This window comes from Rhinichthys klamathensis, unplaced genomic scaffold (genome assembly GCF_029890125.1).
Source record: "Rhinichthys klamathensis goyatoka isolate OS25496 unplaced genomic scaffold, OSU_Roscu_1.1 h1tg000098l_1, whole genome shotgun sequence".
In the NCBI taxonomy this organism is placed as follows: Eukaryota; Metazoa; Chordata; class Actinopteri; order Cypriniformes; family Leuciscidae; genus Rhinichthys; species Rhinichthys klamathensis.
Window position 1 is genome coordinate 7,149,468 of NW_026606637.1, and position 264,170 is coordinate 7,413,637.

Below are 264,170 nucleotides of genomic sequence, written 5' to 3' on the forward strand. Positions count from 1 at the left end.
CGATCCTTTTTTCATGAGCAGCTCGCGCAAACATGAGAGCATTGACGTTGCTCGTGGGGAATATTCCCTTCGAAAACAAACACAGCCATTGCGTCTTCAGCGGTTCGGATTTAGGAACATTAAAATGACTGCTGTGTTCGTTATTACACCCAAGAATAGAACACCACAATCGCTTAGACGCCATTCTGCTCATAGACAGTGCTCCAGCATATCAACAATGACCGCGCCTGTCCGCGCAGACTATGATTGACAGCTGGCTCACGAGCGAGGGCGGGTCTGTGTTGAAACGCTCCTGTCAATCAACATTCGTGGGAGGGGCTTCCGACCGTGTGACGTCACACGGTCGAACGGCTCGATTTGAGGCAGGGGAAAACATATAAGGAGATTAAAACAAAAACACTGGATGGATTTTTATCATTTTATGATGGTTGTGTACAGGCACTGCCAACACACATTTCAGTACAATCAACTTGTAAAAGTGCATGTACCATTATATGACCCCTTTAACAGCCATCCCCTTCCTCCACACACAGCTCTCACAGAACAGGAGACAAATAGACGAGCTTGAATGCTTCAAATTTCTTAATATAGGCTAATCATTTCTAAACATTGAACATTGACTCTCAGGGCCCTATTTTAACGATCTGAAACGCAAGTGTCAAAGCGTAAAGCGCAAGTAACTTTGTGGGCGGATCCCGGCGCTGTTGCTATTTTCCCGGCGGGATAAATGCCTCTTGCGCCTGGCGCAAATCTAAAAAGGGGTTGGTCTGAAGTAGCTTCATTATTCATAGGTGTGGTTTGGGCGTAACGTGAAATAAACCAATCAGAGCGTCATCTCACATTCCCTTTAAGAGCAGGCGCGCTTGTTCTAAAGCGGATTCCTATTATAACGGCGGATTTGCCAGGCGCGCGCCAGGAGCAGTTCACAGCCGAGGAGAGCAACGTTCTCGTCAGGGCCGTAAAACACAGAGAAGTGACATTGGGGATGGTGAAACCCACCCAAATTAACTTCTGTTAAACAGGCGTATGATAATTTGGGTAAATGTGTAAGCTACATGCTTTTATAATAAATTGTCTATCTATCTATCTATCTTTCTTTCTATCTATCTATCTATCTATCTATCTATCTATCTATCTATCTATCTATCTATCTATCGTAATAATGTATGATTTGCAAAAATGAAAACTGCTGCTTAGATGAGAGAATCAACGTGTATACACGTTGTGCACACGCTACATTGATTATGGCCAAGCATGCACCCTTAAAATAGCATAATGAACAACGCGCAACGCGCTACTGACTTTAGACTAGTTTTTTTTGGTCAGTGGCGCAATTGTTTTATAGAACAGCAAAATAGCATGAGGGAAAGTTTGCGCCGGAACACGCCTCCTCTTTGCGCTGAACCGCCCCGGGGAGCGCAAGTGTATTTCTTAGTTAACCGACGTGCGTCTGTGGAGGGAAAAGTCCGCTTTGCGCGGGTGCAAAATAGGAATGATACATGCGTCAGTGTACAAAGTCATTTGCGCCGAGTGCAAGATAGGGCCCTCAGTCTTTATTCACCTGTTTCTCAAGAAAATTCATAAAAGTAATTCATGTGAATTATATTGCTAATGTCATAGAGCAGCATAGTTCTAATAGTGAGGCTGGCACATCAGCTGCGTCCTTCGAAGGCCGCATTCGAAGGCCGATTGTATCACAGCGGCTCAACGAAAGCTGTCCCAATATGAAGGCTTCTTCAAAAACAGGCCTCGAAATGCGCCCTTCGTTTCCCGGGCAATGAAGGATACAACAGATGGATCCTTCGTGGCCTACCCAATGCCAAAATTCATTGCGTGTTGGTGACGACAGGATTTTTTGAGAGAAATTGCCAGATTACACTTTTAAATGTAAGTATTAAGTTTCAACTTACTACAAATGTAAGACAACAAAAAAACTAAATCTTTAAAGGTGTTCAAATATTGACAAATCTTACTAAGATGCAATTTTTTATACTCATTATTATGTACATAAATGGACCAAGGTGAACATTTAGACAAGTTTTCCTGTCCCTGTTTTGTTTTCAGTCAGTTTAATATAGCTTTCAAAAAAGTCCAGTACAAACGTTCCTGACGTTCGTCAAAGGCATGACATGAAAACCCAGAAGACTAATTCGCCACTAGATTTTCCTCTGGTGTTTTTTTTATGAGTTTGAGTAAAAGAAGGTCTTTGGTAAACATAACTTGACGATACTTGGACGTTTTGTTACGTGAACTGGGCGAATTCACTCCACAAACATTATTAGTTACTTATTAGAATAAACAGCTTTGAAATTCACATTTTTTGATATGGGTGTGTGTAATTTATGTTGTAGAGCAAAACGTTCAAGTATTGTCAAGTTTGTTTACCACAGACCTTATTTTATTAATAAATTGAAAAACCCCATAGGAAAATGTCAAGGGTTGCGAATTAGTCTTCCGTGTTTTGACATCATCCCTGCAACACTCTATCGTAACACAGTGTTACAACATGCCCCTACCTGCGCAACTAGGATTTAAACCAGGCTAGTGTCTTCTGCTAGTTAGCTAAGCATTAAAGAACTGCAAGTTTGTCTCATTTTAAATAAATAAACACTACTAGTGCACTTAAAGCTGCGTCCGAAATCGTGTACTGTCTGAGTAGGTAGGTACTACATTTGAATTTGAATTGACTTTGCACTAGTTAAAAAAGTACGCTCTATATAGTATGAACATCGGTATGAAAGAAATTCGGACGTACCATATCCGCCATGTTGTTACTGTCATGTGACCTACCAGCATCAATTGATCGCTTCACTTCCATTCATAAATCATCTCCAATGGCCTCATGGGATAGTTAAGTAGTTTCCAGAGAATGCACTCTTCAGAATCTCGGCAGAAGCATTAGGATACCTGTGGACTTTTTGCCTACGTTTTTTCAAATACTATGTATTTAGTCATACTAGTCTTTTGGCATACTGTTTTTCCTTACTTTACAGTAGGGAAGTATTCTATTTCGGACGCAGAGTAAGTTTTTATCATGCTAACATGTGTGGACATATTTAAACCATGTGTGTTACAGCTAGCCCTGCGTTAGGTTGTGCCCCGCTCACCCCTACTGTCACTAAACCAATGTAGGTTTTGAAAGGTAACTAGCTGGCTTGATATGAATGGCATGGCAATATGTCAATGGACAATTAATATGATAAGACTACAAGTCCATACAACTCAAGCATATCTACATATGGTATGAATTTACAAATCTGCTCTATAGCAAATGACTGACCATAGTTACGTTGTACTCTAGTAGTATTTGTATTGTGTTTGAATATTATGTGAACACTCACAATGCTCTGACAGTGCAATATTTTGTATACAATTTGATTTTAATATAGAATAGTTTACATTCAGTATTGAATATACAGCATTAATAACATGAATTAATAATAATAAGAGTCTCAAAGTTGCTTAAAGTTTACTAACAGAGTCAGCAACACCTAATTCATATTTATTTATTAAGTACATGTCATGAAGTCATTTGTACTTCAAATATTTCTGGTGCTTATAAAGGTAAAAATCATGTATTCTTTCAATGAATGAAAAAGAAAGAGAACCTATACATTTCATAACAGCACTGAAGCATATGGCAGAGATGGAGTTCTGTATTTAAAACATAACCAGAGGCTTGGTATTATTGACATTAGTGTGCAATGTTTTTTAAATGGGATCAGAGATAATACAAAAAAACGAAGGCTGAAAATGAACAGAAACTGGAGTAGCACATATCAGTGGCTTTGAACAGCAGAAATCCAAAAATATTCAGACTAAACTGCTTATAGAACCATTCCATTCATTTATTTTTTTGTTTTTTTGTGTCATTCATTATGCAGATAAATTACTGTGGTTTGTTTGCCGTATTGTGCAAAATGCCACGGAATATGGGGAGCCACATTCCGTTTATGCGTGTCTTCGGTAATGCGACTAAAATTGGAATACTGCATCTCTTAATTTGATTATTCCTATTCTGAATATGACCTTATTAGCTTGAGGGTAATTAGACAATGCTGTTTAAATGGAAAATCCTCATTCTTTATGAACAAATTCAGCATTTAAAAGCTCTTTATAACAGAATCCTGCAAATGCTTTTTCAGCAGTTGATGAAACTACAAGTGTAACATGAGTCCAAATCTGGTGCCTAAAAAAGAACCATTATATCAAAAATATGTTCAGTGTGCATTTATGATGTATTGTTTTTTCACACGTAAAAAAGAAAAAGAAGCGAAAAAAGAAGCAAAATGCAAAGTATCTTGACACACTAGCTCACAGCATGAGAAAATTCTGAATGTTTTTCATGCCCTAAATTTCAGAAACTGTCTGCGATTTTTTTTTTTTTTTTTTAAAGGTGAGACATAGTTGTTTTGTGTTTTGACAATTCATCATTTGGTTAAAAATATCCAAAGGGCATATGCATATGATCTATATTTGAGTCTGTATTAAGTTACCACTCATAAATCCAGACATGCACACTCACACTTTTACTTTCCAGTAAGCAGCCCAAAGCCATCGGGATCATTCAGCAAAGGATAAGGATTGACTGACAGTGTAGGCAAGAAAGTGAGAGCGAGACGCTCTGAATACACTTTTATTCCAGTCAGTGACATGGACATGATATCATTTCCTCCATTTACTGTGACCTGCCAAGCACATCTAAAAGGCTTTTCACACAATGGAAAGACTCTTTTTCTAAAAGAACAATATATAACCTATTATTGAAACCCAGGAGAGCACAGGTCACATACGCACACTGTAGTTTATGATGTCGATAAATGTCAAATGCATCGTGTGGTCACATACGGAACAGAACTCAAACGTTAATGGAATAGTGTCAACGCTGTTTCCTCCTTATATTGTTTTACTTATTCAGTATAGTTGTGGGGTATTATATCAAAAGTTGAGACGGATTGTGCAAATGAACATTGAGTTTGTTTAAATAGTATGAATCTCCAGTTCCCCTTCTAATTTGCATCGAAGACATTCACTTTTACTTTCTTATGCTAAATTTAGCACAAAATTGATACCTCGAACAATTCTGCATTAGAAAAAAACACAACAGGAAGCCATACTGTCCTTGCAAGAGTCGTTTTATAATCACTTTTTTTCCATGTTAATAGTGGGGGTTTTTTTCACATAAAGACATGATTTTGTCTTGTTTGAGTTTGTTATTTGCAATTTCACAATGTTCAGCTTTCCTAGTACACGTCATCTACACCAGATCTGCGTCTAAAATCACATACTAAATTGGCACTACATTTAGTACTGTGTCCATCAGATACGCACTTAAGAATTTCACCAGAAATAGGTCATTCAGGTACTCTGGTTTCGCTTACTGTTTTATGAATACTGTGAGTTTGGACATGCTTCTCTTTATAGGGTACTAAGGGTAGTAGGCATATTCAGATGCAGGGCAGTTGTGTGCAACATGTTGTAATGAAACACACTAGCTTTAGCATTAGCGATAGTGAAAATTCGGTTAGCATTTACTCACCTTCATGTCATTCCAAAACTGGACAACTTTCTTCTGTGGGACACAAAAGAAGAAATGCCTCTGGTTGTGTGTTGGTGTGTTTGTCCATACAATAGAAGTCAGTGGTCACCAAAACTATTTGGTTACCAATGTTTTCCAAAATATATTTGTTGTGCTCTGCAGAAGAAAGTCATATAGGTTTGGTACGACATGAAGGAGAGTAAGAAATTACACAATTTTTGTTGAACAATACCTTTGAGGATTAGTTGTTTTAGAAACATCTGTACTAAGAGGAAACTACAGGGAATTCATTAGGGTGTTCATCAATCCTTTGCTTGTTGAATTTAAGACAGCAATGGCTGTAAGTTGATTCGTTCTTTACCTGTTGTTTGTCTCATATTTGTGAAGATGATCTTAATGTTTCCTAGAGTATTATAGATCAGGTTTGTACTCTATCATAGCATAAGCATGGTTTATAGCATGATATGGAACATTATCTTATTGAACAATTGAAGAAGTGCTTGATGTTGAGGAGCAAGTCATCATATATTTACTTTACAATCAGTACTGCTCAATTTTTTATTGAAAGATCACAGATTAACAATCATGTTTTCTGTTTTTCAATTTCACTCATTTATTATTGAGTTGGTATATTTTGTTTTAAATAATACATGTAAATGCAATTTATGTGCTTCTGCTTCCAATGTAGACGTGTAAAGTTATATTAAAAGCCATCAACAATTTGGCTAAACATTAAGATTGACACATTTGATTGAGGGATTTGCTTCAGAATTAGATGTTGCATATATTTATATTTACAGTTAAAACATGATGTTTTGACTATCATTTTCAGGATTAGTAAAGCAATTAATCTGGAGGAATTTCCTTGAAATCCTCAGAGCAATCGGCAGTGGTAGATGAGCACAGGCCTGAGAGTGCTGTCAGCATGAGTTGGCCGGATTAAGTTGAAGGCAGTGAGGCGTGGAAAGATAGTGGGTTTCTGTGGTAGTAGGGATGTAATTAATTAAAATGCTTGTAATGGCTGCACTGCCGATTATAATGGCAACACTGATATTCAGCCAGCCAGTAATCTGAAGGGAACATCATCTAGAAAGCCACAGCATTGGATTTGTGTGTGTGCATGACCTACTTGTGCATGCACACCTCTAATTGTGTGTTTCCTGTTCCTTGGATCCAATTAATGGCCGTAAACCATTTCAAAAATTACTCTGTTTGAGTCTTGTGTTGATTTAGCAGCTAGTGCATTACTGGATGAGTGAGAGAGACTAAAGTTATAGGAACAGATTAAAGAGATTACAGGCTTGCCCTGTCCATTAACATACCAGGCGTTGATAAAACCAAAACAGCATGTTAACATGTACAGGCATGTGATCAGCTAAAGACAAAAAAAAAAGGAAACCCCCAACCCACCCCCATTATAAGAAATATTTTTATTTTATTAAATTAATAAAGAAATATCTCACCATTGCAGTAATACATACTACTGTACTGCCAATTAAATAAGTACATTACAAGTAAATTATTACATTATTAGATTTGACAACATTACACGCAGAAGACAATATTCCTCAACCCAGGCGAGCAGCCACCAAGAAAAGGTGTTAACACCAATTCTCGCCCAGGACAACTGGAAGCTGCTAGGGACTGGAAGAGGCTGGCTGATCTTGACCAACGGCTTATTTTTCCACCTGAGATTGCCACCACTAACCTACGACCAGATATTGTTTTGTGGTCTGGATCAGCACGCATTGTTCAACTGATAGAGTTAACAGTGCCATGGGAGGATGCGGTAGATGAGGCATATGAGAGGAAGAAACTGCGGTATGCTCATCTGGCCACTGAAGCAGAACAGCGAGGATGGAGAGTCCAGGTTTATCCAGTGGAAGTGGGTTGTCGAGGTTTTGTGGCACACTCTACAACCCGGTTCCTCAGAGACATCGGATTCAGCGGCCAAGAGTTGCGTCGCACAGTAAAGAACTTATCTGAAGCAGCAGAAAGGAGCAGCAACTGGCTGTGGTTGAGACGGAAAGATTCTAGCTGGCTGTGTACAGGCCGCCACGCTACGGTTTAGTAGAATTCTTGAAAACTTGAAGAGTCTGTTGGTTTGTTTGTATACGTTCCTGTGGATATTGCGTGAATGACGGGTGGTTGGGCAGATATTGTGTTTTGCGGTAGGTGGTATGCCATACGGAACCGTTGTCCACTGAAACGGCATATTAACGCACCAGTGGGGCTCGACAGCCTTAGTCAAACGGGTTGGCGCGTATGGTCGGGTTGCGGAGAGATTGTGAGATTGTGGTTAGGTCTCAGCAGCAGGAGGGATGTAGAGGTCATTAAGCTGGGCTGAGTTGAGTGGGGGGCGGAGGGGGGTGACTCTGGGACGCCAGAGTCACTGTCGAGCCCTCTTGAGGTGTCGTGGGCTAGTCGACGAAACACTGAGGACGGAAGGTGCCCACTTGAAGACCCTAGAGATGTCCCCTACTCGGTTCAATCCAGACGGTTGTGGTGCTGGTCCTGTAGTTGCAGCCGTCGCGTGCGCTAACGCGCCAAGTACACTGCTGCCGTTAACGCCGGACAGAAGGGGAGTCACACCACCTTATGGAAAGAAGCGTAAATGGATGGAGAAGCATAGTTTACTGTAAAGCTACGTCTTAGTTTTGCTTATCTTGGCGAAAGCCGAGTACAAATCAGTATGAAGTTTTAACATCTACTCTCGTGTAATGGAAATCACAAAACATTTTTTTTTTTGATTGGACAAAAATGTGGGTGGTGCAGAATGAGTCATCAATATTTTTTGGTCCATTTCATACACTACTGTTTGGGGATGGTAAGATTTGTATTAATGTGAAAGAAGTCTCATGCTCATCTGCGAATACAAACAATTGTAAAATAAATTGTAATTTGTAAAAGAAAAGTATAGAATTAAAAAAGAAATTCAGTTTTGAATATATTTTAAAATATCATTTATTCCTGTGATGGCAATCAAAATATTCAGCATCATTACTCCAGTCTTCAGTGTCATGTGATCGATCCTTCAGAAATCATTCTAATATGCTGATTTGCTGCTCAAGAAACTTTTGATTTTATCATCAATGTTGAAATGTGTTGTGCTGCTTAATACTTTCATGGAATCTGTGATACATTTGTTTCAGGATTCTTTGGTGATTCTAATGTTCTATAGAACAGCATTTATTTAAACTGAAATATTTTGTAACTTGTCTTTACTGTTACTTTGGATCAATTGAATGTGTACTTGTTGTAAAGCGTTTTGTCAGGGTAGCGTAATGGTTAAGAAGATGGGCTGCTAACCAAGAAATTGGGTATTCCATCCAGCCTTTTTATCATTTTGACCTTGAAGTGAGCACTATAGCTTCAGGGGTACTGTCCCAGCAATTAATGTACTGTAAGTCACTTTGATTAAAAAGCAGCTGCTAAATGGCACGTAACTACAAATGACATTTTGAGAGACTCATAAACTCGCTCTGTCCTTTCACCACAAGCTGTAGACCTTTTTTAAGCCAGACATAAGCATTGATCGAATGACTGCAGCAGCTATGTCAATGAAAATGGAGTTTATTTGATGATAAGACATAAGGTGTCACACCAACTTGTTTTGCCATTTCTTTCAAGGGGGTAAGAAGGTGAGCGTTCTGGCAGAGGACGGCCATCCCAGACTGACAACTCACTTTATCGTAGGCACCATGTGCGACGGTCTCATCAGTCATCGAGATTTTCGGCTCTTACCTGACAGGGGTCGAGGAGGACTGATTTGTGTCACCTCTGTGTCTGTGTGTGTATGTATGTGAGTGCCACAGAGGGCCCATCTCACAGTCTGTGCATCTGACAGGGTTGTTCAGGTTCATTTGAATTACACAAGTCCTCTCGATTTTTGATTCATCTGGGAGAACTCCCGCTAAGATCCTTAGACACAGAACAAACATGCTTTGCTGGTTGTGAGATGCCAGAAATACAGTCATGCATGTTTTTAGCCTACATATGCATTTTTAAAGGAATAGTTCATCCAAAAATGAATAGTGTGTCACTATCATGTTGTTCTAAACCATAAATCAAAGTAGCCCATAGTCGAGCACTATCGTCCATTTTTTTTCTGAAGCCAGATTTTTTTTTTTTATGAAAGGGCTGAAATTGTTATTTTTTGTTTCCCTTTCCAGTGGGCTGTTACTGTTTGGATCATTAAGACAGTGTGAATCATTCATTGATTGATTGATTTATTGATTTGTAAAGATTCTGTTTTGTTCTTCTATGCGAGATTTCTGCTTCTCTGAGGAAGTATTAAGACTGTGGAAAGGAGAGCCAGGGAGGAATGAAGACATTTTGGTTGTTCCGTTTTGGTCCGTTCTTCATATAAAATTATCATATGGCTTTAGAAGACTTGAAATATAGGGCATGAGTCATATACACCAAGGGTTTATAAACTCCAAGAAAAAATTCGAGAACAAAAAATAAACAAATATATAGGTCAATGACATGACGTGCATATTTTTGTGTCCAAGTGCATTAATTCCTTTTAAAATAATTTGATCATTTGAATTCATGACATGCATCACTTTATTCTATAAAACCTGTTTTGTTTGAATTAATTTTCAGTACATTCAAATAACAAATAGGTATCTTATATCCCGGAAATGTCAGGTGGCGCAACCATCTGCACAAATGATCAGACAAACAAAACTATTTAAAATTGTATTTTAATAATAATAAATTTAAAATAAAATTTTATGCAATACTTGTGTAAACAAATTTTATAAATATCAGTATTTTTAAAAATTTTGTCCGGCTATTTGTATGTTCTCAAATGTCAAGGTGGCACAACTGCAAACATGGGGCTTTTATTATGTAGTGAAAAGTTAATAACAGTATCATCCAGAGGACCACAGTTGATCCAGTAGAAGCCATGTAAAATTAGTTGCAAAAGTCTGGTGGCGCAACTGCAATGGAATGTCCCGACCCTATTTGAAATAAAAAACATTGAAAACCCTAGTTCTCATTCAGTTTTATTATAAGGAAGAGTTGCCAACATAATAAATAAATGTTTTCTAAGAAAGAAAGCCAGTCATACAGGGTTTGAATGACATGAGGGTGAGTAACTGATGACAGAATTTTTATTTTTGGGTGGATTATCTATTTAAGTCAATAATCTAGAACTGAAAACTATTTGTATTCTAATTAATGTCAGGGGTGCCATTTTGTATGAGGCGCCATTGCCCTCGAAATCCAGTTTGAAGTCTATTTGGAGTAGTTTAGGCCATTTAAATTGAGTTTTCTTTAAGGGAAAATGTAGAAATCACATCAAGCCTGGCCCCTTAAGAATAAAAGTCTCTAATGATTTAGTGGTGTGGTATTTAAAAGGTCTTTCGTGGTCATTTGATCATGTAGAGAGGATATTGATGTCTTCATGATGTTACCGGCTTCTTTATATGAGATCAGTCAAATGTGTTTTTGTCAGCCCAGGCTCATTAGAAAAAGTATATGTGGCAAAATTTTTGCAAAATACGTTGCATTGTGCATTACGCAACGGTTTCAAAGTGAAATGTCCAGTGAGAGTGGCTAAAAGCGTGTTTAGTTTTTTCCGGAACAGATTAATGTTAATACATCGTTTTATTATGTTGGTGTTTGCTGTTTCACTGCCTCTAGTGTTCATTTCCTTTGGAAACTGCAGTGATATGTAATATTGGTACGTATTTTGCGTTTTGCAAAAATGTTGCCACAGGTACGTTTTTCCAATGAGCCTGTGGTGGTTTTTGTTCTATTTGATCAAAGAAAATAGCTGCAAATCATTAAAACTTAACTGTCCACTGTGCACCATTCCTAGGATTCTTTAACCTTTGATTTTTGCTTTCATATTGTTGGGTATCAACTGTTTGTGGCTGTGGGAATGTGCTGCAGTGCTGAGATAAAGAGAGAGTGAAACTTCTTTCTGTTCGATCACTGTGCCACATTTAATAGTCGCTCAACCTCTGTCCTTGTCCTGCGGAGCAAAAGAACGAACACTTCAAACTCTAGAGACGCTCTTTTCTCCTTCATGAGAGAGAATGAGAGATACTCAGCTGATTTTTCTCATCCTTGAGCAGACATTAGCCATCTCAGATACCCCAGATGGTCATGTATTGGGGCCTCAGGGACTATGAAGGCTCACATGGATACAAGGGTAGCTTTCACATTTTTGCTTTAAATGTGGCCAATATCAGATTCCATTGTGAATAGATCATAGTCCTGAACTGACCTGCATGCGCAAAAGAACGATAAAAAGACGTCACTCAGCACGCTGTCATACGAAAGTTAACACGGAGAACATTAAAGTAAATGATTGCGTGTTCATTTATAGTGTGATCTGTCGTGAAAGCAGAGCAAATTTATGCACATGCAATATAAAACAAAAACAAAGATGAAGTTGACCCCTCGTGTTTTGCTTTTATATAGAGCTGTCACTGTAATAATTGTAAGTTCTGACACATCACTGTCCTTCCACTGACTACATTTGCAACTGTCTTGATAACTTTGGGTATGTCAAATCTTTGAAGTGACTCCCATGAGCGCAGAATTGTGATGAATGTTGCTCTCGAGTGACGTAAATGGCGCATGAATTCCGAAATGACTGTCCATCTAAATGGAAGAGGCTCAAATCAAAATGGAAAAGATCAGATTCTATGTGGTTTGTGCTGTTCACACTGACATGAAAAAACAGATCTGAATCACATATGAGGAAAAGAAAATCGTAAACGTAGCCATAGACTCTAAATGATCCGCCTTTTTGTTTGAGTCTTAGAATTTTTATCTTGTGGATGCTAAAACTAGCAATTCCCATAGATTTCAACTGCAGCACCCAAATATGGGGAGCAGAATATCAATGAGACTTGTGGATGATCTCTTTGGACTTGGGGCGGTAACTAGAAACAAGCTAGCAAATACTCCAAAAACCTAAGGAAATGCATACATGCTAACAAAAAAACAAACAAAAAAAACCCCACACAGAACACTGTAGTAACACTTTGGCAACCACCCACACTTGAGCATTATATTAGCAAGTTTTGTACAGCCAAGTGCCAATGTAAAAATGTAATAAAAAAATGTAAAAATCTAGCACTTATAATTAGCTTTCCAATAAGTGGACCTCTGGTATTTCAATGTCAATGTAAAAGGTCACTCTTTTTACTACATTATTAATATAAATAACGGGCAAATTTAAATTGCACATCTACTGTGCAGTCACAGTTACATACCATGTAGTGGATTTTTTTTTTAATGTTTTGTGTTTAGCAGCTTTTCCACCATCGGGCCGAATGGTTTAAAAACAGTAAGGAACGATTTCAGTTGTATTTCCATTTTAGCTTGGTTTAGCACGGCACAATTCCAAAATGTTCTCAGCCCGTAATTCTCCAGAACCATGCTGGTAGAATGCGTGTAATAATGTTGCCAGTCAGGATTGGTGGTCACTTGTCTGTTGCCTGGCTGCCAGTTTCTCTGTAGCTGGCCAAGCGCGCTATTTGAGCGAAGTTAACGCAAGTTAATTATAAAAATTAAAAGAAATATATGATCATCCTCCATAACATGCATTTGTATTACATTCCAAAGAGCTCTGTTACCAGGCCCACATGTGGAAAATGAAACCATTTCCATACCGGCTGGGCCGGATCGGAATGGAATGGTAAAACAATAAGAGCGGTTTAGCCCAAATGCGGAAAAGTGGCTTTTTAATCTGTTCACTTTGGCAATGCTTGGCAAGAAGCTAAACATTGTTACCATTTAAATTTCTTTCATGCTTTGCATTTCAATGATGTTTTTTTTGTTTTGTTTTGAAAATGCTTTCTTATTGCACCAAAGGGACTTAAAATCAGTGATGCAAATAACTGCAAATAAATGTAATTACCACAAGCCAACAACACTGTTTTTTTTTCTAGGTTTTTTTCTTCTTTTTTAGGTCTAGAGTAGATCAAGTGTCTTGGGGCTTTGTGGTCTTATTTGTTCTTACAGTTGCTTCAGGGTAGTTCCACCACTGAGGAGTTAAAATGAAAAGATCCTTGACCTGGGCTGGGCAAGCAGAAACCCTTCATGTTGAGAGAGAGCAACCTGAAGTGGCGGTTGTAAATAAGTATGGATTTCCTGTCTTTTTTCTCAATGTACTTTTTTATGGGTCAACTAGAACATTGGTCGGAAGGACTTACAGGTCAGACAGGATTCACATGTGCTTTAGGCATATTCAGTTTTTATAGATACAAGCAGTTTTGCCTTATAACGATCAGCCTCTTTTGATACCTCTATATCCTTTAGAAATCTGACTGGCTTTAAGACCTATTGGATTTAACTGTGCTGTGTGCTCTGGTGAGATATGCTGGCATCACTGCAGTGCTCTTGGTCTCAGACTCTAGAGCTGTGGAATATAATCATTTTATGATGCATCGTGATGCTGATGTGAACGTTTCTGCATCGATGCATAAAAACAAAATAATCGATTTTTAGAAAAAGTAATTGAATAGTCCTACTGCATCATACATATTAATGTACTGTTTTATTGTAAATTAAATAGGCTACTTTTAGTATATATTAATAATAATAAAAAAAGTTGTGTATGTCCTCCGGAAGCAAAGCACTTCGTTTTGGTTTTACGAATAGAATATGTATGAATGAGAGAGTAAATTGCTGGACATGTTAGATGTTGATAAAAGTTATTAAAGGGGTGGGTGAAATGCTATTTCATGCATAGTGAGTTTTTTTACACTGTTAAAGAGTTGGATTCCCATGCTAAACATGGACAAAGTTTCAAAAATTAAGTTGTGCGTTTGATTGGGTATTTCTGTTCTCAAAATACTCCTTCCTGGTTGTCACAAGTTTCGGAAAGTTTTTTTCGAGTATGGGCGCGTATGACGTCAGATGCGCCGGAATTTCCTTATGCGGTCCTAATGCCGCGTTCCAGGCAACCGGTAACCCGTGTTTTTCCAACCTTATACCCGTGAAAGTGCACTGGAACGGCAGTCAAACCCGTGACTTCCCACCCGTGAACTCGTACTAGATCGATGTACTCCCAGTTACGAGTTCTGACGTCACATAGCCCGCGGAACCATACAAAACAACAATGGCAGCCCCCCCCCCACACGGTGAGAATGCACTTTAGGCCAATATAACGTTTCAGTCAAATTAATAATTATATTATAATGATAAAAATACACACACGATTATGTATTACAATTTTAAGTGTCTCTGAAACAATAAGTATATATTGCGCACAGGTAGTTTGGCGTGACTGGATGGAACGCTACAAAGTCGTGAGTCGTGGTTTGAAGTCGTGATTTACCTGCTCAAAAACCTGCCTGGAACGCAGCATAAGGGCACTTCTCTCGGAAGGGCGCACGCGCAGCTGTAGAGCGATAGCCGTAACCTATGCCCATCAAAGCGCTGTGCATCGGCTGCGCTGCAATATGTCATCACCAAAGAAGTGTGTTTTCGGTTGCCAAGGCAAGACAACACTGCACAGATTCCCAAAGAATCAAGCGTTAAGGGACCAGTGGATGGAGTTTGTTTTTCCAGAACATCAACACAGTTGTGCAAGTGTTCTTGTTTGTTCCATGCATTTCGAGGATGATTTTTTTATAAACAAGGCCCAGTTCGAAGCCGGATTTGCTAATCGTTTAGTTCTCAAGGATGGAGCAGTCCCAAAACTAAAGGTTAACGGTCTTGCATTGGAACCGCAGGCGGCGGTGAGTAGAACTGCTTCAAATATCTGTGTGTGTCTATCGGCGTGTAACTTAAGCACAGCAAGTAGGCTAAACAACATGATCACGTATAGTTAATGTATCTGAGCATGCGATGTATGGTGTGTGTTTGTTTAAATACATTTGTTTAGGTGGCTACTGTAGGTGTCTGTTTGTTAATTGTAAAATTATGTTTTATTAACAAAGTTCGGGAGGAGCACGTTCAGATAATTAAACCTAATTAAACACATGTGGAGCACATTCAGATAATCAAACCTAATTAGACAAGAGTGGTGCTTAATAAACGAGTTAAGCGCTGTGTATATATACAGCAAACCAACCTCCGTTCATTGACAGTTTAACAGCATCCCTCCACCACCCCATCTCCTCACTTATAGTCCTAATACTCTTACAACAACGGGGGGAGTACTCTGGGTTCGGGCAAAATTCCGAGCTCGGAGCCCTCCCCCCGGACAGCACGCCAAATACGCATAATCTTTACTCTGTTTAATTGATGTAAGTGTGAACTCGTGAAACCAAATCATGTCTTCATAAACCACGAGTAGACACACACAAATGTTCTAAAACTTTGCGCGCTCGTGATTATTTAGCTCCCCCCGGCACGCCTCCATCCGCTCGGCTTTTTCCGGAAAGACTCGGTACATATGGAGGGATTATTGGGTCAGATTGAAAACTAAAAGTCTAAAACTAAAAGTCTAAGTTTGAAACTAAAAGTCTAAGTCGAAAACTAAAAGTCAGGCGCGATCGAACTAGGTGTGTGTGTGTGAGAGAGAGAGAGAGAGTGCGTGTGTGTGATTTTGGTTGGGTGACAGTTGTAGGTTACAGTTTGACAAGATTTTAGAGTCTGACAAAAGCACAATGTTGTATTTTATTGCGAGTGTACACAAATATACACACTTTGCAGTTTGAACTTTACGCACACACTCCAACATTGCAATCTTGACGTCGCAGCCTGTTTATTATGCTGCGTTCACACCAAACGCGAATAGAGCGAAATGTATCGCTATTTAGAGTTTTATTTAACTTTATACCGTGTATTCTCCGTGTAAATTCGTGCACCGAACCGTGACGCCCGTAGGCTACCGTTTCGGTTCAATAGGAATACATGTACTGTTCCACCCCTATACAACGCTGTCATAAGTTGAAGTTATCACATCATAAAGTACAGTCCTCGCTCCAGACCTGCTCACTCGCTCTGTTTGGTTTCATTACAGTGTGCTCCTTAGCACTGGAGCTCCCTCTGCTGTCCATAAGGTGCATCTGCACCATCCATTTCAAACCCAGCCTCCAGTATTTGGGGCACGCCTCCTTATTTGCATACACTCCTCAATCCTCAAATGCCCAATCCTAAATGGCTAAATGATTAAATGCCCAATCCTAAATCCTAAATGGCTAAATGACCAAATGCCCAATCCTAAATACGAAATGCCCTATCCTAAATACCAAATGCCCAATCCTAAATACCAAATTCATTTTCGACTTAGGGTGTATTCACACCTGCCTTGTTTGGTTCGATTTAATCGAACTCTAGTTTGTTTCCCCCCTTGGTGTGGACCTTTTGGGCAGGTGTGAATACAGCAATCGAACTCGGGTGCGGACCAAACAACCGAACCGAGACCCAGCTGAAGAGGTGGTCTCGGTACGGTTCCAAACGAACTCTGGTACGGTTCGTTTACGGTGTGAACATGAACCGACCCAATTGCAAGAAAGCACTGCGCCTTTGAGTTAACAGGCTTCCGTAGTCGGAGATTTTGGCATAATGGTTTGTGTTATTGTTGTTCAAGTGCGAAAGAGAATTCCATTCCGGCGCGCTGTCTGGCCACACGATACTGTTGCGCGTCTTTCTGCGCGTCGTGTGTGCATCATTGGAATGGAATGAATGAATGAGTGTGTGCATCAGGACATTCACATACAGAGCGTTCTCTTTAGTCTAATCGCGCATAGATGCAAAAAAAGCTTTTGCAGTTCATATAATGTAACGATAGTTACAATACAAGGATGATGCTGCGTTAAACTGGACAAACTTAATCGCAAGCGTTAACATTGACAGCACTTGTTAGCAGTATATACAATAAGAATCTCATTATTTGAATGTGTGAACATAGCCCCTCTCTATGAATAAAACTTTATACCTGATTCCGTCTTCTGCGCAGTGTGGTGGAAAATTTAAACTGAATATTAAGAAAACCATGTTTTAATATTTGACCTTGTTTAACCTGCTAAATCTCTAAAAACCATGTTCTAAGACTTTCTGTATTTTACATGAATGTGTGTGTGTCGAACCCCTGACTGTGTGTATAAATAACAAATATGGGAAATGAAATTAGACAGATGACTAAGTTAGAACTTGTGATCAATGAAGTAATCGTCAAAACATATTCTTCTCTACCCAGTAACAGAAGAGACTGTAAATGAATAACCAATCAAATTAATGTCATTATGCCATACCTCCCTATTGTATAAAAACTGTTGTTTCCGTGTTTTCGGTGGGATTCTCAATGGAAATTGTCTGAGATCCTCGGGCCTTGTTTATTCTTGGGAGATTCTCTGAGAAATGCTCGAGAACTCCTGGCCGTAATAAAGAGCATTCAAGGGACATCTACTGAAGTCTGTCTGTCATTTAAGCTGCGCAGCAAAGGAGTTGTTAGGGAAAGGAAAAACTCGAAGCTAAGACGTCGACTGTGGACGTAGAGAGCTTGAGTAGGGTAGTTTAGAAAACTCGAAGCTAAGATGTCGACTGTAGACGCAAGAGAGCTTGAGTAGAGTAGGATTAGAAGAAAAACTCAGCGGTTGTCGATTGTAGACGCAGGGAGCTGGAGTATTACAGAGTGAGCATTTTAGGAGAAACGGATAGTCAGGTTTTAGGTTAGCATTAGAGAAGAAAATCCATCACAGCAGTTTCTTCATATTGCGTTTGTACAGAATAACACAAAATTAGTCAAATAACAAATATTGCAGTACGAAATATCTCCATGCTGAGCCTTTTTTGCACTTCCTGTTTTCCCTACTTGAGAATCCTTGTCCAATGAATGGACGACCTTAGCACACGTGTGGTTTTGTTTACAAATTTTGGTTCACTTGCGAAAAGAGCAGTGTGGAAGCGAACCGTACCAAAAAAATATATATATATATTTATTTGGTCCGGACCAAAGCAAGTGAACTATCGGACTTTCCTGGTGTGAATACACCCTTAGACTTTTAGTTTTCGACTTAGACTTTTAGTTTCAAACTTAGACTTTTGGTTTTGGTTTAAGACTTTTAGTTTTAGACTTTTAGTTTTCAATCTGACCCAATAATCCCTCCATAGGTACAGCCTATCTTTCTTTTATAAATATAATAAAACTCAAGACTTTTTGGAGATATGATGGATGCAATATTACTCTATAGGTACTCAAGATTAAAATGAGATTGACTGAAACTGAGTGTTTAACCCCCTCTTTAAGCGCAATAAGCCACGAAAAAGATCTGACGAACTCACTCTGATGAAAGGTGCGCACAGAAAGGTGCCTCTCACAGGCAGATCCCGAATTATCTTTAGTGCATTGCACTTGAACGGTCAGATACACACATATTTATTTAAAAATATACCAGTATTCACATAAACATAGTCGGTTTTGTCTTAAGTGAACGTAAACATTTGGGCTGCGTCCGAAATTGCATCTCTTGAGTAGATGCTTGTGACTTATTCGCCGGTGCCTTATTTTACCATGTTGTCATTATCATGTGACCTACCAGCGTAAGTTATGTTGCTTCACTACCATTTAAAAATCCTCCTCATGGCCTCATGGGATAGTAAAGTGTCTATCGTATGCACACTTCAGAATCTCGCCGGAAGTAGCAGGTCATTCAGGTACTTTTTGCCTACTCTTTTATGAGTACTGTGAATTTGGCATGGGCGTAGGTTTGGTCTCAGCTTTGGTGGGGACACCCCCCAACCCCCCCCCCCCATCCCCCGGGAATTATTTTGTTGTAAGATAAGTAACATTGCTTTAATGGTGATTTCCTTTGTCATTTCAGACTGCTGGCAATACAGAATATCACAATACAGAAGTGAATCTACTTAATCACATTATATTGTATCCTGACCCCGATACACCATCCTGTATACTGTCAATAAAGAGCTAGTATAACTGTATAATCTCAAAAATGCACTCTCAAAAAATAAACACCTGAGACTGTGTAATGCTGAACAACCAAACATTTTATTTAACATAAATTATTATTATTTGGAATTTGGATATTATCAATCAAATAATGATTCATTATATTTGAATAACCAACAGTGTTAACTTTTGCCTATTAACATTGCCAACATGTTTTTCCAGCACATGTGTCTAGCAAGTAGGCTACACTCACAAATACATTACATAAACAGAATGTAGAAACGAAAAATGTCTCAGATGATCCACTGTTTATGACTGCAAGATTCTAAGTTAAGGTAGGCTAATTAACATTCAGTGACTTGCTAACGTAGCATTCTATCATGATAGCGCGACTTCTATGAGTCTATCCGTGCTGCACACCCCTAATTAATGCTCCTAACCTTGAAAGATTGCAGAAGCAAGGTTTAACTGTAACAATATCCTGGGTAACCAGGATCACCAGTTAATACTATTTTCCACAGTAGAATCTGCATTTGAAAGCCTGGTCAGTCACTCACTACTACTGCTAGTTATTTGTGTGGCTAGTTATTTTTGCCTACTTACACTCTGCTTTATGAAAAAGCTTCGTATGTCCCCTTTCTTCTTCTTGGGTGACATAGCTGATCTACAAAGTACAAAAAGGGGCAAAAAAACCCGGAATATTAAAATGTTTTACTCTGGCCTTTGTATATTGCAGGCAGAGAGACAGCCCTGGTAACTTACCGTCGGCGTCGTCACGCGCACACACACACACACACGCACACACAACCCGCTCACTGCCAGTGAGTGCAAGCACAAAAAGTAGTCCCAGCCCGCGCGTGTAGCCTGCCTGTCAGATACCCCGCCGCCAATCAAATTACGGCGTATCTTGTACTGTCGTCGTCCTGGCCGTTGGAATCGATCCAAATAGCAGCGCAAATATCAAAATAGCAGTTCAAAGGAGCTTGCTAAATATTGGTGGGGACAAATTTGTCATCTCAAAATATTGATTGGGACTAGTACCTAGCGTCCCCCCCTAAACCTACGCCCTTGGAATTTGGACATGCTTCTTTTGTCACATACTGTTGTAACGAATCACACAATAATAATATACATAAAATGTATTTAAGGGGGGCCGGAAGGCCAATTTAGCTCAAAAGGAATGATTCATCGATTTGCAATGAATCTTGACCGAATCACTATGGAACCGAGCAAATGACTCGTTTAGAGTTCATTTGAACGGGCCGTAATTATTACCTTGGCAACAGATATGAATATCCAATCTATAGTGAAACACTATGTATTAGCAAGGTAACTTTAGATCGACAGTACAAAACATTAAATGTGCAAGCACAACACAAGGCAAATATCTTTCCAAATATATTGACGACTTTATTAACTATTCTAAACACATAAAACTAGGGTCTAAACACAATCACACACACGCATTCATACAAGGCGCAGAGGAAGAGAGAGAAAGAGTGAGTTTTCAGAGTGAGATGCACTTTGTAAGACATGACCTGAACGAACCACCAAGCATTAATTTAAACCTTCGTTTCTTAGACAGGTTATTCTATTTACATTTAAAGCACCAGTTCAGTTAGAGTCTGGAGTACTTGCTTGTCTTTGCGTTGCTTAGGGAGTTCCCTTTTTGCGGTGCTTCGTCGAAGGGGTTTCCCGGCCGGGTCCGTGTGGCTGGTTGTCTTTGAAGTGCCTGGATGGAAGTTTCTGAACTGCCGGTCACGTGTGATTGGCAGGCGAATAAGAGTCTTTACAGTTCGAAGCGCGTTGCAGGAGAGACGTTTAAACGAACTTCGCAGCAACTTAACTTTGAACCGAGACTTTTACGAAAAAAGAAAATAAAGGAAGAAATGAAAGTAAGACGACTTAGATGGCTTGAATGAGCTGTTTTAACCCCGATCTCGATGGGTTATTTGTCTGCTGGTCTAATTTGGTCTGGTCGATGTAGAAGCATGCGAACACGCTCTTTGTTGTTTTCAGAGAGAAGCACGAACAGGAACACTCTCTTGCTGTTGCTAGAGAGAGGCGCAAACTTAATTCAACACCGAACCGAACTCAAAACCGAACGGCAACCCCGAACTGCTCTCTGAACCGAACTTCAACCCTAACTCCTTTGTTCGGGTCTTTAACTTAAAAGTTAGTCCAACCTCTTTTGGAGAATTCTGACCAATGAGACAATGGCATCATTTTAGGAGGTGGATCGAGTTCCTACTTATCGTTATCTGGGATCTGCTTGGGTTCCAGCACTTAGCAGAGAACAAGAGACCCCAGTTTAAACATTATAGATTATTATAATCATACAAAACATTTTACACAGATTTCAAACAAGCCACCTTTTGAATTAAGGGCATACGATTCTTTTGATTGGAAGCACGATACTCTTTCATCCATACACACAGTTATATCACAATTACATGATTTATATGTGATCTAAGCATAATACAAACATGAATTGTAGGAACAACAAGAATTATGATGTTTGATTATAAGTCCACTGAGCATTGTTCTGCGTGAGTTTTAATGGGTTTGATATGTAAAGTCTGTGTAAGTCTCTCACGTTCCATGAAAGCGTGGTCTGTTTTACATCGCTGTCCTGCTCAGCAGTGGTGATGCTGAGGGAGGTCAAAGGTTGTCAGGCCCCTTGGTGGTCAGGCCTTGTTTCACCATTTTTGAGCAGCTTTGTCTTGCTTAAGGATGAAAACAGTGACACGTTCTTCCTGTTTAGGCTTATCTCTGGGGCCTGCGGGGCCATAAAAGTCTTCTCTGGGGGGTTTTCTAGACAATTTGGAGCCAGTCTTGTGACTTTGGAATGTGGTGTTCAGATCCGGAATGCTGAATCACATTTGAATGAATCCAATGAGAGATTAGAAAGATTAATTTGTGTTTGGTTAATCCCTAAAGTCTCTACACTGTTTTACGCCTACTATATAGTAGGGAAGTATGCGATTCTGGATACAGCTTAGGGGTAAAAGTCTAATGTGTAACATTATATTAGTTCTGTGCATTTGGTCTTAAAGTGACAACAGCCTAATAAACCTGATGAAAATGAAAAATTCTGATGAAAATTGCTTTCAGCACGACTTAAATAGGCAGTGTGCCCCGCCTGTTTCGGCAGGCTGAAAAGCCATTTGCCTGTGCAAGTGCACAGACATTAACCAATCAGGCTTCAGTATTCTGAGAAATTGAATTTGTCCCCATAAGCATCAGAAAAACTGATGCAATGCGAGTGAACTGTATCAAAAGGGAACTCATTTTAGGGTAATTTACTCTCCCTCATGTCGTTCCAAACCTGTGTGCCTTCCTAATATACATGATATATACATGTTTGGAACAAAATGAGGGTGAGTAAATAACAATTCTCATTTAGGGAGAACAGAGATGTTAAAGATGTTTCTTTAGCTGTGGATTCAACCATGTATAACTGATGATCTCACAGGAAAGTATCACTCAGTGAATGACGAACCTGCAAAAGGGATAGAGATCTGTGAGTGCCCTCAACCTTTGCTCTGTGCAGCCATTTTGAAAGAAAATGTCTTCTTTATAATGCTAGTCTATCAGAGAAAGGAAAAGTGCTTTAGAAAAGGTCATGGTGAGGGCTCGCTGAAGATGGATACAAGATGGTAATCATTTGCATTAGAAATGTGACTTGCACTTTATTCCAAAGCCTTACCGACCCTAATGCCAATATTATCTACCTCAGACTAGCCTAGTGTTTTTTGCTGTTAAATGCAAATGGTCTGCTTGGTCAAACACATTTTCAGGGAAGATGTTTGTTTTACTGTAGTTTATGTTTTTTTATAAAGGTTAATGTATTTCAGGGGACTTTGGTCTCCTGCAGACAGGGTTTTCATCCTTTCCGATTGACCTCAGACATTTTCTGATAAACTTTAAACTGTTTTTTGATTGTTCTTGTTTTTGTTGGCTGAAAGTGTTTAAGTAATTGACTAATCTCACATCATTCTGAGTAGACTGCTGTTATTTATTGGCTGTTTACACTATACAAAAACAGATCTACAGGGTATTTCACATTTACCGTTTTCTACAAATGACCTCAATTTTCTTGTGTTAACTCTTGACCCTTCAGCAGACCCTAGTAGCTCGACTGAAAACATGCCTCTGTATACTGTAGGTTCATCAACCAGTGGTCTCAGAGGTCACTGCTATCTTCATTTGTTTCTGTACATGACCAAAGCTAAAATCAATTGCTGGCATCTTAACAAACAGCTGAATCAGACAATGTCTGCTTGTTTAATACACAGGACAGTGAACTCCAATAATCGCTATTCCAATAATTTGTGCATGACTATCATATTACCAGAGGTCATATAGTGAACAGCCTTGCTTCCTTGACTTGAATTATGACCTTGACTCCGTTGAAATACCTGAGCTTGAATTTCCATGCTGCTCTATGATGGGTTATTGTAGAGTTTCTAATGTTTTTTTCTTTTCTTTTCTTTGCCTTTTTTATTAATTTTTCATAATTTTTTCTCCACTGTATGATTGATTTGCTAGATTTTTTTAGTTTAGCATGAGTTTTCTCGGTTCAGTTTTAGCTTTTATGTTAGCTTAATTGTTTAGGCCTGCCAAAATTTGTGCACTAATTGGTATATAATTTAATTTTAATCATAATTTATATGATTAATGCAGGTGAGCTCTAAAGGTTGATTTTTAAAATACTATAACTACTATACAAAACTACAAATTGTATATAAAAATGTATAGACATATATATTTTTTTTTGGTCATTTTGAAATCTTGAAAATGTATTTTTAGTTCGTTAGTTTAGTTGTTGTTTTTTCAGTTAACAATGTTTTCATGAAGTTTGTTTATGTAATAATAACAATGACTCAAACCTGAGTCTTTTATTATTTTATTTTTTTAATACATATTTAGGTGCTGGTCTAGATGTGTCAAACATGAGCGGTCAAGCATAGTCTTTCTGATAAACCCAAAGTAAGTTTTGATAGTTAAGATCAGTTTTGCCAGATAATGTTGGCGATTACTAGCCCAAAAGCTCTACAAGCTCTTCTTGACCAAGAAAAACCCACCCAAAACATTCACTTTCTAAAAAATAATGTGATAGAATTTAATTTCAGTGTCACCTGAGATTGATAAGGACCATCTTAAAACAAAATATTGAAAATGAATAGATTTCTCAACTTTCTCAACTCTACAATAGGAAAACGGATCAGAACATGACAGATACATTAAAATAAAAGTTTGTCCAAACAGGTAATATGCCAAAACAGCAGTCAATGACTTTGAGTAGGCAAAACTCAAACTCTTCCAGCAGCTGACAGGGATGAGTATACCAGAGTCCAGTATGGACAGTTTAAAAGTTTCAGATGTCCTGGACTGGTCAGGCCAATGCACACATGACCTTGGGTACGAGTACTATTGTCCCATAATACATTTCGATTTTGATTGTCATTCGATGTTCTGACAGATTAAGTAAACTGTGCTCTGATTTCAGAGTTACAATTATATTTACAAAGAACCTTCAAGTCATCTCCCACCACTAAAACTCATGAGTCATCACTTCTCACGGCAAAGACGTGAGAAGACAGAAAATTGATTGATGGGTCATCCTTGACCTGTCCCTGATCGGTAAAACTTAACTAATAAAGGTTGTTAAATAAAAAAAATGTGTTGACCTGCACTACACATTATTTTACATTTACATTTAATCATTTAGCAGACGCTTTTATCCAAAGTGACTTCCAACTGAGGACTAAACCAAGCGAGTCATCGTGAAGGGGCAAAAATAACGCAACAAGTGCTCAAAATAAAAAGTTCAGACATTGCTCAGATTAGCATAAGCCAGACAAGCGAGGATGAAAGAAAGAAAGGTGGGTTTTTATATATTTTATGTTAAGTGCTCACGGAAGAGGTGCTTTCAGTTGTCTTTTGAATGTTGTCAGGGATTCTGCATTCCGGATGAGGGTGGGCAGATCGTTCCACCATGGTACCGTGAATGCGAATGTTTTGGAGAGTGATTTTGTGGCTCTCTATGTTGGTACCACGAGCCGTCGCTCATTGACCGATCGGCTTCTGGTAGGGATGTAGACTTGTAGTAGTGATTGGAAGTAGGAGGGAGTGTCAATGCCTTGAATTTGATGTGAGCAGCGAGTGCTAGCCAGTGCAGAGAGATGAACAGAGGAGTAACGTCGGCCCTTTTGGGCTTATTGAAGACAAGACGAGCTGCAGCATTCTGGATCATTTGTAGAGGTTTAGTTGCACATGATGGAAGGACATGATGCCCATTTTATGGTGATAATTTCCTTGTACACAAGTTCAAATGTATTAACGTAACATGAATGAACAAAGAAGCAAGTTTTGTCCACCCACCTAATGCATTTTTCTCTGGTGCAACCTGATCTAAAGAAGCCCAATCTGGCAACACTGGTTAAACTTGTCAGATTAATTATCCCAAACTTGAAATTTCTCCTATTCAAAAGCTCAAAAATGACAAAAACCCATAAAAGTATCAAAAAGAGTCTGTGACTCTTGTGACATGCACTTTATTCCAAGTCTTTTAAAGCCTTAAGATACATTAGCTTTGTGTCAAGAACAGACCGAAATTACCTGTCATTCATAGCTCCGATATGTCGATAAACTTTCCTCAAAAGCTGACGCTTATCTTGAGTAAAGCCGCAATCTGAATAAAAGGGTCACAATTGAGCTTTTGGAGTAAGTGTCAGTTTTTGAATTACTTCACGAGTCATTTTTCAGGGCCTTTAAATATTGAGCAGGAAGGTGGAGGTCCTTTGATCAATGGCGACGTGGTGCATGACAATTAGGAATGATGAATAGGCGTGCTCTCTGACATGAATCTGAGATCTTGAATAATTGATTTAAAAAAGAAACATCAAATGTAGGAATCCAAAAGTCGGGCCATCAGTGTCAATGGGTGATCTATGGAGAGCAGACTAAGAGTCCATTTCCCTCAAGTCCACTGGGAGACTGTGAGATGAATGGCCTGGAGGACGTAAGCAAAGAGTGGACGTTAAAAGGGCAAGAAAGGGGCCGGGAAACCTCTCTGTGTCTTTCCTTTTGTCTCATCTTGCCATGTCCATTTCAGATCCAGTTTAATGCTTCTCTTTTGTATCACTTTAGGGAGACTGCTAAATAATTAATTTATTGTTGCCTGATTTAATCCTTACAATGTGTTGAAAACCCTGTAAAACAAAAATGACCGGCATTTTTACCAATTTTCTTGTAAACCGCTCATTATGATATATTATCACTAAATATTATCACTGTATATTTGGGGATAATATAGCATAACGAGAGATTTTTAAGCTATGTTTTTGTAGGCAGGTCATTTTTATTGGGGAACACTACAGGCGTAACAAGGCGAGGGGGCGGGGGGTTGTAATGTCCCAGAGCAGTACGTGTGTTCATTTGAATACTCTCCACATAAATATAGGGTCTGAAAAGGAAAGTCCTTCAAATGCATATGCAATAAGGTCAGCCACAAAACAATAAGTGTGTCTATGTCTTTTCAGCCATAATTTTACACTGTGTGTCTTTAGTAAATCCTGACAGTATGCGGTGGCACAATCTTTTAGTAAAGCCCTAAGGCTGGTGGCTGCAGAAGGTCAGCATCTGAACGCCATAGTCTCAGTCGCAGTCTGCATTTTATTCCCTGAAAACCATGTGGCTTTGTCATTTGAATCAGTGCTGTTTTTTCAGTGCTCTATTTCTCTATCTTACACTTTAGCCATCATTTCAAAGTTATTGCACTCTGTGCAACCTGGTTTTTAGATTTAATGTTTTTTCTTTCATCTTTTCAAATCCTTAAAGATCCCTCAAATATCACTTTTTGATCTGGTGGAATAGTTTTTAGCGCTGTAAATAATGGAATAATGATCTTTTGTGTTTATTCTCCAACACATAAAGCTGTGCTCAGACACACAAACAATGATATATTTAAGGCTTTTGTTTCAAAAAATAGATTTGTTTTTTTTAATGAATAATCTTTTTTAAACAACTCAATATGGATTTTTGAAATCTACTCTATTGGTCTTGTAATGCAATAAAAAGACAGTGTACCACAACATATATAGTTTTTCTGTTGTGTCTTCATGGACTGCATACGATCAGTTTAGCCCGATTCATGAACAAATGACTCTAATAAGCCTTTTCTTTTAATGAACAGTTTAAAAAGACAAGTTGTCAAGATTTCAAATAGGGAGATCTGTATACCTACACGCCATTTTTATGTTTTTATTGAACATAAAGTGTATTGAACATAAATTCATTGTGCACAATGGAAAAATGTTGTTAACTCATAAGTATATTGAAGGTCAGATGTTTTATGACCGATGTATTGCAGAAATCCATAGTAAATGTAATTCGTTTTTTCATGTTTCCCAGAGGAGAATGAGTTTTCACTTTGAATCATGGAGCTTTTTTCTTTCCAGTGTATTTTTTGTGCTTGCATATTGAAACTTACATTGGTTTCAAATAATGCTTTAATACAAACCGACTAATCACTCCTGTCTCGTAAGACTAAAATAAGAGGTCTTATTCCTATAATGTGTCCTCCACCAGTGTCTGATGACAGTAGATATGAAATGTTAAAGGTATTATAGAAATCTTTTATATGTTTAAATATATGTAATAATGGTTATTTTAAATATAAATATATAAATCCTAAAAAAAAATTCAAGGTTTCCACAAAAACATATTAATTAGCACAGATGTTTTCAACATTTATAATAACACCAAATTAGCATATTAGAATGATTTCTGAAGGATCATGTGAAACTATAGACTGGAGTAATGATGCTGAAAATTCTGCATAAGTGCAGCCTTGGTGAGAATAAAAAGATTATTAGGGGTTTTTTTGGGAGGGGAGGGGAGGGTGTACTATCTCTTTAAACGTATTCCTTTAAACAGAAACACGTGCAGTCTTTGATTCAAATCAGGTACAGTATGTTACCGTGGCAGACATCTCAACAACAACTACCAAAAAAAAAAGTATTTCGATATCACTCAATTATTTTGCTCTTTGTGCGAAGGCTGGAAGAAATCTCCTGCTGAGGCTTTGCAGGTCCCCACACTTTACCGACACAACATCTCTGACCTACTTCAAACATCGTGTGCGAGGGGGAGAAGAGAATACAACACAAAATAAACACCCGAGATACTCTCAGTATTTTCTCAAACCGCTGATAGATGGTTTATTCCACGGGGATTGCGAGAAGCCACCAATCTGCTCTCTTTCTTCCGCACGTAAACACCTCAGAGACAAATATGAAGTCTCAGTCTGTCATATCCCGCACCATTCTTCAAACCTCTTTGAAAAATGCACAAACACCCTGTTTTATAGCAGTTTTCTGTGCCATGCACCTGAGGGAGATTTTACACTGTGTCAATTAGAGCGCGTAGGCTTGTGTGTTCCTTCTTCTTTACCATGAGGGAATAATTAAGACGAGCCTTCAATAGGCTCCACATCATTCTCAGTCCTGAAGCTATCATAAATATTGATTTTGAGGAAAACTGCAAATTCCTGTCTCTCAAAATGCTGCAGGAGAATGAAGCAACAAGCTTATTTATGTAATTTTTTTTATTTGTTAACCGCTAATTAGGACCTAATAATTGAACAAATAGAGACATGCTGTGATTTCAAATATGCTTTGGGGCAAATGTACTAAACAATTGCACCACTTTTAGCACAAAAACATCAATGATGCGGTCCGCCTGTTGAGTTGAGTCTGCCTGGGACCCCCAGGGTTTAGCCTTTTGCAATGTCCATTTTGCCAGTCGAACCCCTTTGACGTTTGAATTAGAGCGGCTCTGTATGCTTTCAAATTGCTTTCGCTGTACCATGATGTCATACACCGATTGGTCTGCGCAACGCCGCCTCAAGTCGAACATACCTCAAATGTTTACCTGAAGTACCCCATGAGATTTTAAAGGAGTATTTCACTCTAAAATTAAATTTCCCCATGATTTACTCACCCTCAAGCCATCCTAGGTGTATATGATCAGAGTTATTAATAATAAACAATCTGACGCTTTCGAGCTTTATAATGGCAGTGGATTCCAACCATCAGTTTGAAGCTCAAAAAAGTGCATCCATCCATCGTAAAAGAACTCCACACGGCTCCGGAGGGGGGGGGGTAATAAAGGCCTACTGAAGCAAAGCGATGAGTTTGTGTGAGAAAAATATTCATATTTAAAACTTTATAAAGTAAAATAACTAGCTTCCCGCCAAACGAACATACAGATTCGACTTTAGTCTAAAGCGGAACTTATGCGAGTAATGCTGATATTTACACTACACATTTACATTTATGCATTTGGCAGACGCTTTTATCCAAAGCGACTTACACTCACCGGCCACTTTATTAGGTACACCTGTCCAACTGCTCGTTAACACTTAATTTCTAAGCAGCCAATCACATGGCGGCAACTCAGTGCATTTAGGCATGTAGACATGGTCAAGACAATCTCCTGCAGTTCAAACCGAGCATCAGTATGGGGAAGAAAGTTGATTTGAGTGACTTTGAACGTGGCATGATTGTTGGTGCCAGAAGGGCTGGTCTGAGTATTTCAGAAACTGCTAATCTACTGGGATTTTCACGCACAACCATCTCTAGGGTTTACAGAGAATGGTCCGAAAAAGAAAAAACATCCAGTGAGCGGCAGTTCTGTGGGCGGAAATGCCTTGTTGATGCCAGAGGTCAGAGGAGAATGGCCAGACTGGTTCGAGCTGATAGAAGGGCAACAGTGACTGAAATAACCACTCGTTACAACCGAGGTATGCAGCAAAGCATTTGTGAAGCCACAACACGCACAACCTTGAGGCGGATGGGCTACAACAGCAGAAGACTCCACCGGGTACCACTCATCTCCACTACAAATAGGAAAAAGAGGCTACAATTTGCAAGAGCTCACCAAAATTGAACAGTTGAAGACTGGAAAAATGTTGCCTGGTCTGATGAGTCTCGATTTCTGTTGAGACATTCAGATGTTAGAGTCAGAATTTGGCGTAAACAGAATGAGAACATGGAACCATCATGCCTTGTTACCACTGTGCAGGCTGGTGGTGGTGGTGTAATGGTGTGGGGGATGTTTTCCTGGCACACTTTAGGCCCCTTAGTGCCAATTGGGCATCGTTTAAATGCCACGGCCTACCTGAGCATTGTTTCTGACCATGTCCATCCCTTTATGGCCACCATGTACCCATCCTCTGATGGCTACTTCCACCATGTCACAAAGCTCTAATCATTTCAAATTGGTTTCTTGAACATGACAATGAGTTCACTGTACTAAAATGGCCTCCACAGTCACCAGATCTCAACCCAATAGAGCATCTTTGGGATGTGGTGGAACGGGAGATTCGCATCATGGATGTGCAGCCGACAAATCTGCGGCAACTGTGTGATGCCATCATGTCAATATGGACCAAACTCCCTGAGGAATGCTTCCAGCTCCTTGTTGAATCTATGCCACGAAGAATTGAGGCAGTTCTGAAGGCAAAAGGGGGTCCAACCCGTTACTAGCATGGGGTACCTAATAAAGTGGCCGGTGAGTGTATATTGCATTTCAAGGTACACATTTACATTCTTATCAGTTCTTGCTTTCCCTGGGAATCGAACCCATGACCTTGGCGTTGCACGCGCCAACGCTCTACTGGAAGCTCGAATTTTACTTTGTAACGTGTTAAATATGATTTTTTTTCTTACACAAACTCATCGCTTTGCTTCAGTAGGCCTTTATTAACCCCCGGAGCCGTGTGGAGTTCTTTTATGATGGATGGATGCACTTTTTTGAGCTTCAAACTGATGGTTGCAATACACTGCCACAATAACGCTCGGAAGCGTCAATGTGTTTATTAATATAACTCCGATTGTATTTGTACGAAAGAAGAAAGTCATATACACCTAGGATGGCTTGAGGGTGAGTAAATCATGGGGTAATTTTCATTTTAAAGTGAAGTACTCCTTTAAGTTAATATTTCAGTAATTTAACAACACATTCACACGTTCACAGTTGGTATTGGTTGATGGTCACATGACACGTGGGTAAATAAATACATTCAAAAGAAATATATATACAATACATTTATTTTCTTTGTTTTTAATTTAAATGTATTTATTTTACTTTTACATTTTTATGATTCCGTTATTTATTAGCTTTTCATTAACTCATGAACCACCTGCAGTTTCCACTGGAACCCTAGTTTGGGAAATCCAATCTAGTGAACTAGTATGCTCTGTGGTTAGCCTGCAAAATGTGAGCTTGCAAAAAAGAAAAGAAAAAGTTGGGTGGGGCTTTTGTCCAGAATTAATGATTGATTGCATTGCTGGATGGTTGTGGTATGCTATTGCTGGGATCTCGTGATTGACAGGAAGAGAGAAGAGATGTCACTGCAAGAGGGCAGGAATGATATTTTGATTAAAGATCACGAGGGCACATGAATAAAAAATAATCATAATGTGCACGGATAAATCATTTATAATAAATGCTGCAATATTTCATAAAAAAATAAGAAAAATTGACCATTTTGATTTCATGGCGACTTTAATGATATTAATAAAATAGTTCAGTCGACATACATAATTTGGGGATTTCAAATCAGGCACTGGATAGAGTACAGATTAAAAGGAATCAATTTGGGGTCCTAGGTGGACTCAATTTAACAGGAAGACCGAATTGTTCATGACATAGATGTTGTGAGTATTAAAATGAAGTCATTATCATTCTTTATCATCTGGACTGTGCTAATTACGTTTGTTCCATTACCTAATTTTTAAAGTACTGTAAAGTCTGGCACTAAAACAAAGCAGACATCGCATATGCAAATAAACTGGTATTTGTACCCTGCTGAGGTGAATTTGGTTTAACTCATGGGCCGTGTGCAACTCTTGCACTGAAATTCAAATGAGGAGACAGGAACATAATATTTACTGTGGAGTTTTAATCAGGTCAGCACAACAGACAAACAACTTCATAACACTGCAGTCAGGTTCACTGCTGTAAAGTTACAGACATAATATTGGGGTGACCATATTCTGCGGACCTTAGGGGTGGGGTTACTTAACCCCCAAAGTAACATTAACTTCTATTTATAAATTTATAAAATAACTAAGTATTGTTCATTGTTATTTCATGATACGTAATGCATTAACTAAAGTGTTTAATATAGTTAATTTAGCTCACAAACTAACTCTGGCTAATGTTTTGTACTTTGTTGGACTAACGTTTGCTACTTTATTTGCCACTGAGTCGCATTAACTTTGTAGACGATCCCGACCATGATGAAAGCATTATAATTTTTGTGTAAATCTTCGGAGAAATTACATTTTAGTTTGCGAATATCAGTCAGCTGTTCGCTAATGTACCTCAAGCTGCATTATGCTTTTTACGGCAGTTTTACCCATACTGCATGATCACGACGTTTTCATTTCGATTAATTGGACGAATTCTGGCACGCGACACCACACAGCACATACTTTAATAACAGTGAATACTTTAATCCGTTAACTCAAGTATGTGAATGCAGCATTATGCATGCTGAAGGTAATGATTAAAAAGTATTTGATCTATAGTATGCAGGCATTGTACATAATCGACCACTTGTGGCATGCAAGTAGGCGGGATCTATGGAGAACGGTCAAAGCGATGCAAATATACTTATAGAGTGTATGAGGACTGTTGTACTGTTATAAAGCTGTATGTAAAATATCTGCAAAGTTTCAAAGATCAAAGTGCATGATAAATTGAATTATTGTCTCCCTAAAGAAAGGGCCACATTTAAGAAAATATTATCTGGAATTATACATTTCATGTTAAGTTTTTTCCCCCCATTAATTTCCAACATTAATTTCAGATGTTTCACTTTTCACAATGAATATAATTCCAAAGCAACATGTTTAAATTATAGTCATATAGAAGTGCGACTGCGTAAAACACTTTTTTTTTAGGACTACACCACATGCATGCAAACCTATTGTAGGAGACAAAAACAAAATTGTGAACTTTTAAAATAGCATAATAAGGGCAATTTAAGGTTCAGAAAGAGGATGTATGGCCACCTTAATAATTTCAGTAGACATTTGCAGTGTTCGAATATTTTATTCACTGTAGATTAGTGGGGTCTCACATCTTATTTTATGACAATATCATTTATATCATTTTCAGGGTGGGATCCTACTCCAATGTCTTATGTTTCAAGATTCAAGAACATTTGTACTTGATTTTAGTTAAAGGTTGATGAAGGACAAGTCAGTATTTCCTGTTTAAGAACCAGAGAGCTTCATGCGATAAATGCTGTCTTTGTCTGGATCACGCAAAACTGTTTTTAGCTTTTATATTCCATTTCCAGGCCCTTTTGGCCTTGAGGCACCTCCAAGCGAAGAAAGATTGTTTCATACGTGCTTCAGACACTCACCCCACTAAGTTTATGAATCATTGAGCGCACTTCCCTCTTCTTGCTTTGGAGTGTTTCACTCTGAAGACATCTTATGTTGTAAAACATGCACTCCACAAAGTACGCCCCAGTAAGACTCACTACTCTCCAAGTGGGTGTTGGATTCTGATCTGGTTGACATAACCATGGTTACTGACTTCATGAAATCAAGAAAATGTTGGCATCATTTACTCATCCTCATGTCATTCCAAACCTGTGGAAAAAGAAAAAAAACTGTTTTGTCCATTGTTCAATATTGGACCCCATTGACTTTCATTTTACGGACAAATAAAAACACAGAGACCCATTTCAAAATATATTTTCTTGTGTTCCACACAAGAAAGTAAGTCATGCAGTTTTGTAATGACATGAGGGTGAGTAAATGATGACAGAATTTTCATTTTTGCTTGAACTGTCCCTTTAAGGCATTTTGCGACTAATGTGCGGCATGAAGAAATCATGGGTAGCTGCAGCACCAGACCAGCTTTTATCTGTGTAGCTTGGATTCAAACAGCTGGCTCCTGGTGTTTGGACTGGTCTAGCCCAGCTTGGCACGGACAGCGGCGACAGCTGCTTGGAAATATTAGGAGCCCAAGAGATAGAAACTGAAGGAAGGGTAGAGAGCGAAAGCTACAGTAATGATAAAGCCAGTGGCGTCCCAAAACGCAAGCCTCACGACGTAAATAAAAAAATAGTCATAAACGAGAAATCCAAACCCCAGATGACAAAACAATGAGACTCAGAACAGCATCGCTGTCGTAAGCATACATAATCGCCGTGAGAAACCGCTAATTGGATGATTTTTCTTTTAAGTCGTCCTTAGAGGCAAATAAAGATGTTTCAAGAAAGACCTTGTTTCAAGTTTAAGTGGCACACAACATTGAAGGAACACAAATGTGATTTTGACGCGCCTAAAATAAACATGAGCCACATTCATAAGCCATACATTTTCATGAAGTCAGCCAGCACAAAAGGAGTTTTAAAAAAACACAGCTAGTCAAATGCTAATGCGTTCATCTAAGCTAATTCAGAATGTTTTATTTATTTATATTTTTTGCCCTGCTGCCTTAATTCCACCTTTCTCCCCCTTCATTGTGCTTTTGTGGCAGTGCATTAGTTACAAATTAAACTCATTTTGTCACATTCTGTGCTTCACGTCCATGCCATTAAGTCCTTCATCTTTAGCGGCTGTATTTTGCTGAGTCACAGCCATTACATTATGGCGCTAACACTCTGATGAAAGCAGTGGTCAACAGGGCGGCCATAATAAAATTCAAGGTCTATGCTCAGAGTTCACAGGGACTCATAAACTTTTTTTCTCATTACTCTTAGTTTCCTTTTTCCTCACACTATGTCAGCGTGTCAAAACCAGATTGTTCCCATTATAATCAATGGAGCTGTCAAGACTGGAAGCAGCATGACGCAATGCACCTTAATTTTTGGTTGCCCCGTTTCGGTTCATCTGTCGCCATGTTCTTTTTCCTGTTGTAGTTATTATATGGCAATATATTTGCCCAAAGTAGGCAGTATATAGACCTCATATAGCGCCGCCCATTTTCAGCGCTGCGCTCTTTGTGTTCTTCATGAAGGTAAGATCTTACAGATTTATGATTGAACCGCTCGTTTTAAGATCTTCTCGGTCTGCTGACATTTATGACATCCGCTTCAAACATTACAATGCTTGTGATAACTTTCGTTAACTCTACAATAAGTGAATCCACTTCAAAAAGTGAATTACTCTTAGACAGTGATGCCATAGAAATATAGAGCTACCGCAAAAACGAAAGTTCAAACTCAAAATTCTAAAGATTGGAAGAAGGTTTATTGACTATTGCCATAAATTTAAGTCTGTTTATTACAAACTGCATTTACATTTGTAAATATACGTATGGCATAATGCACTCCAAATCGATTTAGAGAGCATTCAATGGATAAATTGCGCGAGAATGTGCTTTTCCAGAGAATCGAACCCATGACTGCTGTGTTGGTAGCGTCATGCTACCAGTTGAGCTAGGAACAAGAAAGTAATCTTGCAGTCTTTTTTTTATTGCAAACGAAAGGATACAGACATTAACAGTGAGAAGAGAAATACCAAAAATAAAAATAAAAACAAGGGGGGTATACGGACATCATAAGAGATTGAATAATCTTATGTAACCATATGTAGGCCTACATAAAATTAGCTTTGCAGTTGTAACATAGTCAATTTTAATAGTTTTTCAGCATTTAAATATTGATATTATTTTATTTTATATAAGATATTACAACTACTTAGAGAATGTATCTTTAATACTAGAGTATTTAGTACTAGAGCAAGACAAAATGCGCTCAATTTATGAAGTCTTAATATCTTATGCATTAATTCTTCTCAAATAAATTAATTTGAAGGATTTTTAGATATTTTACACTGTAAAACTAATTGAAAACTCTTTATGAAGTTTGTTTTGTGCAGGTTGCAGTTTGTAGACAATCTCAAGGCATTGCAATGTGATTAAGTGTCATGCATCATCGGTCACTACTAGTGTACATGCAGAAAAAAAAACTTGTTAACAGTTACTCTTACGTGGGTGCCAATTACCTCAGTTACTTGGTCTCTTTAGGGCACCCTACTGAGAAAGGAATAAATATCTACCTCTCACTGTACGTTTCCCCTGTACCCCTTAACAACATTTGTGCCACTGCAGCCTGCGATTCCAGTCTTGGCAGTCTTGCGTGTGGAGACCAGCAAGCGTCTCAGACAACAGCAGGACGAAAAACACCCTTTGGCTAGGCTCACTGTCTGCGCTCATGTAGAACAGTGTTCCTACCCTCAGAAATGAATCTCAGATTTAAGCATCAGTTGGGGAAGTCAAGTGCTTTATCTGTCCAATCTTGATTCGCTCATCTACCCTTGTACTCGCGCTCGCTCTCACACATATTTCCAGATCTTAGATATTCATGTGACGACAGTGTGTGCAGGTTCTCCGCTCCAGCTGCTCTATGCAGCATTTGTCAGCTTTACTGTCACTGAAATGTCACGATGTAGTCAGTTGTGTCAAGAAAGAAGGAATAGATTTTGACACGACTGCCTCAGCATACGCCTGTAAAATTTCAAGAGATTTGGTTTGCCTACATTTCATATCCCAGTTGGCCCCCGAGAGACAGTGGGTTTCTGTTGCTAATACAGTATAGATGTGGTTGGAAAAGTAATATTTTATTGTAGACTAGCCTCTTTTTATGTATGCATATCCAGGACAATGATTAAGCATTTTCCATTTCATGACCCATTTAAAAATAGTTTGTGGTTATTGAAATAAAGCTGAAATAAATATTAGATGAAAAACTAGAACATGGAAATGTTGCTTTGGCAAATAACTAAAATAAGTTAAATTACTAAAATGACTAAATCTGAAATAAAAATAAATTAAAGCCACTTTTTTTATTGAAAATGTCAAACGCACTGTGTTGTAAGGATGCATTCGACACAGGTTACCTTGAACGAATATATTTAATTTAGAGGGAAACGCAAAAAGAATACAGATTGGCGCAGCATATTTCAGCCCTGGGTCTTAAAGGAACATACCCCTAGACCAGGGCTTGACATTAACTTTTTTGCTCACCAGCCACTGGGGTTTTCCAAAGTTACTAGCCACTCAGCATTTTCACTGGCCACAATTTTGAGATCGATACCATATAGGGAAAAACTGCCATATAGATATTTTTAATATCATAATTTGGCAGGGTATATTAGGCTGCTGTCACTTTAAGACCTGATGCATGGACCCATTATACTGTTTTATATAGCCAATATACTTTTCTTTATGTGCGCACACTTTGGATGTGAGCACAAATTCTGTGGGAATAAGTAAAATTATGCTCTATTAGCGCAATCCCTGTCAAATTCAAGCCCTGTAACACCAACAATATTCATTGCAAATGAAACGAGTGAGTAAAGGGACACATGATTGTGTGTCAACTCGCTGTCGGAGAGATGAGAGAGTTGAGAACGTGCAACTGGTATTGTGTATCCTGCGGAAGAGTTTTAGATATTTCAGTATCAACATGTCTCGAAAAAAAAAAAATTCTGACAACACTAGATTGCACTTAGTTTATTATTTCAGATGTATATTGTATAAAATTCAACCCGCCAAAGTGGCTGGTGAGTGACACACGTTGACTGATATGGAACACATGCTATCATTTCTTTTGGCCCGAATGCGATGATTGAGCAAACATTTTATGGTCATACGCCTTCCACAGACGATATATTAGAACAATATATTAGACCGTTTAACATAGTGATTGCTATCAGGATATGAGGAGACTTTCAACCAGAATAACAAAACAAAAAATTTCTGTAGAGAATCAGCTATTGCACCTTTAAAGAAAATTTTTAATAATGTCAACAGCAGATATTATAATAGCAATAATAATAATAATAATCAGTGGTGGGGTAACACATAACAAGTAACGCATTTAACTTAATCAGATTATTTGTTTCAAGTAACTAGTAAAGTAACACATTGCTTTTAAAATTACAAAAAAATTTAAAATTGAAAAATTGAAAAAGTTACTTTTTCAAATAATAGCGCAAGTCCAGAGGCGTTGTGTGCGCTGTGTGAACATGATCGTTATTATAGTTCGAGTCTAAATATCAGCATGTATTTACTCATCTCACTTGCACAAAAAAACATTCAGTATTTCTCCAAAATGAAATAAAACGGTAAAATGCAAACTCAGAATATTACGCAAACTTGCAATAATTAAATGTTAAATTAAGTAAATTAAATTAAGGATTAAGTATCAAAAGTGAAACGCAAGTAACTTTGTGGGTGGATCTCGCTAGTTTGTGGGCACTGTTGCTATTATACCGGCGGGATAAATGACTCTTGCGCCCGACGCAAATCTAAAATGAGTTGGTCTGAAGTAGCTACATTACTCATAGGTGTGGTTTGGGCGTAACGTGCAATAAACCAATCAGAGCGTCTTCTCACATACCCTTTAAGAGCAGGCGTGCTTGTTCCATGGCGGATTGCTATTATTATGGCGGATTTGCCAGGCGCACGCCAGAAGCGGTTCACAGCCGAGGAGACAGATGTTCTCCTCAGGGCCGTAAAAGACAGAGAAGTGACATTGTATGGGAATGGGAGAAACCCACCCAAATTAGCTTCGGTTAAACAGGCGTATAATAATTTGGGTAAATGTGTAAGCTAGATTTATGCCTATTTCTTCACATCTTCATGGACACCACAATGATTTCCCTCGTGTGTTAACATTTTTCCTTGCAATAATGTATGATTTGCAAAAATGAGAACTGCTGCATCTGTGTAGATGAGAGAAGCAAAGTGTATGCGCGTTGTGTACACGCTACATTATGGCCAAGCATGCGCACTTAAAATAACATCTGAATAACGCGCCACTGACTTTAGACTAGGTTTTTCCTGGTCTGTGGCGGCATTGTTTTCTGGAACTGCAAAAGAGCCAGGGAACTTTTGCACCGGAACACGCCTGCCCTCCTCTTTTCACTGAACCGCCCCCGGGAGCGCAAGTTCATTCCCTAATTTACCGACATGCGTCTGTGGAGCGAAAAGTCCGCTGTGCGTCTTGTGCAAAATAGGAATGATACATGCGTCGGTGTACAAAGTCAATTGCGCTGGGTGCAAGATACGGTCCTTAGTGTGAAAGGGGCTTTACATTTGCTAAAAAATAGAACTTTTTTGTTATTAAAAAACAAACAAGCAAACCCAGCTTTAAATGAGGAAAAGTAACGTAACACTACTTTCCATAAAAAAAAAACTAAGTAATGTAATTAGTTATATTTTGTGCGTAATGCAATATTGTAATGCATTACTTTTAAAATGAACTTTTCCCAACACTGATAATAATACCAATAGTATTAGTAATATTAATAATAACAATAATATATATATATATATATATATGTGTGTGTGTGTGTGTGTTATGTGTGTTATGTTATATTATTTGTGTTATGTCCTATTTTTTCAATTATTTGTTCATTTTGCCTTTATACATTTCTTAACGGTCTCTTTTATTTTTATTATTAGTATTATTACTAGTAGTAGTAATAGTATATTAGTCATTTTTGTATAATTTAAATTTATTTTAAATATAAAATGTATCATTTTAGTGTTTATTTTTATTTTTGTATTATTCATATTATTTTCATTGTTATATTAGATTAGATTAGATGTTATATTAGATTAAAATCATTGTTTTATTTATTTTTTATTTATGTCATTTTTATTGTCATTATTTATTCTCCAAAAATAATCTCAGATCATAAAAACCTCTGAATTCCCACAACCCACCAACACATAAAGGGGACGACTGTTTCTGTGTGCCTGGCATGCCAGCTGCAACTTTATTCTGGCAACACTCAACAACCAGCGAGAGCTGCACGCAACACAAAGAGCCATTTAGATTGTACAAACAGGCAAAGAAACACAGCAGGAATCTCAGGATAATGAGATGATTGCAAACGCAGCTGCGGACACACTTCTATTAAACGCGTGTTGCTCTGAGCATATTTCAGTCTCTTTGTTCAAACCCTCCAAAATCTGAAGAATTAAGGAAGCATATTGGGAAATTAAACCACCCTTTCTGTCTCCTTTCTAGACTGCAGTTGCACACAGAAAACACACACACACACAAGGTTACATCAGCTGGAAGGTGCCTTTTTTGTTTGGCTACAGTGGGCAGTCTTGCTTTAAGACATGTGATGCATCTCGCTCTCCCACTCGCGAAGGCAGTATTGTCATACACACAAGCACGCCTTCACTCACACACACACACACACACACACACACATGCGTGTGCACACCAATCAGTACACTGGGAAGAGGAGAGCCTCATACTGAGTGGCTTCTCAATGGGAGAGAAGAGCTGAGAGGAGAGAGGGACGGAGCGAGAGAGCGAGCGCAGGAGAGAGAAAGAAGTATCGTCGCATGTGCAGGACCAAAAAGTGGAGAGGCAAATTAGCTTGTTATCCCCCAAAGAAGCTTCACCTTCAGAGGGAAGCGTGAGGAGGCTGAGAAACAGGAGGAATACGTTGCTTCTCTGGTGATTTAAAGGTGGCTTGACAAGCTGCTCGTCCCTCAAACCCCAGCTAGTTTCTGACAGCGTTTCACAGCTGTGACGGGAGTTTCTGCTGTCGGATGCCTGACTGTGTTTTGGTGGATTGCAGCCAGGAGGACTTACAACAGAAGAGGGGATCAAGGGTAGGAGCAGGAACAAAAGTCTCCTCATACCCCCCCTCCCCCTCCTCTGACCCGCAGATCCGAGCAGGAACTTTTGCTGGGAAGCTCTTTCCCGTGAGCATGGATGGATTTATGATTATGTGATGAGGATATTGGATGGACATTGACGGCACGTTTCTTTAACGTTCTCCTGACTGTGTCTCAGAGGTAAGATTAGGTGTGATCGTTCTGTCTTGGTAGAATGCAAAAAAAAAGATGAAATCCTAATCTATAGGTGGTCAGTTCACAAAAAAAGACTAGAAAGTCAGCAGGTGTGTGCTTTTTTTGAAATGGCAAACTTGACCAGCCACTTTTAGGCATGTATTGTGTGCATCTCTGAGTCATTGATAGCTTATCAAAAATACTAAGAGTTGACACTTTCAATACGGTCCAGATCTGATGGAGCTTATAGGATTTTGCTGCCGATCCTTTCTAAGCTCCATGCTGATGCTGTGGCATAGGCAGACATAAGACGGACAATTCTTTACATTCAATAACACATGAGCTTTATTTTGTACTAATAACATCTACAATACAGTGCAAGAACAAATATAGAACAAGTATTTATTTTTTTTGTTGCTTTTTTTCCTGAGACTGAAATGTGAAACTACACACAGAAATTCACTGAATAATATTAATATTTAGTTTTTATTATTTATTTATGCACTCAAAAATGTCTAGGCACACCTTTTTAAGTGTGTAGAGTGCCGAATGTCCTGCGTTGGTCGTGCGCAGGTGTGTCCGAGGACAGTGATGAACGCGGATCATAAAGTAAAAACATGTAAAAGCATCCAACCAGATGATTTATCAGATCAATGCATTAATTATACGACAGCTGCGAGCACCGACTCCCAAAGCTGCTCTCAATAACCTGCCGGAATCTCAGACACCATATCATGGAGGAGTGAATTAAAGTACCTGGAAAAATGAAAGATATGCAACAGAATACATTGTGGAGGTGTTGAGGTTTAGGTGACCTTCTAAAGTCCAAGGTTGATATTTTTTTGCTTGAAGATCATCTTCTTCTGTTGCATGTTAAAAGTCTTGATCGCATGTGTTAAATCTCCTTTTATTGTGTTGAAGAAGACAGTTGAAGTTTTTGAGGCAGTTTGCCAGCCAAGGAGAGAATAGCACTCCTCTGGGAACAGTTCACATTTCCACAAAACTGTGGATTAAGGAGGCTTTAGTGGAGCAAAGGGGATTACAATGGTGCTGTTAATAATTATATGCTTAATTTTGAGTCTTGATGAATATTCATTGGAAATTTCAATGTCATTTGAGGGGACTCTGAGTGATGATCCGGCTTGTCAGCCTGAAGAGTGCAGGGAAACTCAATGTGCAATCCATTAATTAAACACTGTTTGCCATTTAAAGTGGATTTTTGTTTTTGTTTAGTTTTTCTTGTCAGTAGATTAGTCAAGGAGTAATTTAAAAGTGTTAATAATACTGATGTTAGCATCTGCCTTGTAAATTTAAAGTTGGAGAGAACTTGGACTTGGAAAACATCGCAAGAGTTGTATTATTGTTAATTGTTTTGGTTGTTATTAGTGGATTATTAAATGGCTTTTTGTTTTGACCTTAATCCTTTGTTATTATAAAATCAGTCATGAGGGAACTCATGTGTTTTGTGTCTTCCAGTGTTGATCAGTCCAAGTTTATCAACTAGTTATGAGAAAACTCGCCATTATATAATGCAACATGTAAATAAGGTTATCCCATTTAGTGATTAGTGCGGCTGGTAACACTTAGTTTACAATGTCCTTGTTACATGTTACTAAAGTAATAACTATACATTTTGCATAAATACATGCATCTAAACCTAAACCTAATCCTAACCCAAACCTTATAGTAAGTACGTGTAGTTAATTCATATTACTTATTACTTAAATGTATAATTACACTGCAACACGGACACCTTAACATTGTGTACTTTAAAACTGCATTGTCATTTTTGAAATATTTTGTCTTTAAGTAAAAGTTCCGATGTGAAATGACGCTTGTTAACTCTGCAATATTCAATAAAGCTGAGGGCTGAAATCGTTCGTGCATGTAGGTGTGTGTCAGATAGAATAAACATTCTGCTTTTATCTTCAGTCTTTGATGTCTTTTCTCTTCAGCCGGTGCTCCTGCCATGTCCTGGCTCCTGTGTCTGTGGATAAGTGTTAGCTGCTTACTGCTCTGCCACGCCACTTTGTACGAGACCATCCAGCAGCATCATGTGACCCGCCCGGGCCGCAACGCCATACAGATACTGGGTCAGTGTCCCGTTTAAACCGTATGTTCTTTTTCATTAAGTCAGTGATGTGTTTGTTATCTACTTCTCGGTTTGAACTCTGCTGGTTGTGGATGTCCATGTGTTGTAGATGTGGTCGTCTGCTTGGGGACACTTTGTTTAGAAGACATATGAGATTGAGATGACAGTGTATTGACATTATCGCTATCAGAAGCACATAAAAGAGTTTAAATGCATAAAACGCTCATTCCAGTGGTTAATAGGGTGACCACCGGGGTGACCACCACAGTCCCGAAATTGGGAGCTTTGTCCGGCGTCCTACAAGACGTAACCAGTGTCCCGCATTTCAATTAAGTCTGTATTATTTTATTTCTTCCTTGAAATTACAATACCTAACCACAATAAGAAATATAATACAAAAAAAAAAAGCGATTGGTGTAGAGAGGAATTTGTTTTTAATGCTGATGACGAATGCGTGGATGAAGCAAAGGAACCATGTGGACCTCATCAAAAGTCATTAAATATAGTAAGTTAGTATGTTCAAGATGCATCTAGTAAAATCAAATTTATTGTTTGCATAGTCTAATAAAGGAAAATGAACTAGTCCCTACTTAGGAACATTTATTTGAGTATAAAATACGTTTTTTACATATACTAGCCTATTATTCAGTTCATTATTTTTAGTAGACTGAATAGGTCCAGTAGAGTAAATTACATTGTATCACTCAAACCTGGGCAAATTGAGAACCGGTCACAATTAACAAAGCTTAAAACGTTATCATCCAACTTTTTGGCAAAAGGCTTTCCAACTAATGTAATTCAATATTTACATAGTAAAATAGTAGCAACACACGTGTCCGGCATTGTCCCGCTAAATCACATCTGCTGTCCTGCAACAGAGAGCAATAACCAGGTGGTCACCCTGTGGTAGGCTTGTTATCCTCTTCACTTGGTCGAATGTTGAAAAGAGATTTACGTAGAAATCCAGCTCAAGATACTTCGTTCTAGCTATCAACCAGTGGCTTTTTAAGAGGTTTTGCAACGTAAGTTACCCAGACTGCTGCGGTGTGTGTGTGTGTGTGTGTGCGAGAGACAGGCTTGAGGCTAAACTCTCCTATCAGCATGCTGTGAATACGAGCAGCTTTGATCACAGAGGCTCTGGTGGAAATGACAATTTACGTCTATCGCCTGCTCTATGGAAGTATTTGGCAATTAAGCAGTGTTTCTCAATGAGGGCCGGCGGGAAGAGATACAGCAAGGTGGGTCTTTCTTCAACATTAAGTATGCAAATGGAAGCGATGTGGCATACTTTCAACATCGGAGCATGGATACAAGGAACTCCAAAGCATTTTAATGCATACTCATTAAATATTTGCGATGTCTTGTCCTTATAGATTATGTAGTAAATGTGTTCGTTACTTCATTACTATCGATTTTGCATCTAGGGTAGAAAAAAGATGCACAGCAGTGTCCTAGTTTTGCGTAGTCTGATTAGTGCCTGAATTACTGCAAACTTAAACTCGTTTATTTAAAAAATTACCGTCTTCAGGACACCATACATATGTGAGAGAGCTTCACATCTCAGAAAACACTTAAAACCCATTAATCCAATACAAAAATGTGAAAAAAGAGAAAAGTGTGATGTATGTCTGAAAGACCCGAATGAATTTTTAACACCATTCTTCCAGGTTTTTATCCTGCCCAGCAGAGCATGGTGCCAGAAATGTTCAACGAAGATCGTGTCCCATTGTAAGTGTTCCCTGAATTATTTAAGGGATCGGCTAAACAACAAAAAGAAATCCCTCCCCACTCACACACACTCTCCACGGTATATGGAAAAGTTAGACAAAACCGCATGTGTGAAATCACATCTCTGGTGTTAGGAAGGTCGAGACGGGCTCGATAATGGAGGGTTGTAGCTTTTAAACACACACCCACACTCGCACGCATCCATATTGCAGCCGCTGAAGACATTTTCTCTTGTTTTGCTGAAGTTGTAATGGTTCTGCATGGTTTTTTTGCATGAAACCCAAACAAAAAGGGTTGAGAAGACTGTTTATGACGGTGGGTTTCTGACCTCCTATATTTATCTTTACAGGCAAAAATGGCCATAGCTAAAATTCATATAGTGCCCCGGACCCATTCTCTCCAGGACAATTGAGTAGTCTCCATCCTTAGCAAACTATTTTTTTTTACAACATTGTATTTTGGATGCAATTAGGTAATGTTGCAGTACAACATTTTAAAAACATTTTAGAAAACCCTACCTTAAATTAAAAATAAATGTAACCAAAATAAAACGTTTTACACTGCAAAAAAAAATATATATATATTGCTTTCTTAAATTTTTAAGTACAATCAACTTGAATGTCTAAGTCATTTCAACTTAAATTACATTAAACTGACATAAAAATGAGTTGAATCTTGTATAACTTATAAAAAAAGTTAAAAATTGCTTAACTTACTTTAATGAGTTAAAGCAACTTAAAAACATATGTTGTCATGACTTATTGATCATATAATTTTTTTACAGTGTGGAAACGTGAAAATACCAACTTTTGCTATGTTTTCTTTAAGCAGTCAAAAAATGTGAATATCACATTTACTTCAAAACAAAACAAGACCAAACTTCAACTTTTGTGAGATGTTTTATTTAAGAGTTGAAATAACATCATTTGCACACTGGAATAAGACATTAATGCGTTTGAGTAAAAGATGTAGTCCGATAGTGAAACTTTCTGATTCGATCATAATTCAAAGTATGGCATTTTTGTATGCAGTTCTTGTAATACCGAATCTGTAGATGAACCAGGCTTAATGGAGTTGTTTTATGTGATTCCTTTGTAATGGCAAAGGTGCAAAGACATGGAACAGGCTAATTAGATGCCACTGAGCTCCACAAGCCTTCCCACAAAGGCCCGGTTTTGTTGCTAGCTGAATCAACAAACATCTAAAACTGTGTGTATCGGCAGCATTGTTAATGAGCTTTCTTGATGTCAGGTCTGCAGGAAGCACTGGCTCTTCAGTATTACCTGCTATCTTCTGCCATCTCAGCTGACGTTGAGTCTGTATACTGTGAATGTAAGAGAATATCTTTAACTGCTTGAGTAATGACAACTTATTGGATGGAGAATTTTGATGAAGGTTTTCTCAAGACATCTCAAGTACGTAAAGACTTTTGACAAGAAAAATGAACTCTGATTTGATGTGTAGCATAGTAATAATGTATGAAGAACAGAAATGATGTCTGGAAGTCGGGAACCTTCATGCTATTCATGTTAGATAAAACCTGAAAGGTACAGAAAGAGATTTAAGTTTTTACTTTTACATCATTGACATTTTTTAAAGTCATTATTTATGTTCTTATTTTGTTTTTATGATTTTTACTTGCAACTTTTATTTCTTTGAGGTTCTCCACCCATGTGTGCGGTTCTAAAGTTTTGAGAGAGAAAAAAGTACTTCGACTTAAGATTTTGATAATATACTGACTCATAAATAATCACTTGGACAGCAGTGTGCTTCTGGGAATTAAAAAACTATGATTAATACCTGAATTAAAATGTATTTTGTAATTCTAAAACTATCTCTAGTTCCATTAAGAAGACCTTTTAATATAAATAGATTTCCATTGCCTGGAGAGAGATCTAACATTTTGAAAAAAAATAAAAATAATAATTGCCCCTCTTTTTATCCATTGGCACTATTATCCGGCAATCAAAGCCTATTAAAACAAGTATCCAAGATTAAAAATGAGACTGAGTAAAGGAAAGCAGAGCATGATTCATTTTGAAAAGCTGTCATCATTTATTTAACTGTGAAACACCCCCACCAATGATATTCGAGGACAAACACTTTATATCAATGCCAAAAATGCTTCAAAACCCTGCAGATAGGAGAGAACGGCACCATATTACTCTGTGGGTTAGACAGAAGTGTTTCAGTGTAACCAGGAGGAATTGTATTTCCATAATCAAGGTGGAAGTTTCAGTGCCTGAGCCAAAATCTTTCATAAATGATGCGATGCAGGCGGATGTTTACATTCTCTATTAATGAACATTTATTATCAAAGACAAACTCAAGATTGTAGATGTTATGCTGAATAACGAAGAGTGTTTAATGTGTACTAAGGGAAGAATAACTGTTGTAAATGTTTAGTTTAGTTGAATTTATCTTAAGGGAAGTTATGGCAGAACATTGGTTGCTGAGTGTTTGAGTTGTGATGGTTATGTAGGCAGTGCGGATTCAAGTCTAGCACGCAACACGTCCCGATGACATTTTTTACTCCACCCCTTTTATCTCACACAGATATCATGCAGAAAAGGCAAATCAGATGCTGAATGTTGAGCTTAGGTGCTCATGTGGGAAATGCAGGTTTGAGTCCAGCCTGCAACACAACCTGATACAATGTCTCTGTTTTTTTTTAAGAGGCACAAAAACATGAATTGTTCATGCCTTGAATATAGAACTCGTGCAATGTTTGGCAATAAATCAGTGCAAATCTGAATGTGTGAGTTTCTATTACCTGCAAGAAGATGCATATATGCATCTTCTTGCTGGTAATAGAAACTCACACATTCAGGTAGCTTTAGCTGCACAGTTAGCAAAATGGTTATTTGTCTGAGGATGATGGATACAGTAGTTGTCAGGTCAGAGTTGTCTCTGTACAAGTGTAATCCTCCATGCAGTTCAGGCTTTTCACAATATTGCAGAAATCGGCTTACCTCCTATAACAGGAGATTGACATGAATACCAAAATGGATTTGGTTGCTTTTGAATTCTCTCTTTGTCCCCCAAAACCCCCTCTCTTTTTTTTTGAGAAACGACCAAAAACCCTCCCTCCGTCACAGCTGAGGCTTATATTGAGTAACGAGTTGAGTCGCTCCACTGCTCCATCACCTGTTCAGGCACCGTCTCCAAGCCGTCTGCATCCCATGAGCCCGGGCAGGACGGGCAGGACCGGCCCCCGCCCGCGCTCCACTCTCAGCCGAGATTGATGGCGGTCCGATTCCGGGCAGCCAATTCTGGTCTCTCAAGGAATAATCCACTACATTGACAGATGAGCAGAATGTGACATGACACAATCCCAGGCTGCAGTGTTTCTCTTCCTCCTCTGTCTTTACCAAACGAAGGCCCTGGCCGTTCTGGTCTTGGCTGCTGAATGTTTTCCCCATCGGCTGGTGCTGTAGCCCAGCAACAGAGACAAAAACTAGCCTCATCTCTTTGCTCATTTATTTGCTCGCCTTCAGAACGTTCCTGGGAATGCAAATTACCAATAGGTGCATGTTGGGTCATAGTTTGTTTTAACCTTCGTCACATTTGTCTCCTGTTATACAACCAATGACGGCAGTGGATTATGAATCAGAAATGCTCTCGTTTTCAGCTGTTTTCAACATTGATAATAATGAGAAATGTTTCTTGAGCATCAAATTATCATATTAGAATGATTTCTGAAGGATCATGTGACACTGAAGACGGGAGTAATGATGCTGAGAATTCAGTTTAACCATCACAGGAATAAATGACAGTTTACTATAGTATATTCAGATAGAAAACAGCTGTTTAAAATTGTAGTAATATTTCACAATGTTATTTTTTTTAATCAAATAAAGCCTTGGTGAGCAGAAGAGACTTAACAATAAAAACATAAAAAATCTTACCAATCCAAAACGTTTGACTTGTAGTGTGTGTATATATATATATATATATATATATATATAAATATATATATACACTACCGTTCAAAAGTTTGGGGTCGGTACGATTTTAAATACTTTTAAAAGAATTCTCTTCTGCTAACCATGGCTGCGCTTATTTAATTAAAAATACAACAAAAATCAGTTATAGTATTAAATATTATTCCAGTGTAAATCAGCTGTTTTCTGTGTGAATATAAAGTGTAATTTATTCCTGTGATCAAAGCTGAATTTTCAGCATCACCAGTGTCAGTGTCTTCAGTGTCAAATGATCCTTCACAAATCAGTATAATATGAGGATTTGATGCTCAAGAAACATTTATTATTATTATCAATGTTGAAACAGTTGTTGGTCTGTCAGTTGTACAGTTTTTTTTTTTTTTTTTTTTGGATTCTTTGATGAATAGGAAGTTCAAAAGAACAGCATTTGTTTGAAATAGAATCTTTTGTAACATTATAAATGTCTTTACTGTCCTTGATAAATAAAAGTATTGATTTCTTTCCTCCAAAAAATAAAAATAAAATTCTCACTGACCCCAAACTTTTGAACGGTAGTGTATATATATATATATATATACAGGTACATGATACACCAGATTCTTTGATGATTAGAAATGTCAAAAGACCAGCATTTATTTGAAAAATAAATATTTTGTAACATTATAAATGCAGTGGTGGAATGTAACGAAGTACAAATACTTCGTTACTTTACTTAAGTAAATTTTTCACGTATCTGTACTTTACTTAAAGGAGCTGTATGTAAGAAATGTATTTCAATTAATCATAAAATGGCCCTGATGTGTCTCTAGACATTAAGAAATCATGTTCATTTCAAATGCTTATATCACTGACAACAGTAGTACGGCCACGATATTGTCATTTAAAAAGTGAAGTTGCAGCCCTCAACTGATGTTGATGTTGTCATCTTGTGTTTTGGCCTGAAGCCCCACCCTCCACCTATCTACCAATCACGAAGTCAGTAGTGTTTCGGCATCCGGGTTGCCAGCTCTGCTCTAGTTGAAAGCTCCTTGTAGCAGCCTATGTTCCTGCTGGATCCTGCAGCCTATCTGGCAACCTCGAGTCAGGGGGGAGGGGGAGGGGATACACAGCTCTACAGTAATTTGAAAGTGATTGCAGTACCAATTTTGGCCACAATCTTACATACAGCTCCTTTAAGTAGAATAAATAGTGCATACTTTTTACTTTTACTTCGTTACATTTTGCAGCAATTATTATACTTTCTACTCCACTACATTTCTACAAAGTTCTGTTACATTTTCGTTAAATTTTCTGATCAGTTTTTCCCCTGCCAAAACGTCATCCTGACCGTCCGTTCAACGCACGTTTGTCTCACCAGTGAAGTTTGGTTGCCATAGATATCAACCCGGTCACACTAAATGCGTCTCTATAGCACGCAGTGTGTTTATCGTGCAATTTATACGCGAAAATTAGTTTTTACATGCATAGGAAACGCATTGGTAGGTTTAGTAGTGATGTGGGGTGCGTGTGTATTATACGTTTGGTTAGGATTAGTATGGCAAGCCAAGAGGTTCAGAATTACGCCATAAATGAATCGCGTTTACAGCAAACGCCGTCATATACGGCGTTTTAACATAATATGTGTTTATATATATATATATATATATATACCGTATATAGTAAGGGTATATAGTAAGCTTGATGTGCTATATTGCCTAATTGCAAGCTTGTTCAGAAATGGTGACAAAAACTTAAAATATAACTGCTTTTCCATCATATTGAACATCATTATAGGAGTATTAGGTTGAATGAGTTATTAATCATTAGAATATAGACATTAAGAGAATAAATTGTTATGCAAGTACTTTTACTTTTAATACTTAAAGTACATTTAAAATCAGGTACTTTTTACTTTTTACTTAAGTAGGGTTGTCATTGTGGTACTTCTACTTTTACTAAAGTAAATATGTCTCTGGTTATTTGTACTTTTACTTAAGTACTGAGATTCAGTACTTCCTCCACCACTGTATAAATGTCTTTTCAGTAAAAAAATTGTACTAACCATAAACCTAATAAGATGCTGAATGTTGAGTTTTGGTGCGCATGTGGGCAATGCAGGTTCGAGTCTAAACATAGTATTTTCTTTGCTCATTAAAAAATAAAAATACATATCTCTTTATTCTAGTCACAGTAATATCGCCTAAATTAATTCAGAGAATAATAGTTGTTGAAGACGTTTGTGCGGCTGTTTTATTGTGAATTAATCAGATTAATTTCACACCTACTTTTAATTGTGGCAAACTAATTAGAAGGGGGAATTGATGACAAAACCAAATTCAATTACATGCAGCTCACTGGAACAGCGTAGTAATCTGATTTCTTAGTAAATTGGATGAAGGCGAGGTTTGATTGGTCTGGCTGGGATGATTTACTCTCACATGTTCAAACTTATGCGCTGTCACCACAACAAACCTGACTTTAAACTGAAGCTTGAACTGAAGCCTAATGGCTAAACCATATACTGTTTAAGAGGCATTTACATATTACAATGATCGGCACCTGTAGTTAGTATGTTTGGAACTGTTGATCTAGTTGGGCGTTACATTTTTTCTTTCTTTTTTTTCTTTCTTTCACACTTTCTTTCTTTCACACTTTCTTTCTTTCACACTTTCTTTCACACTTATTTCATGCTTTTTGTCTTTCATTCTTTTTTTCTTTATTTTTCTTTCACTCTTTCTATCAGACTTTTTTCTTGCACACTTTTCCCCCCTTTTTACATTCTTTCTTTTTTCTTTCCCTATTTCTTTCTTTCTTTCACTATTTCTTTCTTTCAAGCGTTCACTTTCTGTTTTCACTCTTTCTTTCAGACATTATTTCACTCTTTCTATCACACTTTCTATCACACTTTCTTTTACACTTATTTCACGATTTTTGTCTTTCATTCACTCTTTCTTTTACACCTTTTCACACTTTATTTCTTTTGCACTTTCATTTGTTCTTTTTCTATCTTTTGCACTTTCTTTCTGTTTCACGCTTTCTTGCATTTGCTCTTTCACGTCTTCTTTTGCATGTTCTTCACACTTTCTTTCGCGCTTTCTCCATGCTTTCTTGCTTTCGTGCATTTGCTCTTTCACGTCGTCTTTTGCACTTTCTTCGAACTTTCTTTTGCTTTCCCCATGCTTTCTTGCCTTTTTGCTTTCTTTCTCCCTCTTTCTTTCTGTCTTTCTCTTTTTGTCAGATGTCTCTTTCGAGCTGCTCCTGATCCCCTTCCCCCTTCCGTCTTTTTCTCGGCCTCCTTTTTTTCTCTCAATTTCCTCATCTCTATCTGGCCTTCAGACGATTTGTCATGGATCAGATGAGACAATTTGTCATGGATTAGTGCTCTTAACTGTGTGTGTGATAGTGAAGGCAGTCACTGGAAAAGCTGAAGAATCCTATTACAGTTCTTTTTATGGTAGTGTGTATGTGTGTGCGCTTGCATGTACGCGTGTGAACATTTGAGTTGAATTCATATCGGCTGGGATCCTTCGTACATCTATTGCATACAATAAGAAAACAGCTGAATCGTGCGTAACTGTACGTGGCAGGATGTTTTTACGATCTGCATATTGTGTGTAAGAGACCATTGTTCTGATACCTGTTGGTTTGCGTACTTTCACACAAAAACACACTGGCATATCAAGCTTCCCCAGATTTCCCAAGTAGCTTTACCCAAGCAGATCATTCCCGAAAGCGTATTGTTCGGATTTCTGCTCCTTAATAATGGCAATATTTACTGATATTACAAAGATAGCAGGAAGAAATATTCTTAATCTTTTTTTTCCCCTGGTGAGCACATGCAGCTCAGAGATACAGAGATTATTCATATTTACAAAGCAAAACTGTCATTCAGAAGACGGAGCACGGTATGTGCATTAAAGGATTTTCTTTGCCAAGTGCAATGAGACAGAACAGGATTAGAGACCTGTTCTTAGAGACCTGTTCTCTTATCGCAGCCTCCGTCTGAAAATAAGGTGGGCATTGAAGCTCTCTCCATCACCGTGGGCTTATTCACTATGACTACACACATCTCAAGAACGTCCATCGCGGAAGAGCTCAGTCTGGGGGACTCTAATTCATGCCAGAGCCTTAAAAGCATTTGCATTTCAGAATTTAGATCTAATTACATGCGCTAATTGCAGCTGCATCTGACTCACGTCTTTGTTTGTCCCTGCGGTTTAGTTCTTAGAAGAGCTTTCTGTCAGTCAATTTAGGCAGAGGAGTTTGAAACGGAGACGTGGAACCGACCAGCGGTCAATGCTTCCGTTAAGTGAAATGATCCCAGACACCGAATTCCCCATCTGGCTGACTGCAATGCAGGCAGAGTACATGAGCCATGTAAAATGAATTTCAGCCCACAAATCATTGCGACTTTTTTGTGCCTCTCATTCAATGCACTATGAATTCTTATTCTGCTATTTGAAATCCAAGCGGGAGATTGATATAAAGCCATAGTGTGTCTCTCTCACCGCAGATGGCTTGAACCAGTTTGAACCTCAGTATCTAATTTGTTTAGTGACAGTCAGGATTTATAATCCTAAATGTGCCATTTCCTAAACTGTAAACAATCTGTACTCTTCTCAGTATCAGGATGATATTTGGGATTCACTGGCTGCAGTTGTATATAATTGGCAGGAATTTCCACTATTGATCTCTGTGATTGAGCGTAAGGTTGGAGAGCAATGAATGCACTTGTTTTTCTTTCTTTTTCATTTATTTCTTGTTTTTGTTTTTTCTTTTCTTTCCATGAAATTCCCCCTTCAAGGGTATAAGTTTGACTAGCGATACAGTTATTGACTGGGTAGTTCAAAGTGTGATTCAGGTGTAGATCAATCCATGTTGCCACAGGTCATGTTTTTTTTTTCCTCTGGAGCTGTTTTTCTTCATTTCAACAACTTTGTTTTCCCTTTTCAAGAAAATCATAAGCCTGTCTGAATCACTGAATCATTATTCATTTTAGACGTACCTCTCTTATTAACACTTCTATTTATAAAATGTTGCCAATGTATGCTTGCAGTGGAACAATTCACTTATTAATACTGTACTTCAGGACTCTTAGTTGTTAAAGGAACAACCATGCCTTGCGTCATTATTGTGTCACAAGAAAAAGTGAGTGGAAAAGTATTATTATTATTAAATGTGTATATGTAATTATTTAGAAATAATTAAATACAAATTTAACTTTTTGACATTGTCTTTATTACATCATACAAGGGGATCCTTATATTTTGCAGTCCATGGCATATAACATTTGAAAACCACTATAAACTTTCAATAGTGATTAAATAAAAACATTTTATTGTGATTGGAAAATTGTAGACTCCAAAGCCAGGGATCACACATTTTCATGGGATTGAGCGATTGCTACATTAAAGTAACTGAACAGAACTAGCCAAAACATTATTTCATTCATTTCCCAGAAACGTTCTGTTTGATTTGGTTTCATTGTGTTATAATTGTAATAAGCGAGACTTGGTTTCCGTCCTCAACTAAATGACCTAGTCAACAAACATATCCTTCAGCTCTGGCCCCAGTGGTCATTACCTTCTGGAAAGCTTTTCCCCAGCCTCTATCCCTATTGTTTTACGTAGATGACTTGCATGCATCACTGTCTAGTTTTTTGCTGTTGGATCACAGAAACACAGCTCTGAGATTACTATGTGCTTCCATTGCCGATTTGGCAAAGCTCACTGCGGGTATTTAGAAGAAACATTATTTATTAGAACTGCCTCAGATAGACACTGAGAGGCTTGTGCCGCTCCACTTTCCTTTTTATCACTTTCGAAAGTGACCTCTGCAGAAATGTGTGACATTCTTCTTTTGAAACACTCCAAGAATAAACCATTTCACCAAACTGACCCTCCTGAAAACAGCTGAAACTAGCCTAAACTGGGGTGCGTTTCCCGTACAACAATGTAAATCGCTGCCTAACTACCGTAGTACGATGCGGCATTGTAGAAAATAACTAGTCACGACTGTTTACCGTAACCGTAGTAACATGGTCACACCTCAGTCGTTTGAACCAAATTGATTCAACTGGCTACGTTTACATGCACAACTTTTGTTTCAATCGGACTGAATTCAATCCGATTGATGGATCCGAACGTAGCGTTTACGTAGCGAGTTTACATCTCGCAATAGCTTGTTTTCATATGACGTCACACCACTGCGTTGCCATGGCGCGAAATGCAAATGGAGGGCAGGAAGTGATTTGCTATATTTAGAAAGCACTATAACAAACTCAAAATGCCTTGTTTTGCGTCGTTTATGGTTACTTAAATCAATCAAACCACGAGGAGTTTTTATCGTTTACCAAAAGTTGTTGTTCATAAGGGGGGAAATGCAAGAAATTGACCGAAGAACTCCGGAAAAACGACTGGCAAACCTACGTCTGCGATCGGGAGGAGCCGAATGGGAAAATGCCCGTGTGTGTCAGTGATCACTTTGTCAAAGGTGAGTTAATATAACTTAAGTGGCTATGTTTGTGTAACGTGTAAGTTAACGTGTAACGTTTCCGAACTTTGTAAAGTCAAAGTATGTCTGTAAGACGAGGTAGTTGCTGATATCTACCGCCTCGATGGCAGGAAAATCTTTCAATTCAGTTGAAAAATCGCTCCTCTTCATAACGTAAGGATCACGTCCAACATGTTTGATTTTTTGTTTATATCTTTCTCTTGTAATAGTGTGTAAAGTAGTACAGTACGGACTTTCCTCCATCTCGTCCATTGCGCTCTTCACTCCCTGCCCTCCATCTGAATTTCGCGCGTCATCATAATCAAGTGACTGAAACCCAGCTATTCTGACTTTATTTCTCAGAATTGCGAGATATAACGTCAGAATTTTATTGATATAAAGTCGCAATTGCGTGTTATAAAGTCAGAATTTTGAGATATAAACTATTCTGAGGGGAAAAAAGTTAGTCTTTTTTCCCCCTTAGAATTGGCCTGATAACTCGCAATTGCGAGTTTATATCTCACAATTCTGAGAAAATATGTCAGATTTCGAGATATAAACTCGCAATTATGTGTTATAAAGTCAGAATTGTGAGATAAAAAGTCGCAATTCTGTCTTTTTTTCCGCAATTGCGACTATTTCTCATAATTGCGACTTTATATCTCGCAATTGCAACTTTATTTCTCAGAATTGCGACTTTATATCTCGCAATTGCGACTTTATTTATCAGAATTGTGACTTTATTTCTCGCAATTGTGACTTTATTTCTCACAATTCTGACTTCATATCTCGCAATTGTGAGATAAAAAGTCGCAATTATTATTTATTCATTTTTTATTCAGTGGCGGAAACAAGCTTCCATAGTTTCCTGCTGTTTGTGCATAATAACTATTCTCCTTCATTGGTTCTTTATTGTTTTAAACAGCAGACTTAATATTTATCCATTTCTGGTCATAATTTGGAGAAAATTTGCATATGAACCGTTGTGCCGTGCTGCTTATATTTATCACGCAGTCGTCACAGTCACAGACGCTGAGTGAAAGGAGAATTTTAGAATGATGGGACACTCATTTATATGAGACTCATCAACAGGAAGGACAACTCGACATACGTCATTACGCTATTTCAATGTCATTGCACATGCGCAGTCCTTTCAGTTTCAGTTTTCAATCCGATCAAGTGTTTACATGTTCTCTCGATCGGATTAGAAAATGAATAAACGAGTGAACGACCCCTTTCAGTCGGATCGAAATTTCATTCGGATCGAGCTCAATCGGATCGATTAAGGTGTTTACATGAAGGCTTTTCAGTCCGATTGAGCCGTCAATGCGATTACTAATGGATTATTTGGTTGCATGTAAACGTAGCCAATGATGTCACACACGGATGGCAGAGTAATAACTTCTACTAGTTAAACAATTCAAGATCACGATTAATTTTAGATGATTGAAAGTCGGTAAAGATTGCAGCGCGTGTCTGTGAGGACGCGAACGACCCAAAACAACGTGTCCATTCATTTGCACTTGTAACTAATTGAATGTTTATATATATATTAAAGCATTGAATCGCTATCAAATCACAATAGATTCAATTCTTAGCATTTTAAATCGATTATTGACAAATCAAACGATTCACGATTCAAAGATGTTTCAAGATAGTGATGCATATGCATCGGCAGGATTTGTAATCGATGCATCGAGAAAATGAGTGAATCACTACACCCCTAATAGTTGTCAAGTGATGCTTTTGGACAATTTTGAGGGAGTTTGGGATTCAGGCCAGCTTTGACAGGTAAACAAAACAATCTAATACTAGTCGTCAGCTGTCTATAAGAACAAAATAATGATTTATTGTTCAAAATTTCATGTTTCAAAATGAAAAAATTGGCATTTTCCCCCCATCTCCATTTCCCAGAAGTCTGCGTGCGTATGAGGCATTACATTAGGAATCAGAGCAGTGGACGTCACACAGTGGAAAGGAGTGTATAATATCTTCCCTGTGGATGGAAAGGGCACAGAGAGCATTGATTACTGCACCAGCAAAAAAAAAAAAAAAAATACAGACCTGAACTCTCATAAGCTGAAAACTCTCAAATGCGTATGTGACTCATGGTATATATCTTCTCTTTCACCGCCTGTCACTTCCGCCGCATTGTTCGTCCATTCCGCCGAAGCGAGGATGAAGCAATTATAGTTTTTTACTCTTCGCTGGAGAGGGCAAAACAGGATGGCAGTTTGCGATCTCTCCAACTTTTCTTGAATACATTTAAATTGTCATGCTGAATCCAAAAGCCACGAAAGGCTGGAGAGGGTGTACCGCGGCTGGACGTGACAGTCGATTGTGATGTGTTTATGTGTGTGTGGGTTTTGTACGGAGAGTTGCAGAGGAGGCAGGGAGGAGTTCTCATTAAGGTGGTGTGTGTTTGTGTTGCGTGACAGGTCCTCGCCTCTGCCTGACACTGTGACACTTTCTGTGACATGGAGGAACAGAGAGGAAGGCGAAAGAGAGAAAGAGAGAGAAGGTAGCAGCTGTGGATGTTGGTAATATGCCTTGGAGTGGCGTTCTCAGATTTTTTTTTTTTTGTCACGCACAAAGTTGCCATTTTGACATCAAGCGTCATGCTTGAAGAATGGCTCGGTATGGCTCTGCAGCTGTGCCTTCAAAACATCTGTGAGCTTTTTATTTTTATTTTTATTGTATGCCATCACCCTTTTTTCCCCTGGATTCCTTCAATATTCTTGATCGGCAAGTCCTCATATAACATTTTTCGTCCATGTCACGGCAGTTCAACACAGTCACAGGTGGGGTCCAAAAGTCTAGTGAATTCTGCTGTTTTGAAAATGTTTTTGTTTAGCATTTTTCCAATTTTTTCTTGTTACAAATGATCTGGGTTAGCATGCCACTGTTCATATGGATATACTATGGATGGACATGTTTTTAATTTATGAATTAACAACTTTTTTATGTTTTCTATCTAGACAGACGAAATGTATAAAAATTAATAAAAAATTATTATTTCCTAGAATTTTTTTTATAAGAAATAACAATATGCTTTACTGATTATTAACATAAACTAACATGTCAAATTGAAGTCATAGTTTAACCAACATGCAGAAACTAAAAAATAAAAATAAAACATGAGGTGATATCATACAGAAGATTCTCATGACTGTTTGTCAAGATCAATACGTTTCATAAAAAAATATATAATAATTTGACCTTTTCATGACAACGAAATGTTGGTTCAGGTTGTATGTTGTTGTATATTGTTGTTCATGTTCCTAAAAACCTAATAATATATTTTAGTTAATAATGGATGTAATATTTGTTTGAAAGTAATTTATAATTTTTTTCATGAGTTTTAAATCTCAGATTATATTCTCAGGATTTTGGACCCCACGCTATATCAAAACCAAACTGCTGTGCACAGTTTATATATATACATACATATACATATAATGAAACCTCATTTGAGATGTTCAGGTACCCCCCCTACCCCCATCTCTGTGCATTACTGAGGCATGTGAGGTCTGTCTCTGTCAGCCACGGCTCCTTACTCTCGTCCGCGGCTGCTCGCATGCAGGGGTGTGAAGAATTACTGTTCCCCTGGAATTAGCCTGAGCACCACTTCAAGTCCGAATCAATGAACGAGATTTAAGTTACACTTAACAGATGAAAGCCCCTTCACCTCTGATAGCACACTCTACCCAACGACTACGTAACGGGCAAACGCTCTGAGAAGAGGAGCGCTAGTCGAGTTTAACAGCCTATTTCGTGGTTGCTGAGCACAGTTTTCGATCTTGCATCAAGATATTGTTTCGTACTTCCTGTGTGGCTATGAAAACTATGAGAGCTCTATCTATCTATCTATCTATCTATCTATCTATCTATCTATCTATCTATCTATCTATCTATCTATCTATCTATTAGGGATCGACCGATATGGATTTTTTAGTGCCGATACCGATTTTTTTCCCATCAGCCTTAGCCGATGACCGATACGGGCTGCCGATTTTCTTGAGCCGATATTTGGAGCCGATACATTTTGCTCCCTCAATTTACATCATAAAAATGACATGATGTTAAAAAATGTTACAGGTCTCAATTTAATAAAAGTAACATTTATTTAACGAAAAAAATCAATATTTAACGAATAGTAAAAACATGTGAGGTAGAACAAGAACAAGTAGATAAACAATATTTAACAAATATTAAAAACATGAGGTAGAACAAAAAAAAGTTCACTGCTGAAAATAAATATTTAAGCATAAATAAAATAATTACACTATTGCACACAGTAGCAACCAGCATAATAAAGTGCACAGTGCACACTGTACTTCATTTTAAAAGTAACGAACTATTTACTGCCATGGTTTAAATTTTTCTACATAAAATAAAATGAGCATGTCTAGTCTTTAATATCACTGCGATGGCGAGGGAGACACACACCACACGCGTCCAAACCTCAGCCAGCTGGTCGCTGAATAAATCTTCCACAAAAAGCACGGAACAACGTTGGTATTACTTAATCCTATGAACAGTGTTCGTAACAGCTAACTTACCGTACGCATACTAGGGCTGTCAAAATTGCTCAAATGGCGTTTGTATATTCCCTTCAAAAAAACATATTTGAACATATCGTCGTGCATTTGGTCAATGACGCGCATTACGTCAATAACAGGACAAATTAATACAAAGAGACATAACTACTAGTATTAAGTAGCTTATTTGAGTTTAAACATATTTGACAACGTATTACTACAAAAAAAAACGAGTAAATCAACTAATGGCCAAGACCGCAGAGCTCACTCTGGCTCGCCCGGACTCGCAGGCGCACTCTCTCTCTCTCTCGCACTCACCCTCACGCTCTCCGCGCATACCGGTTTAAATGAACAACAACAAACAAATGTTGAGTGCTGATCAAAGAGTTTTGTGCAAGCAATTTAAGGTATACAGCAGGCTTCATTCAGTGATTGAAACAAATACATTAATTGAAGTTTCACAGTACATAGAACCGACACTGAGCGCTCCGAGCGAGCTGTGCTGTGGTAACGTTAGTCTGCTACCGCGGGCGTGTTTTTCCACATTCGAATATTAATTTTCACCTTCAAAATTCAGTTTTTTGAAACTATTCGAATATATATTCGTATTTAGAATATTCATTGACAGCCCTAATGCATACTGATCGGATAGCCTACAGCTATTTGCAGCTCCCTAAATACAATGGCAAGCAAGCAGTTTTATAGACGAGTCATTCGCGTTTTCCATTTGGACCCACAAACTTGCTTAGCTATATAGTTGCAACCACATAACAGTTATAAAGCAACGTGTTTCCATTTTCAAAGTGTTTGACAATATTTCAGCAGTCAAACAGTTAAAAGATGCTTTGAAAGTTTAAAAGTTACCGTTATCTTGAAGCGCAGGTTGCACTCTGCTAGTGGGGGAGGGACAGTGCAGGGTCTGCACGTGAACTGCAGCGTCTCCAGCAGCACAGAGCTGCCTGTGGACGCCTGTCTATAAATAATGCCGGGAAAAAACTATCGGCGAACGCAGCAGCCGCGTATCGGCCGATTCCGATACACGTAAAAACCGCAAATATCGGCCCGATATATCGGCTGGCCGATATATCGGTCGATCACTACTATCTATCTATCTATCTATCTATCTATCTATCTATCTATCTATCTATCTATCTATCTATCTATCTATCTATCTATCTATCTATCTATCTATCTATCTATCTATCTAGTGCAAAAAAATCGATTCACATTTGAATCGCGATTCAATCTTTACCGATTCAGAATCGATTAATAGAAGTCCAAAAATCGATTCATATATATTTTTTTTTAATGGCGTGCACGGGTGGAGTGGCAATCGGGTGAGTCGGGACTTTTACCGGTGGTCCGGTAGTGTTTCGAGGCTGCGAGGGCCGGTCTGATAAATAGTTATACATTGCAAGTTCTTGCCGCCCGCTGGTCAAACTGTGCAGCCTCTCTGCTTAACCCGTAAATAAATGCATCGATCCGCAGATCTTATGTTTGAGTTCTGTAGATCTTTTGCCAAGCTTGTCAGAGGTTACGGGTTCTAAACTGCACTCGTATAGTGTTTTCTCTCTCTCATCAAAACCGAATATGTTCATCACGTTTGTGAGCATTTTATTTTGTGATTTTACCGGAGTCTCCACATCGGCGATAGATTGAAGCGCGCGTCCGAGTGAAGACTGCGCGAGCCACAGAGAACACTGTATCCATGACACTGATAGCAGCGGACACGAGCGCTCAGCTTGATTTCAAAAACAACAGATCTCTTATTTAATAGCGAACTGAATGAATGCTCTGCTAGTTAACTGGAGATACCCGCAAATTACGCCTATGAACGACTTCACTGGATCTAAACAAATCAATCTAAACCATAGATGTTACCAGTAGCGGTGGCTTTTTTAAATCTATTTAAAATAATTTCGCAAGGGTTCTATGACATTAGTATATATTTTTAGGAAGTTAAATGTGCCCAGTCGAGTTCACATTTCAACAGTCAACCTGGTAGCTGAAGTAGTCCTTAAACCACATTTAGCATAATTGTTTGTTTGATCTGACTACAGCACTTTAAAGTAAAAGCTTCTATTTAAGTTTTATTTTAAACTTGAATTAAATGTAAGCTGGCCAAAGCTTGGCACTTTGCACTTTTTAGTTGCAAAAGTTTTTATTTTTGTATGAAGTCATATAAAGTAATATCAAAATACATTTAATTTGTTGTGTTTTTTTTTCTTTTAAATTGTGTCTACTGCAATCAATCACAGGAAAAAGTAAACTACATTTATATACTGCGAATTGTTTTTTGAATCGAGAATCGTTTTTGAATCAAAAATCGATTTTGAATCGAATCTTGAGACAAAAAATCGGTATCGAATCGTGACATTTTCTGAATCGTGCACCCCTACTATCTATCTATCTATCTATCTATCTATCTATCTATCTATCTATCTATCTATCTATCTATCTATCTATCTATCTATCTATCTGTCTGTCTGTCTGTCTGTCTGTCTGTCTGTCTGTCTGTCTGTCTGTCTGTCTGTCTGTCTGTCTGTCTGTCTCCATCCATCCATCCATCCATCCATCCATCCATCCAATTTTTCTGTCTATCCTTGTATCCTGTACAGCCATATGAATTTTAATTCCTCGCATTGAAAGTCAAATTGAAAATCTCCGCTCCTTCTGCTACACCAGTTCACCATTTTAAGGCAATTCTCAATGCAGTTCTAAATGGTTCACCACCTTGTTTTGGATATGAAAGTATTCGGATCTTTAGTCTTACGGAGGAAATTCTGCATTAATCGGGTCACGGCGAGTAAAACGATACCAAAGAAATAGACTCCGATTAATCAGTTTAAAGGCTGCACTGACGTTTACATCGTTTAATCCCAAAATGGCCCTCATAAAACGATGTCCACGTCCGTCTAGAATTACGTCTTTTGTTCAGTCCAGTTTTAGAGGAAACATAAGCTCGGATGAGTTGCAGTTTTGGCCTGAAATGCTAGCCGGTATTTATTATTCAGGATCGAGTGTGATAGCTGTAGGGCCGAAGGAGAGAGTGCTTAGAGGCTGCAGCCAGAACCGGCCCAGAGAAGATGCACAGGATCAATCCATGAAAAATGACCAGCATCTATCATTATTTGCAGATGCGGCTCTTGGGAGACGCAGAGACTCATCATCGAGGGCCGTGCTGTTCAGGCATTTACATCTGTCTGCGTGCGTGTGTGTTTGTGTTGCTATGCAGACAGATGGTCTCCATTTGATCAGGGAGGGGTAGTAATGGCAGAGGAGATGGTCTAAACGAATACCTGTCACCAGGACTCATGAGTTGGCCATCATCTCAGCTTCCCCCTCTATAAATATGTTAACATTGTTAAATGGGCCACGGTCTGCAGCTGCCCAGCTGAGGGTTGCGCTGCCAGGCACATTGGGCGCAGTGCCATAAACGCATTTTAGAGTGAGCTTGTGTCAAAATGTAACACCTGAGGGTCTCTTAAAACAATTATATATGCAGATGATGGGTAATACAGCTTGTTTGTCAAAGGTACACTCATGAAGGGGTCAGGACATGAGAAATCAAATTTTACTTTTCACATATAAGAGGAAACATCCTTCAAGTTTCATAGCTTAAAACATCCTCCTCATTGTAAAAAAAGCATTGCAAGCTCCAAAAATGGAGCTGTGGGTTCTGTGACATCACATGGTAGGAAGCCTGAAAAACATTTTTAAAATCTAAAGAACATTTTTACACTATAAAGAACTTTTTGTGGAATAGAACGTCTCCATGGATGTTCTTCCTTGAACCCGAAATGCCAATAAAGATTCCAACCCGTTTGCCTGACTCCAGATGTTCTTCCCTTCAGCATGTACCATGGATTATATCACATTCGAGACAATAATATCCCAATAGCATGTAAACAAATGTCAATGTCACGAATGACAGTCTTATTAAAACTGTTGCTATTGCCCATTTAGCCGTTTAGGCGTTGTGTAATTCCCTGCTTATCTTGACACACTTGCAAATCCATTTTTGAAGGTTAGATTTTAAAGGCACGAAAAATTCTGCTCTTATCGCCCTTTTCTTGGTCTTATGAGATGTTAGATTGCACGTTTTACCCTGAGCGATAGACAGAAACTAATCTGAGCAGCTTGTAAAAAACGCACTCGGGCCATAAAGGCGACAATTCCGCGGGCTTAAATCATGATATTAGTTCCTTAATGGCCCGATATAAAGCTGTGTATCAGAGAGATGCCGCCCGGCCCTGACGAGAACGCTTTGAGATCATTGCGAGAGAGCTCACCCGTGACACATTGAAGGAGACCTGTCAGTTCTGGAATCCTCGACCATTTTTATCTCCGCAGATGAGTCTCGTATTTGCCTCGTAACTGAGGCACTTTCAGGTTAACTGGAGGCTTAGTTGCAGACTGCAAATTTATCAATATTGTGAAGATGGAATAGGCGAGCGGAACTGCTGTCCATGCAGTTATGAAGCACTTCTTCATTAATCTTACAGACTAAGGTTATCTTTTAGCCCTGTGCGTGTGTGATTTCCATCTGTGCGGCCCTTCATGGCTGTGTGTATGTGTGTCACAGGAGCCTTTTGTCTTTCAGGCAGCGTGAAGACGAGCACTATTATACTCTACAAATAACTGTGCAATTAGCATTTGAATGGTAAAAGAATTAATTTTCAATGCTTTCAAATCATACGCTGACAAATTAGCAGTCATTATATGTCACTGAATCCTAATTGAGTGAATCCATTGATGAAACCGGCGTATTTAAAGGGCCAGTCCATGCACAGTTAGATGCCAGCTTCAAGGTCATGGATGAAAACTTCAATCCAATGTGAGAAGTGAATCGTCTTTCTCCTTATTGTGATATATGTAATACGGATTCATTCTTGAACAAGACATTTTTTTGAATTTGTCAAAACACTGTGTTATGCATGCCAAGTAGCAATGTCATTTTGTAAAGGAAGTCTATGCGCCTGCATGTGCGCGTACACATTCGAACGCACGTGCCTATAGACTTAAACACGTAATGCGCATGTGCATGCCGTCACAGTTTTCACAATTCTATTTTTCAAAGTTAACATGGAGATGATAATGGTATCGGTTTCAAAAACGTGTAAATGAGCGTCCAGAATGGATTTTTTTTGTTTTCAGTTGAAAACACTGTTGTGTAAACATCCCCTAAATTAATAACTTTTTTTTTTTTACTTACTTAATATACTAGACAATGACTTTCTTCTAGAACTGCTGTACAGCCAAAACAATCTTTGTTGCATTGATTCCCTGTTATCATTAAAGCTTCTTAGAAACAATCTGTATTGTAAAAAGCGCTATATAAATAAAGGTGACTTGACTTGATTATTTCACTTTCCCCATGCAATATTGATTTGAGTTGCAAAGTTGTCCACTTGGGCAACAGTTTACAATGTCCTAGGGGAAAGTTTAGCTTTGGCAAACCTCTAGTTCTACCAGAAAGACTCGGGAGAATAAATACTGTAACAATAAATACATTTATTGATAGCCCAGCAAGCAATAAAGTTCTTTGGCGTAGGCCCCGTCCATAGCTCGCAATCCGAGGGTCCGGACTCTGCATTTCCTGCCTGAAGACGAAGGCAGGGGCGCAGCCGACCCCCTGTGAGGTATAGGAAGGGACCATCCTGGTGGTGGTGGGGAGGATGGAGGGGAAGGGACCATCCTGGTGGTGGTGGGGAGGATGGAGGTGAATGAAAGCGTCAGCATCTGCGAACTCAAACATGTGTAAGTACTGGTCTTTTATACCGCAAGTATTAAACACGATTGGATAGATGAGAAGGTAATAAGTGACGTAGCAATTGAGTCTTCCTGGCAGAACTTAACGCTAAAGCTTCCATTTTCATGTTAAAGCCGTCAATCCTTTAGAAATTGATGATCAAATTCTTCTTTGTGAAGTCATTAAAACGTAAATCGAAAATGATATGAAATCAGACACAGTCAGTTGAGACTCTGAGACAAGATTTAGTATCAGTTTTAGATGAAATCACACTAAATAAAAATTATATTGTCCATTTTACAAAACATTATCATGAAAAGAAATTGTGGAGTAAAGGAAATTATATTCATTTCTCTCTCTCGTAAATAATCTCCTCGTAAACATTCATTCTTGTTAACTGACAGCCACCTCCAACTCGTATTGAGTTCTTGTCCACAAAGACGCATCCAAACCCTCATTTTATGACAACCACGCAGACAGATGCATCATCCACCACATAAAATAACAAGACTGGATGTTTAAAACAATAGCTAATTGAGTCTCACACCTGTCAAGTGATGGGGAAAAAAGACAATGCATATTTTCATGTAATTTTTTTTTGGCCCAAGCAAAACATTCCAGATCATTTCAGCTCTTGGCTCAGCTCTGCTAAACAAACTCTAAATGCTGTCCAAACTGAGACGAGGAAAAGCAGTAAAAAAAAAACAGAAGAGTGTCCTGCATAAACGATTTCTTTTTCCAAAAAGCTGAGACCCAAGCCTGTCTGCCTGCTTCTGTTTTTAGGCCTGATGGAGGACTCTGCCACTCTCCGTATGATAATTGTCTTACTGCTCTAGCCGGAGCAGCCAGCAAAAGCATTTCTCAGCCAAGAGAATGTGTCAAGCATTGTATTTAGCCACTCATTCGCGCTGCTTCTCTGGTCTAAATCCAATTTATCAGCCGTAATGGACTACAGAAATTGTCTATTTAAACAGCCGTCTGACAGCCTGCGGGCTAAAGCAGGGATGGTGCCGAATCATATGCTTCTTATGGACCAAAGATGGGGAGACGGCAGGATCAGATTTGGATTGTTAGAGGAAGCATCAAAACTTTCCGAGCTAGAGAGCAGGTCCAACAGATGATGCTCAGTATGATTTCACAAGTAGGACATGTTCCTGAAAAAGAGGTCATTCCTGTTGTGCAGTAACTTTTGAACTTTGCAATGTAATTTAAAGTATTTCTATAAAAGGGTAAATCAGACTTTAAGAAATATACATTTACTTTTTTATTCAATAAACCTTGATTATTTAAACAATGACTTGAAAGTTAAGGTTGCAAGGTGGAAATCAACTGAATTTCCCATTGAGTGATCTTTATATGAGAGTGTTGACTTATTGGTTTATTTATATTGATTTATCTTTTTGGGCAAATTGCATACCCTTTTCTTTAAAGGGGTGGTATAATGCCCTTTTCACAAGATGTAAAATAAGTCTCTGATGTCCTGGATGTCTCTGGTGTGAAGTTTTAGCTCAAAATACCCACATATAGCATGTGAAAATTGTCACCTTTTAAGGGTGAGCAAAAACGCACAGTTTTTGTGTCTGTCCCTTTAAATGCAAATGAGCTGTTGCTCCCAGCACAGGGGGCGGAGCTACAACCGCTTGTGTCCTCAAAAACTTTTAGCCTTTTATGTTCAAATCCGGAGTCAGACAAAGATGGAGAGACTCAAGAAGAAGTGACAACATGTAGACAACATTTCTGAATGGTTAGTTGATGAATTTATATAGCCTAGCTTATGTGTATATATCTTCTAGTTATTGATTAGCATATTCTGTCATGATAATCTATATATCGCATTCCCGGGGGTAGGGTTTATGTACATTTTAAGGGTTTGTGATATCACTAACCCGGGAGGAATGTAATGTAGTCCCTACCAGCCGTTTGTTGTAGTCCTTAAAAAGCTATTTCTTTAATAGATAATATCTTCCTTTACTTTGAACTTTGAGTGTTTTAACTTTGCAGATGTTTTTTTAATGCTCAAACAGCAACATTACACACTACTTAAAGTTAAAAAAGTGAAATCATAATCACCCTTTTAATTTTTATCTATAACCAAATTGAATGTTTTTCGGTTTGTTTGTTTTTTACTACAAAGGTGGCCTCGCAGAGCTATCGCTTTAAAGGCATCATACACTTTTTTTTTTTTTTTTTTACATTTTATAATGTTCTCTGAGGTCCAATTATAACGTTAGCAAGATTTTTACAACAAAAAAACATGTAATTTAGAATAGGCTATTTTCTATCCTGTTTTTGACCCTCTCTTTGAAACACTCTGTTTTGATAGGCGTGCCGCATTCAAGACTTAAACATCCACTGCTATGATTGGGTAACAGTTTTGCATATTAAAATAATTTTGAACGGCCCCATATCATAACACGTGTGGAATTGTTTTGAAAAAATGTTATGTTAAAAATGACAACCGTAAATTCAGCCATACATAAAGTTTAAGTACTTGGAGTTACCACAGTTATCATTGACAAAGGATAACAGTGTTTTGTGTAAATGGATTATGTCCATCATCGTTCATCATTTTCAGTAAAGTGAAAGTAAAGTGAGACATAGCAATAGTGACACAAAGTAAAAACACTCTTGTGTCTTGCTACATTACTGTCCGATTCAATATAGTTGGGATTGCATCATCTTTTATATCAAGTCTCTCTGACGTTGAACTGTGTCTTGTTTAAAAACGAATCTGCAGTAAAATGTAGCAAACAAACGAACAGCATCTTACTGATTCGATCTGGAACTTTATGTTAGGATCACAAGGAAGGCTATGCTAAGACTTGGCACCGTAAAACGTCTTGTAACCCTCAGAGGCATCTTCTATCATTTTGTTGCTGGAGTAATCCTGTGTTTGCCTTTCTCTAGTATTAGCTCACCTCTTGATACATGCACGGATTGGTGGGCGGGGCTAAAGAGGCAATGATGTAGAAGTAGGCGTTGATCTGCAGAGGCGGTCGATGATGTCATACTGAGACAGAATCTGAAACGAGTTATTGGTTTTTCAATAAAAGCTATTTTTGGACTAATGAGGAAGTTTTGAGTTCTGAAACTTAGAGGATATTTTTATAGTACAATGATGTATTTTATGTCAAAAGATCATGGGCAATTTGATTTCTCAGGTCATGACCCCATTTAAAGCCTGATTTTTTTTTTTTTTTTTTTTTTTGGTAACGCTTTAGATTACAGCCCGGAAAGTACTGTGTAATTAAGAGGAATTTACAGAGTAACTTTCGGTAATTATAGTGTACCTATAAAGTACTTGCATGTAAGTATAAGGGAACAATATGTAAAGTTTGGGGAATAAAGGGGTAACAACCAGGAGAATTAAAAAAATATTTATACTGTAAGTATTATAGAACTAAGGGTAACTTATTCTACTATTATGATACAACAATCTTACATTTGGGAGCAATTTAGCGAGAACATACACATTGCTTACCTTTTTGTAATAATTGTATACCAATACATACTGTATAGGCTTTTTTTAAATTACAGGGTACATATCTATGCATTTATACTTTTATTTATTTATTTTATGATAGTAAAAGTGCAGATGTTTAAGTTGGGCTAACATGTTTCAAGGCAAGAAAAGCTAAGACTATTGCAATTTTTTTAAATACTGGGAAATATATCTGGTTTCATGTGGTTACAGGGTAAGTGGTGCTTCTATAATAAATAAAGGTTTCCGAGTCAGTGATATAAGATTGTGTGTATACATTTGTATTGTTACCCTGTAACTACATGGTTACAGGGTAACAAAACAATACATATTAATTCATGTGAAAATACTTTAATTTACAGCCCGCAATGTCACCCTTACCCTGTAACTACATCGAACAAGGGGGTAACAAGCTACATGAAACGAGAGTATCTTTCCACAATATTTAAGCAAAAGTTGCAATAGTTTTCGTTTTCAGTGCACTTTTGTTAAAAAGATTACATTTTAAAAATTACAGGGTACATCTATGCATTTATAAAGCCTATACAGTATGGTTCACCATTATTTCAAAAAGGTAAGCAGTATATGTTCTTGCTAAATTGATCCCAAATGTAAGATTGTTATATCATAATAGTAGAATAAGTTACCCTTAATACTTACAGTATAAATAATTTTTTAATTCTCCTGGTTGTTACCCCTTTATTCCCCAAACTTAAAATATTGTTCTCTTATACTTATATTGTAAGTACAATATAGGTACACTATAATTACCGAAGGTTACGCTGTAAAATTGCTTTAATTACGCAGTACTTTCCGGGCTGTAATCTAAAGCGTTACCTATTTTTTTTGCATATTCTGCCCAAGTACCACCAACTTAAACAGGAAGACACTGTCAGGCCATCATGCAAAGTTTGCCAAATCCAGCATCTAGTTCTCGAAGTGCTTGTTGTAGCAGCCGGGTGTCTTGTAAATGTGATTTTATGACTCTCATTTATGACATGACTCTCATTGGACCAATAAAAACGCCTCGATTTGCCAGCCGGTCAGATTTAAAGATGATTTTGAGCCTATTTTTGTGTACAGTATATACATCTGGGCTGCACAGCATATTGAAATATAATCGATACCGTGATATGGCTAAGTGCTATTCTCAAATAAAATAATAATAATTAGAAAACAGACATTCTTTTATGATTGTATTTTCTTGTTATTTTTTTTTATAATGAATGGATTGAGGAATACTAAGAAGGTTGATGTCTAACTTTAGAAGGTTGAGGTCTAAAAAATGAATGAGGGGGAGGGTAGCGAATGACATCCTGGGTCTTTAAAAACCCGAGGTATGTGTTTAAGGGTTAATATACTGTACAGTCATGGACGTCATGTCCCCGAGAGGAACTGGCACAGTTTGCCTATAAACACTGAGTAGGGAAACAAGTTGATATTTCTCCTTATACTACAGCATTTTCCTTTTCCTTTAGCAAGTATGCCAGGGCTGTCCAGAAGTGTGTGTGTGTTTGCAGATCTGCATAACAGAGCTGGTTATTGTCACATACTGTGGATACCTGCCGTCTTCGAGGGCAATGCTGTGCCCGTGATGACTGTGTGTGTGTGTGTGTGTGTGTGTGTGTGTTTGTCAGATGGAGGGCTGCAGCTGTCAGTTGTCAGCTTCTGTTGTGATGAAAAAGGATTGAAAGAGCAGCAGTCTCTCTCTCCTCTCTATATCTCCTCACTATGTGCGGCTCCAAATGACTTTTTAAGGTTGACTTGCGGGCTTAGAAGACTTTAAAAATGTCTTTGTTGAAAATCTTAAGTGAAAAAGGCGAGACTTTAAAGTTCACAGCGTTCTGATTAAGGACTGGCGTCGCTCACTGCAATTATGAAAGCATGTTTTGTGCAGTACATGCAGCAGTTTCTGGAAGGCTCAGAATGCCCTTTGAGTGTCCTTAAGGTGTTGCGTATCAGTTGAAAGGAATCTATGGTCCTTCTCTGGAATACAGATGGCAGGATGATCCCTGTGAAGTCAATAGAAGGATCTGCATAAGAGAGGAGGGGAAGTGCGACTGCAGTCGATGCTGGAGCCGCGTAACTTCTTTCAACACCTGAGTGTGAATATTTTTCACAGCCGTGGAATGATGTGTAATTCATTTAAAGCTGCAGTCCGTAGCTTTTTTAAGTTAAAAATAATCCAAAATAATTATATTAAAAAAAACTTATTCTGCCAGTGGTCAAAACTATCTGCTTGCCATAGCTAGATTCAAAACGGTTAGCTTGTAATAATGATTTTAATTCCAGTGGTACTGGTGGGTTTCCGCGGGAAATTCGAGCATGTCTTTGCGTCATTACGTCACACCCGTACACATAAAGAAGGAGTTTCGGCTAGCCGGCTATACTGCGCGTGACGAGATGTTTAGATGTATAGGCTTTTCTCGCAGCACTTTACATAATTAAACTTATGGCATCCAGAAAGATCCAAACAACAATCATCAGTGTCAACTGGAGATTCAGCAGTTATAAAACCCAAAAGACTTCGTACTTCGGATTTAAGGTGGCTAGAGAAAGAGAAAGAAACCGTCTCATGCGAACACAAGGATTTAAACATCGGCGGGGCTTTTGAAAAGTGCGTGAACTCCGTGTTTTGAAGGGGTTCAAAACGGAAGAAGAGACGGCTTTTTTTCTGCTGAACAAGTAAGACATTTCAATAGTTCAATCGTGTAACAGTACGTTTTCTTAATTCACACAGTTATGGAGTTTCCTTTGTTGTGCCTTTCTCGTTTTGCTATTATGGAGAATATGAATTCTGAACTACGCAGGTAACCCTAAAACACATTAAATTTAACATTAGTCACGCAATGCTGATGTGATGTTGTTAACATGAACAATTTGAGAACAAAGTAGGCTATAATTTGCACGGTTGCTGTAAATCGCGTTGATTAAATCTAACGAAGCTTATCATGTCGAATGCTTTTTCCCCCTTAGTTGGTCAGAACAAAAATGGATGTTACTTACTTGTTCAGAAGACCTTTTCTTATGAAAATTCTTATGTTGGTCAAACTTTCAAAAAGTGAATCTGTGATTCTGTATGACAGTATCCACACAGCGCTGTGACTGACAGCAGCACTCGCCTCAAAACACTGTGTTCATCCGCGCTGTTTCATGCCGATTTACAACCCACGTAAAGATGATAATTCCGCGAATCACTGCAGTCACAGATTTCGAACAGAGAGATGGCGACAAAGAGGAAAAGATACGGACTGCAGCTTTAATTTTTTTTTTTTTTTTTATAAGCATAAGAGGAACCAACATTTCCAGTTAAATACAAACTGTTTAATGCAGTAAAATCGAGTTCAAAATAAGCAATATTCATTTACCACACTTTCTTAGCACATGATATTTGGTTACAATTTATTTCGATGGTCCACTTTAGACATTCTACAAACTTTGGAGTAATTTGCAACTATGATTGTCAACTAACTCTCATTAGAGTTTTAGTAGAATTTCTGCTTAATATCTGCTAACACTTTATTTTGCTGGTCCTCCAACAGACATTCTACTGAGTATAAGTAACTCAGCAACTACATGTCAACTTATTCAACTAACCAAAACCCTAACAGTCCACTAATACTCTGAGTTCAAATGTAGTTGCAAAGTTATAGTTAGTAGAATGTCTAAAGTGGACAATCAAAATAAAGCTTAACCTTATATCTAAGCACCAATATAATAAATATCTAGTGATAAACAGTGATATTTACCAACATTGCACAGGCACTTCTGTGGGCAGTTGTAAATTAACTTTGAATCTCTTCAATTAAATGATTCATGGATATCAGTCAAACCTACTCTATATCTAACAGCAGAAATTAGTCATTGTCCACGTGCTATTAAACTCATTTTGTCTAGTTTTAATCCCTTCTTGTTTTGTGACTCGATTGTCTGAGAGCGTTAAGATGCTTAATAGCTTCTATGATTTTAACTTCACTAGACAAAGCATGTTGTGACAGTTGAGTTCGATTAATTTGAAACAGTCAATTCAGAAATATGACTTGATTCATTTGTGTTTTTTAATTATAAAATTGTACATTTGTTTTATAATATAATATATCAAGAGTGCGAAACATTCCTTGATTGTTTAGAACTTTTACTGCATTTTACTTCTTGAATTAAACATTTTAAATTGGCTTCAATGGCGGTTTGTGCGATTTTAAATTTTTTTCTTTTCATTTAGAAAAAAAAACAAATGTTTCAGAGAAAATAGATAAGCGTCAAGATGTAGCCTATATCGAATGTTATCAAAAGGCTGAAAAATACCAAGATATGAATTTTTTTTTACGCTGTATTGCACAGCTCTAGTGTGAAGGAGCAGTCATGGATTTCAGAGCTGATGAATGCCGTGTCCTCTCTTGCTTTAAGTGCCAAGGCTCTTTCTGTCACTTCTTGCCCTAGCACACTCTCATTCTTTCTTTCTCTCTCTCTCTCTCTCTCTCTCTCTCTCTCTCTCTCTCTCTCTCTCTCTCTCTCTCTCTCTCTCTCTCTCTCTCTCTCTCTCTCTCTCTCTCTCTCTCTCTCTCTCTCTTTCTATCTTTCTCTCTCTTTCTCCCTCTCGCTGCCTTTTGCTCCAGGGAGTAATGTGCCATTATCCTTTAATCAGGTCCCGTGTCTCAGGACTCTGGCTGATATGAAATGCATTTGGTGGATCAATGTTTTCAGACCTCACATCTTGTTTTAATCAGGCTATCATCTCTTCTCACCTTCTCCAGCAGACAGAGCGTCTGAGAGTTTTTTTTTCTCAGACAGACACACACACACACACACACACACACACGGAAGAACCTGAACATGGATCTTTTTCTCTGACTCGCTCTTTGAGTGATAAAGGCAATAGATTAAAATTTTGAAGTGACACCTGTGGGATTTTGAATTGCGGTACAATCAGCTGAGGTTAGATTACTTGTAAACGATGTTGGGGGAATGCTACTTTTAAAAGTAACGCTACATCATCACATTACTTTTTTCAGAGGGGTCACTCATTTTCATAATGGTAGCAATATACTTGGCTAATTTATTTTAATTCAGTTGCTGGAATATTTTTGTGCTCCTCAACATACTTTCCATGCAACAATTATACTCATATATAGATGTTGCAGCTTGCAGTCTAGACATTTTCATTGATTAGCTTATAATATGAGCAGTCTGGTTTTGTTACATGTTGGACTGCTCACTTGTAGCATATAAGCGGTATCATATCACTTTTATGGAGAAGGCTGTAAGAGGTAATGAATATATGAATAAAAAAAAAAAATCGTATCATGTTTATTTCATTTAACCAGGCAAAAAATTTATCTGAATCTGATTATATAATGTTACTTTTTTTATAAAGAAAGTAATACTTTTCTTCATTAACGGATGCATTAAATTGATCACAAGTGACAGTAAAGACATTTTAATTTTTAAATGTTACAAAAGATTTCTCGCTCAAATAAATGCTGCTCTTTGAACGTTCTCTTCATCAAAGAATTCTGAAAAGAAAAAAATTACAGTTTTTTTTTCAAAACTATTAAGCGGCACAACTGTTTTCAACATTGATAATAATAATAAATGATTTTTGAGCACCAAATAAGCATATTAAAATGATTTCTGAAGGAGTAATGGCTTCTGAAAAATCAGCTTTGTCCAACACATGAAATCAATTACATTTTAAATATATAAAAATATAAATCATTTTTTTAAAATATTTCACAATATTACTGTATTTTTGTTTAAATAAATGCATCCTTGGTGAGCATACGAAACTTCTTTCACAAATTCTTACCGACCTCAAACTATGAGAATATTATTACAAAGCCATGAGATCCTGGGATGAATCTTGCGTTTGCATTGATCAAACAAGTTCAACTGAGTGTGCTCTGAGTCCGGTTCATATCTGAACCCTGAACAGAAAGGTCAGCACAGTCCTGTGCATTATTCATGACGGACAGGGAGAGAGAACACTGAGCAATGTCTCAAGGGGCTTCACCTCTGTTGCACTTTTGGCCCACCAGCACCCCGCAGTATGTCTTCCACCGTAAGCCAACCGGATCCAACCACTCTTTTAATAGCAGCAGAATCACTGCGGCTTGCGGGAATACTGGCAGAACCCTGGCAGACCCCACTTTACCCCCTCCGGGGCTTTAACATAACTTTGATCTACAGTACAATGCCCATGTTAGATTCCCCTCCCTCTTCATGCCTTTGATTTGGTTCCAGGCTTTTAGCAGATGATTAGGAGACAGAAGCCATGGAGGGTTGAAGCAATGGCAGAAACTGAAAGCCGAGAACATAGGATTTATTTTTATAGTTGTAGAGCAACAGAATTATCAAAGTTTTATAAAAAATATATTTTCGGCTTTCTCTTAAAAAAAAACTGATTGTCCAAGGGCAGTTATCTTAGATTTAGCAGAACAATATTCTCTAACTGATGGTTTATCTAATGTTGTCCCTACAGAAAGTCACTCATTGTATAAGAGGTGGTGCCGAAAGATCATTGATTTAATTTATACATCAAACACATATTTGCAAAATATAAAATAGCTTTCATAAATTGTTTGTAAAGTATCTATTGGTTGTAATGTAATGTAGTTACACCTGCGGAATCATTGTATGCATAAAAAGTTGAGCTAAAAAAAGTAGGCTAATTGATGTCTAATATGCATGAAAGTCTTTAAGCTTGCTCTTATAATTCTAGAGACTTTCTTTTTTTTTTTTTTTTTTACATTTCTTTAAAATGTTATTATAATCTATGATCATACCCAAACATTTAAAATGTTCAACAACGTTTATTGACTCTCCTTTATCAAGGCTTTCTGGTTAGTGTTTATCAATTATCTTAATGAAAAAGTACATTCCAACAGTTTTGCTCACATTAACAATAAGACAAGTGTGAAATAACCAATCTGATGCTTTATTGAATGATGTATTTGATAGCAGCTTGTTCTTTTGTCTTGGAATGAGTATAAAAAAAATGTCTTGTATCATCTTCATTCATTTGAACCTGAACCTCTGGACAAACCAAGGGTAAATCATGAATATGTAAACTGAATAGAAATGGTCCAAAGATCGATCCCTGTGGGACTCCAATTGCACAGTCAAAAAAAGGATAAGCATGTATCATTGATTTCTTAAATCTATATATGATTCCATATACACAATGGTGTAGTAGTAGTAGTAGTAGTAGAAAAATGTAACTTTGATATGTAGATAAAAGAACATTATGATAACGGTATCAAAGGCCTTTTTAAAAACCAAGGTAGACAGAACCAACAACACCTGCATAGGATGTAATTGAATATTTATAAAATGGAATAATTGTATTATTTTTTTTAGTTAGTTATGTGTGTCTGTGTACATTTTAAGATTTATATTTATTTAAATACTGTATAAAATGTATATTAATATATATATATATATATATATATATATATATATACACAGGTCAAACTCGAAAAATTGGAATATCGTGCAAAAGTTCATGTATTTCAGTAATTCAAATTAAAAGGTGAAACTAATATATTTAGTATATATAACTATACATATGATTATACTTTTCGGAGGGCTGACATTTCTGTATTTAAAATCCTTTTTTTATTGATTTCATGTAATATTCAAATTTTCTGAGTATATATATATATATATATATATATATCCTTTTTATTTTTATTTTAGGAGCATTCAAAATTAATTTGACTCAAAAATCTTAGTTTAAATAGACATGATGCTTGTGTTTATGTAAGTGGGATTGCAGGTATGTGTATAAATATGTTATTGTCCTGGGACTTGGGGATTGGCACACACGTCTGTCACCCCACAGACATTTAAAAAGCTTTAGGAAAGAATGTGCATGTGTATCTGTGTGCGCATGTTCACATATGCTCCTGTAGCCACGCGTGCATGTTTATAGGATTCTCCCCAGCAATCGTTGGTGTAATAAGACTGATGAAATATTAATGTGGTCCTCTGCTTTAATGACTCATAAATTGCATTTGGATATTCAGCAGTCTTTTCTTCTTATAACTGGCTCATGGACTTGTTAAGGGGGGAGAGAGAGAGAGAGAGAGAGACAAAGCAATATCGCCTAATTTAAAGCAGTGTGAGATTGTGATGCAAGAAATAATACATTTTAGGAAGAAAGAAATTGTATTTAATTTGACACTTCTAGAGCCAGTGTATTTTTAACAAATAAACAACATAAAATATAAATCGAAAATATTGAATCAGTGAATCGGCAAGATTCATTCCTATAGCTGACAAAAAAAGCTCATCAAAGCATTTTCATTTTCACAAGGAAATATATATATATTTTTGTATTTTCATCAGCACTCTCAAAAAGAATAAATAAATCTAGTCATGAACATAATCAAAATACAGTTTAGGGATTCACATCAATTGTGCATGTGTTTTGTGTGTATTTAATGCGTCTACAGAATATGACGGAGAATTGATTTGATGTCGCGTTACTTGGATGCACTAAATATAATACATTTAATTAGCTGATAATGTTATGTGAACTGAATTTAATCCGAATAAAGTGTTTGCTCAGTGTGTGCGTGCTTGTGCTTGTGTTTACACAGACCATTGTTTTGTGAGTGATTTGGTTAAGCCAGTGTAATCTCTCATTAGCACTGATGTGTTTGAGCTGTGTGCTGCTGTCTCTATGAGGGGGATTGAACTCGTGCCGCTGCGAGACACTTATTTAAATGTGGTGAGTTGGGTTAGGCACTAACACGTGTGGTTGAACACCAGGATAAACGCACATACAGTAAGAATGAACACGTTAATGGCCACTTACAGAGACTAAAGTAGTGGTTTGAACCTCAAAGTAGGTGCTGGAGTATATGGTTGATGTCACTTATGTCCCGCTGCGCTGACAGACCGCCTTTTAACTCGCAATCTTAAGGTTGAAACCACCACACTGACATCCGACCTGCACATTTCCCCTTCCTTCCTTAGTTTATTCACAGCTCACCTTGAGCGAAGCGATAAATCATATTTTTTGGAGAGGAAATGGATTCTGCTGTACGTTTTAGATGGGTTCAGAACTGAGTTTGATATGTTTTTAAAAACTCATGCTAGAAGCTGCTGGAGATCTTTTAAAGGAGAAATATCAGTTTCGTTTGTAACAATTGCTCGCTCTTAGTGGCTCTAATTCTTACTGGCTCAGGGCAGAAATACAATACACCCTCTCACACACTGAGACGGACACATGCAGAGATGTCTGGGTTTTGGGCAGCAGGACCAATTCTATTCTCCAACCCACAAAATTAGGTAATAGTGCTAATGGAGGGGGTTTATTATGAGTATTTTGTATGGCAGTGAGGCCCGATCTTGGTGGGAAATGGAAAAGACTGAATGTATGAATGTCTTGCATTCAATTTGAGTCATATTAAGAGTCAATTGAAATGGAAAACTTTTTTTGTTAGAAATAGAAAGTTAATACAATGTCTCATTTTCTTTGCCATCCAGCCATGTGTGAGTTCTACATCATATACTGTACTGTAGTAACACATTACATGTAATCTTGATTTACGAATCAGATTACAAAAAAATAAGTTATCGTAATTAGATTATATTACGATTTAAAATGCTCAATCAGATTACAGTTACTTTTGTATGGATTACATGATTACATATTGTTCACACAATGGCAGTAAAAATATTATAATTTATTGATTTGCCCTAATTCTTTTTATTCTTCCTCTTGAATTTCCTTTTTCTAAAAGTATAAGTCTAAAATTAAATTAAATACCACATACATACATTCGAAAATGTAGTTTTGTGAAATTGCACACGCCAAAAAGTCAACATTACATTTCATGATGTTGGAATATACAGTATATGTAATTTGTCATGTAATTTGTAATCAGTAACTGACTACAATGTATAAGTAATATACCCAGCTCTTTACAATGTATTACAGCAAGCATTGTTCCTCATCTTTACTCATACTGTATGTATTCTAAATAAAAAAGGAAACAAAAAGGTAATTTTACAGCAAATAGTTGCCATATTGCCTGATAAAGCACGTCACCCCTCATCTTCAATCACATCTATAACACCCAGCCTTCGTTGGAACAAAAGGTTATCTGCCTCCACACAGTCCCTGGCACTTTAATTGACTTACATAAGCATTATTTCCCTCTGGCAGCTTGTTTTTTTTTTTTTTTTTTTTTTAGATGTCTCGCTTTCTTCCCCTAATGTTAGCTCTGTGCACTTATACTCATCCTGCCCCACCCCTGTCCCGTTTGCTCTCTGTCGCACTGGGAATGCTGGTTTATGGGGAACGACACACTGCCGGGCCCCTGGGCTCCAGCACATCTGGAGCCTGCCATAAAAACTCTACAACACTGCTCCAGCAAACCAACACATCAACCACCCAGGGCCTTTCTGTTGCTCTCGCTCTTCATGCTGTCTGTGCAGTGTTTCCCTGCATATTGTTGCCATTTTATAATATCATTGAGTTTGAGTATGTCTTCATAAACTTTCCTCAAGAGTAAAAAGGGTTGTAGGGTTGAATGAAAAGATCATCCCTTCAAGGGGGAAGGCTTTAGAGTCTAAAAAGTAAAAACGAGCATCTTGAGATAAGAGAGGCAACATGTTGAGTCCTGATGATGGTTTCAGTGTGTGAGGGGAGGCTGAGAGTGTTAATGGGACAGAGTGGCCAGTTTGATTGGCGACTCTGAGACACAGTGCTCCATCTCACTTATCCTCCGTTTGCTCAATTTCCTCTGTGGAAGACGACACACCTGGGGTCCCACTCCATCTCAACCTCTTTTCAAACCAATCGCTTTGTCAGACTATCAGTCTCTATCTATCTATCTATCTATCTATCTATCTATCTATCTATCTATCTATCTATCTATCTATCTATCTATCTATCTATCTATCTATCTATCTATCTATCTATCTATCTATCTATCTATCTATCTATCTATCTATCTATCTAATGTCTGTCTGTTGATCCATCCGTCCGTCCGTCCGTCCGTCCATCCATCCATCCATCCATCCACCCACCCACCATCCGAGCTGCACGATTCTGGATACACGAAGAAAATTGGAAAATTGAGAATCACAATTTTTTGTTTCAAACAGAGATCACAATTCTCCTCCGATTCTGAACAAAATAACAAAAGAACTTCACTGGAGGTAGACACAGACGAATCATTGTCATTTAGGAATGAGATTGTGATTGCATCCATCCATCTATATTGTTCTGTTCATCCATTGTTCTATTTATCTTTCTATCTTTCAATCTATCATTCTATCTGTCTGGACTGTCTATCTGACTGTCCAGTAGTGGTTGACCAATATATCGCCAAGGCCGATATATGGTATTTTTTAATGACTAGTCTTCATGTTTGGCCAGTAAATTTAAGAAACTGTAGTCACATTTCGGCCTCACATTCTGAAAGTCCTCAGAAGACCAGCGCACGAGGAGCTCCATTCTCCATCTAAATTAGTTTACCGTCATTTTAAACAGTTCTGCAAACAAAGAAAATTGTGTTATGGTATTAAATGGTATTATAAAGTATCAAATAGTGTTTGCCTTTCTATTAGGCTTTTAGTGATAGAAAGGCAAACGCTATAATACTTTCTCATATATTGTCGGCATTCAGCAAATATGCATATTTTATATCATTATATTACTTAAATCAAAGTCTTTGAATATAAAATAAACATTTAATTCACGAACCTCGCAACATTTTTGGCGCATCCAGCTGTTAGATCACCTGACGTGTGCATTTGTAGCCGTCATAAAAACATTCATGCTCTGTTTGTGTTTACCTGGTACCAGTGTTTTTAACCATTTCTTTATTTGTAAAAAATTACTATGATAGGATCCCTTATATCTTTGTAGAGAAGTATGGCTTTTAGCTGCCATGTGTTAAGTTCACCAGAGACCCTGTATATGGCTGATATTAACATCCGCCTCAGGTGAACTGATCATAAGTGCTCACAAGACAGATCAGTGTCACTTCATACTGATATCAGTGAGAAGACCATTTTAAACCTGAACAGAATCATGTTATATATCTAATGCTTAAGTACTTCATGTTCTATTTTGAATGTTGCTTGCTTGTGCTCTTTGTACATGCCCTGCAAACACTAAAAGCTCTTCAGAAAGCAGACGGATTATCAATTCAACTCAATTATTTTAAGTGGAGGCTTTTTGCTCAGGTTATACTGATGTCTGCAATGGTAAAGAATAAATTCCCAGACCTTTCTAATACTCCAATATAAATTAGTAGTGTTTACTGGTTTCATAAGTAAACAATGATTTCAGTGATCCCAAAACTGTTTTGCTTTTAGCTCAGCCATTGTAGGAGAAAGCAGAACAGGCCTCAGATCAGCAGCGTAAAGCAGACTATATTGGTAACACTTGAATATACATGTAGGTTAGATGCTACCTCAGAGGATGTGAAAAGGATCAGTTTTCATCATCCAGCGATCGCAGTGTTTCGACAACAGAGAGTATCAACTCAAGCGTTTGTGTTGGCTTATGCACAGTCATCTTTGGCTCATGGCGATGGGCTATTTCAGTGTCACGAGTCCATCCGCGTTTCACGCTCTTAGTCTAAACCGTGTGTAAATACGTCCACTCTTGAGTAGCACGAGACTCTGCATGTCCCCAGGGCTTTGGACTTTCTGGTCAGGCAGGAAAGGAACCAGGGGAATCATTAGGTAAACCAAACCCTTAAACTTGAGCTTAAATCAATGAACAATCCTGCCTGAGAGGAACAAGATGCATAGACAACTCTGGGCCAGCATGAGACTTCCCGATCACGCCACTACTGACACAAAAGCTCATTTTCAGGCCATCAATCTAGAGGAGGATAAACAAACATTGCCACTAAAGTTAAGGGAATATCTATCTATCTGTCTATCTGTCTATCTGTCTGTCTGTCTGTCCAATGCGATCTTGGGTAGGCTACTTGTACATTTACTTGCATCTGCATAGCAAATTAAACATAATATTGACATCTAAAATGACATCTAAAATGTACAAATCCTTATTCATGAATATAGAATTCATGGAATTAATTGGTTGATACTGCTGTATTTATGATCATTGAGATTAGGGATGGCCCGATACCGATACTGGCATCGGGGATCGGGCCGATACTGTCCTAATATACTCGTACTCGTACTCATAAAAATTCGCCGATACCACGTACATTTTGCAAAACGAAACTGGCCGCCGCGAGTGCTTTGTCGAGGTGAACTGAGGCATAGGAAAGTATAATGTCGGCGGTTTGGGCTCATTTCAAGATAAGGGATGATGACAACAGCAAGGCAGACTGTGAGTTATGTTCAGCTAAGGTGTCGAGAGGAGGGAAAGAAAGTACATCGTTTAACACCAGCAATCTAATTAAACATCTGAAGACGCATCATAGATCTGATGGCCGAGCGCGCGCGCGGGCGGTAATGCACGACTCTGTGTGTGCGGGTTACGGGAGAATAAAACGATTCGCGGGACTCCCGCAAACTAGAAATATCTATGAATAAAACATAAAAACTAAAAGATTTTTATTCATCTCTTGCAGAAAAGCAACAAGAACAACTACAACAAAATAGAAACGATTTACAGGCCAGAGTTTCTATTCATAACATGGTTACAGCGTTGAGCGATGTAGCCAATCACAGACATATGTGTTGATTTCTTGAACGCAATGGCCAATCAGAAGCATTTAAGATAGACTCCCCTCACCGCTCAAAACGGACTTTTTTGTTCAGTGCTGAATTCTGTATGCTGGCAAATCCTCTAATTATAACAAACAAAGTGTGGATATTATGAAAGATTGATTGTGCAGTCAGCTTCATTGATAATAACAGAGATGTGTGAGATCGCGATGAACTGTCAGCTTTTAGGATTTATTAAGGGAGCGCACTTTGCGCGCATTCAGTCATGCCAGACCATGCACGCAGTAGCCCACTGTAAACCCTAATGCTCAAAATAATTAATTGGTTTGAGTAGGACAAACTTAAATTAAACAAATTAGTTTAGTCAAATTAACTTTTATGAGTATTTAGCACTTTCTTTTTCTTTCAAGTTCACTGAACTGATATATTTTAAGTAAACTGAACTGTTTCATTGTTTTGAGTTTTATGAAATTATTTATTTTAATTTAGACGAACTTAAGTTTAACTGAAACAGCTGGGATGTCTGTTTCCCAGCATGCTTTGCCGATGGCACTCGAAAGGGAGAGTAAATGCTAAAATTAAGTGTAATATAATGTTTTTTTGTGTGTAAGATTAATGTTATGTGTGAGATTTAGTAGTGATTCATGTTTTGTTATGCTAATTTAGAAGAATTTTTGTTAATGTTGGCTTTAGGATAGTTACCATCATGGTGACAAGTGGTGCATGCAGCTTGATTTGACAGCAAATAATCTATTTATATTGCTGTGCTCATACAGCAAGTGTTTCTGTATAACATACTATTGCTAATATATTAGCATTTACTATGTTAGCATATTAGCTTTTTAAAGCTAACTAAGTTTATACTAATTAAAGTATTTTGAGTTCTGCCAACTTTTACAGTGTACTTCATAGATTTAAGTTATATTAACTGAATGGAATTAGTACAATTAACTTTATTTACCCAAGTTATCTTAACAATAAGTTATTGAGTTACTTGAACACAAATCAAATATTTTTTTAAGCTTAAATTGTTTGAGTTAATAAACTTAAATGATTTAAGGCAATCGGTTTCCTCAAACGGTTTGAGTTGAACTAACTCATCAGGTTTTACAGTGTGCTTTTATGTTAAATTAACAGTGGTTTTTGTGTTAATACATTTATTATTTTACTAATTTTTATTTATTTTTAGACTTGTTAAAACAAGCAGAGAAGAAAATAAAAAAAAGTCTTCTAACCTGTGTTCTAAAATAGTCTTCTTTTCTGGGAGCCTATTACTTTTGCGGTAGAAATATCGGTATCGGTACTCGGTATCGGCAAGTACACAAATGTAGATACTCTTACTCGTATCGGTTTGAAAAAAAATGGTATCGGGCCATCCCTAATTGAGATAAAAAGAAAGGTCCATAATAAACACCAAAAACGCTAATTCAAATTTACGCCTCACGCAGTGTTACGGCAAATGTTTTATGTCAGTAATATCAAATCCTTATTGGTTCTCACCTACTTCATCACTGATTGCAACATCGCGTGTTTTGGGTGATGTATGCGTTTAAATGTCTATCTGTCTGTCTGTAGTATTTCTTTTTGATGTCTAGTTTAACCATTGACATGATCGGTCTGAATTAACAAATACCTTTCAACCTTCTCTCATTTATCTTTTCTCTCCTTCACACCATCTCACGTTCTTTCTTTCACACATGCCCTAGCAAAACAAGGACTAATATATTTTGGGCTAATAGAGCTTTTACTGTAAGTGTTACATCAATGCTAATAGTGTTCATCATTTGCAGACGGAGCATGTTTTATCCCATTATGACAGACTATTGAAAGCATGCCTGTTGACACTGCTTAAGATTTCCTCTTGAAAGGTGTCATAAGGTAACTAAAGCTTTCATTCAACAGGCTCACTTCCCTCCCAATTAACACATATTTGAAAAAGGAGAAAGAGCATGTTTAGAAATGTCAGTTGCTTCTTGCACTGTTAAAAGTGTTTGCATGTTACCTTATCTTAATGGATCTATACAACCTTTAAAATGTAGTTCGGATGGTTTATCGGAATGTAGACATTAAATAATACCTTTAAATTAAGTTCAATTTAATTTACATTTATTTGTATAGCACTTTCACAATACACAGTTTCAAATTATAGCTTGTTTATTGTATCTAATTGTCTAATTGTAGCTTGTTTATTGAGGATGTAGGACAAACCGCTAGTAATGCATTTACAGTAGTCTAGTCTAGTCATGAGTGCATGAACTAACTTTTCTGCATCAGAAACAGCATGTTCCGTAGTTTAGCAATGTTTCTGAGGTGGAAGAAGGCTGTCTAATATAACACCCATCTTTAACTGTAGAGGATGCAAATTGTATTAATAATTTTAACTTTAATCTTATTAATTTAGAAGAAACCACGTAAAGCACATTTTTGGTTTCCTGAAATTTTTACACTGTGTAAAATTGTATATATGTCCATCAGCATGTGTAGAGATATCAGCGATTAAAATTGATTTTTTGGTCTCTGAGGTCTAATTTTTCCAGAAGAGAAAATTGCTACACCTTTTGCAATGCCAATGTCTCAATTCCAATGTGCCAGTGAATTAGTGCTCAAGTTGAGTCATTGCACCTTGGCAGTGTTTGTGTAGAGTTGTGTTTGTGGATCCGATAGTGGTATCCATGTGTGTTTCTCTGTATATCAAAGTGTTAGTATAAATGTGTGTATGTGTGTGTTTGCGATTGGTCCCCTGGGAGAGATCATTACCAGCATGGTGCTGGGTTTTGAGTAGCTCACTGAATCGGACATAAAAATCAACTTCTGGAACAGCTGTGCAGAGCATTGTTTACACAGCCCTCATTGTGGACACATTAATCACAACAGCACATTACCCACAAAACCACCAGCTGCGATGTGTGTGTGTGTGTGTGTGTGTGTGTGTGTGTGTGTGTGTGTGTGTGTGTGTGTGTGTGTGTGTGTGTGTGTGTGTGTGTGTGTGTGTGTGTGTGTGTGTGTGTGTGTGTGTGTGTGTGTTTGTCAACCGTGTGTGACGAAGGTGCAAGCAGTGTCCGAGGAAAGTCACAGCGATGAGCTCACACTTTATAAATCACTGCTGTCAGTTTGATCCTCATTATCCTCTATGTCTTCCTCTCACTCTTTATTTCCATCCAACAGACTGTGTTTTCCATTTAAAACTTGCTTGGCAGTGGTGGCCGGCTGGTGTCAGCAGACGTTTAACTTAACAGACGTCTGTAATTATTAGACAATGCCTTCGTCAGCAACAGGGACAAATATGTTTAATATTTTATATTTTTTTTATGTGCATATTCCATGCCTGCTGTTGTAAAAATATAACACTGGATGTTTTGACCTCAAATACAACGTCAAAACATGTTCTCTTTAATCTATCCATCTATCTACCTCAAATACAAAGTCAAAACATGTTCTCTTTAATATCTATCCATCTATCTACCTCAAATACAAAGTCAAAACTTGTTCTCTTTAATATCTATCCATCTATCTACCTCAAATACAAAGTCAAAACTTGTTCTCTTTAATATCTATCCATCTATCTACCTCAAATACAAAGTCAAAACATGTTCTCTTTAATATCTATCTATCTATCTATCTATCTATCTATCTATCTATCTATCTATCTATCTATCTATCTATCTATCTATCCAAATTTCATCTATCTATCTATCTAGATTCTATCTATATATCTATCTCGAGCATTCAAACCAACAGAGTGTTTAATAAATGATGAGCCTAACTCTGTGGAACAGCAACATTTGTATTCCACATCCTTATAAGCCACTTAAATTCAATTCATGGATATCATAAATCATACCAAATGAGCTTTAATGCATTATGATTGCACAACACCATCATTTGGGTAAGAAATTACATTAGGTCTACTTACAAACTCTACACACACAACACTGATCTGACTGTGTGTACCCCCTCGTGTGCAAATTTATTGGCTATGTTGGGACTTGATACCCACACAGTCACATCCTCTCTATCTGCACCCCAGCAGAGTATTCGTTTTCAGAGCCGTGCTGTATAAATCCAACAGTAGTTGGAGGTGGTGATTTTTCTCTCGCGCTGACGTTTTAACAGGAGGGGGAAATGGTGGGAGCTCATTTGATAGCAAGGTGATGATATAGCTGGCAGCCCTCAGTGGAGCTGAATGCTGTAGTTTATAAGCAAGGATGTAGCTGTCGCCGAGACACGCCGCTGCTCATAAACCAACTTTTCCTTGATCAGCCACAGGGGAAAAACACGAGATATGCAAGTTTGAGAAAACCTCAAGAGTAGAGCTTGAGAAATGTCTTGAACATGAGGAATCTCTCTATCTCCCTCTCCCTCTCCCTCTCCCTCTCTCTCTCTCTCTCTCTCTCTCTCTCTCTCTCTCTCTCTCTCTCTCTCTCTCTCTCTCTCTCTCTCTCTCTCTCTCTCTCTCTCTCTCTCTCAGTGAATTCAATTAATGACATATCATGACAACTGTTTCAATGTATTGCCAAAGCATTTATAATATTTACAGTGAATTAAGTACAGATATGTACAGTATATAAAACATACATACATTGAAAAAGTGTAAATAGAACAATTGACATTTTAGAATTAATTCTATGAACAATTCAGAATTACATGTGCTGTGCGTGTGTGAGTGTGTGTGTGGGATTAGTCGACTCTGCCCTCTTTTTGTGACTGGCATCAATGCATCCTGCTGCTTGTAAGATATAATTTTTTTCTTTTTCTAATAAATATGAAAGTTGTGTTTTATTTTTTAACTTTCTGAAGTCAGGGCAAAGTATTTAAAATTTTGTTTAAACACTTTAGAATACTGTCCCGTCGTTAATGAAAACCTACACAGGAGCAAATGAGTAATGCAATATTAACATTCTAGTAACAAAAAGTAAGTAATAGTAAGTAATAGCGCTCTGTTGAATGTGGTAGTTCACTATTAGCTAATCAATAACTGCTATTTTTTTCATATACCCCCTAGAGGACTACTAAGAACTACTGTATACAGGTTCATAATTAACATGAATAATGCATAATATGTAATTTATTCTAAAGTGAAGTTCATGGTAACCTACCAGTAATGACTCAAGTATTACCAAATCCATCGGAAGGAATTACTATATCCAAAACCTTACCCTTAGAGAACTCGGCATGTAGGGCTTCTGTTGGGTTTTTGTCCCATTTGTCAAATGCATGGTTCAGGAGAGGACCCCACACTTCACTTCCATTTAATGTTATAGGTTCTATGACTGATTGGAATATTTTGAGCCAGATTCTGATTGGTATTTAAATTAAAATAGATTTTTTGTCATAGACTTCTCTTTCAGTTCATTCACAGCCAAATTTAGCTTTCCAGTTGCACTTATTTTCAGCCCAAGATATGTGTAGTTTGTGGCATGTTCAATTTTAGTCATATCAAGGGTGAAATTGTGTCTCTTTCCCTGACATCTGGGTTTTTTTCTGGAATGTTAGTACTTTAGTTTTGTCATGGTTAATAGTCAGGATCTATCCAACATTCTTTCTGTCAGCTCCTTGAGCTAAATCAGTATAAACAACAGTGATATTTGTCTAATATGTATGTCTATGAAAGGAAAATATCACTTCTGTTCACATGACCGCAATTTGACCCAAGGTATTGACTGGGGCGGAAAAAACAAGTCTTTGAGAAATTGAGAAATTGATCGGATTATGTGATTCATCGCAGTCTTTATGACATGGAAAATAAATGAATTTGTTCGTGTGCTTTTCAAGCATTTTGCAAGTCTTGAATGGCATAATTAGCCGTCACATGTTTGAATGAATGCTCTTTGATATGGCCGCTTTCAAAGGCCTGCATACTGTAGCAGCTCTGGTTCGTCAGAAAAATAAGGCCTTCAGGGAAGAGACGTAAATGTCCATAAAGTTATTCACAATGAAAATCTTTCTCCAAGCCAAACAAAGCTGGTTTCATCCATCCATCCATCAGGTCATATTTCCCACATCTAACTTTCTGTTGTTCCGTTTTATTTCCTCTTCGTTCCTCTTCTCTCAACTTCTAAATGCACTTGAATAGCACAGAGCATTGTCTTGCACTTGCAATTATATCACTTATTTATAACAATAAGAGTGAGGGAGAGATGTTCGCTAAAGAAAAGAAGAACACGAGGCTTGTGTAAAGACGAAAGGACGACTCCTGGGTACCATGGTAACAAGCAGCAGTTGGAGTCGGTCGTTGCTCACCTTGCTGTTATGCCTGGTCGGGTGATTGTAACTCCATCCGACAAAGCAAAGAATATTCATGTTCTGTAGCAAATACAGCAAGGCCGGTGAGGATGGCATCAATCAGAGTAGAGTAGGGCTTCTCCCATAGATGTGACACACACATACACTCAATGGAATGAATATGTTTTCTTAGTACAAAGCCAGAAAGAATGCATTTACCATGACCTTTTGATTCTGCCTGCAGCCTCCCAGGGCTCATAAGCTTTTTACACAAAGCCAACACACATTCCCACTGGAACTGCCCAGCATGGCCTATACACCTCCGAAAAGCCGCTGTACCTGTAGACGTGCATTTGGATTAGGCTACATAATGAAATGGAGACACATTGACTCTGTTTGGGCCTCTACTGAGTGTTTATAAAGAACTCCATTACTTCACACTGTCTAGACTTACACTCAGAGCTCATAGTTCACCCAAAATGAATACTGTCGTCATTTATTCACCCTCATGATCCAAACCTGTTTGACTTCCTTTTTTGAACACAAAAGATCTATTTTTTGTCTGTACAATGAAAGTCAAAACGGTCCAATACTGTTTTGGACCTCATTGTCTTTCATGGTATGGACAAGAACAGTTGAAACATTTTTCCCCATGAATTGGTTTAATGAGTGCAGGTTTTCTTTGTGTTGTTGTATTAGGTATAGAGTACTGCAGGAATAACATATTTTTGTACAGTAGGTCAACCCGGCAGTTAGCATCACCCTTGGTTCCCTTAACAAAAAGTCAAAAGTATTTTTCCATTTGCTTTTGGATTATTGCAGAAAAGAAGCTCTGTGACCAACAAAAGTTTATGATTCTTGCACGTTTTGTTCAAGTTAATCTTCACAAACAATTATTAATTTTGAAGCCTACAATCACCGGAAGTAATAATTTGAGTGTAGGCAATAAGAAACTACACAATGGTTGCATGACGTCAACGTCACCACCTCTAAGTTTACGAAGACTTAATCTTTGTCTAAAACGTACAAGGTGTAAAGTGTGAGTTAGAATAGTAGTATGAACACAACAAGGCTGTAAAAGCAGACTAGTGAGTAGATGAGTTTCAGTGTGATGGCATTTAATGTCCCAGACAACCTCTTTAGTCCTGTCCTTGTAGCCACTTGTTGCGTGCCTTTTCCAAGACACATAAAAGCTTTAAAAAAGTGGGGGTGGGACTTACTGAAGTACTGTTAAGAGGGAGCGGACATTGTCATTCTAGTGAGCATTTTATTAGATACAATTTGCACATGACCCTGCTTAGAAAGGATGAGTGATCAATATTTTTGGCAGAGACAGACTGTGTATCTGCTAGAAGTGTATTTTTTTTCAATGCCTCAAAGATAACAAACATGGACTAAAAGCTTCAAAATCCTTGTAAAGAGCAAGGGCGAATGTACTGTATATGGAAGATATGGCTTTGGAGAACAGGATAGAGAAAACGAGAGAGAAAGAGAAAATGAGAAATCTTTCAGCTCAATCTGTTCTCCCTGGTGACTGATAGCGGATTCTGTTTGAGCGCCATGTTGGGGTATTAAGTCATCTGCTCATTCCAAAGATCAGCAATGTCTATGATGAAAGGGCAGATTCTTTCCACTGCACACATACACACATCCAGCTACCTCCAGCACACACCAGAGACCTCCCGACTATGTTTCTTGGAGAAATGTCATCTCTAATTTCAACATGCAAAACTGACTGATCATTTGAACCTCTCTCGCTCTCCCTGCCAGCTATTATGGCAATGATTGCTTCCAGAAGATCCCTTTGTGTTTAGACGTGCACACCATGCCTCCTATGATCAGAAATTTCATCATTCAAGTGATGTTTTTGGCACTTAAACCCATAATGGCGAAGGGAAAAATTGACAAAAAGTGTTGTTTTTCTGTAAATTCTCTGCCTTCTAGTGCCATCGAACCGAACTGCAAAAGTATTGATTGTTTTCAAACCATTTTTTTCTCACCTCGACTTCAATTGGTCAAACATACAGATTGCTTCGCCTCAAACTCACACCATTGGTTAAGCCATAAAGCATATAACTTTTTTTCGCCAAGTTGTCATGTAATGGAACCTGTTTGGTGCAATATTTGTGTTATTCCCAGTCTTAAGACTTCAAAACATTATTGGAAAAAAAACTATATGCACTGCTGTTCAATGATTCGAGGTCAGTGAGTTTTTTTAAGGAATTATTAATTATTATTTTTAAAGAAATTAATAGATTTTTCCTCAAGGATACAATTAAATTGCTTAAAGGTGACAGGCATTTATAATGTCAGAAAATATTAATTTTTCAAATAAATACTATTATTTTGAACTCTATTCATACAGTTACCCTGTGGTTTCCACACACACAGAAACTATAAAGCAGCACAACTGTTTTCAACATTGATTATAATAAGACATGTTTTTTTAAGCAGCAAATCAGCATATTAGAATGATTTCTGAAGGATCATGTGACACTGAAGACTGAAGTAATGATGCTGAAAATTCAGCTTTATCATTACAGGACTAAATTACATTTTAAGATATATTTAAATAGAAAACACTTCTTTTAAGTTGTATTGATATTTCACAATATTATGTTTTTACTGTATTTTTGATCAAATAACTTTCGCCTCCAAACTTTTGAACAGTAATGTATAAAACAACGTTGTAACATATTTAAACCGAAAAATCCACTATCAAGAACATTGATTTATATTGGCTTATTATTTTCCCTTTCTGCCTTCTATAGACATAATGATGTCCTTGATGTCTTCAGAAATCCCCACATCTGTTTTGTTTTTTTCTCTCAAGGAACCGCTGTGCTTAGAGTGCCCACATCACTGAAGCATGTTGAGACAGGACATGGTTCTCTATGGGGGAAATATGACCACAGCCGAGAAATATGGGGTTATGGTGCAACGGCTTAGATGAACCGTACTCATCCGAGAGGAGAAGGAAGAAAGGCAGGATGTGGGTCAGGGGCCAAAGAGAGCCGAGGGAATGGGTCAGTGGTTACAGTAAAAGACAATGTTCTTTATCGATCCACACACACACACACACACACACACACACATTCTCAATTTCAGACAAATTTCCTAGAGTCAACTTCCTCAATCGCTCCTATTTCCTGCGTAATAGATTGTGAGCATGATTAATGAGATATCAGTTGAAATCCCCTGACCAGACAGCACCCGACTGACTTCAAATGACAACGTCTCATTGTTAATTATTTAAAAATGAATTACAAGGAATTGGCAGAGACAATCAGTAACACATATCACCACTGTAATTAAAAACCATCCTGATGGTGTATGAGGGTAGATCCGTGTGATGCTGATGAGAATTGAGTACATCACGCAGATTTGGAGGCTTCAAGAATGCACGAAGAAAACTTTAGCAAAGCTGATCCCACGATCGCGTGTCAGATAAGGTCAGGTCCTTGCGGTTGCGATAGCTGGAGGTGAAGTCTGCTATGGCGTGCGCTTGGCAGGGGTTATCATACTCCTCCTGGCAGCTTCTGGATAACAGTGGGAGTTTTCTTTACATTCCTTACCCTCAGGGGCGTAGCAGCCATTATAAAAGTGGGGGGGACAAAATGGTGTGGTGATGTGACCCAAAGGTCAGTCCTTCCAGAAAAATGCGGAGTTTTTTTGTGATTGTTGCGGGCAAAAATCCTTGATTATGCGGCGATGGAATATGCAGGATATTTGCAATTTTATGTGATGAAATTGCGGGAACTTGCAAAAACTGCGGTTTGATGAAAAAGAGAAAAAGTGATTCCCCAACACCCTGTTCTCACTAGGCTACTACCTTAATGTAAAGAGCTATTTCTTATTACTTCCTATGATAAGCAAACATACTACATCACAGAAAGTGCTGGAATATTTAATCTTGTTTTATTTCAGACCTTAATAAACACATGGCTCAAACTTACAAAACATTGATGAATCAAACAAGTTCTGTAGCTTTACAAAAGGAATATGCTACAACTTCTGTAAAAATGAATAAATAAAATATGAAAAAAATGTTTCCTGTTTTACAGGGGTTTTTTTTCAATGATGTTCATGTCGCGTAATTACGTCACTTCATAACGTTCCCATGGCAACAGGGGGAAACGGCTGCTCTCGTGTGAAGCAAACGCAACATTTTTCAACTTTCTGCTAAGATATAGCCTATGTGACTTTTTTTTGCAACAAAAATGCGGGGATTATGAAATCATACAAGCCCCGCATATTTTGCGTGGAAATCGGCAATTTATACGGCAAAAGTGCGGCGTATTTTAAAAAATGCCCCCGCATAAATATGCAGACTTTGGCTGATTATTGAATCATGCGATTGCATAATCGCGTTTTTCTGGAGGGACTGAAAGGTGATGTTCATAATAATAAATTCTAGATGGAATAGCAATTGGCATTTTACAGCACCCTAGTACCAATTTTGGGAACATGCCATGATAGTTTACAGCAACCTATTTTTGTGAAATCATACTCGAAATAAAAAAATATTGCAGGACTTGGGACTTTCAGACAACTGTGGACATCTATACTTTATTTTTATGAAATAAAGATATTTTATGATATTTACAATATTTCAGTTAAACTACACTTGAACAATAACTTTTATCTTACTAACAGTTGGACCAAAAAAAGTGTTCAATGAGTATACATAACAGATTACATCTAGCCTACAGTAATTTCATACAACAGACATTTTATAAAAATATATCAATAAAACCTAAATCAATGTATTCGGTATTGGACATCAATTTAACATTGACATTATATGTTGAATTTACATTGAATTTTGGTCACCCGACGTCACAACCAAAATTTAACCAAATATCAACGTCTTATGACGTTGTGTGCCTGCTGGGAATAATCTGTTATGTCTCATTTAACAGACGCTTTTATCCAAAGCAACAAGTAGGAGAGCATTTAACACACACTCGGCACAATCCGGCGCGACGTGACGAGGTCCATACGGGTTCTGTTGTCTTACAGCGTTACAGTAGGTTAAATCATAATAAGGAAACTTTACGTGTGATTCATGTCATCGCGACATACTGTAACAGTGTGTGTTTGAAAAAAAAATGATGTAGTCCTCTGCTTTTTTTTCTGGGGTGCATTAGACGGCCAAACAGCAAAGCGACTAAACAAACACGAAAATTCGCAAGAGCAACAAAAGATTTGAAGCTCATGGCAGACGCGCCCAATAGATGCTTCGCGCTGTGATTGGCTGAATGTTAGCTCACTCAAGTCTAAGTAACAAATCAGAGAACACGGGTGGAAATATTGGCGCGGAGTAAAAAAAAATGCGGGGGACAGAATCACCTGTTTCCCCCCCGGTTGCTACGCCCCTGCTTACCCTCATACTCAATGCTTGCAATGCAACACTATTTTGACATCTTTTTTTATTAACTAACTTTAACAAAGATTAATAAATAATGTTGTTAGTTAATGTTAGTTTATGCATCAGCCTATCTAAACTAATGGAATGAAGTTGTGTGAACAACACACAACATCCGTGTAGAACCGAGCACATGCGGTAACGTTTACTTTTACAGTACAGTACTTACGTGTACTTACAGTGTACTTACCTAGAAAGTACTGGCTAATATAAGGTAAGTACATGGGTTAGGGGTAGGTTTAGGGGTAGGTTCAGGGTTACTACCTAGTTATTACCCAGTAATTATAATTACTATAATAAGTACATAGTAAGTACATGGGTAACAGAACTGTAAAAGGAAGCGTTACCACACATGCACACTATATGGTGAGAGCGGGCATTATGCGGTTAAGGAGTTTACATGCCTGTTTATTGCGATTAAAATCGTGTACACCACATAGTTTAATGCAAATATGGTTACTACGATTATCAGCTTAATCGTATTAGTTTGATCTAAGTATTGCGTTTACATGAGGTAAAGTTTAGTCGTAAAATTGCCAAAATCCAATTATAATCGCATTATGAGGGTGCATGTAAACGTGCGTTTTTTTGGGCCAGAGCACCAATTTTCTAGTTCCCTTTGTTACCCACAATAAATACAATGTAGTCTATTTGTCTTCACTGAAAATGAATTTAGATAATTATTCTGTTTATTATAATTACTCCTCTTGTTATATTTACACTACCATTCAAATGTTTGAATTGTCTGTATAAAAAAAAAAATAGACTTTCATTCAGCAAGGATCCATTTTGAGTGATTCAGCAATAAGTTTATTAAGCATTGGATTTTTGAAGATTTTCAGTGCTGTAGCCTTTGGCAATATCTAACATACCCTGTTAAACCCACATAACAGATTTGATTTGACTGGGCTGTTGAAATAGTTTTAATATTAGTTTCCCAATGAGCAAAAAGGCCATGCGAATAGAATTTATATTTATGAATGCTAAACAAACGCTTTAGAAATGTGGCATTGAAACTTGAATTACATTATCTCAAACTGCAGCCAACAAGAAACATTAATTATACATTAAACATAAACTAAACATTCAAAAATAAACATTAATAACACGTTAATTTTTCCCAGAGCCGATCCTGACCTCCCTGGGGCCCTAAGCAAAACTCTGTTAAGGGGCCCTCCTACCTGACCCATGAGCCATGTAAACCATTTGCCATTGCCACACAGTCACACCTGACACCCCAGTTCTCCCACTACAATCCTCCCTCGTTTAGTTTGTACTAATGAAAATGTAATTCCTGATATCAGAAATAGACATATTTTGTATTAATATCAATAATTCACATTTTAAATAGTACAAATTTAATTATTGATATCAAAAATGCATCCTGTGAAGTAATAAAAGCTAAAATGGCTTGCCATTGCATGTCACTGTGTTTTAAATGATAAAAGCAATAATTGATACTTGATGGTTATTATTTACTGAGGGATGTGCATCCATATTGACCAGTATGTCCAGCCAATCAACATTTTAAATGCAATATAGTCAATGTCAATAGATTGCTTTCCATCTTGCTTTATTGCAGAGTTGTAACTAAACTGACTTGGAGACTAAATAATCATTGTCTTGTTGTCAATTGTCATTGTCAAGTATAAGCGCCTAATGAATGAGGAGTGCCAAAAGGCCCATATTGTACTGGTAACTGGTCCCCATAGATGTTTTACTGGAAAGTGCGCGTTTCATTTCGTGCACGCGCATATGAACTCATGTTAACGCACGACACGGTTATCTTTTCCGAGCTGCAGTTTATAAACGAACGCCATTGCCCTTTGTATTATCAAACGTAATAAATATTTCTATCTCCCTTTTTCTTTTTGTCAGGCACAGAACACAGCCCTGGAAGTGGCCGGCATTAGCAAGCAAGACACAGAAAGACCAAAAGATGCACTGCTGCTAGGTTAGACAGACAGATAGAGAGAGATGCACATCAACTTAACTTTACTGTTCTTTGCTGACATCAAACTTGGAGAGGAGAGAACACAAGTCTGCCTGATCGCTGTTCCCGCAATTCACTCACATGGTGTTTTTCTTTCAGTCTCTCTTTTCGTGACCAGAAGGATAGTTCCGCTTAATTATCTCATCGATGTTGTAAACTTTGATTGACGCACTTTGACACGAGGGGGAGGCGGGGCCTTGAGTTATTTGCGGGGCCCTACGCAACTTGCGTAGTGTGCGTATAGGGAGGATCGGCTCAGATTTTTCCAACGAAAAACAAGAACAAGAAAAAAACATATTGTGTTAGCATGATATAAGCATATATTGCTTATATATGCGAGTGCTAGACGCTCTATGTTGTTTTCACTGGAAGTTCGGCAGCTGTGCTACAGAAAGCTGATAAAAACACTGAAGTAAATAGTCATTGCTATGGAAATGATACACAGTCGATTCTAATCGCATTGGTGTAAACTGGCTCGTTTCGTGTGAAAAAACATTTTTTTTTAACACCATTTGAGCTTGATAAAAACAACATTACATTACAAAATGTGTTGCTGATTTAAAATATGCTATTTAATTGTGAGTTTGGCAAGCAGACCAAACTAAAATATGCCTTTTTAACGCCATTTGAGCATACAAAACAGCATTTATGAGACCGTTCATGTCAACATTTTATTTGAAATATGCTATTTATTTGTTAGTTTGGCTTGCATTTTTTGAGATTTCAGCATTTCTCTGTTCATGTAGATTGGACTTTGTCTTGCATGCCAAAGATATCCGCTCGGAGACATTGCAAATATGGCTACCGAGTGAATTGGCTTGAAATAGGGGCTTTGGCTCAGTACAAAGAACAAGAGCTTCAAAGCTGCAGGCTTGCTATGTTGTGCAAAAGTAGAGCATATGGTAAACTTAGAATTGTTATTGTTTGTTATTTGTCAAATAATTAATTAAAAACAGAAGCCCTATATTGTTGCAGTGTCCAAAGAAATGTTGCTTGCTCAAAGTCTTGTTTGACCAGAGTTTTAAGGTCATTTCATCCTTAGGTGTGTTAAGTAGAACATTAAGATGAAAGAAGTAGTCAACCAAAAATGAATATTTTTTTCATCATTTACTAACTCATTCCAAACCTGTTTAAATTTCATTCTTCTTTAGAACATGAAATAAGATATTTTGAAGAATGTTGGTAACCAAACAGTTTTGGTTCCCATTGACTTTCATGATATGGACAAAAAAAATGCAATGGAAGTCAATGCAACTGTAACTGTTTGGTTAACAACATTCTTCAAAATATCTCCTTTTGTGTTCTGCAGAAAAAAAATGTCATACAGATTTGGAACAACATGAGGTTTAGTAATTGATGACAGAATTTTCAGTTTTTGAGTTTGAAAATCTCCCATTGACTTGACCATTGATAGAATGTTCTGCATTCAATGTGGACAGTGACAATATCATTGTAATATTTGTGATCTTGTCTTGTCTTTCTTACATATTTGAAACTTTTTAAAGCACTTTATGCTGTAGAGGTTTTTTCACATTTTCATTCACAGCCGACTGAAAAGAAGACCTGTGCTCAGTGTCATGACAGCAGTAAAGTGGCTGTGACGCTGCATTTCATTTACACAGAAACAAATCCTAAAACATAACCCTACCTAAAACTTCAATGCAATTCATTTTCTGCCTTGCAAGCATTGGCATTTATTTTAGGGAATGCAAATCAAAAAAAAATCTGCCCTTTACTGCATCTACTGCCTGAGGTAGAGGAGAAATGCGGAAAGTGAGGAAGAATCCTGCATTGTCCACCTCAGTAGCCTCTGTAACCTTGACTCTATGACCTGGGTGTCCACATCACCATTAGCTATAATTGGTGGGTGCCAAAAGTCTCACTGCAGTTGCACCAGGACATGCAATTCGTGCATTACAGTGTTTATCTGGAGTGCAGACATTTGTGCCCAGAGAGGGGTCTACGGTTATTCCAGCGCTCGCTGGCGGTGGGCTAAGTGCAGGCTGGGTGAGCAGTAACCCGCTGGTGATGCGGAAATGTAGTAGTCATGCCGCCAGCAGAGAAAGCGAAGGTCTCTCAGCACTCTGAGCCACAGTGAAGCCCTGACAGGGGCAACACTTACTTCTTGCTGTGAACAACACGTTGCCAACTGGAACATATTTACATGTCGCTGGAGGATATGGTTAAATGTGTGCAAAATTTTATTTTTATTTGTAGTGGGCTTTTTGTGTAAATGGTAAATGTGGCAGAAGCAAGTTTTTTTTAAAAAAAAATTTTTTTTTCCACAAGCAATGAAATCAGATACTTCTCACAAATGTATTTTGTTTGTCTTATTTTTTTTTTATCTTTTTTTATTTATTTTTTTTATTTTACTTTAAAGGTTTGTTAAAAAAGGTACTTATCTAAAAAAAAATGTTTAAAATATTTAAACTAAATATTATATGAGATGTTTTGTTTTCTATTCATTTTTATCAAGTTTACCATATTTGCAACCCCGTTACCAAAACTTGGGACATCTAGAGTTCAAAACTTGGGACATCTAGAGTTCAAAACTTGGGACATCTAGAGTTCAAAACTCTGTTTTGTGACAAAAAAAAAAAAAAAAAGGTTTTAATCAACAACAAAAAATTAATTTAATAAACAAAATTTTAAAAAACGACATCAGAGTGGGTAACAGAGTTGCAAAACTTTTAAGCTGTCACTCGGGACTAGCCTAATTTGGGCCTAGCCTAATTATTTTTTTACTATTTAAAAACAAAATATGTGTGTCATATTTTTTTCTTACAATAACTTGAGTTACAGTGTTGAATGGTTGAGCTTTTGTGTAATATTGAGGAAAATAACTGTAGGAATATATCAGTGTATGACTTGATTTATGTATAATTTTATTTTTATACAGTTGAGTAAAGCAATTTTTACATTGTTACAATTGTTACATAACCATTTAAATAAATAAAAAATGCGTAAAAGTAACGAGACACCAGACTTTGTAGCCGGTGCCAGCAATCACTTGAGCAGGTGTTTTTTAAAGTGTGTTTGTGTAAGCATGTGATTAAGAGAGAAAATGAAAGAATGGAGGACAGAGAGAGAGACTATAAATAGCAGTGTCATACTTCTAAGTTTCTTTTCATCAGCACAGGGGCACCTGCCTGGAATAATGTCACCCATCATCCTATTTGGCAGGAGGTTTGGACTTCATCATTAGAGTCTTTTTTTTCTTGTCTGACTGAGAGCTCTGTGCGGAGACGAAGGGGAAAAAATAGGTGGAGAGAGGGAGAGAAAAAGAGAGATAGATTGAGGTCGGCAGGAGGAATGAACGAGTGTCCGAGTCTTCATTTTAATCTTGTTCTCTCCTACGCAGAGCCACTGCAGATATTTGGACCGACTCGCTTCATCGAATTACTGTTAGCATGAATGGATGGCGTGAATAATAGGACTTGATCCTCCAAGCATATTTTAAGATATTTATACCATGTTAAGCAAAAAAGCTTAAACGCGTTATCATTTGAATCGATGAATCACGTCATAACTATAGGGAACACCACAGTGTAAGACATAATTATACAGAGACTATGATGACAGATAATCAGTTGAGTTTGTGATGAAAAGAAGCTTCAGACCCGACGCTATCTCACGACCAATTCGTACGAGTGATTAAAAGGTGGCTAATTCGTACGACCTCACTACGATTTGTCTAAACCCACATGATGGTTAGGTTTGGGGGCGGGGTCAGGGCTAGGTCATTCGTACGAATTCATACGAATTGGGCAACTTGTAAAATAAGTACGATTTAGCAAAATCGTACGAATTCATACGACCTCACTGGAATTAGCCACCTCGTAAAATTTGTACGAATTGCCGTTAGATCGGGTTTGTCAGACCATATATGAGTGGTTTATATAATGCTCAAAGATTTTTCGTTTTTTGTTTTGCTTCGTTTTTTACTTATTTTTTTAATCTCTTTTGAATCTCTTATCTATGGAAGCTTGTTTCCGACACAGAATAAAACATTTTAAAAGATAATTGCGACTTTTTATCTGACAATTGCCAATTCTTACTTTATTTCTCAGAATTGCGAGATAAAGTCAGAATTGCTTGTTATCAAGTCAGAATTGCGCAATTCAGACTTTTCTCTCTCGCAATTTCGAGGTTATATCTCGCAATTCTGACATCTTTTCTCAGAATTGTGAGATATAAACTCGCAATTGCGAGTTATAAAGTTCAATTATAAGGAAAAAAAGACTGACATTTTTCCTTGTTATAAAGTCAGAATTGCGAGATATAAACAGGCACTTCTGAGTGAGTCATAATTGCAAGTTTATTTCTCGCAATTTTGACTTTATAACACACAATTGTGACTTTATATCACGCATTTCTGACTTTATAACTCGCAATTGTGAGAAAAAAAAGTCATAACTGTGAGATAAAATATCGCAATGACCTTTTTTATTTTTGGCGGAAACAAGCCTCCATACTTTTCCTCACCAAGGCTGCATTAATTTGTAAAAAAATAAAAAAAAAATACAGTAAAATATGTAATATTGTGATAATATTTTCTATTTTAATATATCTTAAAATGTAATTTATTCATGTGACTACAAAGCTGAATTTTCAGCATCCTTACTCCAGTCTTCAGTGTCACATGATCCTTCAGAAATCATTCTAAACATGCTGATTTGCTGCTCAAGAAACATTTCTTCTTATTGTCAATGTTCAAAATGGTTGTCCTGCTTACTACTTTTATTGACACTGATACATTTTTCATAATTCTTTGATGAATGGAAAGTTCAAAAGAACAGCATTTATTTGAAATAGATTTTTTTGTAACAATGTTAAAGTCTTAACTAACTTTTAAAAGAATTGCATGCGATTTTGCTGAATAAATGTAATAATTCATAAAAAAACAACTTTTGAATGGTAGTGTAATGTATATTGAGAGATACCTATTGGCATTAGTTCAGTGTACACATTTTTAACACTTTAAAAACAGCTAAAGTGAGAGAGATAGTGATTAGCATTCAAGCATATATAGCTGCACCTGTGCTGTCAGTGTCATTTAAGGGAATGAGTGCGCACAATGCAGTGATTTAAAAACACACCCGGCCCTTATTCACAGTCTCGAGCACATTTAGCCTCACTGCCCACGTGTCTCCACACCAGTCGCAGTTTACCTCATTATATCTCCCCATTACACAAACCAAGTTCAACACAGTGGCCAAAAATGGCTTTTTTCTAGAAAGCAAGGCAACAAAAAACGTATCCGAGTGATTACAGTTATCTCTCTAACTCGGTCTAAATGGTTCAGATCTGGGCAGATACCAGCATTAAACAGAAAATTGAGTTAGAGTGTGTCTGGTCAAAAATCACTTGCTCGAGGCGCAGGAACATGAAACCTGGTACTAATAACTGCTGTAGATCTGCCCTGTTGCCCACTGACATTGATGCTAAACATTTTTTAGACCTCTAGCGTGTGAACACAAACCGTTATCATCTCCATCTGCTTTTTCAGCTTGTGGGCTACTGATTTAGTTCCTGTGGGAGACTTGCAGCAGCTGTGACACTGCAAATATCTGTCTTCTGTTTGCATGGCATTGAGACTATATTGGAATTGTACAGATGAACTATTCCCTGAAATCTAATATAAAGTCCCTCCATACATGGACTTTAAGTTTAGATAAGGGCACTGTATCTGTATTTCTAAGCTCTAATGCCATTTTTTTTATTATTATTAAAGATCCTGATGTGTGGTACCTAAGATACTGTGCATATCTTGGTCCTTTTTTATTGAAAGGGATTGTGTTAAAGGTGATGAACCTCGGCTTGCACTTAAGTGAGGATTTTTCTCAATTCTGTCAAAGCGTTCCTAAAGAAACCTCAAGGTCACATCCAGATTTATGAAAATAATTAGTGTGACAAAAGTTGAAAGCATAGTCATATTATTCATAGTCATTAAGATTGCTCTTTCAGCGCAGATTCATTTTCTCAATAAAAAAAAACGTCGCTGTCGCTTTAACGCATTTGCTAAAGCACATGGCTCATTGGTGCTATGCACTACTACTTTAAAAAATATGTGCTTGTGTTGTATTTTAAGGAAGTATCTCTATAAAAGATGTGTCAATATGTGCTCCAGTCAAACTAATGTTCTAACTCTATTAATTATAGCTTGATTATGTACACAATGGCAAGAAAGTTAACAAGAGCTATGCCATTGTGCAGTGAGATTTTCAGAGTTATAGTAGTGTGAAGTTCATTTTTTAATTTTTTATTAGTATTCTTTAAATTATATTTTGAAATGTCGCTGTCTGTAATGTTATGGAGCAGGCTGAATTGTTTTAAAGTGGGGAAAAAACAACTAAAACCTCAAAACATCTATTGCTAATTGGTAAAGGATTGAGGGATATTTCAAAAGTTTAACATGATATAATTATTTATTTGTTAATACATTTACAGTGGTCCCTTGAATGTGATTGTGATAAAAGAGACATGTTTTCCTTTTTTCATCTTGAGTTTAATAATACCATACTAATAATGCCATATATATATATATATATATATACTATTTTCACAGGCAGCTTTGGTGAGTATAAGAGACTTATTTCTATAAAACATTAAAAAAAAATCTTACCAAGCCTAAACTCTTGAACGGTAGTGTATATTAAGACAAATAGGATGGGGACACAAAAATATAGCTGCATAACAGAAATGACCCACATAGAAACATTACAAACAACTTGCTAAAGTCTGGCAGCCTGAACAAACAAGGTCTCCACAGTGCTGTCAGCTATTTCCCCAGCCTCACTTTTGGCTTTGACAGTGGCTTTTCTAAACACCATCTCCATTTCAGCATCTGTACTGTGGTTATATTTTTAACTCTGACAGGACTAGCTAATCTCGCCTCCGTGTCCTCCGATGTAATTGCATCTGATTGCCCACCTCTCCTCTACCTGCCCATCTTCAGACCACTCAGAGCTTGATAGAAACACCAGAGAGATTTGAGTGTCAATAATTTTGTTGTGCTTTCCCTTTAGAGGAAGGAAACGGTGTTAAGTGAAATCCAGCTATTTTGCATGCCCTCAATTCCATGTGTTACCATGTGTACTTAAAGTCGGCATAAAACGGAAGTTAGAATGATGTTCCTTATGACGTGAAATTATGCACAGCAGATACATTCCTGTATTACAGAAATCTAGGACAGTGAGGCCCGCCCAGCTGTCACGTTATGTCTGAGTTGGAGTTGGACTCTTAGTTGGTTTTTCATTGTATCATGTTTTCCCTTTCTATTTCCTTCATTTGCATTATTTTCCATAGTTGATCACCTGTTTCTCATTTCCTCCCTTTGTTGTATATACTACAAGGCTAAAGTCTCACTGGGATAAAAGGCACACCTTTAAACCACTAGATGGCACATGGAAATTTGGCTGATCCTTGAAATGATCGCGGACAGATCTAATATTGAATGTTTTTACAAATTTTGTCATTTATGTAGCAAAGGAGAATCGATAAAATTATTGACTATATTTTGAGAAAAAGGTCTTGTTAATGATTTTGTTCAAGGTAATTAAAGCAACAGTTTTTCAATAACGGAATATACATAAAAGTATGGTATTTGGGATAAAAGGTGCCCCTGCTGATGGGGCGAAAGGCACAATAATTAACATGAAAATAAATATGTCTGACATAGTGACATTTCCATTTATGACATGTTAGATTCAGATGGTAAATATCAAGTTGATTGTCAACTTTAGAGATAATCAACTCATTTATAATGAAAATTATATTAATATCAAATAATAAAATGATTCATATCATATTTGTTCAATGCTTTCAGAATCTTTACTTTTGTAAATAATATTGTTTCTGTATGTATTAAACAAAAAAATTATTATTTCATTTACCAAAATAAACTGAAAATAGTACAAACTTTGCTAAAGGGATTGTTTTGAACACGTATTACATTAGCTTAAGGATTTTGTATAAATAAATTGTCACCTTGCTACCACATACAATTATAAGAATTTAAAACAAACAAACAAACCACTTTTATGATTTATTTTCACACAAAATATGTTGCTCCATCAGTGTTTAATAAAAACAAATATATTTTTTTCTGCAATCATACACTGTGAGTATGTACCTCAATATTCCTTGAGGTGTGCCTTTAGCCCTGTCGTACCCTATAGATCTTGTTTTCAGGTTGATTGGTTCTCTGTGTTTAATATTTAGAGTTATAGTTGTTTAATAAAGAAAACGAATGTGATTAGATCCTGCCTTTTTCATCCCTGCTGCTATGAGATCTACTTTACCCTGCCTTTCTTTCCAGCAGGGCACATACAGTATAGATTTTTATTCACTTGGTACTGCAGCACCATTATAGATATGCATACATACCCAAACATGCACACTCTACGCTTTTTGTATTTGTCCTAGAATATTTTTCTCCCTCGTGTCCAGACCCCGAGTCTAGTTAGGTCTGCATGCAGTCTGACTACAGAGCACGGGTCTACAAGAGCTCATGCATTTTCAGCACTCGCGCTCTCGAATGGAGAGTGATGCTAATTAGGAATGGAACAAAGGAGCTCCCGCTCTGATCTTCCACTGCAGTCTGCTGACTGTCAGCCTTTTTAATGCTATAATTACCTTCAACAATTACACCCAGAAAAATAACTGATTCAATAATAAATTATTGAATTTTTTCTCAACTTTTTTTTTTTTTTTTTTGCAATGTCAGGCCCTTGGAAAATGAGAAGAGTTCATGTTGGAGGTGATCAGAGATGTATTGTTTCAATGGTTTCTCATTTTCTTTCATAGTTTAAGTAGATCTGAAAAGCTGAATAAATAAGCTTTCCATTGATGTATGGCTTTTTTAGGATAGGACAAAATTTGGCCGAGATACAACTATTTGGAAATCTGGAATCTGAGGGTGCGAGAAAATCGCCATTAAAGTTGTATATGTATTGTTCTCAATTGTGCTGCATTCACTCACAAAATTAAATGTTTTATATATTTACGGTATATAGGAAATGTACAAAATATCTTCATGGAACATGATCTTTACTTAATATCCTAATGATTTTTGGCATAAAAGGAAAATCGATAATTGTTGGCTATTGCCACAAATATACCCGTGCTACTTGTGACTGGTTTTGTGATCCGGGGTCACATACTGTATCTCTAAAATATTTGGGACATAGTTTTTAATGGATCTTTAATAGCTTGCAATATTTAAGTCATATTGGGGAGGGTTGTCATGGCTACATTTAGTTATGTCCCCTATAGACACCAATTTGTTCATGTAGCCTAAAAGAGACAACTCTTCTGATCCTCAGATTGAGTGGAGTCCGTTTGTCTTTGTATTGCTTCTAAATGGAGTTTAAATTGATTTCCTGTAAAGTTTCGAAGATAAATTTTCCATTCCCCTCTCTATTTCATTTATAAAGGCCGATGGATGGATGGATGAATAGATAGATATTTTGTTGATTGCATATCTTTCTTGTGTTTGTGTCTCTGCTAAAGTGTTGATTGAAATACCAGTGTGATTTTGAACAATTCCATTCCAGAAATTGCCTATAATTTCACCTTTACTGTCCAATTTAACAACCTGATCAAACAATTATCCTTTATTAGGTGAAATGTTGCGATTGATAACTGGCCCATTGCTTTCACGCTGTTTCCATAAGCTTCTGTATTATATGAATTGGACTTTTCTTCTCTTAATGTCACTTACAGAAGCTGATTAGAGTAGAATAAAACAGACAATTACAGTCCTGGCCTTTTTGTGTCAGAGATGAGACGTAGGACAGGGCCTTAGATTGATCTCGGGTGACACAAAGTGAATGAATTGGCTTTGAAAGTGTATTGTGTGGAACAGAATGAGAATTGAAGTTCACAATTGAAGTGTGTGTGTCATCCAATTGAAATGCAGTCCAGCTGAGGCCATTCAGATCTGAGAAGTACTTTCAATATAATTCTAGTTTTGCATGACTGGCAATGAAGATTAAAAAGGAAGCCACGTTTCTTCAGAAAGGGCAGAGCACACAGCGTTGACACACTTGAGTATTTAGGATGTAAGTCTCATGCTTTAGTGCCTAATCTTGAAATCTTAGTAATCACAAAATCTCACTTCTAAATGGTTCGCTGTGAAGTGAAGAAGCTCTGCATGTTCTTTACATTTCTGCTGCAGAAAAAGGTGTAGGCTGTATTGGGGTCAATGGCATATTGTAAGTGCTCCACAATAAAAAAATCTTTTTAAAATGTAGATCTGCCAAGTTCTTAGACAGGTACTCATTGTATAGGTTTCATTTGGTTGGTTTCAAAAGAACTCTATATCATTTTCAAGAAAAGTTTTAATTGAATGAATGAAAAATATAATGGTGTAACAATCAATTAAAATGAATTAACATGTTATTACACCTTGAATACATATGTGTGTACTAGTGCTGTCATATCGATTAATCGGGATTAATCACATCTAACATAAAAGTTTGGTAAATGGTAAATGGACTGCATTTATATAGCGCTTTCACAGACCCAATGGCCACCAATGCGCTTTACATATGGCCTCACATTCACCCATTCACACACCGACGGCGGTGTCAGGCATGCAAGGCGCCATCCAGCTCATCGGGAGCAGCTGGGGTTGGGTGTCTTACTCATGGACACCTCGACACTTGGTCAGGTGGAACCGAGGATTGAACCACCAACCTTCCGGTTTGTAGACAACCTACATGAACCACTGAGCCACTGCCGCCCCATTTTAACATAAAATGTGTGCATGTATATAGAGTACTGTCTTAGATTTCACCAGCAGCTTTGTTGTTTTAGCAATGTTTTAATAACCATCCATATTTATTTGTTTACTCTTTATTATCATACAATGGCTTCTTTAAGCAAAAGAAGTATTTAGTGTGACCTCCTGGACTTCTTCCAGTTTCTCAAAAAAGTAACTCTGAGAAACTTCTCATCAGATTTTGAACGTTTTCTTGGCCTTCCAGTCTTTTTCCATTCCATTTAGGTTTAAAAGAGCCAGGTTCCTGCTATTGCTCAAGTGTAAGGGGAGGTAACTAAATACTTGCCACTTTTGCCTATAGAAGCCGTTTTTTCTTTTTTCTTTTGATACTGCATAAAAATGTTGCTCTATTTTCTGGTTATATTCTAATTAAGAGATTGATAAATAATTATATATAGTCATCATTAGACCATTGCTAAAACAACATCATGGTGGCTTTCACACAGACTTTCACACAGTACTGTAGATTCTTCAATTTATGTATATTATATACACTCACCTAAAGGATTATTAGGAACACCTGTTCAATGTCTCATTAATGCAATTATCTAATCAACCAATCACATGGCAGTTGCTTCAATGGATTTAGGGGTGTGGTCCTGGTCAAGACAATCTCCTGAACTCCAAACTGAATGTCAGAATGGGAAAGAAAGGTGATTTAAGCAATTTTGAGCATGGCATGGGTGCAGGACGGGCCGGTCTGAGTATTTCACAATCTAATCAGTTACTGGGATTTTCACGCACAACCATTTCTAGGGTTTACAAAGAATGTTGTGAAAAGGGAAAAACATCCAGTATGCGGCAGTCCTGTGGGCGAAAATGCCTTGTTGATGCTAGAGGTCAGAGGAGAATGGGCCGACTGATTCAAGCTGATAGAAGAGCAACTTTGACTGAAATAACCACTCGTTATAACCGAGGTATGCAGCAAAGCCTTTGTGAAGCCACAACACACACAACCTTGAGGCGGATGGGCTACAACAGCAGAAGACCCCACCGGGTACCACTCATCTCCACTACAAATAGGAAAAAGAGGCTACAATTTGCAAGAGCTCACCAAAATTGGACAGTTGAAGACTGGAAAAATGTTGCCTGGTCTGATGAGTTTCGATTTCTGTTGAGACGTTCAGATGGTAGAGTCAGAATTTGGCGTAAACAGAATGAGAACATGGATCCATCATGCCTTGTTACCATTGTGCAGGCTGGTGGTGGTGGTGTAATGGTGTGGGGGATGTTTTCTTGGCACACTTTAGGCCCCTTAGTGCCAATTGGGCATCGTTTAAATGCCACGGCCTACCTGAGCATTGTTTCTGACCATGTCCATCCCTTTATGGCCACCACGTACCCATCCTCTGATGGCTACTTCCAGCAGGATAATGCACCATGTCACAAAGCTCGAATCATTTCAAATTGGTTTCTTGAACATGACAATGAGTTCACTGTACTAAAATGGCCCCCACAGTCACCAGATCTCAACCCAATAGAGCATCTTTGGGATGTGGTGGAACGGGAGCTTCGTGCCCTGGATGTGCATCCCACAAATCTCCATCAACTGCAAGATGCTATCCTATCAATATGGGCCAACATTTCTAAAGAATGCTTTCAGCACCTTGTTGAATCAATGCCACGTAGAATTAAGGCAGTTCTGAAGGCGAAAGGGGGTCAAACACAGTATTAGTATGGTGTTCCTAATAATCCTTTAGGTGAGTGTATATCTGTGTGTTTGTGTGTGTGTGTGTGTCTGTGTGTGTGTATATGTACTGTATAAACACACACACGTATTTATACACATATATACTGTATAATATACAGTATACATATATACATACGTCCATCCATCAATTTACATTTTGCTCAATCCACATGACTTTTCCCAAATATTATTGCAGTTGAATTGATTGATATGAATGAATTGATTAATTTATTTATACTGTTATTTCATTGGCCCATTGTTAGAAGAGTTTTCAGTTCATTTTGAGAAAAAGAGAAACACAAGTCAGTCAGAGTCACTTTTCAGTATCCAAATATATGAACTGTAATCCAGCGTCACGAGAGACAATTATTGTGTCTGAAATAAACCATGTGGGCTTTACAGTCATTTGAGTTTGCCATCAGTGACCCCTGAGGATGTACACAAAAATATTTGTATTATTCGTTTTGATTTGTCTGTAGCAGCATGATTCCATTGAGGACTTTTATACAGTATGAGAAGATAGTATGAGAGGAGCCGTTGCTAGCACACCATTTCTTAAGCTAATCCAATTTGCCATGGACAGACAGAGGCGGAAACTTACCACAACATTATCTATGGGGTCCAGAATTTCTTTCGACTTCAATTATGCTCTCCCGGTCAGGAAATAAGTGAAAGTCTTTCATCTTGTCCACGATTGCTTTACTTTATCGAGGACATGGATTATCCCCTGATATTTTCCAAAGAGTATTATACATCCCAAATGCAACTTAGGTTTAACAGCTAACTTCGAGCTTTTCCAGTGGGACTTCTTTTTTTCTTCTTCTTCTTTTTAATACACTGCTGCCTGGGGGTGTAGAGTTAAAAACTGTAGAGAAGCAGCTCAGAAAAATGTTCCTCAGATCTGCGTGTGGAGCAACATAATACAATAGTTAGTTGCTGAAACAACTGCTTTCCCAGATTGCACTTCTACACGTGTTTGCCTCAGATCTATGCGCAGTACACCAGGGTAAGGCCATCCAGAGGTAGCCTACCTCCTCTCTGGTTGATCCATTCCCTGTAATTCTATGCGAAAACTAGGCGAGTTGGTGACTCTACAGAGGCAGCTAATTTCTCAGGCCACGTCAGGCTAATACAGAGAGCTCTGGGAGCAAGAACCCACCACAGCCTGCCTTGCATTATTCAAATTCACAATGTAAACACTCGGTGGAAATCTTTTGCGATGTACAATGTGATGGATTACAGTTTGTTGTAATTAAGAATGTGATTGTAGTTTAAGTCCAAGTTGTTCTTTCATTGCAGGTTATTTTACTTGTTAACAACATGTTGTTATTAGTTCAAAAGAACAGCATTTGAAATTGAAATATTTTGTAATATTTTAATTGTCTTTACTGTCACTTTTGCTCAATTTAATGCATCCTTGCTGAATAAAAATATTAGTTTCTTTTGTGTATGTATCTTACTGAACCCAAACTTTTGAGCGGTAGTGTAATTAAATGATAATTATATGATACTACACTGAAGAACAAATTAGGGTAAAATCAATTATCTCTCAGAATTTGCTGGTAAATTTCACAAATAATTACGAAGAACATTTAAGGGCTGTTTACACGAATCCGTTTTCAACTAAAAAAGAACATTTTTAATGCGTTTTGGCCGATCATTTACATGACAGTGGCGTTTTGGGGGCCTGAAAACGCAAACTGTTGAAAACGGATTTCAAAGTGCAAGTTTTTGAAAGTGATACCGTCTCGGTGTAAACTACAAAAATGCAAATTTGTGAAAACTGTGACGTCATGCGCATGTGTATTACCTGTTCAGTCTAAAGGTGTGTAGTGTTTCTTTTCACACGGATCTGCGAAAATGATTAAAAATGCTGTATTATGCATGCCAGGCCATTAGTTGGCGATGTCACTTTGTAAAGAAACACTACAGACCTATAGACTGAACAGGTAATACACATGCGCATGACGTCACAGTTTTCACAAATTTGCATTTTTGTAGTTTACTGCAGTCACATGGACTATTTCAACGATGTCTTTCCTGCCTTTTTGGGCCTTCAAAGATTTAATTAAATAGCTGTCAATGGAGCACCCCCTGAGCCATTGGATTTCATCAAAAATATCTTTATTAGTGTTCCGAAGATGAGCGAAGGTCTTACGGGTTTGTGACGACATGAGGGTAATTAATGATAGAATTTTCATTTTTGGGTGAACTATCCCTTTAAGTGAGATTAGCGGCTATTAAATAGTCGATTTGGTGCCAAGTGTTGGTAGTCTGAAGACACTACACACAACATACATTGGCACAACACACACACACACATACACAGGTTTCCCAGTTTCAGTGGATGAGCTGAGCAACACAGAGGTTAATGAGTGATAATCGGACTCTATTAATTAGTTCTGGATGATGTCTCCAGCCTTCATAATTGGGTCTAAGTGTGTGTGTGCATATGTGCATAAAGCCGTTTGCAATGTTGTGGCAATAGATAATGAAGTTAAAGGTGTATGTTATTGCACAAGCAGACACATCAGCGCAGCCTGTTATAGCCGCTAATACCCTCCCTAGTGTGCGTCTCAACACTGTGCATATTAATACTCAGCTCTCTCTCCTTCACTCTCCCTCTTGGTGACTTTTAGTTGTCTCTAAGCTGGAGGTTTGTGGATTTCGCTGCACGCAGCAAGTCTAATAAGCCTCTTACTGTCGGACAAAGTCAGTTGATTAGTAGATGGTTGTTTCGATAAGTTCAGACCTTTGTGTGCTCGCAGCATGTGCGGGTTCTGTGCCGAGACGCTCATCTCAAACAAACTTCCCAAAGACGGGCATTAAAACAAACAAGCGTTGCCCGGGAGATAAAGTTGCAGTGGTTCTGCTAATGAATGTATTATCTGAGAGACAGCTAGGCGGTGCACCATCACCTTTCGCTTGCGAACAGACAGAGTTGTGATTTATTCCTCTGCAGTGAACGTCTCATCTGCCCAGGGCAGATCCATCAAGCGCAGATGGATAAACAACATAGATCAAAGGTCAATGAGTGTGCAAAGCGCATCACAGGAAACAATGGCTTCTGAATTATTGAGCGCTTCCTTTTAAAAGAGCCTCATCCCCTGGCCCTAATGGACCCCTTTGCTAAAAGGCAGAATGAAAGAGAAGTGAAAACGTAAATTATTTCTGAGTTAAAGAAGTAAAGAGCCTCCCGTCAACTTTCAAAACAGACTTTAGGAGACGTGGCGCTTGAATTATGTGTGGATGGATGTTTCTCCCTGTGCGATTCCTACGTGTTCACACAGACAACATCTGAGGTCTCACACTTTTTAGACAATGATTTCTGAGATTTAGATTTTCAAAATCAATTTGTGTACGTACACAAAGTTATGACCACACATTTTATGGAATATTTCCATTGTTATTTCCCAGGAAAACAAGATTGTCACAATCGGAGTTTTTCACAGTGGAACCTGCCATTAAAGTCTGTTATAGGTATTTCAGCTAAATGTATAAAAGTGTATAAATACACACACACATACATACATAAATATGTATATAAAATGTATATAATTTATTACATAACTTAAATATAAATGTAAAGATTTCATTAAAATACAAATATGTTCAAATAAATTAAAAATATATAAAATAAATAAATGCATACATGCATGGCTTATGCTGTTGTTTCATTAATTGTTCCTCGATCATTTTTTCTCTTTAAATTTAGCTGAAATACCTATAACAGACTGTTTAATGGCAGGTTCCACTGTGACAACTTACCCCATTTAGTGTGACAAACTTTATCTTGTTTTCCTGGGAAATAACAATGGAAATATTCCATAACAATTTGTTAGATTTTCAAAATCTAAATCTCAGAAAGCATTGACAAAAAAGTGTGAGACCTCAGATGTGTGTATAGGATATATATATATATAGTTGTCACAAGGGTTTTGACTCAAAAAGACTCAATTACACCCATTAAAAGTCCAATTACAATTTTACAAATGTTGAGATTATATGTAAGACTATAAAAAAAAACTATATATATATATATAATGTCAACATTTGTATAATTGTAATTGGACTTTTAGTGGGTGTAATTGAATCTTTTTGAGTCAAAACCCGTGACAACTAGCCCCGGTCTCTCCTATAGTTTGAACACCTTTAGCTCCTCCCTCAACTTGCTTTTTCCACGGTAAACAAGGACAGACTCTTCTTCTGTGACCTCTTACTGTCTTTCTCTTCCCTACATCTTTCTTTCTGAATGTGTTTTCTTTCAGCCATCTGCACTGAGCTGTAAGCTTTTAATAGATGTCCCCCATGTTGTCATTTATTAAGAGCATGTGTGTTGTTCCCACTCTGCCAGGTGGCCGTTAGGAGCCTGTCAGGGGTCCTTTAAGTTACAGAGAAGTAAAGGAAGGATAAACAAGATCTCTAGGAGGTAAATCAATACCCGTTTCACATCACTCTAGAAATGGAGTTGCTTTCGGTGTTGTCTTTGTAACAATGAAGTAAATAAATTAACTATAAATGCAGTGGAATGAGTCATGCGTTGCACTTAAGAGCTGGACGAGTGCTCATAATAATAGACATTACATTTCTTATAAAGTCATTTTGACATATTTTAGATAATATGAACTGTTACAGTTAGGCTCTCTCCTTTTTGTACTTTAAAGACTGAAAAAGGTGAAAAATTATTTCTGCTGTCTAAGTATCTGTTTGGGACAAAAATGTCAAGATGACACCAGGAACCATAATCCTCTAAGGCAGAATATGCAGCATGGATTACCAAAGATGGAATCGCACGGTGCCTCAAACTTCTCATTACTGTCAGTTTTGGGGCACACAATTGCTCTGAAACCTCTTACCTCGCTCACTGGCCCTATCCTGTCAACTTCTTGTCTTTTATTACCCTCTGCTTCTGTCTCTCAGTGGTTTAAAAAAAGTAAAGACGTCCTCTGACTCGTAAAGAGTGTTTGCTATTCAAATAGTTGGTGTTAATAGGGATGTACAAAACTACAAAAATGTCAGCAGGTTCCTTGAATGACTAGTTGTCTTAATGTCAAATAGAAACAGCTATCTTGATAAAAAAATGCAGACTTAGTGAGCATAAGAGTACAAAAATAGTTGCTGCTTTACATTTTTAAGTAAAATCAACTTGGATATTTAAGTCATTTCAACTTAAATCACTTTAAATTGACTTAAAAAATGTGTTGAATCTTGTATAACTTTAATAAGTTATGACAACATGTGTTTAACAATACAATTTTATCATAATTTTTTTACAGTGTGGTAATGTAGGAGTGTTTATCAAGAATGACAATATAGACTGGCATTCCAAAACAGAGGAATGACTTAAAATAAAGGCTGTTTTGTGTCCAGTGCCTCATTAATTCATTACCTAGAGGCAAGGTAATGACATGAATGCATGATATACCATAAAATATAAACATATGTTCCCATATCATATCTTGAATATACATTAAGTCCATTCATTAATATGACACCGTACTTATGTGTGGTTGTGTCCTTGCATACTTGTTACGAATTCACGACCGTGGCTCACAAATGAGTGCACATATCTGTCAGGAAGATATTTGTGAGCACATCTTCTTTGTGGCTTGACAAGCACAATATCAAGATTATTTTTAGAAGTGTCAGAAACACGTCAAAAGTGCTGGCTCTGTCAGGGTGGTAATGTGCTGTCATACTTGGTGGTTCACTCACTCAATGAACATGCATGCGTTGACGTTTGGATACATGGACACTATAAGGTACAGAGACATTTCAGAACTTTAGAATACAGTGCACAAATCACATTAGATGACATGTAGGACAGCTGCTGTGAATAAAGAAGACGGTTACTTTCCAATAATAGGTTTCTTACTACTTTAAAAAGAATCTCTCTATTTTATGGAAAATATCAGTCATTTAGATTAAAGTTGTTACCCTTTATGTCATTGTTTTGTTTATTTGATTTTAAAGTATTATGGTTACCACAATTTTAAGTTATAGTTAGACATGTCCTAAACACAAGTTTGCAAAAATGTCAAACCTCATATCAAATGAACTGAATATAAAACAGCACGACTTTGTTATGACCATAACAAGGTCAAATTAACAATTTATTCCTGAAGGTTAAGCACCTCTTTTCATTGCACTTCGTGTGTGTGTACTTCAGACCCTGTTTTGTACCTATTGATGGAAAGGACGGACTGCTGAATGAATGAAATAATTGTAAAAGGACAGAAGGTTTATGACACTTGCCGCTAGTTCTTAAAGAGGAGATAAACAACATCTGCGAATTCTAGGAACATCAAACAAATGAGCATCAAATCAAGTTAAAACTTAATAGCCATTACATCCGCTACATATTCATCTGCTCTGAGACCTTGGAGTCTCCTCACAGAGCTTTCCACACTGAAACCTGAACTTAAAACATAAAGCCTGAATAACAAATTCAGATGTGAAGACTGTCTGCAAAGTCAGACATTTATGTTTGATCTCTCTGTATCTATATATCTTAGTCAAAGTACTACTCTTGGATCAAATAGCATAGGCCTGTGCACTGTGTTTGATTAAGAGGTTGGCAGTAACCATCACTGTTTATAAAATGTTTTATGTTTACTGTTTATGAATTCGTAGTACACTCTAAAAAATGCTGGGTTGTTTCAACCCAAATTTGGGTCAAATATGGACAAACCCAAATGTTGGGTTAAAAATGTTATTAAAAAAATGTACAGTTGAAAGTGAAAGTTGAAGTTGGGTTAAAATTTTAAATTACATTTTTAACCCAACATTTGGGTTTGTCCATATTTGACCCAAATTTGGGTTAAAACAACCCAGCATTGTTTAGAGTGTATGTGCACATCCAAAAACTTTAGGCAGGTGCACAATCAAATAAAGCACTTCACTAAAGAATAAACAAAAATCGGCACACTGCCACTGCTGCTCCCAAAAATATTTATTTGATTAAAATAAGCAACGTTTAGTTTCATTTTTAGTTCAGATTTAAAAAAATGTTTTGCTCTTCTTTGCTTTTCGTTTCGTTGCATTTAGCTTTTTTATTTTGTTATTTTGTTCGTTTTGATTTGGTTTGCTTTTCATTTTTTGTTTTGGTTTGTTGCTGATTTACATTATAGCATTTTCTATTTTTTTTTATTTGTCTTTTTTTTGTAAAAAAAAAAAATTTATCTAGGCATATTCGAAACAAGATACATTTCATTTGGAAACATAAATGGATAAGATAAATTTGTTTTTAGATCATTTTACATTTTTATATAGGCTATTATATTTTATTATTTCTTAAAACATTGGCAAGTTGTTATTGTTTTAGATTTAGAGATAACAGATTTATTAAAAGATGTATTTTATGATAAAAAATAACAAAAATTGTAAGAAAAATTTTCAAGATACCTTCTCTGAAAATATTAATGTATTTTTTTATTTTTCTGTAAAGTAAAAAGTGAATGATCTTTTAAGAAAGTGATAATCCTAAATTGTTAATCCTAAAAGATAATCCTAAATTGTTAATCCTAAAAGATAATCCTAAATTGTTTTCAGTATAATTAAGAATCCAACCTTTTGCAGTGCAGAGATGTTTTTTTACAGGAACACACTTCTCTAGAAAAAGAGAAAGAAAACAAAACTCTACAGAAGCTCTCCGCTTCATTATTTACACATCGCTTAACTGTGAAATTGTATTTCTTTTAAACATATCTCCGTAACATTAGAGAGGAATTACACTGCCTATTGAGTTTGTAAGGCGCCAGTATTTCCGTTTCCATTATCTGAGCTGTGATCCACTGAAGCCCAAATAAATAAGCCACCCATGTGGATAAGCGTCACATTAAATATTGTGCTGGATGAAGTTTCTGGGATTAATGCAAAAGTGCATCTTCAGCAAACTTCAAACGCACATTTTATTTGCCCTGTGGAATAGCTACGACCTGACAAACAGACTCAAATGGCACACGTGTAGAGCCAAGGTCTGAACATTTATCAGTTCACACGTGCGCACAGCCTTTATTCACAACTCCTATTAAGCTTTATGCACACGTGTGGAAGCGTCAGTTCATTTAGCACCAACACTTCCTCACACTCTATACTTGGTGACACTTCTTTTCACAGTTACAGAGACAGACGCTGAGAAAAAAATTAGCTTAGCCTTAGCACAAACTGTGATCCATGTCATCATACGGTACATGCAAACAGTCTCATCCAGACATCAAAATTCAAAATTGAATCTCATATAAAGTGGAATTTTGCCCAGCGGACTCGCTATATACAGTACAGTATATGAATACAGTTCACAATGGGCACATAAGCGGTTTTAATGACTGCTTTGCCATCTGTAGAAACGTCACCACGTATGTCAGCTCAAGCTGTTTTCCCCGAAAATACAGTTTACAATTGCTTAACAGCATGACTGTCCTACCTCTTAAAAGTGATCTGCTATTGATGACATATAATTTACATATTTGCATACTAACAGTTACACTAATTAAGAGTATAGTGTATTTCTCACTGCTGCTTGAAATGCCATTTGTTCATTCAAAATGCTTACAATGGTAAACAAATGGCAATTTGTTTTTGTTATAAAGAAAACATATAATGATCTAAGACTATATCTGATCTATATCTGTCTTCATAGATATCTGCATCCTGGTTTTCTTTTTCAATGGAATTTATTAATGAAATATACAGACATATATGTCAGATTATACAAAGCATAACACTAGCCCCTTTCACACCTACAATCTAAATTACCGGTAACAGATCACGTGTGAACAGGACCTTTTCTAATATACCGGTAAATTGGTTCCGGCAATTTACCAGTAAGCGAAGTTGTAACATTACCAGTAAATTACCGATATATGCGCTGTGTGTGAACGGAGAGAAGATTACCGTGTTTTGCACGTACGAGATCTGAACACGCTGACGTAAGAAGTGATTTGGGCCAATCAGAAGCTGTTGAAAGAGCAACGGCTCTGGGCCATTCATAAAATTATGATTGCGTTAACTCAAACTCAATTCAAATTGGAGTGATACCAAAACTAAAGCGCTTCTCCTCGCCCAGGCGGATGAAGAAATTTGTCAACAACCAAAAAAAAAGAAGTTTGTCACCGGTACTCGGACCACGGTTCATTCCCAAATGTACAATGTAATAACAGACCTGCGAGGTTAGGGTGGTGGAATTGAATCCGGGTTTGAACCAAGCAATCGAACGACTGTGAAAACAGCCTTAAAAACAGTGTGGGAGGTTCAGCACCGATTTGTAATCTAATAACGCGACCTTTAAATGAGCAAAATAATTGCAGGCGGTTTGATGGCACTTCATGAATACATTCCCGCTCACCCAGCTGGAAAAACAGATGCTGCGTTAGAGAGAGGGAGAGGGAGTGCATTTCTCACATTTTCTCTAATCTCATATTTGCATTGGAAGGAGATCGAGGAGATGACACTGTATCAACTTGGCCAGTGCTAATCTTACAGTAATACCACTTGCAAGTGAACCACATTCGGTCAATTTTAATGTCATTAGTTGGAGCTACAGAGGATGAGCTTGTCAACGGGAGAGTAATCGCATCCTTGCGCTTCTACAGTGCCTGTTCTGAAAATGTGATTAGATTCCAGCATAGTATCAAACGCTTGGCCTCAGCAATAGTTTGCATGTTCAGTCAAATGTATGCTTACACATGTAGACATTGTTTCACTCATTTTGCACCTCTTGCTGTCATATATCTCTCATATATTTAAGGTCACCCACTGCGGTTAAGTACGGTCGTCAATGTTCTGAGTGCTAAATCCTGTTCTGTTCACATACAGTTCAGTGGAGTGTCAAGTGCATTTTACAACTAAAGTGCTGACCGATCTGGCAGTCAACTTATACTGACACCTAGTGATGTCAAACTTTCCGATGCCATTGTATGTCGTTGTTTAAGCCAAATGGACAGACAGACAGACAGACAGACAGACAGACAGAGATATCCCTCTCCTCTCTCTACTATGATTGTGATGCACAGCAGCATGTGAGAGATACAGATAAGATAAAGCGCTGCAACAATGCAATCGCACTGATCTTGGACATGTTGAGCTGTTGAGCTTGGAGGGAAAAAATAGGCATTGATAGACACTGGATAGCTGAATAGGGCCTATAAAGTATTAGAACTTCCTCTTGCTGACCACACACTTGCAGTCATGACTTTCTTAAGCCGATTGTTTGCTCTCTGATGCTGCACTGCCAGGGTTTCTGCCCCCTCTCTGAATACTACAATAGGCAAGAGGGTCTAAGATAAAGAAAAGAGAACATTTTTTAAATCTCATTTTAAATGCATGTGCTTAGTACTTAGAAAGGTAATATTTGCATTAATTTAAAAAAAAGTTTTTTTTTTTTTTTATAAATATGTAATGTGGGGTACATATTTTCCATATACCTTGAATGCATGAGCATGCTATGGAAGCTTGTTTCCGCCACTGAATAAAAAAAATAAAAAATAAAAAAATTGCGACTTTTTATCTCACAATTGCGAGATATGATGTCAGAATTCTGAGATATAAAGTCGCAATTGCGAGATATAAAGTCGCAATTCTGAGAAATAAAGTCGCAATTGCGAAATATAAAGTCGCAATTATGAGAAATAAAGTCGCAATTTTTTTTTTTTTTTTTTTTTTATTCAGTGGCGGAAACAAGCTTAAAAATTGTGACTTTTTATCTCACAATTCTGACTTTTTTTCTCGCAATTGCGAGTTTACATCTCACAATTCTGACTTTATAACACATAATTGCGAGTTTATATCTCGAAATTCTGACATCTTTTCTCAGAATTGTGAGATATAAACTCGCAATTGCGAGTTATCAGGCCAATTCTAAGGGGGGAAAAGACTAACTTTTTTCCCCTCAGAGTTTATATCTCACAATTCTGACTTTACAACACACAATTTGCGACTTTATATCAATCAATTCTGACTTTATATCTCGCAATTCTGACTTTATAACACGCAATTGCGACTTTATTTCACGCAATTCTGACTTTATAACCTGCAATAGGGACTTTATATCAATAAATTCTGACTTTATATCTCGCAATTCTGACTTTATAACACGCAATTGCGATTTTATGTCACGCAATTCTGACTTTATATCTCGCAACTCTGAGAAATAAAGTCAGAATTGCGAGAAGTCGCAATTACCTTTTTTATTTTTCATTCTGTGGCGGAAACAAGCTTCCATAGCATGCACATAGTTTTCAACAAAAATATAGATTTTTTTTTTCATGTAAAAAGGATTTTTTGAAATATCTTTATATTTATATAATTAATAAATATGATACAGTTTTGTGATAATATTCACATGACATTTTACATCCTGAACTAACCTTGCCTTGACAAGAAAGATATTTTAAGATATAACATTCACACAAAGTTTAAGTTTTTGTAGGTTATTTCTTTGATAGAATTTCCCTCATTTAAACTCTAATATCTGCTTTAGTAGATTTCTTTTAGAGTCTATGGATTATATTTTAAATGTATTTGTAATCAAGCGCCACATCCAGGTATGAATACAGAAAGTTGTAACATTGCTCTGCCAAATGACATACAGATGGACACAAACAAATTTAGTGCAAATGAATAGAGTAGGTTTTCTGGTAAGAGCTTCTTCTTTTTCTTCTAATTCGAAAGACAAAATTAATATATTTGTATAAACGATCATCAGCAGTTTAACTCCTGAATTCATGCTTAAATTCTGTCAGCTCCAGCCTACCGTGTCAAAGCGTTCAAAATAGTTCAAATCGTTTAAGGGTTTATACACTCGCTAGATTTAGTCAGAGAGAGAAAAAATACAAGAGAGGGAAATCAACAAACATCCTTCCTTGACAAAACACGTTTTTACACAGAGAAAAGAGGGGTAAATAAAGATGTTTACTCTCTAGACAAAAGAGGGCAAGATAAGTTAGTGCCGCCTTAAATGCCAAACCAAGTGCAATGTTCTCTTTTTCCCTTTCTGTTTATCTCACATGCAGAGTTATTACGTGTATTCAACTCTGGATTTCTGCCCAGCCAAGGATTTTAGGACATTGCTCATAATGGTGCTCTTAATTGTGATCCCAGACCTGTTCTGTCATTTCCATCAAACTGGCTAAGATTAGATTCAGGAAGACAAAGAGCAAGTCCCGGATCCGTGTCTAGCCGGAAGAGCTAAATGGATAAATAATGAAAGCGAGAATACGGTTGAAGATTATGCGTGGCAGCCTCAGGCCGGCTCTAGGCCAGTGTCAAACTGAAGTGTATGGTTCTCCAGGCCTGAACTGCATCTAGTTCAGACTGTACACACACCAGAAGTATCTCATTTATAATGTAGAGATGTTTAACAAGTAACGAGGATTCCAAGGATAGTTTCAGAAGGGCATATCTAGTGGTTTGAGACCAAACAAGTGATCAAATATAGTTAAAATAGCCCACCGTGGACGATTGTTATGTTTATGGTCTTAGAAAGCATGTTTGTCATTGACATGTCTCGGGAAACGGTAGTTTGGTAGTCCTCACTCCTACCTTGATGCTCATTATGAGAGTCGTTTAGACTTTATGATGTATATCTATTTGGATGTCTAATATAAACACCATATGGCCAAAAATATGAGTATTTTTGTCATACAATAAAAGTCAATTTTAATTTCAATACATCTATAATATTTGTGTTCCTTGTCTCTCACAGTCCTTGTCTCCAACAGCTTGTCCCGCCGCTTCTCTGATAGCGAGCGCTTTTTTAGTTCACTGCAGTTGCAGATTCGCTCTTATTCCTGTAGACTTCATGACACTCCAGAGCCATGTTAACTTTGTCCACGCGTGAGCAGAGGTCACCGAGCAGACTGTGTGTAAACTCAAAGGAAAGCATCTGCTCCACTTTTTCTTTCCCCTCCTCAGCAAGCCCTCCAACTCTTAATCCCTCGCTCCTGCTGACCGCACAGAATCTGAGTTTCCATCTCTCAGCAGAGCTCATGTTCATCCTGTCAGTCACAGAGTTGAGAGGAGGAAGCCACCTGCTAGAAGCCACTTGTAGATAATATTATTCAATTGCTGTAAATATGAGTAGACGTCCTTTAAATGACATTGGGAAATTAGACATACACACTCATTCTACATTACCGTTCAAAATTTGGGGTCGGTAAGATTTCATTCATTAATTTATTGGGGGGTACACTTTTTTAAAGGTGTCCTTGTTGCAGTGTAATTTTACAATTCAGTACTAGGTAATAGTAATTAACTACGTAAACTTACTATATAAGGAAAATTAGGATTAAGGTTTGGTTTAGGGTTAGTTGCATGTAAATATGCATAATTGACTGTTATTAATATAGTACCTAAATGTAAAAAAATTGTGACAGGGACAGTAGGTATACAGTAAGTATGCAGAAAATGCACAGTACTGTATAGTTTCACAGTTTTTAGTGCATTAACTACAGTATTGATATACTCACTGGCAGTGTTGGGGGTAACTCATTACAAATAACTTGAGTTATGTAATCAGATTACTTTTTCAAGTAACTAGTAAAGTAACGCATTGCTTTTAAAATGTACAACAAAATATCTTAGTTACTTTTTCAGATAAGTAACGCAAGTTACTTTGTTTTCCCATTTATTAACTGACAGCTCTCTTGTCCCCATGTTGAGAGAAATCGAAGTGCAGATGCGTTGTCTAAACATGATGGTTATTGTAGTTCTAGACTAAATGTGAGCGTGCATTTACTCATCTCCCTTGAACAAAGAAAAGATTCAATATTCCTCAAAATGAATAAAATCAGTAAAATGTAGGATCAGAATACTATGCAAACCTCCAATAACTAATTATGTTAAATAAAAACATAATTTAATCTCACTTTATTGACCAATGTACTTGCTTCTGACATACAATGTACGATGAGTCAGTTAGCAAAATGACTATAGATTTTTTAAGTAGTAAGTGTTAAACTTTTTTCTCCTGCATCAGGTTCTTCTGTGATCCAGAATGGCAGCACAGCTGAAAGGTTTGTTTGAGCTGCGCTTTCTACTGTACACACGTGAATTTACCTTCAGCCTGAAGCTTATTATTTCACTTTTGGTGTGAAAGTGTCTTTACATTTGCCCAAAAATATAACTTTTTTGTTATTTAAAAACAAGCCCAGCCCAGGTGGGGGAAAAAGTTCCGCAAAAGTAACGTAACGCATTACTTTTCTAAAAAAAAAGTAACTAACGCAATTAGTTACTTTTTAAGGGAGTAACGCAATATTGTAATGCATTACTTTTCAAAGTAACTTTTCCCAACACTGCTCACTGGATAGATATTAACTTGTTTACTTTTAAGAACAAATTGTTTGGAATCAATTAAAATGCGAAATGAACGTTTGATTTTTATATTTATATAGTACACATATGAAATTAGTATAAAAAAAAAAGATTGAGATTGAATTATTGGATGTATTGACAGCCTAAGTGTCAGGGATGGAAATTAGCACCCGCCACCAGCCAAATGCGGGTGATTTTGTGTTGTGGCGGGTAAACTCGCTTCACCTACCGGCCACCGTGGCGGGTAAATAAAAATAGCATACTGTTTCACCCGGACGGCGGACACTTTTAGAGGAGGCACACCTTCAAACAAAAATGTGGCGTTACATCGCAGGCGTAGAGGTCTGCACAGAAAACATCATGGTGCGTTCACACCAGACGAGAATAGAGCGTCTGGCGCGAGTGATTTCATTGTTAAGTCAATGCAAAGACGCGTTACGCGCGTAAAAAATTCCTACGGCGCGAATGAGGTGTAGAGCGCGCCGTGGTAGATGCGAATACGCCTCATTCGCGCGGCAAGTTCGAGCGTCTGACGCGTTCCGCGCGCATGATTTTATTGAGTGCTTTTGTGCATTCACGCGTTTGACGCGAATTCGCGTCTGTCGCCCGAGTTGAAAAATCTGAACTTTGGCGTCAATTCGCGCCGCGTTAACCAATCAGGAGCCTAGCTGCTGTCACGTGGTGAAGTATCTGGATGCTTCAATAAATTATTTTGTACTAAATGCCTGATGTGGTTCTAATGCACAACAAAGCAAATATTTTATCACATAAAACTTGATTTCAATATATGAGACATATTCATTTTGTATTGAATGCTATTTATTCCATTTCATATCTAGATTATATTAAATATTATTCTAATGTAAAGGCAACCAACATACTATAGCTCATAAATCCGTGTCTGGAGAGTGTTGTGTGAGAGAGAAAAAAATCACAGGACAGGTTAATTACTTTTGGAGGCTGGCTCAAATTATCATCAAAACAAAAATAAATTACAGATTAGGTGGATGAGGCCGAGGGTGAGAGAAAGAGAAAATGTCAGTATTTCATTGAGACTTGAGATTAAATAAACTGCTTAAGTATTCTTGTAGTATTAATTTTCACATGCAGTTACACATTGTCGGTTAAAAACAAGAAAGTGGCTGGTAAAAACATTGAGTGGCTGGTAGATTTTGAAATCCACCAGCCACAGTGGCCGGTGGACAAAAAAGTTAATTTCCATCCCTGCTAAGTGTCATTTCATCAGTCCCCTTAGGCTGTTTATCTGTTGCCTAAGGTATCAAGAAGCCAGGATCATATATACCAAAGTCAAAAAATATATATTGATCCAGCCCTATACCGTACCTTACATGTTAGTCCAGTGCCCTTCCACCATTTTATCTGTATACATTATGGAATAAAAAAAAAAAATAATTTAAATCCAGTTGCTTATTGGGGATTATTTTTCCACCCAAGATTACAGCAGATTTCTTGTTTTGGAGCAACATCCTGTGTGAGGCCAAAATCTGGACGAGGCAGAGAGATTATGGCGCCAAATCACGTCTCGCACTCCAGACCCCAGCCAGCCTGCTCATTTATAAATGATCTGAGAGGGTTTGATTCCATCATACAAGAACACTCGGGCTGTTGGAATGCATCTCATGCTGCTGTGTGGCTTATCGTGTGGGGAAGTGAACTTCAGAGGAGACTGTTATTGCATCATAGCACCGCTGTACTGTTGTTGCCCACAACCGTCAATCCAAACCATATGCACAATCATTTTGTAAGTAATATAATCGGACAGTGTCAACATCTAGTATAGTACATCAGTTGATTACTAAGTAATGACTTGAGCATCAACACGATGCCAAAACACATGAGAGGGGCACTATCATTGCAGAAAGAGAATGAAAATGTTGGCCCTAAATTCACGTCCATTCAGCAGTGTACTGTATCAGACTGCACAAGCGCCAGAGGCATTACTATTTTTGTATTCACTCATATGCAGTCTGAAACCATTCACTCATGCACTCATTCACCATTCAATACATAGCGAATGTCACATCAAGGTAAACACTATCTCGAATAACTGAAAAAAAAACAGCATTTTTTTTTAAGTGGCCAGCCTTCACCAGCGTTTTTGATCATTTTCACAAAAGTTTCATGGCCCCCAGAATATTTTGTTGTATGAATATCTGAACATGCAGTATCAAAAGAAAGAACAGGGCCTCTGCTTCATGCATTCTTTTTTATTAACACTTTTGAATGTGGGTAAGTTTCCCAACTTTTTGAGCAAAAAGCTGAGAAAATAACGTTTTTGTCAAAGACACATCTGGATTGGATTCAGAATGATGATCAAAACAGATGGAGTAGATCGAGTCCATCAACACACTCCTGGGTCGACATTTTATTCAGTAACATTAGGCAGTTTTGATTTATATGCTGTTTAATGTTGATGATTGTGTTATTTTACATATGCATAATGATTACATATGCTATCGCTTGTTTCTGCATCTTCTCCGCATGTGTTTTGAGATTCAGTACTTTTTCAGAAGATGTGTAATAGCCCCCCATCCCACCATATAACAGTGAAAACACGGAAAGCTGGAAAATTCTGTCAAAGGCAGGGAAAGAGTTAAAATACGATTTTAATTAGATCTCAAACGGACAATCGCAAGTCTATAATAAGAAATACATAGTCACATTGTGATGTATTAAGTCACATTTTGAAATGCAAAGACATATGCTTGAGAAACAAAGTCAAAGTTTTGATAGAAATTTGAGTATTTATGAGAAATAGTTTGATTATGAGATATAAAGTCGCAATTACCATTTTATTTTATTTATTTTTTTATTCAAAAATATAAACGGGCCTCCATCCTGTACAAACCACATATTTATATTTGCAATCAGGTTTGTAAATATCATGTTGTTTGTTTGTTTTTATTTTTCGTTTTGTTTCAAAAATGTATCTTATTATAAGGATGATTATATATTTTTAGCAGAAACTAAGACAAAATACGAGTTATATTTTTCAGCTATACTGATTTGAATCGAATACGCCTACAATAAAAATCTTGCTAGCCGCTGCGTCTTGTACGTAAGCTAATGTGATTGCTCTATAACTCTGTGGTTGTCAGTACCAAAATGGTTGCTTTCATACTTGTTTATCTTGATTATCTACTCCAAAGGACGTTCCAAAGCACGGTATGCAGCAGGTAATGATATTTTCGTTATATGTGCTCTGGAATCATGCAGACACTGAATCAAATTAGTTAATTTCTCACACTTTTTCACACCGCAGGTGTCAGAGTATCATTTTAGAGGAACCTTAATTGCAAACTACTTCAAAAGGGATGGCTTTCAATGATTCATTGCTGTCCTTAATAAAAGGTTATTGAAATCATTAGAAAAAGCCGGAGGGCATGTTAGATGGTCTGTGTATGTGCGTCTAAAGAGACCCACGCGTACACACAAACACTATGCTTTCCTGTCATCCAAAGATACAGATGGATGAATATTTCAACAGACCAGAAAAACGTCCCCTCAAACGCCCATGACCCGACAACAAACGACAGGGCTTGCGCACGGGTTTACGGATGATCTCCTAACCGTTTGATAGAGCTGCACTTCATTGTCGAGGTGGGCTGAAAAGACACAGGATATGTGCCATTTAATGGGTTTATTAATAACTAAGATATCGACATGGACGGGATCTCAAGGTGCTGATGGAGAACGGGTACAGTGTGCACTCAGAGCTCCATCTTTGCCTCCCTGTAGAGAATGTTCAGCTTTTAACATGCCAGATGGAGCTGGAGAAGCCACTGATTTAATGGACCTGCAACAGTAGTATGCAGCGGATCAGGAAGAGGTCACTCGGAAACACCCACAGGGAGAGATGGACAGTAGAGCAGTCAGGAATTCCCATACTTGCATGAATACACACACAATGAACTCCCCAACATGCTGAATTCCTACAATCATTTACGCTCCTGCTCACTCATGGCATGTGTGTGCAGGCAGGATTTGATTGACAGGCCATGAATTTACAGTACCTTCCTTCCACCTTCTTACACTTTTGAGATTTCTTTAACCAGACCTAACATGTATTTTTTTTTTATAATAGTGGTCAGGACAGGTCTCGTTATATTTCTGGAACAGTGCACCTCGTCCTACTTCTTCCAATGACTTGTAATATTGAGACTAACTTGCTTTTATTTATTCTTTTGCTAAATAACAAGAAATTAAAAGCTGTTTTAGGTTGATCCAAGTTTCCAATCTGCAGCAAGAGATTAATGCATTATTAACAGTTGTTTGTGTAGCTGCTAAAGCTTGAGGTGGCAAAGGATATTAGTCGAATATTTTGAGTGCTAGGCACATTATCTTGGCTTGCTGGGCTATTATGTTGTAATGGCTACTGTAATTAATGGTGGAGTGTACTATTGTTTTTAAATTAAATTGAGGAAAATAGTTATTTCAGATGTTTATATTTTCAGTATGCATTTGTTTTTGGATAGATGTATGTTGAATGAGTAAAAAGCATTGCATTATTGGTGTTCATGAATCAGTAGTATTATTTTTATTATACTTTTAAATAGTGCTTCTGAGAACCATAAAAATAAAAATATCCCATAAAAGAAGGGTTTAGTCTGCAAAATGGTACAACCCATTTGACATTGACACCCGTGACATATTGCAAGATGCTGCATAATTATTAGAGGTTTGATTAATGATAATATTACACTCAATCAAAAGATAATGTTTATAAATGCTCCACTTACTTACTCATTTTTGTATTTCCAGACATAATTGTATTAAAGAGGTCGTATCGTAATTCATTTTTCCCTGAGACCCACTTATAATATTCAAGGGGTTTTGTGTGAAAAACAGGCATAATTTGTTTTCACTCGACCACTTTCCATGCTCTCTCTCTCTCTCTCTCTCTCTCTCTCTCTCTCTCTCTCTCTCTCTCTCTCTCTCTCTCTCTCTCTCTCTCTCTCTCTCTCTCTCTCTCTCTCTCTCTCTCTCTCTCTCTCTCTCTCTCTCTCTCTCTCTCTCTCTCTCTCTCTATTACAAAAATATAATACATTGATGATTATAATAATAAAAAATATATCTTTGCCACCAAATCAGCATATTAGAATGATTTCTGAAAGATCATGCGACACTGGCTGCAGAAAATTCAGCTTTGCCATCACACGAATAAATAACATTTAATAACACATAAAAATATAAAATATAATTAGAACAGTTATTTTAATGTGTAATAATAATTCAAAGTATTAGCTTTTTTTAAGCTTTCAAATAACTGCAGCCTTGATGAGCATATAAGAGACTTTCAAAAAATCTCTGACCACAAACTTCTGAATGGCACTGTATGCAAACTGGAAAAATAGCATCTACTTAGGAATCTGCTGCATTTTTGATGTGCTGGCTATAAATGTATGTGTCGATGAATTTGATTGCCTGACACCACAAGCCATTTTTTCAGCTGTGTTTCATTAGATGTCTTTGTTGGCCTGGGAAGGTAGTTTTCAGCTCTGACACTTTACATTGTACAACAAACAAACTCAAACATTGTTTACTTCTAAAGATAGGCATGCCCCACTATCAAAGCTCTATGTTGAAAGAAGCTGGCATTCCCTCTACCCATTTTGACAGATCTTTGGCCCGAGCTTAAAGATGAATTACTGGTCAACTACTTCTGCCCCAGTAATTCCAACAGTCGTTGTTATACCCATTGGGGTTAGCTCAGAGTAAACGTGTGCACGGGACCCCATCTGTGATCTCTGGGCAACACAAGCCCCATAAGTCACTTTCCATGTAAATTAGACTTGTCAGCTTCTGCAGATGAGACGGACAATCATACTGGCCAATCATATGCCTTGCTGCAGATACATTGAGAAATGGTGAGGTGTGTGGTTTATATATATATATATATATATAAAGTCCATTTCATTCAAGGTGACCTGGAGACGAATTCCTACTCCCATTTTGCTTGCGAACTGGCTGCACATGCTCTTGTCAGGCTGCGCCAAAGCAGAGGATGCTGGGTAATGAGACAGCATGATTGATCAGATGTCTGCTCACTGGCCGCCTGCCAGACCTGTGCCGCCCGCTTGTGTAATGTCCAATGACTGGCTTCAACAAGCTCCAAATGCAAGGAGAGAGAAAAACTCTCGCTGTGTGTTACTCCAGACATGACAGGATTATTAACCCTTTAGCAACACTGCATGTTTTCTTAATGAAACTGAACGAGAGGTGCGGATAATATTTATCCGAACACGAACTTAAAGAACAGTCAGACAGCTGGTAGCTATAGACCATTTCAAGCTGTTCTAAAATTACTGTAGCTTGATGGTAACTGGTCTAAGCAAGTCATTAACAAGTCTAATATGGTCATTAGCTCATCTAAGCTGGTCTCGGATGGTTATTACTAGTGTAAAGTGGTCTAAGATGGTAAATGGTTATTGGCTACTCATTAACTGGTAGCTGGACGGGGACTGGTCTAAGATGCCCATTAGCTGGTCTATAATGGTCATTGGCTAGTCTGAGAGGGTCTAAGGATCTAATGTGTCCATTAGCTGGGAGCTGGTAACTGGTCTAAGATGGTAAATGGTTATTGGCTACTCATTAACTGGTAGCTGGACGGGGACTGGTCTAAGATGCCCATTAGCTGGTCTATAATGGTCATTGGCTAGTCTGAGAGGGTCTAAGGATCTAATGTGTCCATTAGCTGGGAGCTGGTAACTGGTCTAAGATGGTCTCAGATGTTTATTTACTTGTTTAAGGTGGTCTAAGATGACTGTTGGGTCATCTAAAGAGGTCTCATATGGCAATGATCTAGTGTTTTATCTTTTCTAAGTTAGTCATTAACTGATCTAAGATAATCATTAGCTATTTGTCTGAATGGGAACTTGTCTAAGATGGCCATTAGCTGGTCTGATGATGGCTGTCTAAACTGGTCTTAGATGGTTATTATCTACTGTAATGTAAGGTGGTCTATGGTTTATTAGACTAAGGAGGTCTTTAGTTTAGCTGGTCTGAGATGGTTATTACTAGAGTTTAGGGGTGGGCCCTAATCCTGGTATGAACGTGAATACCGGTATTATGTTGTGCCATGATATGGATTTTGCGATACCGAGGATACCGTATTCATAAATTCAAATTTTGCAGTTATATTGTTTTGTTCAATTTGGTAACTTACTCTTTACAACTATTAACACTAATGACGATACAGAATCGAATACGCTGTTTAAGGAAATGGCTGATTTGGCGCTTCATACGCGTGAAGTTGCTGAGGCGATTAACCGCTGTCCTGTGACGCGTTCAATGAAGGACGTAACGTAGAACACATCGCTAGTGCTAAGCGGCTGTTCATAAAGGATGCATCTTTTGCGGTGGAATGGGAAATTACAAGGTAATGAGATATGAGACGCAAGTTTGACTTTTAACTTGAGCGCAGCATTTTTAGAATGCCGTTTCTTTGCGAGACGCGGGTGCAACACCAAAACAAGTTCGTCAAGCACAAAAAAACGTTAAAGTTCCAGGCTACTGTATGTTTGAAATGTCATGTTTTCATGAAGGTTGAAAGGCTGAAAGCTGCTATTATTATCTTTGTTTTTACAAAACATTTACTGCTAATAAATATTATCCACGTGGAGACATTTCCCCGCAATGTAACGTTAGGCTATGAATAACAGGACACAACACACACATAAGCGCGCGCATACACACGACACACACATAAGCGCGCGCATACACACACACTGGTCCACTATCTTTGGGGACTCTCCATAGACGTAATGGGTTTTATACTGTACGAACTGTAGGCCTTTATTCTGTCTCCTTACACTAATGAATTAGTTTGTATGAAAATTTTCATTGTTTTTTCTTGTATAATTTTAAGTTATATTTATTTGGTGCTTTGTTCAATCTCAAACCATTATTTTATTTTTATTATTAAGATGTCTGCACAAGAGTTAACTGTAATCTGTGCAAACATTAAACTTAAATTAAACGTCTCGCTTTGGTCTACACTGGAAGTGTTCTGCTCGCTCTGCTAAAGCTAAACTATAATTACTAAAACTGAAACTAAATAAAATAAAAACTATATAGAAATGTGTTTGCAAAATAAAAACTAAATAAAAAAACTAACAAAACCATTAATGAAACTAGCTAAAACTAAACTGAAATTTAAAACAAAATTGAAAACGATATTAAAATAAAAACTAATTTAAAAAAGCAAAACTATAACAACAGATATTCCCGGAGACAGAGCACACCCGAAGACGGCTCTCACTCAGAAATCAATAAAGTCTTCATTCGCTGCCGGTTCTCATTATGACAAGACGAGCAAAAAGTGGAAAGACATAACAAGTGCATTCAGGCCTACCTCATGTTGCACGTTTGCACTTTTTGAGAAAAGAATGTCCAATGAAATGCCTCACCTTTTTCTAGTTATCTAGTGTTAAAATACATATTTTGCCTGTAATTTAACTAAGGTGTACTAAAATGTGATTCCAATTTTTTTTCTTCTCATATCGCGATATAATATCGATATCGTCCGGACAGTGAAAAATATCGTGATATGAATGTTTGCTCATATCGCCCACCCCTACTAGAGTGTGGTGCTAAGATGGTCAATTGATGCTCTAAGAGGGATATTAGCTATAGGTGAGTCTAAAATGCTCATTAGCTGATCTAAGATGATCATTAGCTGGTAACTGGGTGGAAACTGGTCTAAACTGGCCATAACCTGGTCTAAGCTGGTCATTAACTCCTCTTAGATTAGCATTAGCTCATCTAAGCTGGTTTCAGATGGTTATATACTAGTGTAAGGTGGTCTAAGATGGTCAATAGAGGGTCTAAGATGATTATTAGCTAGTCTAAGATAGCAACTAGCTGATCTAAGATAATCATTAGCTGGTTTCTGGATGGTAACTGGTCTAAGATGGCCATTAGCTGGTTTGAGAAGGGTTGTTGAGTTGTTTAAACTGGTCTCAGATGGTTATTAAGTAAGGTGGTTGATGGTCATTAGATTGTATAAGAAGATAGTTACTGTAGATAGCCTCAGAGGGTGGTCATTAGCTGATCTAAGATGACAATTAGCTGAGTTTGATGGTCTCAGATGGATATTTACTAGAGTAAGGTATTTTCGGATGGTCAATGGATGCTCTAAAATGGTTATTAGCAATTCAAAGATGTCCAAGTCCAAATTGGTCATATATTGCTTGACTAGCTACCACGTTCCAAAAAAACAAACAAACAAAAAACAGCTAGAAACCAATTACCATTATCCAAAGCACAGCAACCTGTTTAATCTGGATTTTACAGCAGCTTTCAATTGTCCAAAATATTTTTTTGTTTCTTGGAGCCTTTCCAACCCTTTTATCGGCACGCTGACACTGAAATGCTTTTCCGAGCAGAATCTTTAGGGTGTGGATAAAAGGGAATCACAGTGGCGTCTTCTTGCTTCAGCCACTCACTCTCCTGCCAGCTCTTAAGAATAGATGTGCCCAAAGTAAAGCTGCTCTCCAATCAGAAAGGCAGGTGCAGCAGTTACGATGGTGCTTGCGCATATAAATGCAGACCGTCAAAAGGAGCATGGAGCAAGTAAGCTTGGGAAACGGTTCCCAGGATGGACACAGCAGAGCAGAACAGCTGGGCTATCGCTGCAGGTACACCTCTCGGGGGTTGATGTTTTATTTATAAACCAAAACCAGAAGTTTTATCTTAAACCTAAATTCAAGCCCTTTTGTGCACCTTGACCTTCAACCCTGAGACCAAACATCTGTTTCTGGGGTCCAATGGCAGTCATTTGAATATATGCTCAGTATATTTTTAGGTAAATACACATTTATTTATGTATGAACGCTACTAAACTTCATATACGGAGTACACACACTATATATATACATATACTTTTTAGAGAGAGAGAGAGAGAGAGAGAGAGAGCGCAACATAATTAATGCATTTGAAAAGTGTGAACAGAGAGTGTGTTTGTCTGTGCGATAAAGAGCGAATGTGTGGAAGAAGATCTATTTGCTATAGTTTTGTAGTCCACGTGATTCTAAAAGGGTCGTCGCCTCACAAAAGCCTCACTGAGCTTCTTGGGATCCTTTATCAAGATCCATCAATTACACTCTTTCTTCCATCTCCAGCCTTGAATAGCATCTCTTCAAAATAAGAACATCAACAGAGCTCAATTTACTGCAGTCATCTGCAGTATTCGTTTTTCCTTTTCTCTGCTCTCACAATACATCTCTGTACAATTTTTCCCTCTTCTTTGGAGGTTAATTGAGTCTTTTGACCCCATTGTCAACAGAGACTGTTTGTGGTTGGAGAGGAAATTAGTTTGTTTCTCTGGCCAAACACAATAGAAAGAACTGAACTCGATCGGATATTAGGAAGATGATGTGTCATCCGATTCTCAATGCCCTCATCCCCCTGTGCTTTATGACCATATTGGCATGCCAAACTGGAATAGAAAGACAAGCATTAGCTTAAATGCATGCCAAACACAGAGTAGAAAAAACTTGGATTGAGTCTTTTTTGTTGACTTGGCATCTTCTTCACTTTCCTACCCAATATATAGGGCAACATTCGAAGTGCTAGATTAACATTGCTACTTTGAATCAGTGCATGTATGTCACCACTGTGTCAAATTGATGTTGTTAAATGTATTGTTTTGAGCCGTATGTCAACCTGGACAATGTGATTACTGTGTGATAAATTAGCCTGGGTGTTTGGTGGCTAATAAACGACTCGCATGATTGATCTAAACAGAGTCTTCTGAGGTGCTACTGATGTAATTATATATTGTTGATGTTATTTAATCTTATTAAAGATTATTAATTGTCTGCACTGAGCCGTACATTTGATAGCCAGTACTGAAGAATTAAGATTCCAGATTTTAAAATGAACATCAAATCAATACTGACCCTTTTTACTTGTATTTTCCTGGTCTTATTGTCAACTATTCATCAGTGCATTGTTATTTCTTAATTTAATAAAAATGTAACTTGCTTCTCCTCTGACATTACTTTTCTGCTGATGTCACTTAGGCCACACATGCTAATTAGCATTTGCCAAATAACTGTTTAAACATTGGTTTAGCAGTCAGTTTAGCTCCATTATGTAACATGGGGAAACATCAGTTATTCCCAGGGGTGGGAAAAAAGTTTTGGTAATCTTCCATCAAAATGTAATAACTTCATCTGAAATGAGTTTCCTTTTCTGCTTACATCACTTTGGCCCTGTGTGTTATTGGATTGGATATAACACAACATGGTAGTGTGTATATGGTATTTTGAATGGTAGTGTAGCTATTTAGAGTTTGTTATAACATTTGATCTGGCTTCATTCTGTTATTTAACACAATGTATTTTTCCTCATTGTTCCCCTTGTCTAAATATAGAAGGTTGTGACTGTCGTTGTTGCACACACAGGGCTAGAGGAGGGTTTGCAGGGCTTTGAGAGACACACATAACCAGAGGCCAGACACCTGGGTTAATACGGCCCGTGCAGTACGGATCGCCCCTCAGGACGTGGCTAAGATGTTTTGCTTTGACAGTTTACAAGCAGGGCCTTTACATGTGAATTCACACACCTGGGAGGGACGTCAGGCCTTCAGGATCTACTATGAGATGTGGAGATTTTAGATGCATTTTTAGTTGCATTTTCTTATGTGTTAACCATTACTTTCCACTGGCTGTATTCTAGCAAGGAACATTCTACCATGTCAATCAGTCATCTGTGCGCTTGTCTAGTTCTACAGTATGAGCTTAACTTTTACCTCTAAATTTACTCCCCAGAGGGGAACTGAAGATACTCCTGGCCTGAGGAGTGCTCAGCTGATGTTTCACTATATGCTTTTGCTTCTCTCTTCTTCTCATAGTTGGTTATGTTTTAAGTGAACGCACACACAAAACACATGATCCGTGCGTACATTCGGTCTTAAAGTGACAGCATCCTAATAATCCTGCTACTGTCTGCGTTTTTAATGTTAACCAAACAACAAAGGACAAAGAAATAACACTCACTGAACTTTGAAAAGGATATGAAGACTATGCAGTGTTATTTATTTGATTTGCCTACTTTATTAAATTTCAGGGCCTGAAAACTATTAGACCTGGCTGAAGAGCACTGTTTATTTAATTTGTATGTATTGTATTGTATATATTTGTGCTTTTGCTTTTAGCTTGATTCTTTGTTCTTATTTTATTACTGGCTGTTTACTTGTCTAAAAATGTAGGCTACTAAATTTATATTAGTTAAAGGATTAGTTCACTTCAGAATTAACATTTCCTGATAATTTACTCACCCCCACGTCATCCAAGATATTCATGTCTTTCTTTCTTCAGTCAAAAAGAAATTAAGGTTTTTGAGGAAAACATTCCAGGATATTTTTCCATATAGTGGACTTCAACGGTTATCAATGGGTTGAAGGTTTCAATGCAGCTTATTTCAATTCATGACCCCTTTAACCCTCTGGGGTCTAAGGTGTTTTTGGGGTCCTTGAGATGTTTTGACTTGCCCTGACATTTGTGCTTTTTTCAGTTGCTTATAAACATATTAATGGCAAATATGTAATTACACTCTATTTAGCACAAACAGGGCTACCATAATATGTGAGCACATGTATGTACATGTTTGTATTTTTGAGAATAATGTTTATGCATGGTTATTGAAAAAAAAAAAAATTAAAGTTTATGAAATAAGGCTACAAAACACATACTAAATATGTGTCCACCAGACTTTTGACTAATGGATGTTGTCGCCTAGAGTTTTTGCTTCAAAATGATCTGAAAATCATCCTGCCTAATCATTTACACAAAACAATACATTGATTTAAATTTTGTAAGACACGTTTTGTTTGGAAAGGCAATATGCGTGGGGGCATGAATGATCATTAATAATGCTGTGGTTCACACCTGAGAAGATAATGACCCGTATAATGAGCCTTTCATTCAGGTGTGTCACTGGATACCACAGGAAAGAATTTGAGGACTTATTTTGTATGCATGCAAATTTTATAATATCCAAGGTAAACATTTCTAGTAATTGTGCAATTAATTCTCATACTGTATTTTAAGAAAGTTTTGGAATATATCCTCTCCCCAAATGTGTCACTAATTAAAAACAATTATAAACAATTTAATGAGAAGGCTTATATTGACCTATTAAGATTTTGCTTACATCTACCTTGTAAATATATTTTTTTGCTATTTTATTAAAAAGTTTTCACATCAACAACAATTACAATTTTAAAAATATTTCAAGTGTAATCTTTCTTTGTAAAAATATACATTTTATCATACGCATTTCAAAGTTTAGGATTCATATTTAAACAGTATTTTTGCGGTTTACAGACACTATTGCATATCGCTATTAGAACAAAGCACTTAAGAATAAAGAACTTACTATTCCACCTCAGCTGGATCTGTTGCTCCTCGAAATGAAACTAAACCGGCACTTCTGAGGTAAATCCAGGATTATTATTACGATAGTATTATTCCTCACAGCGTCGTAAAGTACATGAGTCTGATTAAACTTGATTTATCGAGTTGATGTGGGCGTTGACATGTTTGCATCTTGCCTCAGATTATTTGCGTTTGAATAGCGCACGCTCTCCATGGACGTGATCACATTAGCACTTGATGAGCTATAATGAGCTGAAATGAGTGACTGACATCTCTCTCTTTTCATCCAGATTACATAAACTGAGAATATTTGTTTTTTATATAAATTACTTCTTTTAAAAGAAGAGAATTCAAGCTTTATGCCTGTATGCATGTGTGACTGAGTATTCGCTGAGTTACAGTTCATTTTCGGACGCGTTTCAGAATGGACCACATTGAGAGAGATGGCAGAACGCGCATCATGTTTATTTTTCTTTATTTGGCAAATAGCAGAACACTTTGTTTGTATTGTGAGTATACACAAAAAAAATAGACACTTAACAGGATCGAATGATGTATAACACTTATATGTAAGATCAAAATCAACAGAGTATTTTGAGTCTCCTTTGCACTGATAAGAAAAAAAGCGAGCTGGTCACACTGGCGTGACCGCCGACCCCAAGGGGTTAATGGAGGCTCCTTTCCATCATTTCTATTTCTGCTGTGGAATCTCAATGGACTTTATGTACACAGAAACACAGATATCTAAACGTACCCATCACATTGATAATGCTGGAAGAGAGCAATGTTTATTTTTATAGCACACCAAAGAAGAAAAAGGGTTGAATCATTGCTCTGTGTATTTGAACAAAGGGAAAGACATTAGAGTTGGACACCCCGGGCCCGCCATTTGTTTGTTTCAAGCCAACTGAATCAAAGTCAATTCAGAGCGGCTGTTCCAAAGCGCAATGTCCATGCAGCCGTGGTGACCTTTCAAGACCCCGACAGCGGACAGAGAGACATTGACTGCTCAAAACTGCTGAAAAATTGCTTCTTGTCATCCAGCAAGCAGTGGCTTCATGCCACAACTATCCAGTCGAACTCTCTCTTTATCAAGAGGGCAGGCTGAGAGTCACCAAACCATAATATGACTGAGTTCCCTTGCTGCCCCAAGACATGGAAGTCAGCTGATGAGGTCTGTCAAAGACATCAAGGTTTTTGGTTCATGACGCTTCTGTTGACTTTGTCCAAGTCAATGGTTTTTTATCAACTAAACCAAACAAAGTTCTGAGACACAGAGCTGAGAAATGTTACATTTAAAATTAATGTTACAATATTGTGTTGCCTAGTTTTATTTATTTATTTATTTATTTACGGGTTTTTTTGTAAAGTAATTATTTTCTGTTACTTTTCTTACCATCAGCTAACTGAAACTCTGTATTGGTTTGCAGGCATTTTGTTTTACACTGGAAGTATTTTATTTATTTATTTTGCTTTATATCCTCACATATTTCACATTAAATGATACACAGGCTCAGCCTGATCACATGCAATGCGTTTCTATAGCATGCATTGTATTTATCGTGCAATTATATGCGAAAATTTGTTTTTACTTAATATGCAGTTTTCACGTGCATATGATACACACTTTATGCCGTGTAATACGCACGTACCCCACACCACTAATCCTACCCAAGGGGTTTACATTGCGTATCATATACACGTAAAAACTAATTTTCGCATATAAATTGCACGATAAATAAAATGCGTGCTTCAGAGAGGCATTTCATGAGATCGGGTTGACAGGTTACACAAAAAAGTATCTTTCCCAACCCTTAATGCAGTATATGCATTTAGTGTATTTAATATGTGTATTTATAGAGAGTTTATAAAAACTCTTCTGGGGTTAAAGACTTTTTTTTATTCCACCGAATAACTATTTCATTTCAAATTATATATATATATTTTTTACTTTACTTTACTACAAGAAAACTGCTGCACAATGCATTCTGTTTTGTGTTATAGTTTTACGTTATACTAATACGTGATCCTCTCCTGACTCAGATAAACTCCTTGTTCATGACCTCTCCACTTTGGATCAAGGTATTTGGAGGGCCCAGAGGACGCCCTGATGAGGCCTGATCAACCCCCAGAAGTGACAGTGGATACGCGATTGGTCCTGGCATGCTCGCTTTTGGCCCGACAGTGGAAACACTGCTACTGAGAGGCATGCCTCAAGGTTATACATATATGTGCTGTCCCTGAGAGGATCAAGCAGATGCCCTAATTTCTGATGAAATATTTGAAGACAGGAAATGGCAGAAGGATGTAGGTTGATGTAACTGCCATGGTTTAACATGTAAGTGTGCTTAATCTATTCTGATAAGTGGAAAAACGTTATGTTCTTGATCTTGATGCCTAATTTTGCCTGTATACGTTTTCTGCTTTATCAGACAGAGACAATATATTGTATTGAGATTATTAAGGAGAAAGAAGGGTAATGCAATTCGGGAATTGTACTTTTGCCAGCCACATGAGCACCACACAGCTCAATGTATTTGAAGCATGTGTGCTAATCACTGTACCACAGCTTCAACAATTTTTGCTGTTTTTTTTATTTTTATATTTTTATATTTGTTTGATCAACACGCTCTCCTCAGCGTCCTTAGCCAAGCTCAGACTTTTATTTTTATGACAGCTTATTTACATTGTACTTTCTCACATTACTATTCTTTAATTTGCATTATGACAAGTGTTGTCGCCACCACCCCCAAGCTCATGCCACTTCCTTCTGTACATGAAAGACACACTTGTCAAACAAACAACCCCAAAAATGACTAAATATTTCTATAAATGTTTCTTCTTGATTTCTGAATTAATTGAATCTGTCATTTGTGCACTATTAGAGTACTGTATCAACTGAAAATCATGTGTATTATCTATGAGGTCATGTATTATACAGACTCTGGTAATGCACTAAAACATGCCTAATGCAATTTACATGAGGAAGTTTGTTTTAATAAGATTCACGAGATCAAGAACCATGTCTTTGCCTTAATTCCCCCTTAGTCTGATTGCTGTATAAATACATTTCCATGTGATCAGACATACTGTATACAATCCCCTGTGTATTTTCACTTGTTTTAAGTGAAAAAGTCTGCGTATAATAAATTAATAAAATGGCAAAAGGGCTAAACACTGACTCTGACATACTGTAGCTCTGCAGTCGGGCAATATAAGGGACCGAGACTGTTTCTCATGACTCCTGTTCACGTCCATTAAGGTCCCAGTGAAGTTCAGTTTCCACCACTCATAACGCCCACTGTATCTTCAGCTGAGGTTCTAAACAACGTCCTGACATGCTCTGCTCTCCACCCTCTTTTTCTTTTTCTTTTTTTTTTTTGAAGAAGATTTTTGTTTTGAACATTTTAAGCATGTTATTAAGCATGCTACATTTTAGCATGTTATTGAATGTGGCAATGTAATATCTGCTACGCTGCTGCTGTTGATTATTGAGACACTGCTGTGAGCATGTAAGATATGTTGCTGCATAAATAGACATAAATCCCGTAGCAGATCTAGGCAGGTGGAGCTGGGGGAGGTGGAGGGTTTCAGAAGATCTCTGATAGAGCGCTGCAAGACTAGCCTACAGCATACAGCAAACACTGAACCAGACTATTTAAATGTTGAGAAAGCAATCTCATTGGCTGCAGGATCAGCAGAGGCCAATCAGCTTGTGCCATGCGGTAATGGTGTGAATGCTTGTAGATTACATGTCAATTAGATAGATAGATAGATAGACAGATAGATAGATAGATAGATAGATAGATAGATAGATAGATAGATAGATAGATAGATAGATAGATAGATAGATAGATAGATAGATAGATAGATAGATAGATAGATAGATAGATAGATAGATAGATCGCTCTTTCCCCTTTCTTTTTCTACTGGTCACAGTTCAGTGAAGGTAGGAACACCTCCAAGAGCCACATTCTCCCAGAATTCCCTACTCATTGGGTTGAGAGCTGTTGGAGTTGCACAGCTTGTCTGCAAACAGCACAGCACATGTTATATTGATAAATCTCTCCTCCCCATAAACAAGGGTGAGAGGGACTGTCACCGCAGAAATTCCCTATGTACATGGCATCAATAAGATGGATTTGTTTGGTCTGTCCTTTTACTTGATGCTTTTCCCAAGGAAACTATGGGAAAGAATGGTTGTGGTGCAATAGGTGAAAAGAAAGAAAAAGTATCACAGATGCACATCTGCTCTTTTATTAAGTCGTTTCACCAATGTCTGCTCTTCTCTCCGGCACTCATCCGTTGGAGTTTCCCCACAAATAGAGGATTAATATTGAATGCACATGTGTCCAGCCTCCATTCCCATTGCAGGCAAATTCTCTCTTCTTGAATTTCATATTTAGCTTTCACACAACTTATGCAACATTCATAACTCAGGTATGTGGTCTTAAAAACAATGAGTACTTGGCTGGGAGCGTCTTGCATCAATCATGACACAGGAGAAGCCAAGCGTGAGATAAAAACCGTACCCTTGAAAAAGCGATTTTTGGTGCACATCAGGAAGCGCATATGGAGGAGTCTGTATGGTGGAAAGAGGGCAGCACACGCTTTGCATTCTTAGAGACCACCTCTGTTTCGGGTTGCTGTGACCAGACTAAATTACTTGGAGTTAATTTGAGATATGGATGCACATGTTTTCTCTCTCTTTCTGTATTTTCTGACCTGTAAACATGGAAAGGAGCCTTTGTATTGATTTGCAGTTGTAGGTCTAAAAATCCAAAGTGCTCATGACCCTGGGTGCACAGAGAAGGGTCTCAAACCTTCCCTGAAAAGAAGGACTAATGGATAAAAGATGTTTGTGAGACCCCTCAAATCTTCATGTTAATTCACTATTAATACTATCATCAAGAGTTGGTAGAAAAGACCAAAGAACATTTTAATGTTACTGAGAATAGATTAGACATGCAGTTTTACATAATTTTCATATTTTCTCTTTTTTTGTTTTTGTTTTATCTACAATAGAAAATTCTGACTTCTGAATGTGTAGTACCTTGACAAAGGCTACTTGTTTTTCCGAAACATTGGTAATAATAAAATGTGCTTGAGAGAGTGTGACGTTATATTTTCCATGCATTAACTTATACTAACCCTACCGTATACCAATCTCTAATGATAGTAAGTTGACATGTAGTTTCAAACTTACTTATTGTTAGTAGAATGTCTTAAGTGCACTATTGGTTTTATACATATATGTTTATACATACTGGTTTTATACATATATGACTGGGCTGCACATGGACATTAGGTTTATGTGAGCATTACAGGGTATTACAATGGTATAAGTTGTAAGTGATGTCCATCTTCCCTGATATAAGTGAAGACATTTAGACGGCCAGTCCTCAGTAAATGAATGGTAAAGCAGTAGCTTTCCTGTGTCTGTGGCAGGAAGACTCTGAAATATTTACTACACCTTACACAACTTCTGCTGTTTTTCCACCGGTGAGTTCTTTTCTCTTTTTGCTGGGAGAGAGACAAACAAAGACAGTTTTTTTTATATTATTCTTTTTTTATAAATATTGACACAATAATTCTACAATATCTAGGAATGGATTCATATTCTCATTGCTGTTTGGAAATAATAACTGCAAATTCTTGTTGTTAAGCCTCTTGAAACAGCTCCTGAAACAAAGAAGCTAGGAGACAGATGGAAAGAAATGAATAATAATGAAACAGTGGTCACTTGCCTTAGGGAATTTATTAGTTTTTTTCTTTTCTTTTCTTTTCTTTTTTTTACAGCATACAATTCTCGGTAACACTTTGCTTGAAGGGGTGTGTATAAGACAGACATGATTCTCAATAAAGAGGCTTTTTTATATATATAACACCCATGTGGTCCATATATTAAACCAGCAAATTTCCATAACATATTTTTAGAGATATTTGAATGATGCTGTGAAATCTGAACACAAGACTGATTAACACCTAATATTTTCAGTGTCCAAATATAGCAGGAACCGTTTTGATGGCATTCATGCTCTTTCAAACATGACGAGTAGGTGTTTTTTGCTTTGTGACAGTGCTTTAGAATTCTTTGGCTAACTAGTTTAAATTCATTCATATCCCCTGTAGGGATAAATAAAATGTGCATATTTCTCAGGTTCATGCCTTGGTGCGATTGCTCCACCGCCTCCCTGTCTTTGCAGGTTGTTTGCAGAATGGCAGAACATTTTTGGCACAACGAGTGGCGCTGGAGCGATACACCTTTGTAGGGTTGATCAGTGTCATAACATCCAAACCAGTGACAGGTTGAGAAAGAGAGAGAGAGAAGGTGAAGGCATTGAGAGTCCATCTGATTTTGCTCACAAAATTGTAAGTACGTTGTTGATCTGGCAAGCTAAAATTTGATTGGCTGGATTGAGTAGGTGTGTACAGTATGAGCAAATATGTATATTCCTCTTTGTTTTCAGAACCCATGAAAGAATACTTATTACTTTTGGATGGACAAATAATTATCACAGAGTCTTTACACATTTAACTATTTCCCCCATGTTTTCTGATCAACCGCTCATAACTACCGCAACGTTTTTTGAATGAATCATTATAATTGTGGTATAATATACACTATTTTTAAATAAACCAGCCCTAAATATCACGTTAAAAACAAAACAAGTTATATGTGGGAACTTTAGATGTCCAAGTAAGCAGTTCTTGGCCAGATTAGCTGCAATGTGGACCGGACTTTATACCGAAAGCGCTCTATCTCTCATTGTCTTTCTCTCCCCCTCTGGCAGGTGTTTGCATTGATAAATGAGGCAAGTCATCTATAAATACAGATTGCAGTGTAAAGAAAATGAGAGTCTGCAGTGAAAAGTAGCATTTCTCTACCTCTGTACTTCCTTCCACTCTTTCCCTCCCACTTTTTATATGACACTGTCTCATTTCATGCCTCATTGCTTTCCGAAATGTGTCAGGCTGCAATTCATAACACAACACAAGTACTCTGTAGTGAACATTATGGTAAACTATCTTCTTCGAGGTCAACTACTAGCATGGAGCAACAGTTTGAAGGTAACTCTAGTGCCCCATTGAGTAATACAACACAGCCATTACGTTTGGTGGAAATGGCTGCTTGCATTTGCGTTGGCTGGGAATTCACGTCAGCATTTGCAAATGTTCATAAAGAAATGTTTCTGGCCTTAGCCTTAGTGGGTTAGCTTTTGACTGAACTAGGCTAAGAGAAAAATCACTATTGTTCAGTATATGCTTCTGACAGTTGTGACATGGTTTAAATTGAAAAGTCACCAATTTCGATATCCCATAGAGAGGAGGAAATGTCTGGGGGTGAATGTAGTTCGCCGTGCTGGCTTGGATGGAAGGTTTTAGAGTGTGTTCTAGAGTGAATGAAAGTGAGTAAGACAAATCTAAAAGATGGTGGTCAGCCATTTTCAAGCCCCAGAGGGGGTGAAAGACTGTCCTGCTGCTAGGACTCCACAGCCCCAAACTGCCTGATGGAAAACTGCCCAACAGGCCCTCAGCATCCCACTGTGAAGATTTATGTGGACAAGAATACACTATTTACATAATTTCTTTACATATGCACAAGGTGAACTCACCACTTGCTGTTTCAATGAAGGTCAACAGCACTGCTTCCTGGTGTGCTAAGTCTTGATATGATTAGCTTGTCACATCTAAATGATATTTCTGGTTTGGCACTTATGAAATGTTCTGGACTATGTTCTAAAACAGATTTGATGCATAGATACACCTGTCCAGTATATTTAAGTGTAGAGTTTATGTCAAATTTGACTTGCTCTACAAGTGGGCTGCTTTCAGAGATGCTAATTTTAGCTAGGGTTGTGGATGGCTGCATGTGTTTTTATGACATGTCAAGAAGGTACTGTAACAGGTTGCTTCAACAAGTGCTTTTGAGGAAGAACTAATCTCTGGATTTGCCAAAGTAACAAGCCAGTAACATTTTGCTATGACAATTTCATAGCATGAGCTTTTCTTGTTTTTTTTTGTTTTTTTTGCTAAAAATTGTGTTTGTGTGGCAACCGCAGGTTGTTACTCTGTGGGTGCAAGTTTTCAATCAAGGGTTGTGTATCACATGTTTTTTTATCGAAGTCATAGAAGTCTTAACATGTTAAGAAGGTACGAGGTCGCTTTCGAGGAAGAACTAATCTTTGGATTTTCCAAAGTTAGTAAACAAGTTAACATAAACTGGACTTCCTGGCTCCAATGCTGACCTGGTCTGCTTGTTTGAGATCTTAAGTCTGTTTTGAACAGTTCTATTCTTCTGAAATGGATTACACTTGCAGGAAATGTTATTTTACCTTGTATTCTGTCTTGAATTTCGCACCACTATGGATATTACTCTGCCTTAAGGCATTCATGCCTGGGAATAACTGTTGGACAGACCGACAAGACCTGTTGTCACTACGCTCTACTGGTGGGTCTTCATCTGTAAACCTACCTGAGGATTGTTATGCAATCCGGTGGCATGGGAGATGGCTGGAGAGGTGAAAGAAAGAGAAGATAAAGCATGGCTCAAGAGGAGGCGTGAGACACCAACTCTGAAAACGCCAGAACAGGTTATCTTTGCCCGTCATTACCATGTCAAACATGCATTCGGTAAGCAAACTAGATGAACTTATGCTATGAGCTGAACATGATTGTGAATTCAAACAGAGCAACCTTGTTTGCCTTACAGAAACTTGGCTCAAAGATCACCATGCAACCCCCTACCTAACAGGTTACACAAAAATACGAGCGGACAGAGACAAGCATAGCTCATTTAAATCAATAGGAGGAGGGCTGTGTGTGTTTGTTGACAATAGCTGGGGCACAGAGTACTGTGCACACCGGACAATTTCTTTAAGACCCTTTTATCTCCTATGGGAGTTTGGCCACTGTCATGTTTACTTATGTACTCGGACCGAACGTCGATGCCGCAGGGGAGAGAATAGCGAAGAGCTATATTATGAAGCACTCACTTCACTCTGCAGACCAACCTGTGTTAATTCTTGGGGAATTTAATTTATTATCTGAATATCTGCCTACTCTTCAGAAATATGTGGACTGTCCTATTCGTTTAAACCGGACTATTGATCTCTGTTAAGGGAATATTCCAAATGCTTATAAAGCGGTATGCAGACCTCCGCTAGGGAAATCTGATCACAATTTAATTCATCTCCTGCCCAAATATAAGGCTGTAGTGAAGAGAGTGAAACCTGTCACCAAGCAAATACAAGTGTGGTCTGACAGGTGTAAAGAGCAACTTAGGGACTGCTTCGTGGAGACTAGCTGGGACATTTTATTTCAATCCTGCCAGGACGCTGATGAACTTACAAAACACTATTATGTCTAGGGTTGGGTACCGAAACTCTGTGCCAATAGGGAACCGGTTCCGACGTAAACGGTAGTAACCAGACCGAATAAGAACGAAAATTTCGGTGCCTGATTTCGGTGCCTAACTGCATTAGGCACACACGCACACACACAAGGTCTCTCGCTCTCTCTCTCTCCGCCGTGCGTGTGCTACACAGTTTGGAGCACAGTCTCTTCTGTCTCGCAAGCGCGCTCTTTCTCGCAAGGTTTGGCTGCATTTCACGTGTAAAATTACGTGTCAGAACGCCCTCTGGGTGTGCCGATAGTCTGAATCCCATATAGAATCAAGCCAATTCATTGGCTGATGGCGCGGGCGCCGAATCGACGCACTTACGTCGTCATACTATGTTGTCGCGCGCGCGCCATCTGCTCCTCAGATTTCTTTGCCGAAAAAGGAAGCTGGTCGGCAGCGCGAGGAGCTTGGCAGCGTCTCGTTCCCTATTGAGAGATATGTTACACCAGTAACCAGAGATGTTCTCTTTCATAGGTTCACTCAACGCTGCGTAGCTAAGAAGCAGTGGATTTGTAGGCTGCTGTATCACGTGCCGCTTGAACTGACGCGCTACAGCGATCTGTCACATTTCAAAGAGCCAAAACGTTATTTATTGTGTGAATCTCGTAAAAATATTGACAGAATCTGACAGCTGTGGATTTGTTCCATATCAAAAGTAACCTTCTCTGTCTTGTCTGTCCGTGTCCTCTTTGTCCGCGATTTTTCTGTGTGAAAAGGGTCATTTGCGTGAGTCTCACGGTCAATGCGTGAGAGTTGGCAGCTCTGCCTGCTAGTAATCTCTATTAATCTCCAGTATTATTACATTGTTTGATACAATATTGTTTCATTTGATATTATGTAAATATGAATTTTTATTTTATATTGGTTTTATTATTACCATATGTTACTTGTATTTATATTGTTTAAAGATTTAAGTTAATATTGTGTCCAGTTTGGCCCTGTAAATTAAAGGGTATTATTTTTTGATAAAGTGTGTGCGGTTTCATTTTCTTAAGGACCGATTTAAGAACCGTTTAAGCACCGGAACCGTTTAAAAAATACCGAGTAGGTACTGGAATCGGATAAAACCCAAACGATACCCAACCCTAATTATGTCTGAAATTAAAACGGTGAAAATGTTCCCATATAACAAGCCCTGGGTATCTAAACAACTGAAAAGCTGCCTTAATGAAAGTAGGGTTGCTTTCTATACCAGCAATGTGGAATTACTGTGTGAGAAAAGGAAACAGTTAAGGGGGGAAATTCTCAAGGCAAATTTTGATTTAAAAAATAAGATAGAGGGCAATTTTTAACTGATACTATAAGACACGACAGGCATGATTTGAATATTTTTTACTGTAGATTTGATTCTGTGGATGGTGGAATGTGATGAGATATCTGTATAGAAACATCAATAGTTATCAATGAGGAAGATGTTATTGCAAGTCTTTTAAATTGAAGCCGAAGAAGACGACTGGCCCAGATGGTCTAAAGCACGTCTTTTTAAAGATTGTGCTCCTCAACTAAAAGAAGGTTCTTTCAGTTTCTTTTAGACACATGCACAATGCCAAAACAATGGAAATTCTCAATAATCAGACCTGTGACAAAAAAAAAGCTATGTGCACGTATACCAAATTATTTTCACCTCATTGCAGTAACTTCTATATTGTGTAAAACCGTGGAGCATGGAATTTTGGCCAGTCATTTGACCTCCACATTTCACATTTAAGAGAGATTGCGGCACAGTTGATGCTGTTCTGACCCTGCTTAATACAGCTACAAAACTTATTATGCATCCCAAAGGATATATCCCAGGGTTTTATTCATAGATTTTAGCTCAACTTTTAATTCAATGATGATTCACATATTCTCATGAAAAGGCTGACTGACCTCAATATCTATACAGGGTTAGTTTTCCGGATCAGAAACGTTCTTTCCTGTTGTCTGATGTGTTCACTGTGAGCACAGGCTGTCCACAAGGCTGTGTTCTCTCCCTTGTGCTTTTCCCCTTTTTACTAATGAGTTTATGATCAATGAGAAACACTTTAGATTATTTAAATCGGAAGATGACATGGCCTTAGTTGTTCTACTAAACAAACCCCTCTGGTGATGTTGCCTATCTGGCTCACACTAAGGCCATCAAAACATGGTGTCACTTTAACCAGTTAGAAATGAATGTTGCCAAGACAAATGAATTTAATTAACTCCAGAAGTCCTTGACACAACTTTTCACTGGGATGTGCTACAGAGTCCCTCTGGCAAATAAAAATATGTATTCAAGAAGTCCTTCATCCCAAATGCCATTAAAATTCTTAACACTGCAAGAGATTGATAAAGTAACAGAAAGTGACATGAACTGTACTTTTCTATGTAATGTGATCTTGTCTGTAAATCTTTTTTATTATTATTGCTTGTTAGTTTCTTAGTAGTTTAATGTATTGGTGGAGCCAAATACAAATTTCCACTCCTGTGGACAATAAAGGTATTCAACTTCAAATTTAACATTTTTAACACTTTCATAACATTTTTGTTTTTGGTTTATTTTGCAAGAAACTCTTTGTTTGCGTGGCAACAGCAGGTTGATACTCTGTAGGTGCAAGTTTTCAGTCAAGTTAGCCATTAAAAAAATGCAGGTTAATGGCTGTCTTTTACTCTAACCCCACCATTAACAAGTCAGTCAGTAGTGGACATCAGTGGGTGGCAGTGATGATATTAGTTTACTGACCAGCAGTGGACCTTCTTTATGGACCATTATGGGCCTACTCAAAATGATTTCATATTTACTTTGTTTTGCCCTTTTATCATGCCTTTTTCTTTTGGACTGTACGCAGGTTGTGACCTTTCCAATCCATTTGCTCTTAAAAAGATGGAACGTTTAGCACAGCTTTAATTATCACTCTGCCTATGAAGCAGGTGACAATGTGTTTGAAATATGAGAGCGAGGCGGTAGGAGCCTCTCAGTAAAGCTGTCCTCCACACGTCCTTCCTTGAGATTGGCTCCCCCACAGCATCATAATTGAAAATAACGAATGTTCGGGGCAATGATTAATATGTGACCTTTGACCCCTGCGAAAGCCAACCCTGCATATCAACTTAGGCTGGGGTCAAGAGATACATCTGTGGGAAGACACACACAAACACACACATCCATTCGCGTGCAGACCTGATAATGTAATGCGCCCTGACAGATTTTTAATTATCACCCTATCCCAGGTCGTTAAAGGATGCCTCCAATATCCTGGTCATGTTTCAGCAGCAGTTAAGTCAAAGGAGTATCTCATTTGTTTTTAATTAATTATCAGATAAAGTCATAAGGAGAGGGTGGCAGGCTCCACCATGACTCGTTTAAACGCTCATTTATGAACTTTGTTCTTCATGCAAAAAATAATTAAGCGAGTTATTACTCTCGTTTTAATGGGAGTACAAGGTGGAGAAAACCGTGAGGAGAGGGAGCGACAGTTTAACACGTTTGATAGTAGTTTCTTCAGGGACAAACTGACATTTATGGAACCAAATCAAAAGATTGGCATGCTAAACATCTGAAAATGGGAGACATTGGATTTTAATGCAGATACTGATCAATTTATGTGCAATGAGTCAAAAGTAATTTATTGGAATTTTTTTCCCAGGAAGTCACAATAATACTTTTTAGTAAAACATCAATTAATCAGGATACATCTTGCAGATGAATCATAAAGACAAGTCATTTAAAGCAGTTAAAGTAACCTATATAATTGTTTCTCATCTAAATGCATAGACTGTGCCATGTACATGCGAAATAATTTAAAAATAAATGATTGATAGTTTCTTTAATGTAGGAGCAAAACCTGCTGATGTGCATTTAGCATACTGTATGATAATAAGTATTTTTCATCTAAGTGTGTTCAACTGACAGTATGAGCAAGTCTATTTAACAAGGCTTGATCAGACTATTTTCTCATGAACTATTAAACTTATTAAGCTAAATTATTTCGGCTGAATAGCCCTCTAGCAATGCAATGGTTAAGGTTATGGTTATGGTGTTTTCAAGGGTATCTTAAAGCTGTGGTCCCACTGGTTTTACTTCAGGATACAGATTCTACATTGGATATCAAGTAGCAACCCAACAGCATAATATTATTTATTGTAGTGTGTGCGTGTGCGTGTGCATGTGCGTGTGCGTGTGTGCACGTGTGTGTGTCCTTAATGTATGAATGCAATTAATGTTCAATAAAGGTTGGTTTAAAGCACTTAATAAATCACATTTTCCCATTTTCCGTGATCTAATCTAAAGTGAGAACTATTCACTCCTAATAACCAATTAACAATGATTTTACTACGAGCTAATTAAACAATAATAATTGTTAATTACAGTGACAATGAATGAATAACTCACTATTCATCATATATAGCCTATTAATATATTAATGTAGAGACTAATATATAAACTAATAGTTTGTTATTGATCTGTAAGTACTTTATTACTGTATACATATTATAAAGTGTTACCAAACTTAATAAGGTTAAATATTTAACATTATTAACTAACATGAATGGAAATACTTCCTCCAAAATACTGTTCATTAATCTTGATTCGTGTTAATTTCTGCATATAACATTTCGAGTTAGAAATTGACTAATGTATTATGAACAAACATGAATTAACAATGAACAACAGTTTATTTATAAATTAACATGAACATGAATGCTTTACAAATTTTGTTCGCTGTTAGTTCATTAAACGTGACGCATTAACTAATGTTCAGAAATTGAATCTTATTGTAAAATGTAAATGTAATACAATGCAAATGTAGAATTTCATGCACAAAACACATTGTTGTCTGCACAAATCATATTCATCCTCATTGCAAGTAAACGCATTTAATATTATCAGTGTCAATTCATTTATTTTTTCTTTTCATGAGTGCATATCACACAACCTGTCCAAATTGGCATCTATTTCATTTTGCAGAAGAATTTGCGACATTGACATCAACAACAAAACATATGCCAAGTGTTTAATTCCTCCCTTTTAAAAGCTGCTAAACCTATTTATCTACATGCATTTATATAGCATTGTTTTGCCAGACTCATTTTTGAATCGCGACCCACCAGTGTCAATCCACAATTTGTATAATCTACTTTAAATTATAATCTAGATAGGCAATGCAAAGTAAAATTCAGTGAGATGTGGAGTGATGTAGAAATAATGAAGACCCTTAAAACATCTCTTAGCCCATCTGCATGGTCTCAGGCATATGCATCGCACAACTTCATCATTGCATTCGAAGCCTCAATATCTTCAAGCCCCTCTGAAATGCATTCGTGTTGCCACGCCAAAGCAATTTAAAAATGAGTCAGTGGAGCGTGCAGTGTATTACAGTTCTGTTTCACCACACCGTATCACATTCTGTCCATGATCATTACTTTTTGCATGTGCAGGAGACAGTCTGCTATTGGTCTGAGCCTATACCTCCAAATAAAGGGATTCATCATAATGACAGTAAGCCTGAGCGTTATGTTAGTTGTGATTTATCTGCTAGCGATGATTGATTCATTAGCATGGACGTTATGCTGCTTTTCTTCAGTCTCAGTAAAGAGCAGTGTATAAGGGAGAGGCAAGTCCCTCGTTTCGCTCTAACCTAAAACTCACTGCAGCTCATTAGCTGCCAAATGTATTAGCTTGGAGCTAATGCCCTGTGGCCGAGAACACAGAGATCTTAATGAGAACATACATATGCCTGTATCCCGTACAACTCAAATTAACTTTGGCAGCGTGCACAGTGTGCCTGAAACCTCCGACTAAATGCACAGCGTTCTTGCAAACTTTGATTTATGCCAGTGTCCATCAGTCTTTAGTCTTTTAGTATGCTTATTAAAAATGCATCGGTTCAAAACATTTCAATCTAGGTGTTTTAACCAATCAATGACCTGATCAAGAGTTGCACTTACTACAAATCTACTGACACACTATGAATGAATGAATGAATGAATGAATGAATGAGACATTTATATAGCACTTTTCATATGTTCTACTGTACACCCAAAGTGTTGTACAATCATGTCGGGGTCTCTCCTCAAGCACCACCAGTGTTCAGGATCCACTTGGATGATGCAACGGCAGCCACAGTACAACGGCCCCAGTACGCTCACAACACACCAGCTATAGGTGGAGAGAGGAGAGAGAGTGATAGAGCCAATTCAATGGATGGGGATTATTAGGAGGCCATGATTGGCAAGGGCCATTGGAGGGAATGTCACAGAACTATTATTGAGTCTGCAGAGGAGTCTCTCCCTAACCAGTAAATTACACTAGATTTTTTTTACATTTACTGAAGTAAATACAAATGGTCAGTGTTTGTGTGCAAAGATCACTGCCACAATGGCTCATACACTGCATACTTCATACACAAAATGCTGGGCTGTTTCAACACAAATTTGGGTTTGTCCATATTTGACCCAAATTTGGGTTGAAACAACCCAGCATTATTTAGAATGTACAAAAAATATACGATATACGTTTTTGTCCTATTACAATCAGGGATAGGTTTAAAATTGGGTTGTTATATTAGGATTTCCTAATATTTCGCCATCTCATTATGTGGCTGGGCGCAGCAATAGTGTTGCCTTGTGTTGCATTCACAACCACTTCTAAAGGAGAGAGTGTGGGCATGAAATCAAAGCAGTGCATTTGCAATAATTGTATTGATAGTGAAAAGAACAATGATCCTCTCTAATGTAACTTAATTAAGAAAATCCCCAATGATCTCTTTATGACTTGCAGCTGCGGTTTAATTAAAGTTTTACAATATCCAGCTAGATGATCTGCATCCTCATTATTATTATTATTATTATTATTATTATTATTATATATCTGTCTGTCTGTCTGTCACTCTATCTTTCTATCATTATACTGTATATCCATCCGTCTATTTATCTATCAGCTAAATCACTACACAATACAGTGATATCTGTTCCATTTTATGTCCAGCACTGTTTCTTCACACGATTGACTGGGGTGTTGAGTAAGACTTTGCGAGTATTGAACAAGACTTTGCGAAATTTATTGAATCTGTCTATATATATATATAGTTACGATCCCTGATTCAAAGTTAGTTTGGGGATTGAGGGAAAACGTTACAAGGCGAAAGGAGAGACCACATGGAGCTTCTCATTCCCAGTCCCAGCACTAAAGAACACGGTCAACCACTAAAATCTACTGCAAGTTTGGTTTATTATGAAGAAATAATAACAAGATCACAAAAAGGCTTCAGGAGGGGCGCATAGCCAAAATAACAAACAAAAAAGTATCTAACTCAATTTTAGATTACCTTACCTATAAGCAGGGCCGTAGCTAGAGGATTCGGGGCCCCCTGAAAAAATATTGATGTGGGCCCCCACCACCCTCCACCAATATCATATACTGTACAATAGATGAACATGGAGGCCCACATAACAGAAGATGGTGATGTTGTTGTAAAACGTAATGCAATGCGTCGTGACTCGTGTCATTTTTTTAAAACTCTATTTACAATAGTGTAAAAAGACAGGAATTTAGACCACGTAATCATTCGGTCGATTGTGGCGCGCACCGATAATAAAAAATGACTGTACACGGCAGACTGTAGACGGAAGTTTTCTAATTCCCAGCGAAATAACAATATATAACCGGTCTTTAAGAACGTCTTGATCGACTGGGATACAACCACTCTCCTTGCCTCCCTCTCCGTCTTTTCCTGGCATTTCTGGTTCCCTGATTTGTTTTCTTTTCCCCGACATTTTTCAGTCAGTCAGTCTCCTGCTCTTCCACCAAGTTCATCGTTAACTTCAGGCTGCCGCCTCAACTCTGATTGGTTCTGTTCACGAGCTGGGGTGGGACTTACAATTTTATTGGGTCCATCTGATGTTTGTCTCTGACTCTGACTGAATAATTAATAAATACTTTAGATCGGACTAAACCATTTTAATGGAGGTAAGAGAAGCAGATATTTGGAAAAATATTTACCCAAATTGCACGTTTTTGTGGTTTTCATTTAAATCTCAGGCATACAACTAATATAAATATTAGAATTATTCATACTACAGGGGCCTAAATAGTATAACTGCTGGATTTTGTGGGGCCCCTATAATTGTCACCACCTTTCACCCCACTAGCGACGGCCCTGCCTATAAGGGTAAGAAAAAAAGACAATAGCACTTCCTTAACTCCCTAACAACCCAAAAACAGGAGAAAAAATCATTATCAAAAGAAAAATGGTGCTCTCCTCCTTACAAATTATATATAAAGTATTCAATTTAACAAAAGAACAAATAGAGAACTGTCAAGTGAGTCAGCAATATTGAGAGTTGGAATTAACACTCCAGCAGGAGCACAACAGCAGTACTAACTGGAACTCTATCACCCGTTTCAGTATTTAACACCAAAACACACTAGCAACAATTTTCTGGGGCTACAGAGAAGGTCCATGTGGAGAGAAAAGTGGCTCTGTTCCTTTCCTCTCCTCTCTCCCATCTGTGCTTTCTTGATAGCTTTTATAGCTGGCTTCCTCCCTGAAAGAGCCAATGAATGAAGTGCTAGTTGGCTATCAGCAAATGAGTATCAGGTGTCAGCAATCAGCTCCTGTTAGAGAAGCAGCACAGAAGAGAAACGACACAACAGAAAACACAACAGAAAAACAAAAGCACATGACTGCCTCCAAACCAGTACAAAATACGTCACAGGACATAACTATATCCACACTCTAAAAAAAAAAACACTGGTTTAAAAACAATAACCCAATGGCTGGGTAAATATAGGACAGACCACATGTTGGATTAATTTTACTCAGCAAATTGGGTTGTTTATTTAACCCAGCATAATGGGTTGATTTAACCCATAGTTGATTAATTTCTCTGTAGCTTCTTCTTTTTTTTTTTTTTTTTTTTTTTCATAAATGAATTAATGTCTACGGATTACTTTAAATCCTCTAAACGTTTTCTACAATACTCGTAAAAAACTCGATAATTCCTTTATTTACAATCATATTTTACATATTTTACAGTATAGTATATTTTATATTTCCATCACGCAAAAAGATCCACGTGACACTCGTTTAGGTGAGTCACATCACGCCCCTGTATGTTGCTTTGCATAAAATTAAACGATATACAGCAAAATAAAGAATTTATAGGTATAGATATAGATCAAATAAAATGTAAACAAACCTGTATTTTACCGAAGACATGCCATTTTGATGGAGCTGCACTGCTCTCTCCTAAAGAGGTCGCAAAAAGCCCGCGATAAATAACTCAATCCCTGGGTTGTTATGTCCGACCCAAAATCTGAGAAACACAAGAAAACTACCCAAACACTGGGTTGCTACGTCTGACCCAGGAGCTGGGTAACACAAAAACTACCCAAATACTGAAAACAACCCAGGATTTGGGTATAAAAAAAAATATAGGCTATATATATGATATATATTTCTGAAGACACTGTTTTTCAGAATAGTAGTTCCAGGCGCCCTGCTGCGTCAGTACAGTGTAGTGTCAGATACCCTGGTGTTTCACTTTACCATAGTTTCAGGTACCCTGCTGCTTCAGTACAGTATATTTTCAGATTGAGTGTTGCTAAGTTTCTGATGACAGAATCACTGCACTGTCAGCCTGTTCAGGTCTCCGTCAGATCTTTGTTTTTTTATCCATAGTCTCCAATTCATTGTTAAAGCGGGAATTATCATGTTAGACATCTTATGGTAAACAAGAACCAGCTACTTGTGTATGTGCGCATGTTAGCTCTCAACTGTATACTCAGCCTATACTGAGCAAACCGATGATGGTGGCTTGTGTTGATGGGGTCACTACAGGGCGATGACCCCATCACTCCCCTAAACATTGTTTCCCATATGATAGCCTCCCCCAGAGCATCGAGAGCTGTGGATGGAGAGACACTGTAAAGTGCACAACAAAGGAAGTAGGGGTAAACAAGCAAAGGCAGGGACACCCAGTGAGAGCACGCTGTGTTTTGAGAGAAAGGACAGGAGGTTGATTAATTAAATTTCTGAAAGGCTCGACATTTGGGCTGAAAAAGACTCAGGCGTCTGTTGTCGCACAGGCAAGGACAACAGTGACAACAACAGCAGTCTGAATGTGTGTGATATGAGGCCGTTCGGCAGTTCGATTAGCGACATTTAAAAACAGGAGAAATTGACTTTTCTCCAGATGCAGTATTCTTCTTCTTTTTTTTTTCTTTTTTTTACTTCTATTACTTTCAGCAAAAGAAATAACTATGACAAACGTACACAGGAAAAATGCACATTGAGTGTCAAGAGTTTAAACTACCCACAATTCCATCTGTCCCAAAAACGCCCGCTTCGAGAGTGCAAGTCTAAATTAAATTACACGTCCTAAGCAGCTGGCAAGTTCATACCGTTATTATATTTTCTGCTAATTAGTTGATATAGATGTTGACAAATCAATGTAATGATGAAGGTATTTATGTTCAAATTAGTGAGATAAATCGTGTGATTCCAAACATCTCTGGAGATGCTGGAGAAAAAAAACAATTATCTTTTCACAGGGTCTGATATGGAGTGAATCATAACCATTGCTTTATTTCACTTCATTGATTTTAATGCATTTGTGAAGCAGACAAATTCATTAATTTGATGTCAGGGTTATGTTCTGTTTTGATAGACTTTGGCTGCATTCGAAATCGTATACTTCCCCACTACACACACACACACACACACGCACGCACGCACGCACGCACACACACACACACACACACACACGCGCGTTTATTTAGCTATCTAAATAAGGACATTCCATGATAGACGTAATGCTTTTTACTGTGCAAACTGTATATTTGATCCCTTTACACCAGGGGTGCCCAACGCTGATCGACTGTCCTGCACAGTTTATCTCCAACCCTAATCAAACACACCTGAAGCAACCAATTAAGGTCTTCAGGATCACTTGAAAATTAAAGGCAGGTGTGTTTGATTAGGGTTGGAGATGAACTGTGCAGGACAGTCGATCGGCAGGAGCAGGGTTGGGCACCCCTGCTTTACACTTACCTTTACACTAACCCTACCCCTAAACCTATATCACACAAAACTTTCTGCATTTTTAGAAAACCTTTAATTACTTTATTTATATACCACATTTACAAATGAGGACGTCCCTAAAGCGAGGTTTTTGGAAACTTTGTCAGGTTTTGGTCACTTCTGGGTACAGATTTGTCCCCAAAATATAGTTAAGTAGGTACACATACACAAACACAATTTTATTTTTACTGAATTACTTTTGAAGACATGGGTTTTTTTTATTTTTATTATTGCATTTTTCACTATATAAATTAAAGGTAAGATTGTACATGTATTAAAGGTACAATTCAATAAACTTGATAAATTACTATTCTTAAGCGGGTTTTCCCCAATCTGCCCCTGGGCAAACAAACAAATAGCTCCACCCACAATCACACTATTGGTTAAACCACTGTCAGCCTGGTTGGTATTCTTAAATACCCAGAGTAGCGTTTTGAATATACACCATATCACTGTGTAGCATTGTGTAACAACATTTAAAACACTTCATTACTTTTATGACATCTATGTTCCCTACATGCTGAGCATTTTTGACCTTAGCTGTTTGCCAGTTCAGAGATAGTGTTGGTGGGCACTTTGCTTCTGTCCTTACACCAGTGCTGAGGGTTTCTGCGGACCCTGACCTTGAGTAATGAGAACCTATCTCTAGAAGGATCCAGCCCGCTTTGACATGACAGGGTTCAGGCCGGTCACTCATCCCCTGCCCCACTCTCCTCGGCTCTGCTCACTCTAATGAGAGAGAAGAGAGTCCCACTAACAAGCGACTTCATCAACGTGAGCAATGAGTTGACAGAAAGGATTTCTCTTTTGACCTACCTACAAAAAGCGAGAAAAAACAGCGCTGCCAAATGAGGACCCACTGAGAAAGAGACCATCCCAATGCCAGAAGAGAGCAGCGCTCTTTGTGCCGACACAAAGTAACAATATGCTTCTGTGCGTCCAGAATAAAGCCATTATCATTTTACATGGAGGAACCAGACAACAAATATATTTTATTTGCTTAAGTAGTATTACTCTCAACCAAAGCTATAGCTTGCCAGATCTAAAGGCACAAATGCATGCATTGCCAGTCAAACATTTAGTCCATATAGGCCTACATTCTGTATATTTTACTGCAGACACACGCTTTTGGTCCATATGAGGAAAACAGCTTATAAATCATACAGAATGATCTTTTTTGAAAATCTAAAATGCAGAAAGTTTTCTGTGATAGGTAGGGTTAGTGTAAGGGGATAGAATATACAGTTTGTGCGTGCGTGCGTGTGTTTAACAGTCCCTAACGTGTTGGAGCGTTTTATATGTTCAACACGTTTCTAACTTCAATCCCATTTGAAGAGAACGACTTACAGTCATAAAACCAACTGTAAAGTGTTCATGTAGGTGTCAGGCTCAGGCATAATGCGCAATTTATTCAAATAGATTGAAGTTTGCTATTGAAGTTAGAAACGTTTAGGCCTATAGGACTTGTTACTTTAGAGACGGTCCCTAAATGTGCGAAATGCGAATGTCAACCCAATTTTACATTTAGTCTTTTAGCAGACACTTTTATTCAAAGCGACTTACAGTTAAACTAACGATATAGAACAACAATATGAAAGTGCTACTTCCCAGTTTAATCTAATGCAGTACATGTACATGTACAATACTTCCCAAATAAGGTGCGAGTTTGGTCTTTTATATCACTGTAGTCCATTAAGCTACGTTAAGCGCTTAAGTCCTGACGGAAGGGGAATCAATTGAGTATGATGAGGTATTGAGGGAAACCGATTATAATCCCGTTCATTGTAGAAAAAGCTGATAACATGTAAGGCTACACAGGGAAAGTAACGATGAATGAAACATAAAAACAGCTTTTGTGCCTTTATCATCTTTTCCGCATATATACTAACCCAGATAATCGTCACAAAAAAATTAATGCATGCTCAATTGTTGTAAATGAGTTTTTATGAATGAATGGCTTGGCTAACTGTTGCTCTGGTCTTCGTCAACAACACGCGCTTGCACCCCCTGCTGGTGAGGTCGACTAACAGCAGATGGAGATTATGCTCGGTAATCTACTGCTTTTCCTGCAGCTCCTGGATGTCAACGTTGAATTTACTGTCGAATTTGAACCACTGAATTTGTGGAAGCGAATTTGCAAAGCGAAATAAAATGGACCGAAAACCGCCTGTTGAATATTATAGGTTGTATTTTTAATCAGTTTGAATATTTTGGAAATGAAATATGAAAGGTGAATATGGATTATTGAAATTTTACTAATGAAAATGTGTTTGAAATGTTTCGATTTGAAATATTCACAGCTTAAATATTCAACCATGCTAAATTTCAGCCTATAAAAATGCAAGCCCTAAAAATACAATGCATTAAAATACAAGCAGGGTTAATGCAATGCATATTTTTTTCAAGTAGTACAACAGGCTTTTTGTTTCAAAAACATTTGGCATTATTTTACTTCCATATATCTCACAATATTACTGTTTTACTGTATTAATGCAACCTCAAACTTTTGAACAGTAGTGTAGAATAAAAAATTATATAAATAAAATAATACTGAATTGCCTACTAAAAAAAGTTTTTGCAATACTCCAGCTCAGTAAAGTGATTTATACAGAGTAGGAAATGAAGAAAGTAAAGGATTGTTTTTATCTGAAAGTGTACCTTATATGAAAAACAGATTTAGTTTCCTACACCAGGAATACCAATAACAGAAGTACAGAACAGAATATTGCATTAAAGGGGCTGCAGAAGATTATAAAGCATTATAAAGTGTTAAAATAAAGATTTTCAGTCAGAATGTATTTGAAACAAATGCAAAATCTAATGAAGTGACGGTAGATTTAGTTTAATGAAATACAATGAAGGTGCAGGGAACGTAGTACTGATGTTGCTCAAATCTGAATTGTGACTTTTCTTTTTTTGTATTAATCTCAGTGTAACACAGAAAGTCAACTTTTAGGCCGTAACCTTTCTCAAGACAAAGGACATACACCTGCTTAACATTAACATGCTGGCCAAACCCGGTCACACTTTGATGTGTAGCCGCATGATTTCACAGTCCGCATTGAAAGCTCAAATCAAATTTAAAGGCGTGTTGCCCAGGAAGATTAGAAAAGTGGCGTCCACATTTAATCTCTGCCGAGGCGTCTGTGTTGCCATTAAAATGGCCCAATATAAAACGCCTCAGGTTGACTGTGGGAATCGGTTATTTGTTGGCACTGAGCAGTAAACAAACTTTCTCTGTCATTTTTTTTTCTTCACTCTGTTCTGTCTCGCTCTGTAGAGACAGCATGTTTATTTAAACAAATAGACAAATCATGTTACAGAAAAAAGCTTCACAGATCGCGTTTAACTTGCCTGTAATTCAAGCCAAAAGATGTGTTTAAACAGACAGTATTCAAATAGCCATGAAACAATTATGCAATTGATAATTATCTAATCAAGACACATCGTCCCCTGAGATTGGCTGGTAAAAGTTCATTTCAACGCACACGTAGATGGTTTCAATCTACTTCATTAATGGTTCTACATTTCCTTATTAATTTCCTTTCTTCCTGTCTCCGTGTTTTTGGAATCAAAATGACCTCCAAGGTCTTTTACGTGTCTTATTATGTAACGAATAATTGAGATATGACACTGAATAGCCTATTAACATAATCTGACCTTCACATCTTTTTTGAGTCTCGGATCACTCATTATCAGATGATAATGCACTTTATGCAGTTTGATTAGTATAATCAATAAAGCAAAGTCAGTGACTGATAAATCATTGTTTATCAAGTCAGATTTATATAGCGCCAAAATGAGTGAATAGGAATCTTTTTTGGGTGATGTGGAAGCTCATCTGTGGATAAATATGTCTTGCTTCACTGTTTCTCTTTCTGTTTGGGGTCATGACTATTACACTTTCAAAAAATGTAATTTCAGAGCTCACTGACATAGAATAGATTGCTTTCAGCCACTGTGCCTTTTGCCCCTCCGTTAATTTATTGCACACTATGTTTTCTTCCTGTCTGGTTTTTTAGTTTTTTTAGGTGTCATGTACTGTAGTTGCTGTGTGTTCTAAACTAAATTACAGTCAGAGATATTCCATATTTCAGGTTTTCCTTTCCACCCACGCAATCACAAATATAGAGCTCCTGAGAGCTGAGTGTTTACATTCTGTTCGACTTTCATATTCTCTTAGACTTTAAAGGGATAGTTCACCATAAAAATTAAAATGCATTCTCTCAAATGTTGTTCCAAACCTGTATGTGTCAAGGTGTGGCTGTAGTGAAGATCACGACGAAGGGAATTCAAGAACAAAAACAGTCTTTTAATCAATGAATCCACAACAGAACAACTCAGGAGACAGAAAGCGCAACTACATTAACATCGACAATACGAGAATAATGGACAAAGGAAAATCAGGGCTTAGGGTACGCTCACATATCACGTCTTTTGCGGTATGCGCGCTCATAATGGAAGCGACGCGGTCGCGGTGCGACGCGCTCGTTTATTCGATTCGCGTCTGTCCGCGCCGCATCGAGATAAAAACATCTCAACTTTTCAGAATGCCGCAAGCGCACCATAAGCGCACAGTAGGTCACGTGACAAGAACCAACCGGAGCGCAACCGCCCTAGCGCTTTGGAAAAAGGACAATGCGGCGCGCCCAGCGTTTTCTACGCGTTTTTAGGCGCTATATGTGTATCTGGCCTTAAAGGGATAGTTCACCCAACAATGAGAATTCTGTTATCATTTACTCACCCTCAATTTTTTGGTTCCCTCAACAAGGGAACTAACTAGAAAACACAGGAAAACAGTAAAACGAGCAAACAGTAAAACAAAAACGACAAAACATAACAGAGCATACACGTTATGACTTTTGTGAAAGTGTTTGTATGTTTTGGACCCCATTGACTTTCATTCTATTGACAAAAACAGCTGTAACATTCTTCAAAATAACTTAATTTGTGTTTTGCAGAAGAAAGTAAGTCATACAGATGTGACAAAAATGCAGCACTCAAGTTAAAAGGGGTTTAAACTTTTTAAAAATGCACCTCTAGATCTTATTTTTATTTTTTAAACGTTTTTAAATGCAAAAACATGTTGACTGAATGGCCCCTACCTAAGTGATGATTGAATTTTAATTTTGGAATGAACTACCCCTTTGTTGGCAACATACAAGCCTTAACACTCTTCTCAAACAGATTAAACTCAGTTCAAGCACCAAAATTATTCAAATGCATGTATATTTCCATACACTTCTCAGATGGTTGATTGATCCGAAGTGATGGATGCATTGCAGATAAGGAAAATCTGAAGAGAGCCATGCGAGGATGGTTTTAGTAATATGATAAACCCGTGCTTGGCGACGTCTCCCAACTCCCCCACCATAAAACACAAGTACGAATGTCACAAGCAATTACACACAAAGCATGACAAAAGAGTGCTATCATGCATAGCTGTGTAATGACACTAGCGTTGATGCCTGGCGGGCGCTCAGAAGACGACTGGAGAGACTCCACAATATGTCGCCTCTGGAGTGAAGCCAGTCCTGTTAAAAATGCTTCAGAAATGCTTCAAAAAACAAGCAACATGCAAAACAACTAGCAGAATAAATTGGAGCTTATGGACATCGCCGGAACATGGAGGCCTGTTATGCAAACTCATGCATGACCCCAATGTGCCATTGTAATGGAGGCAAGGATTTTTTTGCACAGCACTGCATCTCTCTCTCTCTCTCTCTCTCTCTCTCTCTCTCTCTCTCTCTCTCTCTCTCTCTCTCTGTGTGTGTGTGTGTGTATCTGTCTGTGTGTATCTGTCTATCTATTTCTCTCTCCAGACATATACAATGATTTTAGCATGCATGCATAATTTGGAGCAGATAAGTGGCAACTGAAGCATTATGCCTATTAATAAATGAACAGTGTGTGAGATGCCAGAAGCTCAGTGACGGGAACATGAACAGAGCAAGGCTAAAGCAGGATAAGACCGTGAAAAACTGCATAGCTGATAGAAGCTGCTATTAGAAAGTGTCGTAGGCAGAGACACTGTCTTTAATGTTTAGGCCTGATCCTTGTTCTTTTTTTTTTCTTTCTTTTTTTTATATTTGAAGTTTTTGTTTAGCTTGGTTTGACATTTAAGGTAATGTGTAGCTATAATTTAGTTTGATGTTACAATACTTTCTCATATCCCGACTTAATGTAGAGAGACAACTATGAGTAAACCATAACCTGTTCCGGATATTAAGTCTGTAGGGTATTAAAACTGAAATGTCAACAATTTCACACCATGATATGATTCGAAATATAAGTGTATAACATTATTCAAACAATTAAGAGGGTTTATAGTACATTGATCGGCTGTTTCTCTATAGAAAGTTCAATCTGCAGTGACTGAATTATGCTCAATCCGCAAATGCTTGTGTGATAATAACTCAAATACACAAAAATAAATTGTAAGTTTGCTTTTGCAAGTTGAATGCATGGAGATTTTGCACCTTTTTCTGATTTCCCCACTTATTTAGCATGGTCAATGTTCATCTCTTGACAAGCACAATCTGTCTCTGACTCTCTTAAACACTGCTGCTCATAGTATAGATCTATGAATAGATGCTCAGATCAGACATCACACCTTTCAGGGGCAAACTTAAAATAAAGAGCCAATAATAATCTATATTTGAAATGAGAACAGAGGTAGGACTTATTTTAAATCATGTTTCGCCATGCGAAATGAATTCATTTCATTGTGATTGTAATACAATTCATTAATTCTGCTGTAGTTGTTTTTCTTTCCACACAAGTATCGACAGTTATTCGCATCATGTGGTCAGACTGGTCAGGGAGGGGAATTCGCAACTTCTGATAATAACATTGTTTATTTGCATGCACTGGCTGCATGCTTAAGAACCTGATTCAGTAAAGAAATATAAGAAAAGTTACTGGCATTAAACGTGCAAAGTTTAACGCAATTTGCATGGCAACATTGCCCTTGCGGGTCAGTTTTGAGTTCTATTGGCATTTTTTTACAGCGGTGTCCCATCCCAAATTCAATTTCCTAAATGTCTGAAAAGATCTGTGAATGTGTCAGTTCCATTTAGAGTAACAGGCATCCCATAATGCACCGGCAGCCGTTGACCTCAGTGTAACCTCGATGTAAATATGCGGTTTGGTGCACACCTCTCTTTCTTTAGAAGTGCGAGGCATCATTCTTTTCCCCATTTCTGCAGTTTTCTTATTAAGGCCTGTTGCAGAAGTCCCAGCAGGCTGTGGTTATTTCATGGTAGTGTTAGAGTTGATAGTAACTTTGGGTGCTGGGGGCTCCGTAAGACAGCGTGGGTCGTGTACAGCTATTTTGTGACACTCATTAAGGATTGATAGAGCCCATTTATTTTTGGTGTAATTACCTCTTCCATTACTTTTTTTACGACGAGTCTGGATGCAGCAGGGACTGCGTGTTCACACAAGGCATTTCTTTAAGAACTCAGTATTGTGGTGGAACCGGTGTTTTTCAGACATGTTTTTCAATCCCAGTGGGGACTTCAACCTGAATGCACACTGACTCATGGGGACTCGTTTCACAGTGGGGACCTAAATTGAGGTCCCCATGAGGAAACAAGCTTATAAATCATGCAGAATGAGTTTTTCTTTCTTTTTTTTTGAAAATCTAAAAATGCAGAAAGTTGGGTAGGGTTTGCTAAGTAAGGTAAGGGGATAGAATACAGTTTGTACAGTTTAAAAAACGTTACGTCTATGCAGAGACCCCACAAAGATAGTAATCCAGACGTGTGTGTGTGTGTGTGTGCGTGTGCGCGCGGTGCGTGCGTGTGTGTGTGTATATATATCACCACCTTATTTAAAAAATATGTTTACAGTAAAATAATTTATATTATATTATTTATATTTATATATTTATATAAAATATTATAATATATTATGTATTGTTTGTATTTATTTTAAAATTATTCCGTTTTTGTGAAATGGCTGGAGTTTGTATATCTACAGTATATATTTATTGCTAATGTCACATGCTAAAAAGTATTTTTATTTTTAAATATATTTACAATAAAATAAAATAAAATGTAAAGCTCTCAAATGTATGTATTGAATTTAAATACATAGCAATGGTATATATTTCTTGTAATATCATCCTGTTTCGAGTTACACCTATGCTTTATAAGTATTGCTTCTTTAACAAACACGGTTTCCTACAGGAATAAATAAGTCGTTTCTTATCTACTTAATTTCAACATCTACTCCTGTGGATTCAACAGGAAAGGTTATTTGTTTTGTTTGGTTTGATGTGTAAATCTTCCATGCATGCTGTCGGCTCTATAGGTAGGGGAAACTTTGAGAGATAAAGCGATGTGTGTACGTGTAAATAAACAAGCCGGACTTGTGTTGCTGAGCTGCGGCGAGGTCGTTGACTCCGTCTGAAAAACACCCAGGTTCTCTGCGCTCTCATATTCTGTTTGCTTCAGGCTATGTTTGAATGTGTGCATGCGTTTTCTCTGATCCGAGCACCCACTGGCGCATGTGTCCACTGGCTGGTGTGTATTTACTTGTATGTATTTGCTTGTTTCGCCTCTCAGGGGAGGCAGACCTCAGCTGCGGGTTATTCTGGGTATGTATACTAAAAAGAGGTTACAGATATTCATATGAGTCTGTGAGTGGGTGTCTAGTCTTAAAACACATAGATCTTCTACAGCTTTTGGAAAATTCACGGAAACAGCTACATGTCATGTTCGTTTGCATGAACCGTTTGTTCCTTCAAGCTTTCCTGACATCGCGGAAACGCTCTGAGACAGGCGATAAATTTGCAGCAGGACCATGAACTGATAAGCTTCAAACTGCCTCTTTTTAACACATTTACCAATGGGCCCTTTAGCTATTCATGCATGTTGATATTGACTCAGAGTCTTTTTTGTCTTTTTAGTTTAGTCGCTCCTGTGACTCAGGTTTCTGAGGAGCTACTTGAGATACTGGCATGTGAATACAGACAGTTTGCCACCTTATATTACAGTATAAGAAAGCTTCTTCTTTTCTTTTTTTTTTCTTTTTTTTTTTGAATGAGCAAAGTGCGAGTCTGAAACCATTTTTTGTGGCTTTGTAAGGCCAGACCATATCAGACAGGTGCAGTGTCAGACTTCTCTGGCATTTGGCATTTGACCTGAGCAGGGTGGGGGGACACCCGCCAACCCACCAAATGAGGGTAAAAAATCAACTGTGTAACACTGTCAAATCACTAGCCAATTTGGCATGTTACTTATTATGTTTGCTGGGTAAGTTCGTGTAAGCAAAATCTGGTCAACTCGTGTGTCATCGTGGTATATTAAATACTGTGTATTGCGCAGAATCTAACGGCGTGCTTGTTCATTTGCTTTGAAGCAATAGCGAAGATTAAAAAGCATTTGATTAACAGAAAAGACATTGTTATATTCCAACATCCTCCATTTTTTTATGTTACTGTACTGTACTGTATTGATCTCTCCACCTAACATATTTTTTTGGTGAAAAGGATGATGATGAAAGGAAGGGTGACCAAATTTTGTTTGAATAAGAAATTAATGTATGAAATTCTAAATTATATATATATATATATATATATATATATATATATATATATATATATATAATTTAGAATTTCATACATTAATGGCTTGAAGAAGTTCTGAATGGCTGGTAACTTTAAAATTTAGAAGCCAAATTGAAAAAGTTAATTTCAAACCCTGAATGCAACTAAATGCATTCAGATATTTAGGTTCTCGCAACTAATGTCTTCACATTTTCCTAACTAACACTGCTTTGTTTTGTCAGTTTGTTCATTCACTACATTTAAAATGCCCCATTCAGCCAATAAATTCATTGAGGCAACTACAGATGTCTTGTACAGCAAATTGTCAATTATTAAAAATAAATCATTGAAGGTTCAGTTGGGTTATTTATAGAACCCTAGGGTTCTGGACTAAAGAACACTTTATGCCAAAAAAAAGGTTCTACTGTATAAAAGGAGAAATGTCTTAATTGATTGCCTAATACTTTCATGTTTTATGGGTTATTTTAAAATGTTTAAATACAATAAGTTGTGTGTGAGTGCGTGCATGCGTAAAGATTACAAATCTTTGTTCAGAAAACGAAAGAACATTTGGGGAATTCTGTTGGTCTAACATGATTTTTTGTATTTTGTTCACTTTTAATTCACATTCACATTGTGACTCAAAAGGGTCTGTAAACTAGAAAATGCGTAGTGTTTGTTTTGAACTTGGCTGCTGTGACAAGTGTGCACATTTGTGTTTTCTATTGTTTGCAGGATGACACACAAGAAGCATTTATCTGCAACATGCAACAATAAATATTCAAACTTTTCACATGCAGCGCAATAATAAATGTTAGGTTCACAATATGCAGATGCCATCTTATTGTTCTGTGTTGGAAAAATCCGTCCGAGATTGAATGATTTGTGTTTACACATAATCTCCCCGGCCAGTGAGAGCTATAAGATTGCTCCAGACAACTCCACATTCAGTCTTTGTACCATTCACGCTTCATTTCCCAGCACATTTTTTAGAAATATGTCATGTGAGCAAAATTAATGTCAGCCCAGAGGGAGTAACATGTCGGGAGTTATCTCATGATTCCACAGAGCTCAAAAAAGGCTTTTGGCTTCGTTTTAAGCTGTGAGGAGTGTGTATGTACTGCTTTTAAATGCGGGGATGGAATTCAGATGGGTGTTACAGATGAGAAGTTAAATTTCGGTTGCCAGCCCTGAAAGCTGAAGCTATTAAACATAAATGCATGATAACAGCTGGTTCATATTCCCTTAGATGAAACGTGTTGCTGATTTAAATTTCTAATGCTAATCAATAAGAGAAGCCTCTGAATGCATTACTGAAACATACTCAGTTGATTTTACTTGAATAAAAAATATTTTGTATGCATGATTTGTGTTGGTTGATATGAAAGTAAGTCTGACCTAGAAACAGGTGGCGCAAGAACAGTACTCGTTTTATATTTTAGAGTAAGAGAATTCAAGACAACAGAACATTTCAACAACAATTATGGCCTGTCAAAATGTCCTGATCCTGCAGCCAATGAGATTGCTTGCTCAACATTTAAATAGTCTGGTTCAATGTTTGCGTTAGTTCCTCTGAAACCCTCCTCCTTCCCCAGCTCCACCTGCTACAGGATTTATGTACATCTATTTATGCTGCAGCAGCAGCATATATTACATGCTCACAGCAGCATGTCTTTGCATCTCAGCAGTAGAAAAGTCCTGTCACACTTTAGGTTAAGGTCCAAATCTCACTATTAACTCACTATTAACTATGTCTGTTGCCTCAATAAACTCCTAATTACTGCTTATTAATAGTTAGTAAGGTAGTTAAGTGTTAAGTTTAGGTATTGGTATAGGATTAAGGGATGTAGAATATGTTCATGCACAATAAAGCATTAATATGTGCTTTATAAGTACTAATAAACAGCCAATATACTAGTAGTATGCATGCTAATAAGCAACTAGTAAATAACGAGAATTGAAGCCTAAACTAAAGTGTTACCGAAAGTCCATACTTTCTCTGCAGCAGCAATAATCAACAGCAGCAGGAGTCCACCATTATCAAATACAGTCATTGCCATATTCAATAACATGTTAAAACTATTTCGAGAGTTGTCATGATATATATCAATATATGATATATATTAGGATTATTAAATAAAAATATTATTTAGAAATTAATTTCATTATATTTACTGTAATGTGTGTCTAACACCTGTACTTTATAAGTGCTTCTGCTGTAGTGGAGAAAATTTGAGGATTTACAAGCAGTTAGTAATTACTTTTCATCCTATGGATTCAGATTAATGAAATGCTTTCTTGTTCTTTTTCATTTGTTTGCTTAGTTTCAGCTTGGCTCCCTCAAAATTTCTGATTGGCAAGAGAGGCTGGTGAAGAGAGAGAGAATTTGATAAAGATGAAATATTTGTAAACTTCAGAAAATAAAAGCATTAATACTTTCCTCCAGGCTGCACTGTAATTAAGCCATGTTTGATGGAAACCGTGAATTAGTCTGGTTAGCTGCACTGTTGTGTGCTTTGCCTGTACAATACATTACGGTTTAATGGGTGCCATTTGAGAATGAGTACCTCTGCACACTAGAGTAATTTCTAATCAGAGTGTTTTCTCTCCCAGCTCTCTGTCAAACTACTCCTCCAACTATCCCCCTCTCTCTTGCACTCTATACATTGCAGGCTCTATCATGACTGGTATTAATCCTGTGATCGATATGAGACTCGGGTAATTATCCTTGTTAAAAATCACAGGTGCGTGTATGCTGGATTTTCAGGTATGACACTCTGTACTCCTCTCACCACAAGGTGAAAACAGAGTCAAGAGAACATTCACACATCTCTTCCTGTTATCGAGCTTGTCATAGTTCTTGATATCACTAAACAGCACCAGTTTGCAAATGAGCAACTTTTATTTTAGGAAAGGGGGGTTTATTTTAGGGGGGGGGGGGGGTCTGTTTTGTAGAAACAATTTTTTTAGGGATTTTTTGATGAATAAAAAGTTAAAAAGAACAGGATTTGTGCTTTTTATCACTTAACATAGGATCTCGAGACCACGGCCGTAACATAAGGATGGCGTTACTTCGACAAAATAATGTCGTGACCACAAAATATTATCATGTTCCCACAAGTTTATTTGTTGTAGCCACGACAAAACTAAGTGAACCGAACATGTCCCCCGGTCACCGTACTATCTATATCCACAAGCATAAATAAATCCATTGGACACCAGTAAGCAGCAAGAGGAATGCTTGGAATAAAGTGTGTCAGAGCTGTTTTAATTACTCTGAACCCTTTGCTCCACTGCTCCATTCCACACTCCTTCATTACTGTGCTTTTAATTAGCCTTTGACTCAACAAAAACACTAAAGCATCGATTCCCTTAAAGGTAATCTCTATGTGCGCTACTGTAATGACCCTGGGTCTAGAAATGCCTGATGGGAGAATGACCATGTTGCACTGATTGATGTGACCCATCTCAAACATAACCTCAGGGGAGAGAAAGAGAGAAAATGTAGGAGAAAGAAGAGGTTAATTTTAAAGTAACACTTTAAAACAGGGTTTCCATTAACTATGTTAAAATAATACAATGAAAGAACAATGAACAATACTTCTACAGCATTTATTAGTGTGTAATGTTGCTGTTTAAGCATAAAAAGTTCTGCAATCTTACAAAGCACAAAGTCCATTCCAAAGAGTTATTCTCCATATCAGAATATACAACAAAAAAAAAGAAAAAAGAGGTCTGGTTGAGTAGTGTGTTGAAACTTGTCGGTTATGGTAAGGGACCTGACATCTCCTAAACAAGCCTGAAGCTGTTGACCAATCACAACACACTAGTCCAGCCTGTTTAAGCATAAAAAGTTCTGCAATCTTACAAAGCACAAAGTCCATTCCAAAGAGTTATTCTCCATATCAGAATATGCAACAAAAAAAAAAGAAAAAAGAGGTCTGGTTGAGGTGTGTGTTGAAACTTGTCGGTTATGGTAAGGGACCTGACATCTCCTAAACAAGCCTGAAGCTGTTGACCAATCACAACACACTAGTCCAGCCGACCAATCAGAGCACATTGTGCTTTTTGGAAGGAGAGGCTTCAGAGAGACAGGAACTATACATGGGTGCATTTCCCGTACAACGACGTAACTCGCTGCTTAACTACCTAGTACGATGCATCGTTGAGGAAATCAACTAGCAAGTCACGACTGTATCCCGAAACCATATTGTCGCAAATTGGTCATTCAACCACGTTGGTTAATGATGTCACGCACCTGTTGGAGTAATCCATCCATCCATCTTCTTCCGCTTATCCGGGGCCGGGTTGCGGGGGCAGCGGTCAAAGCAGAGATGCCCAGACTTCCCTCTCCCTAGACACTTCCTCCAGCTCTTCCGGGGGGACACTGAGGCGTTCCCAGGCCAGCCGGGAGGCATAGTCCCTCCAGCGTGTCCTAGGTCTTCCCCGGGGTCTCCTCCCAGTGGGACGCGCCCGGAAAAGTAGGGCTGTGTATCACCAACAATGTCACGATACGATACGCATCATGATACTAAAGCCACGATACGATACGTATCACGATATGGATCAATTTGGAAATTCAATTTCTTTTGAGCTGAGTTTAGTAACAGTGTTATAACAGTTGTGATAACTGAAAAACAATTTAGTTTTTGTCATAAAAAAACAGTTAAATAAAGTTAAATAAATAAGAATGCTTAGAATGGCTCTTCCTTCTGCTTTTAAAGTCTGCCTCAATAACTGAAATTCCTATTATAGTGACACTGAAGCATGTCTACACTGCTCAATGACTAAACAAAACTTAAAACATTCCATAAAAGCAAAAAACGGTAACAACTTAAATTTTAACTTAGTTTTCTCAAACTCTTTTTAACACCTAGTATTTAACAATTTGGTCTTGCTTGCTTATTTGGCTCAAGATAAGGATTTACACATGTCATGCAAACAATAAACTATGCTTCTAACCACAGCTCGAGAGCTGTCGTCCAGACCACACGACTTTGCGATTCTTTATGCGAATGTTCGTTAGAACGATGGTTTCGGGGAAACACCGACTCGTTGAACTGTGCTGATAACGACTGAACTTGCGATCATATTTGGCGATGTTTTTGAGAAACGCACCCCAGGACTGAGTTTCCCAAAAGCATTGTAAGCCTAAGTAGATCGTACAATCTTTGCCACCAACGGCCGCTATAGCTCACAATGCTTTTGGGAAACGCAGTCCAATGTGTTACTTGGAAGAGGGGTGCTGCAACAGTTTAAAAATGTGAAACAATAATGTGTTTATTGAACATTCAAGCATGAAAACTTATTCTGGTAGCTGTCAGGTATTCTTTGATTGATATGTTTATTGTTTTAGTTATTGATGTTTTAACTTTCATTCTAGTTATGTGATTTGTTCGGTTTCCGTGTGCTGAGTTTATATTGATGTTTTTGTTTTTTCATGTTTCATGTGATTGATTATGTGATGTTGTTCTGTGGTGTATATAAGGGCTTATTAGTGTATGAGTTCATTGTCTGATGAAGAGCCACTTGGCTCGATAATTCTCTCACCTGTGGTGAGAACATGAAATAAATATTTCTCTATTTTTGGAGCTGTGGTGTGCCTACTTTTCCTTCCACTAACATTAGCAATAATTAATAAATGCTTTAAAAAGTATATTGCTCATTGTTAGTTCATGTTAGCTAATCCATTTACTGCTTCTAACATCACTTACCTTTAAGCGATAGTTCATCCAAAAATGAAAGTCATGTCATCATTTATTCACCCTCATGTAGTTCAAAACCATGCATCTATTCATCAAAAGCATTACTACATTTGTTCTGTGGAACACAAAGATATTTTGAAAAAGGTTTTTTTGTCCATGCAATGGAAGTCAATGAAGTGTAAAGCTTTTCATTGTATAGACAAAAATTGTTGAGCGATTCTTTAAAATCTCGTATTTTTTGGGGTGAACTATTCCTTTAACTCCCAAGCAGTCGGTCATAAAGCAAAGAGATCTTCTCCCCGCACTCTCTCACACCTACACACACATTCGCACAGTTAATGGAGTGGTGATTACCTGTAGCTAACAGAAACATGGTGTGAATGAGTTTAGCCTCAGCAGCAGGGCTGGAATGACCATTTGTCTTCTGTGAAATTCAGCATTGCGCTAGCTCACAGTCCGGAGGTGTCATTACCCCACACTCATTCTGAGCACAGATGGTGCCAGTGCAGGATGGTTTAATGTCCACCTGTCTGATGGCTGTACAAAAAGCTGCCTCTCTGGCCTCTCTTGATCTCTCGCCGTCACACACATACAGATTAAAGTAGCAAACACACCCGCACACACATACTTCTGCTGCCACGGGATGTAAAAAGCATTAAATCCCAAATGAAAGACTCCTTGCGGTAGGTAAACCTATTATTAGCTTCCATTAGACTCACCTCAAGTCATTACAGTCAAACTCAATGAGATACCGTGCAAGGAAATAGACCTTCTGTGTCACATCGTTTGCGATTTGAGCCAGCTACATGCACATAAAACAGATATACTGAAAGGCTTTTTATTGTTACTGGATAAAAGTGTTCTGTAAATGTTCTCTGCAGTCTGATTTATCTCTGCGCTTGTGCAAGATTAATAACAGAAGCAATTATGGGCAAGGAGAGTTTTGAGGGCCAATCATTTTGATCAAGGTATTAAAATGTGGTAACATATGTCAAACGCTTTAGTCAACATCGGGACGATCAATCCTAAAGTCGCACAAAATAGTTGAAAACATTTCATGCGATTTAGAGCCAGTTACCAAAAATCATGATTATGGGCCCCACCCACATACAGTGATGTAATTCACAAGCTAGAAGTATAATCAATGACTTCCAGTATATAAGTGTAATAGTTGTAATGCTTTGGACTCTTATTCTTATCTTATTTTTTTGTATTATATTTTTATATTCTTTCATTTAGAAAGTGTTCATACTTCTGTATATTTAGCTAATTCTTTGTTTTATGCAGATTTTTTTATATACTAGATTTCTACACTTCATTCACTTCGAAAGTGTCATTACGCCTTTTCTGTAAAACACTGAAGTAATTTTGCTTTATTTTGTATTGCTTTTATTTTATTTCCTTCATTATGCCTTTTCTGTAAGACTATGGTATGTTACCTGTCTTGTGTGTGGACTTTGAAGTTACTTCCTGTCTGGTCTCCTTTTTGTAAGTCATTTTGTAGTTTTCTTGTTGATTTGTTCTCTGATTGTTCCCAAGTGTGTCTTATTTGCCTATTACCCCTTGTGTATTTAAACTCCAGTGTTTTCTGTGTTGTTTATTGAGTCTTGTCCTGGAATGGTTGTATTATACTCAGTTCTGTCTCTTGCATTTTTGGTAGTTTTTATTAGTCTGTAGATGTATTTTTATTCTGTTCATAAACTCTCTTATGGATTTTAATCTCCTTTGTTCCTGACTTCACTCAACGTTACAAAGACATTTAATATTTTTTTGCATTTTATATCCCTGTTTTTGTGTTATATACTCTTTTTAAATAATATTGTAATATTCAATATGTACTGAATGCAGACAAATATTAGTGTCACTGTCACTTGATGGTGGATCTGGTGAAGAAGCTGTCAGCGATCAAAATCTTGATTTTGAAGATGTTGAAAATGATAGTTTTATGATATAATGAGCTCTGACAAGGACAGTGATGATGGTATAAAACATTTGCTCAAACTGAACCCTTCCAAGCTACAAAAGGTAACAAAATGTGCTTTATTTTATTCTTCTGTAATTGGTACTCTAATATCAGGAGTTTTATATTATCGCGACAGGTAGAGATCCATCCGTGTTAGATATAGATCATGGTCGCTAAAGACCCGAATATGTAAAAATGATTGGCGAAACATTCATGCATTTAAGGGTTAAAGAAGAGCTTCTCAGGCCAGGTCAGCACAGTGGTTTTTAAAAAGGGCTTGTTCAGGACTTGGGTTATGGCTGTTCTTTTACTGCTTTAACTCTATACCTAAAATTAGAGGACACTCATTGGTTAGTGGAAATGTTGTTTCAGGAACATATCCCACTTTAAGTGATTTGACGCATGGAAAACAGGTCGACAATTTAAGTAATTTGTTGTGTTTAAGACTTGTTATACTGTCTCCCTCTGGTCACAAATGCTTCTGGCTGAGAAAAAGCTAAAACATTCAATTACCTCCAGGTAAATGTTTTGTCGTTTTATCACAGCACATTTTAATGGCCGTTTGTTTGTTTGTTTGTGAATATTGTAGAGGTTCACAATTTTTCATTTTGTGTGTCAGCTCGTTTTCTGAACAGTCAAAAACCAAGATGAAAACATTTATCTAAAGGTTTGCTGGGCCAGTATTGGATCAATGAACTATAGCCTGGATTTTAAATCTTTTAGTGTAAGACAGAGCCATAAAGAACCTATTCCTCATGACAAGCCATTCCCATCTTCATGGAAATCCACATTCCGCAATAATGACAAATAAAAAACACCATGGGGAGCAATGATTCACTCTAACTGAACAAGTATGAGAATCTTATCCAGAAAACAGCATTGGAAAGCCGTATACGGAGAAATTCTGAAATAGTCAAATAGACAATAAGACATTTAAAGCAGTTAACAGGTGTTAAAAAGAGTCCTGGGTGATTTGAGGAGGCCTTTTGTGGTTTCAGGTTTTCCTGTGAACACTGAGATATTATGGAGTTTATGGAGAGCACAGCAGTAATAGGTCCAGAGTGAGCTGTCATGAGTGTTTTGAGTGTAATCCTGTCAGCATGTTTGGGTTGATGTTTTAATGGGAGGTAGACATACATATGTGTTGTCAAACACGCTGGAACAAATGCATGCCTCCTGCTCAAATGTGAGGACTGATGACAGCGCAGCAACGGCAATCATGTCCATCGCTGGCCTAGCACTCTTAGTTTTACATTGCTCACTCTGACCCTGAAGCAGGAGTTTGAAAAAGACTGGAAAGGCAGAGAGATCAAGCAAAGCACACTGTAATTTCCTCTTATATGCACGTACTGTTATAGCTGGTAACTGATGAATCGTCAGTATTAAAATTATATACTAAGTAAATAGAAGTTAGTAGTAATAGTATAAATTACCATTGAACTGCTACTGTACTATACTATACTATACTATACTATACTATAATATAATTACTAAAAAGTACAATCAATGGTTTTAAATGTTAGTGAATTTAGGCACTAAAACAATGTACGATGTGAACAATTTATATTAATTTTGAGATTTGCTAAAGATTACATTTACTGTGACTTATTCAATTATTGTTTTAAAAGATTAATGTTAGGTAAGCATTAGATAGAAAAATAATCTAAATGTAATAGGGGAAATGAGCATGCATGATAAAATATCCATTATTATATGTTATATTTAAAAAAAAAACAGATGAATAAACAAAATCTTTAATATCAGCCAACTATTATTCAATATTGACTGATTCTAATTAGAAATTAGAAAAGAATATCTTAATATTGAACAACATATATCAAATATTTATATAAATAATTATATATATGTGTGTCTATTTATATATATATATATGCTAATATTGGCTGGTATATCAAATATTGAAAGATGTTGATCAATTCAATATCTATAATCTCTAATTATTGCCACACTGTATATATCTAATTTTGACCAGTACACAATTTTTTTATTATTATTATTATTTTTACCAAATATCCAATATCAACCTAAATTCAAAACTATCAGCCAATAATCAATGTGGAATTGATAAATTGTGCATCTCGAAAAATCCATGTTGATTCTGAACTGGTGGGAAATGGGGCGAACAACGTCTTCTTCATATGCTCTCGCTCAGTTTGGTGCAATTTCTCTGGTATGTCCTCGTATGAGCTGTGGTGTAATTGAGGGATGTGGGAGCGGATGGGTGGACACCTGTCGGGGGAAGATAAAGAGGGTTTCCTCGGGTGTTGGAGAAAGGGGAGCATCTGATGGAGGGCCTTGCTGCAGCAACCCCACTAGCTGAATTACCTGGCCGCTTTATAATTGTGTGAGAGGGGCGCTTCCAAAAGCTCTGTCATTACTCAACCGGCCCGGCCTGGCCCAGCGAGGGAGCTGCCTGCCTCCTTCCCTCCTATCCCCTCCCTCTTGCTCGTTTCCCGTCCTGCGCTTCTGTGCTCCTCTGTTCCCTTGTTCTCTCCTTTCTTGGTGTTGGTGCGGAGCTGTGAGCCCACTGTTTGAGGGGGAAACCATTACCTCTCATCAATCCCCCAGCTCTCCTCAGGGTGCTCGCTATTGTTATGGTGACCCACTAGTAGCTTTTTGCGCATTCTGATCTTTTCACTTTCTTTTTTCCTCTTTTAGTCACAATGGGGTCCACTTTGCCGCAGTGCATATTGTGCAGCTGTAGATATCCTGTGAAGTGTGTATGTTGGAGGGCAAAGAGCACGAAAATGATTGTGAGGACTTCATAATTGCACGGTCTCAAGGCCCTTTATTAAGAATGAGTCTTACCTATTCAGTCATATCAATGCTATAATGTACTGTATATCTCCACATTGTCTTCTCAGACCAAACCATGACAGAACCCTCACCTTCCTGCGCTCCCCATAAAAGCCCTTGCTTACATCACACAAGGGTAAAAGGCTTGTCATTTAGATAAGATAATCAGCATGCTTCAAGGGCAATTTGCAACACAGAGAGAATAAAGAATACATGGTAATTGCATAGAAAGCCTAGCAGTAAGAGTCTGTAGAAGAGCCTATAATTTTCTCTTTAGAAGCTTTTACAAGGGCCATTTGCTCTAATGCTGTTTTAACTGATGACTTTGGACGTTCTTTGGACGTTAATCTAATTAAGGTGCCGAGGCTTCAGGTCTTTTTATTTATTTATTTTTTTCGGTCGCCTTTTTACCATCATGGATTTAAGTAAATATTTCTAAAATACTCACACGCTGACAAAAAAAACGTTTACGTATGCAGGAAATGATCTTGATTTTTGTTGAAAATATGTTCAGTGTTCCCATCCAATATATATTTTAATTTTTTTATTAAAGCAGAACATAAGACAAAACACAGTTAGACGATACCATCAATCCAAAACACTTAAAACAGAAAGGATGTACGTGTAATTATGTGAAGTGTGTGTGTACAATTGTGTTGAGTATGTGTATATCTCTATTATAAATGTCATAATATATGTAGAACGATGCTCATTATATATACAATATATATGTATAGCAATAGTAATAATCAAAGATGTATATACTATATACTATACCACTGATTTACTATATTGGCCAAAAAAGGAAGCAAAGTAAATTATTAGAGAAATGGTGAGGTTGTTGAGAGAAGATGAAAAAAAGAAGAGAGAGAATATATACATACAGTATACAATATACATAAATTGCAAAAGAACAAAAATATATTTTAAAAAAGGACCGGGACCAATATTTTGAAGGGAATGTATTTTTCACTTTCATATCTCTGTCTTTTTTAATGACCATTGAAAAGAAGCTGAATCTTATTGATAATTAATCATCAATGGGTGGAAAAGTGGAAGGTTTCTGAACAGAATATAAGTGAAATCAATGTTACACGTTACATGTACTTACTCTAGTAATAATAACAGTACATTTAGCATCATTACATGCAACTAACCCTAAACCAAACCCCAATCCTATCTATAACCCTATAGTAGGTATGTTATTAAGTAATATTACTCAGTGCTTGTGTAATTACACCATAATTAATGTATAATTACATTGTAACAAGGAAACCTCAAAATAAAGTGTAACCAAACCAATAACTCGGTCGCTATAAAAGCAGAGTGATTGCTTCGTGTACATGTGAGTTTAACTAATTTGATGAAATATTTTTATTTTATGTAGTAGTTATATTTTTATTTGATGTAGTATATAGTGTGGGATAATGAATTATTTAAAATTGAAAGAAATTAAGCTTCTTAACTGTAGCTTTGGTTGAAGGTAACTTGATATGGTATTTGTGCTTGCTGCATTTTCAGTGGTCCTTGTGAGAATTTATTATTTGAATATTATTTGGTAGACCCTCCTGCTGTAAAGTAAGCCGAACCCCTTTTTTACACAACCCACATGCTAATATAAACGAGGCTTCTCTTGCTGCTCAATTTTTGTCAGATTTTGGAAGCTAAAGGTTCAGAGAAACCTTCCTTACTTCTATAGGCCGTGGATGAGCTGTCTCCTTCTGTGAAATCTTGTTCTTCTCTCACTGTTGACCTCAGGGATGTGTACTTGTCACTGATTTGCTTGAATCTCTGGTGCGTGTTACTGAAATGTGTATTTATAATGCATGTCATGTATCAAACTGCTTCAGATCAAACTAAAATATGTGCATTTTTATTATGGGTCGAAGGTGGAGTATCTCATATATGTGTCACTGATGTACGTGTGTGTCTGCATCCACAGAGGGAGGAACATGTGAGGTCATCGCAGCGCACCGATGTTGCAACAAGAACCGCATTGAAGAACGTTCCCAGACGGTCAAGTGCTCGTGTTTACCGGGAAAAGTGGCCGGCACAACACGGAACAAACCTTCCTGTGTAGACGGTAGGAATCCAGATCTGACTTCGCAGCATCATAACAGTCAAAAATTTCACCTTACCCAAAATGTAGCACCATTTATGTGCAAAAGTATGCTTTTTCACGATTGGATGTAGTGAAATGTTCTGAAAAAAAAAGAAAAAAGGATTCTCCAGGTTTTCTCCAATAAAAGATTTCTCATAATGTGCATATAATAAGGTTCGTTGACTGTTTTTGTTTTATTTTAATTTAATTTAGATTCTAATAGATGCGCAATTATTTGCCATTTAGGTCTGAAAATTAATGACATGACAAAACTTACTAAATATTAAGGATATTTTCGTACCTATAAGAACTATGACAACAAAAAAAGTAAAAAAAAAGTAAATCTACAAACGGCATAAATCAGTACCTTGTTGTCTTATTTTCTTTTTCAATCTGCATCAGGTGTAAAAAGTGCTTTGACTATTCCTATGTGAGCCATTTGACTATGCAAAAGTGAATGCCTATTATACGTTTAGACAAGCATAATTTGGAATAACAGACTTTCAAACCTTTCCTCAGATGACATTTCGCTTCAGCTGTCACCTTGACGTGATTTTAGAGGATTTATTCAAATTTGATGCAAATGCCAAGGGGCCCACATGACCTCTCCGCTAAATCAAGATAACCCTCTGTGAACGCATAAATAAATATTTATAAAAAAATATATGTACAAATACATGTATGTGTGTGTGTCACGATATGAGCTCAACCTAATATTTAAGCCTGGGTCTTAAGATGTCTATGGCAGATACAAAATATATGTTTATATGTATGTAGGCCTATATGCTGTATACATACATGGCCCACTTTAAATTAACTACTATGTAAAATACCTGCATGTAATTTCTGTAATAAGATCTATAATTACACTGTTGACCCCTTCCATTACACCTTAACTGACCCTTAAACCTAACTATACCACCAAACCTGTTCCCAACCTACCCGTATCCCACCTCAATAGCATCAAAAACTGTGTTACAATTAAACATGAACAAGTACATTGTACCTAATAATTTTTATTTATGATGTAAGAACATAGTAGTTAAAAACACTTAGGCTACATGTAATATAAAGTGTGACCTATATGTAATCTATGTATGTGCGCAACAAGCAACAAGTTTCCGCTTGCTAACATTGGTTAACCATGTTAGTTAAAATGAACTAAAAAAGAAAAAGAAAAATTCTAAAACATTTATTGATCTTAATGTTAATTTCAGCATTTACTAATGCAGTATTCTATAATAATGTTTACTAATGGGACCTTTTAAGGTGTGTGTGTGTGTGTGTGTGTACACACCTTATAAGGTCCCATATACGTGTTTATATAACACACACATCTTCAAAAGCGACTGTAAATTAGTATTGCACTTCAGCTCCCTTTCATCAGAAGAATACAAAATTGTTCAACTTTGAAAGGTCACTTTTTTGTGCTACATCACATTATCCATTCCTCAGAAGTCTTTTTCAAGCTTGTGATTCCACTATTTGTCTTTTGAATAGTTTTTTTTTCAATACGGTGATTTCACCCCCCTGTTCCGCAACAGACCACATTGAAGGTGGTACTGCGTACTAGAGCTGGAGTCGTGGGTCTCTTTGCAGCATACTGATGTGATCTGTGTAATAGCATAAAAAAAGATTCACACTTCATGCCTCTATGCGCGTGTCCTGCAGGGAGGGCCGGGTCCCGCACATCTGCTAGCATATCGATCAAGCTAGGCAGCTTGTTATGCGGGCAGGTGAGATAAAGAACGAAGTTGACAGACTAGGCAGTGATGTGTGAGGAGTTGACTGTCTGGATGCGGTTGCCATCTACATATGGTTGCACATATGAGTCACCAGATTTAAATATGCATCCTCTGTTATCTAAGAGTAGGATTTGGATTATAACATGGCAATGTGAAGTTTAGACTATATCTTAATCATATTGTTTTAAAACAGGTATCTCCAGTGTTGTGCCATATAATCTGACAGGGAGTTGGAATTTGGCACAAAACCAGTGCTGAATGCTGATAGGTCAATACAGCATTCCACCAGTTTAAAGACTGAAGGCGCATCCAAAATGGCATGCTGTCTGAGTTTTGCAATATTATAGCAGTATTGCAGTATTGCAGTATAAGCAGTATTGCTGCTTATAGCTGAATTTAACTGATTTTGTAATTGGTGAACTTTACAAAGTTATTGAACTGAACTGAACCAACAATAAACTGTGTGTCGTTTTAGAGCTGCTTTACAGCAGAATTTGAATTTGTCTCATATTTGATGAAGCTTGCATCATTGATTCTGTTATTGTCCAGTTTATTAGCCTGACTTCGTCATACTCATATTCTAATCAGAATGTGAGTCTGATACTGCTCCATAGGGCTTTGATTATGAGGCGTGTCTTAACCGAACCAGGAAGAAAAAAAACTCTGCACTCAATTGGATAGACCTACCTATCAGAGCAACGCAGTAAGTGGGGTTTTTTTATGAGCTACAAAGTTGTCATCAAAACGTCTCGGGTTACGTATGTAACCCTTGTTCCCTGAGAAAGGGAACGAGACACTGCGTCGGTGACGACACTAGGGGAACGCCCTTCAGCGTAGCGCGTCTGAATTCATGAATGAAATCGAATCCAATCCTATTGGCGTTGCGTAATGACGTAGCGAGTGACGGCATACACGGATGTGTACAAAGGCACGCCGGCACAAGCAAAGTCAGCTCTTTGCTATGAAGCAAGTGCTCCAAGCAGGGTGAGGTGTGGCGAACCAACGCAGTGTCTCGTTCCCTTTCTCAGGGAACAAGGGTTACATACGTAACCCGAGACGTTCCCTTTCGAGGGAACTCGAACTGCGTCGGTGACGACACTAGGGGAACGAGATACCCACTATACCACAACGAACCCTGCTCATCCTAGTGTGAAACTGACTTCAGGCACAACCTAGGACGAAAGCACTCGTGCACCGGGTGTAGAAGGAAGGTCCAGACTGTAAAACCTCATGAATGTGTGCGGAGTGGCCCAGCCAGCCGCCTCACATATGTCATGAATAGGAACCCCTGAAAGGAGGGCTCTAGAAGAAGCTATGCCTCTGGTCGAGTGAGCCCTCACAGCCATAGGTGAAGGCAAATTGCGCACCTGATAGGCCAGGGAAATAGTCTGAACGACCCAAAACACACCAGCAACTGGTCCGCCGTCACATGAGGTGGAGGATGAAATGCCTGCAGAACCAAAGGCCGTGCCACATTAGATGGCACCTTGGGCAAATAGCCGGGCCTGGGGTGCAAGATGGCCTTAATGTCGCCTGGAGCAAACTCCAAGCACCCATTGGAAATAGAGAGCGCCTGGAGATCTCCTACCCTCCTCAGAGAAGTAATGGCCAACAAAAAGACCACCTTAAACGAAAGGTTCTTGGCCTCAGCCAACTCCAATGGTTCGAAGGGGGCCTCGGCCAGCCCTTCGAGAACCACTGCCAGGTCCCAAGAGGGAACCCTGGTGCGAGTCGCAGGTCTCATCCTCCAGGCTCCACGGAGGAAACGTACGACCAGGTGATGCCTCCCCAGAGGACCATCACTCAGAGGAGCGTGGAATGCCGCAATGGCAGCCACATAAACCTTGAGTGTGGATGGGGTAAGCCCGGCAGAAAAGCGGTCTTGGAGAAACTCCAGCACTGAAGCCACTGGGCAGTGAACTGGGTCCAAATCACGCTCTCTGCACCAAATGGAGAAAAACATTCCACTTATGGCCGTATAACTTCCTCGTGGAGGGAGCTCTGGAAGTGAGTATAGTTTCAACCACTTCTGCTGACAGGCCGGCTTCTAGGTACTGTGCCCCCTCAGGGGCCATACCCACAGTTTCCACAGCTCGGGCCGAGGGTGGAGAACTGAGCCCCCCGCCTGAGACAACAGGTCCCTCCTCGGAGGGATCTGTCATGGCGGGCCCGCCAGAAGCAGGATGATGTCCGAAAACCATACTCGGGCCGGCCAAAATGGGGCTACAAATAGTAGGCTGACCCCGTCCCGACGGACCCTTTCCAGAACTGCTGGGAGCAGAGCGATTGGGGGAAAGGCGTACAGACGCAGCCTCGGCCACGTCTGCACGATGGCATCCAACCCCAGCGGGGCTGGATGTGTGAGGGAGAACCACAGTGGACAGTGTGTCGTCTCTCGAGACGCAAATAGATCCACTTCCACTGGGCCAAACCTCTCGCATATTAACTCCACCACCTCGGGGTGGAGTCTCCATTCCCCGGGCCTAACCCCCTGCCTCGACAGCATGTCTGCTCCCTGGTTCTGGTCCCCCGCGACATACATCGCCCTGAGAGACGACAGTCTCCGCTGGGACCACAGGAGGATCTGATGCGCCAGTCTGCACAGAGGGCGCGACCTCAGACCCCCCTGGCAGTTTAAATAGAACACCACTGACGTATTGTCGGTTCTCACGAGAACGTGGCTACCCTGGAGGTCTGGCAAAAAACTCCCCAGAGCTCGGAACACTGGCAACATTTCTAGGCAATTTATGTGCCAAGAGAAATGATGGTCCTGCCAGTGACCTCTCGAAAAGCAGCCTTCCATGACCGCGCCCCAGCCCGTGAGGGAGGCGTCTGTCGAAATAGATACCCGGCGACATAACGCTCCCAAATTGGGACCCTAGGACAGGAACCAAGGCTTCTTCCAAATTGATAGGGAACGAAGGCATCTGCGCGTAACCCTTATCAATCGGAATGGATTTCCCCTCGGGAAAAACCCCTTGGCTCTCAACCACCACTGTAAAGCTCTCATGTGTAGCAGGCCAGAAGGTATGACACTGGACGCTGCTACCCTGAGACCCAACACCCTCTGGAAGTGTTTTACTGTGATGGTGTGGCCTGGCTTCACCCTGCTTAGTGTGGTTAATATGGACTCGACGCGTGTAGGAGACATGTGTGCCTGCATCGTCGTTGAGTCCCATACCACCCCCAAGAACGTAGTTCGTTGGGCGGGTGAGGCCGAATGGAAGAACCCGATATTGGTAAGCTTCGCCCCCGAAAGCGAACCTCAGGAACTTCCTGTGAGATGGAAGGATCGAGATGTGAAAGTAGGCGTCCTTTAGATCTATCGTGACAAACCAATCCTCGGATTGGATTTGACTCACAATGATAATAGTGAGCATCCTGAACCTGAATCTCCTCAGAGACTGGTTCAGAAGCCTCAGATCTAAAACGGACGCAACCCTCCATCCTTCTTTGGAACTATGAAGTACCGGCTGTAGAACCCGGACCCCCTGACTGGTTGGGGAACACCTTTATGGCCCCCTTTTTCCAGCAGCGAGTGAGCTTCCTGTTCCAACACCAGACCCTGCTGTGGATCTACTGCAGTCCAAACCACCCCGTTGAAACTTACCTTGGTGGGCGGATCCGGAACCGCAGCCTGTATCCAATTTCTGACAGTGTGCAGGACCCATGGAGAAATGTTCGTGAAGTTTTTGCCATGCCTCTGCGAAATTTTGCCATGCCTCAGCCCTCGGGGCTGGTGTCCAGTGTTTTGCGCAAGTCCTTGACGGCACCCTGAAGCGGAAGACCGGCAGGGGAAAACCGACAACGACCCACAGTGTGCGAACCCGAACACTGACTGACTGCAAGCCTTTGGGGCAGACAGACCAGTGTGTGCTCGCTGGGAGCTAGCGTGTCCCGAAGCGTCAAAGACGGCAGGATACTGACGCCAGGGGGGGGCGCCCTCTGAGGTCTCATATACGTTAGGACCTCTTTCCCTTAGCCTTCCTGGACTGAAGGACGGTCCTCAGATCCGTCTTCTCAGGAGGCTCTGGGCAAGAGTCCCAAGCTCAGATATTAATATATATATATATATATATATATATATATATATATATATATATATATATTTCCTAAGGGGGACCTCTAGAGCAATACTCTCCTTCAGATGGTAGGCTAAATTAAAATATCTAACCAAGTTTTAAAGTCAGATATGACTTTTAATTTCTTTAACTCCTCGGAATTAAATGCAGCCATACCACTGGATAAGTGAAACACGGTCTGAATGGTAGGCTGTAGGAAATAAATGCAGCCAAAAAACACCAGAATACTGTTTTATATTTAATTTAACGATCTCGTAACCTACACGCTGCCTCAGCAAACGCGAGATTCGAGACGTTATAATTTGGCTTTCATCCCTCGAGAAGAAAGACAACAGTATTATTATCAGATCGCGTGTGTCCATTTTATTGCAGACCCGTAACGCGCTGCCTTAGCAAACGCGATCTTCGAGTCATACACAATAAATTTGCCTTTCATCTCTCGAGAAGAAAGTCAACAGGCGCGAGGCTGAGACACCCGAAACGCACGTGTGCGGCGAGTTTTTTTTTTTCTTTTTTTTTTAATGAACACAGCCTGCACCCTCAGGAGCTGATCGTTCATGCCTCGCACCCACACAGCAAGCTGTAAAGTAGACTCGTAACCTATGCTGCCTCGGCAAACACGAGATCCGAACTACTAGATTCTGTATTGCAAGGCAACTTAAAACCTACGTGCTCTCTCAGCAACGCGAGATCCAGCCACAGAATCTTATTGAAAAATACACTCGTAATCTAAGCGCTGCCTCGGCAAACGCGAGACCCGAGCTACTAGATTCTGAATTGCAAGGCAAACCTTAGACCCACGCGCTGCCTCAGCAAACGCGAGATCCCAGACACAGAATCTTATTGCAAAGTACACTCGTAATCTAAGCGTTGCCTCGGCAAACGCGAGACCCGAGCTACTAGATTCTGTGTTGCAAGGCAAACCTAGACCTACGCGCTGCCTCGGCAAACGCGAGATCCCAGACACAGAATCTTTGCAAAGTACACTCGTAATCTAAGCGTTGCCTCGGCAAAACGCGAGACCCGAGCTACTAGATTCTGTGTTGCAAGGCAAATCTAGACCTACGCGCTGCCTCGGCAGACGCGAGATCCCAGACACAGAATCTTATTGCAAAGTACACTCGTAATCTAAGCGTTGCCTCGGCAAACGCGAGATCCGAGCTACTAGATTCTGTATTGCAATGCAGACTTAAACAGGACATACAACACCAAATAGGACAGATTGTTCCACACATACACAGAGCGCTTGCTGAATAGCAAAAAGCTGACTTTGCTTGTGCCGGCGTGCCTTTGTACACATCCGTGTATGCCGTCACTCGCTACGTCATTACGCAACGCCAATAGGATTGGATTCGATTTCATTCATGAATTCAGACGCGCTACGCTGAAGGGCGTTCCCCTAGTGTCGTCAACGCAACTACACTCACGGAGCTACAAAGTTGTCATCAAAACGCAACTACACTCACGGAGCTACAAAGTTGTCATCAAAACGCAACTACACTCACGCTGGAAGAAGTAGTAAAATAATGAGTGTTGACTCTTTTACTTGGTCCTCCATGAGTGCGACCAAAGGAGAAACCACAACGACCACAGGGTTTTCATTGCGTCCCATCTTCCGACCATCGGAGCCAGCTGATAAAATAAACTTTTGCCGAATCCCGTAGGAAGGACGGCAAACACATCTTTCCGATCGACAAATGCCTTGATTGCAGTTCTCTGTTCGTCTTTTAAAATGAATGCGCTGTAAATTTCTTTTACAACAGACGCAATAGCGGAATCTATACATTTCAGTTCTCCAGCTGCAGTCATCTTTGAGGGAAACCAGTTTAACCCAAGCGCTCTTTGATAACGTGATGATTACGTAACTGCAGATCATCTGTCCATCATCGTATAAAGCCCGCCCTGGCAATTTGATTGGCCCGACTAATTCTGAACCGATCATAATTACTCCTCAATGGATCGACTCCAGACCGAACTTCCCGACCAAACTATTTTGTGGGCGGGGTTCGGGCTGGCATCCAGGCTACCAGTTTATTACTGTGACGCTATACTTTGAAACAATCTGCAGTTTATAAAGCGGCACATAACTAAAGATGACTTGGCTTGACCTGACTGGTCTCTACATTTGATGAGGAATGACTTTGAGAAATATATAAAAAGTACTTTTTATAGAATGAATATGCATAGGATGAATGAATTCTGGATGTACTACATCCTCCATGTTGACTTTGTCATGTGACCTATGGCGTCAGTTGGCAAGTAGGCATAGCCGCTCCGACATCCGAATATACTTGCTTCCTATAAGAGAAGCAGTAGGTAAAAATGAGTAGTATGCCCAAATTCACAGTATTCATAAAAGTGAGCTCTCAGCACATGGATGACCAAGTGAAATCATATTCACAAGCGGGAAACTCAAAATTAATGCAGACAGTTTTTGTTATTTCAGAAATATCCTTGATTCAAATTAAAGATTTGGGATAGAAAATAATATTACCATATTTTCAATGTATTTTTAGGCTATTAAGAAAAAACACAAACAAGAACTGAGGTATTGGCAAATTACATGCAAGCCTTTGTTTTCCACTGTGATGCTACAACCATTTGCATTATGTTGTCTGAACTCTATCCTGTGTATCATGTCTGGTCTTTGTGTAAGCCAACACAATATTATTATTCATCAGAGGAATGCATGTAAACAGCTGCAGGAGTGTTTGAGTGAGTGTATGCTGATTTATGAAGCCTTGCTCTGTGTCTTCTTCATGAAATCGAGACAGTCGAGTGATACAGATGTGGAGGAAGTTCCTGCTTCCCTTATGTGTGTTCTGGCCTGGATATATACTCATCTTCTGCTTGATAATAATACTGTCTTTATGAGTAACGACTCTGTCTGCTGAGCCTGACGGAGACCTGAGGGAGGACCTGCGGGGACGGACTCAAACACACTGCTGCTGTCACACACGAGTGCGCTTATGCACATAGTCACACCCCACACACACTTGCAGCACACACACTGTTTGTCACCACCTCATCTCTCTCTCTTACACACACACTCACACAATTTGTGTCGCCCTACTAAAATCTGTCAGCGAGTGTGCATGGGGTTCACATCCTTCACACGTGCCAAAGAGAGAGTGGCTAAATTTGGAGAGCATTCGCCCTCCTGTCGTCTGACTTTTTAGAAGTCGTTTAGGCAAAGTTATTAATGGAATAGCAAAAACATACATTCTCCTTCTCTCTCCACCTGAAGGGTAAACAACAAACAAAATATATGAAGTTCCTTGTGCCGAGAAAGTTAATATATGTTTAAAATATTTAATTCAAACTGGCAGGGAAGACACAAATTTGCTAATTTTGTTAAATCTCTTTTTTCTAAAACAACGAAAACTGGTTTGCTGGTTTTAAGTGGTCTGTTGCCTGGTTTTAAAGAGTTTTTAGCACTTTTCTCTAAACACAGGCTTGTCCAGGTTGGGAAACCAATCCAGCAAACCAGTTTGAATGGTTAAAGCAATAAATGCATTTATTATTATAACTTTGGAGCTAGATCAGCTAAATACAGGCATGTTCAGGATGGAGTCCTGCAAGTCCTGCAAACCAACATGGAACGGATAAAGTGTTGTTTTTTATTTTATTTTTTTAGTTTCCATAACATATGTCAAATCAGTAATAAAATCTGACATCAGCTGCCATAATCATGCTAAAACACATTCTAGAGTAAACAAACAGGTGATTTGCTCCTGAAGATATAAGCCTGGTTTCACAGACAGGGCTTAGAATAAGCCAGGATTAGGCCTTAGTTCAATTAGGACATTTAAGGTAGCTTTTTTTAAATGTGCCCTAGAAAAAAAAAACATTACTGGTATGCATCTTGAGACCAAAATTTTTTAAGATATGTTAGTGCAAGTTGCTTTTAGTTAAAACAGCTCAAACATGCATTTTAGTCTGGAACAAGTTAAACCTGGTTTGGGGATAGACTTTTAGATTTATAAACATGCCACTTTATCAAATCTCTTTTCTTTCTTTTTTTTTATTTTTTTATAAAAAATCCACTTAGTCCAAAACTCTCAAGGGGATGATGCTTCTTTCACACAAAAATTACCCCCTCTTTCCACCTGAAGGGTAAACAAACAAAAAATATGTGCTGAAAATCCCTTAATATATTTAATTCGAACAGGCGGTGATTCAGTGAAGACGTATATTGGCTAATTTTGTGTTAGATTAAAGAATGATTGTTTTGGGAGATATGTAGCTGTGTGTAGACAGTGGCACTATTAGTGGGAGTGTGCTGTCAGATTATCCCAGCATGGGAATTGATTATTAGCTTTGACAAGGAGAACTACGTCCCAGTTATGTCAGGCCCAACAAGACTCTTAGTAAAGAACATCCCTTTTAACATGTCAAATGCGGGGCTTATTCACCACATACACACATACGGGGCCGTTCACACAGCTTTAGACCCAATTTTGCTGGGTCAGAAGAGCAGAAAAACACTCATAAATGTTACATCTTTTGCTAATATTGTGTGAGAGTCTTGTGCACTTTCCACTTTTTTAATCCGGTCTGTTCTCTTCAAGCTGATTTCTGTACTTTTTTCCCATTTCCACATCTCTCTGTTGTATACAGACTCTCTCTCACACACACACACACACATTCACTCTTTCTCTCTTTCCTTAAGCACCACTGATGTAGAAGGAGCCCTTCTGTTTTGCTAGGGGCCGTTAATGCAGAGCATGACATGTTGCCACGGTGCATTTGATAGAAGCCCTGCGAAACATACCCGTATGTATGAGATACACTTCAAGAGTTGAAAATGACTTCATAAGCTCATCAACACCCACTAAAAAAACAACAACAATGGATATGATTATGTATGTATGATCTTTCAGATATGTGGAATAAAATTGTACAGCTTCATACACAAACCCAATCAGAAGCGGTGGCACGCGGCACTATTAAACCAGCAAGGGCATTGCGGGATGCAAGCTTTTTAATTACCATTATGTGTAACTTCATAATTACGACTACACCGCTCTCATAATATTTCTGCATTTGCATATTCTGTCTGTTTGTTTAGTCGCAATTAAACTTTGCCCCAGTTCTGAAGATTAATTGCATATTTATGGTGTCATTCGCTTCTCACCTTAATAACAATGTTTTAATGCAGCGTTTAGTGCTCATCTGAGGCAAGGGGAGGTATTGTGACTGCTGGGCGTCTGATGGAAGTCTGAAATAATGAACATCAGTGGCAGCCTGCAAGGACGCTGTCAGAATCCATGAGCACACAGTCCTCTGAGCACCTGGACAGAAGAACTCAGAAACAGCTCTACCTGTGAGTCAGGTGCCCGCAGAGAGGACGGGTCAGGATTAGAGCAACTCTGCACCAATAAACACAGACTTTCATTTTTCCTCTTGCTTGCTCTTTCTATATATGTCTCTCTCTGTCTCTTATGGAAGCTGTTTCTGCCTCAGAGTAAATAATTAAGATACAAAAGTACAGTAACTGTGAATTTAAATCTCACAATTGTGATTTATTCGTGAAGTTTCCTCACTACTAAATAGGGATGTTAACGATTAAGCGACGATCGATTAATTGTCGATAGTACATTTAATCGCTAAAACGTATTGATCCTCGATTAAGCAGGTTCATGCGCGTGCGTGCTGCTCAACCGCGAAACATGTAAAGCGAGCACGCCGGAGTTTTGTTTGGGATCATTTTACAACTTCATCATGGCTATAAGTTTGAATGTGCATTCGCAGCCTTTTGTTTTGTGCAAATGTAAGTTGTAATATTGTGTTTATTTTGTTTAGGCCTATCTATATCTGATTTATCTCATATAGGATGCATTTGGTTAAGAATTAACGCTGTAGTAAAGCGTACGGTGATCAGCTTCAGCGCACGCAGCTCAAACGGCAATGCACGACTAATAATGACTATGATTGGGACTGTCATATTACATAACATTATAAAGAGAACAATATTATAATAAAACATTGTGAATTATTTGGGTTTAGTTGCCATGTTTCATCGCGTTGCTCCAGGAAGAGTGCGTCCACAACATGAGTCATTCTGTATGGCTTGTAACTTAGTTCAAGTTCAGTTCATTTTTTTCAGATATAATTTGTAATATGTTTATTTTGTATATATCTGATTAATCTCATATAGGATGCATTTCTTTAAGTTAAATAATGCGCTAGCAAAGTACTCCAGTTTACAGGTGTTCATTCTGCGCGCAGCTCTGAACACAGCAATGCATGGCTAATAATAACTATGATTGGGACTGTCATATTACATAACATGAGAACACTATTTTATTAAATCGTTGTGAATTCATTGGGTTTAGTTGACTTTTTCAGCGCGTTGTTCCAGGAAGAGCGCATCCACAACACATTCTGACAAGCACGCATCTGAGGCGCCGTTGGTGACACGTTGTATTAGTCGTTATACACTCACCTAAAGGATTATTAGGAACACCTGTTCAATTTCTCATTAATGCAATTATCTAATCAACCAATCACATGGCAGTTGCTTCAATGCATTTAGGGGTGTGGTCCTGGTCAAGACAATCTCCTGAACTCCAAACTGAATGTCAGAATGGGAAAGAAAGGTGATTTAAGCAATTCTGAGCGTGGCATGGTTGTTGGTGCCAGACGGGCCGGTCTGAGTATTTCACAATCTAATCAGTTACTGGGATTTTCACACACAACCATTTCTAGGGTTTACAAAGAATGGTGTGAAAAGGGAAAAACATCCAGTATGCGGCAGTCCTGTGGGCGAAAATGCCTTGTTGATGCTAGAGGTCAGAGGAGAATGGGCCGACTGATTCAAGCTGATAGAAGAGCAACTTTGACTGAAATAACCACTCGTTACAACCGAGGTATGCAGCAAAGCATTTGTGAAGCCACAACACGCACAACCTTGAGGCGGATGGGCTATAACAGCAGAAGACCCCACCGGGTACCACTCATCTCCACTACAAATAGGAAAAAGAGGCTACAATTTGCAAGAGCTCACCAAAATTGGACAGTTGAAGACTGGAAAAATGTTGCCTGGTCTGATGAGTCTCGATTTCTGTTGAGACATTCAGATGGTAGAGTCAGAATTTGGCGTACACAGAATGAGAACATGGATCCATCATGCCTTGTTACCACTGTGCAGGCTGTTGGTGGTGGTGTAATGGTGTGGGGGATGTTTTCTTGGCACACTTTAGGCCCCTTAGTGCCAATTGGGCATCGTTTAAATGCCACGGCCTACCTGAGCATTGTTTCTGACCATGTCCATCCCTTTATGGCCACCATGTACCCATCCTCTGATGGCTACTTCCAGCAGGATAATGCACCATGTCACAAAGCTCGAATCATTTCAAATTGGTTTCTTGAACATGACAATGAGTTCACTGTACTAAAATGGCCCCCATAGTCACCAGATCTCAACCCAATAGAGCATCTTTGGGATGTGGTGGAACGGGAGCTTCGTGCCCTGGATGTGCATCACACAAATATCCATGAACTGCAAGATGCTGTCCTATCAATATGGGCCAACATTTCTAAAGAATGCTTTCAGCACCTTGTTGAATCAATGCCACGTAGAATTAAGGCAGTTCTGAAGGCGAAAGGGGGTCAAACACAGTATTAGTATGGTGTTCCTAATAATCCTTTAGGTGAGTGTATTTGATTATTAAATAACTAATTTAATTAAATGATCAATTACATCGAAACATTTTACAATCCTACTAGCCCTTTATTTAGATTAAAAACCCTGTCAATCATTTGGTGAGAAACATATAGTTTTGAGCAGCATTTGCACAATTTAAACGGTATTATAACAAAGTGGAAGCAATTGGGAACAACAGGAACTCAGCCACGAAGTGGTAGGCCACGTAAAATCACAGAACGGGGTCAGCGCAAGCTGAGGCGTACAGTGCGCAGAAGTTGGCAACTTTCTGCACAGTCAATAGCTACAGACCTCCAAACTTCGTGTGGCCTTCAGATTAGTGCAATGCAATACCAAGTGCAATGCAAAGCGTTGGATTCAGTGGTGTAAAGCACGCCGCAACTGGACTCTAGCAGTGGAGACGTGTTCTCTGGAGTGACGAATCACGCTTCTCTGTCAAATCCAATGGACCAGTCTGGGTTTGGTGGTTGTCAGGAGAATGGTACTTGCCTGACTGCACTGTGCCAAGTGTAAAGTTTGGTTGAGGGGGGATTATGGTGTGTGGTTGTTTCTCAGGGGTTGGGCTTGGCCCCTTAGTTCCACTGAAAGGAACTCTTAATGCTTCAGCATACCAAGACATTTTGGACAATTTCATGCTCCCAACTTTGTGGGAACAGTTTGGGGATGGACCCTTCCTGTTCCAACATGACTGTGCACCAGTGCACAAAGCAAGGTCCATAAAGACATTGATGAGCGGAGTTTGGTGTGGAAGAACTTGACTGGCCTGCACAGAGTCCTGACCTCAACCCTCACAAATGCGCTAGAAGAATGGTCAACAATTCCTATAAACACACTCCTAAACCTTGTGGAAAGCCTTCCCAGAAGAGTTGAAGCTGTTATAGCTGCAACGGGTGGGCCAACTCAATATTAAACCCTACGGATTAAGAATGGGATGTCATTAAAGTTAATGTGCATGTAAAGGCAGACGTCCCAAAACTTTTGGGAATATATTACATGTCAAAATTGCACCTTTATTGTAATTGTCCCTTTTTATATACATTTTATAGTACAGAGTACTTTTTATAAAGATGAATCTCCTTTCATACACTAAAATGCTTTGATACACTTAAACAGAATGTACTGTAGATGATAACAAATGACATAATTTATGAGCAAATTTAAATTAACATATTTCAAATAAAAAACCGACATACCTTTAGCATCTTTCCCTGAAAATTAGTTGGCAACTGCTCACAATTGCGAATTTTCTTCACAATTGCAAGTAAATATCTCACAAATGTGACCTTATGTCTCACAATTGTGACTATGTATCACAGTTGTGATTTTTTTTTATCTCGAAATGATGAATTTATCAAATTTCTGTGACCATTTATCTCAGTTGTGACCTTATCACTCTTTATCTTGTAATTGCAATCTTATTTTTCACAATTGTGACATTGTATCTTACATTTGCCAGTTTATTTCACAATTGAAACTTTTATTCACATTTGTACATTTATATCTGACATTTTGAGTTTTCGACTTTACCTCATAATTGCGACTATTACCGTTGCAACTTTTTCACACTTGCAATCTCATAATTGCATCTGTTATTGTGTATTGCATCTTTTTATCTGTTATTGCAACCTTTTATTTCACAGTTGCTCCTTTATATATCACTTGTCACTTAATCTCAGAATGTTATCTCACAAATGTTGTGACTTTATTTCTTATAATTGTGTCTTCGTATCTCACAATGTGAATTATTTGGACCAAAAATATTGACGATTAATCCTGTAGAATGAGAATGTTCCTGCCCATTCACAGCTGACTAGCAAACAACAAATTACCCATTACCAACTAATCTAACCTACTGCCTTTCAATATGTCCCACCCACACATCCAGTGAAAATAGGAAACAAGTAAATTCAGAAAAGAAAACTGCGCTTGTCAAACAAATTCACAGAGTTTTAAGTGGGTTAGCAGCAGGCATCGAAACAGTTGATTTTACATAGCATAATTTATGTGTTGAGAATTTTCTGAGCCTATAAATATTCACAGATTGTTTTGTGAATTTGTTGAGAGCTGTGGACAGTTTGTCAGCATAATCGGCCAAACATGCACTTGTCATAACACCACGGCTGAGTCAAGTGTTCCATCAAGAAGAACACACGCACACAAGCTAACTTCGAGAAAAAAAGATGATGACTCTCAGTTCTATTCATTAAGAGTGGAGAGCTTTGGCAGGGTCGTGATTGAGAGGCCTTGCGCTGCTCTTTGAATCTCTAATCAAGCCACACATCTTTTTCCGAGTAAAACACTGACTAATGGAGACTAACGGCGCTCCATTCCTTCTGAGGTCGGCCTTCTCTGACCCTCAGACAGGGACCTGATCTCGGATCCCCTTTAATTACACCCCAGGTTCATTAGAGCTGCGCTTCTCGCCCTCTGACCTTATCTGGCTTTATTGCAACCGTTACCTGTGCCTACTCAAAAAAGAAAACACAGTTGATCCTTCCACACCAAGAGCCCAGCAAAGGCCTTATTTAATCAACGAGGTCATTAACAGACAGTTTCTCTGCGCAGGTAAAGTAAGAGAGAGTGGCTGGAGTGGATTTAAAGAGCAAGTTCATTCTTCACTTCGATGACGTGCAGGACAGCAGGGGGAGGGGGAAGATGGCCATTATCTGCACTGATGTATCGATCCGGACCCGGCACTGTGAATTAACACCTGCTAGAAAAGCACTAGAATTTAAAGTGTAATTGCTTAGCGCTCTTAATCTCCACTGGAAGTGATCGATTGAGTGACGTTGGGAAAACGCAGTGTGCTGCCGAATCCATCCAGGAGACCCTGGTGCTGTCATATAAAATTCAAATCTAGATGAGCGCACATTGTTTACAGAAAAATGTGACACTTTTAGATGCTGTAGTTGCCATTATTTTTTGGGTGTAACACGTTAAGTCAAACTTTATTTATAAAACACAATTTTACACAACCATAGTTGATCCATAGTGCTTTACAGTGAGAAATATAATGAGAATTTAAAAGGAAGAGAAAAAACTTTCAAATGAAAAACTGAAAGTATAATTAATTATATTAACAATAACAGTGTTGTAAATGAAAACAAAATAATGTCTAAATAAAAAACAAAGTAAATGAAAACATTCAATACATAGTTTACAGGACTTGTGTAAACGGTAACATGAGCGTAAATCTCAATGTATTGTTAAGCTTATTAATATCCACAAACAATATGAATTCATTGCATATTATAATAATATAATATATTTAAGTTTATTATTATAATATTATTAATAAATAAGCTTTTTTGACATGTTTTTTATTCTAGGAATAAAATGTGCTTTGTGCTTTTAAAAAAAAAATTTGCATTTAAAATCCACTTTGCCAGATTTTTTATTATTTCACATCTTCAGTGAAACCATATAATCGCTCATGTGTTGTAAATAAGCTTTATTAATAATCAAAAACTGTATTATTTATTTATTATAATGAGATATTTTATACAATTTAGTGTATTAGTTCATATAAAATATTGAAAAAAATATTATTATTAATTATTGCTAAAGTAACTTTTTATATAAATATCTTTTTATGTTGCATTTAAAATGTATTCGTCAGGTGTTGTTGTTGTTTTTTTGGGGGGGGGGGGGGGGGTTCAGTGAGACCATATAATCATGCAGTGCTATTTCTCATTATGGTTCCTCAAGGTGCTTCCTTCCACAGATGACTGACAGATACTTTGTCACTCTCACTTTTGCTTTTGAATGAGCATGTGTGTGTAAGTGTCACCTCTGCATGAGTGATGGACAACAAAGTGTAATGTTAATGACAGACCCTTTTGACAGCTTGATTTATTTAATGTCAGACGACGAGCCGCATTGGCTGATACCTGACAGTGCTGCCAAACTGCGGGTCACAGATCTACAAGCATGCCAAAAGGTCCACACCTGCTCCCAATCATACAGCTCTTAGGATAATCAAGAACCTTCACAAAATGCATCCACAAACCATTACAACACAAACTGGAAAAAAATTATCTTCAAGAGTCAGCCTCTACTTAAACTTACTGCGTGGCAGCGACTCTTAAATGCGACCTGGGCCCCACGAGCCCTGCTCTGCTCCAATAATCCACTTTTTCTTGCCCTCTCCTGGGAGGAAACACTATCCTGCTGAGGCTACGGTGGCAAAAAAAGTTGCTGAAATTGTGACTTTGTGAAGGCTGGGAGGATCCAGAAGAGGGCAAGATGCCGGAGGGGACCATATAAGGATCAAAGCCCGGTGAGAAAGGCCTGGCTTCCTGGCTGAGAAGGTCACCTGAACGGGATCTGGCCTGAATCCAGACAGATAAAAGTCTGAGAGCAAAAGCACTGACCCTAGTGTCCTCTCTAGTGAGCTCTTTTCTGCTCGCCAAGTTTCCGATGAAAAGAGAGAGAGAGCGAGCCATCTGTCAGATGGGTCAAACACTGGTGCGGCAGACATCAGACCATTTGTCTCACTTTGACTCTGCTGTATCCACACATTTAAAGACTGGCAGTAAATGCAGAAAGTATTCCAGAATTTGGGGAAAATCGCAATGTGTTCAGTCATGTTGCTCAAGTTTTGTGTAAACTTGTTTTAAGTTTATACAGCAAAAAGATATTGTTCACTATTTTTAAATATGACGATGTAATTCAAAATCATGGAATCTTAACACGAGCAAATAGAATCGTACATTATAAAATGTGTATAGACAAAATGAGTTTGAGTTAAATTAAGCAATATTTTATAAAACAGTTCAATACAAAAAAAAGTGTAAATTACATTTCAGACAAATTTGGCTAGTTATTTTTGTATATTTTAGCAATGGCCGCACAATTTTTCCAAATTAAGCCACAGCTGAATTAACTTTTGTGAGTATCCAACCCATTAACAATAATTTATTCAGGAGTGCCACTACTAAATGATCGTTTATGAACAAATCGGTTGAGTAAATGATTGAACTCAATCATAAAATCAGTGGACCTGTTCCAAAACCCACACTTGTGGTCTTTGCACTTTACCACTTGTCTACTTATAGTACATGACATATTTCCAGTATTTGACCCATGTCAATTGAAGACCACAAATGTGTGTAGAACTTTTGATCACCCAATGGGACACAGTTACAACATAGTGTTATAAAAATACAAGTAAACTTTTTACAGAGCTTTATTTACACATTTTTAATACTTAGCACTTTAAAATAAAATTCTAAATGTTTTTTCAGTAGTGACTTGAAATTGTAAGAGACGACACAATTGAATTGTGGTGCTTCTAATTAAGTGATATATTTCAGTTGCAAATGTTTTACAAAAACAAATTCTCATTTCTGCACCAATAAAATGTGCAACACTTTATGGTTTACAACCAAATTATATTTGTATTCAATTTTCCTTGAAATCTTGTGATTTCAGGGCATGTGAGTTGATACATGATAAATGACAGGATACGCTTAGCCTCAAACACCGCTCCAAAGCGGATTTAGTGTGCTTTAAGGGCACTGAGCTTTGGCATTTTTCAGACCTGGGAAAGTCTTGCGCACCTACTTCCTGTTACGTACACATGCTCTCAAGGGGCCAAAACGTCCCGGGTTACGTATGTAACCCTAGTTCCCCGGAGGGGCGGACGCTGCGTGTAATCCCAGTGGGAACGCCCTCAACGTGACACGTCTGAAGCATGAATGACATCAGTCAATGGAGAGAATGAGCGTACGGCGAGTGACGTCATCGACCAGGAAGCTATAAATATCCCCTGAGCACACAATACGCCAGCTTAAAAGTTACTGAAGCAGCGACCCAAGGGGATGCCGAGAGTATGGCAGGACACGCAGCGTCCGTCGCTTCGGGGAACTAGGGTTACATACGTAACCCGGGACGTTCCCCTTCAGGGACTACCGCTGCGTGTAATCGCAGTGGGAACGCAATACCCACATCCCCATACGACCAAATCCCCGTCGTGTGTCATCAGGAGACACAAACCGACGAGAGAGCCTGAGCCCCTGGAGTGGAGCTAAGGTCAAGGGAATAAAATCTGACGAAAGTGTGCGGTGAGGACCAGCCTGCCGCATCACAAACGTCCTGAAGAGAAGCTCCTGAAAGAAGAGCTGTAGAGGCAGCCATACTCCTGGTGGAATGAGCCCTTACAGCCAAAGGTGAAGGCTGATGGGCCGAACCGTAAGCAAGCGAGATGGCCTCGACCACCCACTTGCTCATCCTTTGCTTAGATGCAGGACACCCTTTCTTAGGTGACCCAAAACAGACAAACAGTTGTTCCGATCTCCTCCACAGGGCAGCTCTGTGGACATAAGCATCTAAAGCCCTAACAGGGCACAGCAAATTAAGTTTCCTCTGGTCTGACGTCAGAAAAGGCGGAGGACAGAAAGCCTGCAAAACTATAGGTCTAACAAAAGTAGTTGGCTCCTTAGGAACATAACCTGGTCTCGGACAGAGAAAGGCCTTAACCATACCAGGAGCAAATTCCAGGCACGAGGGAGCCACCGAAAGTGCTTGAATATCTCCAATTCTTTTTAGAGATGAGATAGCGAGAAAAAGGATAGTCTTTGGAGTAAGAAACTTTTCCGAAACTTCCTCGATGGGCTCGAAAGGAGCAAGGGAGAGACCTTCTAAGATGATGGCCAGATCCCAAGCTGGTACCCTCGTGCGAACTGCAGGCCTCCGCCTCAAGATGCCACGAAGGAAGCGAGAATAAGTGGGTGTTTCCCGAGGGAACCTCCACTTGAAGGGGTGTGGTAAGCAGCTAAGGCCGCCACATACACCTTCAGTGTGGAGTGGGATAACCCTGTGGAAAGACGGTCCTGCAGGAAATCCAGCACTGTACCAACCGGGCAGTTAACTGGGTCCTGCTGGCGCTCTCCACACCAAGAGGTGAAAAGTTTCCACCTCGCGGCATATAACTTCCTCGTGGAGGGAGCTCTGGATCGGAGGATGGTCTCAACGACCTCAGCCGAGAGACCAGAATCTATGAGCTGGGCCCCCTCAGAGGCCAAGCCCACAGCCTCCATAGCTCTGGACGGGGGTGAAGGATCGACCCACTCGCCTGAGAGAGCAGATCTCTCCTGATCGGTATCTCTAGGGGAGAGCCGTCGAGGAGAGACACTAGGTCCGCAAACCATACCCGGGCCGGCCAGAACGGGGCTATTAGCAGGAGACTGAGCCCGTCCCGGCGAGCCCTCTCCAGAACTCCTGGGAGCAGAGCGATCGGGGGAAAAGCGTACAGGCGTGACCTCGGCCACGGATGTACCATCGCATCCAACCCCAGCGGGGCTGGACGGCTGAGAGAGAACCACAGCGGGCAGTGTGATGTTTCTCGAGAAGCAAATAGGTCTACCTCGGCACGACCGAAATGTTTCCATAGGAGTTCCACCACCTCGGGGTGAAGACTCCATTCCCCGGGCCTCGGCCCCTGTCTTGACAGGATGTCTGCCCCCTGATTTAAATACCCCGGGAGATAAATAGCTCTCAGAGAAAGAATTTTCCCCTGGGACCATAGAAGGATCTGACGTGCCAGTTTGTAAAGCGGGCGAGAACGCAGACCCCCCTGATAGTTGATATAAGAAACCACCGATGTGTTTTCTGTCCGGACAAGAACATGGTGGCCCCTTAGGTCTGGGAGGAAGTGTTTCAGAGCCTGAAACACCACCAACATATCTAGGCAGTTTAAGTGCCACAGACGATGATGGTCCTCCCACAGACCCTGAGCCGGGCGACCATCCATGATCGCCCCCCAACCCGTGAGAGAGGCATCTGTCGTTAGCATAACGCGACGACAAGGAGCTCCTAACACAGGGCCTTGGGACAGAAACCAAGGATCTTTCCACATGATCAGGGCGTGATGACACCGTCGCGAACTCACGATCATGCGAAGCGGATTTCCCCTCGGGGTCAATCCCTTGGTCCTGAGCCACCACTGTAACAGTCTCATGTGCAAGAGGCCAAGAGGTATCACGTTGGACGCAGCTGCCATGAGACCTAACAGTCTCTGGAACTGTTTTACAGTGGATGACTGGCCTAGCTTGACCTGATCTACTGCGGCGAGAATCAAAGCAATACGAGCAGGTGACAATCGTGCCTGCATCGTTGTTGAATCCCACACTACACCTACAAAAGTGGTTCTCTGTAATGGAGAAAGAACACTCTTTTTGGCGTTGAGCCTCAGCCCCAGTCACTTGATATGAGCAAGAACGACATCTCGGTGCCGAACCGCCTGTTGTTCCGATTGAGCTAGAATCAAGCAATCGTCTATATAGTTCAGAATGCGGATGCCCTGTAACCTCAGCGGGGCTATAGCAGCATCCATACACTTCGTGAATGTTTGGGGTGACAGTGCTAGGCCGAACGGAAGAACCCGATATTGGTACGCTTTGCCCCCGAAAGCGAACCTCAGGAACTTCCTGTGTTGAGGGAGGATAGATACATGGAAGTAAACGTCCTTTAGATCTATCATGACAAACCAGTCCTCGGATCTGATTTGAACATCCCGAGTGACAGACACAGCGCCCTGTAACGTACTAGCAGGGAACAGCTGGTCTGGGCACTCCACAACCCTCCTCGGAGGGGGCGAGCGTCCCTCGGGAAATCGCTCGCCGAGTCTCTCTTCGCCCTGTGAAGGCAGGATTAGTAGAGCAGACCCCTGAGGGCATCGGAAAAGACAGGGCACCGTGTTTTTGTGCAGTGAACTCAGGTCTTTCACGATGGGGACCACCCTCAGAGTCCTGACGTTCAGCATGTCAGGATTTTTTTTTTTTTTGATGAAGTACCGGCTGTAGTATCCTAACTCCCTGCTGGGTGGGGGAACCCGTTCTATAGCCCCTTTTTGCAGCAGAGTTTTTACCTCCTGTTCTAATACCAGAGCCTGCTCGGGGCCCACCACAGTGGGCAGAACCCCTCTGAACCGAGGTGGACGCGTTCTGAACTGAATAGCGTACCCGTTCTTTATAATATTCAGGACCCACTGAGAAACATTGGGAAGCATTTCCCATTCCGCCAGGAACTCTACTAAGGGAACCAGCCTCTCGAGGCTGGCCTCTGGATGAACATCCCGAGTGACAGACACAGCGCCCTGTAACATACTGGCAGGAAACAGCTGGTCTGAGCACTCCACAACCCTCCTTGGAGGAGGGGAGCGTCCCTCGGGAAATCGCTCGCCGAGTCTCTCTACGCCCTGTATAGGCAGGGTTAATAGAACAGACCCCTGAGGGCATCGAGAAAGACAGGGCACCGTGTTTTTTTGCGGTGAACTCAAGTTTTTCCCGATGGGGACCACCCTCAGAGTCCTGACGTTTAGCCCGTCAGGACTTTTTCGACGCGGCCTTTCTGGCGACAATGACTGTCCTCAGATCAGTCCTGCCCCGAGAAGGCCGCGCCGGAGAGCGCCCTGCCTCGTCCCTCCAGTTTCTCTGCAGGGGGGCACGAGACGTGACACTCCGCTTCTGCTGTGCTCTTTTGGAAGACGAACTCGACGAAAGATTTTGCTCTGGTTGAACATTCTGCGTGACAGACACAGTGCCCTGTAACGGCGCACCAGCAGGGAACGACTGGTCTGAACACACTAGAACCTTCCTTAGAGGAGGCGAGCGTCCCTCGGGAAAGCACTCGCCAGACCCTTCTACGCCCTGTTTCGGCAGGGTTAGTAGGACGGGCCCCTGAGGGCGCCGGGAGAGACAGGGCACCCTTAAGGGAGGTGAACGCAAGTCTCTCTCGGCAGGGACCCCCCTCAGATTCTCCTTTGAGCAGGTCGGCCTGAAAAGCCTGCATAAAAGCCATCGTATGCAAACATGCAGCCGCCTGCCCAGCCACCGAGTAAGCCTTCCCCACCAGCACAGAGGTATTTTTTTTTTTTGGTGGAAGAGCCGGTGCTTTAAGTGAAGACGATGAAGCAGGAGAGAGATAGCTCGCGAGCGTCTCCTCCGCCTACAGCATCGTCACATAACCAGCAGATTTAGCACCAACAATGTTACCATAAGCATTGGACTGATTTGTGTAAATTCTGCTTGAAACCGGTCTAACCCAGGTCTTTGAAACCTCAGCATTAAGATCTGGGAAGAACGGTAAGCACCGGCGAGAAGGTTGAGGTCGTGCAGACAGAAATCTGTCATCTAGTTTGCTTTTAATTCTAGAATCCTGTCTATCAGCTGGCCACTCGATACTGTTTTTTTTTTTTTTTTTTAGCTTTTCAACAGCCCGAGATAACACATTCATCAAACCTTCTTCATTTGCAGTATAATGTGATAAACTAGTTTCCTCTGATGCAAAACTTTCGACATCCAGCTCCTCAGAACTGGATAATCTCAATTCAACATCATCATGTGCCTCCACCCGGGCAGAAGTAACCGCCACAGCGCGTGCTTCCAGAGCCGGGTGAAAGGCACTAGATCTCGTCGGAGATAGCTGAGATAGGGCGGAGCCCGTCTCAACTTCGCCAGTGAGATCCATCTGCGAGCCCCAAGACAAGCGCCGCCGCTCTGCCTCAACAGAAGCGGGACCCGAGCCTCGGGGAGCTCGCAGCAAACCACTCTCCTCGAAGAGCGATCGCCGCGAGCGCAGAGTTCTCAAGGGAAAACGCTCGCAATGCTGACAATCGACTCCCTCGAGAGCCGACTGGGCATGCTGAACTCCCAAACAAGCCACACATAGCTCGTGTGAATCCCCACCCGTGATGTATCGAGTACAGGGGGGAACACACTTCTTATACTGCTCGCTCATATTGTTTTTTTTATATAAAATATAGTGATAAACTCCTGACAAAACAGACAAACACAATCGACAGATTCAGACACACACAGAGCTGCTGAAGTAACTAAAAGCTGGCGTATTGTGTGCTCAGGGGATATTTATAGCTTCCTGGTCGATGACGTCACTCGCCGTACGCTCATTCTCTCCATTGACTGATTTCATTCATGCTTCAGACGCGTCACGCTGAGGGCGTTCCCACTGCGATTACACGCAGCAGTAGTCCCTGAAGGGGAACCGCAATGTTGGCATTGGGACAGGCCCAGTCACACATCCATGTTTTGGAATGAATAAATTAATGATTCAATGATTCATAAAGACACTCCCTGCATCTTAATTTGCATACTATCCACTCTAAAAACTATTCAAGATCTTGAATACTATTTAGAATGGGTAGTGTGCAAAGTGGGTCGTGGTCTCTTAATTGTTTCCTGCATTTATGTACTGTATTAATGTCTTTGAATTAATTGTTTGAATGAATGATTCAATTCATTGTGTTGTAAATTTACTTGACGTATCGATGTAAGCTACAGAAAGAGTCTCAGCCAATCTAATCCGAAGGACGGGAACTAACTGTTGTATAATCAAATTTATATAATTTGAATTTTGATGTGATCATTTCAAAACAGCATGCACTTATTCTGTCCTATGTTTAAATTTAGCTACATTCTGCTCACACTGAGTGTTGTAAATGCAATTTATTTCTGTACAAAAAAAAAGGCTCACATTTCATACTCCCTGTTAGGCCAGAGTTTTAATCTGGCCTTCAGTGTTTTCATCTTTGCTCTCTTCCATGGAATTGATTTCTTTTTCTCTCTTTTTTGGTTTTTGCCTTTTGCAGGTATTACTTCACTATTTTCATTTTCAAATGGCTTCAACATTCAGAGTGTCTGAATATAAATCCTTCACAGCCTGGTAATGAAAAAGCAGCTTGTTGGTTCCTCTCGCTTTTTGAGCTCAGGAACATTACATTTGAGAACAAGCACCCTGTGGCAAAACACCTGCAATATCTACTTTTAAAAGACATACAACATTTTGTGTAGAGAGTGTCATTCTGCGTTTCAGATCTATTTTTCACAGAATAATCAAGTTTGGCCATTCAAGGAACAGGAAGAGTCTTTGGTAATCACTCCCCATCCTGTTCAGACCAGAGGGAGTTTAGTGTTTAATGAACCTTGGGCTAGTGTGTGCACCCCACATGAGAGTGAGGAATTATGGGACAGATAACGCAGTCGGATTTGGAAATCTGTGATGGCTATTAGGCTCATATCTACAGTAGGTGGCATATTAGTCGTGTGTGTGTGTGTGTGTGTGTGTGTGTGTGTGTGTGTGTGTGTGTGTGTGTGTGTGTGTGTGTGTGTGTGTGTGTGTGTGTGTGTGTGTGTGTGTGTGTGTGTGTGTGGACATGATTGCTAACAAGGTAGTTTGTCACGTCAGAAACGCCAGCAATTTCAAGTCGTGTTTTTGAGACTGCCTTTGGTTCACTGCAGTTTTGAGGAGAAAATAAAACACCTCTACCTCCTCAGTCTATCTCTGAGGAGTTAGAGGTGCTGAGCATCGATGCGGGGGAATAAGAACTTACCACCCTCATCTATGAAGAGCATTCACGGTCATATAGCTCTATATAAAAATGAAAATAAGGGGGCGGGCTGTGTTCATTCATAAAAATTCCCGACGTGTATCGGGAGTTTCCCCCTCTGCTGCTTACTTTTTCTCAAAAAAAGAAGAAAAGAAAAAAGAAAAGTAAAAAAAAGACTATGCAATAAAAATCGAATTGCTGAGGCAATGCATAGATTAAGAGTACATATTGTATTGCAAGCTATGAATTTATGATTCTTTTATTGTATGTTGAAACTATTCTAATTTAGTTCATCCTTTCATCCAGACTATGTTGACATGTCTGTTTGATCTTTTATATGTTTAATTTTTAGGAATTAAATAAGTTGGCTGCATTTAATTGAGGAATTAAATGATGAATGCTTATCTGACTTTCCATAGTTAGATTCATGTATAAGTTCAGCCTTTCATCCAGACCGTGTTGACTTGTCTGGTTGATAATTTTACTGTTTAATTTTGAGGAATTAAATAAGTTGGCGGCATTTCATTTTGAGGAATTAAATTATATGCTTATCTGACTTTCAGTAGTTAGATTCATGTATAAGTTCAGCCTTTCATCCAGACTGTTTTGACTTTTCTGGTTGATCTTTTACTGCATTTAATTTTGAGTGATTAAATAAGTTGGCTACATTAAATTTTGAGGAAATAAATGGTATATTACGGTACTGTAGCTGTCTACCTCCGAGGAGATGGATGTCCTGAGCATCGAGTTAAGGGAAATTGAAGATTCGCCATCTCAATCCCCTGTGTACAAGGAGTTTTTGGAGTTTATAACCCATGTCAGGGCCTTCCATAAGATGGATCTAAGAAAAAGGAAAAAGGCTTCGGCCAAAGAAAGCTCCTGACGCCAATGATGTCAGACCTCTGAGTGCAGCCCCGGCCAGGGTGGAGCGGTGTATACCTCAGTATACGGTGCCCGTCCCACCTCGGTGCCCTCAGGGGGCCGTTCTACCAACCCCGACACCCTTGGTGCCTCGAGGTGCAGCGGTCTCCAGTGAGCACATGGCTCAGTGTCACCACGGCACTGCGTCAAACTCGCACCCTCTGAGGGGAGTTCAAAAACAGTCAGTTCGGTTGTTTCCTGCCAGTATGCTTCAGGTCACCGAAGTGACTGTTCCAATTACACCAGAGGCCAGAATCCAGTTTGGTTCTCGTCCACCATGTTAAAACAGGGTGTTGCTCACGTTAGTGCATCCTGAGCAGGCTCTGGTAATGGTGTGAAATAAGTGAAAACTCTATTAGCGAAGGAAGGTATAGAGCAGGTGTATTCACCCGACAGAGTATCGGGTTTTTACAGCCGTTACTTCATTGTTTCGAAAAAGGAAGGGGGGGTTGCGTCCTATACTAGATCTTCGTCAAGTTCAAAATGCTGACACTCAAACAGATCGTGACTCAAAACAGATCCGAGGACTGGTTTGTCAGGATAGATCTAAAAGACGCATACTTCCATGTCTCCATCCTCCCTCAGCACAGGAAGTTCCTGAGGTTTTCTTTCGGGGGCAAAGAATACCAATATCGGGTGCTTCCATTCGGTCTTGCGCCATCACCCCGCACGTTCACCAAATGCGTAGATGCAGCTCTGGCCCCGTTCAGGCTGCAGGGTATACGCATTTTGAACTACATAGACGACTGGCTGATTCTAGCGGAGTCAGAGCAGTTGGCGGGTCGGCATCCTCGCACACATGCAGAAATTGGGGTTGAGACTCAATGACAAGAAGAGTGTGCTTTCTCCACTACAGAGAACCACTTTCCTTGGTGTGGTATGGGATTCAGTCACGATGCGAGCCGTTCTATCGCCTGCTCATGTAGCTGCCACGAAAGAGTTAAAGCTAGGCCAGTCACGCACTGTGAAACAGTTTCAAAGACTGTTAGGCCTCATGGCAGCAGTGTCCAATGTGATACCCTTCTCAAGATCATGCGGCTGTGTCTCCGCGTTTCGGCTATATGGAGGAAACCTTGGTTCCTATACCAGGGTCCAGTGTTAGGAGCTCTTTGCCATCGAGTTGCGCTCTTGACAGATGCTTCCCTCATTGGCTGGGGAGCGGTAATGGAAGGCGGCTCAGCTCAGGGTCTCTGGAGGAGTCATCATCTTTCGTGGCACATAAATTGCCTGGAGATGATGGCAGTCTTCCTTCCTTCCAGACCTGACGGGCCATCATGTGCTTGTCCGGTCAGACAACACATCGGTGGTCTCTTACATAAATCCCCAGGGGGGTCTGCAATGCAAACTGGTGCACCAGATTCTCTTGTGGCCCCTAGGGAAACTGCTCTGCCTGAGAGCAGTTTATTCCCGGGGCATCGGAATGTAGGAGCAGACATCCTGTTGAGGCAAGGGCTGAGCCCCAGGGAATGGAAACTTCACCCTGAGGTGGTGAAATATATATGGGAGGTATTTCGGCCAAGCGGAAGTGGATCTTTTGCGTCTCAGGATACGACGCACTGTCCACTTTGGTTCTCCCTCACACACCCAGCTCCCTTGGGGCTGGACGTTGTGCTATAGACATGACCGAGGCTACGTCTGTAAGTTTTTCCCCGATTAGTCTGCTCCCAGGAGTTCTGGAGAAGGTCCGTCGGGATGGAATAAGTCTACTACTAGTAGCGTCGTATTGGTCAGGAGGGACCTTCTGTTTCAAGTGGGAGGGGTGACCCATTACCCTCAACTGAGGTTGTGGAGACCATACTTCACTCCAGAGCTCCCTCCACGAGGAAACTGTATGTATTGAAGTGATGGGTTGTCACTTCATAGAGCGGACTTCCAGTTCGGCATAGATATGCAAGGGCGAGACACGGCTGGCAAAAACATCGATTTTTCATGCAGTGATCAGTTTTGAGATTTTGGGCTAGTTTACTCCTTCAATATGTGTTCTTTCAAGCTGCTATAAAGAAAATGTTGAAAATATATATTAAGATGTTTATTTTATTACATTTTGTTTACTTGCGGCAGTAAGTTTCTCCCGAATTTACCAAGAAGTTTGCATTCCAACGCGTCATGCCGCGTTCCGTCTGTTTCCGTCTGAAGTCAGTCATGAGTGGTATCGTTGTAAAGCTCTGAGTCTCCTGCACAATGCTATGCAACCCAAATATGGGCATTTCCTTTCTATCAGTAACCAATCGTGAATGTCCAAAGGGTGATTTAAAGCTAATGACGAAATCTCATTGGCCACTGCTGGTTTCTGCTAACGTGATTCGCTCAGACGCATCACATGGTGTACTCTGCCAATGTTAATTCATTCAGTTACTGCAGTTGTAGGCCTTATATGCCTGACATGTTATTAAATAATCAGTTTTCATGAGCTTGAAATATTATATATTATTATTACTAAGGGCCAGAGCATTTATTCTGTTTTTGAGCAATTTTTTCCAATAGAAATGTATTAAATTCCCTACTTAAATCTTTAAATGCCTTTTTCTCAAAATGAGTTTTTTGTCATTCTCCAGTACAGACTTCTCAGCCTATGTAGCACCTATGTACACCAAACTTTCCAGTTATACACTTAGCAATATTCTGAAGATATTTTCAGAGGGATTTGTTTTGAAATCATTCCTGGCCTGATTTATGTGACATTTTAATAAAAAAAAATGTTGAAAATCGATTTTTTAAGGCTATGGACAGTATATTTTGATTTCCTAGGTAATGAAAGCATATATCCTGAAATCCCTCTGAACTTTTTTTTTTTTCATCTTGTGTGTAAATAAAACGAAAAAAGAATTTTGCACCTGGCTTTATCATATGTTCAGATCTATCTACCGAAAATATATGCAAAAGCGCGCATATTTAGATAATGAGATAATGCCTAATTTGCATTATTAAACATACAATTTATAAAAACTTGTAATAAATTTTTTTTACTTGTGTAAGTAATCAACTGAGGAAGTTTCATGGTGATGTCTTTTTTTTTTTCAATTTTACCCTATTCACCTGTAGTGTCTCGCCTTAAGTTCAGGTTCCAGTAACTGGATAAAACGTCTCAGGTTACGACTGTAACCCTAGTTTCCAAAGCATCATCAACTGAGACGTTTTATCCAGTTACTGGAACTTGAACTTAACGCAGGCTTTCTCCTTTGCATATCTATACCGAAAGTGTAAGCTGTGTGTTTCGGGCCTTCTCAGAGAATTGAGAAAAGTAGAATGAGGATTTCACAAAGACTGAAAATCTGCCGTTAAAATCTGAAGGATGTAAAGCAGTGAGCTAAGAGTGTGTTTGTGAGGAGAAAGGAGTCAGCCTGTGCTTGGATTTAGCTGAAGCTATGAGTGAGGATTTCCCTAAGACTTTATATATTGATTGATTTTTACCTTTTAACCTTGGTGAGAGACAGCAAAGATAATGTACAGAATAATGAAATCTGGACTTTTAACCTTCAAATCCCAAACAGTTTACCTCAGAAAATCCTCTTCACTGCAGCAAGAACAAGAACAGTTGACAGTTGAAAGAGGGTTTGTTGGTGGACAGACTTAAAGGTATAGTTCACCCAAAAATGAAATGAAATTGTGTCCATACAATGGAAGTAAATGGTTACCAAAACTGTTGGTTACCACATTCTTCAAAATATCTTCTTGTATGTGTGCTCATGTTTATATTACATTGTGAGGACTAGCCAATGGTCCCGCGAGGGAAATTGATTAATGAACATACTAAAAGGAATGTTTTGAAAGTCTTGGTTTAAAAAAAAAAGCTCCTTACCTTTACACTGTTACATTTTTTAAAATACAGTCATTGAAATGATGTCCCACTGTAATGTTAGTGTATTGGTTTGAAATAGAAGCTACACTGAAACTGTGATAAACATTTTTAGAGCTTATTTCGTCAAGGGAAAACATGGTGAATCGAGGCAGCCTCCATTTCTGTCCTCGCCACATTTCTTTCTCCTCCCTATGTAGTGTGTAGCAGTAAATGCGCTCTGACACGTACACAAACAAATACATACTCAAAACCCATGCTAATTAGAAGTGGGGATTTTTTTTCTTCATGTTTTGCTTTTAGCCTGAGAGAAAATATTCAGCAAATGTCATCCAGTAAATATTTATGTCATAATAAACTGAATACTTTTTTTTTAATTCAATGTAATATCAAAGTAAAATACAAGGCTTTTCACATTGCACTTAAATCTGGGTTACTAATCATATGCCAATGCTATTTTTAACCCTGGATTATGATACCCTACTCTTGATTTTGCAGTGCTAACATTGAATTACCTTGCCAAAGTTGTGTAATGTGAAATACAGTACTAAAATATTAAAACAGATTGTTTAGCAACACACAAATTATAAACTAAATATTTCTATATACAAACATGAGCTTTGTTCAGTCACAGAAACTTCCATGTGCTCAGGTAACCCAAAACAGGCAGAACGGATATACATGATGACATTTTCACTGACGGACTATCAAATTAAAACCGGGCACGTATTGTCGCGAGTTCAATCAATGTTATTGACCTCATAAATATGCAAATAAGAATGGTAACAAAGGGTTTGAAACCTGAATGTCCAGGATTACTAACACTTTATTTTAAGGTGAGGAAGTGACACGTTACTACATACTATAATAATACTATTACTTGCTATTACCATACTTATATAGTAATAACAGTAAATTATGCATAATTACAAGTAACTAACCCTAAAGCAAACCCTAACCGTAACTCCATAGTAAGTACATGTAGTGAATGAATATAACTCAGTACTTGTACTCAGTACAATGTAACTCCGTCACCTTAAAATAAAGTGTAACCTTAGTTTCTAACCCATGATAAATTATGGACAGTAGCTCATCCAAAAGTTTCCATCCAAAGCGGCGAATTTAACTTACGCACAAAATTTTAATATCGCATTTGCGAATAAAGCACATTTTCCATCCCTTGTGTTCAAGGGAACAAAATTTTCACTTCCTGTAAAATAAATGCAAAATAACTGTAATAAAAATAGAAGTTACTGCAATCTTGGAAGCCACTTTGGCTTTTTTTTTTTTGCATGCAGGCAAAACACAATAAATGCTGTCATGTTATCTTGCATTTTGAAGCAGATGCCTGGTGTTTGGGATCTCAATCGTGTGAGTTCTGTCAATTTGATGACAGACTTTGGCTCAGGCATTTTAGAATGACCAAGGTTGCAATTTTGAGATGGCGCAATGAAATTGGTCTTCTGATTCGTTCAGTTATCCAATCCTCTGTTGAGGCAAAGTTTTTGTTGCACATCAAGGGAGTTATTGTGTAAATATGTTACCATCATATTGTATGTGCATGTCTTCTTATTAGATTAAAAAAATATATCTGCCTCAATTTGGCACATGAGTTTTTTATGCAGATTTTTGGAATTTATGCACTCTTGGTGTTTCCACCCAGTGTTTTTCTAATTCAATATCCAATATTTCAAATATAAAAAAGAGAGGCATTTTGGATGTTTAATTTACAAACCATATCTTAATTTTACTTAAGATATGTTCTTAATTTTTCCACATGTCTGAAACTTATTTCTCTCTCTCTCTCTCTCTCTCTCTCTCTCTCTCTCTCTCTCTCTCTCTCTCTCTCTCTCTCTCTCTCTCTCTCTCTCTCTCTCTCTCTCTCTCTCTCTCTCTCTCTCTCTCTCTCTCTCTCTCTCTCTCTCTCTCACGTGTTTGTCTCTGCAGCCTCCATCGTGATTGGGAAGTGGTGGTGTGAAATGGAGCCGTGTCTGGAAGGAGAAGAGTGTAAGACACTACCAGACAACTCCGGCTGGATGTGTTCCTCTGGGAACAAGATCAAGACCACGAGGGTGAGGGCTCGGAGAATGCTGAACATCATTTCATACACGCACACATACATACAATTTTGTCTGATAAATTTTAAAAGAAAAGTTAAAAGTTAAATCAAATATAAATGCAATCTTCTGTATGTTCTGAAAACAGAAGTTTTACTTGTTAAATGATTCAGATACAAGAAAGATTGTTTTGTTAGACCGAGGGACACATTTAATTTGGACCTCACTAACCTGTTTATTCTTCATGATATGATGTGGCGGTAGCTCGTGTTCAGGAGACACATCTTCTTCATTTAGTCCTATTTCAGCGTTATAAAGGATGCTGTGCAGAGTTCAACTTAAGAAATAAGAAACTAAATAACAAGTTTAAGACATTAGGACACAGGTCAGACAAAAATAACCTAAACACGGTAACTCTGACAGGAAGTATGCATGACACAATATTAAAACTTTATGAGCAGATCAGTATTCCCATACGCTGATTCAGTAGAGAGGTGACAGGCAGCGAATCTGTGAGAGTCACGTGACAGTGAACACAAGTAGATAGTATTACAGGGGGTTTGGTCCCTCCTTGGCTTCTGCACGTGTTTAAACTATCCCAAGCCCTGCTTATGGGAATCCGATGGTGGCCTGATGATTTTCGAGATTTCCAAGGTAAGATCATGCATACAAACCTAAATAACCAGAGAAAGCCATTACTAGTGTAAGAATATCATTAAATAGATTAAATAAAATAGTGTGCCCACCTATGTATGTCAAGCTTAAAGGGACAGTTCACACAAAAATCTTGTTCTTGTTGTCCCGAACCCATATGCTTTATATAAGTAATAATTTCATTATACAACTCTTGCCTTACAACAATGGCCTTACAACAACTATAATTATGGTCCATATGATACAAGTGCTATATTTAATCTTATAAGATAGGTTTGTGAGGAACAGATAATCAGACCTTCATTATTTACTGATTATTCAAAACTCAATATTCACTGAATACTGAACCCCAAAACTCATGCCTAGCCCCTGTTTGCATCCATGTTTGTTTCGAATCAAATACAGATCATCACGTTTGGTTACTACACAGACAAGAACCAGTGTTGTTGTAGCGTCCAAAGCACTGTTTTAGAATTTGGATATGGGTTGTATGAAAAATTTGTAGAGATTAATATTTTAAGTTAAACTGACTAAATCTTTGATCTGTGCTTCACAAATAATGCATTATATTATAGAAATTGTCACAGTTATGTTCACTTTGTTTAGTTTTCATGGACTTTTAGTTTTTATTCTCTAGTCACGTGTTCCTTTGTTTGATTTCCCGCCTCTCATCTGTTACTTTGGACACTAACTCTATCATCACGTCTATTTGTCTTTTAGTTAATAACCATGTGTATTTAAGTTCCTCTTATTCAATCAGTGTTTGTCCGGTCACCGTTGCATTTAGTGTGTGTTGCCCTGCCTGCCTGTCTGGCTGATATTTGCATTATTCTCATTAATCTTCGTATTGGAATGTTATTCTTCATCTTCGTCTGTTTGCCTGCAACAAACCGTGACAGAAATATAGCAAACAAATCATATCTTATTTGGTGCTTGGCAGTTCCTGATCGCTATGAACTGTCATTGAACGGCAATAGTTTGTGTAACAATTCTTCAAAGATATTTATTTTTGTATTCCATGTAAAAAATAAAAAAAACTCTTTTGGGACAACAGGAAGGTGAGTGATTGAAAGCAGAAATGACATTAAGGTGAATTATTTCTTATTTAAATTAATCAAAAGAAACAACCATATTTATCCATCTTTTGAAATATGTAAATTAGAAAACAGGTAATTGTGAAAGGTAACTACTCCGGATATTAAACTTCCTTTTTGTCCTTTATATTTTCTTTCCCAGAACACCCAGCCATATTCAACTTTTTAGCTCCGAGGGCCACCAAAACTGGCTCAACAGAAGCTCAGCGGCGTCCTTCTCCTCATCAAGGTTGGTGTTTCTTTCCAACATCTTGAGCCTTATGATTAGGCTTGCACATTTTAATCACTGCTCATCAACATCATTACACTCCCAAACATAATTATTGCTGAGTCAGTGTTTGTGTTTGTGAGCATATTTAGATGCTGCGGATGATTAAAAAGCCACAAATATATGCCTCCTCCAGTGTCTATTCTCCCGTCAGCGTAATTTATAAGCACGCGCATGCACTAACATAATGAAAAATGTGAACGTGGTAGTCGGTGCAGTAATTACCGAATACAAACCGATGAAGAAACAGATGCACAAGCAAACGCTCTTTGTCGTGTGCAGTCACACACTCCAAAACACACTGTGCCACTGTACTAATGCAGCATAATTATTTGCATGCAAACACGCAGTCACACACACCCATGCAGGAACAGACTCAAATTAATGAGCATGCAAACACACACACACACACACACACACACACAGTGAAAAGGGCTCAAGCGTGACCATGTAGCCTGTAATAAGTGCATAATGCTGAAATCAGTATTTAGCCTCGTCGTTTGCTTCCATTGTCTCTCGTTTTGTAAGCTCCTGGGTATGGCGAGGATTTGATTACCATGTTTGTTTGTGGGTTTCCCTACATTATCCCATTATCTTTGAGGTGTTCAGGGTGTGTTTGTGCGTGTGTGTATGAGTATGTGTGCACTTCCTGACTATTTGAGTAATCTGTAACCTTCTAGCCTGGAGTGTCTGATCTGCCCCACTGGAGAGTTGGTATCTGGCTTTCTGTAAACACCTTTGACCATCCTGCTGGCTCGGTCACCCTTCATCCCCCATCTCGACCCTATACGCTCCCTCCCGATACTTTTTTAAGGCAATCTGGCCACGTTTGTCCATGCTCATAGCAAACAAAAAGCAAAGCTAAATGCTAAAACCATCACTTGCAGTATTTGGTTTGCTCTGAAAGTTTTTACTTTGCGGTTCACGCTTATACACACACAAGCTTGTTTACTCACAAAACGCTGGTATGGCGTCCATTCTCTCCTTTTTCAAATTGGCATGTGAGTAAGAAAAAGCCAGAGCGTGTGCCTGACACCATTTTTTCTCTTTTTTTCTTTATGTCTTGCAGAGAGGGATCCCTCCTTGCCTGTAGCTCCAGACAAGGCAGGCCTCTTTTGAGGAAGGCACACAGTGAGAGAGGCTGAGAGACACCCTCACCCTACATGTTCCTTATGGCTATATCATTCAGTTCCTTTATAAACAAACAAAATCAATACGTAAACAAGAAGACCAGGTTTATCCCCCAGTTTCTGTTTACCTTCATCTGCCTCATTTGAGAGGAGAGATGGGCTTAATCTGTAGCTACTGTACAGCTGGGAGCCATTCACTCCAGGCTGGATGAATCGCCTCAGCACTGGCCCCTAAAACCAGCTGGTCTCGAACGTCAGAAGCCAGCACAATTTTGGCATAAGCATCAAGGTTTCATTTATAGAAATCCATACATGCATTTTTTTTTTTATAGACACTGAAGTGTACAATATGAACATATTGACAGCATCTAAAAAGTACTTATGCACAGATTTAGAAACATAAAAATCGAATTTCTTTATATTACATTTATATTATAAATATATCTGTTAAACTTTACAATTATAGCTTGTATAAAGTGATGAAATACGAAACGAGTTGAATATGGCAACAAAAATCACACAGCAGGTTCTAAATGCATGAAATAAATGTGATGGCATTGAACATATCAATATCAACAACATATCAATCAACAATCAATCAAAATAATTTCATGAATTCAATATATTAAGCTAAAAGGATTCAGAAACTTTTTTGTATGTCTCATCATATGAAGTTTTAAAAATGCATATTTTTAGATGCTGTCACTATGTTCATATGCACAAAAAATGTACATCCTAGAACCACACTTTATTGAGACCACGTTGGAATACAGGTTATGTGAGGATTCAAATCGAACCAATTAGTAAAACAAATTTCATTTATCTTTTTAGTTTTTGCCCAAAAAGGATTAGCTTTTGGTGCTCAATCATAAATTCTGTTATCGACATTCTCTTTTCTGCATGCTTCACATTCAAATAAATGTTTACAAGAAAACAGCATGTTCAGTTCTCAGAACACTCTGGGAAAATGTAATGGCTTGCTGTTTCCTCTCTGAGACAGATTTGGTCGGCAAATATGTCTCTGAGACACGTTCTTAACAGAAGGCTTTTTACAAGATACCTGCACTGTTCAAAGAATCCATCTGTGTGACTTTTCAGAGCAAAAGTAATCTGCCAAGTGATGGTTTAACATTAAATCATATGATGATCAAGTCAGTTTGTCCCAAGAGTCCTGTTGAACCCAGAGCCTTGACTGTATCTGTATCTCTTTCAGCTGTCAATGTCACATTAAATTAATTCTAACACATTCATGCTGTCTGGAGTCTTGCTGTATGCTATCCTCATTTAAAAGTCACATTCAACAGCTGCATAATCTAAACCAGATTACAATTTTTGGTATATGGAGTATGCTCAAGTAAATTGAAATATCATTTTAGAATTAAAATGCAAAAGGTGTACAACAAATGTCTTTGGGATGTGCTTTTAACCCTGAATCCAGCCAATCAATGGAAGTAGTAGCAGACAGAAGAGGACACCTGAGCAGAAATGCAGGAATATGGCAGCATTTACATAGAGTCCACTATAACAAACCACATTAGGAGAGACAGAGCCATACGTACTAGCAGACAGCAGAAGACAAATTGCATCAGGGTCACTAGTGTTTCCTGCATAGTATGTGGGGGTTGGAAGTTGCACAGCACGCAAAAGCTTTTATTTTAAAGAGGAAAGACAAGGAATATTCGGCTTAGAACAAACTAAACGCTTGGCACAAAATACTTCTGGCACAGAGCTGTCAGCGTTTACGTGTATATAAAATAAGCGTTAGGTCCAGCAAATCGGATTATTTTAAACAAAGAGATTGTTGCATCCTTTGTCAAAGAAGCAGCTGTTTTCCTTCTGTCTCATGTTAATATTGGTGGAATGCCACAGAAGTGATGTTAGCCAGGGTGCTGTGATTGGTGTGATGTCATAGGCTGGCTAACCTCTTTTGATTGGCATGAACTGGTTCCTTTCCAGAGGGGATCCGTTATGATGGACAGCTCCTCCTCCTCTGCCTTGCCTTGCCTTGCCCAGGATGATGGGAGCATGTGGAGCGTAACTCTGCCGCATGATAGCTGTCTGTCTGTTGGGTTATGGGGGGCCCCAAGGGGTACTTCTAATTTCTGTCCCCAGTCACTCTCTCTGTCTCTGTCTATGTCTCTCCCTCAATCTGTGGCTCACACCTGGTTGCCTTCCTCCGCACCAAGATGGAAAAATGTCAGCATATGCTTTATGTGCTGAGGGCGAAGCCACAGGCTTGAGCATTTAATTAGCTTCATTGCACTACTGACATCATGACTTTATGATAAAAACGCCACCTAGCATTGCTTGATGGATGGATGAATGGATGCTTTGGAAATATTGTCTATTAAACTAGATAGATAGATAGATAGATAGATAGATAGATAGATAGATAGATAGATAGATAGATAGATAGATAGATAGATAGATAGATAGATAGATAGATAGATAGATAGATAGATAGATAGATAGATAGATAGATAGATAGATAGATAGATAGATAGATAGATAGATAGATATTTATACTAGATAGATATTGATACTGTAGATAGATACTGTAAATAGATACTGATATTGTAGATAGATACTGTAAATAGATACTGATACTGTAGATGGATGGATGGATGGATGGATGTGCCGTGTCAAAATATATGTGGCGTGTTTATGATTCTTTTTGTATTCATGTTGGTTTAGCGACAAGCTTTCTGGGAAGCACATCAAAAGACGATTTGCGCTGACATAAGGTTGGCTAATCGTTAGTGACTGTGGCTGTTATCGTGCATTTCCTCCAATCTGAGGAGGGAGAGGACGGATCGTTAATAACGGTCTGAGTGAAGCACAATGTTGCATTGAGAGCAAGACACACTTACCAGACAGACTAAATAGGGGTCCCTGAAGTCACAGAGAGAGGGATAGAGAAACAGGGAGGAAGAAAAGAATCTTATTTCCCTCTTGGCAATGCTACTGAGCTCTTTTCACTGCGCAGTGTAAATATGGAACATACAGAAATGTTAGATGGCAGATGGGGTGCATATACATTCATGCACACAGTGCCAATCGGTACTAATCGGTATTACCAGTATAAGGTTTGCTATAATAGACAAATTAAAATCATACATACATGGACAATAGCTCTAGCTCAAATGAGCTTTCTTTGCTGATTTGAACATCTAAAATTCAGTAATTCCTTCTGGGAATCATTCTTCGCCTTTGTTCTAAGCGTGCATGTGTGTTTTCTCTTCCTTTTTGTCTGTTTTCAGATTCATCCCCGAACCTAACAAAGAGCTCCTTCACAAGCAGTGAATGTGGATTTTCCCGGAACGTGACTGTTCTTCAGTTAGAATGGACGAAACCATTAATTCAAAGGGGTGTTTGGCTGGATTACCTGTGACTGAACAATAAAGAATGACATTATTGGGGATAAAGACGAGATTTGCTCATTCGGTGCCAAGGAATATGAAAAAATAGAAATAAAGCAGGCTAATCTGTGTTTTTGGTCAGTGAGCCCAACGCTGCAGATTCCAGCGGCTGTGTCCAATTCTTTCGATTTTCTGCGTTTCTCTTGACCACCTTCCTCTGGTTCTGAACTCATACAGCTTAGGGGAGCCGTTTTGCTGGATTTCAAATTATATTTGAAGACTTTACCTCCCTAGGTAAACTGGACAATCCTTATGTAAGCTGCGAAACGACTGTATGAAGGATCATGATGGATAAGCATTGCTGTGTGAAAATGAGGTGGAAATCAATAGGAGATTTTTTCCCATCCCTCCATCAGTTTGTCGTTCTGCCGTCCATGCTGGCTTTGGTAATAGACTGGGAGCTTGTGAAGCCCTGCTATTTCCCTCCACTTCTGAGTTTACTGCTCACCGCTATTGTCCACATGCTGTTCGTTTTGGAATTCCTCCGGGTCAATGGTCACCTCACTATCTACACCTACTTGGGCCAGATATCTTTTTATTTGTCGGCATGCTCAATGTATTTTGTGGGAGCTTTGTATTGAAAGTAACTGTATATATTTCTGTATATATACATATAGATACATATTAAAAGACATCATATGAAGATCTAACATGCCCTTAAACCTGTTTAGTGGGTTTGAATTGAGACTGTATTAATGGATTTGGTTACTTGAACAAGTACAATTAATCCCTGATTTAAGGCTGTCTGTGGAAATACATATTCTCTTCATGTAATGGGCATCCTGCATTTTTTGCTTAAAATAAGAATTTGTTCCAAAAAACAAACGGAAAATTCACTAAACAGTTGCAACACTTTTGCACATGATTTGCACACTTTTTGGCGCTTGAATAGTCTTAAGCTATAAGTATTTAAGTCATTGTCATTCATTTTCAGTGCAAATTATTCAGAAAACTCTATTTACCCAGTGAAATTAATGTTGTGTTACTACTGCCAGCAAAAATCAGATGGTAAATGACTTTATGTACATTTTAATGATCATTGCAATAGTACTTCAATACATAATAATAAAATAATACAAAAATAGAGAAGAGCAGCTGTGCAGAGTAGTTGACCACACAGTGGTGCTGTACAGTCCCAGTAAAGTACATTGAATTATGGTAGTCCACTGTATCTTCCACAATGTACTATAGCACACACAAGCCACCAGCAAGCTCGGAAATTGCGCCGTACACAGATTTTGTTGGGGCTTTTGTTCTGTTTTCTGACTTATAAAATTCTCTAGTGAATCAGGCACTTAAACACAGCAAACAGTGCAAATAATTGCCTCTTTGGCAGACACAACTCATACTTAGTGAATTTCCCAAAAGATATCAGTGTGATGAAGACCAGACCAACAAAAGAAGCCACAGTCACCTATTGGAACTTAGATTACCATTGATAATTGCCTGTTGGCAGTTCTAACTCAGTTCAGTTCAGTCCATGATCCAGTTTGTCCTGTGCTGTTCTGAGAATAGATAGGCTCCATCATGCCTGTGTAGGTTTCATGAATACAACAAAATAGAAGACATTCAGCTTGTTAAAGGTTATAATCATGATAACTTAAAACTGGATCTGTGTCAATGGACAAAGACCTGATTCAGTTCAGAAAAATGAAGCCCTAGTTTGGTAGGGTCAGTGTCATAGCGTAGATGAGATGTTGTTTTCAAGAGATAAAACATATTTATAATGCTTGGCAGCTTATAATTTACAATTGCCATTCCTCCACATGAATTATGAGGGATATTATCATTTAGAATGTTGCATTAAAATGTTTTAGTTTTCTGGTGTAAAAGGTGTAAAAGGTCAGAGAAAAGGTGGGCTTCATTTCTCTTTACTGGCATCAGTAGACATGCAATTACAGTAGCGCTGATTGATAAACATGCAGCCTTATCAGAAACAAATCAATATTAAAATGGTTTTCTATACACTGTGTCTACCTTTATGTCTCGACCAGTAATGTTGTTCTCAGCTCATTAGCATGTTTTATTATTTAATTACCCTGTTGTTGTTGAGCGGGATTCGAACCGTAGTCTCCAGCGTGTTAGGCAGGCGCTTTAACAAGGAGGCTAAAGACCACAGACTCTCGCATTAGTCGCTAGATAGCCTCTAGACATCAGGGGAGTAAGGTTTACATGCACAGCTCTATGACAGTTACATACTGTAAGTAAACAATTCATTTTTTTAGTTTCTCACTTTAAGAATCGTTCTTAGTTAAACTCCAGTAATTGAGTGACTTACATTTTAGACACAGTATTGCCAATTACTTTGTTTATTTTTGCAGAACAGTTGCACATCTCCAAGCAACACACAGTAGTGGCTTTCCTGAATGAATCAGTGTTTTGAACGAATTACTTGAGAGAATAATTCAATGACTCACTCTTAACAAAGTTAGATTAGTTCATGAATCAGGATATTTGAATGAAATGGTTGAATTAATGATTTAATGTCTCACTCAGTAACTGTTTAATGACTTTGTGTTTTTGAACAAATGAGTTGAATGATTTAAAGGGGAACTTGGCAACTCTAGCCATTTCTTCGATGATTTTCACTTTTGTTGTCGCATGTTTCCTCTTTGAGCTCCCCCTACATCTGTGGGGCGTATATTTCACAACATTGTCGTAAAAAAAACTCACTTGCGACACCCTCCTCTCCCTTTCTACCACTGCTCATGTGCATTTGTTATTATCGGAGCCAGTCAACTTTATCGTGTGGAGCTATGTCTACCGAGGTGGGTAATACATCATACACAGTATCATATGGCGTGTGTGTTTATGTCGAATTGCCGTAAAGCAGTTTGTGTTTCTCGCACCTGGGAACGCTGGGGGGAGCGGGGAAAGTCACCATTCTCACCAGAGCAGGTTATTGAACCATCCAAATGATATCTAAACGGTTTTATTAAGTTGAAATAGTTGCCAAGTTCCCCTTTAATAAAGGATAGTAACTTGCCACCAACTACTGGGATAACAATGTAACCCGCAGAACGAGTCACTGAAAAATCCACCACTAATGAGCAGACTGACTGCTTGAAATTAGATTTGAGAACCAAATCTAACTTTTGAGAATTATGCCTTACAAAGTCTCCCCTATTTTTACAATTAGGACTGGGAATTTAAACCTGTCTGCAACAATGAAACATTACTGAGAAGTTCTGTTTGATTTTGTGAACATATAGAAAGATACAGAAAAAGATCATCCAGATTACATTCAATAGTCAAATGTTTGCTCGTGACAACAATTGGGTACTTTGTGGTTCTTGTAGTCAACTATGCCTTGAATAGTGAAACCTTTTAAACAGGAAAGCATATTCACTGCAACATGTGCATCTTTGCCAACAGGGCAGTGCTTGCATACTGTATATACAGACATAACCAGATCTTTGATTTATAAAATTCCCTGTGGCAGACTGCATTTATCAGCATTGCCCATTTTGTTAACTTATTCAATTAGGATACAGATTTGCAGTTCCACGCCAAGAACACTCCCATCTGACTCCCATAATAAATCTTCCTGACTGCCATATTTCTTCAGGTTTGCTTCCTCTCCTCAACAAGTACCATATTATTATTTTTTTTTTTAACTCTGCTTTTTTTCTTTCAAGTCATTTTTTCTATCAGCAAAGTCACAGAGGGCCTGAGATTGACAGCTACATCGATCTCCCAGCAGTTTTCCCAGAATGCTAAGCAGGGAATTACAAACAAAAAGCTGTGTTTTCTCTTCTTCAATGAGGCGTTCCCTCATTTTGTTGTTGTTTTTCTATCTAAAGGGATACAGAGCAACTCAGAGCCTCAAGTGTTCATTTGATCCTTTATAGGAATCAGGGCCCCAACAGCAGACCTTCCTTGAGAAAGATGCGCCGCTGAGACGGAATGGTGAGATTATCGTGGAAAAAATAAAGTATGTAAATGTGAATCAAGGGATGTTGAGTATTCAGGGTTTTAATGTGGATGGGTCATAAAAGGTACTTTGGGATGGATGTGGAAGAGCTCGCAATTCTCTTTCATGCATCTGTTTTTTCTGAGTAAGAATGCTGGTGTCTTGCTGTGAAGAGAGCCCTGCTTCTTTCTAGAGCAAGAACTGCCTTTGAATAGATAACCGAATGCATTTACCACCACCCAATTCTTTGTTATTTTGCTGAGGAAACTTCAATCAAGTTCTTAGAAGAGGCTTCTGCACTTGGAAAATCTCATATTTATTTATAACCACCCATTGTATGATTATTTAAATGGAAAGGTTATTATACATTACGACATCCCAGGTTATGTTTACAGTGACTGCAATAATGAATACTATTGACAATACTCTGAAAGTAGAGTAAATGTAAACAGCATCTTTATATACCTTAATCCGAATATAGTCATATCTGGAATAAACATAACTGAATTAATTCAATAGTTAGCCAAATATTCTGTCATCGTGTACTCTCTCCTGAAATGGAATGATTTTCTTTTTTCTGTCGAACATAAAAAAAAATACTTTTTTTATGTACAATGAACGTCAGTGGGGTCCAGTGTCATTCTTCAAAATAGATTATTTAAAGAAAGCCATACAATCTTTGGAACGATATGAGGATGAGTAAATGCTTTAATGATGGAACACATCTTTGATCCATCTGAAACCTCAAAAGTCTCTCAACTGTGATGTCATAATCTGCCTAGAGGTAAATCTTCAATGTCAAATGATTAACAAATTCAAGACTGTCAGAGACTATGATCATGATAATACATTTCCTCTCCGGTTTATTCCCTCCCTTGTGTTCCCTCAAAACAAACTAAAGTTGAAATGCACTGGCATGAGACAGGCCAAACTGTGAAATCCATCATTTTCTTCTTGAGTGGGTCTGTGTTATACATGACAAGTCCTGTCCCTTGTGGGACACACAGAAAATTGCAGTCGCTGTCTCTCACAAGATTTCAACCTTTCTCCAACCTATTAAGCTCAGAGTAATATTTCCACAGGTTTCACAGAGGATCAGTGAGATGTCTTCTGAGAGAACTGAAATTGTACAGCATACATTGAAGATTAGTCGAAACTCTCCGTCAGCTTGCTGTTAAAGCATCCGCTAGTAGCTGTCCACTGCTGACAACTATATGTCGATCAAGTGTTGGTGTTCGAGTGTTTTATTATTGTAGGGCCCCCAAGACTTGAAAAAAAAAAAGATATATATATATATATATACAGGTGAAACTAAAAAAATTAGAATATCGTGCAAAAGTTCATTTCAGTAATTCAACTTAAAAGGTGAAACTAATATAGACTCATAACATGCAAAGTGAGATATTTCAAGCCTTTATTTGTTATAATTTTGATGATTATGGCTTACAGCTTATGAAAACCCCAAATTCAAAATTAGAATATTGTGAAAAGGTTTTCATAGCTGTAAGCCATAATCATCAAAATTATATCAAATAAAGGCTTGAAATATCTCACTTTGCATAATGAGTCTATAATATATTAGTTTCACCTTTTAAGTTGAATTACTGAAATAAATTAACTTTTGCACGATATTCAAATTTTTTTAGTTTCACCTGTATATATATATATATATATATATATATATATATATATATATATATATATATATATATATATATATACGTATATGTACTATATAATATTATATAAATATGTAGGACAGCAGGGTATTTTTTCTTGTGTTCAAGTACAAATATTTAAACATTTTTAAATCAAAATACATTTACTTGAGAAGTAAAATGACATAGGATTTTGAATCATGTTCTGAAAAAAAAAAATATCGAAATTAAGTCAGTTCCCTTTCAAGGGAACTCGCGCTGCGTTGAAGACGACACTATGGGGAACGTCTCTGCTTGATAGCATCTGAAGCATGTGTGAAACTAGACCAATCTTGATAGGCGCTGCATCTTGACTTAGCGTGTGACGGTGTACCACAGAAGCTACAAAGGTACGCCGGAACACATTAGCGTCAGCCTCTGTTCTTCATCTAACACAGTCTCATCCCAAGAAGTCATATAACTGACGTCTTGGGACGTCTTTTGACCATACGTCAATATCTGCCTTTTTAGGGTACCCTTAAACGTTGGTTTATGACGATCCTGGGACGTCATACAACTGACGCTTTACCTTTAACGTCAGTTAGGTTTAGGGGTAGGTTTAGGTCTGGGGTAGAGTTAGGATCCGATAACGTCATCTAACCGACGTTTAAGGGTACCCTAAAAAGGCGGATATTGACGTATGGTCAAAAGACGTCCCAAGACGTCAGTTATATGACGTCTTGGGATGAGACTGCGCTGCTTCATCAAGCGCTCTTTGTGTGAAACTGTCAGTCAGAAAATAAAGAAATGGTGAGTAAAAGGCAATTTAAGCAGTGTTTGCGTCCCTGCCCAAGATATATTATGGGTGGGGACCACTGATCTATATAGAATGACTGGATAGCTCATGACGTCATAAACAGTGAAGCCACCGCGCCGCCATATTGTGATTCCCTAGTGAGCTCACGCGTTCTATTGAATCAATAGGAAATTGTATGATTTGACTGAGAAAACATTGCATAACGAGACACCGTCTTTAAATCTAAAGTCTCCCTGAACAGTCTTACAACGCAAACATCCTAAGCATTTAAATGGGTATTTGTTTAAAGTCGGAAATTATTCCTGCTTACTAAAAATGAAGTATATGTGAATTGTGAACTTAAAATTTAGCTCTTTCTGATTGTGTTTTACAGATAGATCAGTAGTCTGTTCAAGTATTTGATTAGTTAGCAAGAACATGTCCAGGAAATGCATAATACAAATTGTATGGGTTAATGTACACCTGTTTCACCTCTTATTTACCCCTTATTTACACTGCACACGTCTGCGGCGCGTTTACAGCTGCGACACGGCTACCCGAGCTGATCGCGCCCACAAATCGGCAAATCACGTGGAAATGCTCCCGGTGTGAGTTGACACCACGTGAAGGTAGGAATAAAACATTGTCGGAGCCATAATGCGCCGCAGATGTGTGCACTGTAAATAAGGGGTTTACACATAGGCCTACTCCGTTTGCAGTGCATATTTTTTACCATACCCATGTCAACAGGTTGGAGCTTTCACTGCACGCGGATGCCCGTCCTGTGCGGTGCGTGCAGAGATCGTTTGTGCTGCAGGCGCTGAATTAAAGTGACAGCGCATGGTTCGTGGTCAAACTGAACACGGATTGACATGAAAATATTAAATATATGCATTTAATTAAATTTATAAGAAGTAATGCATTGAATAATACGTTTATTGGGTTTAAACTTGAATACGTCTGTGAAAGAATGCATAGTAGGCTATAAAAAAAAATTAAACAACACGGAAATAGCGACAATTGTGCATAATTACTATATATGGGCTTAAAGTACAACCTGTGAGCAGTTTTTCAAGATCCTTTTGTGATCTTCGTTTTACACTTGTTTATGCGCAGCGGGTCATCTTAAAAGTGCCGTCGGAGCTACCTATCTCTGTATAACGGCCGTTGGAGCCCTCTGCTGGTAGGGAATAGTAAGATGGCCGCTCGAACACTTCCGGTGGCTTCACTGCCTGGTGGCAGTTTAGAACGTCATGAGCTATCCAGTCATTATACACTCACCAGCCACTTTATTAGGTACACCTGTCCAACTGCTCGTTAACACTTAATTTCTAAGCAGCCAATCACATGGCGGCAACTCAGTGCATTTAGGCATGTAGACATGGTCAAGACAATCTCCTGCAGTTCAAACCGAGCATCAGTATGGGGAAGAAAGGTGATTTGAGTGACTTTGAACGTGGCATGATTGTTGGTGCCAGAAGGGCTGGTCTGAGTATTTCAGAAACTGCTAATCTACTGGGATTTTCACGCACAACCATCTCTAGGGTTTACAGAGAATGGTCCGAAAAAGAAAAAACATCCAGTGAGGCGGCAGTTCTGTGGGCGGAAATGCCTTGTTGATGCCAGAGGTCAGAGGAGAATGGCCAGACTGGTTCGAGCTGATAGAAGGGCAACAGTGACTGAAATAACCACTCGTTACAACCGAGGTATGCAGCAAAGCATTTGTGAAGCCACAACACGCACAACCTTGAGGCGGATGGGCTACAACAGCAGAAGACTCCACCGGGTACCACTCATCTCCACTACAAATAGGAAAAAGAGGCTACAATTTGCAAGAGCTCACCAAAATTGAACAGTTGAAGACTGGAAAAATGTTGCCTGGTCTGATGAGTCTCGATTTCTGTTGAGACATTCAGATGTTAGAGTCAGAATTTGGCGTAAACAGAATGAGAACATGGAACCATCATGCCTTGTTACCACTGTGCAGGCTGGTGGTGGTGGTGTAATGGTGTGGGGGATGTTTTCCTGGCACACTTTAGGCCCCTTAGTGCCAATTGGGCATCGTTTAAATGCCACGGCCTACCTGAGCATTGTTTCTGACCATGTCCATCCCTTTATGGCCACCATCTACCCATCCTCTGATGGCTACTTCCACCATGTCACAAAGCTCTAATCATTTCAAATTGGTTTCTTGAACATGACAATGAGTTCACTGTACTAAAATGGCCTCCACAGTCACCAGATCTCAACCCAATAGAGCATCTTTGGGATGTGGTGGAACGGGAGATTCGCATCATGGATGTGCAGCCGACAAATCTGCGGCAACTGTGTGATGCCATCATGTCAATATGGACCAAACTCCCTGAGGAATGCTTCCAGCACCTTGTTGAATCTATGCCACGAAGAATTGAGGCAGTTCTGAAGGCAAAAGGGGGTCCAACCCGTTACTAGCATGGGGTACCTAATAAAGTGGCCGGTGAGTGTATAGATCAGTGGTGGGGACACACACAAGCTGTATGTCCATTGCCTGGGAGCAGAGCACTCTGTTGGGGCTGCCTGTGTCCACCTTGTTCGGTAAGGCAGTCCAGGCTTGTGCACCCTGCCGTTTCGGCGTCTCAGATTGTGGGGGTCACAGATGGAGCTGGCAAAGGAGTTTGAGATGGCTTCTAGCTTTTCTCATCTCTCGCTTGCAGGCACCAGCGCTTCCACTCGGGATACGGAAGCCCACTCCCCGGCTTCTTCCGCTCAGAGCGAGAGCCCAATGTTAGGAATGTCCTGCTCTAAGGAGGTAGATGTCCTAAGCATCGAAGCTGGATATTTTGAGGACTCGCCACCTCTGTCCCCTGCGTATCAGGAGCTACTGGAGGTTGTGACTCATGTGGTGCCCAAATTAAATATCGATTGGCTATAAGAGAAGCAGGAAGCTCACAAGAAAAGTAAACTCAATGAGCGCTTCCTGCTGAGACGTGCACAGCCTCCAGGTCGGGGCATTCCTTTCTTTTGATCTCCACTCTGAAATTTTGAGATCGTGGTAAAGGTTGTCCTCCTCATGTTTAACGGGCCCCCATGGTCCATAATTACTCCTCCAAACTGGGCTCAAAGGAGAACCTCAGGTTGAGGAGACACTAGCATCATATCTCTCACCCGACATTGTGTCATCCCTCAAGACCCCGACACTGCCCACCAAACCCTGTAGTACTACATCTAATTTGGTGGGCAAGGCTTATGTGGCAGCAGGTCAGGCTGGTGCGTGCCTGCACACAGTGGTCATCATGCAGGCATGCCAAGCAGAACGGCTGAGAGACCTAGACGAGGAGGTTGGGCTCGACAATTTTAGAGAGCTGCGTCTGGCCACAGACCTGTCTCTCCGCACCACTAAGGATATAACCTCTCGGGCATTAAGGAGAGGGATAGAACTTTTCTCATTGATGCCCCGCTCTCATCTTCTGGTCTTTTCGGCAACTCAATTAATTCAGTTGTTGAGAGGTTTCAGGAGACAAAGTGCCAGTCAGCGGCGTTTAAGAGGTTCATCCCTCGCCATTCTAGGTCTCGTGGAGCTGCTGCCAGGGAGCTGCCCCAGTCATAAGCCTCTAGCTCCTCATACGTGCAACAGCAAAAGGATAGTGTTGCCTCTCGGCAAGGTTCAGAGAGGGTTATCCCTGGCACCCTTCGAACCCATTGACTCAGTGGTGGCAAAATCTTTGACCTGTAAGATGGCTTTCTTATTGCTATTACGTCTCTTAAAAGAACAGGGAGCTGCCCCAGCCATCCGCCTCTAGCTCCTCATACGTGCAACAGCAAAAGGAGAGTGTTGTCTCTCGAGCCCCCCGAAGCAGCACTCTTGCCCGAAGCCTTCCAAGGAGAAAACAGATCTGAGTACTGTTATTATTTCGAGGAAGGCTTTGGGAAAGAGGTCCTGACGCTATGCACAAGCCTCTGAGGGCAGTCCCGAGGGGGAGCGAAAAAATTTGCTCTTCCATGGAGCCCTCAGGAAATCAACGTTCTTTCACCACCATCTCGTATGCCTCTGGGTTTCCAGTGAACGCAAATCACAGTGTCCGCAGGAATTCGTTGCGGCCCTGCAGAGTTCGCTTCTTCTCACAAGGCCTGTAGAAAATTTCATTTTGTCATTCCCTGGCGGGCATCCGCGTCAGGGCACCGAACTCAGTATCTGCAAAGTATTCGAGGTCAGTCTTGAGAGATTGGTCCCCTTATATACTATATAGAAGCATGAAAACTTTTACCCAATGTGTCTTAGTGGGTCCTGCTTATGGTGGGAAAAGGTTACAGTATCCAGTTTGGGTCCTGGCCACCAAGGTTCAGCAATATCTTAAAGACTGCTGTGGACCTTGAGCAGGGTTGGGTACTAGAACAAGAAGTACAGTCCCTCTTGGCGAAGGATTCCATAGAGCTCATTCCACCTCCCAAAAGGGAGTCTAGGTTCTATAGCCGGTACTTCATTGTTCAATAGAAGGATGGGAAGTTGTGACCTATTCTAGATCTTCAGCACTTGAATCGGTGTCTGATGAGATTCAGATTCAAGATGTTAACAAACCCGTTGTTCCTGAGTCAAATCAACTCCGAGGACTGATTTGCCATGATAGATCTGAAGGACGCTTTCTTCCAAATTTCCATCCTTCCACAACACAGGAAGTTCCTGAGGTTTGCGTTTTGGGGCAAAACGCTCCGATATCAGGTTCTTCCATTCTACGTAGCGTAATCCCCTCGCACCTTCACGAAATGCATGAATGCAGCACTGGCTCCATTGAGACTCCAGGGCATTCGTGTCTTCAATTATATAGACAATTGGTTAATTCTAGCTCAGTCGCATGAGATGGCAGTTTGGCATCAAGATGTCATCTTTGGTCATATAAGGTTTTTGGGGTTATAAGGTTCTTCATATAAGGGGGGGGGGGGGGGGGGGGGGGGGGGGGGGGTATGGGACTCATCTAAGATGCGGGCACAATTGTCTCCCGCTCATATCGAGTCTATCCTGACTGCAGTCACCAGGATCAAGCTAGGCCAGGCCATCGCTCTAAAACAATTCAAGAGATTGTTGGGGCTTATGACAGCAGCGTCCAACAAAATGTAGTTTGGCCTACTGTAGATGAGACCCCTGCAGTGGTGCCTTAGGACCAGGGAGTTATTCCTTAAGGGAAACCCATTTCCTTATTATCAAGGTTAGGCACATATGCCTTTGTACCCTGGATGCCATGGTACAAGAGTGGCAGAGGCTGCCTTTTCCCTGATGCCTTTTCCCCGATTGCTCTGCTCTCGGGAGTTCTAGAGAGGGTCAGGTGAGACGGCATCGGTCTACTGTTAGTAACCCGTTCTGGCTGGCCCAAGACTGGTTCTCAGATCTCATAGCACTCCTCGAAGGTCAGCCGTGGGAAATTCCATTCAGGATGGACCTTCTCTCGTAGGCCGGGGGCACGATCTACCACCCCCGGCTGGAGCTGTGGAAGCTATGGGTCTGGACCCTGAGGGGGACCACCTCGTATGTGTTGGTCTCTCAGCTGAGGTTGTTGAGACCATCCTAAACTCTAGACTCTAGAGCTCCCTCCACAAGGAAACTGTATGCCTTAAAGTGGAATGTGTTCACTTTATGGTGCAGAGAGCATCAGTTTGACCCATTTAACTGCCCAGTGGCTTTAGAGCTGGAGCCCCTTCTGGATTGTTTCTCTGGGTTTTTTTCCCCATCCATGCTTAAGGTCTACATGGCAGCCATAACTGCCTTCCATGCACCGTTAAGCGGTGGACCTTTGGGGACGCACTACTTGGTTGTAAGTTTCCTTCATGGCACCTTGAAGATGAGGACTGCAGCTCATTTCAGGGTCCCAGCTCGGGACCTGTCTGTTGTTCTGGAAGGGTTATCCCCAGCACCCTTCGAACCCATTAACTCAGTGGCGGCGAAATTCTTGACCTTTAAGATGGCTTTCCTGTTGCAATTACGCCCCTTAAGTGACTAGGGGACTTGCAGGCCTTTTCTATCTCGCTTTCCTGTCTGGAGTTTGCTCCCTGTAGGGTGAAAGCCATTCTCCACCCTAGACTAGGATATGTGCCTAAGGTGCCAACTAACGTGGCTCGGTCTATAGTCCTGCAGGCCTTCCATCCTCCACCTCATGTGTCAGTGGACCAGAAGAAGCTGCATTTATTGTGCCCTGTCAGGGCTCTAGAGGGCTATGTGTATAGGTCCTCTTGATGAAGGAAGTTGGGCCAGCAATTAATTTGTTTCAGGTCACCTAGGAATGGATCTCCAGCCTCAAAGCAGACAATCAGTAAATACGTGGTACGTGGTTCGCCTTCGCCTCTGCTAATTAGGACACATTCTACTAGGAGTATGGCATCTTCTAAAGCCCAGTGATATGGCAGGCTGGGCCTCCCCACACACATTTTTAGGATTTTACAGTCTGGTCCTTCCTTCCACTCCAGGATCACAAGTGGTAGAACTATCACTTCTACCTCTAAAGATTGCTTTATAAATAATCCTCAGCATCACAGATAGCTTAGAAGAACTTGATGTCGCAACAGAAACTATTGACTCTTTCTTTTCCAGCACATTAGACACAGTTGCTCCTTTGTACTTAAAGAAGATTAAGGAAAATAGTCCAACGCAGTGGTACAAGAGAGCAGCCAGAAAAATGGAGCGCAATTGGAAGAAAACCAAACTAGAGGTTTTTAGCTTTTCTGAGAAAGAAAGCATTATTGCATACAGAAAGGCTAGATCTGCTTATTTTTCGACTCTCTTGGAAGAAGAAAAAACCCTAGGTGTTTATTTGATACAGTGGCTAAATTAGCAGAAATTACTTTATAAACTTCTTTACTTGCAAGATTGATGATATTAGAAATACAATTATAACCATGCAACTGTCTACTACAGTATCGCATCAGACAGTGCATTGTAGTGTCCCTGAGGAAATATTCTATTCATTCATTGCTGTAGGAGAGGAAGAATTGTCTAAACTCGTTAAATCAATTAAATCACCAACATGCATGTTAGACCCATACCGACTAAGCTACTGAAAGAGATGCTTCCAGAGGTCATAGATCCTCTTCTTAACATCAATAATTCATATTTGTCATTAGGGTATATGTACCTAAAACTTTTACATTGGCTATTATTAAACCTCTTATTAAAAAAACGCAACTTCATCCTAGAGAATGTCAATTACAGGCCAATCTCGAATCTACCCTTTCTGTCAAAAATACTAGAAAAGGTAGTATCCTCACAACTATATGTTCTTTTTTTAGGGGAAAAATGGTATCTGCTAGGATTTCCAGTCAGGATTTAGACCATATCATAGTACTGAGACTGCTCTTATTAGAGTTATAAATTATTTCCTCTTATCATCCAATAGTGGTTGTTTCTCTCTATTAGTGTTACTGGATCTCAGTGCGGCATTTGATACTATCGACTGAAACATTCTTTTGAATAGACTTGAAAATTATGTTGGCATTAGTGGAATTGCATTGGCATGGTTTAAATAATAATTATCTGACCATTACCAGTTTGTAGCAGTAAATAAAGAGGTGTCATACCAATCACAAGTTCAGTATGGAGTACCACAAGGCTGACTTGCACCTAGACATGACCACAACGCAGCCCTGAAGTGCCAGTGGAGATTGTGTCAACTAGACTCTCCCCTGTGAAGGCCTCATCGACACGACAGCCAGTGGCACAGATCCTCAACAAACCCGTCTCCATACCAGTGTGATGAACATTTCATTTTTAATAGGTTGCATATTGTTTTGACAAGTTAAATAGGTTTTTGCCAGTCTTATTGAAACATTTTTATCAAAAGACAAGCCTCAACGATGGGAGAGCAGTTATGGATTTCATTATAATATTCTTTTCATGTTTCTTCATAACATGTCTTTGTTCATCCAACATTAATTCTCATTCACTCCCTACAATCCGGATCTTCTTGATGTTTTTCTTGGAAAATATGTTATTTCTCTGGCACTTGGCTGGTTTAATACACACAAAAACTCAGCTTGTTTCTTTATATAATTATTCATAAAGTTGTTTATGTTTCTGAACATTGATTTTTGTACTCTTTTTTTCAAAATCAAGATTTAATATGGAATATTTAATCAACATCTAGGAGCTAAATGTTACGCTTGACAATAGCCTGCAAAAAATATGATCAAGAAAGTTTTGTTATTTAAAAATGCTTCAATAACAAAGTGTTATATACATATAAATATAACTGTACTGCTTTCATAAATAAAAAAATGAAAATAGCTTCTTCCAGGTGGACAATTGTAGTGTTGTGCATGCAGATATTTATAGAATGTGCCCAGCAAACAAAGGAGCCAAACCCTTCAATTTCCTTAGAGCCTGTCATTTGTAACACAGAATATATGCTGAATATGAATCAGCAAATGTCTGTATGGCCAGACTGTCTGAAAGCGATGAACATGTCCAAAACCCTGCTCTACGCCACTATACAATCCCACTATGCCAGACCTTAAGATCAATAAAATCCAGGTTAACATTGCACTCCTGCTGTGTGATCAGATTCACTCCTGACAGCAGGCCAAAGACTTCACTACAGCAAGTACAGAAAGTCCAGGCTTCAAGCACAACTCTGTTTACTTACTAATTTTTTTACTGGTCCCTTTTCCACCCATTTTGTTCAGCTCAAAGGTAGAAAGTGATCATGCTCTAGGCAAAGGCAATTGATTCCCATTCTATGAAGAGAAGCTTCCTCCTCAAACCGTGCTGACTGACCCATTTAAATGCTGGGTTTCAGTGGTAAGCTGTAATGTTTTTATTCATGTTTAATTTCATTCATTTGCAAATGTGCTGCAACTTTACACTAATAAATATAATGTACAAAATTCATTCATAAAAATGCATTCATTATGTTTCTATGTTTCATGAGTGTTTTCTCTTTTTTGTATTGTCATTTGTGAGCGTGAAAAGCAAGGGAAGAGTTCATTCCTCTGGGGTCATTGTTGGATCAAGGATGTTCCTTCAAGTACAAGTACAGCATATTTCCTAAATTTAGTTTCAGATTCACAATGAACTGGTTTGAAGGACACTCAATCTCTGGAGAAATAAATCAGGGTCAGTGGTTTGTTTTGATAACAGCACTGAGATTTGTACTAGCAATAGCAAGCTAGCTTTGAAAGGATGAGATCACATCCTCCCTTCAGAGCGTCTCCAAAGCCACGCCTCCTTCAAAACACATGAACGCGCACAGCAGTCTGCAAAGCATCATCCCAAGACGTCATATGGCTGACGCTTTTGACCATACGTCAACATCCGACGTTTTAGGGTACCCTTTAACGTCAGTTAGATGACGCTATCTAATCCTAACCCTACCCCAGACCTAAACCTACCCGCGTCATCTAACTGACGCTAAAGGTAAAGCGTCAGTTAGATGACACCCTAGGATCGTCATCTAACTGACGTTAAAGGGTACCCTAAAACTTTCGGATGTTGACGTATGGTCAAAAGCGTCAGTAATATGACGTCTTGGGATGAGACTGTGTTACAAGACGCGAAACGACATTAAATTACCTCATGTCTCAAAGCACATTACATTACAATAATAATGAAACAAAGACAATGGAAATATATATGGAAATGTATATGTTCACAGACAGGTAGGACATCGTATCATTGCTTTCGGACCAAATGCAATGATTGGACAAACTTATTTTGGTCCTGAGACTTCCACAGAAGATATATATATATATATATATATATATACTTTTTAATATTTAGATCACTTCTAATATTGATTGCTATCGGGATGTTTCAACCAGTATAACAAATAAGCGTTTATAAAGAATACCTATACCTTTAACTGTTCGAATTGTTAGCAATATCATACTCACAATCATGTTCTTTTTCAATTATCTACATCACTCATGCTCATGTGATAGGTCTTAATTACAGTATGTTTATCCGTATATCTATCTGTATTTTTTACATTTGTTTATTAGCATCTATGTCCATAACTAATGTCCCACCTAGCACATCGCCTCACATCCCCCATGTGCTTTAAAACATTAATCCAATTCATTGCTTCTAATCTCCTTACGGTTTTGCATTTACTTTGTACAAATAGTTTGCATAGCCGACTCAAAAGTGCAAGAGTCAAAGAAAGCTGTAATTAACGCAGATGACTGTGACACCTAATAAGAGATCTAATTAAGAAAATGAATAAGGTGTCAAGCCCTTTTCAGAGTCGGTTCGACGGGAAGATTAATCGCTCGCTGGGCTAATTTGATTTGTGACATCGAACAGGATGACCTGGTGAGTTGTTTTTAAAAGATTCTATACCCATGAGCATATGACATTAATAAAACATGAATGGATTGGTCTATAGGAGGAAAAGACCCCCCTTTTCACTTCAAAAGCTCAATGGATCACCTTTTTTAGCCGTTTAAGAAGGGAACAATTCACTGAAGAGCTAAAAGGCACTGGGAAGCCGGTGAGGACTCTTTTTACTGTACAGTAAATAGGCTACCGAAAGAAATTACCACATAGTCTAAATCCTGACCTACCTTTGTTTTGATCATATACTTGATAGTTTCTTCAACTTTTATTTCACTGAGATTAATTTATAAAAACTTAACAGCTTTAAAAATATATATTTGAATCATACCCCTATAATGTAATGTATATACTGTTGAACATTGTTAAAGTGTGTTTTACGTTCTCCGAAGGTCCACAGGGCTAAAAGGCTCCATAAATGAAGCAACAGACAGTTACTCTCAGACAAAATGCATTCTCCTAATGCACTGAAATGCATGTATAAGAATGTGAAAATGCTCTAGAGAGAAGTCTTAATGCTCTACATGAAGGTCTGCAGAAATACACAGGAGTCAAACTGATAAAATTATAGCTGACACTAATAACTGTGTGATTAATGTGGACTACAGAAGAGGAGACATATGTGTGTGGTTCCTTTGCTTATAGGGAAGACCAGGAATGAAAGTAAAACCTTTTGTTTGAGCATCTGTAACGTCTCGGTTACGTACGTGTTACACACGAGGTCCACACGTGCGTTTTATGAAGATTTAAAGTCGGGTTTTTATTTCAGGAACACTTGCAACACCCAAATACAATCTCGGTTACAATAGCAACAACAACGCTCTTCCACAATCGTCTCGCGATACTCTCCTTTTTTTTACAAACTCGCGACCTTTTCAGATTTGCCTTCTCCAAATCTCGTCTGCCAAGCTTTTAGCTTAAAAGTCACAGACGGAAAATATACATACTTCATACTGTGCAGATACAGCATGAAAAGAACAGAAACATTAAATATAAATAAATATAAATAACAAGACCTCAACAAAAATACAGAAAAATTACACAACAACTGTGGAATAAAGATGAATTGTTTAAATGCACTGAAATCAAATAAAATAGTATTTAAGATGAATAATGGGGGGGGGGTTACTCCATTACACCATTACACTCTCCCCTCCAAAAATGATGTCGTCCCGACATCCCCTGTCTTTTACATGTCTCCGACACGATAAGTCGTTGAGCTATAGGAGTCTGTTAAAGTAAGTACTATTTAAGGATACAATGATGGCTTAAAACCAAAATCACATTAACAACTACCTCCCGTGTTATTGCAATGTTTCTGTAGTTGACAACATTTTGCACCATGAAAGCAACTACACTCCCCATCTTTAATACGGACGCTGTATCCTTCTGCAGGTCTCTTGTACCATCAGCTCAAATTTAACAAGACAATCAGTATCACCGGCATCTTCAAATTCTAATTATCAGAGTTCACAGTTCCTCATTCCCTTCTTTACCGGTCTGTCATTATCATATCTGATTGAACAGGGTCAATGGAAAATACAAAGTCTACATCACACCAATGTATCTAAACTCACCTTCAACTATCTTTAACTGTGTTATCCAACCAAATAAAGGTCAACCCCCTTTTCCTTTTTCTTTTTCCAGTTTGTGCATTTTCTTATCTGCCTGTGTTTTGTTTTTTTACATATGTGTATTTTTATGTGTGTATGTGAATCTATTGTATGTCTTATTCTAATATGGGTTCCCCTAGAGTATGGTAAGTGAATGTCTGTTTGTGCTTTCGCTTTCTCAAAGGATATAATCTCTGTGGTAGTGCAGGTTCTGGCCCCTGGATTCCACTTCCCTCTTGCTCAGGGGTGGCTCCATCATCTGGCTCCGGACTCAACTCTACTGGTCCTTTATTGAGTGTCATCTGTCCTTCTGCCTCGGAGGCCTCCTCTTCCCCATTTCCACACCTCATCATCACTTCCTCAACATGCTGTGGAACCACCTCTTCCATGTCACACTCCTCCATCTCCTTGTATTGACCGTCTTTTAAAGACTTCTGTGTCACTTGTGGATAACATTCTTCAGCCTCTGACAGCAGCTGGTCTTCACACTGGCCCGGGTTGAAAGGTCTGCAAAATCCTGTCCATTCGCTCTCATCCTCGGAGCTACTTTCCACGGCTTGCTGCCCGGACTTTGCTTTGCTGAGTTTTTGTTTCACCATCTTTTTCAGAGTTGTTGCGGTTTGTTCTATGGGCAGGAATTCACAAGGCAAAAGCATGTTTCGATGGAGGACCCTGACAGTTTCAGGCTGCACCTCATAGACTGGACACTCTGATCTCTTTTTCTGGACCACATAGACCTGCTCCTCCCAATATGATCGCAGTTTTCCTGGGCCCCCTCTTTCACTCATGTTCCTAATGAGAACTCTACAGCCTGGCTGTAACTCCACTCCATGGATCTTACTGTCGTACCTGTGCTTGGCCTTCCCACTTGCCATGCTCGCAGATTCAGAAGCCAGCTTGTAGGCCTGATCCATTCGTTTTCTCCAACTTTTTGAATACTCTTGATGTGATGATGATTGATCTCTGGGGCTGAGATTGAACATGATATCAATAGGGAGCCTCGGATGACGTCCAAACAGCAGAAAGTAAGGAGCAAATCCGGTTGCCTCATTGCTTGGTCAATTATATGCGTGCACTACTTGTGCCAGGGAGTTCTTCCAGTCCACCTTTTCCCTGTCAGTCAGATTCCGCAACATGGACAAGAGTGTCCTATTAAATCGCTCCACTTGACCGTTTCCTTGCTTGTGGTAGGGGGTTGTTCTGGAGCCTTTAATACCACTGTGCTGCTGGAGTTGTGCGAACAACTGGTTGTCAAACTCTTTCCCCTGGTCATGGTGCAATCTTGTGGGGAAACCAAATTTCAACACAAAATCCCCAAAAATCTTTTGAGCTGCTGTCTTAGCTGACTTATTGAGGCATGCATATGCTTGAGCAAAGCGAGTAAACTGGTCCATAATGACTAAGATATATTCATACCCGCCTTTGCATCTCTCCAAATGAAGAAAGTCCACTGAAACTAATTCAAAGGGGTGTGTTGTGTCAATATTGGTAAGTGGTGCTCGGTTTGGCTTGTTGGGGCGTTTTGTCTTGAGACAGCGACATACTCTTAAGACCTGATGTTCAACGTCCCTCTGCATATGTGGCCAGTAGAATCTGTCTCTCATTAAGTGGAGCGTCCGCTCTACACCTAGATGACCCATGTTTTCGTGTAACTCTTTGAAGGCCAAACCATGGAACTTCTTGGGCAGCACCAGCTGTGATCGAGTTGCTGTTGTCCTGTACAGGACTCCATGCTCATCCAAGAACAACCTTTTCCTCTCCCGCATCAGTACAGCACGGCCATCATGACCACTACAATCCCTGTCCCTAGGCCATCGATTTGTTCTTACCCAGTTCATCACCGTGCTGATCAATGGATCCTGTTCCTGGGCTTCCCTCAGCACTCTTTTGTCAAAGTTCAACACTGCATTCTCCTCTTCAGCCAGTGCGGTCTCGATGGTCACTGGACACATCCACGGAGTGTGTTCTTTTGACTGAATACTGAGAGCTTGGGTCACACAGCTGATGACATTTGGACTCACTTCTATCGAACACTTCTGCATATACTCCTCCATCCCCAATGGCATGCGCGACAAACCATCTGCATCAGCGTTGGTTTTTCCTGGACGATACTTAATAGTGAAATTAAAATCAGCCAGCTCTGCAACCCAGCGATGTGTAGTGGCATTTAATTTGGCTGTCGTGAGCACATATGTTAATGGATTGTTGTCTGTGTAGACAACAAAAGAAGGAGTGTAGAAGAGGCAATCTCTGAAGCGCTCACAGATAGCCCACTTCATGACCAAGAACTCCAGTTTTCCAGAATGCAGATGATAGTTTTTTTCTGCAGCAGATAAAGTTCTGGATCCGTAAGCAATGACCCGGAGCTTGCCTTCCTGTCTTTGATATAGCACGGATCCCAGCCCTTCCTGGGATGCTTCGCAGTGGAGGATGAACGACTCTTCAAAATTTGGGTAACCTAACACAGGGGCTTGTGAAAGAAAATCAATCAACTGACCGAGCACATCCTGGTGCTTCGGCATCCAGACGATGGGATGGTTTGCGGGTAGTTGTCCCTGGCTGTTTCCTTTGTTAGCAGTTTTTTTTCCTCTTTTAGCAGCTGTCTTACATGCACTCTTTTCCTGGCTCAGAAGGTCATATAGAGGTGTAGCTATCCTGGAGAAATTTGGTATGTATGAGCGATAATAGGATATAAATCCCAACAACTTCTGAAGGTCTCCTACTGTTGCAAGTTTCCGCTCCCGCAAGGCCTGGACAGGTGCTAGGTCGGCAGGGTCCATCGTATGACCATCTTTGGACACAAGCTTTCCCAGAAACCTCACCTTATTCTTAAAAATTTCACATTTTCGTGCTGTCAGCTTAATCCCATGTTGTTGATAGTGCTGCAAGATTTTCCGCAGGTCTCTGAGGTGGTCTTCAAAGGTTTTGCTGTGAACTAGATTGTCATCCAAGTATGGCTGACATATCTCATCTCTCAGCCCTATCAGACACTCCTCCATACAGCGTTAAAACTCCGCGGGTGCTGAAGACAGGCCGAACGGAATGCGGACCCATTCATAAAGCCCCCAAGGTGTAATAAAAGCTGTCAGTGATCGGCTATTCTCCTCCAAAAATCCTTGGTGGTACGCTTTTCCTTGGTCTAGGATGGAAAACCAAGCACTTCCACTGAGACTGTCCAGCATGTCTTGAATGCGGGGAATTGGATGACAGTCTAGGATAGATTTCTGGTTCAGTTCACGATAGTCACAGCACAATCGCAGACTCCCATCTTTCTTCCGCACACATACAATGGGCGATGAATAAGCAGACCTGGATTTTGTGATCCACCCACGGTTCAAGAGATCTTCCAGATACTCTTTGACTTCTTTATGAAGTGGTTTTGGTACCGACATGTATGTTCGCCTCACTGGTGTTGTGTCTTTCAGTCTGATTTTCAACTCCAGCAATGGGATACAACCAATGTCTTCATCATTTCTGGAGAAAGCAGCACATTCCTCCCTCAGCAACTTTCTCACCTCCTCCTGCTGTTGAGGTAGCAAATGACTCACAGGAACAGGTGGATCCCATCGGTTTCCATCAGGCTGCCCCATGTACTCTGAAACCACTTCTGTTGCCTTTTCAGCTTTGTCTCCTCCTGGTGCTTCCCCTTTGTGACACATTACCTCTTCAATATCCACAGGTTTTGCAGCAGCAGGGTAGACAGCTTTTACACTCTGTACCTGGCCTAACACGGTGCGTGGTTGAAGTGTGATATCATGGCAGGTGTCATTACTTACTGGAATGAAGACTTTTGATCGGGTACCCTTCTGGAGTTTGACCACATGCAGTGACTGTCAGTCCCTCAGGCCAGTCAGGATTCTCACTAGGAACAAACAGCATTTCCTGGTTACATGTCAGTGGAATGGTGCGCACTGAACACTTAACTACTTTTGTCTCACCAGGTAATATTTTTGTTCGTTGCCTGCTCCCTTTCACGGTTCCCTCATTAGAGCTTGAATCTCCCTGTTGGACCAATCGCATGAGTCCCTCTGCTCTCTTACAATCTACGGAGAAGGCTGCAGTCACCGTTTTAACCATAGCTTGAGATGGTTGTTCTTTCTCCTGGTGTATCAGATATTCAATTACATTATATCCAATAATTGGCTCTTCTGCCACACCAGATGTTTCCGCTACCAGTAATGGCACAATAAGCTCTGTGCTGGGTATGCCAGAGGGTTCAAGCTGGAACTTTACTTCGATCCATCCTCTAAAAGGGATGTCCGTCTGATTTACAGCCTTTCCAGTCAATGACCCTGGTCCCAGGATCTCCTCCGTGTCCCTTACTTTTGTGTGAGGTAGATGTTCTTTGCGCCACTTGTCATTGATCAGGCAGACCTGTGAGCCCGTATCCCATAATGCTTGCGTGGGGACACCATCCAGGAAGCAATTGACAGTGCATTTCTTCCCTATCAAGCTTAGCAGTTGAGCTTTACACTTAGGGGAAAGGTGGGCAGCATAGATGGACCCCTCCAGCCTGGCTGAATTTGCAGAGTGCTGCTGTACCTTTTCTTGTTGTACCATATGATTTATAGTTCGGCAGAGCAGCTCGCTGGTGTTGCCACATGGTCCACCATGTCTCTGACTCTGGGTGTGAAGTTCTGTTGGATCCATTGTCATCACTTGATCCACATTCACTGTATGCCGTGGTGCCCTACAGCCCTTAGAAAAGTGTCCCGGCTGACCACATTTAAAACAGTGATTGCATTGTTCACCGTTACCACTGTCTTGACACGATTTACATATTTTCCTGGAAGGGAGGCGGCTATGACGGAAAGATGGCGTGATTCCCGGATGCTGTTTTTGATTTCCGTTATCTCCTCTTTCAACTGTTTGACCATTTCAAACAACTCAGCCTCACGTTTGGATGTGTAGCTCTGGGCCCTCGGTTCTTTCCCTCTGGCTGTTGCACCCTCTGTTTGTTTTTGTCCATCTGCTGCTTCTCCCAGTCTTTGAAGTACCTGGACATCGGCATGGAGCTCATTTACTTTAGTCACTTTTGTATATATATTTTTCTTTTGTTTTTGTTGTCTCTCATTTTCAATACCTGCAGCCTCATTCAATTTCTCAATGAGCTCTTCATCGGTGATGGACTGATTTTCCAGATCAGCTTTTAACTGGAATTTTATGTGACCACTCCCAAGTCCAGTACTGACAGATCGCAAGAATTTCTTTTGGATGAGCTCAGCACTGTACTGTTCCTCAGCCTCTCCATCTCTGGAAGCGATTAGTAGCCTCTCTTTTAGTTCTATGGCTCTGAACAAGAAGTTTTGGGGTGATTCACGACCGTCTTGTGTGATGTTCACCAGCTTGTGATACAAATCTGTGGGGCTATCCTCTTTAAAATGGCCCTTGAGTATGGTTTTGAATTGGAGAAGGGTCAGATGACTTTTAATTTCTAACATATCCCGGAGGCTAAGACCTGGACTGATGGCCCTCACCACTGCATCCACAATTTCTGTCTCCGTATGGCCTTTCTGCACTCCACTTTCAATCTGATGCATCAAATTTGTGTAAGACAACCGATCTTTCTGACCTCTCTCTCCAATTTGTCCCCAAATTTTGAAATAACGCCTGATCGTCACCTCTGGCACTCGTGATGGCTGTGGCGGAACATCCATTAAAATGGCTGGAGTTGCTCTGTTCTCTTTGATCCGTACTTGATCACTTAACCTCATAATTTCACTCTCTAATGCTTTTGTAGAGTCCTGGAAACTCAGTCGGAGGTCTGCATATTGTTTTTTCAACTTTTCCAGCTCATCTTCATCCTCCCTTAAGCTCATCCCGGCCAAACGAGCACCCTGGCCTTTCATTTCTTTAATCAATTCCAACACACTGACAACAAACTGACGTGCTACATCCTCATCCTCTTTTTCAATTACTCCATCAATCTCTTCATTAATTCGATGTATCAAAACATGTTTTTTTGTTACCTCATCGTCTGGAACTTTTGCAAGCGCTGCCAATTCCCTCAGTTGATCGAACGTCAGATGAGGTAGGTCCGCGCCGAGTTTATCTTGCAACTGCCGAAGATCCATTTTAGCTCTCGCGCTGCCCTTTCACTCATGCGCTCACTGCTGCAGGCGCTCCGTGTATGTCTTTCTGTTGCTCGCGCTGCTGTTCGCATTCCTTGAAAATCCCCGTACCGGCCACCAATTTTGTTACACACGAGGTCCACACGTGCGTTTTATGAAGATTTAAAGTCGGGTTTTTATTTCAGGAACACTTGCAACACCCAAATACAATCTCGGTTACAATAGCAACAACAACGCTCTTCCACAATCGTCTCGCGATACTCTCCTTCTTTCCAATCTCGCGACCTTTTCAGATCTGCCTTCTCCAAATCTCGTCTGCCAAGCTTTTAGCTTAAAAGTCACAGACGGAAAATATACATACTTCATACTGTGCAGATAGAGCATGAAAAGAACAGAAACATTAAATATAAATAAATATAAATAACAAGACCCTTAAACCCTAGGGGGGGGCGCCAGAGCTGCGTAAGGAACTTTCCGCTTTTATTTTACTTCATTAACACTGCAACGAGTGGAGCAATTACATAAGCCTGCCAGTGGCGCAAAAAGTGGGTATACCGGTATGTGTAGCGGAGTAGGCGCCCTCATAAGATTTCATCATGGAATTTTGACAGGGGACCCCCCTTCAATAATATCGCGAGCGGGCGCGGGCGCCGTGAGCGCTGAGCGAACAGGCACGAGTAGTGAGTTGTCGTCGAAAAAGATAGATAAAGCAAAAAAGCGGCCGGGGGCTAAAATAGAAATAGCCCATTCGTTTTGTTTTGCTTAATCGGCGGCGCTGGGTTAGTGCTGGTGTAATGCATTGGTAAAAAAAAAGCTTTTTTTCTGACACCGCATGAAACGCGTAGATCAGCGGCCCATTGGTTGTTTTCTTGATTGACACTGGGCTGGCCCAATCACAGCTTTAATGTGAAGTACAGAAAAATACTCTTTCTATTAGTATAGAAATTAGTACAAAACTTGTGAAAGTTTCCTTTATTTTTCAGTGCATTGTTTTACAATGAGTATTATCATGGGATTAATATTATAACTATTATTATGTAATGTAGACAGACACTAACTAAAAGAGGTTTGAATTTTTCTTTGTTTAATTTGAACACTGAATATGGGTTGGAGCTTTTAATTTTGAACTCTCAAAGTGCACCAGATTGATGAATTTAACATTAAAATGCACAAAAATTTCTTACGGGGCATGATCCCCCGTACCCCCCTAGCCTTGTAGCAGCTTAATGGATTAGTAATAATAGTAGTGGTGGTAGTAATTGTCATTTATCTACTACAAGTTACATGGTCAGATAATATGTATTTAAACAATGCAACTATGTAGGATGATTGAAATATCCTTGAACGTTCTTTTTTAGCATTTGTATAAACAATTTATTACAGTTCAAGTCATAATTTGGTTGTTGAAGTTTTGGAGTGACTATAAGAGCATTTTTGTTTAGTTAAATAAATACTCATTATTTTTAAAGGGGGGGGGGGGGGCGCAAAAATCAATCTCGCCTAGGGCAACCAATGGGCTAGAGCCGGCCCTGCGCTTAGGGAGCCTGTCATCTTCGAGTACTGTTAAACCAAGCCAATGCACATTGGCGTGTGAGATATGGAAGCTTTAGCGTTAAGTTCTGCCATGAAGACTCAATTGCTACGTCACTTATTACCTTCTCATCTATCCAATCGTGTCTAATACTTGCGGTATAAAAGACCAGTACTTACACATGTTTGAGTTCGCAGATGCTGACGCTTTCATTCACCTCCATCCTCCCCACCACCACCAGGATGGTCCCTTCCTATACCTCACAGGGGGTCGGCTGCGCCCCTGCCTTCGTCTTCAGGCAGGAAATGCAGAGTCCGGACCCTCGGATTGCGAGCTATGGACGGGGCCTACGCCAAAGAACTTTATTGCTTGCTGGGCTATCAATAAATGTATTTATTGTTACAGTATTTATTCTCCCGAGTCTTTCTGGTAGAACTGCATCTCACACTCCAACCTGCGGCGCGGGTATAAATACGGAAGTGGATGTACGCACCAGTTGTTTTTTCGCTGAGGAGCCGAGCGGAGCCCGGAGTCAGCGGTGGTCCAGCAATAGTGGCGACGGGACTACTTCTCCATTCCCTCCTTCGGGGAACGAGGGTTACATACGTAACCAAGACGTTCCCTTTCAGTCGCTTCAGTCAACTGATTGGGATCCCAATTAAAACGCCACTAGTGCTGCCACCTTCCAGTGCCTAGACAAAAGCCTTCTGATACCCCCGGATTATTGAGCCGGAGATAGGACAGGGCTTAGGCCAGGGAAGTCACTGCTGTTCCACAATACCACTGGGAAAGCGTTCTCTTTCATTGGAAAGGAATACGCTGTGGAAGCCACATCCTGCCCGTAGGGAGGTAACATGTGGAGGGTACACATATGGACTGGGCAGATTACCGGGCAGTACAACATATGGAATGTCACTGGGGTGACTCCTGCCTATAACAGGGGGGAGACTCAACCGCTCAGTGACGGCAGAGCGGGCTCTGCCAAGGGAAGACACGGGCTCGCCGCAGGGAGCCGTACCGTGGAAGAATACACATATGGGATTGCCGTAGGGATCACAACATATGGACCCAGCCTAACACAGGTTCGCCAGTGCATATGAGAGAAAGGCCGGTAAGAGTATGGAGGAACTCGACAGGGTTCGGCTAAAGAGGAACTCTACAGGAGAAAGAATTGCGCACATATCCAGTTCATAGGAGGGGAATGATCCAACGAGCCGACACTTACCGAGCAGTACAACATATGGAATTTCACTGGGGTGACTCCTGCCTATAACAGGGGGAGACTCAACCGCTCAGTGATGGCAGAGCGGGCTCTGCCAAGGGAAGACACGGGCTCGCCGCAGGGAGCCGTACCGTGGAAGAATACACGTATGGGATTGCCGTAGGGATCACAACATATGGACCGGGCCTAACACAGGTTCGCCAGTGCATATGAGAGAAAGGCCTGTAAGAGTATGGAGGAACTCGACAGGGTTCGGCTAAAAAGGAACTCTACAGGAGAAAGAATTGCGCACATATCCAGTTCATAGGAGGGGAATGATGCAACGAGCCGACACATATGGACCCAGCCTAACACAGGTTCGCCAGTGCATATGAGAGAAAGGCCTGTAAGAGTATGGAGGAACTCGACAGGGTTCGCCTAAAGAGGAACTCTACAGGAGAAAGAATTGCGCGCATATCCAGTTCATAGGAGGGGAATGATGCAACGAGCCGACACTTCGAACCGGGCTTACAGTGAAAACTGGCTTCATGAGAAGGGAGCCCACGGGAAGCAGCGGTTCGACACGTAGGCTATTTTCCTAGCGAACGTGTTAGGTGTTGCCCACCCTGCAGCTCTAAAGCATCTGTCAGCAAGGCACTCTGTGTCAATGCCTAGGCAGGAGCTATACTCTCTCTTTGGAGGAGCTTACTACCCAGGGGGGCACGTGCACCTTGGGATAACACACCAAGATTATGGCAACCACTATGCTGTGGGCCAACCTCTGCTTGGAAACAGCCTTCCCTTTCTGCTGGTCTCCGTAACAGACCAGAGCTGGTCTGAGGTACTAAGGCTTTGCGTTCTGTCCATGTATAACCGCAAGGAGCAGACGGGACAGAGAAAAGCCAGGGTTGGGTCTGCCTCCTCTGGGGCAACGCTTGCAGGCTCACCACCTGGTCCCGTTTAAGGGAGAGGTAGGAACTTTGGGTACATATCCTCTCAGGGTAGCGTGAGAGTTGGCCGGCCCGAATTCCAGGCACGATTCGTCGACCGAATATGCGTGCAGATCCCCTACCCTCTAGATAGAGACCCAGCAAGCACGAGAACTGTTTCTTTAAAAACAGGATTTTTTTAACTCACTGCCTGCAGAGGCTCAAGGGGGGTCTCTGAAGTGCAGTAGCACCAGAGATAAGTCCCAAGAGGGTATAGAGGGGGCGCAAGGCGGATTCAGTCTCCTTGCTCCTCTCAGGAACCTGACGATCAATCGTGCTTCCCCATGGAGCTGTGTCCACTGCATCCTGTGTGTGCGTCAATTCATAGAGGCAACACATTTTGAGGGTGGAGGGAGACAGCCCTCACTCCAGCCCATCTTGCAGGAAAGGAAGCACAGAAGAGATCAAACACCTTGGGGTCTCCTCTCGGACAGAATACTCAACTCAACGAACAGGTTCCACTCCAGTGTGTAAGCATGCCTCGTTGGAGGGTGCTCTTGCAGAAGTGGTGGTGTCTACAACATGTTTACACGAACTGGATGTGGACACTGGAGAAGATAGGGAGAATTTGTTGTTAATCTCTCAATAATCGTTCTTAGTAGTATGAGGTGCGTGTTCTCGAAGCGCTGGTCTGTATTTAAGAACGTTGCCTAATCTATTCCCTTTCTCAGTTGTGAGAACCTGGTGCAGTAATTGGATTGCTGTTGTTTCTCTGCTCTGGTCCTCGTCAGAGAAAGCTACAGTTTCGCTGTCTCTTGATAAAGCATTGACTCATTCTCTCGACGATCAGTATGTATTAGTTTTACGTGTACATACATTAGGTTAGGAGAGAACGAATCTAGCAGAGTACAAGAGTCTCATTTTGTTTGAAGGCCCATACCTGCATTCCAGTCGGGGTGCTTCGCGTTCATTCATGGCTGCAGTGCTGTTCTGTTTCCAAAATAATTTGGGTTTTCAGTTAATTGTCGATGCTTTTTGTTTTTCGACTGTTATATTGTTTTTGATTTGTAATGGTCTTTTTGACTTTTATGATCGTTTATAAAGTCTGAAGTGTCTATTGCTTTGTCCTTAATTCTAATTATCTTTTTTTCTGGTTTTCTTTAGTTTTAGTTTACCTGCTCTTTCCAGTTGCATTAGATTTGTTTGTTTGATATGTAATTTTATTTAAGTTTGTTTTGCTTCCTTTATTGATTTTTCTTTTGAAATATATTTGTTTATTTTGTTGACATTTCTTTGCTCTAAGTAACTGTTTATTAACTGACTCATTAGTTGCAACATTTATTTTTCTTTATTTTAAGTTGATTGAGCTTTATACTCAAACCCAGCCCCACAAAGTGACAATTTATTTGATGTACATCTTTTTGTGTGTGTTGGCAGGGCCTGAGCACCAGGGGCAGAGGACTGGCTTATTTGAGTGGTGGTATCTTCCTCACCGTGTGCTGTGATTGGTATTAACATCTGTGTGTGTGTGTGTGTGTGTGTGTGTGTGTGTGTGTGTGTGTGTGTGTGTGTGTGTGTGTGTGTGTGTGTGTGTGTGTGTGTGTGTGTGTGTGTGTGTGTGTGTGTGTGTGTGTGTGTGTGTGTGTGTGTGTGTGTGTGGCCTGGTAAACCCTACGTTATGGGGACAAAATGTCCCCACAAGGATGGCAATATCCGAAATCCTTGTTCGTGTGGGGACATTTTTTGGTCCCCATGAGGAAATCAGCTTATAAATCATACTAAGTGATGTTGTTTGAAAATGTAAAAATGCAGAATGTTTCCTGTGATGGGTAGGTTTAGGGATAGGGTTAGGGTAAGGGAATAGAATATACAGTCTGTACAGTATAAAAATCATTATGTCTATGGAAAGTCCCCATAAAACATGAAAACACAACATGTGTGTGTGTGTGTGTGTGTGTGTGTGTGTGCGTGTGCGTGTGCGTGTGCGTGTGTGTGTGTGTGTGTGTGCACAGTGAAGTGCAGTGATCCTTCATCTGCGGGTGGCATGCTCTGACTTTCAGCTCTGTTGGTAAGCTCTCGTCCCTGGCCTTGACTTTGTCCTAAACCCTTAGTGGCCTGTTAAATTGGAACAAAGTGCTCCATATCCATTTTAACATTGTCTTTTAAGAATTGTCAAAGTTTATTTTTGTACAATGACCCATGCCTCTGACTCTTATCGGTGATACGAACCTGTGTATGACTTTTTGTAGGGGCTCGTTCTAATTCTTTGGGTGAAATTCCCAGGGTGGTGTAGTCGGAGTGTGAATGGTACCATCTTGTTCATTTATTATAATTCATTAAGATAAACCCCTTTTTGCCCTCGTACCCCCGCCACAAATGCAAAGCATCAAATTAAACAGAGAAATAGCTAGTTTAGATTATGCAAGTCAAATAACTGTATCTACAATTCAATGATTACTATAAAAAAAAAAAATTAAGTTCCTTCCTGAGAATTTTTTTTAGTTTTTATTCATAAAATGTACAGTGTTGCTCACTGTAACATGCCACTTCTCATGTGAGCTCAAAAAAGAGGCATACATATTGATGGCATCACCATAGCTCTTTTCTGACTTGTGAAACTGACAGTGTTACAACTGACCCAGTGTTACAACTGTTACCCAGTGTTACGACTCCGGTCTCCCTGTGTGCATATATTCTGTTCAGCATCAGTGTGTCATTGGATCAAAGACTTTGAAAGCAGATCATTGTTGCTGAGACTCATCAATCATGGTGGTTCCTACCTCTGAATGAGCAAGCACCCAAAAGATCACATTCAGAATATTCCTCTGGGTGGCGACATGAAGTCCCACAGTAAACATGGCAGATTTCATACACATGTCTTGAAGGCTCATCTAATTGTAATTTGAATTACTTGCTGTAAAGACTGTCAGAGGTACATGACAGGCCACCTTGATGAATCAGACCTACACCATCGTACGGACTCCCATACTTGTCTTTTAGCTTCTCAGCCAAACTTCAATTTAAAAGTAAAATTGATTTTCCATTCCACTCTTTTAACCATGAAAGGCAATCTGTCCTCCACCATCAGTCAGAACGTATACGCCAGGGACCTTTTTTCCGAGCAGAGAAAATAACTGACAGTACAGAAATTAAAAATAAATAAATAATTACACAAAAAAAATGACATCAAACAGTGTGTAAATCATTGTTCAGCAGCAAGACCAGTGGATAAAGGTTGAAGGCATGTGAAGTGTATCTAAGGTGGATGTCTGAGAAATAGCATAAAAAACATTTTAAATATTATAGTATTATAAATAGTATAGTATCAGTTGCTTAAAAAATGTAAAGTAAAATGATTTTCAAAATGTCTTTAATTTGAAAGCAGTAAACACCAAATGGAATTTGAATTCATGTTGGACTAAAAAAAATGTGTGTAAATATGATGCATGGGTCAATTTTTTCTATGTTACTTTAATGTTCATCTTTGCTGCCCATTTTTTCTTTCTTTTTTCTGGGATTTTTAAAGAAAACATCCAATCTCTTTCTACTTCAATTATTGACTGGTCATCGGTGTACTTTATGTCCAAGGGTGCCAGTATTAGTAGAGTAAATCGTCTAAAATAGAATATAAGGTCAAACTGTGTGTCAGGTTTGTTAGGGGTAAACAGTTAAAGACCCAGAACCAGATATGATGAATGAAGACCCAGAGTCAAGAATTATCATAAATTAAAGATTTACTGAAGATATTTTGCAGTTTCATCAGCAGAAGTCAGCTTCAAGACTCACACAGGAGTTTGTAGGGCGCTCCCCTTACAGTGACAAAGATCACAGCAATTATAGCATTCACCAAGGTCTAAGCTACGCCCTAGCTTCAGGTTGCAGTTTCTGATTGGCTAAGAACACATATAGTCTAAGTAATTTTCCTCACATATACAGATAGACTGAAGCATATCTCCATAGATTATGCAGCTGGCACGTCATAACCTTCCAGGTCGCAGATTTGGGCTGCTGGGCACCAACATGTCGAAGAAAACAAGTCAGTCAATCTCCCATAATGCCAGTGGTTACTCAACCTGCAACCAAGAAGACTAACACACACACCGACACACAGCTTTTCCAAGGTTGGATTTGGCCAGGCTCTAACTATAAACAGGAGAGTCGTCTCAAAACATCAAGATAATGCTTTCTCTTTCTCTCAGGGATAGCTAGACTTTAGTCTAACTGGAAAGTAAGGCTTTAACAAAGAAATTGTCCCTTAAACTATTGGCTTCAATGGCCCCTATGTTTTAACACTTTGAAGACCTTTATCAAACACAAAACAAGTCCCTATTTCATTTCTGGAAGCCGGGCTAAATGAGCAAGCATTGTTACTGCATTCAGATATCAAATACCGACATTAAAGAATACATGAAAATAACTTTTCAGTAATCACACTGGTAACTTCTGTAACAAAGTAAAATCTGACAAGCCAGGCATTCAACTCATTTGATATTTAGAAGGAAAAATATTGATTAACACCTTGATTATAATCACTCATTCATTACATATACATTGAAGCAGCAGTGGATTCCAATCCACTTCCTTCAGGTTGTTTGGGACAGTCTGAGTAGATGGCACTGAATGCATTGAGTTGAGCTGAGTAGATTAATCACAACACCCTGTATTTCAGTGGGCAAGTTGCCACTCATTTTCTTCATCTTTATCTTTGCATGGGCTTGTGTATGTCAGTATGAGTGTATGTTATGTAAGTGCTTTTTAATCCTATTCCTAATTCTTAATGATGAAGCTGAATATAAGATCATGGAGGAAGGAAGGTCCGTTTTGACAGGTTGAGACATTATTCAAAGCCGTATCTAATATTAGCACCACATCCTGCTCATGTGAAGTCTAAAGTACAGCACGTATTAAACATGCATTAATGCCAACACAAGCATATGTTGTTGGCACACACGTACAAGAACCCGTGAGGATCATCCATGTAACATGTGCACAAGTGTTTGTGTGTGTGCAGGGAGAAGATTGACGTACTGGCAAACACAGAAAGAAAACTGTGTGTGACAAGACTGTGCAAAAAACAGCTGTGAGTGCTGCATCCTTTAGGACTGCCGGTGCTAAAAGGAAGTTCTCTCATAAATGTCACACAATATTCCCTTGTATACCCTTGTGAAAAGAATTGTACTTAATTGTATTAAATGTGTACTGTTAGTGTACTTCAAATCTTAAAATTAAACTTTTAAAAAAAATTACTTGCAGATAATATATTACTACACTGTAAATATTTATATGATCAATAAGTTATGACAACATATGTTTTAATTTCTTTAACTCATCAAAATAAGTTAACCAATTTTTAATAAAACGTTTTTTTAAGAATCAACAAATTTTTAAGTCAGTTTTATGTAATTTAAGTTGAAAAGACTTATACATCCAAGTTGATTGTACTTAAAAATTGGAGGCAGCAACTTTTTTTTACAGTGTAACATTAAAGTGTACTTATAGAGAGTACGCGTTCATGACTATGTTTCTTAATACACTTAAGTGCACTTTTTTTAAAAATGCACTTTGTAATAAGTACATTTTAAGTTATTATGATTTTGTAATGCTTTAAAGAAGTACACTTATTTTTATGTATTGACTAGTATACTAAAGCACATGTACATTTAATTTCAACTGATGTGTGTTGTCCAAAATTATGTTTGTTGATGCATTTTAAATGTGTTTAGTGTATAATATATAATTTGTACTATTGTGCATTAATGCACTTGAAATGTGTTTTTCTTCTAAACTTCAATACTTGCTTAGAGCATTCTCCAGTATTTGGTTAAAAGTTGGTTGGTTTCCCACAGAAACCCTTTTGAGCTAATAAATATGATAAGCTACACAACCTTGAATGAGATAAATTTTCCTCACCAGCTCCTGCTCTATGAAATTAACTATAAGAGTATCAGTTTTCTACATAATATTTTTGACATGAAGTGTCATTTATGAGAGAGGAGTACATGATATCAAGGCTAGATTATTGTAATGCTATTATGGGTGGTTGCCCTGCACGCTTAATAAACAAACTACAGCTGGTCCAAAACGCAGCAGCTAGAGCTTTTACGAGAACCAGGAAGTATGATCATATTAGCCCGGTTCTGTCAACACTGCATTGGCTCCCTGTTAAACATTGTATAAATGTTAAAATATTGCTGATTACTTATAAAGCACTAAATGGTTTAGCTCCCCAGTACTTGAGCGAGCTCTTAACGCATTATAGTCCGTCACGTCTGCAATCTCAAAATTCCGGCCAGTTGAGAATACCTAGAATATCAAAATTGACTGCTGGCGGTAGATCCTTTTCCTATTTAGCACCAAAACCTTGGAACAGTCTTCCGGGATTTTGTCCGGGAAGCAGACACACTCAGTTTTAATCTAGATGAAAAAAACATCTCTTTGACCTAGCATACACATAACACATTATAGACTTCTATAATTCAATGTTAGGCTGCATAGAGAATGTTAGCCAGAAACGGGAACACTTCCCATAAATCCTGATGTACTTGTTACATCATAAGAAGGATGGCGTCTACGCTGATATTAGTCTCTCTGTTTATCCCGAGGTTTACCGCAGTCCGCCAGGCCGTATCCGGATCTGATGAAGGACCTGCGCCTGGACACGACGACAACGCAGTCCTGAAGTGTCAACTAGTCTCTCCCCTGTGAAAGCCTCCTTCTCTTTACCTCTGTAGATAAAACGTTGTTGGGATAATTCCGGTTCACGTGACTACGCGGACACGATAAAAAAATTCTGTATTATACATTTTTCAAGGCTTGAACCTATTTTATGGTTTGCGGTCTCGAGCCACCAGGCACTGAATTGTGCAAATGAGCCAACCCGATCTCACGACCAATTCGTCCGAATTTGACGAGTGATTAAAAGATGGCTAATTCGTTACAATTCGTACGACCTCACTCGTACGAATTAGTAAAATTTTTGCTAAAACGTATATATTTGACGAGTTGCCCAATTCGTATGAATTCGTACGAGTGACCTACCCCTGACCCCGCCCCTAAACCTACCCATCACGTGGGTTTAGACAAATCGTACAAATTCGTACGAATGAGGTCGTACGAATTCGTACGAATTAGCCATCTTTTAATCACTCGTCAAATTCGGACGAATTGGTCGTGAGATAGCGTTGAATGCTGTAAAGCCAAAACAATCTCTGTTACTTTATTTTCCTATCATCACTGTAAAGCTGCTTTGAAACAATCTATATTGTTAAAAGCGCTATAAATGAAGGTAGAAAATTAAATAAAAAAATAAAAATAATGCAAAACACTTAAATTCAAAACCACAGTAAAAAAGAAGAAAGGCCCACAAAAATAATAAAATAGCTTAACAGCAGCCCAATCTGAAAATGCCAGGAAGACTCAATCAGTGTGTCACGTATTACCTCACTTCTATCCAATCATGTGCTAACACTCACAGTATAAAAGATTGGTACTTACATTTGTCTGAGTTCGCAGATACTGACGCTGCCAATTACCTCCATCCTCCCCAACCACCACCAAGATTGTACCTTCCCCTTCATCCTCCCCACCACCAACAGGATGGTCCCTTCCTTTACCTCCAAGGGGGCCGGCTCCGCCCCTGACTTCATCTTCAGGCAGGACATGCAGATTCCGCTACACTCGCATTGCTCGCTAAGGACGGGGCCTACGCCAAAGAACTTTATAATTCATGCTTGCCGAGCTGTAAATAAATATATGCTTGTTATATCAATTTATCTCCCGAGTCCTTCTGGTAGAAATGATAAAAAGCAAGATAGTGACATTTGTAATATGGACTTCAAATTCTTACCAGCGCCAACAGAACAGGAGTTCTTTAAATGTGGGACACAATATATCTCTTGCTGAACATTGGCTCATCCCATGTTAAATTCCATGTTAATAATTTAAATGTATGCCAACATAATCCCTGGAGGTACAGTATCATCCCTTTAGTGCTATATCTGCAGACAACATGCTAAAAGTACTGCCCTCTGGGTAACAGCCTAACCGTGAACCACTTGGCACAACTTTTTCAATTAACATGAACAGTATCAGTTAAAAATAGAGTAGAAGAACCATATGTCCCAACCCTCATGGCAGCATGCAAACAGTTCATGTTTTCGAACTCTTCTGAATTAAAAAAACAGGTAAACCTCATCAGCTCTATAGTAAAGACTTCATATTTAAAAACCTAATACTCAACAATAATATTGACTTGGCTGCACTGACACTGTTGGAAGAGAACTGAATTATTTTCCTGTTATCACTGTAAAGCTGCTTTGAAACAACCTGTATTGTATAAAACGCAAAATAAATAAAGGTGACTTGACGACTTCAAAATTTGAAAATAGAATAGAATAGAATAGAATTTAAAGTGTTTTGCATTCGATAACATGAGTATCTTGTACATTCAGATTCATCTTTTAACTTGGTTTAGATGGGTTCATGTATTACACTTCGTCAACTTGGATTACATGCAATGAAACTCTTTAGTCAGGACTAATTCGATAATTAACTGATTAGTATTCAGTGACGTGCTGGACTGTCCTGATACATGATAGTATGCCGTTTCACACCATTACTACTCACAGTTTGTTAGCACAGTCTTACATTATGGAATTGCTGATGATATCAACTCTGTAATAACCTATTAGCTGATGACTGTGTTCCCGATGCTTTTGTTACATTAAAAGGCTATTAATTATTGACAATGTAATTATCATAGCATTGTTCCTAATGTAATTAAAGTGTCACCAATGGATCTTGGGACCTAATTGATCCCCATAACCTCTTTATTTGACACTTATTTATTTTAATGGCAGCTCTATTTTTCAAAAACAATACGATTCATCCCTGCTGGGGTTTCACTCGAAAACACTCTATGCAGATTGCTTTCCTCTGTGGTCTGATAATCTGCGCATGCACACACACACACACACACACACACACACACACACTTTATGAAATACACTGTCTAAATAAACTCTGAATTTCACTGCCATGCTCTGTAAAAGATATCATTTTAGATGGCACCTGCTAAAGGTATCCACAAGCCTCCCTAGGTTTCGTTCTACAAAATCTTGTACAACGGCAGAACTGTAATTTCCAAAATTTCATAATTACCTATGGCAGTAATTGGCAATCTGTATGACAATTTCTTTTATTGGAATTGTGTTTGATTTGTCCCTGACTGAAAGGGAGGTTATTGTGTGTAGATGTTAAGCACATCATAATGTAGTCATGTTGTTGTGATTGTCGGAGAGACCTACGACACAGGCATATTGGCGAGACTAGAATCCTGCAGCGTGCTGGGTAACATGTCATTTCCATCGCAGTGTGAAATCTGGGTGTGATGAGTAAACAAACTAGGATGTACCAGCTACGGTGTGTGGCAAACAGTGAGAAGCAGGCTAACATCTGCAGGCTAAGATGTCGTTTAAAATTTAAATGCACCATAAAACGAAAATTTACCCTATTTTTGTTCTTATTACACATCCTGGTTTTATTGTGAATTATTCAGTGCACAGTCTTCCAAAATAATGTTTTGTCTTTTTTCACCATCAAAATGTAATAACTTGCTCCATCTCTGAAACGTACACCACCAAGACCTCCTATTTTTAACCCCTCTCGTCCGGACACTTTTCGCACAGTCTTGTACATTTGTATAGACATTGAAACCTGGGCTGTAACCACCACAGACATTGAATCACAAAATGTTTTCAAGCACAACGCTTCAGTTTTTATGAAAGAGTGCGAGGTATAAGAAGTAACTAAAGATTTAATATTTGACAACTGGTTTACGATAGAAATGTTAAATGACCAACAGTATTGTCCAGTGATCCAAACTATACTCTACTGTTTTGACAAATTGGGTACACTTTATTTTACAGTGTCTTTGTTACATTATGAAACGCGACTGGGTCATTAATGATCGGAAAAACGCGTATCGACCACCGTTACTGTAAAATATGCACGTATGTCCATTTAAACTCAATTTTGGTCAAATGTGGATTATATCATTACACTGGCAAGAATATGGTTACATTTAAAGTTGTCGTACCAAGTATGACAACGCTACGTTCAACTGCTTTTGAAATTACGTGTTTTTTTCACTTCCTGAAAAGTAACCGTTTTGGACATACGTGAGTTTCATCGGGCAGCGACGATATGTTACATGTACTTACCATAGTAATAACAGTAAATGATGCATAATTGCTTGCAACTAACCCTCAACCAAATCATAATCCTACCCTAACCCTATAGGTGACCCTGGACCACAAAATCAGTCTTAAGTTGCACGGGTATATCTGTAGCAATAGCCAACAAAACACTGTATGGGTCAAAATTATCGATTTTTCTTTTATGACAAAAATCATTAGGATATTAAGATCATGATCCATGAAGATATTTAGTAAAATTCCTACCTTAAATATATCAAAATTTTATTTTAGTAAGTGGATGCATCACAATAGTTGTATCTCGGCCAAATATTGTCCAATCCTAACAAACCGTACATCAATGGAAAGCTTATTTATTCAGCTTTCAGGTGATGTATAAATCTCACTTTTAAAAAATGGACACATAAGACTGCTTTACTACCACAAATTGTCTTCATTTTTAAATGAAAAGCCTATTATTTACGTGATTCAGGAAATGTAATTGATAATTTACTTTATAAGTTAACGTTAATGGCTTAAAAATACCTATATAATAGTAAATATTAACTATACAAATATGTTTAGGATTTATGAAATATGATTTTCTTAATAAAGTGATCTCCCAACTAATGCTGCAAACTATACAGGGAAACCTCTCTTTATACTTTACTATAATATTATAGGTTTAAATTAACAACAAAGCCCAAACTATTAATTTCAACTGCTATTTATTTTTTATAAATATTTTTTACGTTTCTAAAGCTGTGCACATTTAAATACTTTTCCGTTTTAAAATGTTATCAGTACGCTCATATTACCCACATATAAATAGGTACATGTAAATATTAGATATGAATACTTATGAGATGAGACTGAACCAACGACGCTTAAGTGCATTAGCCACGTTGCAAGATGTGCAAGAATGCACAGATACAGACAGAGAATTCTGATTAACTGAAACTTTGCACGTCTCTAACAACCCTCCCCTGACCTGAGATATCTCTGTAGGTCAGCACGTCAACATGGTGTCTTTGACCCACCCCTCCTTCGGCTGACACGTTCGCCTTAGCACTCCGGGCCCCTGACAGAGCAGGGACTGACCCTCGGTTGCTGCCCTTGCCTAATAACTCCTGGAGACAGTCAAAGGTCACAACGGGGTGGCAGCAGACGGCACTCCACAGATGGAGGACGACTAGTGTTGTGCTCCTGTCACATCAGCATGCGGTGGTCTCCTCCTGAGGGAGTGAGGGAGATGAGATGAGAGGGAGAGCGAGCGAGAAGGAGACAGAGAGAGCCCCCTGCCCCAGGCCTTAGTCAGTGGTAATGAAAGGACACAGGGGCAGGATGGGAAACATGTGAATCAGTGGTGTGCCGCCGAATGCCCTGAGGCACCTTGGCATTCACAGGCAGCTAGCAGGTGGCAGAGAGTCAGACAAAGTCTGTGCACAACACACACATACCCACACGCTCCATCTATCCCTGTCTGAATGTCACAAGCTGGGAACGCAGCCAAGAGAAATCCGGGTATTTGTGGGATTGGAGCATGTCTATAAGTATGAGGGAAAAAGGAAATAACTTCTTATAGTTCAAAAGGGGAAGACTTCAAAAGCCTAAGGCACACAACAAACGTTTGCTTGCTCAGCATCGTGTCTGTGATCTGCTCACTGAAGACATCGGTGACATGCTCGATCAAACAATATGTACACACAATAATCTTTTTTTTTTCCATGTTTACAAAATTTAGAAGATCATAATTTACATACGAAAATTCTTTATTTAAAAAAAATCAACCACATCATGTATTGACCAAAATTATTTAGAAATTCTATACAAAATTCTAACATAACACAAATGAGAAATTCAGGGAGAAAAAATTCAAACAGCATTTTTTTATTTTTTATTAATTAATTAATTAATTAATTTATCTATCTATCTATCTATCTACTTATCTATTTATCTATTTATCAATTTATTTATGTATTGGAGGGTTCTTTAGAATGTCATTTCTACCAGAAAGACTCGGGAGAAAAATGCTGTTACCAGTAAACATTTATTAACAGCTCAGCAATATGATATAAAGTTATTTGGCGTAGGCCCTGTCCGTAGTTCGCATTCCGAGGGTATGGAATCTGCATGTCCTGCCTGAAGACGAAGGCAGTGGCGCAGCCAACCCGCCCCTTATTAGACGGGACCATCCTGGTGGTGGTGGAGGGGAGGGTGGAGGAGAAGGGACATCTTGGTGGTGGAGGGGAGGATGGAGGTGAATGGAAGCGTCAGCATCTGCGAACTCAAACATGTGTAAGTTTCGACCTTTTATTTAGTATTTAGTATTTAGTATTAGTATTTAGAGCACGATTGGATAAAGTGAAGGTAAACGGTGACGTAATGATTGAGTCTTCCCGGCAGAACTTACGCAAAAGCTGCATTTCCTTTATCAAAAATTACATTATATTATAATACTATATTTTAATAATTATAATAAAACATTTCTATTTTGTTGTTATTATTAATAATAATAAGAAGAAGAAGAATTGTGTAAATAAATGTAATAATAAACATTTAAATATAAAATACTATACATTTTATTAGTAGTTGTCTTGGATGCTCTCCATCTGCCCATCTTCAACAGTCCAGTCATCTAGGCTGCGTCTGTAAACTGATAAATGCTGTCTTTGGAGGACGCATTTCAAGGTCGGAAGGCATCAAGGCACGTCCGAATGCAATGTTGGTTTCACTTCCTGTCTCCTGAGATACCTTAATTTGATCGATTTTTGAAGGCAGAATATATCTATCCGAGAGGAATATCCTTATGTGAATATATCTACAGGAGAGCTACATTGCATTTAAGATACAGCTGGTACGATCTTTGTTCCTGTTCAGATGCTCAGGTCATCGTTTAGCCATAGAAACAAGTAGATGGAGTAAAACAAATGGCAGAGGGAATCTGTAACTATTGTAAGCTAACTTTGAATACCTCTGTGATAGAAGACGAGAAGCATTTCTTGTTAGACTGTTCTTTGTGGATCTGCGTAAGAAATATTTGGGTGATCTCGCATTTGTTGGTAATGTTTGTATTGATGTGATGTGAAGTAAGCATGACGATTGGCATTGTATATATATCATGGAATGAAGAAAAGAACATCTGTCATGATATTGTGATTTTTTGGAACTATGGGCCAAGAGGCCATGTATTCCTGAAATAAATAGAAACACCTTGCTCTATTTTGTTGTAGATCATTAAACCGTTATGCTGCCTCAGAAGTCTGTCTGAAATCAGTTTTGTGAGGTACTTTCGTGCGCAGACGCTGCCTGCAAAGTCGTTGCCTGATAGGGCAGTGAAGTGAGTCAACAAGTCAGCTGCCTATAGGTTTTCGGACGCAGCCCTATAGTCAAAAATTATATTTTCCGGAATTCCTCCTGTTCACCTGCACTCACTCAGCCACCACTGAGTTTTCCATCAGCACTCCAATCTACACCAGGATAAGAGCACACACCTCACAGTTACTCTTTGTCTGGTCTCAACTATGGATTACAGACTACTTATCCTTTCTTCTTACTTATTGGGTCTCCTAGTGATTGTCCAGCAAGCAATTGTTTGGAGTATTAGGCTATACGTACCTGTCTACTCGCCATAATCATGTGAAGAGATGTGCTCTCTCTACTATCATGCTTCAGTCATCATTGCTCCGCTGGTACCCTGGTAAACGACAAGAGACTCAGTTAGTTCCTATTCATCTGCTCATTATTATTCTGACTGTGCCATTACTCAACTGCTTTCTGTTTAATTCATCACTGTCAATAAATACTCTGGTTGAGTTTAACTTAATCTCGGTCTCTGAGTCTGGTATTCCGTTACAGTAGTACTGTATAGCATTATATAAAATAAATTAATATAAAAACTGTTGTTGTTGTGCCTCCATGAGGCCTGAAAAAATAGTTGGTTTGGATATTGTGGGATCTGTGATGTCACACAGTCAAATACATTTGCATATGACTTCAACAAATAGTATTACATCATCACACCAAAGGCCCCGCCCACTGGTGTTTAGTTGCTTAAAAACTGACACCTGTCCACACCAGACACAAGTGTCATGTCAAAAGCAAATTATAACTCTTTTAATTTGACTGACACCTTCTACACGAGTACACAACTGCCTGTTCAGTTTCTGACATACTCTGCGCTCTTGAGTCTGTCGACAACAGGACAAATGGAAGAGTAAAAGAACGTTCCCTTTCGAGGGAACTCGTGATGCATCGATGACGCTTTGGGAACGCCCAAGCACTTATGTCAACTAGTCCAACGGGAGAGTGAGTGTCACGGGCGGGTGACGTCACGACCAGGAAAGGATAAAAGCACATCCGTTTTAGAACCGCGCTAGCTTCTGTCCTTTCAGCAAGCGCTCTATGTGAATGTGTCTCTGTCTATTTATTGTTGTTTGTAATGGCATATATTTATAGCCTAGTTAAAACCAGACAATTTTGATTAATGTTTGATTTGATTAATGTTTATTTCGAGCAAAATAAAAATAAAATAATATATACATATACATATATATTAACACACATACACACAAATAAAAATAAAAATAACATAGCACAGCTTATCTTCCATATACATAAATATAAATAATAATAGTTGCTCGAAAGGGAGTGGAAAGAAGTGTATAACTTATTTGCTCCCACCCCCAATTCCTTCCCATATATTACCCCATACATCCGCTGCCATTAACAGTCACATAAATAATAATTCATTTTTTTTAATAGTATTTATTTGGTATTTATAGTTTCTTACAATTACATTATGCTGTCTCAATAATAACTAATGCTATATGATAATCCTCATTATCGTAAACATTCAAATATGTCCCGATATCTATAATAATCACATCAAATATAAAGTATAACCATATCCTAGCATATTGTTTAAACATTGTTTTACAATAACAGTAATATCAATAATAATTAATAATAATCATTATCATTATTTACTCAGCTGTACATATCCCACTCTATTGTAATTGTGTCACCATTTACAATCTCAAGATAAATAAATAGGAACCGTTTATAATCCTAAATACTTCCGTTTTATTTTACAATTACCAATCACAAACACAAGAGCACCCAGATCCCTCACTCAGCCTCATATTTTTTCAACACCATTTCTTTAAATTTTAATTTGAATTGGTGAATATTTGGGCATTGCTTGAACTGTATTCCCAACCCATTCCAAAGTCTGACACCACACACAGACACACACAAGCTTTTCCTGGTGGTTCTCACCGCCTGGACTTTAAAGTTTTCACATCCCCTTAGGTTATAGCCCCCTTCTCTTCCTAAAAAGAACTTTTGAATATTACCCGGCAGATCATTTTTGTTGGCTTTATACAAGAATTGAGCAGTATAAAAATCAACTAAATCAAAAAGTTTTAAAATTTTAGATTGCAAAAATAATATGTTTGTATGATCAAAATATCCCACCTTGTGTATGATTCTAACTGCTCGTTTTTGGAGTAAGAAGAGGGTATGTAGTGAACTTTTATAATTATTACCCCAAATTTCTATACAATAAGTTAAATAGGGCAGAACCAATGAACAATACAATATATATAGTGCATTATATTCCAAGACATATTTAACTTTGTTAATTATAGAAATACTTTTAGATACTTTGCCTTGTATGTATCTGATGTGTGGTTTCCAGCTTAATTTACTATCAATAGTTATTCCCAAGAATTTAATTTCTGACACTATTTCTAATGCAACACCATCAATACTTAATAATATTTCTGCGTTTTCTTTATAATTACCAAACATCATTACCTTCGTTTTATTTAAATTCAAAGATAATTTATTAATATCCATCCAAGTTTTTAGTTTTACTAATTCTTCATTTACAATTTTTATTAGTGTATTATAATTATCACAAGAAAAAAATATATTGGTATCATCAGCAAATAATATAAATTTCAGTAATTTAGATACACAAAATATGTCATTTATATATAAATTAAATAATTTAGGACCCAATACTGATCCTTGAGGGACCCCACAAGCAATGCCCAGACACTGTGACGTAAACTCGCCCAACTTCACAAACTGTTGTCTTTCAGTTAAGTAACTTTTGATCCAGTTCGAAGCCACCCCCCTAATGCCATATTTTTCTAATTTAGTGAGTAGAATTGAGTGATTAAGGGTATCAAAAGCTTTCTTTAAATCAATAAATATTCCCACTGCATATTTTTTTTTGTCTAGGGTGTTCGTAATTTCTTCCACAGCTTCAACTAAAGCCATTGATGTGGACCTCTTTGCTCTAAAGCCATACTGACCTTCATTTATTATGTCATGCTTGTCTATAAATTTTTCTAATCTGTCATTAAATAGGTTTTCTAAGATTTTTGAAAACTGAGGTAGCAGAGAGACAGGTCTATAGTTTGTGAAGATGTGCTTGTTTCCATTTTTATATAATGGTATTATTTTTGCAATTTTCATTTTATTTGGAAATATTCCAGTCTGAAATGATACATTGCATATGTATGTTAGCGGTTTTGAAATACTATTTATTACTTTTTTAATTATTGTCATATCTATATCATGACAATCAGTAGATGTTTTATTTTTGCATTTATTAACAATAGCTATAAGCTCTATCTCACTCACATCAGAGAGAAAGATGGTCTTTGCATTCCTTTCTATAATTGACTCATTTAATGTATCACTTTCACACTCAGGAATTATTGCTGCTAAATCTGGTCCAACATTTACAAAAAACTCATTGAAACTATTTACTATATTATGCATATTAAAGTTTTCAACATTCTTATCAATAAAATAATCTGGATATGAATTCTTAATTGTTTTATCCTTAATTATACTATTTATATACCCCATACCCCTTTAATATTATTTTTATTTTCATTTAATACATTTTTATAGTATAATTTCTTACTAGTTCTTATTATATTGATCAATTTATTTTTATATGTTTTATATCTGTTTTCAGTTGAAGTGTATAATTGACAATTTCCCTTCTGAGTCGATACTGTTGTTATAATCGTCTTCAGTAAAATAGTTGCAGTTAATATTGATAGACGAGAAAAACCTGTTATCAGGGTCTATCTCGTCTTCCAAGTCTTGTGCATTGTACTCAGTGTAGTCAAATGGTTTCAGTTCCAAGTGATCATAGTCCAGAACCCTTTGTTGTAACCCTATGTCAGTATCTCTTGAAGTAGATGAAATGTGATTGGATGACATTGTATAATGTACACCCTTTTTTTTCCTCATTAATCCCGTTCTCAGTCATATTTCTCCAACTCCTCCATACTTCTAATCACCAAAACCTTGGCCTCCTCTGATGTTCCGTTAAGCTTGATGAATATTTTGCAGTTAGTAACCCAGGTGTTTTGAATTTTCTTTTTCTTCCTCAGGTACCTGGCTTTACTGGCTATTTCCGCATTCCTTTTTGTTAGGTGATCATTCAAGTATACATT

General features: G+C 38.8%; 1 protein-coding gene across 3 annotated transcripts; it reads left to right on the forward strand.

Annotated features, from left to right (window-relative positions):
• The first annotated feature begins 40,634 nt into the window (after nt 1-40,634).
• Nucleotides 40,635-220,473, forward strand: LOC130086690 (chemokine-like protein TAFA-1). 3 transcript variants are annotated; one of them, XR_008807254.1, is made up of 6 exons: nt 40,637-41,237; nt 43,187-43,324; nt 179,169-179,309; nt 211,834-211,958; nt 213,834-213,920; nt 218,350-220,473. XR_008807254.1 is itself a non-coding variant. In XM_056252828.1 (5 exons), exons 2-5 carry the CDS (start codon nt 43,201-43,203, stop codon nt 218,365-218,367), a joined length of 408 nt encoding a protein of 135 aa, XP_056108803.1. In that variant the 5' UTR covers nt 40,635-41,237; nt 43,187-43,200; the 3' UTR covers nt 218,368-220,473. The 3 variants fall into 3 exon arrangements, 1 of the variants encoding a protein (XP_056108803.1); XR_008807255.1 differs by lacking the exon at nt 218,350-220,473 and adding an exon at nt 215,029-215,367; XM_056252828.1 differs by lacking the exon at nt 213,834-213,920 and having other exon boundaries at nt 40,635-41,237.
• Nucleotides 220,474-264,170: the final 43,697 nt, after the last annotated feature.

What these genes read in the sequence shown, in the direction of transcription:
- LOC130086690 (XM_056252828.1), top strand. Translation starts at nt 43,201, where the DNA reads ATGTCCTGGCTCCTGTGTCTGTGGATAAGTGTTAGCTGCTTACTGCTC. An exon ending in CAACGCCATACAGATACTGG is followed by an intron (nt 43,325 to 179,168) that starts GTCAGTGTCCCG and finishes CTGCATCCACAG; the next exon opens with AGGGAGGAACATGTGAGGTC. An exon ending in CAAACCTTCCTGTGTAGACG is followed by an intron (nt 179,310 to 211,833) that starts GTAGGAATCCAG and finishes TTGTCTCTGCAG; the next exon opens with CCTCCATCGTGATTGGGAAG.